Source organism: Ursus arctos, unplaced genomic scaffold (assembly GCF_023065955.2).
Source record: "Ursus arctos isolate Adak ecotype North America unplaced genomic scaffold, UrsArc2.0 scaffold_9, whole genome shotgun sequence".
NCBI classification, from domain to species: domain Eukaryota; kingdom Metazoa; phylum Chordata; class Mammalia; order Carnivora; family Ursidae; genus Ursus; species Ursus arctos.
In genome coordinates this window covers 11,546,870-11,835,227 of record NW_026623111.1, presented here as the reverse complement: position 1 = coordinate 11,835,227, position 288,358 = coordinate 11,546,870, and the positions used below count along the sequence as shown (strand labels likewise).

At 45.6% G+C, this 288,358-nt stretch overlaps 3 protein-coding genes, 2 long non-coding RNA genes and 2 other non-coding genes across 21 annotated transcripts; 5 read left to right on the top strand and 2 right to left on the bottom strand.

Annotated features, from left to right (window-relative positions):
• The first annotated feature begins 6,664 nt into the window (after positions 1–6,664).
• On the top strand, positions 6,665–62,520 carry TAPT1 (transmembrane anterior posterior transformation 1). Of its 3 annotated transcripts, none has more exons than XM_026514476.4 (14): positions 6,665–6,905; positions 18,496–18,626; positions 31,720–31,838; positions 42,732–42,894; positions 45,407–45,542; positions 46,868–46,965; positions 47,143–47,212; positions 48,435–48,515; positions 50,882–50,991; positions 53,076–53,135; positions 53,736–53,804; positions 56,625–56,701; positions 58,469–58,629; positions 60,370–62,520. In XM_026514476.4, the coding sequence occupies exons 1-14, from the start codon at positions 6,701–6,703 to the stop codon at positions 60,585–60,587; spliced, it is 1,698 nt and encodes a 565-aa protein (XP_026370261.1). In that variant the 5' UTR covers positions 6,665–6,700; the 3' UTR covers positions 60,588–62,520. The 3 variants fall into 3 exon arrangements, with proteins under 3 accessions (XP_026370261.1, XP_044245672.1, XP_048067795.1); XM_048211838.2 differs by lacking the exon at positions 6,665–6,905 and adding an exon at positions 12,904–13,077; XM_044389737.3 differs by lacking the exon at positions 18,496–18,626 and having other exon boundaries at positions 6,676–6,905.
• Positions 62,521–119,240: 56,720 nt separating this feature from the next.
• PROM1 (prominin 1) lies at positions 119,241–223,923 on the top strand. 3 transcript variants are annotated; one of them, XM_026514474.4, is made up of 24 exons: positions 119,241–119,388; positions 125,447–125,897; positions 162,449–162,504; positions 172,311–172,516; positions 181,567–181,687; positions 183,873–183,936; positions 185,547–185,636; positions 191,390–191,607; positions 193,398–193,472; positions 196,003–196,066; positions 198,954–199,113; positions 201,420–201,572; positions 207,056–207,179; positions 208,727–208,830; positions 210,338–210,422; positions 211,605–211,751; positions 212,542–212,613; positions 213,499–213,591; positions 215,567–215,620; positions 217,651–217,731; positions 217,821–217,889; positions 219,046–219,138; positions 222,450–222,565; positions 223,511–223,923. In XM_026514474.4, exons 2-24 carry the CDS (start codon positions 125,678–125,680, stop codon positions 223,563–223,565), a joined length of 2,520 nt encoding a protein of 839 aa, XP_026370259.3. In that variant the 5' UTR covers positions 119,241–119,388; positions 125,447–125,677; the 3' UTR covers positions 223,566–223,923. The 3 variants fall into 3 exon arrangements, with proteins under 3 accessions (XP_026370259.3, XP_057165797.1, XP_057165796.1); XM_057309814.1 differs by lacking the exon at positions 119,241–119,388 and adding an exon at positions 119,401–119,745; XM_057309813.1 differs by lacking the exon at positions 119,241–119,388 and adding an exon at positions 119,977–120,218.
• On the bottom strand, positions 188,978–189,164 carry LOC113266796 (U2 spliceosomal RNA). Its single transcript, XR_003320516.1, has one exon. It is a non-coding gene; the product is annotated as a U2 spliceosomal RNA (small nuclear RNA).
• Positions 199,285–199,390, top strand: LOC113266794 (U6 spliceosomal RNA). Its single transcript, XR_003320514.1, has one exon. It is a non-coding gene; the product is annotated as a U6 spliceosomal RNA (small nuclear RNA).
• Positions 223,924–226,801: 2,878 nt separating the features above from the next.
• FGFBP1 (fibroblast growth factor binding protein 1) lies at positions 226,802–248,510 on the top strand. 10 transcript variants are annotated; one of them, XM_048211793.2, is made up of 5 exons: positions 227,021–227,700; positions 228,262–228,326; positions 229,054–229,304; positions 241,643–245,726; positions 247,634–248,510. In XM_048211793.2, exon 5 carries the CDS (start codon positions 247,654–247,656, stop codon positions 248,419–248,421), a length of 768 nt encoding a protein of 255 aa, XP_048067750.1. In that variant the 5' UTR covers positions 227,021–227,700; positions 228,262–228,326; positions 229,054–229,304; positions 241,643–245,726; positions 247,634–247,653; the 3' UTR covers positions 248,422–248,510. The 10 variants fall into 10 exon arrangements, 5 of the variants coding, with proteins under 5 accessions (XP_057165729.1, XP_048067750.1, XP_048067751.1 ...); XM_048211794.2 differs by having other exon boundaries at positions 228,129–228,326; XR_007187812.2 differs by lacking the exons at positions 241,643–245,726; positions 247,634–248,510 and adding an exon at positions 230,665–231,028 and having other exon boundaries at positions 226,802–227,700.
• Positions 248,511–257,999: 9,489 nt separating this feature from the next.
• LOC113266708 (uncharacterized) lies at positions 258,000–270,594 on the bottom strand. Of its 2 annotated transcripts, XR_008958440.1 has the most exons (4): positions 270,531–270,594; positions 265,509–265,567; positions 265,143–265,392; positions 258,000–258,981 (listed from the first exon to the last, which is right to left on the bottom strand). It is a non-coding gene; the product is annotated as an uncharacterized LOC113266708 (long non-coding RNA). The 2 variants fall into 2 exon arrangements; XR_008958441.1 differs by lacking the exon at positions 265,509–265,567.
• Positions 270,595–270,766: 172 nt separating this feature from the next.
• LOC130543243 (uncharacterized) lies at positions 270,767–286,272 on the top strand. The gene is made up of 3 exons (XR_008958439.1): positions 270,767–270,877; positions 271,657–271,807; positions 282,790–286,272. It is a non-coding gene; the product is annotated as an uncharacterized LOC130543243 (long non-coding RNA).
• The last annotated feature ends 2,086 nt before the right edge of the window (positions 286,273–288,358 follow it).

The window sequence follows — 288,358 nt, the reverse complement described above, 5'->3', positions numbered from 1 at the left end:
ATTGAATATTTAAAAATAGTTCACAGCACTGGAAAATAATTTTTATTCATATAATTGATGTTATGATATATCTAAGTATATAGATGGGAGATCAGAGTGAAAATAAAGAGATGATAAATAATGATCGGTGCCTGATTTAGCCTCACGTTTCTTCGCAATCAACTACTTAGGTATGCATTATACATGTCAGATTTTTAACCGCAGCATATATCTGTCATCAGTGGGCATATACTCAGGGAAATGGGAATTAATGTTAGTACCAGCTTAGACAAAGCATAATTAGGAGGACAGAACTGTCCCAAGAAAATAATGTTTGCTAACACAATATGTTTTCTTTTTATTGCTATTTTGAAAAATTAGCCACATTACTATTCTCCCTCACAAAACGGTATACCTAAATTATAGCATCCATATGGAAGGTAAGAGGTAAAAGTTGTTCATTATTTGAAATTGATACGAAATTAGAGAATGTCAGAAAAAACAGAAGGATTTTGCATATAAACATAAACTTAGAATATTGGAAAGGTCATAGTAGATGTATATAAATGAGCAATCTGAAAACCCAAGGCCTTGAACTCAGATAAACACATTTCTAAAACCTGGAAAGCAGAAACCCTTAGGGAGGATAATTTCGAGAATCTGAAAATCTATTATGCATTTATAATACATTTTGGTAACAAAGATGAAACAGAGAGAAATACTTAAGTTTGCACAAGAAGAGATAAAATTTTAAAAATAGGTGTTTTGGGGTGCCTGGGTGGTTCAGTCAGTTAAGCATCTGCCTTTGGCTCAGGTCATGATCCCTGGGTCCTGGGATTGAGTTCCATATAAGGCTCCCTGCTCAGTGGGGAATCTGTTTCTCCTTCTCCCTCTGCCCCTCCCCTGCTTGTGCTCCCTATCTCTCTCTCAAATCAATCAATCAATCTTAAAAAATAATAGATGTTTATGACACCCGAGAGTCCATTTACTTTTAACTACCTTAGAAACAGAAAGGAAAAAGGAATAGAAAAAATATTAGGATGGAAACACTGATGAATGAGCAGAACGAAAGCAAATTGCAAGGCAAGAGTGAATGATCACAACCCAAAAGAACTTAACGGGTGTGTAAGTAAAAAGAAAAAATTACTCTTTTTTTTTTTTTTTAAGATCTTATTTATTTATTCGACAGAGATAGAGACAGCCAGCGAGAGAGGGAACACAAGCAGGGGGAGTGGGAGAGGAAGAAGCAGGCTCACAGCAGAAGAGCCTGATGTGGGGCTCGATCCCATAACGCCGGGACCACGCCCTGAGCCGAAGGCAGACGCTTAACCGCTGTGCCACCCAGGCGCCCCAAGAAAAAAATTACTCTTATCTTGATCCATGAGAATTCAACCAGAAACACTAGAAAAAAGTAAAAAATGTATCCTGAATATCTTGTAAAATCTTCTGATTACCAATGACTATTTGATAAGTGGCCAAGAGAAGCAATAAATAACTCACCACCAGGGAACAATGAAAACAGGACAATAAAAATTCTGAAAGACAAAATCCAACATGAACTCAATGATAAATAAAATCACCTTTACTGGGTGCATTCTCAAAGGAAAGGCTTTGCTAGCCCAAATTATAAAGAAGGATTTTAACAGTTACCAAAAAATTTTCTGGAAAGTCTGAGTTTGCTCTGCAAATAGATTCTTGTCAATTAGCTGACTAAATGGTTAAAACCATTCTAAACACGACATGTCTACTTTTTTATGGGTAGAATGAAAAATGAACAATGTGCTTTCTCTTCAAAGAGAGAAATCTGGAATGGAAAGCTTGCTAAGTCATCACCATGGTCCCATTCATCTGTATTTTGGAATTTTCAAGAAATTTAAAATCTAAACCTTTTATCTGATCATGAATAAAACGTCCTACTAGCCAATGTAGTATGGATTTGTGTTCATACACTTTTATTACATAAATATAGCCTACTTTTAGATCTTCAGAACAGAATATTTTTAATAAAACATGCCTTTTAACAAAATACACTTTTCAATAGGGTCTATTTCAAATGGTTTCAGTCCTATATTCTCCTGCCACATAAATGCTTTTAGAAATAAGGTTTTGCTCATAACTGTTTTAGTTATCTTGTAACGGGTACATTAGAATCAAAGGTACCGTATTAAATTTGTGCTACATCTCCCAGAAACAAACTGCATTGGTGTCCTTTAGAAATGCATGGAATAAAGCCCAGACAGGATAAAACTTAATGAGTAGTGGCCCAAAAGTGACTGCCGAAGATAGAAAATACTAGTACTCAAACTCAGAGATTCAATAAACTCACATAAATTTGCTTGCTCTGGGCCAGCACTCTATTTTATTTCTTTAGAACATCAGTTGCAAAGCTGTTCCGATTTTTAAAAAAACATCAACTCTTACTTTTCTCTTTGAAGATAAAATGATGAATTAAATGCAGCAAGACATTTTGCAAATTTAACACCTGGCATTTACGGTTTAGAAAAAGTCGTGTACTGAAATAAACTTTTGACCGAGAAATACAAAATTAATTTAAACTGTTATCTGTCCAGTGGTTGAATCTATACTATCAAAATTAACTGTATGACAGTAATCAGCTCAAATACCATTTCAGTTGCTGTTAAATGCCACCTTAAAGCAGTGTTCTTAGATGGAGGTATGCGTGGGTACAATATGGGAAACTTGTTTAAAGTGGGTTTCTACCCTGAGGCCTGTAGTGAGGACTGGAAAGGTCAGCGAGAGCGTATGGGTTCTCATAAAGAGACACAGAACTAAAGCATGGATCGTAAAGGTCCATTAAAGATTTACATGTCTTTGATGTGTTATCAGTAGTTACCGCATTTTAATCCCCTGCATTCAGATTTTAGACCAAATTACAAAGTAGTTCTGTAGTTAAGGATTTCATGCTTTTCTATAAATCTTCATATATAGGCATGCCGAGCTATTTTTAACCCAAGAGTCCAAATATCTAAGAAAGCATCTGCAAGGATGTTATCCCAACATTTTGGAAGAGGCCATCAAGGTAATGTAGTCCAATACGCTATAGTGAGGACAATGAAACATAAAGAGGTCACATGTGTTACCTTAGTCAAAAGACTCTTTAACTGGGGAGTCAGAGAGAGTATAGGCCTTCTCTTGATTCAGGATCCTTGCAAGTCATCAAAATACTTGATGTTTTTGGTACTCAGGAAAAGTATATAGAACTAATTTCAAACATATTTATGGGCATATATATATATAAAGTGCTATTAAGCTAAAATGCTTTATAGTTGAAAAGTAAAACCTACTAAGTTTAAATGAAAGGAAACATTCAAAGTTATCACTAAGGAGAAAGAAAACGGGAAACTGTATTTTTTTTGGCTCCTACTGTAGAATAGGTAGGTATTGCCCTATTACCGATGAAAGGCACTGAGAACCAGTTTATAGACTCCACAAGATAGTTTTCTGGAGCTTGAATCCATGGTTCACGCACAGTGGGTTCAATTTATTTTGTTCAGTCACGAAATCAAAATTATTGTCTTTAATTACTAAAATATGGAGATATGCAATTTATTTTTTAAAATTATGTATATTGGGGCTCCTGGGTGGCTCAGCTGGTTGAGCCTCTGCCTCTTGGTCTCCGCTCAGGTCATGATCTCATGGGTTGTGGGAATGAGCCCATACTCCCTGCGCCCCCTTCCATCTCCACACTCAGCGGGGACTCTGCTTGAGTTTCTGCCTTCCTCTCCCTCTGCCCCTCCCCCCTCTCATAAATAAATCCTTAAAAAATAGAATAAAATTGTGCATACTACTCACCAGATTTCCATTCTTTTTAAAAATATTTCGTGCTTTGCTATTTTCAAAACACAATAGCCACATGATAGATATTACAACCAGAAGGTACAAGAATACACACTTAATTAAAAATATGTGCAGCAATTTTACAAGCTCTTAAATTTATATCAGCTATGCATATTAAAATGTAACTTTGAATATATAAATTCCTTTCTTAAGAAAGGTTTCTTAGCTTATTAAATTTTTCCCTTCTCCCCAGCTTCTCATTCTTGCTCTTCACTTTCCTCAATTAAAAGTATTTCCCACGAGTAAAGTTATTTCTTCGACCATCAGCTAGGACAGTGACATGTGAACAGCACACCAGCTCACTGTTTGCTGAATGGTTTAAATTACTGTACCTCATTGTCATCCAAATCCTGTTTTTCCCTTGTACCTGAACTCAGAATGTAATCTGATGTCTCTTTAACGGTGAGAGTTGTCATGTTTTAAAATATTCCCATTGTTTTCTAAAGGTGGTATTTTAAATCTAGGCCTGTATCTTTTTACAGCCGATATAAAAAACATTATGAAATCTCAACTGCTATTTATTTTCCTTGGAGAACTGGTTCTTCTGTGCCATGTAACTTACTTCTTGAGATTATTTGTAAGTTAGTATTTTGAAGATTTAGAATACGCATTTGAAAACACCCTTTCCTGGTTGCAGAAGGTTGAATTAACCCAAAGCAAATAAATTTTTGTATTACAGTGAGATATTTGATTATCTAATCATCAAAACCCATACAAGGGAAGAATAGTGTTAAATGAAAAAAAACGTTATATTGTTTTCAAAATGCTTTTTAGTATGTTGACTTCATAATGGGTTTGAAATTGTGCAGTTTTATAAAGTATTAGATCAAATAATACAGCTCCAGTGAAAAGACCCAACTGATGAGAAACTGCAAGTCCCTCAGTTTTCCCCTCTTCATTTTGCTTCTCTGTGTGTGACACCTTCATACCTAGAATGTACACAGCTTCTCCTTTCCTCTTTGCTATTTAAAAAGGATAGGCAGCCTTTGGACAGTGTTTTTCCTAGGGCCTGATATAGAAAATGAGAGAAACCCATTCCTACAACTGCCTGCTTTAGGAAAATTTCAAATTTCTTCCCTTACAACTCCTGTTGAGTTAAAGGCAGGGGCAATAAGCCAATAAATACGGTGCGGCAGGAAATGAGAACTGACATAAACAAGCAATAAAAGTCTACTTCTTGAAATCAGTCAACAATGGAATGGGGATAGTATTATATTATAAAAGATCGGAGAATAATAGAATTCGAGCTGTAAGTAATCTTAAAGGCCATAAAATTCTCAGTACATTTTGATTTTCAAAATGATTCTCAGGATTTGTCCAGAGCATTTGTTTTTGTCTGATTAAGGCTCAGTTTTGACTAAGTATAACACAACAGAATTACATGGAGGACGGTCACAGTAATGTTCAGAATTGTGCTCCTGTTAACTGTTGGTTTACGAAGGAGAGTAAGGATGTTCCAAAGATTGGTTTCTCCTTTTCCAGGGCGGGTGAGGGTCAGGTCCCACCTCTGGGGACTTTTTAGTCCATCTTGGGCCCTCATCTGGGCTCTTACCCTGCTGTCAGATTGGCAGGTGGCTGCTTTCGGCATGCTGCCGCAAACAGCCCACTGTCAAATTTGCTGAGTCTGCAAATTTTGGTACTCACTAGTGACAACAGAGCCCTCAAAGTTCTCTGATCAATCACCACCAGGAGCTCAAGTTTGCTCTATTCATACCCGTTTATATCTGGCTGTCAAGTTTAGGTCTAGGGAAAATTTCGGATAGCTAATCAAAAGGGCAACAGGCACAGGTCGGTTCTTAAATTGGCAAATCGACCTGCCATGGTCACCCTAAATAAAGCACGCAGTAACCACGTGGGAAGCAGGTGGCAAAGGCCCTCGCCCCTTCACTGGAGTATTTTCCTTTGCACCATTTCTACGGCGGGTGGTCTCGACACCGCGCTTCGTGCACAATTACTCGCCAGAGCCCCGAACGATGGGCCAAGTAAAGCTGCCGCCCAGGTGATGGAGCAGGGGCACCGCGGCAGCCAAGATCCGAACCCCAACCCTAATTCCGAAAAACAGCCTAGTACGCCCGCGGGCGCATGAAACGCATAAGGCACCCTGCTCCTCGGTCTTCCCCTCCGTGCCCCCACCTGTCGGGCAACATCCCCGAGCTCCTTCTTGCACGAGTATTTTGGAAACTGTCAACGGAAACCCAGAGGCCAGGGAATGTGACGGGCGACCATAAATACGCAGAAGAGATAGAGCCCAAATAGCGGACGTATGGAGTCAGGGCTCGCGGGGGTCGGGGACCTGGAGCCGGGCCCTCGCTGCCGCGGCAGCGCGGGCGGTGCCAAGACCGGGCAGGCGGCGCCGGCGCACTCTGGGCACCGAGCCTGCAAAAGGGGCCTCGGGCGGGCGGCCGGACACCTTGCAGACGGCGGGCAGCGGGCGCAGCGACCGACACCCCGGAGCTCCTCCGCCGACCCTCCGTCCGCCGCCGCGCCCGGCCCGCTGCCGCCCGGTCCCCGACCCGAGTCCCGGAGGCGGCCGCTTTCCCCGGCCGCGCGGCCTGGCCGCATGGAGCCTGGCGCGGTGTCCCGGACTGCGGAGCCCGCCGCGGCGCGGGATGCTACCGCACGCCACTCGGAGGGTAGGAAGAAGATGGCGGCGGCCGTGGCGGCGGCGACGGCGGCGGCGGCCTCCCACGCGCCGCTGACGCCAATGGCGCGCGCCGGCCGGCGAGCCGCGGATGGCGGCGGCGGCGGCGGCGGCCCGGGCTCCGGCGAGGGGCGGGGCGAGGCCGGGAGGGGGCCGGCCGCAGGCGGAGGCCGGGCGGGAGGCTGGAGGGAGGCGGCGGGGACAGTTTGTTGTGCTCGGAACATGGCGGGCGTCGGCGATGCGGCCGCCCCGGGAGAAGGCGGCGGTGGCGGCGCGGACGGCCCGGAGCGGGACGGCCGCGGTGAGGCGGAGCAGCCGGGAGGCGGTGGCAGCGGCGGCCACGGGCCCCCGCCGGCACCTCAGCACACGGAGACGCTGGGCTTCTACGAGAGCGACCGGCGGCGGGAGCGGCGCCGCAGCCGCGCAGGTGAGGCGGGCGGGCGGCGCTAGGCCGCGCCGAGGGCGGCGGGGAGCGTCGCGCGATCCCGGGCCCCTGCCCCGCGGCCGCAGCTGCCTCCGGGGCCGCCCGGGCTGTGGGTGCGCGAGCTTCCGCGGCTCCCGGGGCTCCGTGGCTCCGCAGCCGCTGACAGCTCGTCGGGCGGGGTCGGCGCGCGGCACCGGGGCCCCCGCGGCACTCGCCTGGCCAGGTGTGTCCGAGAGACCACGCTGCGGCCCGGGAAGTTCTGTCCCGGGTCACTTGACCGCTTTGGAAAGGTCCTTCAGAAGGACCCCCGGGGTATGCTCCCCCCAGTATCGTTAGCGAGCACCTCCTACGTCGCAGGGAGCAGCAAACCGAGAAGCTCAAGGCTGATTTCTTCATTATGTTCATGCCAAGGTGACTCTTTCGTTGTGTATTTTGAGCGAACTTGAGCCATAGAAACCTGTTAACTTGCCCTCCAAATACGTGTTCCTCAGCCGCAGCTAGCAATGTGGTAATGACCGCGAAGTTCAGTACTTTTGCCCAGAACAGAAATACGTAGAAACATCTTTTCAAGATGTTACCTATGAACTTTTCCTAAACCGAAACTTAAGCCTCTTAGAAAAAAAATGGCTGTATGGGAAGAGATGCCTTTGTGAATCCTACTTTCAACCACCAATTTTAAGCATATTGTTAGAATATTATTTTTTAAACCGTGGGATTCCTTTTTTTTTTAATTTAAATTGCATTTGTAATCATACTGTAGTTGTATATTAGGCTTAAAAGAAAAAGAGATTTTGAAATATATGTTTCATTGAGTATGGTAAACACATTAACATTTTTATGTAATTCTAAGTTTTAAAGGGCAGCTGAGCCATAGCTCCATTAAATTTCTTCCCCAAAAATTGCTTCTGGTGGGCAGTAGGGTCTCCATTAGCCGTTATTTCCTTCAGTTCCTGCAAATGAATGTTAAGTCCTAAGGCTTACTGCATCATCACTTGTACTTGGATATGAAAATGTAGGAGCACTCAAACACCAGCAGGTTGATCAGGTGAGATTCTTTTGATTTGCTCATTCTCACAAGTGGACGCAGGTAAGATTTTGAAGGTCTGTATATTTGAAAAATTAAGTACAGACTGTGCCTTGTTCAGTCTTTTCCAGTTAACCACTTAAAAATTCTCAACTCTGTTTGATTTAGTTGTCAGTCAAATACTTGCTTTCAAGAGTATTTACTTTCTGAACTGGCAGGACCTAAGTAAGATGGTATTAAATCTCTCAGCTGTCTGTTTACTGACTTAGACTTGAACCTTCACGACGCTCTGGTGCAAATGGAAACAAGAGTGGCCAGGTTTCACTACAATGGCTTTAAAATATTTCTGAGTTTCAGGAAAGCCAATATTATAAGAGCCCTTTTTGTTGTTGTTTGCATAACACAGAAAATGAAGTTGTCAGGAGCCTTTTGATGAGCACAGATGTTCGGTTTTTGGAATAACCCCTAACACCCCATTCCTGGCCCTTCCTGAGATGGGTCTGAATACCTTGTACCATGGACTTCCTCAGACTCCACACCACGCACGCATTCTTCATCAACATGAGTTTCTGAGCGTGGTTTACTTAACCTGTTGGAAGTTGGACTTTTAACCCAGTTGCAGAAAGTCTTTATCCGGGAGACACTTCCAGCTTTAGTTGTTGGGGTGGCCCTCGTTTTTTCCCTAATTCCATCAGTCTTGTGTGAGGAGAGATGACTGTGGCAACTCTTGGGGATCAAGACTTAGGTAAGAATCCCGGGAATATTTCAGCTGGGGTCACCAGCCAGTGTTGTTCCATGTGGGCCCCAGGTGACTCTTCTCGTCACACAGCTCTTGCCCCCGCTGGCATCCACCCTGTAACTCTGATGCCGCATTGGTTGGAGGCACACCCTGGAGATTAGAATTCTTTCAGCCATTCTTAAACACCCAGGCTGCTAAGCGGCTCTGCTTCACCTTGCTGTTCTAGCATCGCCCCTTTCTACTGCTCTGTAACGTTTCCCTCCTCTCTAGTCCAGAGTTCAGAAAACTGTTCCCTAGGGGTTGGCCTGGGCCAGAGGGCCTTTGAGTGGCACCACCTAGTGTCATGTGGGAAGCATTTCTCCCTGAATCAAATGTCTTCCAAGCCTCTCTGCTTATACTTAAGGTGTTACTTGGTTGACACACAGTGTTGCATTAGTTTCAGGTGTACAGCAGAGTGATTCAACATCTCTGTAGGTTATGCTGTGCCCTGGCTACCATCGTCACCATACGTACTTGTCCATTTTAATTCTCATGCTGCCTCTGATACTCTAGGCCTCCTCTCCAGTTTAGGTCAAGCTTTGTTTTTCCCTTTGAAAGTCATAATCTTAGTGTCTTGGTGGCCTAATCATCAGTTAGTTTGAAGGTCCTCTCTATTATTTCTCTCAAGGAAATTAGGGGTCTTATAAATGTTTGTTGGCCTGTCCCAACAACCTAGGATTCCATGAATGAATACACAGACTAGGTGCTTATCCACACCCTCCCCATCCAAGTAAAATAATTCGAAATATAGTATTTGAGGTTAATATTTTTGTTTTATACCTGTCTTTGTCCATTTAAATGTTTAGAAGATCTATACGAATATTCATTTGTATATGAGCCATTACATATACCATGTACGTATATCTATATCAAGTGTAAGCTTTTGTTTTGTTTCTCATTTCAAACTCTTTCAATCACTTGATTCTCTAAACTCTGTCTTTGACTTACACGTAGCCAGGCACTGGGTTGAAGCTGTTCCTCTGGTATTAGTACTTATACCCTAACATAGTGCGAAATGAATATTCCACTCATCATACCTGTTCTCTTTCTCTCTCTCAGAACGTTCGTTGTGTATTCCACTGTTGCCTTATGTGGTCGCCCTTCTTGGGCTCTGGGTATAGTGCAGACCTACAAAATCATCTCTTCTGTCTTCTTTTGTTCCTGCTCTTAAAAATAATACCAACTTCTATTGTCCTTTTTGACATAAGCTCAGATAATAAGTACATATTACCATAGTTTTGTACTTGTTCCCCACTTCACTCATCTGTAAAAGTTCTAAGGGGGAGAGTTGCTGTATAGCCATGTTCCCGTTTAGGAATCTACGTCCAGCAAGTCAGCTTTGAACTAAGAATTAGGCAATCTGTTCTTGGCTTGCTTTGGTTGTTGAATTGCTTTTAGACTCCGTGCTTGCTTAGACCACTTGCCTAATTCTTTTGGCTCTGTTTCATGACTCCACTACTAAATGGTTCAGTATCAGAAGTACCTAAGTTGGCTCTAGTGCCCATGAAGACTTAAGAGTAGAAGAATTGGTGCAAAATAAGCATCGTACTTACTGGTGAGGATGAAACAATGACCTATATGATGCAGGTGTTGGAGTATGCATAGGGATAGGTGTTGCTTGTAAAACAGAAGAACTTCAAGTAAGGTTATGGGTGAACAGTATTGTATCTGATTTAAACAGTGCTGTGGGACCTGTGTTTTTCCTTTTGTTTAAATGGTGACTCTCCACTTCTAGAGCTTATACTTGTTATCCGTCTCTTTTGCTGCTTTTCTTTCTTTACCCATTTTAGACCTCTTACTTTACCTCCGTGAGGGAATGGTCAGAGGCAGGAAGAAAGCGTAAATCCAAAAAAGCCAACTGAGCTCCTATTTACAGTTCCTACAAAAGACTTCGAGTGGGACAAATGTTTTAACTCTTCATATTCTCTACGCCGTGTTTTTTGTGTAATTGAAAATTTAAATTCTTATTACAATTAATTTATTTTTATTAAAATACCTTTTCATTTAATCAGTCCTATACTCCATGCAGTATGTTACACTGTTATCCCTGTGGCCCCAAACTTATCTTCATGGATGATTAAAGGCTGTTATTCTGAAATTATACTCTAGTCAATTAATTTCTCACTTACAAAGAGAAGTAACGATAACTGTAAAACTGACTGTGAAGTTACTTGGAGTAACCATACCCCGAGATAGGTAATGTAAAACTCTCCTTCTCTCTGATACACCATTGCTCTGCTTTTAAAACTCTCACTTGTTTTATTTAACTAGTACATGTAAATTAAACAAGCGATGAAAAGTTGTTTATTTTGGTCTTCGATGGGTCAGTATCCCGGCTTTTTAAAATGTTTAACTTCATCCTAGTTTACCCTCCAAAATTCATCCATGGCTGCTCATTTGTGGTCCAGTTTGAGGAATGCTTGGGTGAAACAGGTCTTTGGAAAGACTATAGCATTGACTGTCAGATTACTGACATTCTGATCCCATTTTTAGTCCTTAACCCTGTAACCTTGTGACTTTTGAAACAGTCACTACTCTTTGTGTCCCTGTTTTCCATCTATAAATGTATAAATTTATGAATATTCTACTTATTGTTTACTTCCCTAAGTGAGACTTATTTAGAAGTAATTTGAGGGTCTTAAAAATTTGAGTGGTACCTTTACTGTTATTTAGGAAGACAGAATCACTGTTGTATTGATTTCTGTTTCGCCTCATATAAGGATGTACCTCTAGGTTTGTGTTACAAACTTAGGTGTAATATTTTCACATAACCTTAGTAAAGTTTATTACTATTTTACATTATTTAAGACTATGAAGATTTGTATGTTTTATAATTTTTTCCTAACAGTTAACCAATATTACTTTCAAATTTTTTAATGGTCAGTGCTATTTTAAGAAAGATATATTTAGACATATTACTTAACATTTAAATATGTTTATGATTACTCATTACTTTTAATGAATACTTTTGTATCCTGGCTTCTTATTTCTAAAACAAGCTATCCCAGAAGATAATTAAACATAATCTTCTTTTAGGGATGAGGAGGAAGCAATTTATACTGTACTTTTCCTCAATTTAAGATATGGGAACAAGAGCATTTCTGCAGTAAATGATGAATATTGATTAAAAATACTCCAGAGGAACTGATTTGGATTTATTATTGGTATTATTTCCCTTATATGAAATATTCACAAGTTGCAAAACTTAGTTCTTCTAATGTACAAGCACTTGTTTGTATTACAAATATTTTTAAAAGACGTGCTGACATTTCTTCTTGGTAAGAACTAGATAAATGAACTAAAATTGGTTGACATCTAAAAAGTTAAGTCAGTGTTTGCAAAATAAACTTTTGGATTACTTCGGAAAATAATTTGTTTTTAAAATATTAAGAGAGGTGTTTGGCATAACAAGTGAGAGCGACTTTTGTTAAGAAGAAATGAAATACCACCACAGTATGGAAGAAGTTAAGGTGGACTTAGCAGAATTCTTGAGGGGTGACACCCCCGGTGAAGGAAGTAGCCTTCTTAGATAATTAGCCAGGCAGCTATACCCAAATATCTCAGGACAAATAAGCTCAGATAAATCTGTAGAATGCTAGAGAACAATGTTTAAAACAACAAGAACAAAAACAGTGAACCACAGCTATACTTTGGAACAGAAGATTAAGTAGCATCCTGCAAAGTATATCTATGGCTACGGGAGGTGGGAGCAGCTGACAGAGCAGCAAGGCTGACTTACCAGCTCAGGCTGCAGGGCACTGTAAGCCCCTTCTCCTTCAGTATGAATCGAAGGGCTCTTTCTGCCCCGTCGAAGCCTGGTTAGCGCTGTTATCTTCTCTTGTGTGATTGTCGGGTAGATGGATGCTAATTATGGTGTAGGAGAGAAAGCACTCTGGACTTGGAGGTCAGAGATCCAGATTCTGTTCCCAGTTTGCATCTTAACCTTTCAATGACTTTGGACAAGTTTCTTAACCTCCACGATTCTGTTTCTTCATTTGTAAAACACGAACACCATTATCTGCTCTCTTTAGCTCTCAGAATTGTTGTGAGAATTTTATGAAGTACTGTGTGCAAGACCTTTGTAAACTGCCTCTTGGCATAAAGTGGGAGGATCCTAATTCCGTAAGCAGGGCCAATTTTACAGGAGTTGGGGAGAAGAAGGTAAGGTAAAGCTTCTAAAATATTTCACCCCATGAAGCTTGGTTCTTTTGTTAGTATTGCTTTAATGTATCTTTAAAAAACCATTCTTTAGCCTGTCAGTGTGTTAATTGTGTGGTATTAATTGTATGCAGGCACTTCCCTCAGATTCAGGCCTCACTGGGGGCTGGACATTGGGAAGATCAGGATTCGAGGTGCCTGCTTTCAAACAGCTGGTAAGGGAGCCGACTAGTTAATAGCATTAACTTCATAGAAGTAAACACAGGGTGCTGTATGTGAAACACTGAGAAAGAGGAGGTCGAGGGGAGGGGGGCCCAGTTTTCTAGAAAGTACATAGTGTCCTGTTTACAAAGCACTTGAGACAACGATAGGGAAAATAATCTCGTGCCACATGCACCCCAGTGTTTAGAGCAGCAATGTCCACAATATCCAAAGTATGGAAAGAGCCCAGATGTCCATCAACAGATGAATGGATAAAGAAGATGCTGCATGTGTGTGTGTGTGTATAAATGGAATATTGCTCAGCCACCAAAAAGAACAGTCTTGCCATTTGCAATGATGTGGATGAAACTAGAGGGTATTATGCTAAGCGAAATAAATCAGAGATAGACAAATACCGTATGATTTCACTCGTGTGGAATTTAAGAAATAAAACAGATGAACATGGGGGAAGGGAAGGTAAAATAAAAATAGAGAGGGAAGCAAACCATAAGAGACTCTTAACTCTAGGAAATAAACAGGGTTGCTGGAGGTGAGGCGGGGGGGATGGGGTAATTGGGTGATGGGCAGTAAGGAGGGCACACGATATGATGAGCATTGGGTTTTATATGCAACTGATGAATCACTAAATTCTACCCCTGAAACTAATAATACAGTATATGTTAACTAAATTGAATTTAAATAAAAAATTTAAAAAAAATCTAGTGCCCAAAAGCACACACTTGGAGGGTAGACTGCTTGATTTTGAATCCTGGCTCTACCACTTTCTTCCTTTGTGACCTTGGAAGCCTCCTTAATCTCTCTATCCCTTGGTTTCTTCATCTGCAAAGTGGGAACAGCAGTTGAATATGCCTCATAGTTATGAGAGCTGTGCACTAAAAACATGTTTTTATCATTTTGATATTTTAAGTGCATACTTCAAAATTTTCCATTGCGGGATTTAAATGGGTGTTTATAACTAAAATTCTTGCATTTCTAGAAGTAGAATCCTCAGATACCACTGTTGTATATTTATATTTTAGTTAAGATACTTTCATGGGTTTATATTGTTTGACTTGTTTACAGAAAATTAGTTATTAGATTAGATAGTTTGTTGAATATGCTTATTTGCTACATTACCGTTTACCCATGAAAACAGGATTGCAGAAGCAGCATCAGAAAACACTAGGGAACCACCAAACCAGAACTGAGTAATACCTCAGATCCTGTGAAATTACTAGTACGGAGTTCAAGACCTTGTGTCATGCTTTGCAGTTGTCTTGTGCTTTCATACGGATCCTCTCTCGGTCCCTTGGCCATCCTGCGTGGACCCCAGGCAGGTTCTAAAACTGCTCCAAACCTCAGTTTTCTCTTCTGTGAAATTGAGAACTATGACTTCAGCAGGGTCACAGGACTCATGTGTGATAGAGAGGATGCCAGAACCACCTTCTTCTGATTGCTAATCCGTGCTTTCCTTGTGGATCATAACAAAACTCTTATTATGGTAAAACTCGGTCAACTGCGTCATCAGGGAAGATGCCACTGAGGAGGATAATTTTCTAAGTAAAAAGGGTATAGCTGCCTCAGTCTTTTGATTTAATTTGCTGTTTTAAATTTAAAAGTCTGTAATAACTTGTTTCTGTATTTCCTTAACACAGCTGACATACTAGCAGGCTGCCTAGCCTCCCTCCCTGCCCTTACCGTGGATAACGCAAGCATCCTTGTCCCATACCCCGGGGCACTCACTGGCACTCACACAGCATGGCACTGTGTCCTTTTAGGGTGGAGGTTCGGATACCTGTTGGGTGACCCTTTACATTCACTTAGACACACACGCAGCTTGGAGGCTCCTTATCTTCCGTGGCAGCTGTGTCCAGTAAGGCGCCAGAGCTTGTCACTCTTTTCCTGCTCACTCTCCAGTCTCAGAAAATTCTGTCTCAGTCACAGGCTGTTTTCTCAAGAATCTGGTGTTCTCTCTGCTTTTGCCACTTCTGATTTCTGATTCTGTTTTTGTTCTCTCTGCCACACTCCTCTCTGTGATTTTTCCTCCTTCTTCTCTGATCCGTGTCGTCTTTTAGCGAGGATTTGTTGAACACCTGTGACATGCTTTATCCCGAAGATACAAAATAAAAGACAAAACCAGGCCCCAAAACGGGTGTGGTAGATAGAAGAAGCACCAGAAAGGGTAGACGCTGTGCCAGCCGAGTGGGGAAAGGCTGCACTCTGTTCGGAAAACCTGGGACGGCTTCACAGAGCAGGCGCCTGTGTGTGGTCACCTGTGGGAGACTGGAAGGGAATTCTCGGGCCAACGAACCATGTCAGCCGACTTCCCTGTTTGCATGAAATGAAAAGTATCGTAACTAGAGGATTGTGACCTGGAGATTCAGCGGAGGCAGGTGCGAGGCCTGACTGAAAACACAGCCGGGGGCCACGTGGTAAGGGATTTGGTGTCGCCCCTGCGGAGGTGTAGGGCCTGGCCCGCAGGTGGCAGAGAGCAGCCGGTCTGTGAGCAGGCTGGCTCTGGCTGCCCGGCAGGGTCAGGGCTGAAGGGAGGAAAGACTAGAGGAAGGGTGTGAGTCAGGAAGCTTGGGTGGGAACTGGAGGGGGATAAGAAGGACCAAACTAGGGTGGCATATAGAGAGGGGGCAAGTTAATAAATGTGCCAGACGACGAGTCAGTGGGGCTTCGTGAGAGGAGAGGGGCAGCCCCAAGCTTCTACCACACAGCTGTGTCACTGGTGGCGCACGAGCCGAAGTCAGGGTTGCAGGAGAGGGTCCTGAATGCCGTTTGCAGGTGCAGGGGAGGGTGCAGGGCTCAGGTGGAGTTGCCCAGGAGGCACCTGGAAATAGGGGTCCAGGTTCCCGGGGTCAGATATGGCGACTTTAGGATTCAGGTGATGGTTTTAACCATAGACTGTCCAAGGAGAATAGGAAAAAGAGAAGAGAGGACATGCCAGGGAGTAACAGCCTTCAAGGGTGGCCGGCATTTTACTGTGACTGGTGCTTCGTCAGGACACAGTGACTGGAACACTGAATCGGCAGACATGTAGAGGTCAGCTGGAGGGGCAGGAGCTGCCAAAGACACCCAGGTCCAAGAAGTCGGGCGATTAGAGAGAAGAGTGCCTGTGTTGGAGGGTGGGACGGGATGGGAATCATGGTGAAGTGACCTTTGGGGCTCGCTGGTGTCAGTGAAAAGTAGTGTAAGCACATTCTGTCCTGCCTTCAGAGAGGCCTACTGCTTCTCAATTTTTACATGAAAGGATTGACATTCATGACATATTTATTGATATATATCAGCTAATCAGAACTTCCTTTGCTTTCTGGGGCACCTGGGTGGCTCAGTCGATTAAGCTTCTCCCTTTGGCTCAGGTCATGATTCCAAGGTCCAGGGATCAAGCCCCTCTTTGGGCTCCCTGCTCAGTGGGGAGTCTGCTTCTCCCTTTCTCTCTGTGCTCGCGCAAGCTCTCTCTCACTCATATAAATAAATAATTTTTTTTAAAAAAGCACATCCTTTGCTTTCTAATTGGAAGACTGAACTGAATGAGAGTATATGTGTATATATATATTTTAAGATTTTATTTATTTGAGAAAGAGAGAGCACAATCGGGGACGGGCAGAGGGGGAAGAAGAGGGACAAGCAGACTCCCACTGAGCAGGGAGCTCCACGTGGAGCTCCATACCAGGACCCAGAGATCACGACCTGAGCTGGCGTCAGACGCTTAACCAGCTGAGCCACCCAGGCACCCTGAGAGTATGATTTTTATCTTTCATTGGTTTGGCTGTTCGTGTTTGCAGCTCACAAGCTTTCCTTTTCTGTCCTTCATACAGCAGATCGTGTTCTGGATCTAGCCAGCCTACAGTATATTAGAAAGTTCCCAATCAAATATTGTACCCTGCCTGGATTTGGTGGTACTAAGGCCTTCTAATCTGAACATCTGTTAGTATGTGAACAATACAGTTCACCTCTGGTGTCCCTGGCTTCAACTGTAAATGTACTGAGAGCAGGGAGCTCGCAGTGCATTTGGTGATTCGGCCTGCCCTGCGCGAGGCTGGAGTGGGTGGAAGTCTGCTTTTCTCTCCGTCTGTTTCAATCCCCAGATATCTCTCATGGTGACACTAACTCTCCAGAGAGATGACGAATCTGGAAGTTAAAGAAATGTGTGCACACATGCGTATATTTTTTTTGTGTAACGTAACCTCTATACATGAGCAGGCCATTTGACCTGATACTCAGAGAACTAGCCATCTGTTCAGTGCTGGAGGAAGTAAGCTGTTTTAGGCCCACCAGGAGGTAGTAAGTCTCCTTCTGGGTCTTCCTAACAGCTTTTCAGGGGTGTTTTTGACTCTAGACTCTTCCCCATACCTGCAGACTTTAAATCCTGGTACTCACGTAGATGCAATTCCATGAGTCAGTACTCATGAATGAGATCCACCTTCCCTGTTTGTCATTTTTTGGAGGGAACACCAACGCTGTGTTTGGTAAATGGATTACAAGGGCCAGCTCAGAGCAAAGAGGACAAATTGAAACCTTTGGTATCCTAACTTCTGGAAGAGGGCTTGGCCTCCTGGGGAGTAAGAATAGGAAGGTAATGGAATCAGAGGTCCTGAAAAGTCAGTGAGGTGATGGGCTGTCAGGGAAGTGTAACATGTTAGAAGGGGTTGGAACCTTAGCTTCTCAGCCCAAAGACTCCCGTGACAGCCAAGGGGAAAGTACTCAACCTCCTTCAGCCTTACTTTCATTTGAGACGAGATGATTCTGCATGAGTTTGTTTTGGAGGAACAGAGAGAACAGGTGGGCAATTCCAAGGAAAGGGAGGTCTCAGATCTTGCTGAGGTTCTACTTTGTACGGCTTAGTGTGATGATTAGCCTGTTGGAAAGCCTTCACCTAGGGCAATGGCATTATTTAGATACTTTGGCAGGATCTCTAAGGCTGAGGAAAGAAGTTGCACTCATATCCATGTCGTTCACCCAGGATGGTTTTTGGACCCTAGCAATGCCTGTTTAGGTGACTTGGCTCTCTTTTATCATATATAGAATCATACAGCTAGCTAGCTAACTAGATAGATAGATAGTAAGATAGATACATTTATTCATTTTATGTCCTTGATCTCTACTCTCCCTTATGTCTGTCAGTCCAGGTCCTGTATCATCTATAAGACCCAGGACTGGGCTCTTGCAGACACTTTTCTAACTATTCTGGCTCATAGTAATCGTTTCTGTGGCGTTTTCCCTTTATACCACACAGAGTAGCAATTTTGTCAATAATTTTTGCTGATCATTTATGTGTAGCTGTTCGGTTCTGGGCACAGAATTATAGATTGCTTTGTTTTATTCTCTTTTTGTTTTATATATGTATTATCTATGGCCCCAGCTAACATGTAAGTTTCTTGATAAATACTGTTCTTTTTGTTTTGTGTCATTTTCTTTTCCTGTAGAGCTTTCATTGTTGAGGTTCCTCAGTGCTGAACTAACAAGAGGGTACTTCCTTGAACATAATGAGGCCAAGTATACAGAAAGAAGAGAAAGAGTATACACTTGTATGCGAATACCAAGAGAATTGGAAAAGGTACTATTTTTTTTTCTATTACCAGACATCATTGTGAAAGTTATGTCAACATGTTAATGATACGAAAATAAATTGTGAATAGCTTGAGTTGAGTTTTTAAAATATTGGAAATAATGTGATCATAGGTAATTAAATATATTGGGAGTAGGAATTCCCATACAGGAAGAGGCTTTAAAACTTGTGTTTTTAGTGTAAGTAAGATCCAATGTTTCTTAACTTCGCTATGTATTAAACTTGCCGTATTTCCACTTGTGTCGTGACCAAGTCACTTTTTCCAAGGAATTAATCTCTACCTACTCCTTTAGTTCTCATCAGTTTTCTTGTACTAGGGGCAGTATTTTTTCCATTCAGCATGACAAATTATTTAATTTCAGCCCTTTTAAAGGTTTCAGTTTCTTAGAAAGCCCTCATATTTAAAAACAAATGACAGTTTTTTCAAAGAAAAAGACGATTTGTTGCATCTTTGCCACAGAAAACCTCACATCCTAGGGTCAGTGTAGCCGCAGCAGCACTGAATCCATGCCCACGGTTCCCATGGTTGCGTCAGGTCTGTCAGGGCCAGTCAGATGGGACAGCAGGCCGCTCTTTTCCCTCTGCATCGCTGCAGTCGGTACATCTGAGCAATTCCAAGATTTCTCGCTAGAAAGGAAGAATTAAGTAATTCAGCTTTGGCTGTATCTGAACACAGTTTCGTACTTTTATAGTAACATAAAACTTGCAATAGTTTGATCGGTTCCTTAGAATCTCACTTTCTGTTGGAGTGGCTGCCGGAGGAGTTTTGGGGCTTAGCTCAGTGAGAGCGTTCTGTAACAGGAGGGGCGGGGGACCGTGAGGAGTGAGGGCCCAGCTGGTCGGGCTGATGGTCTTTTACTTCTGACAGCCCGTCAGTGGGCTAGAGGGAAGGGAGGCAGCTGTCGAGTGACAGTTTGAGATGCGTTGCTTCACGTGGCTTCTTGGCGGCAGGTCGCCGGCCAAGCGCTGGCCGGAGAGAGGACAGTCGTGACGGTGAGACGGTGGTTGCCTGTGGTCGGGATCACCCCCAGTGCTTAGTGTGGTTGTGTGGCTGCTCTTCTAGGGAGTCCCGGGTTCCAGGGAAGAGTCAGGGCCGGGAGGGTGAGCTGGAGGAGTGTGGGGGCACTCTGCGCACCACTGCTCCCCCACGGCGGCGGCACCTTGATTTTGTATGTTGGAATTTATTTAAAATTTTGGCCAGGGATGGGGGGTAGTGTTTCTTTTGCTTGCCAATAATAATAATAATAATAATAATTCTGTCTTAAATACATGAACTTATTTTCTGAGGGCTCACTCTTTCCTTCCAATGATAAGCCAAGGCAGGGAAGTGTGAGGATACACTGCAGAGGGAATTGGAGGGAGGTGTGCTGCGGCCTGTATCCTTGTACAGGACGGTGCCAGCCACAGTCAGGTTTTACCCACATGGTCCCTTCGAGGAAAGGTTTTTCTCTCACCTGTGTGAACGTGGTGGATTCCCATTTTTCTCTGCGGAGCACACAGAGATTTGCCTGCCATCGTCTGCCAAGCTGTAGACACACCCAAGGGATTGCTTCCGAAGGAGAAGTGTGTGTCTGACCCCTTTTCTTACCCCTCACGTGGCAGACGTGGTGAGCAGCGGCCGCAGCCCTGATGATGGTCGGCTCACCCGAGGCATGGTCAATACACACGTCCTCCTCTTCACTGGCGACACTGACATGCCAAGCAGTTTCTTGGTGGAGTTCTCACAGAAACTTGCGAGCATTTCAGGTTTGTTATCGTGAGCGTTGTCTGCTGGGGAAAATGCCCACAGGTCTTGGTAAAACCTCAGTATAAGCAGAGTATTTTTCAAATCATGGTGCATTAAGGGACCACTGATGGGATGAGTAACCAATGAGGTGGGTTGCAGTCAATTAGGAATTATTTTTAATTTTTAATTTTTATTTTTTTTTAAGATTTTATTTATTTATTGGACAGAGAGAGACACAGCGAGAGAGAGAACACAAGCAGGGGGAGTGGGAGAGGGAGAAGCAGGCTTCCCACTGAGCAGGGAGCCCGATGCAGGGCTCCATCCCAGGACCCTGGGATCATGACCTGAGCCTAAGGCAGACGCTTAATGACTGAGCCACCCAGGCGCTCCTAGGAATTTTTTTTTTTAAAGAAAAGAATAGAAAAGTTATCAGAGTGCATTTGTCTGTAGGAGGGTAAGTATTTTGTCATGAAACTTTGGTTTTATTTGTGTGTGTAAGAGGCGTAACGTCAGAAAAGTTGAATTAACACTGCTTATGCACAATTGTAATAATTTTCTAATCCTGTTTCCTATTACAGAGGCTTTTGCTTTGAGCCTACTTAGGAAAATTTGATTTAGTCTCCTAGAACAACACTTCAGAAGCTTTATTGCTTAAAATGAACAAAAGGGTGTCGCATTTTTCAGTTTAGAGCAATTTCTTCTTAACTTCTCAGAGTCAGTGAAATATAGAGGAAAGCACAGTTCAGTTTCAGTTTAATCACAGGCATAAATATCTCATAACAGGGTGAGTTCCCTCTGGTGTCTCCCAGACCTTTATGTTATGAGTAGGGTTTCACTAGGCTTTTATTACAAGAGTTGGGGGGCTATCTAGACATTCATCTCGGTAAATTTATTGTCTAATTGGTAATACGTAGTATGTAATACCTTTCCCTGATATAGAATATAGAATACTTCTAATATATAACACTGTATTCATTTTTTGTTGTTTTGTTTTTTGGCAAATGCTATGATATTTTCATGTAGCCTTTTCAGGAGAAGAAACTCGACAAAGAGCACTTTGCTTCTACAAGGGTTGCACGCGCTACAAAACACATAGTTAATGTTTATTTATACTTTCAAGTCGAGAGTGGTCAACTCAGTATCTCTTACTGAACCTGTTTACTAATGTAAAAAAAAGTTCAGAATTTTTGTGTAATTTTCTCAGTGAAAAAACACATATTTGACTTTCAAAACAGGTAAATTGTTTATATATTCAAAATAGTATTTCCAGTGGCTGGCACTTTTTTTGTGTTTGAACTTCTCATTCCGATGTAAAGGGATACAATTTTGGAGTGTTTTGTTGGCCTTGGGGAGCATTTCTTCTTTTCCGCCAGAAATCCCTTCCTGCCTGTACCCACGCAGCCCTCGGGTTCTTGTCCTAGATCTGTTACCGTGTGTGATCTCTGGGGGGGCTGTAGTATTCTCTCTGTACAGCGGAGGACACTGAACTACACTTTGTCTGCAGTCTCAACTGAGACACAGGATAGTGCGGTGGTCAAGGGCACGAAGTCTAAAGCCAGCCTGCCCGGATTTCTACACTCCACCATTTATTAGCTGCGAGGCCTTGAGCCGTTCACTTCTGTCCATTTTTCTCAGTTTTCTCATCTGTATATTAATCATGGGATGAGCCCTATGTAAATGTTTTAAAGTATTTTATAGTCCTCACCTCAGCAACTTGGGGAATGTCCTGCCCTAGGAGAGCAAGAGAAATTTGTAAAGGTTTCTTGTCTCCAGGTTGCATTTGAGGAGATGTCTCCTCTCCGGAGGGGTACCTGTCGTCTGGGGCTCCCTGTACTCAAGGGGTGACCGGGAGAGGTCTGGTTTCCATGGCTCCCCCATGTCCCACTCTGATCTCATGTTAGACTTTTAATCTTCCTGCTTCACTTGCTGCAAAATTTGACTTTTCTAACCCAGGAAGGGACATGGTTTTCTGACTTTCCGCCTTCTTAGATTGTTGACCACAGGCAGTTTGGGGGAGAACTGTTTTCTTCCCTGTGTCTTTGTAACCAGGCTATCTTAAAGTATGTCTCTTTTATGAGGGGTTTAGCTGATGGTCAAAAGAGATAGCACACCCTGTCACCCTGACATTTTCTCTCAGGCCCTCTGGAGTCTGGCCTTAGCAGGCACATGACTTGGAGCCTCTGGTTAGGTCAGACAACGACACTTTAGAAGCTTTATGAAATAGGGCAGGATCACCAGTTTCTTAGAAAATTCCCGGTAAGTGCTCACTGCTCCATAGCCCCCCTTGACTTGTCCATTTACATCCCACCTCTGGCAGCTATTTCTGTAGTAGTAAAACAGATAGCAGTTACCAAATAAGGATTAGGCACCAGGCACTGTCCCAGGAACTGTAAATGAGTTAGCATTCCACCTCCCTCACAGTCTCCTGTGACACATCTTCTCTTCAAGACCCGTTTTCTCCATCTGCCCTGACGTGGCAGTCATGTTGGTGTTTGTGCTGCATTTCGACCCCATGGGAACAATTTATCCTGCACCCCATGGGCACAATATCCTTGTCAAGAGCTAATTTTGTCATCTTTGTGAATTCAAAACTGCAGGAAATAGTAAGGAAATGCTCACCAAAATATTTTTTTAAATTTCCTAATATATATATTCCTAATATATTTTAAAATTTCCTTATACATTTAAGTGCTAATTTCGTGAGCAGGTCACTTCCTCACTTCTTTATTGATTTTTTTTTGGTCTGTTTTGAGTGCCGTCTGTACTCCAAGCCCTTTGGCAGTGTGCGAGTACAGAGCTCACCTCCAGACTTGCCAAGGTAACGCACTGAGAGGTGACGAGACAAGGATGTAGATTTTGCACCTGCATTTTTAGGGCTTGAGGGTGCGGGTGGGTGTGCTAGGAAGATCCAGAGGTGGGAAACTGTTAGGGGCAGGAAAGGACAGGTACACTGGGAGGAGAGACCGGGACCAGGTAACTGTGAGTGGTCAGACTAAGCAGTGCAGACTAGCTTTGGGAGGATTTCTTAGGAATGCTTTTACCTGCAGGCGTGACAGACTACCTAACAGTGGCTTAAACCGGTTTGAAAATTTTTTGGACAAGTCTAGAGGAAGGAGATCTCCTTTTTTCCAGCTGATCGATGAAGCCAGCTTGGACTCAGAGTCCTTTCTATGTTTCCATTTTGCCATTGTTGGCAAATTGGCTTTTGGTCCTCTTGCTCATACCTTTTAATAGAAAGACAACAGATGCTACTTCAGGCGGCGATGCCTCTGCATTATCACCCAAAAGAAGAGGAGACAGACAGTGCCACCATTCGAGTGTCCCTTTTATAAAGAATTAAAAGCTTTCCCAGAAGTGCCCTAGCGCACTTCCTTCTGTGCGTGTCTTATTGGCCACAGTGAGTTCCACAGCCATCTGCAGCTTCCGGGGAGACTAAGGACAGTGGATGTGATACTTTTCCGAGGAAGGGAGAGGCAGATTGAGAGTGGTGATTGGGTTGGCCACCCCTCAGAGCTCTGCTTCTGAAAAGGTCGTACAGTGATGTTCAACACGGATTAGCAATAAGAGAAGCAAGAAGGGCTCAAGATCTTTCCATGTGCCTAACCTTTCTTCAAATTAAAATAAATTGATTTATTTATTTTACCTTCTAAGAAATAAGTGTGTTAGATACGTGTCAGGTATAGGTTGTGATTATTACAAAGCCTTTTATCAAAATTACTTCCTTTCCGTTATTTCCATATGTTATGTAACCGCCTATCATAAAAGGTAGAACTAAAACGAAAGTATATTTTTTACTTTTCTTTACCTTGTAATTCTGTACTTTTTGGCAGTGTTTTATTTCTTTGTTACCATAGTTATTACATTTTTTCGAAAATGGAACTCAGCTGCTTAGTCTTCAATGGAACTGCTTAGTTGCCTTAAGAATCTAGTAAATTTTCCTAAGCTTTAAATTTGTCAGGTTGAAGGTGTAAGCATTGCTGTGGGTATAGAATATTGTTATTTTTCTGCATAGACTATTGCTATTATTGAAAGAGACCAAGATTACGTGGCATGGGAAAATTGGGGGTCAAGATTGAGTAATGTTAACTTTTCTTCTCAGGTCTGCAGGTGATAGGCGAGTGCCCCGATTAAGGCTTTGAACCTCCTTGGGCTTTGACTTTCTTCGTCAGAGATTATAGGGTTGGACTGGGGCATCTCGAGAGAGCTGATAGTCCATGACTCTGAATGAGTTTGTGTGCGAGGAGCAGAGGAAACAGGAGCAAATGGAAAGCTTCGCAGAAAGGGAAATTGTACTTACCTAAGGGAGGAGCTTAGTTCTGCTTCTTTGAGGGTGCAGGGTGGGGGTAGAGGATGTAACATTTGGAAAAAATAATTCAGCAAGTTGTTTTCAAAACAACGAACTTAGAATATCACAGAAAGCCTTTTTGTTGTTTCTCAATGTGAGTGTGTGTTAACAAAATGTAGTCACAGCCATCGTTTCGCCTTTATTTCGGGAAAACAGTCCTGGGATTTCCTGGTGAAACTGTATTGAGTACTTACCCAGACCCACGTGTATGGCAGCAGTTTCTTGGGCATCCTGCTCAGTTGCTAATTTCAAGGAAGTGTGTTGGGGAATCATCCCCCTGAGTTCTTCTCATGATGCTGCTCTTGTCTGTGACACACCCTGACTCACATGTCCCACCACGAGACTGCTTAGAAGCAGGAAAGCCATGGGGATCCGCATTTCTCAGAATCTAACATCTGGGCAGCCTAGGCTGGCATTCCTCCGGTTCTCTCTGAGGCTTGTTGCCCCTGCTTGGAGTGACAGCGGCAGCGGTTTCTTCGTGCCTCTGCAACAGTCTTAACCTTTCTTAAGTCTCTTGGAGGACAGGGCCAGTTTGGCAACAGCACCAGCAGCCCCCTCCAGAAGTGGGGCTTGGAGGTGATGGGGGAGTGGCCCGGCATCCATGGCCTCGTGGCCTGGTGGAGGCCCCGCTACCTGTGGGGCATATAGGACCTGTCCACAGTTCTAGGACAACCAGCTGAAGACTTCAGGATTTACCCTATTCACTGATGTAGTTAGAAGACAACTTGTGAAGTTGGCACTGTGGGCCTATGTTTATCTTTTTGAATCAGTAACTTAACTTCTGTCGCGTTAGCTTTGGAAAGAGTTTTAAATCTCTCTCTTCCTCTCTCTTTCCATTGTGCTGTAGTAGGCCATTGTGATCTCTCACTCAGACCATTGTTCTCCTTCACAGTCCTTTCTGCTTAGCCCCCTGTAATGCGCTGATCACTCCCTAAAAAAGTAGATTTGAGCCGAGAAGTGGTGTGATCCTGGCCAGCAACAGCGTGACTCTCAGATGTGCCCTGGGGTCTGGAGAGCATACCTAGCCTGCTGCATTATAGTGCTCTTTGCTCTTTGCAAACGCCAAGTAATTGTCCCTGCCTCAAGGGTCGCTGGGAGGATTCAAGAAATTAATGGGGGTCAAATGCTTAGAGTATAATAGTATTCAACATGGCTGTAAAAGAAGCAGGAAAATCCAGGACCTTTCCATGTATATAAATTTCTACAAATTTAAAATCTTGATTTTATTTCTTTATTTACCTCTTAAGAAATTTATTCCTCATGTTAAAATATATGGCAGATGTAGATTGTGATTATTATGAAGGCTTTCATCCACATTACTTTGTTTTCTGCAGTTACATGTGTATATGCAACATTGCTTGTTATAAAGGTCCCCGGGTCACTGTAATCCTGTTGTTTGCCTTCTCCTAGAGTGCAGACTTCCTGGGGGTATGAATTTTTGAATTCAGGTGAATAAAAATTATTACAGGGATGACCTTGAAGCAATAATTGCTTTCAAAGTCAGTCATTTGTAAACTTCTTAAATTGATAACCTATTCTCCTAAGAATGGTAATCCATTCTTCTAACAATGGATCTCTGCATGTGGGTTTGTTGAGAACTCCTGGAACACAGGATAAAGGTATGTGTTCCTTCGTTATTACTGAAGGTGGTTTCTGTCCCTCTAGTAAAATTATCACATTCTCGTCGCACAGCCTCCCGCTTACGCTGCACCTAGGCATGCTCTTCCTTTTGTTCAAAATTCTGTTCCTTTTACAGTGCCTGCCAAAATCTAGTACGCCTCTTGTCTCCTCTGTGGGAGATCCTTGCTAACTCTGTTCCCCCTCCCGTGGGTGCACATTCCCCAGTGCCACCCCCCACTCCTGTTCACCCCACCCAGACCTCATTTCTTCTCCAGTGTCTCCAGAGCACATCATTCACCAGCATTTACTACACAGTCGGTGTCCAGCTCACTAAATTGTAAATTCCCAGGGGAAGATGTCCTTCCTAATGACCTTTGATCCCCAGTGTAGAATTGAGCCAGATACTGTCTCTTCTTTTTCAAGAGGAGACCCAGAGCTTTGTAAGTTGTGAGACCAGGGAAGAAAAGGGAAACACTGCTTCCTGCTATCCTCCTTTCCAGCTAACACTCCAGGCCAGCCACCCCCCAGCAGTGGGTGCTGTGTGGTGGTCGTGGTGGAGGAGACGGTATTCAGAATTGCCAGAAGATGGTTTGTGGAATTCAGAGAGGCATATTCCAGAATTGTGCTATTTTAATTTTAGTCATAAAATTTTATTTATTTTGAAATCTCAAAGGAAGGCAGGATATTTTTGTTAAAAAGTGACAGATTTTAAAAAGGTTAAGAAACCCTGCTCCATTCTTCACAGAGAGAGGTTGGCATATTTATATATTTCTTTTGAGGTGAGTCTTTTTCAAATGATAAAGAACAATAGTAGAAGGTCCAAAATGAATGTGGGAAGAGCTGGTTGTGGAAATGTTCACTAGCCTGTGATGTTTTGTTGACCAGTGTTACAGAATCAGTGCCATTTTGTAGTTTTCTTAACATTGAAGTTCAGATGTTAAAAGCTATGTTAAATCTTTAAAAAAAAAAAAAATATGTGTATAAGGCCAAATCCAGTAGCAGGGTTGAGGCTGGAAGGATGAGTAACAGGTATCGTAATAGAAGCAGTGCTTTCATTTTCAGAGTTGTGTCTTCCACAGGCTGAAGTCTGGCCCTGCCTCTGCTGCTCACAAAACAGGCAAGGCTACTGAGTCTCACTGCAGAGCAGGGGTGAGGGTGTGCTTCCCTTCCCTCAGAGTGGGGGAGAGGATGAACTGAGGCTGTGAGCGCAGTGCCCAGGTGCACTGCACAGTACTTGTAGAAGGCTTCTGGACTCCTTCCGGACGAGAGCTGCAAGACAGAAAGGCCGGCTGACATTTAAGAGCTATCTCTTTAATTAAGCAGATTATTTTGAAGTAATTATTTGCCCATGTAAATTTTAATAAATCTCTACTCTGAGAATGAATTTTAAGAGAAGTATTTTCAAATTGTGGATCTGCAATTTGTGTCTCAGTGCTTCTCGTTCATTTTTGTACAAAGAGCTTCCCAGTGTGTTCTTACTCCGAAATTCTCTGCAAGGCTCTCTGTAGCCACTTTGAACTGTCTTCACTGCCCAGGCGTCTGCCCATGAAGGGAACTGAGTTCAAGGAGCCTGCCTCTCCGGGGACCTATTTTTCAGACAGTTGAGTTACCACCCTTTCTTGGGTTGTGAATTTAGTGAGAATGGCTTTGTTTTATAAAGGGGAAGTAGAAAATATCAACCTGTACTCTATGGACTAAAAGTTAATCTTATTTTGGTGAAGCTTTTCTTTTGGGTTTTTGACTATATATGAATGTTTTGAGTGTGTATGAAAACATAGAGTGTTTTTCTCATGGTGAATCCTAGTTAGAGTTTGAATCCTCTTTGTTGTGCACTTTGCTCCTCTACAAGACTTTGACTTTTTTTTTTTTCTTTTTTAAGACTTTGGCCTTCTTAAAATAGTGGTCATACATCTTATTCAGCTATCATAGTGTCTGCCACATGAGAGCTGTACAATATTTGTTTGATTAAGAGAAAAGGAGGAACAACTCAAAGAATGAGTGTTAGCCATGGGAAGGTTTCCCACAGAAGCACGTACATCATTGTGTCTTCTTCTGTCCCTGGGAAAATGCACAGAACGGAAGAGCAAAGCCAGCAACTCCAGTGTATGATTTCTTCTTGAAATATTTTCACCATGCTTTGCCATGCAAAGTAACTGAAGGTGTTAAAGTATGTATTATTCTCATCATAATATATACCCAAAGCTTTTAATTCTTAGTAACATATTTTCAGAGTTAGCAATATATCTAAATATGTGAAATTTATTGCCTTCTGTAAGTTCGATCCATTAAATGTCTGTTTGCATTTTTTATGACACTAGGGAAATTAGCAAGAGTTAGCACAAAGAAAAATGTGTTAACCCCCATGCCTAGTAAAAGTAGGGAGTGAGATCTCTTTGCTGTGCTCAGACTGCTTCAGAGAGAGCGTGCAGGGCCTTCGTCGGGCAGACTCGGGCTCCAACACCATTTCCTTTCCTCTGACCCCCAGCCTTGGGCAGGCGTTCAGCTTCAGAGCTGTGGTTTCCTCAAGTGTCAAGTAGGGATGGTAATAACTACCTCAAAGAGCTGTCAGGAGGATTAAGTAGCAGGCTCTTAACCACCGTGCCTGGAAGATGGGCACAGGAGCCCCGGCTGCCTGGCCCCTCCAAACTCGAGGTGGGGGGGCACGTGAATTAACTGAGAGATGCCCATGCGGTGTCCTGCAGGGCTCCCGGCTCACCCTGCACCTGGCATGCTTTCCTTACCTCCTTCAAGGATGAATGTTTTTATGCTTACATCTTGTTTTCTTTATTAGAAGATTTTCTCGTTTTCGTCTGTAAGGGATTTGCAGGAGCCTGTGTCTTAGGAGAAAGCACCCCATCTGAGCAGCGGGCACAGTACTTGAGTCCACGTTTCCACATTTCCAAACCCTGAAAGGCATTTCTGTGGCTTTTCTTGTGCATTGGGTGTTCTCACTACACAAGTGCTTTCTCTCCTTCCAGCTGCAGTTTCCCCAGACCGCAGCCACTTGCTTTCCTTCCAGTTTTATGTGGCAGACTATTGCACTGACAGCTCCGGGCGGTCCGCGGTCAGCATACCATGGGAGATTATTGCTTGCCCACTTAGTTTGCTGGGCTGGTTGAAAATGTGAAGAGAAAGGCCCAGCAAACTTCTGTTACTGTTGTTCACCATGAACGATGCGAATACAAATTCCTCCAAGCCAAAGAAAGGTAGCTGTACTGTTCTTTAAGAGAAAGTTTTCATCTTCATAATTTCTTTCCTCCTCTGTGCTCTTGCTCTGCTTCCTCCTCTGTAAGCTTTCTCCCCTTTCTCCCCACACGCCCTCTTCTGCCCAGTCTTCCTCTCCGTGTGGCTACAGCCCTCATCTTCTCAGATGTCTTTAAGGGTCTCCTCTGGAGCCTTTCTAGATCTCTCCAAGTTGGTTGGGCCATTCTCTCTCTAGGGCTCCCCTATTCCTTGGAAACTTAGTTCTGTCATAGTGGCAGTCTCTGTGTGGGTGTCTCTGTGCTAAAATGTGAATGAGCTTAGTGAGGGCGGAAACCCCATCCTGGTGTCCTGCCTGGCTTTGTGCCTGCTGGGCTGAGCGTGTTACTTGGCCCATATTAGCAGCGTCGTAGATGTTGGATGAATGAGTAATGTGCTCATCCCCGGTGTAAGGTCAGGAGAAAGACAACCACTTACTCTCCTTCCCAGTATGTGATCTCCTGTTGCATACACACCGAGATACCTTCTGGGATGTGCGGGCTTCTAGTAGTTTCTGCCTTTGGAGTGCAGCCAGCAGTCCACCAGGAAACAGAGAAAGCTTTCTTGGTGACAGGAGAGTAATAAATACGGGCCACCAGCTTTCCGTGGACCATGCTGTCTTCTTCAACACTCCTTTGTATGTAGAACAAGGAAACAGATGCAGGACCGTGGCTGTGCTCGCGACGGACGGATGCCTGACTTGTCAGCAGCCTTGGAGGGAAGACTGGAAAGTGTTCCGCAGCACATGACTGGGTACTTTCATGGGTGTTCATGATGAATCTAAATTGTTTTTAAAAAAGACAAAAAAGCTCTTAGGTTCTCTATATTCTGATTGAGAAATCTGGCTCATATATGTACATATTCTTTTGAGACATGCTTGCAAAAAGTTAATAAAATGTGCCCTTTTTTTTTCAAGGTTTGCTAGGGCTTCTGTCACAGTACCACAGACAGGCGGCTTAAACCACAGAAACTTATTCTCTCACAGTTCTGGAGGCTGGGCATCGAGATCAGGGTGTCAGCAGGGTTGATTTCTTCTGAGGCCTCTCTCCTTGGCTTATAGACAGTGTGTTCTCCCTGTGTCTTTGTATCATCTTTCCTCCGTCCCTGTCTGTGTCCAGATTTCCTCATCTAATAAGGACACCGTCACATTGGATTAGGACTCACTCTAATGACTTCATTTTAACTTAAGTTACCTCTTTCAAGAACCTGTATCCAAACATGGTCACGTTCTGAGGTACTGGTGGTTAGGACTTCAACATATGAATTTTGGGCGGACACAGTTCTACCTGTAACATTATGGGTTTTAACTACTTAATAAATTTACGTAGGACAAGTCATTGCCTGAGGTTACATGGAGTGTTATGTGTGAGGGCACAGAGAGCGTACAGTGTTTGGGTATCAGACATACAGGAAGTCACCACTCCTCCAGTAGCTCAGTGTGGTAGCCCGGGTGTGGCCACTTCTCCAGGCCATCAAAAGACTCCACCCTCCTGTGAAATACAGTCCTGCATTTAATGGGGCAGAGGTATAATGTTACAGAAAAATAGGAAGGACTGGGCAAGGGCACAAGAAAGGGGAAGAGGTGCAAACATTAGCAGCTACTCCTCCAGTTAAGAATAATGCCTTCTGAGTATAGCAAATTTGAGTGCACGTGAAATTATGTTAAAATTAGTGATCATTTTACACATTTGTGGAATAAAGACAGTATTTTAACTCAGTATATGTCTCAGTCTTTCCTGTCCTTGAAGCACTCTGATAAATAGGAGGCAGCAAAATCACGAAGAGTAAAGTTAGAGTTGAAGGTTCTATCTGAAAGATTTTCTGTAGTATCTTTGAAGTTTGAAGGAGTCCCTATCAGGTGTTTCAGAGCTGTGGTCTGGGTAGATTATCTCTTGAGTAATTGACTAGGTGGTAAACCAGAGGTTCTGGGAGAAGAACTACAAACTTGCACTTTGAAGAGGATTTTTCATTAAATGTGGCACATGTACCCAAGTCCAACTACTAACTTCTTATTCACGTAGTTAAGTTACAAGAAACGCATCCCCAACAGTGTTTAGAAATTCCTCTTTTGAAATTTTCATCTACAATTATTTAGAGAATATTTACTTTACATTTTGTTTTTTGTTTTCTTCTCTCCTTTTAAAATCCAGCTCATGGTTTTTGGAATCTTTCTGTGCCTGGATGCATTTCTGTATGTGTTCACCCTGCTTCCTTTAAGAGTTTTCCTGGCACTATTCAGGCTCTTCACTCTGCCTTGCTATGGCTTAAGGTAAGTTTACGATCGTGAGCTATTTCAAATGTTTAAATTATTTTTGCTACTCGTAAAAGTAGTATTTTACTACTTGCAGTTGTTAAAGTAAATAATCACTTGGATAGATTTTGAAGAATAGGGATAATTTATACAGTTTCGTTCATACTTTGGCCCTTAATGCATGAACTAATGCTGCGTATCTTTTTAATGAATATTATATAATGAGTTTATATAATATTTGTACTTTTTCCATGCACACTTTTTTTCCAAATGGTTTTGAACTAGAACTTTGCTTTGGCCAGTACAGTAATATTAATAATGCAGGCGGCCACGTAGAGGAGTGGGAAGGCATGGGGACTGAGAGCCAAGGACCTGGTGGCCACTGTGTTGCTCACCCAGGACCTTTGTGTTCTTGAATCCCTTGACCTCCGAGGCATCGTCTGTAGAGTGAGAACTGGGTTCTGGGCTGGGAGTTATCAGAATCTCCTAAGGAGCTCTTACTTCAGGGGCTCTCTCCTTCCTCTCATTTAAGAATCACTGTCTTAGTGGCCTGGTGAGCCTTAGTTACTGATTCCTGAGGAGACTCCCTCCGATTTGTGAAAGAGGAACACTCTCGAAGACCATTGGCCTAGTGGGAAGGCTCAGACAGCCCAGCCCCACATTGATTAGCTGATGAAGTGTGGGCAGCTGCCTAACTTCTCTATTCTCTCAGCCTGCTTCCACATCACAGTAAAAAGGGGATGTTGAGAGCCCAGCATCTTCTACCACAAAGATGGGAGGTGTGAAAAGATTACCCAGCATGGTGCCTGGTTCACAGTAGACCAGAACAAATACTAGTTTCCTTCCTTCCTTCTGTACCAAAACTAGAAACAGGGAGGTGAAAATGTTAAGCTAGGTGAATCTTAATGCTTGATTGGTCTTGAGGTTAGAAGTTTGGGTTTTACGGTTTTCTTTTTTTGCACAGACATGTCAACATGTGTCCACTCTATGGAGTCATTCTCTAGAATATTATACAGTTCTTAGCATAGTTGCCCTACTGACATTTCTCACATGGATCACTTCTCTAGACGCATTTCATTCTGAAAAAGTTTTAAAATGCTGACGTGGACAATAATAAGAAACTTGATTTAACTAGGAAGTAGGTGACTATTCTATGGTATATAAAAATATAATTAATGTAATTATCAATGACTTGACCATGGAAACTGAGGTACAAAATTAATGGTCAATATACAGAATTATGTGTTGAGTTTTTTTTAATGACTGAAGTCTTGGAAAATTCTCTTTTAAAGTAGTAAATAGGCATATACTTAATACCAAGTAAGCACTGAATAACACATACAGTCCCTTTAGAAATAAACCTTAATCAGTTTCAGTAAGGAAGACATCCTTCCAATATAAATTGGAAGAATTTATTGGACATGATGATCATATTGTGAAAAGAGAAAATTCGTTGCCAGTTTACATGGAGTAAAATAATAAGAATTAGGATCACATCACTGTTATATGTGATACTTGACATTCTGTAGCCCTGCCTACCAGAATGAGAGAATTATGTTACATATTTTATTAATTACATGTTAGTCAAGTGGAAGACTCTTTTTAGGAATATAATCATCAGCTTTAAGATAGTCAAGTACATTCTTCATAACTTTGGGAGAATTTTTAATGTTTTATTCTTAGTAGCAGACGTTTTTTAAAAAAGACATTTGTAGCATGGTTGGTACTTTAACATTAGCAAAGCCTCATCTCGTATATTTTTTCTTTTATCACTATTGGGGTCTCGATAAAATTATGGTTATTTTAATTTTCAGAAGATCAGAAAAAGTATCTAATAAAACATCCCCAAATACAAGTCTTCATGTGAACTGCATAGCACGGACGGACAGCATTTGGATAGAGCCGGGTGACGTTCCTGACACAAAATAAGCAGTGCCATGTAGAGGTGTTCCCGTCTACACTATGAGCTAGATGAACTTTTTGGCTGTTCTTGGATCGACAGTGTGCTCCAGCCCGTCTCTGAGTGAATGGCTTTTAATGACATAGTGTGTTCCATATGGCTGTTGGCATGATGAGATAAAACATTATAGGGAAATACATCCTAAAAACTCTCTTCCTTCCAGAGTGTGTCCTTCCCTGGGTATGTTAGCACACGGTGGCTGCTCCCTGAATGAATGACAGCGGTGATGTGTCAGTGTTCCGAAGGGCCCTTTTAGGCTCTGTTTGAAGACCCATCTGGTTATTGTACAAAGCGTCTGGAACGGTGTCATTTCTAGTGTTCCTTGTCACTTGGGAGAAGCAGGGCACCCAAACAGCATGGGAGAAGTCGTCCAGTGTTTGTTCTGAAAACTGGAAGAGGAGTTGTAGAGAGCTGGCAGGTCTTCAGTCCGCCCCTCCCATTTGCTTTGTTGTGAGGGGTCGATGGTCCCTGGAGCCCACCTTTTCTAGACGTTTTCAGATCTTTTTTAGATATAAAGTAGAGGTGGTTCCTTTTGTGTATGATTTTCAAATACTTTCAGTCTAAATTGAGTAGCATTTCAAAAGAGAATGTGTTCTATTGTCAAGACTTATGAGCTAAAATGACACCAGAGGGCAGTGTGTCATCCCACATGCAAGACTCCGGTCCCTTGTTCTATGCAAACTTACTGCTATTTCTGCAATTTGGACCAACCGAAGAATCACGTTTTATGCGGTCACTAATAAATATATGATGTATATATATAAACTGTGAAATGCAGTTAAAATTACGTAATAGAGCTTCAGCAACTTTCAATATTCTGTGCAAGTGTAGACCAGAATACACAGAATATGAAAATACTGCCTTACTGTCTTAGTAAAAGTATGCTTTATCAAAACTGAGTGATTTGTGCTTACAGTAGCATGTGTTGCAGTTCATATTTTCTTAGATCAGTTTAGAAGACGGTGTCTTTTTGAGCATTATTTTTAAAACCACCAACTTTGAAATGATTAAAACTTGAACTATAATGAGAAAAATTATAGTAACAAAGCTATTGTTAATATTATGTCTAAGACCTTTTCAGTATTTTGGGAATATAAAAATACATTTATTTTAACAAAATTACTGTTTAGAAATAGCCAAACTCTGCCTTCTTACACCTTTTCTTTCAACCTTCTCTACTTCCGTTAAAGGTTGATTTGTCTCACCTGCAGCTGTGCTATGTTCCATCTTTTTCAGCAAAAAGTGCTCTTTCCTTCAGTCTGACTTTTAGTCTTTCAAAGGGATAGAAAGAAATTAAAAAGAACAATAAAGAAGTTGATTGTGGGTTTTTTCAAACTGTTCCTGTATCCTTAAATTCCTGTATTTCTTTTTTTCTATAAGAAAGTCACCAACTTCCTACTCTCTTAGTTCTTTTTAATTATTCCCCCCAAAAGGGGGAAGGGATACTGATCAGAGGAATCAAGATGCTGACGTGCGAACCAGGACTTTGCAGTCTCTGGTGCTGTCGGTTTCAGCCCCGCTGAAACTGCCAGCCTCCCAGATTTTCCGCTTTAGCATTTATTCTTTGGGCCTATTTCTAAGTATTCTGTAAACTTGCCATGATTTTTGTTTGGGTTTTGGTTTTTGCCACTTTTGACAACTTAGTCCACAAGGACCCTGCCTTTCGCTAAAGCTAAGGGGCTGCGCAATACTGCACGTCCTTACGAGAACCCAGCCTGCGTTGTGACTCCCCCCGCCCCCGCCCCCGGCAGGCACTTTGCCAGCTTTTGATCCTGTTAAAATATTGTTCATTTGAGAAGTTGGCAGGGTGGTTATCTTGGCTTGGTAGGTGTGTTTGTGTTGCCTACAAAGTATGCACTGCTTCCATAAAAAGTTTAGTAATCTCAGGAAAACTTACTTGAAAACTTTTTGCTAATGAATTAACAGTCTTGAAAAGTCTTCGCTTCCAGATATTTTGTTGGAAACGAAAATAAATAAAGAAGTATATCCAAATTGTTTAAAAGCAGATCCCTGTGTTTCTTCCCTCTTTTGCCTGTAGGGTAGTATCATTTTAGAAAGACATTCGAGAAACTTCTTGAATTCAGATAGTTTGTTAATGATGACATGGAAATCAAAATTAAATTTTGATTCATTATATGAGGTACCTGTGTTTCTTGGAAGAATGAAAGTATTTCATTTTTTTAGAGGAGTAGACTGCTCTGTATTATGTTAAAGAGGTATCAGACCTCCTTTTTCCAAGTTTACTTGTAGAATAAATAAAGTAACTGATTGTGAAAGTGTTTTTTATTTACCTGGCATTGTTGCAAATCCTCTTTTCTGCTCAGACGTGTGACTTCATTTTGTGTTTTAGAATTCTCCGTAACATTTGAGTTAAAAGTTGAGGGAGATTGTAGAGAAAAATGGTTCTCTCTGGTGCCAAGAACGGAGTTATTTTTGAAAACTTTGGTCAAACATTTTAGGTGGTAGTAAGTATAGAGTCGGCTTAGGTAATAAATGCCAGAGTGTCTTTCTTTTACCATCAGAGCAAGTAAATTCTGTGCAAGCAAATTTCTGGATCGCACTTTGGTTTTAGGCAGAAGAACTCTTGAGGCTTTGTGGACTTTTTTGTGTTTTAAGAAGCGATAATGTCTTTTTCCTCTGCGAGTTTACCCCACAGGAAGGCTTTTATCTCTCAGAAGAATGGTGAATTTCAAATGCTTGACAGTTTCTTAACCTGTTGGGCTTCTTCTGTGTGCCTTACTTCCTTCAAGATATTTCACCTAGAATTCACTTCACACACACACACACACACACACACACACACACGCGTGCGCGCGCGATTTTTCTCTTCGCCATAAGCCTCAATTATGCCCTAAATGGTTTAATATTACCCTATAGCACATGCCGGGAGAGCTCTTAGTAGCTTTCTCTGGGGAAACAAGTATGTTTGTGCTTCCTCTTACAGGGTTGATCTGTGTGGCTGATGTGTAGAGAACAATATATTTGTTTTATTAGAGAGTCTTCATAAATCAGGTTTTGTTGTCACCTGTGTCCTCACCATGGCACTCTAAGTAGTGTAGCAACATTACAACCTTCTCTCTTTCTTTCTCTCTCGTGAATCAGACCGAAGGGAGGAGCACTTTCACTTCCTTTATAGAATGGAATGTGGTGTCACAGGGACTCCTTGTGGTGAGTAAACCCTGATTTTTCCTTCTCTACTCTCGGCCAAATTGACATCCGGTGCAAACAGATAGTAATTATAATGGAAGCAACAACAACAGCGTAGGCAAGACATAACCATTTGAGGACGGACACATGAGGAGAATGTGGTCTCTATCCTTACGTGGTCCTAAAGTTTTGACCACAGTTTTGCAAGATTTGACAATGATCTTACCTAACATAGGAAAATCACTCAATCAAATGATCTTGAATCACACTTGTTGCTCTAGACCATGATAGCAAGTACTTTTTCCCCAATGCCACAGCAGTCAATTGAGCTTATAATAAGTTCCTTCCGTATAAGCAGTTTTTATTTTGCATTACTCCATAGCTTTATTAAACCAGTTGGGTTTTTTTCTAGTATAGTTTGAAATTATTTTAAAGCCCAAGGAAAAGACTTTAATCATTCAGTTTCAGTACTTAGTAATTATTTTTCTACTGTATGTCAGGGAAACTTAAGATTTAAAGTACCATTTTTTTTTTTAAAGATTTTATTTATTCATTTGACAGAGAGCACAAGCAAGGGCAACAGCAGGTAGAGGGAGGGAGAAGCAGGCTCCCCACTAAGCAGGGAGCCCAATGTGGGGCTTGATCCCCAGGATCCTGGGCTCATGACCCAAGCTGAAAACAGATGCTTAACTGACTAGCCACCCAGGCATCCCAAAAATACTATTTTCTAATTAAGGAAAATATCTTAATCTCAATACTTTATTTGAGTTTACTTTAAAATTATAAGGGACTTCTTTTTTAAAAATGGGAACCATATTGAATATTTTACCTTTTTTAAAATTTTACATTCTTTCAGGTATACTACAAAATAGCTAAAAGTGTTAAAAGAGGAAGAGAGAAAGAAAGAAAGATTCAGTCTATGTATTTTATAATGAAATATCTCATGTCGATAGTTTGACACGTTTCTATACCAATTTGAAAATCAACCAGGCAGGGATTATCCCATTTTTCTGACTCATCTGTGTTGCCTTTTCTTTTTTCTTGATCTTTCTCTGTGCAGATTAAAGTTTTTACTTTAATCTTAGCGTGTTACCTTCTGCTACCGAGCAGGAGGAAGAAGCCTACGTAGATCATCTTTGCCCACTGCATTGTTCTGTTTCCATGAATGTACGAGCCCTTTGAAACAACAGCAGTGCCTTAATTGACAATTGCACATATCCAGTGGAAGTACTTGAACGAATAGAAGATGAAACTTAGAAATGAGAAAATGTGGTTTCTGTATGAGTGGCTTAACATGAAAATTAAAAAAGTATTTTAAGTTCTGTTGGAATGTCTTGTTTAATGTTACCTTGTCTTGTCATAACTCACAGCCAAACCTGTGAATTAGATTAGGGGGTTTTTCACTTTGTCCAACAGCTTACTCCACTTACTTATGTGTTCATGTGAGATTTTCAGCATTTGCAAAATGAATTGCTAGTAACTACTGTTTAACAGACATTTCTAAGGAAGAGCTTGAACCTGAAAGTATTGTTTGACGGCCAATTCCAAGTTGATTGGCAAGGCTGTGGATAGCTTCTTCTGGAGTTGGAAATGCTTATCAGATAGTCATCTAAAAATATCGTGACAGAGAAGGAGACAAATACCGGGACTCGTTCAAGTTCTTTTAATCTTGTGAACTTATTTTCAGGTCAGGTCTTTTCTTACTTAGAGATGCTGCGAGACATACAGACGTCTTTTAAGGTCCACCTTAGAAATAGTTTTTATTTTTGCAACTTTTCTTTTTTATTAACAGGGACGTTTATAGGAAGACAAGACTCTGTTTCTTGGGAGTTCTGATACTTTCATTCTTTACTTGAGTAATACTTAATTTTGTAAATCAGAGTCATCTCTGGAGCAACTACATGGGATGTTAGCAAAGGAGATTCTCGCCAGAGCAGGGAGCAGACAGAAGACAGTGGATCCAGTGAAATGTTGTCCTGTTTTTTCTCTTTCTAGAAATAAAGAACAAAAATGATGGGTATATTTGCTTTTTAGCACAAAATTTTTCCAAATGAGCTGTCAGTAAAGTGATAAGTTATATGGTATTAAATTATACTGAAAGAGAAAGGGTACTGAGTTGTTGATTTAAAAGTTCTTTTGAAGAAAAGTCTAGAATGGTAGATGGTAGTAATAAACATGCCTTCTGGAGCCAGATCGCCAAGGTTCAGATCCCCGTTCCTCCACTTCTTGACTTAGTAACTGTCCAGCTTTGGGCACATTCCTGACTGTGCCTTGCCTCATCTGTAAAACTGAGATGGTCTAGATAGTACTGTGCCCATAGGATTACTGTGAAAACTGAAGAGAGTGTATTCCAAGTGCCTAGAACAGTGCCTGCCACATAGTAACTGAAAATTGTAGCATAAGGTGTTTGTACAACTTTCCTGTGGTTTTACAACCTGGTTTGATCCTAGGCAAGATTAAGTTAAAGTTGTTTATGCTTGCTTGATTTAAAATTTTTATCATCTTAGTTCAAAATGTGTCATATGTGTCATATTGTGTTATTTTGGGGATATATTCTCCAATGTTTGTTAGCTCTAATTTGCAGCAATGACTTATAATTAATACAACATTCCTTCATAGACACACGCTAACACATTGGGCCTTTGTTGTATATGTTTTATAAAGACACACGATTGGATATGATATATATATATGACATATATATATATATATATTTGTCTCTCTCTCTTTTTTTTTTTTTTTAATTTGACGGAGAGAGAGGCAGCGAGAGAGGGAACACAAGCAGGGGGAGTGGGAGAGGGAGAAGCAGGCTTCCCGCTGAGCAGAGAGCCCAGCAACGTGGGGCTCCATCCCAGAACGCTGGGATCATGACCTGAGCTGAAGGCAGACGCTTAACGAATGAGCCACCAGGTGCCCCAGCCCTTTGTCGCTTAAATAAAATTACTTTGGCTGGCATCACTTAACTAAGTAGATGCCAGTCTAGTACCAAAAGCTCTAAGTATAGTTTTCTTTAATTAGTTATCAAAGTCACCTTGGTAATTAATGCAAATTAATTATTACTGCCCTACTTTTGGTACCTATCCTTTTCTTCAATTCATAAAGCGTGACCTATAGTTCCTAACTACAAAGGCCCATGCCTCTTGGTGATTCGTGGTATTCAGCATATGCTGAGCTGCACCTGCACTTCGGAGGAAGAGGCGGCTGCTATAGTCCGTGCTGATGCCAGCTTGTCCCCTGGCTGTCCCAGGGGACAGAGTCACACACAGGGCAGCAGCCTAGGAGTGTTCAAAATGCCTCCTCTTCTTGTTAGTTGAATGAAAAACATGCTTCGCTCCCACTCTCGACAAATGCTACTACCTCTTCTGTTTTTAATCTTGTAGGGTGGGAGCAGGGAATTGCCTTGATGATGGAATAGCCCTTGGCAGAGATCTGTGTTCTGGGCTGGGTGTTTGGGAGATGGAAGGTGAAGATCCATCTGGTTCCGTGAGGAGAAATGGGCCAGCATCCACTTGGTAGAGAGGAACAGCACTGGAGAAGAGTCAGGGGGACAAGCAAATAGTGCTAGAGATTGATCAACTTTGTCCTTGATGCAATTTTGTCCAAAACTTCAGCTGGTAAGAATAGTTTCACTTCGTTTATCAGTTTCCAGTGCTGGTCTCAAAACATAAGGTCTGACATAGACAAATTCTGACCTGTCTCCCCCTTTAGACTCACTGGTTCAGCCCAGTGTCTTCCCATCTACTTCTAAACCTTTGTGGACTTAGTTCTCTCAGAATTTACCTCCTGTCAGGATTTTTGCAGTATCCCGTATTCTTTCTGTGAACAGATCAATTTCACATCTGCCTCAAAACCATGTGCGGTGTGGAAAACAAGAATGAGGTTCTGCCTCATCTGCTCGTAGAGCTGGTGTTGGAAGCCTCGTTTGTAAAATAATGCTTCACTGTTTTTGTAAAACAGTGTTTCAGGTAAAAGTTTGCAAGACCTACAGATTCCTTGTTGAACCCTGCACGCTCTCTTGAAGAAAAGAGCCCCTGATCTGAATATGGACAATGGTTAGGGGATAGTGAAGATGTGAAGACCTCAGACTGTTGAAGGCCAGCTGGAAGATGAAGTCATCCCTTAGGTGGTTGCTAGAACATTGTCACGATGGCGGGAATGAAGAGATTCAGCAACTCCTGAAGAAAGTGCTGGGGTCTTTGTATTGATTACACTGTACAGTACATAAAAGCTTCCCAAACGGGAGATGGAGCATTTCTTGTCTTGAGGAATTTGCCTGCAGTAGACCTAAAGCAAGCTGCTTTCCGTTCTAGCCACAGGAGTTTCATAGCCACTGAAAGAAATCGTAAATTTCTTCTCTCTGTATTTTTTGCTGTGTCTTAGTCAGATGTTTCCATGCACAAGTTAGATTTTGCTCTTCATAGTCCGACCTTGAAGCGTAAGGGAGGAAACTTCTCCTTTTTTCCCATCTAGATTCTTCTGCTGGTCCAATAATTAGATTGTCATAAAACAGATTAACAGGACAAAAATATAATTCCGTACATACAGGAACTCATAAAAGTATGCAACTCAAAGAAGTGACCAGGCAGGACACTTTTATACCTTTAATACAAACAATAAATTTGCGAAGAATTAACAAGACAAAGAAATTTGGGCTTGGGATAGCAAATTAAGAAGTAACAAGGGTTGTTTATACAGCCTTCTCAGCCCTGAATTTCTTCTCTCTGGTGTTAAGGGTGCCTTCTAAAGGCCCAAGGGAGGGTATCATTCCCTGGGGAATTTATCTCCCACTTTCATGGGGACAAAGGAGGTCAGTGTCCTTCTTGCACCAGCTGTTTCTTACATAACTTTAATTCAAACTAAGATGCCGCAGTAGCATATTTTGAGGTAGATTGCCTTGAACCCCATCCTGAAATAAGCAATGATTCTGCTAGTAGTAATTAGGAAGAAACTAGTTTCAGCTCTTGTCAAGCCAGTAAGAGAAAGACAGGAGGGGAGAATGCCACAGAAAATAGAAATAACTTAAATATATGAGAAATGCCACTTTCCTAAAGGGCAGAATGAAGTGAAACTATGCTAGATGCCGTTTTTCCACAGTGGGATTGGCAGAGACCCAGCAGCCGATCGCAACCTGGACTGCGGCACCTGCGCCTTCGTGCGGAGCTGCTGGTGGATGCGAACAGGGGCGCAGCCATCAGAGAGGGCAGTTCACTTCTGCTGAGGGAACATACCCTCCAGTTGTGACATTTGTCCTGCAGATGCATTTTCATATGTGAGCCATGACATGCCCAGGGCGTCATGGTGGGTAGTTGCAGAAGACCGACCATGTGCCAGGGCGTTCCGTAAATGACGGCACATCCGCGCAGTGGACCACGACGCCGTCCTAGATATAGGAAGTCCTTGTGAAGCGACATGGAGAAACCTGCTCTGCTGGTAAATAAAAAGTGCCAGGCGCCACCGTGTGTGGGAAGGGCCGATCCAGAGGCCTGCAGTGCGTCAAGAGGAGTTGAAAGGCTTAGGTCAGAATCCTGGAAATCCATTGCTTCAAAGCACATTATCGGAGACGCCCACCCTCTTTGTTCACTTGTTAAGAGGTCCCACTTCTAACAGTAATTCTGGTTTCACATCTTTATTTTTTGTTGGGCAGAAAACGTCACACAGTTGAGTAGTCATTGTAACTTGTTAGTTCTTAAAAGAGCGACTTAGTTCTCGTTATCATCTCTGTATGCCAGTGTATGTCCAGGAAAGATGATTTCAAGAGCACGTAAAGTAAAACTCATGTTTTTATTACTTGTCATGTATTTCAGGGACAGGCGCTTGCTTCAGCCTGCTCAGGTGTGTGACATTCTGAAGGGCATCCTTTTGGTCATCTGCTACTTCATGATGCACTACGTCGACTACTCCATGATGTACCACCTGATAAGGGGGCAGTCCGTCATCAAGCTCTACATCATCTACAACATGCTTGAGGTGAGTGAAGGCCTCCTGCACCTGGCCTCCCGGCCTGCAGGCTTAATCGGGGTGCGGACTTGGAGCCCAGTGGCACGGAACGCTCACCTGACGGCTCTGGTGTCGGCACTGCTGGCCTTGGTTCATACAGTCGCTTGGAGACCCCGGTAAAATGCAGATTCTGATTAAGTAGTTCTGGGCTGAGACTGGAGAATCTCGTCCTCATGAGATGGTGCCCGCTGCTGGTCCTTGGTGCCCAGGGCATGACACGTCCTCCAGTCGGAGAGAAGGGTACCTGCTGCCTAGAGACTTTTTTGTCAGTACCCCCTCGAGAATGTAAATTGTCAGATGGTACGGAAATCTGTCTGCAAATTCTTTGGAAACCCATGTATACCTCTTACTAAACTAAAAATGATGAAAAATTGTTAGGATCTTATGTATATTTGCTATAATAGATTGACATTTAAAGTGCTTTGGCATTTTTACATAGAACAAGTAAACGTAAGTTTCCCAATTTCTCCAAGTACTTAATATTTTTTTAAAAAGATTTTATTTATTTATTTGAGAGAGACAGAGAGAGCATGAGTGGGGAGAAGATGGGGAAGCAGGCTCCCCGCCGAGCAGGGAGCCCGACATGGGGCTCAATCCCAGGACCCTGGGGATCAGGACCTGAGCCAAAGGCAAACACTTAACCGATTGAGCCACCCAGGCAGCCCAATATTTTTAATGCAATATATTTCACTTCAAAGCAGTCAACATGTGGGAATCCGCTTTCATACAAAAAATAAATTAAGTAGCTACACAAAGCAAAAAAAACATGCTTTGCTCTATAGGCAGAATTTTAATCAGTTCTTAAAATAGTAAGTTACTCTAGGTTCTGTGATAAAACTTTTGAGATTCAAGTGCATTTTCCTGTATTACTTTTTAGGGACACAAATAAGGTCTACTTATCTTTTAATTTAGCTGGGAAAGGATTTTTCCTAATGAGTGGGCAGATGGAGGGGTGTAGGGGGCTGCTGGCCTTTCTGCTCTGAGGCTGCATTGCTATGGTAGATGAGGCCTTTCCATCTCTTCACAGAAGCCATGGGGCTCTGGCCGTCCTGGTTACTCCTAACTTCATTGACCAACGTGATTTAAAGCCTCACCCCAGCTTCCTGATTTGTGCTCACTGCCTGTGCTCTTGCTCTGCCCCACCAAGTAGGATGCAGACAGCGTGGGTGAAGTTTTCAAGGCAGAGTAGCCATCCTCTCACAGAGAGAAAAGCCTGGGCTCCTCTCGTTCTGTGGCCTACCAGTCTCCTTCACTGCCTTCCCTCTTAGGGGATTCCCTACCTCCACACTTCGTGCGTGCGCCCCCTGAGGCGTTTACAAAGCCCTTGACTGGGCGGCCTCAACAGTGGTATGAAGAGAATAGGCTTCAAGGAAAAGGGTCCAGGAATTGCTGATCAGAATGGCTGAAATGTGTATTCACTTTACAGACTATACTTGTTGATGTGGTTTCAGCATAGTGGACAAGAGTCCTGACTCTCGGCTAGAGATAAACCGTCTCTGACCGAACCCCACTCTTCCACTTGCTGCCTTGCTGCTCTGGATGTGGCTGCTAGTTGCTGAGTGTCTCTGAGTCTTACTGTCTCCTCTGTGAATGCAGGTGCTAGGGGAATTACGAGCAGTGTAGAGACAAGGCTTAGCACGGTGCCAGACATGTGTTGAGTGCTCCCTAAACAGTGGGTCGCTATTATGCCTGCATTCGGCAGGTATTTAATTGACAATTACTGTATGCCAAGCACCGCCTTAGACCCTGAAGATCCAGAGGTGAGCAAAGCCTGTTCTTAAGGAGCTTATGTTCTGCAGGTGGAAAAGAGACTATAAACCAGGAGGTATTTGGAAGTGATAAATACCAGGGTGATGGATTAGAGACTGTGGGAGCCAGAGATTGGTGGTCTGGGTATGGATGTAACATTCTAGCCGACACCTGAATAATATATGCCTTCCTTTTTTTTTATGTGTTGTTTTTTATTCATCATACTCTATTTATGGAGATTGATACTTGAAAATGTCTTTAGGAAGTAAATCTGCCTATTACATACTTTGTGATGAATCCAAAACAAATTAAAGCTACCGTTGTCTACAAATACTAGGTGCAAATACAGTGGGTCGAATGATATATTTGTCCTGAAGGACTTAAGTTCAAATTCTGAATCTGTATTTAAAGAATTAAAATCAGAGAGACTATGATTTTGATGTGCCTCTCCCTTTTATTTTTGCCACTATGTAAGACTCTCCTTGTTATAAATATATAGTTAATTAGGCAAAGTCTAATTCAGATAATACAAGATTTTGAGCACTCACTGCGTGTCAGAGAAAAAGAGATCCCTGCTCTTTTGTGGCTTGCCTTCTAGTGGGATTTTAAAAAGTCAGAGCTCCAGTATTTTTGAATTGCATATGAGTTTTAGTAACATATTCAGGTGGACTACTAAGAAACACTTTTCAGAAAAAAAAAAGAAAAACATCTTTCCAATAATTTTTCTCCTTAGGTAGCAGATCGTCTGTTTTCATCATTTGGACAAGATATACTAGACGCTCTCTATTGGACAGCAACAGAACCTAAAGAAAGAAAAAGAGCCCATATCGGAGTGATCCCTCACTTTTTCATGGCTGTTCTCTATGTCTGTATCCTTTATAATTACTGGAAAGTTCAAGTCCGTGCATATTCTGCATTATTGTATTTGGTTAGCCGTTTCTCAGATTTAAAAGTATACGTGTGTGTGTATGTGTGTGTGTGCGCGTGTGTGTGTCCTGAAGATTAACGTGAGATGTCTGCTTTCTTTTAATAAATTGGTTATGGTAGTAATTGTAAATTAAAGAGCCTCATGTAGGTTTGCTCCCTTTAACTGGTAGAAAACAGTTCTAGTCTCAGTGTGACTGAGTATATGGAAGAACTTGAGAATGCGAGGTTCGTATTTATACGTACTTTATAGAGATCCACACAACTTTCATACCTATACTGAAATTGTTTGGAAGTTATCTTTAAGCCTGTGAATTTTTTATTAAAACCTAGGACTTAAAATGTATACAGTTCATCTAGAGGTAAAATTTGAAATTGATTGGGGAGGAATTTTGGAAGTTTTATCCCCTCTGCTCCCCACACCCCTTAAAGCTTTTCTTTTGAAGAGTTAAAGGCTTTACCGTATAAACTGTGCGTGTATGTACCCATCCGTATATTTGTACACACACGTATAGCTGCACTTAAGTTCCATATGGGGTCCAGACTCATTTACAGGAATGTGTACTGTCTCTGAAAGTATCGTACTTGAAAACATTGGATTAATACTTGGAAAGTTAAGGGGCCAAGTGGGAAGATTCTATAAGCGTAAAAGTTTGTTCCAAGTATGTGGAGTAAAGCAGTTACTATTCTCATTTAAATAAACTATTCCATGTATAATATGAATATAATTCTGCAACTTGTGAATATCTTTAAAAATGACATGTAAAGAAGAATCTCAATTATCAGACATTTCTTGTCATCTTACATCCCCACCCCCCACCCCCTGCAGAACTATAGAAGCCAGTTGCTTCCAGACTTTTACTTTGTGTTCTTTTCTGTTTTAGAATGCAAATTAGCTAAGTCTCTTTTTTCAGTATTTACCATAGTTTATTTCACTTATTTAACAAACTTTTTTGAGGACCTGTTTCCCAGGTCTTGTGCCAAATGCCAGAAGTCCAGAAATAACAAGACAACCATCTTCCAGGACTCACAGTCTAAGTGAATGGATGCCCAGAGGCTCATCTCTACTATTGTTTTGTATGGGTCCTGTACATATTACCTGTCAAATTTGTATCAACTATAGCTAATAAGATAGTAAAACACTAACGCAAGACTGGATTTAGAAAGCATAATCATCCCCCCCATTATTCACTTTCAAAATTGTATAGTTTTATCTACTAATATAACATGAAAACAGACAAGCTTTTTCCTTGACATCACTCACTGCTAGTTTTGCATGCAATTCTCATCATGGTTCAAGCAACAACTCTCAACGTGGCTTTTAACTCGCACAACAAGTCACTTCTTACTATCATGATGTCTAATAATGTAAGTATGAGATTTTACTTTATATTTTTGTGGTTATATGGGCACTTTCATGGCAATATTCTGGATGGAGTAAAATCATTTTAAATATTATTTACTGCCCAGGAAGTTTTATATGTAGCTTGTCCATTTTTTAAACTGTTATAATGATAAAGGTGATATTTTTGTTTACTATTCCAGTTTGTTGAAATTAAAGGAAGTGTTTTCAAGAAGTTTGAAAAGAACAATCTTTTTCAAATGTCAAATAGCGGTACGTACACTTAGCTTCGACGTGCAGCTTTATGCAGTATGATTTTGCAATTCATTCTGAAATTCTGTGTCACATTTCCTCTGGGCTACTGCTGCTCTGATTTAGCTGTGCTTTCTCCTACTCCCTCAACATCTTTACCAGGGTTTCCTATTATCGTGGTTATTATAATCTCAAGATACTTAAGACAATTAAATATGACAGACACTTCTGTAGCACCATACCATACTTTCAGAGCTTCTTGTTAATCCAGAAATTTCTTTGTAGCAGACGATATTCCATTTTATAGATGTGGAAACTAACACACAGAGAAAGTAATTTGACTTCCCCAAGGTCACCCACACAGATGTCAAGAGCAGAGTTATGACTGTAAACCTCAGATTGTCTCTGTCTGCTCAGCTTTTTCAGTTATGCCTTACCGGCTCCTTACTAACCCTGAGAAGAGTGAAAGCACAACATCTCTTCCTGGAAACATTATCTTTCGTAGTTAACAAAAATCAAAGCAGCATAGTGTCTCGGTTCTCAGAGTATAGCCCATGGAAACCTGGAGGGGCATCCCCGAGACCCTGGAGTGAAGTTCACAAAGTCAAGACTGTTTCATGAGAATACGAAGACATAATTTCTCTCTCACCATGTTGACATTTGTACTGTGGTAGAAAATGGGGGTGGAAGAGCCCTGATGAGCTACCAGAGCCCACCCCCCAGAATGGCTGCTCCCGTAGTCTGCCTCTGGCAAATGCTAGTGGGGATACCGAGTGGAGTGGTGTTCTCATGCTTTGATGGTGTGAGTGGGAAATACTACATTTGCCCTGGAAAACCTTCTGGCCTTTTCTTATACAGTTAAATGTTTGCCTATCCTATAACTTAGCAGCGAGAACACATTTTCACAATCATAGTAGCCAAAAACTGGAAACAACCCAATGTCTGTCAGTAAGAAAACGGATAAACAGTGGGTGGTATAGCCATGCTGTGCAACACTCCTCAGCTATTAAAACAGAAAAAACCACCGATATGTTCGACCGTGTACAAAACTGGAAATTTCCATACCTGAATTATGTCAGTGAAAGACATAAATGCCTTACCAATGTAAGACCATCTTATATATAAAATAGTATATTTTTTTTGCATTTATATGTAATTGTACTTGCACCATATTCTGACTAAAAGTTATACATGAACTATATTATTATATTATTTATATACAGTACATATTATTTTTTTTCAGATATTAAGGAACGATTCACAAATTATGTGCTTTTGCTAATAGTGTGTCTAAGAAACATGGAGCAGTTTTCTTGGAATCCAGGTATGTAACTCTTAACAGATACAGTGCCTTCTAATTTTCCTCTTGAACCAAAAATCATTCTTTTACATGGAATAGAGTGAGTATTGCAGATATTCACTTCTCTGCTCCTCGGGTGTTGGAAATAGCTGTTCAGGTGGAGGGGATTGAGCGTGTTCCCCACAGTGTGGTGGGTGCTGGGGTGCCGCACCGGCTAAAGTAATCTTCGGCCCATCATTTCCCCTGAAGCTCCCAGCGTCTCTAGAGCTGTGTACTCAGTGGGTGAGTGGACGCTGCCCAGCATTGCGGCCCCTTTGTTTATGTTCTTAACTCCAGCGTACTAGGCTTATCTAAATGCAGTCAGCTCTTCGTCGTTTTCACGGTTCGCCAGAACTTTTGTTCTCTCTTAACATTTGTCTTTTACTCATTCACTGCCTCTTAATTAGCATTTTGAATAAGGGTAAATTGAAAAAAATATAATGTAAGACAGTACGTTTGGTTACTTGTACATCTTTAAATCAAGGCTGACAGGAAGTTGTTGAGAGTCTCTGAATTTTCATCATCCATTCACGCAGCAGGCATTTCCATCAAGCCAGGCACTGTGGCACACGTAGAGTCCTCAGATAGATGGAGGGCCCCCAGGCTCATAGTGGAAATCGGCAGGTAATTATAACACGGTCTGGTAATGCTGAGTGAGGTTGGTGGGAAATAGTCATGTGCTCAGGTGTCTCAAGTAATGGAGAGTTTTTTTAGGTCTGACATTTTTATGCAACCTCGTTCTTTAGGAACGAGATTATACTTTGCATTTTATTTATTACCCTCAATGCCATGCACATTCCAGGCTTTTAATAACTTCTTGTTCATTTATTTTGATTCGTTGCTAGTTTTCAGATAACCTGTGAAAAACCAGAAACAGATATATTAAATTTGAGATATATGATCTTGGAAATATATTTCCAGAAGTTATTTGCTTCTAGAAAGCATAAGATCAAATAATCTATTTTCCAGTGACTTGGGTTCCGGCCTGAATAAATCCAAAGTCTCCCTGACTTGTGGCAGCAAAGCCCTCCTCTACACACTGGGATTCTCTATGCACCTGGATTCTTTGTTTATAACCAAGGCAGCTAACATGGTATCTGCAAGAGGCGGGGTAGCGGGCATGTGTGGCTGGTCCCAGCAGACCTCAGGTGGGATCAGGAATTGTGAAGCAGGGCTGTTGTGCCAAAGGACAGTAATCCTGAGCCTGCTGACCACTGGATGTTTGAAATCCTATTCTCATTTATACTGCGACTTTCAACTAATTACCTTAGGTCTTCTTTATTACTGCTATGGCAGAGAGTGTGATAAAAGGGACACTTAATATTGGTGAACTCATCATTCTTTTACTCTTCAGTTTCTTTAATTTCTTTTCTTAAAATCCAAAATACCATTTCTGGAAGCTTCCTGTAAGTTTCCAAGATCATGAATAACATAAAAATAATACTAGCTATTTTGTGTGCCAGGCACATTGTTCTGCACTTTATCTCCTTATTCTCATAATGACCAAGTATAGAGACTTTTAATTTTGTAGATGAGGAAACTGGAGCTTAGGTCATTAAGAAACTTGCCTGAGATCATGGAACCAGTTAGTGGCAGAGTTTTACGTTGAAAGAAGTTTCCTGATTCCCAAAACCCCAGCACAATGCCAAACCCACTACAACTGTCAGCATTGCTAGCCTGAGCTATATGCTCTCCACCCCGCCCTCCAGGGCCCAGATCGCAAATTGCCTAGGTCCTTGTCGACATGTCTAACCTTTTCTTGCTCGGTCCCACCCTTACATCCTTCTTTAAGAATTTGTTTGCATTTTTTATCAGGTACTTGATACTAAATTGACATTTTAATAAATATAAAAGTGAGCACATTTGACAAATGACATCTGTATGGCAGTGACATAAATGATCAGTATGGTTAAGTCATAGTGATAAAGAGGGAAGAGATTGTTCAGTTGACTTCGGCACATGTCCATGCTAGCTACTTACTGTCACATTAGGCAGCTATAGAATTAAAGGATTTTATGACAAGCCTGCTTCATTAGCCGTCATCCTACCAGTGTGTTGGCTCCATGAAGGAAGCTGGGGCTCTGTTCACCTCTGTGTCCTTCCCCTCAAGTGTTTAGCACAGAGAAAGTACAGAATAAATAGCTATTGAATGAATTATCCTTTAACTTGATCAGATGTAGCTCTTTTGATAATTAATTGAATGCTAGTTTTGTCTGTTATCATTTATTGACAACATTATCGTTTAGTCCTGTGGAGATTTCGGATTTCTGTGGCAGCCTGTGATATTATGGTATATGGTGTTTTGTTCGTATTAAGAGATCTAATTATCTCTTTTTCCTTATACTTTCTAGATCACCTCTGGGTGTTGTTTCCAGATGTCTGTATGGTGATTGCATCAGAAACTGCTGTGGATATTGTAAAACACGCCTTTATCACCAAGTTCAATGACATTACTGCAGATGTATGTATTTTAATAAGCAGTTCAGTGTTTAATATTGACTTCTGTGCAAACTGGTACAGCCACTCTGGAAAACAGTATGGAGGTTCCTCAAAAGGTTAAAAATAGAACCACCCTACGAGCCAGCAATTGCACTACTAGGTATTTATCCAAAGGATACAAAAATACTGATTCGAAGGGACACATGCACCCCAGTGTTTATAACAGCATTATCAATAATAGCCAAATTATAGAAAGAGCCACATATGTCCATTGACTGATAAATGGATAAAGATGTGTGGTGTATGTGTGCGGGGGCACATGCGCGCGCGCGCACACACACACACACACACACACACACACAGGAATATTACTCAGCCTTCAAAAAGAATGAAATCTTGCAGTGATGTGGATGGAACTAGAGAGTGTGTTATGCTAAGTGAGATAAGTCAGAGAAAGACAAGTACCACATGATTTTACTCATGTGGAATTTAAGAAACAAAGCAGCTAAACATAGGGGAAGGAAAGGAAAAATAAGATAGAAACAGGGAGGTAAACTGAGGGTTGCTGAAGAGGAGGTGGGTGGGGGATGGGATAAATGAGTGATGGGTACTAAAGAGGACACTTATTGGGATGAGCACTGGGTGTTAACATGTAAGTGATGAATCACTAAATTCTACTCCTGAAACAATATCTCAGTATGTGTTAACTAACTTGAATTTAAACTAAAAAAATAAAAAAATAATAATTATGAAAAGTAATATTTTCTAAAGCAAAAAAATAATGTTGACTTCTGCTTAATATTATAAAGATGTAAAATAAGGCTAGGTTTACTCCATTTATTAAGATAATACTACTACTTTGAAGTTAGAATTATAATTTTAAATTTTTAAAAATTACTATACTACAGAAAGTATGTTATTTCAATATTGAACAGTCCTGGTTCCATACTTTTGGGTGGAAATGTATAGATTGGCCAATAGTTCAGGTTGGAGTAGAGTGTCACTAACTCAGAATCATTATAAATTGTTAATACTATCATAACCTGTTTATTTAAAGCATAGACTCCCAAAGCTTTTCTCTCTGGCTAGATTTTTAAGTATTTTGATTTAAAAATTGATTTTTTTCCCCCTGTGATTATAGATTCCTGAAAAGTTGTAGAGGACAAGAGCCTTATATTGTTTGATGAAAGCACTCAGGAGATTTGCTTTATGTTTCAACCAGCTATTCTGTGGACTTTCCACAAATAGATGTGTGCTGTAGGCTCATCGTACGCAAAGCCTGGGAGTTCCCAGTGCCTTCCCCATTCCTACCTCAGCCCCAAAACGAATATTCATTTGGACAGTTTCCTAGATTTTATTTGGGTTGTACTTGTCTTACCATGGTACTATTTCAAAAGGCATCGATTTGAAGTCTAATGTGGTTGCAACGGCTGCAATGTGATGATTTGCACGAGAGCTTCTGAATGCTTTCATCAACTTAAATAAGATGTTGCACTCTTTTGTAAAGCACTGATCAAGTAATTTCACTGTTTACTCTCTTGGTTTCCTCAGTGCAAGATGGTCCCCTTTTCATGGGATCATTTCCTCAGCATCTGAAGTCAAAATCAAAAAACGGGATTCAAGTACTTAGTGCAGTTTTTAGTGAAATGACAGTTTCTAGGGCCTTTGTAAATGTTATGTTCTCGAACTCAGTTTTACATCTTGCTTAGCACCCATTGTTTGAATGAGGTGTCATTATCGTTATATAGACAGTAATAATAATCTTTTAAACTATGCATTTAAAATTTCAAAATTATTTTATATGTATTATTCTACTTAAAATAGCCACTCTTCCCCAAATTCTTAACTCTCAGGATCATAATCATTGACTGTTTATCCCTCTTTGAAGAGAAATGTTTAAAAAGCTTGTGAATATAACAGTTGGGGCTGAGGCTGTTTTACCTTTACTGTAGGAGAACAGAGAAGCACTACCCAGATGGCTGCTTGGCTGTCAGCACCTTTTTCCTGGTTAATTATTTAATGTTTTCATCTACAAAGTCAATTAAATCTTTGTATATTATGTATTTGCACTATATCACTTAATATTTCACTCTTATTTGTCTTTAGGTCTACAGTGAATATAGAGCCAGCCTTGCTTTTGACCTTGTTAGCAGTCGACAGAAAAATGTGAGCATTATATCAAAGACATAGTCTGAAATTACCTGAACAATGGTTTAATTTAGCATGGAATATTGGTTAAGGGAAAGTTGCATAAACTTCAGCTTCCTACTTATATCTGTTCTCAACACTATGTTTGTAACATATTAAATAATGATAGTACTTAATATTAAATAAGGTATGATTTCTGTAGCATTGTGACAGTTATACAACTTTGGATTTAAAACTTCTTATGAACATTTAGATTTCCACATTTTACTCAATTACATAATAGCTGCCAGGTTCTCTTTTTGTGCATAGCCTCACCCGTTGAGAACATTTGCTGGCAGTAAGTGGAAGTGAACTTTTTCAGTATCATAAATGCCATAAATCGGGGCACCTGGGTGGCGCAGTCGTTAAAGGCGTCTGCCTTCGGCTCAGGGCGTGATCCCGGCGTACCGGGATCGAGTCCCACATCGGGCTCCTCTGCTGTGAGCCTGCTTCTTCCTCTCCCACTCCCCCTGCTGTGTTCCCTCTCTCGCTGGCTGTCTCTCTGTCACATAAATAAATAAAATCTTTAAAAAAAATAAAAATAAATGCCATAAATCGTTCTCTCCTTTCTCTGTGCAGGCATACACTGATTACAGTGACTCCGTGGCACGGAGGATGGGGTTCATTCCTCTCCCACTAGCTGTTCTAGTAAGTTCATACTTTTTTCCCTTTTCTATGATGAGATAGCTGTTATGATAAATATTAATAACTGGGTTATCAAGAAGTTTATTTCAGAAGGACGTGATATAAAAACTAAAGGTAAATGACTTAGAAGGAAATTTTAGGTTATGGTATTATTCTTTTGGATTTTGAGCAGGTCAGTAATTTTAACAGATACTTTATGTAATGGCTTTCCTAGCAATGAGAGTACTCATTTTTGCTTATCCATTTGGCAAAGATTTTTCTTTTTGAACGAAAATGCCAAGTGGTAGTAGGCATTGGTGCGACCACGTTAGCATGTATTAGCGGAGGTGGAAGAAGTCAATCCAACATTTCTAAAAGGCAGTTTGACAGTATTATGCTTTGATGCAGTAATTGGAGCTCTAGGAATTTATCCTAATAAAATAGTTATAAAAGGCACATGATGATTTATAGGCAAGATTATGCATTGCTGTGGCATTTATAATAGTAAAAATTTGGAAAGAAATGAAATGGGTTAAATAAATTTCGGTATGCTCAAATGAAGACATAGTCTCTATCCATTATAGTCATTACTTTTTACAATTTTTCCAAAGTTTTTACAATGAAAATTTTTACTGTTATACTCAGAAAATACATCTATATTAGCACTGAAATGTATTAAATCAATCCAAAAAGTAGTCACCAACTTTGAATATTTTAGTGAATTGCTCAGAACAGCCTTGCAGAACGTCACCAGCCACATCAGGCAGTAATATTGTTAATTAACATTTGCTGGCTGTGCCTGTATTTGATTATGTTCCTCGTTGGCTACCTAGTCTCACATCAAAACAAATGCATCCACCTTTTTGCCAAAGGACATCTAGAGTTCTCCTGTAGATGCAGAGTGTCACGGAAGTCAACTAAGAGGTGTATAAAGAAATTGTAAGTGAAGCCACCTGTGTTTTAGACCAGCTTGCCTGACCTTTTTTAAAGGCTGGAAGATTAATAGCTTTATTGTTATGTAAATTTCATTGCAACTCTCCAGACAACCACATTTATGTTTTCAATTCTGTTAGTAACTTGTTTGTTACATAATAATATAACTTTCTTTTGTTTGGGAAAAGGAACTCCTAGAGTTTTGGAAAAACAGAATATTTTAAAGAGTAAAATTGTTTAAGAGACTGATAAAATGTTAAATTTTTTTACATTTGTTTCCTGCAACTGGAAACATGATACATGAAGTGTAAGGATAAACCTAGGTTGCCTGACTGATTTTTAATTTTTAAAGGATTAGTTAAATGATTGGATTTAAAGGTGGCCCTGCTTTGCCAAATAATAACTATCTAGTAGTAATTTATTTGCCAGAAAACTGTATTCATAATTAGTATGGATTTTTTAATTTAATTTTTTAAAATTTTTCTCTAGCCTTTGTTTTATTCCTTAAATGAGTTTTTATGGTTGTTGTACCAAAAGATATAAGTTTAACTAATAATTGATTAATTAAATGCTCGTGGAGAAGTTCTTGCATTTTCAGAGGGGATCATGCAGTTAGGCAGTGATCCCCAGCGGGTGTTCTCCTATAACGCTGTTTCTCGCAGAGCTCCAAAGTGACCCCATAGCTTTGGCAGCAGCCATCTAGGCGTCTTGAGGAATATTCCAAGGCCTCTTTAAGGCCCACAAGTGGCAGTGTTTCTCTCTAAATGTTACCTTATGTCATAATGAAATCATATCCAGGAAAAGTAAAAGAAATGATGTATTAAGGTCTCATGGAAATTAAGCTTTGGACATACGTATCTTAAAATTACCTAATATTATATCAGATAAAAATGAAATCATTTCCGCTTGAATGCAGCAGTTGGCTTGCCTTTCGTATTAATCAGTAAAAGCCTAGAGCCACGTTCACTTCCATCCCAGCTACTTGTACAGCAGGTCAGCTCGCCAGTAGAGCCTGTGACAGAGACAAGACTTCATCGGTCTTCTCATAGTAGACCTTTAGTGAACACGTGACAGTTCCCTCGATCTCTACCCAGTTGTTCTTTTACTAAAAGCATTTGTAAAATAGAGTTTAAAATGTATCTTACGGTATTTATTTAAGACACGCTAGTAGAGTTCCACTTGATGATAACTTAACATTGCTGGATAAGGTCCGTTATTTTCCCAGACTTTCCATTTCCATGTAGCAGCCCCCCAGATCCTGAGATGTAAACACATTATTAAGCCGAACGTGTAACATATAAATATTTTCCAGTGACAGGCCCACCAGATTTATTCAGCACACTTCCAGGGACAATGCTGTGGTATTACTCAGTTTTTTAGAACAGTACAAAGCTCTCTTTTCTCTTTTCTCTCTCTTCCCCATAAGTCACCGTGGGTTCCTAAAAAGAGTCAGGGAGGACAAAACAAGAATAAGGCAGTGCTCACTCGGTGGTTCTGGCTGTGGTAGGCACACATGCAGCAAGATGAGTTTATTTGTATTTTCCAGAGTGATTTTTCATTTTAAGAATCAGCTGACTTGCATCTCTGTGAGGTGCAACTAAATGTGTCATTCACAAACCGGGATACGGTGCCTGACTTTAGAGTCCGCAGCAGCTGAACGTGACGGCCGCCGCAGGCACCCTCAGTTTGCCTGAACAAATCCAAACCTACCACAGAAGTTTTCACAAGCAGCCAGGGGTTCATACAAATTGAAAAATCTAGAACTGCTGACTTGGATTTAGACAAAGCCCACAGGAGTGAAACTAAAGTGTTGAAATCAGCATGGAGAAGTCTTTATTTAAATATTAACTAATAACTGTGGTTGTATGTTTTGTTTGTGTGTTTTTGTTGTTTTGGTTTGTTTCTGGCTAGCTCATCAGAGTTGTAACAAGCTCAATTAAAGTGCAAGGAATCCTGTCTTATGCCTGTGTCATACTCTTCTATTTTGGGTAAGATTAACTGTTCTTGAATATGTTTTTGTTTGTACAGTAAAGTATTTATGCAAGATGTAATGGACGTTAATTGCAACCAAATCACCCTCCACCCATTCTCACTGACCCGGGGCTCCCCTAACAGCACATATGTCCAGATGCGTTCGTGACTTGGTGAGATTCAATGAAATATGCTGCTGTTTGGTACTAATATTAATAGCACTTTAGATTTATTTTAATCTTTAGCGAAATCAGTTAAAGCTCTTTCTGCTTAGGATTTCAGTTGCACTCCTATTTCCTTTCACGATACAATCTGCCATTACAATCAGACATTTTCCTATGTTTAAAATTAAAACATCTTTGACTCAGTGAGTCCATGGGGCTCTCCCCACCGAGGTTTAGGAGTCAGGATGCACCCCCTGCCGCCCCTGCCGGCCATCAGGCCTCTGTCCCTGCCGTGTCCCAAGCCACATCATCAGTACCTTGATTGGTGACTTTGGTTTGACCCTGGGCACAGAGGAAATTGTGTTGAGGCAGGGAGCCCGGGCCTTGATTTCTCCTAGAGCCTGCCCCTTCTTCATACTACGGGGACTGACTGACAGATTCTAAAGCTCAAGGAACCACACCCCTCTCAGTTTTTGACATTGAAAACTGTGCCACCCTGCTTCTCGGGTGCAGATGCTCACACAGCACCCCGAAGTTCTTGGCGTTGTGCCTTGTTCACCAGGGGCTGCGGCTCTAATTGTTCCCATCTTTGTTTGACAACATAGTCTTGTGTGTTTCTTTTGGCCTAAACTAGGAAGTGAGGCATGTGTATGCAACATCAAAAAACCTTTGTTTAGTTACAGTTGTGTGTGTGTGATTCAGCAAAGTGGACATGCGTTAAGCTGAATGACTAAAAATTCATGACCCCCCCACCTCGCCCCTGTGCCCCTCGATAGTCCACAGAGGTACGGCGGCTCACTGACCTTTCCACCCCACTCATTTCTCCTTATTACCTGTATCAGGGTAGTTCCCAAATTACCCTCTCCTCCTTCAAAATCTTTCCCAAACCACCTTGTCCGTAAGACTTCTTTATTCCCTGACCCCACCAAGCCCAGGACTCTCCCTTGAGGGCGAACAAGTCAGAATTCAGTTGGGCCTCTTGGCGCACTGTGCCGCTTTCTCCCCACCGCCCCATGTTCCGCCTCTTTCCCTCCAGATTTGCCGCAGCTTCTGCCCTCCTCCTGCAGTCAGCACTCCTCAGTGAGCACCTGCTAGGTGCCAGGTACTGGTTCCGGGGCAAGACCAGGGCCCTGCCTTTGTGGCGCTGAAATTCTAGTGGAAAAATAGACAACAACCAGAAAAGCAAATCTCTATAAAGTGACAGTGGGTAGTAAGTGTCGGGAAGAAAAATGGGGTAGTGTAAGGAGATGGAGAACAGCGGAGGTGCCTGCCTCCGAGCCGCTCTTGTGAGCTGGTGTTCATCTGTATTTACTAAATACATTTGTTAATTACAGTGGAAAAATAAATGTTAAATAATTTGGTACCAGGTAAAACTTCTAAGTGGTACAATTTCTTCTTGTAATGAGAACTAAGGAATCGATCAGGCATTTTTCCCTTGTGGTAAAGAAGCCCCAAGGGAAACTTGCCCATCCCAGACTCGGGCCCCTGGCCCCCCTGGCCCCCTGGGCCCACATTCCTCACCTGGCCTCGTGCCTTCTCGTTAGCTGTGGTAGGAAATGGCATTCTCGGTGATTGAGATGAATTCCATCTCAATGGTTGTTTGTTTCTTTCTGGTTTTAGGTTGATATCCCTGAAAATACTTAATAGCATCGTGCTGTTGGGAAAATCATGCCAGTATGTGAAGGAGGCCAAGATGGAAGACAAGTTGTTTAATCCCCCTCCAGCCAGCGCACCAGGCAAACCACCTAATAAATCACAGAACAAATGTAAACCCTCTCAAGGTACGTTTGGTCCCCTCCATCACTTGTGTGAATCATTTTCCAAAGAGTTAATGGTCTGAATTCTCCCTAGTAAAAAAAATCACTGTTGGGTCGATGTTTTGCAATGCTTTCAAGATTTGATTTCACTTTGCCGAATTGTCTTTAACGGTTGTATTTTAGATCTCATCGCAGGTACACCTAACGCAGTGCTCTGAGTTTTTACATGTACTCGTTGTCCAGGAAACAATCACTGAGCCCCCGGGACACGACAGGCCCAGGCGCTCCAGCGGCAGGGAAGAAAGGCAGCACTGATTCTGACTTGTTGGGGAGATGGGGAGAAAGCGAGGGGGCAGTCGTGCTGTAGAGAGAGCTGAAGCCGGGTCGGGAAAGGGAGTGTGGCTGGGAGTCCAGAGCTCCCCCAACCAAGGAAGCAGCACCTTCCTGGGAGGAGCACCAGTGGCATGTGCCAAGGCCCAGGGCAGGAACCTGCTGGGCGTGTCAAGGGACCACAAAGGCCAGGTGGCTGGAGTGGACCCATCCACAGGAGAGGGCCTGGAGAAGGACTCAGGCCATCCTGTTGCCTGCCGTGAGGACTGTGGCTTTTACTGTGTGGGAAGGGTCTGTTTCAGGGTTTGGAAGTGCATTTCGGATGAGCGTCTCAGTGTCCACGTAGGGTGTTTCGGAGATCAGGAGACCGCAGGCCAGACGCCATTCAGGAAGGTATTGCAGGACTGACGCGATCCAGCTAACATTTTAAAAGGATCATTCTCCAGCTTTGTGGAAAGGAGACTCAAGGAGAGCAAGCCCAGAGACGGACGCCAGCAGGGAGGCTGCCTGGCTCAGAACAGGGGTTAGTGGTGTGAGCAGGGAGAGCTGGCCAGATTCCAGATAGATCTGGAAGAGCGCAGGATTTGCCGATGAGGTTTCCCAGTGTGAAAGAGAGAATGAAGGATGATTCCAGGGCTGCTGGCCTGGAAGGTTTGGAGGAAGACGCGGGGCACTGATGTAATTTTTCTCATTAGATGGCAGTTCTCTGTTCCGTATCTGTTCCAATGACTTTTCATTTAAATGGCTTATCTTTAAAATACGTGGAGCCACTGTGTGCCAGGTAATCTATGCGATGCTGGAGACACAGAGATAATAAATCGTGCCCGCGGGGCCTCACACACTGACGGGAGACGGCACGAGTGGAGACTCCAGAGAGGGGAGCGGGTTGTCGACAGGCATGGAGGGGACAGGAGAGGCTCCCTTCCTGGAGGTGGTGGTCCTGAACTAAATCTCAGGGTAGAAGAAGCGGGCCCGGTGAAGGGGCCTGTGTTTCGGGCTTCCCGTAGGTGGCGTGCTCAGAGCTGCTGAGGTGACCCCACGGGGGAGGTAGGGTGTCCTGGAGTCCGCTTGCCGCTCACGTCCTGCGTGCGGGAGCCCCAGTGCCAGCTTTCCAGGCAGCAGTCATGTTAGGACTTGGTCACGTAGGAGGGAGCTTGTTAGCTGGGAATTCCGATCCTCCCCAAATCAGGTTGTGGTGTTAGTTGTGTGATGCTATCCGTATAATAGCCCTTCTATAGAATTTTAATTGAGCAAACAAATGGCGTAGCCCCCGAGTTTCCTTGTAAACCACGGCTGCTTCTATGCCCCAGGCTATTCGGTGATGGCTTGCTCTACCTCCGAGTGGGGGTGATGGGCACCTCTTCCCATTACCGCTCCCTCGGTAAGCTTATGTGTATTCCACGTTTCTAATTAGCTGGATCTGTTTTTCCACAGAAGAAAACCTGTCTGCTTCGGTCACCAGCCAGCCTGTGCATCCGAAGGAAAATGTCATACCCTTGCTTGTGGCAAGCAGTTCTGATCAGTTTCTGACGACTCCAGATGGCGATGAGAAGGATATAACGCAGGAAAGCTCAGAATTAAAGCACAGATCTGCAAAGAAAGATTTGTTAGAGGTAGACAGGTTCACAATTTGTGGAAACCGAATCGACTGAACTCTGCGGCCTCTCGTGCCCAAGATGCGGACTCCCGGGCAGGCGACGCTCTGCTTCCGGACGGACGGCTGCGAAAAACGGCACTTAAATATTTATTTAAAAACTTAAATTATTAATGGAAAGCAAATCCTAATATCTTTCTTCCAGTAACGGGGTCTGGCTGCAGGTCAGGTCGCGGAAGAGCAGCGACCTCCAGCCTGGACTCTGGAAACCCGGTGGGTTGGAGGAGCCCCTCCTGCTCGGCAGAGAGCAGTCACTCCCGGGCCTCGCGGGCGAGACGTCAGAACCACTCGGCTTCGTTGGTCCACGCTTCCAGAACATCCAGTCTTGCCTCCAGGCCTCGTCAGTACAAGGATATACCTGGAAAACTGTGAAGCTTTTACCATGACATGACCTTTCCAGTCCCATACTATTTTCACAAACAGTTTTCAAACTGTACTTCATCTGCCAAAGCATTGAAAAAAAAATAATTAAACTTAAGTCAAGATAAATGTTCTTACCACCAGAATAATCCTTGAAGATGTATCTGAGTTAATCAGAATAAAAGGCTACCTAAAATAATTCATGATGAATAGTAGCATTTTATAGGAAAAAACCCTAAGCCGGTTTCTTTAAAAAATATTCATTAATGAAGGTTGCATCACAGAAAATATGTTTCATAATTTTTCAGTTTACTCTTCAGAGCAAAGTGTGAGCTGTGTATTGTTCCATTGCAATGGATAAAATAGAAATACCCTTACAAAAAGGCACTTTTTTATACTGAAAAAGCAGAGCAGTGTTAACTTTCCATTAGTTAACTGGTTTCGCTTTAAAACTAATTGCTTCATAAATTGTTACAGTTCAAAGGATTTGGTGTTGAATGGGCTGAAGAATTGTCAGTGTACAAAATCCAAAGGTGTCAACTTTAACAGAGTTTTTTTAAAGTGACGGCTTTAAAGTCAATATTCTAAATGGTTTGGGCAGCGTCTTGCTTGGGCTTATAAAACGCGGGAGTCCGGCTGACAGGAGCGTCCGGGCGCGCCTGTGCGGGGGGCGGCGGCCGTGGGTTTGGGCCGCGTGCTCGGCTGTCTGGGTGTGGCGAGGTGTGTGTATGAACCCTGGGAACAGCAACCAAAAGGTGCTTTTTGGTTTTGTTTGAGATCAAGATTCCGTTTCTGCTTAATTACTAGTCTGTGGCCCGCATCATAGGACAAGTCATTTCCCACCAAGGTTTATCCTGAGAAACCTTCCTGCATTTTTATAAAAGTTTTACAGCGTCTCATTTCAGAATGTGCAGATGCTACTGTCACTTGTCATTTCCTTTGATGGTTTCATGTTGAAGTTCAGCTCTTGTGCTGGCACTTCGGGCATATGATACGCAGAAGGTAAATTTTAGGGGATCCGTCTCTTTCCTGGGTGAAATACAGAGCACGCTTTAATGTTTTGGCTTCTTCGGCTTCTGTAGAAATACGGAAGTGAATCTTAATGTTTTGCATTAACTAAAGAAATATGAAGATTAATGTGCACGTAGGGTAAAAGAGGAAATCTTATCGAAACGCTTTTGTGAAACCAGGAAGTATTTTAAGTTAAATATGAAAAGACTTGTGTTTTGTGTATGTTTCAACAAAGCCCCATTTTAGAATTATTCCTGTATCCATCTCCTTTTCACCACCGAAGGGAACAGCATCCACATGAATGGAATAGTTTGGGGAAACTTTGCCAAACGTAGCCCTGATCAGAGCAAGAATATGACTTGGGTCTATCTTTCAATTCAGCTTGAATTATCTTTTTATTATTGTGTTGTCATTTTCAGAAGATTTCATTTCCTTTGCAGAATCTGTTGGGAGCTCGGAATGATGTTCATTTCTTCTGTTAAAATGGCATTCAGTACTAATTTTATAAGTGCATCTTGTGTGAAACTCAATAAATTCAATTTTGTAATCTTTTTTAAAAAGGTCACTGAATTTATTTTAATAATGTTTACTGTTACCTTTGCTGGAGTAAATTTCCCACTCTGTAATAAGAATTTACTTCTAATTTACAAGTGACAAGACTGTCTAAGTTGAATTCTCTTGGTCTTAATGGTGGCAGAATGTTGGATTTTTGTCCTGGGGGGAAAAAAAGGCCAGTACTTGATCATAGACCATCTCCTATCTCTCAGCCAATGGAGGTACTTGCATTTGACAGGTGTTTTGAATGTCACACGATGTGTTTTTCACATCTGAGAGTCAAGTCAAGATAGTACTTGGCTTTTGAAAAACATTTAAGGCACAACGTAGGTCAGACTCCAGTTAGCTTTTCCTTTGGAACCGAAGCATCAACACCAAGGATCATTCAGGAGCTTGTCCAAATTTTCTTTGTACTTTGTACTTCTGTACTTTGGCCGGTATTTAGACTGTACACTCATTATATGTATACATGGAAGAAATGTGTTGTAATTAGATCCCTAAAACATTTCTGCCACTGCTGCTAACTCAGCAGAGGAGAATATAAATTCGCAAAATCATTTAAAATCACTACATTTTGATATGTTTCGGGTTCATTTATTCTTCCAACAGGGATTTATGAATCACCTTATGTGTTTCAGGCGGCTTTTCTAAGATGCTGGGATCAGCAATGAATCAGCTCCAGCTCTTCGAGGCAAGACCCATAGTAAACAAGTCCATAAAATAACATCTCCTGGCGACACATTGCCTAATGACCAGAAGACCTTTCAGGTTTATTTCAGGTCTAAAATATGGTTCCTCAACATTTTATAGAAGTCTGATTTTTTTTTCCTATTCTATTTTGTAAAATAGAATAATTATGTATCAGTTTCACAGTACTTCAATAAAATAGAAATAGGATTTTTTTTTTTTTAACTAAAGACTGTCAATTGTCCAGAATCCGTTCTGTTCCGTGAACAGAGTTGCGGCTGAGCACGTAGCTGCCTCGGCAGGGGACTAACATCCCTGAGTCCTTGCTGTTGCTTGTGGCCTAGCGACATTCCCACCAAGGGATGGAAGTCAAAGGGATGTATGCCATTATGGACCCCTTTTCACCTTCTCTTCCCTTTCCACCAGCTGGAACCCAGAGAAGGTGTGACTTTGCCCCAGCCATGCAGATAAATGCCGTGCCGGTAGGATGGCAGAGCCGTAGGGGGCGGGTCCTGGGTCCCTGAATGCCTCCGTGGAGCAGAGTCACTTATCCACTAGGAACACTCAGCTTAGACTATGAGAGAGGAATAAATAAAGCTTAGAGGTTTCTAAGCTACTGCATCCGGAGGGTCTATATCAGAGCCCAAAGTAACACACTCAGAAATCTGGAAGGGTCTATTTAGAGATCTTCACATAAATGGAGTGAGGTGTTCGACCTCTAAAACACATACTTCTGGAAACACTCTGGGTTCTCGTTTGTACTCTTTGTAGGGAAAAGCTAAAGATGGCTATGTCCCACTCATTCAGAGGTCAGACTCCCAGCACCCTTGGCCATCTTGCTCATAAATGGCTAAGTCCTATTCATGTATTCAAGAGACCAGATACGCCTTGCTCCTTACCGCTCAGGAAATTGTGTACAGGAAGAGTGAATGATGTATCTAGTCTAACAGCACAGAGAAGTGGAAGCAAAGGAGTGAATGTATCAAAAAAGCAGCAAAATATGGTCATCTGGGGCCAGTTAGAGGCCAATGGCTCTTTGCAAATGATTGCTCAAAATATCCCTGTGTGGGAAAATATTCAGTGTGATATGTGGCATTCGTGAGTGCCTGAGACATCGAGGGTGGTTTAGGTCACGTTTAATCTGATCGAGACATGTCTACAATTGAGAAGGAAGTTGTTAAGGAAATTGGCATTCTAAGAGAGTTCTAGTGATCTGAAAAGTTGGCTTACAGGGAACAGATCATGTTCAGCTGTGCTTGCTTAGTCTAAATATTAATAAGAAAAGATAACACATACTGGCAAGTTAGTAAAAGGCCCGTTTTGGCGTAGTGCCATAAAGGTGTGTTGGAAGTTGTTTGATACTTAATGGAAAAGAAGGGTAAGTATCCACACAGCGTATTTGGCTTTCAACTTACGACTTTCTTTTTGGCAGGTAGGAAGTTAAGGGCGGTGGGGGGAGGGGAATCTTGGGGTACAGGTGGCACCTTTTTAAAAAGATTGGATCAGGAATTCTAGAAAGTATAAGCTCTTGAAGGGTGAATTGCCTGTAATTATTTTTAGGAAGCATATTCTATTTCATTTTAGATATGTCTGCATAAGAATGTAAACACTAGGAAATCGCTATGGTATCAAGGTGAACCAGAGTGAAATACAAGAAAAATGCATAAATATCTGTAGGGCTTGACTGAACACGTGTTAATGGCAGTCACTGTGGAAAGCACAGATGTAAGTAAACTCTGCTCTGCCCACAGAGCTTATCTGATGTTAGTGCTGCCAGAAACATGGGTGCTGGTTGCAGCAGAACATCTAACTCAGATGGCCCAGCATCTATCTTGTACGGTTCCTGGCACGCACAGGTGGCCTATAAATATTTACTGAATGATTAAACACGGGAGCCATTGTGGGGAACGTGCACTTGGACTGCCTGAAAAAGAGAGTAGGAATGAGATGGATAAGAAGGGAAGGAAGGGTGAACCAGACATGGACGAAGAAGGAAAGCACACAGTGTGGCCTCACATGTCTGAGTGTCAGTCGAGTGCCAGCCCTCGTGCTGAGAATAGGAGAGGATGAGCTTCAGTCCAAGGGGAAGTGGAGAAGGAGGCAGGGGCTAGATCTGGAGAACTTTGAATGCCTTACCAAGTATCTTAGACTTGATCCTGTAGGCAATGGGCGGAGCTTACATGGAATCGTCAATTGGATCACTGGAGCTATCAAATGAGAAGATACATGAAAAAAAAAAGAAAAAAGAAAAAGCTACTTGTTAACTATAAAGGGTCAGGTAACTTGTCCAAGGTCACACAGTGCATATCAGAACAGAAATTTAAACCCTTCCCTGTGAAGCGTGTGGTCTCTGCTGCTTTTGGGAGGAGAGAGAAACAGAGACCAGGAGACCCTGCAGCCATGGCCATTCCCACCAGGCGAACAGGACTTAGAGGATGTAGGGCATGGTGACCTTTCGGATGTTGGGTGTCTAAGAGGTTTACCCCTCTGGGAAGCTCGGGGAGGGCCAGCTGGCTGTGTGGGTTGGAGGCAGTGACTTGCTCTGTGACACTGCAAACCTGCTTATCTGTAGATCAGGCTTGCTGATACCCACTTCTCGGGATTGTTGGGAGGAATGAGAGTGCATCGACGGGGCGCCTGGGTGGCTCAGTCGGTTAAGCATCCAACTCTTGATTCAGCTCCAGGTCATGATCTCAGGGTTGTGAGATCGAGCCCCTCGTCAGGCTCTGCACTGGGCGTGGAGCCTGCTTAAGATTCTCTCTCTCCCTCTGCCCCGCCCCCCGCAAGAAGAGTGCATCTGACATGGCGTTGTAAATGGTACAGCACAGTGCAAATCTAAACTGTAGACCCTCGTCTCTTGGGGCCTCACAGCCCAGCTTAGTGGTCCTGGAAGTGTGGTCCCCGACCAGCAGCATCCCATCACCTGGGGCTATGTTAGAAATGCAGATTATTCTCTGCCCCCACCCAGACCTGCTAAACAGAAACTGGGACTGGGGCCCAACAATCCGTTTTTATAGCTCTCCTGGTGATTCACAGGCTCGTTAAAGTTGGAGAACCAGGCCCAGAGCCATCACTCTCTAGGCTCTAGAGCTCAGAATATGGGGCCCAAAACAACCCCATCTGCATTTCCCAAGGTAATGATTGGAGAGACTAAAACAGAATTTTGGTCTTTAGCACATACCTACTGTTTATTGAAAATCTATATTTTACTGATGTCGCTCGCTCAAGGCCAAGCAGCCGCATAAGGCAGAGCAGGGTTAGAAGTGGGGGCTTCTAGATCTTCCTCAAACCTTGCTTAGCATTCTCCTGCCTACTACACCTTCAAGGTTCTGCCCCCATCCCCTGGTACTAGAATCTTCCTGATGAATCATCCAGACCTCACAAATCACTGAGTCAACATATCACATGACACTCCAAAACTTGAATCACCAAAGCTGAGGAAGAAAGGACACACAGTGGACTAAGCAGTGCACCTGAGCCCCAAACTCTTTGTGGCAGATTCACTGGACGGAGCACCCCCACTCCTCCAGGAGCTGGTGACCCAGTGCGCAGGGCATGCAGGGTCCTTCTCTTTGGAAGCTTCCATTCCAATATTCCAGCGGAGAAACCAGATCATAAACACGAGACTGGCTGTGTATTTGCAGAAGGTAATGGAGACCATAGAGAAAACAAGGTCATGAGAAAGGGGCAGGATGCTTTCTTGAAATCAGGTGGCCCCCACAGGAAGGTCGCTGCATGTCAGCGGCCGCCTGAGCTACAAGGAACCTCGCTCCGGCAGAAAGCAACCAGCGCGAAGCTGCCGGCGTGAGAGTGAGCCCGCCGTATTCCACCAGCGGAAGGAAATAGGGCAGAGCCGAAGGGCATGGGGCTGGGGTCCGGGTCATCCAAGCCCAGGAATAGGACTTAGGGTATTGCTGGTTTTCTGACTCTGCAGAGACTGGGTTGCAGCATGGCTAATGTGCAATCAGGGAGGCCGGTGAGGGGGCTGGGCTCGGGCGGGCCTGGCATCACACCAGGGCCTTGCCAGGAGCCCCCCAGACTGACCTCTGGCCACCTGCCCCTGGGAAGGGCAGAGATGATTCCCTGGGGCAGCTGGACGGCTCATCGGCCCGCGATAGGAACCGCATTTCCTTAAGGGGAAGTGGAAGGGAGCACGGGGTGCCCCATGCCGAGCGAGGAGCAGGAGACTGGGCTCAGCTCTCCCGCTGTTGGACCTGGGAAGGGAAGGAGCTGGTGGCAGGTGAAGTAAAGCCGTGCACTGTCAGATTCTGTCCATCTTTACTTGAAAAACACAGCAGGATAGAACATGACTTTCCCTTGTGAATAGAATGGAAATAAGTTCATTTCTCCCTCAAACACAGCATGTTTAGAGATGACCTAGGTCCCAGAATGATGGCAGTTTGGCCTTGAAGGGGTCTCCCAGGGCAACCAACGTCTCCCCCAGGGGCAAGCTGCCTTCTCCTGCACCCCTGACAGGCTAGCATCTAGCTGGGATGTGAAATAACCATAGTAGTACTAGTAGTCGTTTTAAAAGCCAGACCCATTAGACATCTACAGCAAACCATCGGACAAGAGCCCGTTAGTTCATATCTCCTTTAATCTGCACGATGCCCCTGCGGAGTCCCCATTTTACAGATGTGGAAACCAAGGCTAGGAGGCCGTTTTCTCAAGTCGCCCAGCTAGAGAGGAACAGAGCCAAGATTTAAAGCCAGGTCCCCGTGATGGCAGAATGTTGGCCCTTCCCCAGTCCGAGGAGCACAGGCCTCAGCACAGCCCTACACGACAGCTCTTACCCACACGCACAAGATTTGTTTCTTACGTCAAGTTTTCTTTGGGGTTTTCCACATAGAGTATGATGTCATCTGCGAAGAGTGAGTTTGACTTCTTCCTTGCCGACTCGGATGCCTTTTATTTATTTTTGTTGTCCGATTGCTGAAGCTAGGATGTCTAGTACTGCGCCGAACAACAGTGGTGAGAGTGGGCGTCCTGCCGTGTCCCTGACCTTAGCGGAAATCTCTGTTTTTCCCCATTGAGGAGGATACTCTCTGTGGGTTTTTCATGGATGGCTTTTATGATGTTGAGGTATGGTCCCTCTATCCCTACTCTGCAAAGAGTTTTAATCAAGAAAGGATGCTGTACTTTGTCAAATGTTTTTCTGCATCTATTGAGAGGATCATATGGTTCTTGTCCTTTCTTTTATAATGTGATGTGTCACATTGATTGATTTGTACATGTTAAGCCACCCTGGCAGCCCAGGAATAAATCCTACTTGGTTGTGGTGATTAATCCTTTTAATGCACTGTTGGATCCTGTTGGCTAGTATTTTGGTAGAATTCTTTGCATCCATGTTCATCAGGAATATTGGTCTGTAATTCTCCTTTTGGGTGGGGTCTTTGTCTGGTTTTAATGCACAGAAAGGGGAGCCCTCTTACACTGTTGGTGGGAATGCAAGCCGGTGCAGCCACTCTGGAAAACAGCACGGAGATTCCTCAAGAAGTTGAAAATCGAGCTACCCTACGACCCAGCAATTGCACTACTAGGTATTTACCCCAAAGATACAGATACAGTGATATGAAGGGGCACCTGCACCCCAATGTTCATAGCAGCAATGTCCACAATAGCCAAACTATGGAAAAAGCCCAGATGTCCATCAACAGGTGAATGGATAAAGAAGACGTGATATGTATACACAATGGAATACTACCCAGCCATCAAAAAATGAAATCTTGCCATTTGCAATGATGTGGATGGAACTAGAGGGTATTGTGTTAAGTGAGATAAGTCAAACAGAGGCAATTATCATATGATCTCACTCATATGTGGAATTTAAGAAACAAAACAGAGGATCCTAGGGGAAGGGAAGGAAAAAATCAGACCAAATCAGAGAGAGAAAAACTATAAGAGACTTGTAATCATAGGAAACAAATTGAGGGTTGCTGGAGGGGAGGGAGGTGGGGGATGGGGTCACTGGGTGATGGGCATTAAGGAGGGCACATGGTGTAATGAGCACTGGGTGTTACATAAGACTGAGGAGTCACTGACCTCTACCTCCGAAAATAATAATATACTATATGTTAATGAATTGAATTTAAATTTTTAAAAGGAGTTTTCTAACAAGAGTATGCGGAACCAATTTTCCATTCCTTCTGACCTCCTCTGGTTCACATTTTCTAGACTCTCGAATGATTCTAATTCTCCCTAGATCGGCGTTGCTGAGTGCTATTTTTAGAATTTGGGTTATGAATGGATTGTTCTGGTTCTGCTTATTGCCAAATCACCTTTTTTCTCCCTACTGACTCATGACGAGGCATAACAACGTGGATTTACGTGACGCCTGGCACTTTTTAAATTGTCCCTCCTTGGTTTCTCATTCACCCCTGCAAAGTGGGTACAATAGGGATCGAGGTGTCCATGCGCCAACCAGGAAACCCGAGCCCTGATTTTCCAGATGCTTGGATGCTGTGCCTGGACCAGAGAAGAGGGTCCCCGCCGCGCACCGGGGCACGGGCTTGCAAATCACATGGTCATCATGTGCCCAGCACTGCGGGTCCCCTGCTAAGGAGGGAGGGTGGGGAGAGGATCTCCTTCCTGGCTCCAGCAATGGCAAATACCATTCACTTTAAAAGCTTTTTATTAGTTTTGATCCTCAAGTAATATACGTTCATCACCAGAAAGTCAGAAGGCTACTAAGAAAAAGATGGAGTGAAGAGAGGAATACCTATAATTTCACCATTTAACTTGGTGCATGTTCTTTCAAACTCTTTCTGCAAAGGAACGTGCAGAGATAGGGTTCCCCATGTGACTATACTGCAGATACCCTCCACGTGCTGATTGGAAGCACGCTTCGTTTCTTTCACATGTGGGGGGGGATTCCTCCATGCAACAATGTAAAATATTTTCAATGCGTGCATAGAATTCCATATATGGCCATAGCACCGTCCCTTCAATCAACTCCTTTTTCTTGCACATTTGTCTGATTATTTCTTTAGGATAAATTCCTAGAGCTGGAATTACTTGGACAAAGGCTCCAAATCACTTGTGATGTGTTGTCAGAAAATTACCTTCCAGAGGCACGCATTGTATGAATGCTCTTACCAGCCCTGGGCTGGATGTCTGTCCTGATCCTTGCCAACTTTACAAGTGTTTTAAAAAGGGTACCTAGTTTTAAGCATGTGATTATATATTTTTAATGTATTTATTAGATATGTTTTCATTTCGGTGACATGCATATTTGTATCCTTAATTTTTCTTTTCGGTGTTAACGGGAAGAAGGGCAGGGGGATGGGGGCCTGGGAGCTTCCTGGTTGCCCTGGACCAGTGCTTTTCAACATTTTGGATACTAAACTTTTATCAAACAATGCCTACCTGTACTCTGATTTTTTCAAATATTTTCTATTCACATTTTTTAAGTGCTTGTCATAGCATACTCAATTGATCCCATAGTCTTGTGATGGACTGTGTCCCATTGATTGAAAAACCCTGGCTTAGACCCAGCATCAACAGCTGCCTCAACATAGTGGCCCTGAACAAAGTCGGGGCGTTGGCACATCCGGTATGCGATGAGTGCCCTCTTTCTGCTTGCAGATGGCCAGCTTCAGGGTCCTGGCCTGGTGGAGAGCAGAGGGAGAGAAAGCAAGCTCTCTGCTGCCTCTGCCCATAAGGGGACTGGGATGGTCCGTTTCACATGCAGCTTGACTGGGCTCAGGGACCTGGGCAGCTGGGAAAGCATTACCTCTGGGTGTGTCTGTGAGAGTGTTTCTGGAAGACATTAGTGTTGATTCGGAGGCTGAGTAGACTCATGGACGGGCATCACCGAATCCCTGCAGAACCCAAATGAAACAAAAAGGGGGAGGAAGGGGGAGTTCTCTCTGCCTTGGAGCCTCGATGTCTGTTTTCTCTTACCCTCAGAGCCCGGAGCTCTTGGTTCTTGGGCCCTCAGGCTCCAGAACTTACGATCAGCAACTTCCTCAGTCCTCCAGCCTCAGACTCAGATGGAATTATACCCTCAGCTCTCCTCGTTCTCCAGCCTGGAGGCCAGACCGTGGGTTTCTAGCCTCCATTACCACATGGGCCAAATCCCCTAGTAGACCTCCTCTCATCGGTAACTGTGTATCCTGGGGCTCTCCTTCTGGAGAACCCTGACTAACCCGGCACTAATCCCATTCATGGGACTTCACCCGCAGAACCTAAGCCCCCCCACGGGCCCCGCCTTGGGCGATAGGAGTTTGACAGATGAATTTGGGGGAGGTTACCCCTGGGCCGGAGCGCTCAGATGCCTAGCGGCCTTCCTTCCCAGGATTTCTGTCTCCAACAACGGGCTGACCCCACTCAGGGCTACTCCCCAGGCGCACTCAGGTTTCAACTGTGCGTCTGCATTCTTTTCTCCTGCGGATGACATTTTCCTAATGTCTTTTCAAGTATACATCGTTACCAATGCTCCCCCAAGGCGGTCTGTAAACTCGTCATCTGGAGGTTTCTCTACGTGGCTTGGGACCACCGTGTCACGCAGACAGAAGTCATCTGCGATGGGCCCACGGTGCACAGAGCGTCTGACGAACCGGACCAGCCTCCGGGACACAGCGCTCGGCAAGTCCTTCCACCACCGTTGCCCCAACAGGCTGATGCCACAGCAGTTGGGTATGAGGCAAACCGCCCCCCCCCCATGCTGTCTAGACTGGACACAGAATTCCCTCCCCAAAAAGGGCTCTGCTCAGTTTTCTTGCTGTTCAGAAATAAAGCATCTTGTTTTCACCAGGGATTCCTGCCCATCGCGCCGGAGCCGTGTTTGACCAAGTCTTCGATCACACCGCATCCTGATACTCACATGAAAGTCCCGGCTCCTGTCAGTTGGGAGTGTCAGCTTCTGTGTCATAAAGGGGATGGCCGATGACGGTGGACAGGAGGGAGCCCAGACCCATGATGCCTTTGTGACTGGCCCACGTTTGTACGGCAGCAATTATCCAACCGGCTATCACGGCCCCGCAGAAGTGGGAACAGACGTGCCTCACTTCAGCGCGCTTTGCTTTATTGTGCTTCAGATACTGCGGGGTTTTAAGATTTTATTTATTTATTTGAGAGAGAGCGAGCACAAGCAGGGGGAGGAGAAGGCTCCTCATTGAGCAGGGAGCCCAACCATGCGGGGCTCGATCCCAGGACCCCAACATCAGGACCGGAGTCGAAGGTAGAGGTTTAATCAACTGAGCCACCCAGGTTCTCCTGTGGGTTTTGGTTTGTTTGTTTTTTTTAAACACATTGAAGGTTTGTAGCAGCCCTGCCTCGAGCAAGCCGATCAACACCGTTTTCCACGAGCATGTGCTCCCTCTGCGTGTCTGTGTCGGTTTGGTGATCCTCACAGCAACTTCAGACATTTTCATTATTAATATATTTGTTATGGTGAGGTGACTACGACTCACTGAAAGTTCAGACGATGGTTAGCACTTTTTAGCAATACAATATTTTTTAATGAAGGTATGCACGTTTTTTAGACATAATGCTGTTGCGCATTTATTAGACTATACAGTATGGAGTAAATATAAGTTTTACATACACCGGGAAACAAACAAACACAAATGTTGACTTGCTTTATTGTGATCGTCACTTCACCGCAGTGGTCTGGAACGGATCCCTGTGCAAAGGAATCTTACTGAAAGCTAATCTCAACTCATTATCCTCCATCCACTCATTCATTCATTCATTCATTCATTCAACAAATCAAGTGGGAAGAAGAGTCCCAAAGAATCACTTCTACTGCGTCGCATTGCCTATACGGAGCAGCCTCCCGAAACTCGCTGGGGCACTTATTGGAATGTCCTCTCTCTGTTTCTATCCGCTACTTTGAGTCCTTGTTGGAAAGCGGTGGTCAGTAAAGGGTTAAGGAACACAAAGACAAAAATCTCCCCTCTCTGGTATAGCGGGGCTCCCGGGCCTGCTAGCTGAGAGAAATGATCAAGATGTGTTGGACCTAATACTTTCTAGACTGTGTTCTCATCAATTACCGTGTTTAATGGTTGAAGTAGGTTTAATAATACTCATCTTCAGCAAAGGAAAACATGCCCCAGGAAGGTTAGATAACGTGCCCTGGGTGACACCTATGGCTGGTGATGGAGATGGGATGAACCCAAATGCAGGTCTCTGACCTGCAGCTTTGCGGGTGTCCCACCACACCCCCCAGGAGAGCACCCTACTGCCACTGCAAATTAAATGCTGTCATGTCCTAATTAAAATGGCATTAATTAGCTGTCACTTTAACACAGATGACCTGATAGTGATGTAGTCTTTCCTCCACTTTGCAGAAGTCCTTTTACTTCCAACTACTTAATTAGGCATAAAGATAATCCCCCCTAGCAAGCTGCTGACCCGATTTGAAAAGCCGAGGCTGTATCTCAGCGTGGAAAGAGGATCCCAGCTGGGAGTTAGAATCTTCTCTCCATGCACTCCTGAACTCCGTCTAGACTCGCAAAGGCAGCCTCCTGAGTCCTGGGTTCCATCCTAGAATAGGCCATTTCCCCTCTCTGCTGTTTCCATCAAATGACAAGCTTCTAGGTTTAAAGAGCCTTTTACAGGGGCACCTGGGTGGCTCAGTCGGTTAGGCGTCTGCCTTCGGCTCGGGTCATGATCCCAGGCTCCTGGGATCGAGCCCTGCACGGGGCTCCCTGCTCAGCGGGAAGCCTGGTTCTCCCTCTCCCTTTGCAGCTTCCCCCTGCTTGTGCTCTCTCCTACTCTCTCTATCTCAAATAAATAAATAAAACCTTTAAAAAAAAAATAAAAATGAAGAGCCATTTCCAAGTCCGAGAGCGCTCACATGCCGCTCTCTGGTGAGCTGCTCTGGGAGGCCCCGAGGGGTCTGAGGGGCAGGACTCATTTGTGTTTACGGTGCTTCGGACCTTGTCCGCACTCTGCTGAAGTCCTGTCCCCACTTGAGGTCATTCACGCCGCACACACCGTTTTTGAGCCGGGTCCTGTGGCGGCCTCTACTCCCGCAGACGAGACTCAGCCTTACGGAGAAGCCGCGAGCGCAGAGGACCGCAGTGCGGGGCAGAAGCAGGATGCAAAGCCGGGCAGCCTGCCTTCTGATGCCGCTGGGAAGCACGAGGCCGCCCGCTCCGTCTGCAGCCTCCCCGCGGCCTGGGCCGTGTGCCAGCTGGGGGGCACTGCTGTCCACCACGCAGATGGGCCCGCGCGCCGTGCAGGGTCCGAGCATCTTGCTCTCCTGGGGGCCCCTCCGGACCGCATGGATGTCAGCCGGCTCCACCCAGGGAGCCAAGGGGGCAGAGAAAACAACACACTTCTGTCGGTGGCCTGCTCGACGCCGGCGAGAGGGCTGGGAACTTGCCACACACTGTCTTGACCCTCCCGGCAAAGAGGACTGCCTTCTCTTGGGTTCAAAATTGAGTCTGTGGTCCACAGAGGCCAGGTGAACCCCTGAGATCACTCAGCAGCTGTGGACGTGAGAATGGAAGGCTGCTGCCACCAACGACCGTGCCCTTGAAGCCGAATGAAGAGCGGCGGCAGGAAAGGACCCCACCAGGATGGGTGCCCACCAGGAAAGACAGTCCAGGAGCCCCCTGCCAGCTGATGAGACTCGTGGTAGAAACCGGGCTCAGACAGGAGTCAGAGGTTCCTGAGTGAAAACCCCAATAATGCCAAGGCCTTTGTTTCTCGAGCCTCAGGGTCCAAGGCCCAGGCAAACGAATATGCCTTCCTTGCGGGAGATGAGTCCGGGGTGTTTCCAAGAAAAATCCATACTCACCTTGACTGGGGTGTTTCCTTCTGGGGCAGGAGCTTGGAAGTCAGCCAGTTCAGCCCAGCAGGGAGACAGAACCTGGTTCAGAGGGACCCGCCCAGGAGACCGGGGCGCCCAGCAAAGCCAGGCGACACATGGGGGAAAGAAAGCCTCTCATGCACAAGGAGGATGGAGAGAATTGCTCATGGGACTGGAGCATTGGAAGAGGTGATGAGAAGAGAGATGGGGACAGATGCGGGGCCCTCCAGGGAGGCATCCCTCCCCTAGAAGCACTCCGGCTTGAGGTGTGGCAGTGGAGGGGTTCCAGGAATGAAGGCGGAAGTCCCCACCGCAGGCCCCTCCCCCACTGCCCCGGGGGGGGGGCGTGACCTTCCCGGAGGAGCAGTGGGAGTAGCACATCTGTGGGTGCCCAGGAAGGGGCGGCCACCCTTGTGGGGAGGAGAGGGGGTGGTGCAGAATGCCCAGGCACAAGGGGGTCAAGGAGGGAAAGGGCCAGGCAGCCCAGAGCACAGGGGGTAGGGTCATAGGGAGTTTGGGGCACAAGGGAGGCCCAGGGGGTCGGGAGGTGCAGAGCGTGGTGTCAGGGGAGTCCTGGGCACAGCGCATCGGGCTGGAGGCTCTGGGGCCCAGCAGGGCTCAGCAGGCAGGTTCTCCTTTCCCAGCACCACCAAAAAAGAGAAGCTCTACTTTTATCCATGTAGCTGTGGCAACTCACCCCCACGGGCTGCTTCTGGAAGGACCCCCACACCCTGCCATCTCCCCACACTCGAACGGTGGTACCTGGCACAGCTAAGGCCCGAGTCTGTTCTGATGGGGGGGGGGAGCCTCTGCCTTGGGATTGTGAAATATTTTATGTATCACCCTGGGTACTGAGTGGAATTCTAGCTGACAAAAAGTTTCTCCTGCTTTAAAACAATTGAAAACCATACTATTCCACTAAACCACCTCTTTCTATGCCCAAGATTCTAACTGGGGCCCACAGATGATTTTGACTCAAAAGTATTTTTAGTTGGGGTCATCAAAAGGTGCTTTAAAAATCTGAGAATCTTGGGGCACCTGGGTGGCTCAGTCGGTTAAGCATCTGCCTTTAGCTCAGGTCATGATCCCAGGGTCCTGGGATCAAGCCCTACATTGGGCTCATTGCTCAGCGGGGAGCCTGCTTCTCCCTCTCACTTTGCCTGCCGCTCCCCCTGCTTGTGCTCTCTCTCTCTCTCTCTTTGCCAAATAAATAAATAAAGTATTTAAAAACAAAAAATAAAAATAAAAATCTGAAAATCTAATTTCTGTTTTTTCACTTGCTCTGGTCCCATCCTCCACTCTCTTGCTCAGCAGTAGTTTTGAAAAATAAATCCACATTCCCAGTACTGGATGGAGCAGAAGGGAGCTGGAATTCTCCCAAAACGTCATTCCCAAAGACTTGTCATTCTTTGACCTGACTGCGGGTTCCCTTGAAGACCCACTCAAAAGGCTTTTTTTTTTTTTTTTTAAGTGGGCTCCACGCTGGGTGTGGAATCCAACACAGGGCTTAAACTCATGACCCCAAGATCAAGATCTGAGCTGCAATCAAGACCCACTCAGCCAACTGAGCCACGCGGGCACCCCAAAAAGCTTGTCAAAATTTAAACAGACTCAGAGTTCACCCAGTATAAAAGTCTCTCCCACAAGGCTGGCCATAATAAAAATAAATAAATACACCTTAAAAATTAACAAGCGTTAGCAGAGATGTGGAGAAAATCGGACCCGTCACGCATCGTTGGGGGGAATGAAAAAATAGCGCAGGTGTTAGGGGAGGTCCCGTAAAACATTAAACACAGAGCTACCAACTGATGCAGCTGCTTTCCTGGCCATCTACCCAAGAGAAGCAAACACATCACTCTGCACAAAAGCCCGGACACGGATTTTCATAGCAGCATTATTCAGAATAGCCAAAATCTGGAAACCACCCAAAATCCACCCACATGAAATGGCTAGACAAAATCCCGTTCGATGGAACGTTATTCAGCTACAGACAGGAATGAAGCCCATGGCGTGAAGCAATGAACCTTAAAAACATGGTGCTGAGGGAAAGAAGCCAGACCCAAGACCACATAACGTGGGCTTCATTTCTAGGAAGTGTCCAGAATGGGCCAGTCCAGAGGGACAGAAAGTTGAGGAGTGGTTGCGGAGGCTGGGCTGCTAATTCTGGAGTGATGAGACGTTTCTGAAATTAGATAGTGGGGATGGCTGTATGACTTTGGGACTGGAATTAAAAAAAAAAAAAACTGAATTTTACACTTCTAAATAGTCAATTTCTTAGTATGTGAAATATCTTAATAAAAGAATGTTGAACCAATTCGCAAATGTCTAAGGAGGCCACTGCTATGATTTGTGCTGTATTTTTCACCAAATTGCAGCTCCAAATTGCGCTTTGGATACTGGCCTTCTGTATCTGACATGTTTTCTGACCTTCCGTGACAGAGAGCCAAGACTGGATAGTTTCTCTGGATTTGATCAGAGAGAAAGTAAGAGCAGAGATTGGTTTGAAAGCATTTCAGGAGGGGGCTCACCGGCTGGCTGGCTGTGTCAGCTCTCTGGTCTGCGTACCTACTGACTCCGTACTTGCGCCTAGAGGAGTCAGTAAGGGAACACTTTCAAAGTCCAAGTCTAAAAGTCAATGAAGAAATAATGGAAATTGTCAAGTTACAAGAAAAAAGCATGAAGTGTGAAAAATACTTGAAAAGCGGATGACAGCTAGGATATTGCTAAGCAAATCAATAAGAAAAAAAAATAAATGGCCCATTGAAAGAGAAAAAAGGCACATGAAAAATTGACTCTTGAGCAAATAAATACACACAGCCAATAAATATAAAAATATGCAATCTCTCAAGTAACCTAAAAATTACAAACTGCAACAGTAATGTGAGGCCATTTTTAGCTCGCGGACTACAGAGAACCGTAACACCAATGTGGATGCGGGTCGTGAACGCTTTCCTGCATTTTTTGGTGGGGACTATTAGCATGAATTTTCTTGAGGGCTATTTAACAAAAGGTATCAAAAGAATTGAAAGATACAGAAACTAATTTGGTATGTTTAGGCACCAGAAGTGATTAACCATTCAAGTTCTAGAATCAGATAAACCTAAGTGTGAAACCTCAACCATTTACTAGCTGTTTATCCATCGGCAAGTCATTTACTGTCTCCAAACACCTGTTACTTTATCTGTAAAATGGGATTAATTATAGTATCTGCTTCCTAAGGTTCTCTGAGAGTCCATTCATCCAGACATTTGTGAAGCGCTCAACTCCATCACTGGCTCTTACTAAGCATTCAACGAATATTCACTGTTTTATTGTCTTTAAGAATTTATTCTAAGAACATGGGATGTTTATCACCGTGTTCTTTATACTAACACAAGTGAAGATGATGTCTGAGTAGGTGGGGTGTTCAAATAAATTGTAGTTCATCTACATAATGGATTTCCATGCAGAGATCATAAAATGTAATAAAATCTTCATTGACATAGAAAAATGCTTACAGCATATTGCTAGGTGAAGAAAAACAGGCTAAAACACTGTAACATGAAACTGTTTATATGAAAAGGGTTTGTTTAGAGAGACTGCAAGTACATAAGTCAAACTGGTGAGCGATCATGTATGTGTGATTAGACTCTAAGTGATTTCTTTCCCTTATGTGATTTTTTTAAAAATATGCCTTATTTCTTTTCTACTCATATACCTGTCTTTTACTTATTTTTTAATTTTTTTCAAGTATAATTAACATACACTATTACCATTTCAGGCATAAATATAATGATTCTATACATCACTCAATGCTCATGAGGACAAATGTACTCTTTAATCCCCATCACCTGTTTCCCCCATCCCCCACCCACCTCCCCTCCGGCAACCAGCAACTTGTGCTCAGTATTTGAGAGTCTGGTTTTTTGTTTTTTTCCTTGCTTGTTTGTTTTCTTTCTTAAATTCCACGTATGAGTGAAATCATATGGTATTTGCCTTTCTCTAACTTATTTTGCTTAGCATAATACCCTCTAGCTCCATCCATGTTGCTGCAAATGGCAAGATTTCATTCTTTCTACGAGTATTATTCCATCGTATATACACACCACATCTTCTTTATCCATTCATCGATGGATGGACACTTGGGCTGCTTCCCTACCTTGGCTATTATAAATAACGCTGCAACAAATATAGGGGTGCATAGATTTTTTGATTAGCGTTTTCATTTTCTTTGGGTAAATACCCCGTAGTGGAATTATTGGATCATATGGTAGTTCTATTTTCAGTTTTTTGAGGCACCTCCATACTGTTCTCCACAGTGGCTGCCCCAGCTTGCATTTCCACCAAAATAGGCCTTTAAAAATATATATTATTTATTTATTTTAGAGATAGAGAGAGAGTGAGAGACAGCGCACAAGCAGGGGGAGGAGCAGAGGGAGAGGGACCAGCAGACTCCGCCCAGAGCACCAGAACCCAACATGGGCTGGATCCTAGGACCCTGAGATCATGACCCGAGCCGAAATCAAGTCGGACGCTTAACCGACTGAGCCACCCAGGCGCCCCAGGCCTTATTTTTTTTAAGACAGGTTTTAGGCTCACATCAAAATTGTGTGGAAAGTGCAGAGTTCCCATACATACCCTGGCCCTCAGGACCTCCTCCCCCAATATCAACATTCTGCCCAGGGTGGTACATCTGTTACAATCAGTGATCCCACAGAGACACATCATTATCACGCAGAGTCCATAATTTACACGAGGGCTCACTCTTCGTGTCGAACATGCTATGGGTTTGGGCAAGTATATAATGACACTTATCCACCATTATAGTGTCATACAGAATAGCTCCAGTGCCCTTAAAATCCTCTGTGCTCATTCTGTTCATCCCTCCCTCCCTCTTCCTCCTTCCAGCCCCTGGCAGCCACTCATCTTTTTACTATCTTTGTAATTTTGTATTTTCCAAAACGTCATCTAGTTAGAATCGTACAGTATGGGCCTTTTCAGATTGGCTTCTTTTATTTAGTAATATGCATGTACGTTTCCTCCATGTCTTTTCATGGCCTGGTAGCTCCTTTCCTGTTAGCACAGAAGAATATTCCATTGTCTGGACGTACTGCTGCTTTATCCATTCACCTCCTGAAGGACATCTTGGTGGCTTCCATGTTTTGGCAACTGTAAGTAAAGCTGCTATAAACATCCGGGTGCAGGATTTTGTGTGGACATAAGTTTACATAATTTGTTTAGTAACAGCTTCGAGATGTAATTCATACAGTATAGCGTAGTGTTTTCAAGCTCCATCCGCGTGGTGACATGTCTCAGTACTTCATTTCTTATTATTGCTGAGTAATGTCCATTGTATAGATAGACCACATTTTCTTTTTCTCTTCATCGGTCGATGGACATTTAAGGTACTTCCTCCTTTTGGCCACTATGACTAATTCTGTGAAGAACACTCATGTACGAGCTCTTGTGTAGACACACGTGGGCCAGCACCTACGCCCCAGAGTTGCTGAACTTACGCACACTAGCCAGTCCCCAGCCTACCTGTCCAGCAGCACGTTCCTTTCCTGGAAACTAGGAGAAAGACTCTTGTCCACATTTCCCTTGCTCCCTCTACCTCCCTACGGACCCAGGGACAGCCCCTGTGCTGAGCCTCCTGTTTCTCGGGCCTGTATGGCTTGCCATCCCTGACTAAAACAAAGCCCAGCCACTCTTTAAACACTCCCGGAGACCCGGTCTAGAGCTGCTCGCTCCTCAACAGGCTTCAGGTGATTTTGCAAGCACCTAACTCCCTGTACTAAGTCTCTTTTTTGCCTAGAAACTGCTAGAGGGTTCTTGTTTCCTGCAGCTAACCCCAATGGTAAAGCCACTGACCCCGGACTACACAGCCGGCAAGGAACAAAGCACCACACTGCCCGCCTCGAACGCCCGAGCCCTCGTGCAGGAAGGCTGCTCTCTGTACCCTGGCGTGTGTGTCACTATCTACGGTCTCAAGGTGTCCCCGCTGAAAGCACTTCCCCACTAACAACGTTGCCCTGGTCAGTCTGTGACCTTGGTTGGCCAGCCTCTCGGGGAAGCTGCTGCTGGGACAAGGGTTTGGCTAATCCTTTGAAGTCTGGACCACTTCTCCACAGCGACCTGGGCTCCAGGTTAGGTTTCAGTTCTTGGAGAAGAGGAATCTGAGAATTCCGTGAAGCTGAACTGAGGGGTTCCTTCCTTTTACAGAAAAGCCCAAGGGACAGTGGGAATCCAAGGTGACTTCCTGCTGCCCCCACACCCAGTCCCCTGGAGAGGCGCTCTGGCTCCCGAGGAGGCCTAGGGCCCATCAGATATTTCTACCTGTGAGTTTCCTGTGGATTCTCTCCCAGTCTGGGCTCCTCGAGGCAACTTCCCACATTCAAGGTGGATCCTAGAGCTTGTTCTGGTCATTTTCAGGTAATAAAAAGATTCCAGTCCAACCTAAGCCAGAACTTTTTTTCTTTTTTTCATCTTGCATCCCATTCAAAACAGAGCCTCTTCCCCCAGCATGAGGGAGCATGGCAGAAGAGCAGTGGGAATGGGGCATGGGGTGTCCTTCAGCTCATCCTTTCCCTTTCCTTTCCCCCACATGCCTTGCTGTTCAGCTTCTCTGGAACTGGGAGGAGAAGGATGAGCAGGGGGGGGCAGAAGGTGTGAAGACAAGCCAGTCCTATTGGACCCCTGTTGGAATATCTGACCACTTGTACTGCTGGGGAGGATGCCCAATGGTTGGTCCTTATGTTAATTTCCTAGAGCTGCCATGACAAATCTGGGGGCTTAAATCAACAGAAGTATGTTCTCTCACAGTTCTGGAAGCTAGAGATCCACAGTCAAGGTTTGGACAAAGCCACACTCCCTCTGAAGTCTCTAGGGGAGGATCCTTCCTCACCTCTTCCAGCTTCAGTTGGCTCCAGCCTCCCTTGGCTTATGGCCATATCACTCCAGTCCCTGCCTCTGTCTTTATGTGCCCTGTTCCTCTCTATGCCCAAATTTCCCTCTTCTTATAAGGACACTGGTCACAGTGGATGAAGGGCCCACCCTATTCCAGTATGACCTCACCTTCACAAAATACATTAGCTGCAACCTCATTTCCAAGTAAGGTCATATTCACAGGTCCTGGGGGGTTAGGGCTTCATCGTATCTATTGGTGGGACACAGTTCAACCCACAATGGCCCTCTTTCTCCTCTCTGCTTTTGTGGGTTCAGAGATATCCCACCTGCTCACTCCCACCCCTGTCACAAACCAGGCCCCCAGGCATGCGAGATACATTCCCTGTCTGACTCCTCCTAGCTCCTTCCCATACCTTCACTTCCTGGCCTACAATTCACCATGGAGGTTCCCTGGCTCGGCCAGCAGCCCTCTAGGGCAGGGTTTTTTCCAGGGTGGCTATGGTCTGGTTCATTCCTTGGTATTCCCTTGGCCACAAGAAGACTCCCATGATTCTGGCCCCACCGGCCTCTGAGAATGCAAGATGTTCCCTTGGCTGCCCTCGCTCCTCCCTGTGCCTCCCGGACAGCTCCAGGAAAGGGCGTGCCACTTGTCACCACACTGTGCTCTGGTCTTGTGGTGGCCCCCAGCCTGCCCGTTGGCAGCTCAGGAGACATTCAGTGCCCCTCACCTCTGCCAGGGTTTCTCTTCTGGCTACCTCCCCCTATGGGGATGAGGAGCTCACCTGTTTCCCTCGGGAGAGGAGGAGAAACACCATAACATCCCACATCTGCAAATTTGCTTTAAAAGATGGCTTTTGATCAATCTCTGAACTGTTCAGGCAGGAGGAGTGTGGAGAGCCAAGGTCACAGGTTTTTGCAGATTTGGGTGTTCCTGTGGGGGCTGTGTCCACCACCTCCTTCCCCAATGCGTGAGAGCCCACTGCTTTCGACAGGGGGCTCAGGAACTCTCTCTGGGCAAGAGAAGTCTTAGTTAACATCCTGGAAGATGGACGCAGTGCCTCGTTCCCAGTCCTCAGTAACTGGCCGACTTAAAAGTCCACAAATTCCCGCTTCTAACGCTGTACCATTTCTTCTCTTGCTACTGTGCAGACATTTGCACCCACAGAGTCTTCCCAAACAGCTGGCTCCTCCAATGCATGCTGGGTAAAAGACAAGCTACCACGTGTTTACTCTGTTCCAGTTACCCTATTGCCTCCCACGCCCCCCCCCCCCCCCCGGGGGCCGGGATCTGCGCATGTGCGAGTGACGCATGTGCGAGTGGCGTGAGCCGACCGCGCCCCCTGTCATGTCCGCGCATCCTGCTGGAGGGCCGCGAAGACCACTTTGTTTTGAAGAGAACACCCCCCCGCCCAACCCGGACAAACTCTGCCCCTTTGCCCTTCCCAAGTGGGCTTCAGAGCCGCTCTCGCTACTGGAAATTGTATTAAATCACAGTTTGTTTGTTTGTTGACCGCTCCCCCATCAGAATATAAACTTCGTGAAGCTGGGCCCCGTGGCCCTGACTGCCACGCGTCCTGCGGCCTCCAGGGTTTAGAACCGAGTCTGTCACGAGGTAGGTATTGTGGGTTGAATGGTGCAAAACCGCCCCCCCCCCCCAAGATATGTCCACCAGAATCTATGTGCGTGACCTTATTTGGGGAAAGGGCCTTTGCAGATATAACTAAGCTAAGGATCTTGGGATGAGCTGATCCTGGATTAAGATGCGCCCTAAAAAAACCACAGCAAAGTGTCTTATAAGAGAAGGGGCGGAGACACAGGCCAGAAGGCCCCATCGACACGCAGGCAGAGTTTAGAGCCAGGCAACACAAGCCAAGGACAGCTGAGCCAGCAGAACCTGGATGAGGCAGCGAAGTTCTCCCCAGGATTCTTCAGAGGGAGCACAGCTCTGTCACCACCTCGACTGGGGACTTCTTGCCTCCAGAACTGTGCATGAATACATTTCCATTACTTTAAGACGCCAGTCTGGTAATTTGTTATGGGAGCCCCGGGAAACGGGCACAGTAGACATGCGGTAAATGTTTGCTGAATGCACGCGTGCGGGCTCCGCGCACTGCGGCAGTGTCCAGCCCTTTCTGTGAGATCCTGGAGAGCCCACTGCACCGAGCGGTCACCCCTAAAGGAGGAGTAGGTGTCCAGAACGTCCAATGTAAGTCCCAGCTCTGCTGCTAAACGTCCGTTCCCTGTCGTGGCCTCAGTCTCTGCAGTTGGAAGACTTGGTCTCTGAGGTCCCTGGGTTTTCTAGGATCCAGCAGGAGCACGGCAGAGACCAAGGAGATGCCCTGCAGGCAGCTCTCTCCAGGAGATCCTGCTGGCCCTGGTCTGAGGACTCAGCTGGCAGGGGGCCCACGGGAATCCCTCCAGGGCAGGGCACAGGCTGTGCGCCCAGGAGTAGCAGCTGCTCTGGGTCTGCGTCCGTCCACCCTCGGGGGCCTTGTGGTTACCTTAGTGAGCATCGCGCTCCCAGCGCCCCCGCTGCAGATGGGACCAGCTGGCGGTAGGGCTGAGGGTGAAATTGTCCTCTGGCAAGGAGACAAATCCTGCGCTTCACAAAGGACTTTTACCTCTAGGTCCGGGTGGGGGACGAGTGATTTAGGGAAGCCACCTCAGTGCTAAAGGCTTGCTTCTGTTTAGCGGACGCAGGATGCCCCCTGGTATTGCCACGTCTCCTAGGAAGACTGGCCAGCTTCCCCAACGTAGAAAAAGGAGACTATTTTTGGAAACTTGTAAAGATCAACAGAAACGTATCCACAAAGTGCCTCTGTGTTCTCCTGAGAACACCGATGGCTGTCCAAGGCTTGGTGCATCTCAGCAGCTTATCTGGGTTTTCAAAAATTCACCACCTCAAATATCTGTGTGGAATTTCAGCTGACCTCCATCTCCTGGCCTTTCCCAAGACTGATTCTTCCTGGCAGCTGCCGACCGTTGCTGTGATTCCTGTCCCTGGCCGCTGGGTGAAGCCAAAAGGGCACGGGGCTAGGTCATGGGATCTGGCACCTTGGAATGACCTGTGTGACTTTGGGGAAGTTCCTCCATCTGTCTGGGCCGCGGCTGACTCATTTGGGAAACAGAGATCACAGCATCGGCTCGACTTACCCCTGGAGACATCAAGAGGATCTAGGCAGCTGGGGACTTGAGAAGGGCTTCCCAAGAAAGGGCTTGGGGCACCCGGAGAAATGGATGGGAAATCTGGGGGGAGGCTTTAACCTTGCCCAGAGAAAGGTGTCGCCTTTGCCTCTAGCTTCTGAGAGGTAACCACTGAGCCCTTGGAATGTTCTGCTTGATAGGAGGGTCTTATTTCCCTGGGGACTCTTGAGCCATGCCAGAGAGTCTACAATAACCGTGTGAACTCTGGTGGGGCCTTGGGCCACATAGTATCAGCTCATCCTCCAGAGGGGCTGCATATGAAAGTCAGCCTGTGGGCCGGACAGTCAGCTGTGTCTCCATGGCTAACACCCATAAAACCTCTGGACACCAAGGCTTGGGTGAGTGCCCTTGGTTAAGATTCAGCATAGTATTGTCACACGGGGTTGCTGGGAAAAACAAGGGCTGCCCATAACTCCATTGGGAGATGACAACCAGACGCTTTCTTCTGGAATTCTCCCGGACCCTCCTGTCTGCTCCTCTTAGTGCTGATTTTCATCTGTGAGCTTTCACGGTAGAAAAGCAAAAATGGGAGTATGACAGCTTTGCTGAACCTGAGGGTGGTCTTGGGGACCCCCCTGAACTTACGCTTGGAGAAGGAGCAATGTGAAGGAGGGGTCAGTGACAGAGAATGCAGGAGCGGCTCCCAAGGAAAGGAGGGATGGGACACTACCCCTGGTTCCTGCTGGACGCTCACGCTGCTCCTTATGGACCCTTACCTCTGCACCGGCCTCTGCTTCTGACCACCCCAGGGAAGTGTTTCTCAGGATCCTGCATGCTTATGAGTGATGCAAAAAAACCCTTGAAATCCTGGGAGGAAGTGTCTCATTAACTGAGCCTGGATCGCATGTTTGTTCCCTGGTGTCCCGGGGGCTGGGAGAGGGTTTTGAGGGTGGAGGGGCTATACCTCCCACCTGGACCGATACAGTAGGGAACCCTCCATCCCTCAAATAAGAAGGGTGATCGAATGCTGAGCAGCCAAAAAAGCTATCCACTCCAAATGACCTGGATGGGTCAGAGCATCTCGAAAATTCTCCCTGAAATTATGGAAGAAAACTGCTTGGAAGCAGTCCAGCTTCATGGGTGTGCAATCTGTGTGGTCCCACCGCGCCTCACACTTGTTTCGATGCTCCGCTGTCACCATCTTGAAATTCTTCATCGTTTTCAAATAGGGACCCGCATTTCGATTTTGCACCAGGCCCTGCAAATTACGTAGCCTGTCCTGCCCAGAAGGCACGGAGCATGATGCAAATGTAAGGGGTGGTTATAACCTTTGTTTTACTGGCAAATGGTCCCATCCATCAACGTTATTTTCACAGCTGCCTTTTATGTTTTTAGTACTTGTTTTGACTTCGACTTAGTGAAACCACCATCTGTCCTACTTGTAATAGCCCCTCAGTAACACCCTCTGTGGGCACCAGAGCTTTCTAAACAGCAGACCTCCGCACTTGCCCTGCTGCCGCCGGCCCCACCTGCCTGAGTCCTTGGTTCTTCCACTCCATTTCTCCTTCCCCCCAGACCTGCTCCTGCCTGGACCTTGGTCATCCTACACGGCCCGGGTTTGCCCTTTCTCAGCCTGCTGCTTCTTTGTCTCTTCCATTGACTGTGTCTGCTCAACTTCCTCTCAGTCCTCCAACCCTGGATCATTCCAGGGTGAGTTCCTCTTTAGTCTGCGCTCCTCCATAGATTCACCGGTTTCCTCTCATGCCTTCAAATAGAACGCCCTGCAGAGGCTTCCAAGATGGCTGCTCTGCGGGCTGATGGGCATCCCCAGATGGATGCCGTCAGCTCAGACCACATCCACCTCCCCACTCTTGTCCTCCTGATTCTGCCCATATCAGCATCAGCCTCCCAGCATAGCTCCTCTCAGGTGCTTTCCTGCTTCCACATTGTTAGCATATCTAAGGCATGTCCATCAGTGACATAGTTCCTGTAAGTATTTCCAATAGGATGGGAGGGGGCTGGGTGGAAAGGTATGCTAAGTTAGCGAGAGCTCCCTAGAGCTTCTGCTGAGTGTCCCAGACAAAGCGTGGCTCTCCAATCCCAACCCCCAGTCTTCCAGTTAGATGCACTGTCCGGGACTTGATAGCCATCTGTGTATGTTGTGATATTTGTTTAGCTGCTGTAACAATGGTCAAAATAACAATGACTAAATCCGGAGAGAAGTTGATGGCTCTCTCAGAAGAACACAGTCTCCATGGATGCAAAGCAAGTCTGGTAGAGCCATTCCATGATGGGCAAGGACGTGGGCCCCTTCTGTCTTGTTGTTCCACATCCATAATATATAGCTTCCACCCCATGGTCCAATATGTCTTCTGAGCTCTAGCAAACATTCCTGCATTCTAGCCAGCAGGAGAGGGAAAGAGGAAGAAGGGCATGCCCCCCACCCCCCATCTTTAAGGACGATTTCTAGCTGTTAGACGTGACATTCTGTCTCCTTTGCATTGGCTAGATGTCTGAACTACAAGAGACGGTTTTTACTTCACACAGTTATGACCCAGCTAAGGATGGGGATGTTCTTTCTAAGGAAGTTAGTGTTCGTAGACAGCAAGCATCTCTCCAGCAGTAACACAAAAGTCTTATGTGGAACTTTCAAGAAGCCTCATTGCAAGGAAAAGAGTTGTACCCTTCTTTTGTTTCCATTGTCCCTTGTTCTGGCCTCTAGATTCCATTTACATAAGAAAGAGACAAACGCCTGTCTTGCTTAAACCACTGTCAATGAGTGGTTTAGTCCTATGTGGGAAAGCTAATCTTAAGGCCTAAATGATGCAGATGTGAAATGAGTCCCAGATATGGCAGGCAACCTCCAGCTGTGATTTCCCAGTCTTTCTGTGGAGGAATTTACACAATCACCAAAACTGCTAGGGGGGTCCTTGTAATTAAAAAGAGACATAGGACTTTGGCAAAACAAGTAAGATTCAAGACTTAGGGTACAGAGGGGAGTACTGGGGACCTGAAAATAGTTTGGAAGCTAATATTTGAGATTCATTCTGACCCAGTTAATATGCTCTTTGAGTTGGGAAAGGCCCAGAATGTACATGTAAAAGAAAATAACTACTTGCAAACCATAGACATCATTGTCAATGGGATCATAACTGCAGCCTAGTGAGACTTGGAGACTTTGGGATAATGAAGCGTGTGTGTGTGTGTGTGTGTGTGGGTGGGTGGGTGTGTTCGAGTGTGTGCATTTTGGAGGCACCCCAGATTATGTATTTGGCCAAATTCTAAATTGGCAAATGGTAAAATCGGTCTTTGGTCGAAGTGAAAGCAAAAGCTGAATATTACAATTATAGTAGAATAAAGTCAGGCAATAAAAAATAAATCTGGCATTTTATCCAAAATACATTGATTTTACATTTATGTTATTAAAGCAACTTAGTAGTCAATTTTAAAGCTTGAAATGATAGTGTAGGAACTATGTACCATCATCCCCAGCTGCTATTTATCTCCTAAATCACTATCCTGCACATTTGTTACACCAAATAGATGTTCACTTCGCGCTCTTGAGACAGGAAGGTATGGTAGGCCGACTTTGCCAGGTTCCGTATGGCTGATGGCAATGTGGCCAACAAATTATCAGGCTTTCCTCAAACTCTCAGAGTAGTGATTAAAATAAAGATTTATCATCTCTTCACCTGCTTGACTTGAGAATTTGGTTTATGATGCTTCTGCAATTTCACAGAAGCAGTCTCACAAACTAAAGCTTTTGGCACTTTAAGAAGATACTTCTGCACAAGTTTGACAACTTAGGTGAAATAGACTAATTCCCTGAAAGACAGAGATACCCAAACCCACACAGGAAAACAGGTAACCTTCATAGCTTTATATCTATTAAAGAAATTGAACTGATCGTTAAAGCTCTTACAGAAAAAGAAAACACGAGACTTTCACTGGGGAGTTCTGTCAAACATTTAAAGAAAAAATATCAATTCTCTGCTTTTTTTTTTTTTTCAGAAAATAGCAGAGAGAATACTTCCCTACTCACTTCAAGAAAGCAGAATTACCCTCGTACCAAAGGCAGATAAAAACATTACAGTAAACGAAAACATTGGACCAATAATCTCTCATGAATATGGATGCAAAAATCCTTAGCCAAATAATGGCAAATAGAACCCAGAAATATATGAAAAGGATAATACATTACAACCAAGTATAATTCGGGAATCAGGAATGCAAGCCTGATTCAACATTCATAAAACAATCAATGTAATTTTTAACAGACTGAAGAAAAAAAAATAAATGTCATAATGTTAACTCGTAAAAATCTAGGAATAGAAGGGAATGTCTTTAATACAAGAAGGGAATATGCAAAAAACCTAACATCATACTTGACGGTGAGAAACTGAACTGTTTCCCCCTAAGACTGGAAACAAGACAAAGAAGTCCTTGCTCACCATCCCTATTCAACATCATACGCGAAGTTCCACCTAGTGCGATAAGACAAGAAGAGAAATTAAAGGCATACAGATCAGGGGCGCCTGCGTGGCTCAGTCGTTAAGCATCTGCCTTTGGCTCAGGTCATGATCCCAGGATCAAGCCCCATGTCGGGCTCCCGGCTCAGCAGGGAACCTGCTTCTCCCTCTCCCCCTCCCCCTGCTTGTGTTCTCTCTCTCGCTGTCTCTCTCTGTCAAATAAATAAATAAAATCTTTTTAAAAAAAAAAAAAAAGGGGCATACAGATCAGAACCAAAGAAAGAAGCTACTTCTTGAATATTTGCAGAAGTGCCCTTCAGGTTCCTGCTCTTTCTTGCATTTTTTATTTCCTACATTTCGGGGTGTACTTACTGCCTTACGTTATCCTTTGAGAAAAATTTGTTCTCAGATTTTGGATCTAGAAGTGTGGTAATGGACCGGTATCGTTTGCTTTCAAGAGAATAAAATCACACCTAAGGATCCAGCACATCTGTTTTCATTGCATGCACACAAATTTCAGCCTTTTCTTAAAAATAAATCTTAAATGCCAGATACGACAAAGAGGTAGACCCTTGGCTGTTTAGCTTCCCAGATGACAAGGCCAAGTCTAATCATAGATGTGAACAAACACTGAGTCCAAAGTCAAGCTTCTGTGAACCCTTAGTATTTCCTCAGGTATTCCCAAGTTTCTCAACCTATGAGAAACCCTTCCCTTAAATAGCGAGGGTTAGGGCCATGCCCCAAATCATCCACTTCACAGGAAATACAGGGTTTGATTAGGTTCCCTCCCAGAGGTCCCAGAGGGAGAGAAGCGTGTTTCAAAATCGTCCTACATGTTACTTGTCACTTCAGCAGCAACCCCCGCACATCTTACTCGCTCCCGGGAGATAGACGCTTACTATTTTATAACTGCTGTGTTCCTGACCATGGCTCCTTCCTCCCTCATCTCCAGGCGACAACAGCTGAGACCAGGTTCGGATAGTTAATAAATTATTCCTGTAGGTAACATTCTGAAAAAAGTAATAAAAACAGAAAACACTTAAACAGGATACAAAATATTATGGCCAGAGGCCAAGTCCCCTCAGGGATCCTAGCTCTTACCCACTTGGTCTCTGAAACAGGATGACGGCCTTTCCCATTTTTCCCTGCTAGATCTTGGGATCTTCGGTCTTAAACCCAAAGGGAAGGATCAAATGTAAGCTCCAAAAAAAATACAACTCTGCCGTCAAGGGACCCATCTACCTATGGCACTTTGCAACCGGTGGTCTGCAGCAACAGGCTTGGAATTTCCTCAGAGGTTCTGGCCTTTTCTGTTGGATGATAGGAGACTTATTACAGGGTCTTTGCAAAAACCAGTGTGCAGTCTTTGTCAAAGATAAAGTTTTCCCTAGAGCAATGAGAAGCCTTCAGCTTTCAGGTAAAAATAGTGATTTGTCCCCACTTCTTTGTATTGAAGTTTCAAAAATACCAGGTCTCACCTCAGAGCATCTTATTACAAATATAGATCATGGTAGACACTGCTGGTGGCCTTCTCCGCATCCTTTCTCCCCTCCTTCCTTCCGTCTCACTATCTGTTTAAGCTCTATGTTGGGTTTTCCGGTACATGTAGTCAAACTCATTCTTAACTGGTGTGTGTGTGTGTTAAGCAAAATTGTGATCAGACAAATTTCTGTTTCTGGAGAGTGTGATGAAGTCGATCTTTCTGCCATGAGGCTACCCCTCCCAGGACGCCCAGTCCACTGGGAGCCAAACTGTCCAGATGCCATCTCCTAACTAGAACGGACTCAACATTATCGGTGACATTCTCTGAGCCACACAGCAGGGTCAACAAATATTGGTGGAGGAAACACACGAATGAAATGTTTCTTGCCATCGGGGTCTATTTAATCTAGTGGCGGAGGTCATAATCAGCATTTATGAGCTGTAGGGTCAAATATGAGCTATAATTACAGGGACCACATTTTCGGGATCAAGCCCTGCAACAAGAATTCTAAGAAAGCAGGCTTTTCTGATTTCTAAATATGTTTAAATGGAAATTTTACCATTTGTATCTGAATCAAAACACATCCGACTGCTTTTCACAACTTCCATGCCTCCCACCTGTTGGGAGCCACATCATCTTGAGCCTGTGAATACCCCTCCCCCCGTGGTTCTAGGGGTTGCCCTTCTTACCCTCCTCAAGTGGTGCCAGGCTTATACGTGGCCCCTGGGCGCAAGAGACACTCTCTTCTGGAGTCCCCACCCAGTGTCGCGGACGGGACCTCGGGTAGCATGTGGTCAGGATGTCTGCTGCTTGAAGCAAGAAGCCAGCAACACAATTTGAGCCGCTGGATTCAGCTGTGCCTGGCTTTGCCCCTCTTCTGTCTACATCCTTGTGTCGACAGCCTTTCCTTTGGGCTGAAACTCCTTTGGACCCAGGTTTCTGTGACTTGCAAATGCAAGGGTTCTGGCAGACGTTAATTTTCTGAGTTTTAGTTTCCTTTTCTACAAAATCAGCCACCTCTTGGCCTGTTGTGAGGATCGAATGGACTACTGTTGCAGTGTGGCTTTGTAAGGGTGAACACGATAGCCATTGTCACGTACCCTCCAAAAGCACTTATCTGTTAGGATGCTTTTCGTTGCAAGAGGTCGAGCATGCAATTAAGATTAATTTAAGCCATGCCAACTTCAGGTGTGGTCCCTGGACCAGCATCAGCATCACTGGGAGTTAGAAATGCAAATTTATGAGCCTCACTCCAGCCCCACTGAGCCAGGATTTCTTTGTTATGACAAACACAGTGGCTTCGGCCACAAAGCGTTCATTACCTCCTATAAGAAGCAGTATGAAGCAGGTTGTTTAAGTTTGTTTGGTCAAGGGCCTGGGTGCTTCCTACCCTGCAGCTGGGTTCACTGCATCCATCTCACAGCCAAAAGATGGTGGTCTGGGCCTCCATTAGCATATCTTTTTATTATTATTATTATTATTATTATTATGTTCAGTTGGCCAACATATAGTACATCATTAGTTTTTGATGTCATATTCAATGATTCATTAGTTGCGTGTAACACCCAGTGCTCATCACCACACGGGCCCTCTTTAATGCCTATCACCTGGTTACCCCATCCCCCACCCCTCTCCCTTCTGTAACTGTCAGTTTGGTTCCCGGAGTCTCATGGCTTGTCTCCCTCTCTGACTTCTTCTCATTCCGTTTACCCCCCTTCCCCTGTGGTCCTCCGCGCTCCAATAGCGAATCTTTATAGAATCATGTCCAAGAACAGGAAGGGTGATTTCCCCTCGCGTATCCTTTCCATCAGGAAGGAAAGTCTTTCCCCACGTCCCCGGCATCTCCGGGACGAGTGCAGGAGGGCCGAGAGCTGCAAAAGCAAGTGTGTTCTGCGGGGATTTGAGCAGCGGTCTGAACCTTGGTCCCTGGGCTCCTCCAAGTTGAATTATTTACGGCGCTGTATTGGTTGGCTTGTATTTTTAATTAGCACCCTGGGAAAAGGCTGCAGCCTTGCAGTCCTCCTGTGGAATCTCAGGGAAAGCTCCACGGCCCATCTGATCGCTTTGGTAACGGGATCAAATGCCCGCCATTGGGAGCTGGTGCTGTCGCTGGATGAGAAGCCAGGCCTGAGACATCTTTCTCATTCTACCGGGCCGGAGGCTTTTCCTCTTCCTCCGGAGGGCTTCCCTTTCCCCAGGCGGAGTCAGGAAACTTCCATGAGATGGTGCGAGTAAGTGCAGGCCAGGTGCCCGGCACCGAGCTGGCGGCAGGTAGCGTTTCCTGGCAAGGCATCACCCGAGGGCCTCGCACAGTCTCTGAGCAGGACCTGAGCGGCTCTGGTGGCAGAAACCCGGGGCCTGGAAAGCCTGCTTCCCCAGCTCTGCTTTTCAGCAGCAACGCATGGGTGTCTCCGCTCACGGCCAGATGACCAGGGCCACGAGCCAGGCGGGAAGCAAACAGTGGCCCTGGGAAGCCAGGAAGGAGGAATTAGAGGCTTGGAACCACGCAGAGGTGAGGGACCCTGACCACGTGATCCTAACCCCGATTAGGGGCCTCAGATACATGGGAGGAGGCACTGGGGTGGGCTGGAGGAGCCCACAAGGCCTTCAGAAACAACCAGCTCTGCCCCTCACTAGCCAGCTCTGTGACCTTGTGTGACTTTAACCCCACAGGGTCTCAGTTTCCTTCTCGGTGAAATGGAGCAATGATAATGACCTAGCACCCATCAGCACTTAAAAAAAATATCTTTGCTTTCTCTGTCCACTTGGCAAGTTACTTGGGCTCCCTGACCCTCGGTTTCTTCTTCTGCACATATGGTAATGGGAAAAACATAATAATAGCTGATGTGTCTGCATTGACGGAGCATTCGTTCTGTGGCTCTCTCCACTTTCAGTGCTTCACATGTATTATTCACCCATTTCTCCTCTCAGTAAAGCCGTGAAGTAGGTCCTATTACATCTGCATTTTGCAAGTGAGGAAATGAGACAGGTTAAGACTTCCGCCCAAGGCACACGACTGGGGAAGTGGCCTAGATGCTCGTCCACATTTGCATGGGGGTGAAATAGGAGATTTTTCCCTGAGATGATAGCACAGTGATTGGGAGGGATGGGACCGGGAGAGATTTCAAGTTTCTGCCTTGGGCTTCTGTCAATTTCCAGGTTCTTTTGTTCCACCGTGAAACTGCAACATTATCACACACACACAAGTCTCAACAAAGGTTAAAATACATCAAAACGAAAACCACCGTTCAACCCTTCTTGACCTGATGCTCTGTGGGCCTTTGTAGGACACCGAGTATAGGAAGTACCCAGGATAGGTAAAAGCACAGACAGATGGTTGCCAGGGGCTGGGGGCCGGGGGGAACGGGGAGCTACTGCTTACGGAGAACCGTGCTTTGTTTCGAGGGTGCTGAAGATGCTTTGGAACCAGACAGACGTGTAGCTGCACAACATTGTGACTGTACCTTAATGCCAGTGAACTGTGCACTTTAACGTGGTTAATTTTATGTTACAGGAATTTAATCTCAATTTAAAAAAAAAAAAAAAAAGGAGAGTGGGATCATACCTGTAGCTCATTCCTGTCCAGTAGCCGGCTCTGCTAGAATGACCCCCTCTCCTGCCCTGCTCAAGGCAGGAACTTCCATTAAGAATTCCTTCTCCTGAGGCTTTTCAGGACCCCTCGGGGAGAGGCCAGCCCTCCCTGTTGTGGGCCCCAGTACCCCCTGTGGAGAAGGGAGCATTTATCAGACCCCTTGGAGCCTGGAGGGTCTTTCCTAGAGGACAACCTTGTCCTTCCCACTTTGTTCTGCTCCCCAGTGCCCTCCGCACTGGTCCGGGTACGGCCCCTCAGGGCCCAGCAGTGTAGGGAGTGTGGAGGCTGATTGAATGTTCTGTACCTAATCATTGGTGTGTGTGGTGGAGTGTGGTGGCCCGTTCCGGACCTAATCATTGTTCTTTACCTGTGATGTCGTCATTCGAGGTAAATCCCTTTCCCCCCCATAAACACCCTCTGTCCTTGAATCGGACCCCCTGGGTCTCCCTGAGCAAAAACTGGAAAGTTGATTTCATAGGATTAACAAGATAGAAATGGGGTAGTAAAATTTGGTGGCCCCCAAGCAATCTTATAACCTGGACTTTTCTCCTTCCTCTGCCGCCTCTTGGAAGATGTTTCCACCAAAGCCAGCCAGGCATGGTGGTCGCTCTGGACTTGCTCTGTAGTCTGGGGGCCTTGGTGGCCAGACCATCCTGATTTCTTATTTTGGCAACAACTGGGAAACCAAGTTGGTGAGGCAGCCCTGAAAGAGAGAGGGCTCAGAGACGGCAATGCCAGACAGTCTAGAAGGCCTGGCTGTGTTGACATTCATCCCTTCTTCCCTCGTACTGTTAGCAAGCGCTCAGTAATGATCTCCTGATGAATTCTATGGAGAGACGACACAAGCTTGACTCAGCTCGGTCACTAACTGGCTGGGTGACTTTGGGCTATGTCTCTGCCTCTGGAGCCTGGTTTCCTTAAGAGCAGCCTATGCCTCCCACAGGTGCAGACAGGCTGGGATGGGTGCACGGACGTAGGCTGGCAGCCCCCTTGAAGGGGTTCAGAGCCTCGATGTGACGATGCCGGTGTGGGAAAGGGGACAGTCACCCATTTTCACTTTCAAAAACTTCCTGCAGCCACCTTATTTACTTTCCCAAGGTTAAGCTCCCCGATTTAAAATAAGGAAACGTGCTGCTGGGCCTTTCTTTCTTCTGGCTGCCGGGAATCAGATTGCTTCAGAGAGAGAGGGAATGAGACGCACCGCCCCTCCCTCCCAGGCACCCAGGGAGACGACTGTCACCATTGCTACCTAGCCGCAGAAGGGCAGGGAGTAATCATGCTTGTGGACAGAACTCTCTGTGCTTCCAGCATGAGCGTGCAGCCTGTTCCGGGTGTGGGGAAACCCCAGAGCTCCTGAACTCCCCACTGCCCCGAGAAAAGCAGCGCGTTGCCACGGGAGAGGCTTGGAAGCCGAAATCTCTGCCTCTTACAGGATGTGAGGCCCCTCGAGGGGACCATGCCACCTCTCTGAGCCTCAGGCTCCCCCATCTGTGGAATAGAGATGACAAGTGCCCTCGTGGGCTGGCGTTAGTTTGTCGGAGCCTCTGTGACAAAGTGCCCAGACAACAGAATGCACTGTCTCGCATTTGCGGAGGCTAGAAGTTCAAAATCCAGGTGCTGTCAGGGTTGGTTCTGCCTGTGGGTGACGAGGGAAGGAACTGTCCCAGGCCTCTCTCCTTGGCTCATAGATGACCGCTTTCTCCCGAGGGCGCTTCACATGGTCTTCCCTTGGTGTGTGTCTGTCTGTGTGTCCAGATGTCCTGGAAAGGTCTGCAAGAGCACAAGTTATGCTGGATTAGGACTCATTCTAAAGCCCTCATCTTAACTAATTACCTCTGCAAAGATCTTACCTCCTCATAAGATCACAGTGTCAGGTCCTAAGGGTAAGGACTCCCACATGGATTTTGGGGGGACACAGTTCAACCCAGAACAGGGGGCTGTGATGATGACAGGAGATCAGGGACGAGGACGGCTCATAAATGTGTTCCCTTTACTCTACGGAGGCAAGGGGAGCCTTACTCTCCGGTTGCATCGATTGTCCTCTTCTTGCTTGGGCAGCAGAAGCAGTCTTGTAGGACTCTTATTGGGTGGTTTCCCACCATATTCCAGACCATTCCACGTATACTCTTGGATGGACATGGACTGCCAGTTCAGCATAAAATGCCATAGTGGCCCAGAAACCAGGTTCCACGGACCCTTCCAAGACCTTGTTTTCTCTTCCTCGAGCTTCAGGCCTCTTGGCATACCAAACTGTCCAGTGTAGTAGCTGAAACCCCAGGCCCAGAAGCAGGGCAGTCTGCCTTCCAGTCCCCACCTCTGTTCCTCAGCCATGGCATTTTGCCAAGTCTCTTCCCCAAGGGAATCAAGAAAATGAATCTTTGCATCTGGAGTATAGTACGATCCTGAATCCAGTCTATCAAAGTCACATATATGCAATATCGTTCTACACACCTGTGTTACAAGACATGCCTTTTTTCAGTGTCTTCTTCCTGGCGGCTTATCCAGGCCCCATTCCTTTTGTGGCTCTTTTGAATTTGGACAACTGCTCTGTACCATTTACTTTAGTACCTATCCTTGTAAACAGAGTAAGAGTTCCTCACCCCAAGGCACGAAGGGTGAAAGGAACCATGTCCCCACCCTGAGACTAGCAGCCCAAAGACCCAGCTTCTGCCCAGGGAGGGCTGAGCCTCACAGGCAGAGTGTGGGGCGAGAAGGCAGCCCTGCCAGACTCCCTGGCTGCCCCCATGCTGGGCTGCTGGGCAGAGACGACCAGGTGGAGTTCCTGCCCCAAGCAGCTCGGGGGCAGACAGGGTCCAGGTGCAGCAGGTGGGGCTGGGAGACGCCCTTCCAGAGGAGTGTCTGAGACCTCTGAATGACCCTGAAGGGACAGTGCTCTGTTGTGGCGAAGCTGGGGCTTCAAGCCCCTGGGGATGCTGGGCAGGGTCTCCCAGATGGGAGTGGACATTCTTGATGTCAGTCGGGTGGGAAGAGGAGGATGCTGGGACAGGAAGTAGCTTGGAAGGCGGGCCTTAAACTGGTGAGGAGCTGCCTCCTTCTTCTCTGGGGGCCCCTCTGTGGGGACTTGGACCCTGAGGGTAGAAAGGAGGGGTGCCAAGTGCTAGAGGGTGGCAGCGGCTGCCCAGGAAGAAGCTGAGCCAAGCAGAGGCCAGCGTGGGTGGCCTTGAGGGTTCTGGAAGCAGTCTCGTTGGTGGCAGTTGTCAGTTATTCTGTTTACGTCCCTTTAGTGCTCCCAAGCTTCTCTATAAAATCTTGCTAAACAGTCCAGCATAGTCTCAGCTGGGCTGGGGCAAATTGAGGGAAAGTTCTGTGTACAGGGTTGAGTCAGAATGTAAAGAACGGGCAGGGCCTTGGACATCAGGGGTGTGATGACACCAGGGAGACCCGGGAAGGAAAGGGGAGTCTCAGGGGCAAGACTGGCATGGCCCTCCCATATGGTGGACCGCCTCCCCCCCGCCACCAACACCGGAGAACAAAGGTGAGGATTTGGTAAGGACACCAGTGGAGCAGGCACCCCTCTCCATGGGCTTCCTTTCCCAAGACTGGTGTCCAGGACTGTGTGCTGTGGCCGCATCTGGGCCAGGGGGTCCTGTCAGGGCAGAGGGAGCCAGTGGGGGCCAAGAGAACCTGTCCTGGAAACCCAAACAGGGCTTCAACTCCAGGGGGATGAAGCTCAGAGGGTCAGAGCGGGATCAGGGGCGAGTTAGAGTCTGGGTTTAAAAACCTTCATCAGTGTCTTCAAACCTCTTTGGCCCCATTTTCTAGCACTGCACTGAAATCACCCAGGCTCCCTACTGTTCCATTAGCACCTGAAGCAGCTCATAGCCGGGCCTTTGCACCTGCTTTCCTTCTCCCAGGAACCGTCCTTCCACAGACACGCGCTTGGGTCTTAGTTCGAGTATCACCTCAGCGAGAAGTCCCTGAGCACCCCATGGAAAACAGCAACTCTTGTCTTTCCCCACACCTTCTCTTACTCCACGGCACTACTTGCCCAAAGTTAAATTCTACGAGAGTGTGTTTGTTTATCTGACTGCTGTCCAGTTGCTCTGGTAGAATGTAAACCCCATGAAGGCAAGAACCATGTATTTGCTCACCACTGACTCCCGGGGGCCTCAGACAGGGCCTGGCACGTAGTCAATACTCAATAAATACTTGCTGAGTCAGTGATTAAAGGTGATAAATGTCTGCTGAGCTTCTAGTAGAATTCCAAGACTCGCTTTTAGGGAGGGTCAGGCCCCTTCAAGGGACGGGCGACATGCAGAGGCGATTCTGACAACACCGTTCTTTCCACCGAGCTGTTAGCCACGGCGTCCACCCCTGTCTGTCCACTGCCTGACTATCTCCCCTGAGGAGACCCAGCCCTCGGCAGGGGTCCCCCAACACACCACATGTGCTTCTCCAGCTTTGCCTTTGCTCCTGCTTTGACGACTCACCGCGCTCTTTCCCCGCTGTCTGCTTTCCAAAACCTGGCTTGTCCTTCAGGCCAGAACTCTTCACCCTTCAGGCTCTAGAAGCTTGCTGTAAAATCACACCAGGTAACACGAATATTCCTTTCCCTTAGAACCCAGAGCTCTTTCTTTATACTGCAGTGAAAGCAGTTTTCACAATCTGGAGTAATTAGGACACAACAGGTCTCTGTCCTCCTTATGAGACAGTGGGATCCTTAAAGCTACGGACAGAGTGTTGGTGTCTCTCCTACTTTGCCTGTAAGTGCTCAATTAATGCTTGCTTGATTGAATAAAATTGACATTATTCTCTGACAATTGGCTGGGGGAAAGGAAGTAAATTTAAATACGCACTACGCTAATAAATGCCATCACATACTTTATTTTCCAAAGTCCTTATTTCCAAACACAGCAGTCGTACTGCCTGAATAGATTACCATCTCTGTTTTATAAATGAAGGTCAGAGACGTTGTGTGAGCTGCCCGGGGTCACACAGCTAGTAAGATACAGAACCAGGGTTTAAAGTCAAGTAAATAAGTAAAGTCTCTACTTCTTTAAAGACAAAATGGCTTATACTCAGTTCAATTATTTTAATCCTTATAAATTCATAGAATTCTAAGAGATGACATCGCCAGACATAAACAGGCATGGATTTGTAGACCTGATTATAATATGCCAAAAGGTAAATAAAAACTGTCTTTTTCCCACAAGGATGCAAATAACTTTATATTGTATTCTTTTTGTGCAAGGAGACTCTGAACAACATACACACCCACTCCAGACATATCAAAACAATTAGCTACAACGAGGTCCCATAAGTTGGTGATGTCTTCATTCACATTTTTCCAGAGGCCAGAACAACTAGGGAAGCTCAGCCAGGGCTTGAAAAGGCAACAGAGGTATTCATAGCAACAATAACAGCTGATTGTAAGAACTTGTTTGCCAATTAAATTTATTCTAGGAAGTCTTAAAATTACCGATGTCAGTAGCTAGCACATTGGGCTCATCAGCTGAAGCCTCCTTTTAAAATGGATATTTTTAAAACCCCCACTGAAGCTAAGAATAGAAAAATAAGAGAGTTGCCCTGAAGTGGTATCTCACTGAATTTAGCTCAGTCCCCGAAGAAATAAGACTTTACAGTTGATTACATGAAATTTAAAAAAAAAGAAAAAAAAAACTATCCATAAAAAAAGCATGTTTCCAAATAATGCACTCTGCCGTTTATTAGAACTTACCAGGACATGACAATTGTTCTTTATTTTTTTTATTTTAATGTTTTTTTATTATATGATGTTAGTCACCATACAGTACATCCCTGGTTTCTGATGTAAAGTTCGATGATTCATCAGTTGCGTATAACACCCAGTGCACCATGCAATACGTGCCCTCCTTACTACCCATCACCGCTCTATCCCAATCCCCCACCCCCTCCCCTCTGAAGCCCTCAGTTTATTTCTCATTCTTTAAAGCATTTCCGTGAACTTCTTAAACGAAATACTTCCAGAGTGAATGGTAATGCTTTTTTAAACTTTCGTGCTTTTTTTTTTCCGGAAAAGTTGATTACCAAAACGTATCACCTACAAACTCGAACAATAAAAAAACTTTAAGAACCTAAAAAAATATGAAAAGCGTCGAACGGAGATACTCTTATACGATTACAGTGATTTTTTTTCCCCTTCAAAGAAAGCTTTCTTCTTTTAATGATAAAGGACCACATATTTCTTTAATAGAAAAATCTGGAAAAATACAAAAAAAAACAGGAAAGGAAAAGACTTCGGTCCCACTGCTCGAGGAGATAATCGTGGCTAGCATGTTGGTGTATTTCCTTTTGCTCTGCTTTGTTTTTTTAAGCTTGCTTTGTACTGTTTCTGTGTTTGCTGTTGATTGTCTGCCCCCTGTTTTGTCCTGAGCAGCCCTGGTGACCTGGCAGGAGGTCCTGGGGGCGGCAGGAAGCTGAGCTGTCGTCCACACTACGATCATACGTGCCTTCGTTCTCATCTCCAGGACGTTTATCCAGGTGGGTTCTGAGAGTTGAAAAAAGCAACGAGCCCTCTCTCTGCAGAAACCCACAGACACCCACAACACCTTGCATCCAAGTTCAGGCCCACGTCCGAACTCCTTAGCCAGCCCAGAGCCCCAGGCTCAACCCTCCTGAAGCGGGTAGATTTAAAGACCCGCTGGCAACTTACAGCTCTGCTTTCTTGAAGAGGCGTTCATAGGCCCCATTTATTTCTTTACAGCCCCTGAGAGTTCTGAGCAAGAAGCAAGGAGGGGAGAGCCTTCCCAGGACACTGCCTGGGCCTCCCCCCGGTAGACTCCTCTGCCACCTCTGTGAACCTTGCCGTTAGGTCAGGGAGGGGAGCTTTCTGCACGGGATCCCAAGTCCACAGTGCTGGGGTCACAGTCTGTTTGTGTCAGGGTCAGTAGAAAAGAAGCCATCAGTCAAGCCTTAAGGAAGGGCTTTGTTTTTTTCTGTGCCTGCAAAATGGTCCCGGTTCATTGCATGCCCTGGCCTGCATCTGATACCCCCGGGCGTGATGGCCACACCCAGGCTCTGACCACACAAGGTCCAAGGGCAGCAAGACAATGAGGGTTTCGAGTGGCCAACCTCCAAACCCCCTTGGCTCCATGTGCAGTAACTATGGCACACCCTCTCTCCTCCTCTAGGGACACAGCCAAGCCAGCACCGGGCAGCACGCATCGGGCAGGGAAGTCAGGGACAGACCCTGGGCCCGGCAGGCAGGGCAAAGGGCCTAAGGGCAATTGGAGGCCTAGGGGTGAAGGGTGCCCTGGGAAGGACTTCTAATTAAGAGTCTGGAAAGAGAGGGAATAGAGTAGAAAGAAACAAGGAAGCTTTCACTTGCTAAGTACTTACTGTACCCGGTGCTATGTATACGGTAATTCTGCTATTCGCGCTTCTCATTAACCGTGCGAGATGGGTATTATGGTATCATTCCATCATTTACCCACAAATATCATGGGTTGGTAGCTCTGTGCCAGACAGACCCCGGGGAGATGGCAGCAAACAGACACTGAGCCCCCCACCCCATGGAGCGTGACCTTGAATAGGGGGAACACGCAAGAGAGAATTGCACACACATATATATGAGACAGCAAGTGGAAGTGCCCCAAAGAGGGGTGTGGTCGGTCAGGGAAGGCCTAGGAGGCGCATGGGTGTCTAGGGCTGAGCCCCCAGGCAGAAGGCCGGGTCAGGACACAGCCTAGAGGGGAAGCAGCAGGGAGGCCCGGGGGTTGGGGTGGAGGATCATAGGCCACGCTGGGCACTTGGGACACAGTTGTGAGTGCAGGTGGAGATGGGGACCACCGGGGACTTTTGAGCAAAGAAGTGACGGGATCTGGCTTCCATTGTGAGAGCTTTGCTCTGGCCCTGGGGTAGAGAATTAGCCCACGAGTGAGCAAGAGGGAGAGCAGGGGGACGAGTTATGACCCCGCATTTGCAGATGAAGATTCAGAGGCTCAGGAACGTGCCTCAAAAACCTGATGGCCCCAGGACCATCCGGAATCTTCGAGGGACTTCCCTTCGCCTTTAGAATAGAACAGGTGCGCACAGACGAAATCCCGCGTGGTCTGCGCCAGCCTCCCTCCCCAGTTCCCTGGGTGCCCATCTCCTTTGGACTCATCTCTTTGACTCCTCAAGAGGCCTGGGTTCATGTCCTTACCTGGTCTTTTTACATCTTCCGCGGTATCTGCGGGGCCCTCCTCCCACTTGCTTACCTGGCAAGGTCTTAGTCATCCTCTGAGCCCTAAACCACTTTCTCTCAGGGAAGCCGATCCTGTCTCCACAGACCAACCCAGGTGGGCTGGGTGCCTCTGTAGGGTCCCCCTCCGCTTCGGCTGCCGTCCTCACCTTTGAGAGTCCCTGCTCTTTGTTGGTCTCCCCTCGGGGCTCTGGAACCCCCAAGGGCAGGTTGGATTCTCTCTTGTTCGCCATCGGCACGTAAGCCACGCACGTGATGGGGCACAGCGCATGGACGCTTGATAGGTAACACTTTGTGAGCTGAATAGAAAACGCACTCAAGATCACACAGCTAATAATCGGGAAGGTTGGGGTTCAAATGTCTCTCCAACTTCCTTGTCGCCTCAGAACCTGAACTCAAGTCTTGGTTTCTGTAGGTCCAGCTCCTGACGGCTCTTCAACGAGCCATTTCATTCTTCTGGCCCCCGATTTTTCCAACATTAAAAAGAGAGCATCAGACATTGAGTCAGACTTTTCAGATTACTTGCCCAGCAGGTGCATGCAAATTCATCTGACCGCAAGAAGCTCCCAGGCCCTGGGCTCTTCCTGCAAGTGCTGACTCCTGGCCTCACGCCAACCTCTAGAACTGCAACTCCAGGATCGACTTGGGATCCTGGTTCTGTGTGTTTGTCAGTTTAATCAAGAGCCCCAAGTGATGCTTCTCACCCAATACGCTTTGGAAACACATTTCAAGGACACTGCTTCTCAAAGGGGTTTCCAAAAGAAACAGGTCAAAGAGGACATGAAAACATGGTAAGGATGACTATTTCAACTACAGTGACAGTTCCTTCTCAAATGTCTCCTCTCATTTATAAAAAGAAACTGCAACTAGAGCCTCATATTTATTTAGGTGAATTATTTTGGGGGCCTAATGGAAGGTTCCTGAATTTCCACTGAGAGCGTAATTTCCTGGACATCCCTGAATAGCACTGCTTTGACGAGCGTCGGCCAACCCTGAACGAAGGAATGCTCCAAGGGAGTGCACGCAAAGGTGGGGAAATTCTCAAAGGCCCTGAAAGAAGCAGCAGAAGCCCAGATCAGGTCTCCAACTTACCAGGAAACACACAGTGGGCAGGAGGTAGAGATGGAGCCAGCCCCCATGCTCCGAGCCCTTGGCTGGTGGGCTTTGCCCAGAAAACTGTGACGTCTGCACTTCAGAGCAACAGGTGCCCCTCCACCCTCAGCTGGGTGATGACAACCCGCAAGGAAACACGGCTCAGCGTATGCGCTCAATAGCCAGGGGCTCACTGACCAGCCCCAGCCTCTCACCATCCTGATCTGGAAACAGGGCACTTTTCGGATGATTACATTCCCTGCCTTGTCGGAATCATTCTATGGAATACCCAAGACGAGTTCCCACTAGTCAAACATAGATGCTCGATGATTAAAAAAAATAATAATAATCAGTGCAACATCAAGGGAAGCAGACTGATTCTCACTCTGCCATTACTTCACCTCTGAAAACCCACTTCCTCCCCTGGAGAATGGGGACGATGCTTCCATCAGTCAGTCATTAGTGAGGATTCGCTGAGATCCCGCGTAGTACCCAACACAGAATCAGTCATCGCTGGCTAAATGGAGGGACAAATGGAGGAAGGGGAGGAAGTGGTTCCTTCTGCTCTGGATTTGGAATTTGTCCCCCTTCCTCCCAGCCTCTGGCTCTCTGTCACAAGTGTGCGGCAACTGTAGCTGGATCTTTGCTGAATAAAGTCTGTGGCCGGGGGGAGAGTGTAAGTCCCAAACACACTAGACGAATAAAGGCAGAAATGAATGGGAAATAAGGAAGCCCCCACAGAATCCACCACCTGCCACCGAGTATGGCATGTTTGCATTTTATTAGTTATGAGGAAGTTTGGCTACAAGTAATAGAGGAACCTAAAATAATAGTAACTTAACCCTTAGAGATTTATTTGTCAGTCATGATCCCAGTGGCAGAGGGAAGCCAGTGCAGGGCTGGAGTGGTGCTCTGCTGTTCCTTCCATGTTGTTGCTAGGCTCTGGGTGATTTCTATTTTCAAGATCAACTCATGGCCCAAGATGGCTGCTGGATTCCAGCCATCAGTGCAAATTCTGATCAGCCGGTATAAGGAAGAAATGAAGGAGGCAACTTCTCCCTCTATGATGGTTAATTGTACATGTCAAACTGACTCGCCACAGGTGCCCAGATTAAATACTGTTTCTGTGAGAGTGCTTCCAGATGAGATTAGCATTTGAATCAGTGGACTCCGTAAAGGAAACCACCCTCCCCAATGTGGTTAAGTATTGGCCAATCCGATTGGCCAATCCGACAAGGGCCTGAATAGAACAAAAGGCCTAGGAAGGAGGCATTCTCTTCTTTTTGCCCTGCTTGAGCTGAGACATTTCATTTCATCTTCTCCTGCCCTTGCACTGGGATTGGCATTATTGGCCCCCTGGTTCTCAGGCCTGCAGACTCAGCCTGAATTATACCACCGGCTTTCCTGGGGCTGCCGCTTATAGGAGGCTGATCGTGGGACTTCTCAGCCTCCACAACCACGTGAGCCAATTCCTGCTAATACCTCTCCCTAAAGATATCCTATTGGTTCTGTTTCTCTGGAAAACCCTGAGTAGTACATCCTCAAAGGACCTTTCCCTGAGAATGCACACACCACTCCTGCATAATCCTGCTTGATCAGAATAGTCATAAGGGCACGCCGGCTCCGGATGGCTGAGAACTGTATTCTTACTCGAGGAGGCCATGCGTGCAGCTTAGCTCAACATCTCCGGGTGCAAGAAGAAGGGGACAATGGATATTGGTGGACAAAGAACAGTCCAGGCTACATCCTTATGATCTGCATGCTTCTTGAATACTCATCAAGGCCAGAGCTTTTCTTAGGCCCTCCTTTTTTAAATGTTGCTTTGAGGTAGAGAATAGAATGCTTTTTCTTAAGTGGGAATTGTATTCAGTAACCTATCCCGTGTAACTGACATCTGGGCGTTTGCTGTCCTTGAAACAGGCCTTGGGAGCCTGGGCAACCTCCATTCACACTCAAGGGTCCCTGCGCATCACAGGCAGAAAACCAAGTTCCCAGACAGGAAGTCCTTCCAGAGAGGGCTTCTGGTAACAAAGATGTAAATAGGCTTCTCTGGGGGGCTAGCTTTGTAAGATGCACCTGTCATGCTCTGTGTTATGGAGCAGACATTGAGGCTCGGAGAAGGCAAGTGACTCGTGCAGGGTCATAGAGCCAGTGGGCCCAAGCCGACACCTTTCCATCCCCCGTTGCCCCCCATTCCATGATGAAGGGGCCCACAGAGGTCTTTCCCCCATATTCTCTTGTCCCCTACTGTGAGATTAAAGGAAAGACCCCTGCATTGAGGAATCCGGAACCCCTGGGACCCATCTTCTGTTAATTCCCTAGCTCTCGTCTCCTGAATCGTGCTGCTTCTGCATCAGCACTGGGGCATGTGAGGGGGAGTCCGAGGAAAGCGGAGCCAGGGGGAGACCCGAGGGGCACTGTGTGGGACGGGGAGGGCAGGGGGCACACGGACGCTCTGCAGGCCCTTGCTGGGCAGTGTTCCAGCATCCCTCAGGAGACTGGCAGCAATCACCACGTGGGGTATTTTGGAGGCAGATGTCAGCAGGTATTGTGCCTGGCGCGCCAGGGCGTGTTAAGGCAGGCCTCAAGGGGCAGGGAGGCCCGGGTTTACTTGGGTTACAGTGGGTTTAGTGGGAGGACCTGGGCCCAGTCTCAGCGATGGGTGGGCCAGAGCTGGAGGACCAGTGGGCCAGGTGCTCTCTGGGAGCCCTGTCCTCACTTCCCCATATCCAGAGCACCAGAGGGTGCCCAGGAGCTAGGACACCCAGGGGAGAAACATTTCCAGAGGTCTCCTGATTGACGCAATGGTTCTGCAGCAATGTTGGTCTCCACGGCTTCAGCTGACTCTGAAGTCAGAGGCCCAGGGATTGTTTCAAGCACATCTGGGAAACAGGAGTGGCGGAGCCCTAGCTCAGTGCTGACCCTGAGAGGAGGGAGGGCAGGCTCGGTGTGTTTCAAGTCTTCCTTTCTTTCTCCTGCCTGAAAGACAGCGACATCTGTGTCCTGGGCAAAGCAGTGGTTCTGAGTCAGACCTGAGATTGAGTCACTCACCCCCCCACCGACCAACACTGACATCAGGGCAGACTCCAGCCAGGGCACGGCAGGTGCTCAGTACGTACTTGCAGAGTAACAATAGATGTCAGCCCCGTGCAGGCTCTTCCTGCCGTTAACCCACCGAGTCCTCCCAGTCTGATGCCGTGTGGGCTGCTAGGATTAGCCATGACACGCAGACCAGGAAGCTACAGCACAGAGGGCTCCAGGGCCTCCCATGGACATGGGCGGTGGATGCGCAGCGGTCGGCCTCCAGAACGCCGGCCTTGAACCCTTCTGATGTTAAAGGCCAAATATGTAATCTCGGAGTGTGCCATGTCCTCCTGTGTGGGTGGCTGCTGGGGCTGGGGCATTTGCAGGGCTGAGATGGGACGAGTGCAGGTGGACAGGTCCCTGGAGGCAATGGCTGTAGGGTCGAGACCCCCGCCCTGCCCCCAGGAGTAACTCAAGCTTGGGGCAGGGATGGAGGGGAAAGGAGCCGGGAGAGCAGCTGTCCCACACAGGGGCTGGAGTGCTGGTTCTATGGTCCTCCTCGCCATTTGGTCCTACCCAGTATCCTGGGGCCTCATGTCTGCAATCTTGAGAGAGGGCTGGTGATGGGTAAAAATAAAAGAAGCATTTCCCCTAATTGTCCTTAGGAGAAAGATGGGCAGTGCTGGCTTGGGGTGCCTTCAACAGGGGTTCACATCAAGGACAGAGGTTCCCCCAAGTCGCTGGATACCTTAAGGGGTATAGACAATCCTCATGGACCCCAGGAAATGGCAGTGATGGGGGTGAGGCAGGCAGCTCCCAGACCGCCCAGGAAGAGGCAGAGATGGCAAACCTGGGTGGAGGGTGCAGGAAGCAGAGGCGCGCTAAGCACGGGAAGACCACACGGAGATGCAGCTCCCAGAGGAGGCCCAGAGGAAGCACTTCTGAGCACCAACCGTGTCCTTTCACAAAACCCTGTAATGACCGTAAAATAGGCGTCATTATTCCCATTTTGTCCACAGTGAAATGAATTCTGAGACATCGGACGACATGCCAAAACCACCCAGTAAGCCATACACGTAGTCTGTTTGGTTCCAGAGCCCGCAGTGTTCTTCCCATACCTACTCGGCATTTTCACCCAGAGCTGACCCTGCAGGGAACGCACCTGTCCTATCCAACGGGCTGCTGGAGACTGAGGCGCAGAGCAGTGGTTCCCGGAGTGCACTTACTCGAAACGTCTTTGAAACACCACGATCCAAATCGTCTCCGGCGTGGAGTGCTCTGAGGGGTGTCCAGAAAGCTGGACCAGAGTGCAAGCTGACCCAAGAAGAAGCGAAGCCGGGAAGCTCGGCATAAGCTCTTCTAAACCTCTTAATGATATCCAGACCCTAACAACGAGGCACACCCCAGCTTTCCTGACTTCGATGTAAAACTCAGGGCGGACTGACTGAAGGGAGCTGGCAAGCAGCAGGACAGCGTGTGTATTACAAGTAATTTAATGGCCGTGTCCTAATGAAAATATGAAGCTCCCTACAAATTACAAATCCCTACAAATCGGGCATGGTGCCGAACTTGGGGAGAGCCATGAATCCCAGACTGCCAGACCCTGGGAAGAATCGCAGAGATTGCTCTCTTGGATGAGGAAGTGGGAGCCCAGAGGCACGAGGTAGCTCCTAAGACCATGTCTCTGGGCCGAGGGAGGGTCAGGTCCAGCACTCCCAGCTCCTGACCCCAGTGTGCATGGAACATTGGCCTGCCAGGCCCAGGGCCAAAGTTAAAATCTGGACACGACTTCAGAAAAACTCCCCCCTCGTCTCCTTGGTCCATTGCTTCATTCCATTTGATTTTCTCCATAGTTCTTAACACCATCTGAAAATGATCCCTGCCATGGCACATGAGCCTCTTTACAACCTGACCCTTCCAATCTCCTGCTCCAGGTTCATGTCTCTTTATTCATGTTCTCTAAGACTATGTTCCAGGCACATTACAATCCAACCCCATGATATCATGGACCAAATCTGAACACACCCGGGTATGTTCGCTCCTCTGCTCAGAATGTCCTTCTCCTTCTTCTCCACCTGGTGAACGTCTCATTCCAAAGGATTAACACCTACAGCCCATGGGAGGCTTTTCCTGATCCACTCAGGGCTGGACTCAGTATTTATTATTGTTATTCTCATGCCCATCCTTACCTTGTCATTTCCTCTGTTTGTGCATCTAGAATTCAAAGTGCCCCGTATTTGTTTCCCCCGTGAGATGGTGACATTTTCGAGGGCTGGACTTGGTGTTACTCATGCTTACATGATTGCGTGCTTACAGCCTAGTGTAATTGGGTACAGAGCAGAGCCCTAAAAACCTCGTTTAGTGAACGAAGGGAAATGTGTGGGTGAGCTCTGGTCCTGACCAGTATTGCTCAGAGCCACGCAAGGGGCAGCACAAAATATTTGGGGGTGCCCATAAGCTCGTTAATTAAGATAAATAAGATTTCAATGCAATATTTTAAAAAATTCATATCTATGTCTCAACTCCATAAGGAACAAAATCAATATGTTAAGTAAAGATGGGATCTGATCCTGAACCTTAGGACCCATTCCCCTTCCCCGAGTCCTGACCTAAGCAACTTGCTCAAAGGGAGAAACTCCCAACATACATGCAGAGTGGCTGCGTTGGCTCTGTCACCGTGGGACTGGCAAGAAAGACACAGATTAGAAAGTAAAGTGAAGGCAAAGGAGACGGTAGAGATAGCATTTTCATCAATCAGGCATTAGCAGGAAGCAGTGCTGGCCGATCCTAGCCAGGAAGGAATATACGGGAAGGGTATTGGATGGCTCCTGGCCTCGTCATGAGGTGGGAGAGCAGAAGCAGAACCAAGGGCCGTGCGCACAGTCTGGTTAGGACGTGGCTGCTGGCACCTGACGCCCCCCACATGGCCATCACTGCTACCCTCTGTTGGTCTGATTGGCCCCATTTGCTGCATCACACACTCCAGAACCAAAGTCAGGGGCAGGAGTAGCCAACTGGCCAGGCCTGGGAAGGACCATGCCTTGAGTGCATGACAGGTCAATGGAAGATAATCTTTTGGCTTTTGTGGTGGAAGAGGTTGGACTGGCCCACTAGCACTCCCCACAAAGGCGTGTTTGTTTCACCTAGGAAAGGGGTTTTGTGTTGGACAACTCTACAAATGGCAAATACTAAATATATGTAAAGTTGAATTTCTCGCTCGGGAGACTGGGCAGAGCCATTGAGATAGAAAATGCTGGCAAAAGGAAAAGTACTAAATTGGTTTTGCTTTCGAAGACACGTTCTGATTCTGTGGGTGCGTGTGGAGGCCAGTAGGACACGTTCAGATTGTTTTCTATGGTGCCAATGGCTGTGGAGCTACGTGGCCCTCTTGTTCCTTCTAGTACAGTTTTTGTGAAGAGCTACCTAGTTGGGCTAGGGATTGGGGGTTGGGGTGTCAGAGCCATCTGATCACCTCTAGCTCCAGTCTTTCTGATAACACTTTACCCCCTTAATTCAACCAGCCACAGACCTGTGGGATGGGAGAAAGCAAGGTGGGGTCTAAAGAAGGATCATTGTCCTGCCCTAAATATAATCACAGGTGCAATGGTCAGGAGGGAAAAACCGGCTCTCCCTGGAACCCTCCAGCATATACCGTATCTCATGTAATGCTCTCAACACCCAGCCGTACTATCAGTGTTCACTCCACTTTACAGGTGAGGGAAACCGAGGCTCTATAGGCGTTAGGTAATAGGGCCAAGGTGACACATGGATTTAGGGGCACCAGAGCCAGACTCCACCCTAGGTTAATCCGTTCCACAGTCTGTGATTCCAGAATCCGTGTTACTTGCTGGTCTACAACCGAGAGGGAGCTGGCTCTTACTTATTAAACTTCGCAGGCATTTGCCATTGTCCTTCCTTCCATAAGAACTAATAGGACGGTTAGCCAAGGCGAGACAGATGGCTCTCGTCGCCTGCTGACTGGTCTTTCACCCCACACTGAACTCAGCCCTTCGGCCTCACCCCCAGCAGCCATGGTGACCTCACTGCAGCTCAAAGACAGGCCCCAGGACCACTTCCTATTTCCCCCAGCCATTGACTTGGTTGCTTCCTTTTTTCCTTTTTCTTTTTATTCTTTTTACCTTTTTTATAGTGGAAAATTTCAAACTGGCATGATAGAACCCCTGACACCTATTACTCAGCTTTGGTAATTTTACCGATTTAAATTTTACTTCAGCGCATGCTTACAATGTTCATTAGTATCCCTTGCATCTATAGGGCTCCTTACGAGGGGATTTTTTCCTTAGGATTCAACTTTAATTTTACTTTTCTTCTTCCCCCCACTTCTTCAAATTGAGACCTCTAAAAGCATTACATCCTCTTTTTAGTTTTATGCATTTTAGCACTTTCAGCATTAGGTGGCTTCTGAAACATTCTGCAGAATGACATACATACAAATGTTTGTTTGTTTGTTTTCTGCAAGTCCGTGATTCTGTCTTTTGTCGCAGTCAAGCTCTAGAAACCTCAGCTCAGTGTTCCGAGGCCCTGCTGCTTCCCCAAGGTTATCAGCATTGCTTTCTTGGAATCCAACAGATCCAGGATTTTGTTGTTTGTTCCGCTTACACTTTCTTCTCAATTTATTTCTCTACCACCACCGTTACCTGCCATTTAATAGAGTCGAATGGCGCAATGACAGTAGACGGGCGGCCAGGTCCACGCCAAGAGCTTCTCACTGGGATAGAGCTGAAGTCACCTCTGTGTCCCCAAGTTCCAAGCACAGATCTTGCCTGGCACAGAGGAGATGCTCACTAAAAGCTCACTTACTTCCAGTCCTAGGTCTGAAGGCTGCCATCGGTATTCTTGCGTAAGTGCCTCCAGCAGGGAGGCAGAAGGCGGGACTGTGAGATGAGCCATCGCACCTGTAAGCATTTGTCAATGTCTGTTTTCCCTCCTGTGCTGCACACTTCGTGGGGGGAGGGCCTGTCTGCGGCTGTGTCCCTGCCACCTGGCGCCATCCTGACACATAGCAAGTGCACAACAGACTTTTGTTTGATTTGCTTGGATAATAACCTGCTTCTTACAAGTACCTTACATAGTAAATGAGATATTTAGAATAACGGTTATCCTGGTAAATGGTAATTGTTATTCGTATCATGAAACTGACAAAATACGGCCTGGGGCAGTGAGCCTGTTTCCTTCTCTGGAAAATGGGGGTAACAATGCCCCCTTAAGAGGGTTGATCAAATAAGGGAATGTATGGGAAGTACTTTGCTCAGTGCCGGCAATGAGCACACAGACTGGACAGACTTTTTCTACCCTTCGGCACCGTCTTACTGCTGCTACATTTATTTGCCTTAAGAGGTTCAAGCTTCACCTTATTCTCTTTGTTTTTTTCTGAGATCGACTGAGGCCCTATAATGTGCCAGGCGCTTTCTCATTAGGTCATGGGAGAGATCATTAACAGTCCTATTCTTTGTTTGGGAATGTTCCCTGCTCAAAGTTCTAGGTAAAATGTTGAGTTTCTCCAAGGGCTAGGTTATACTCAGAACAAGCAGTCAGCTCCCAGCACCCAGCACCCAGCACCCAGCACGGGACATGTGTAAATGTCTCCAGGAGGCATAAAAGTAGGCAATTTACTTTCCTGAAATAACTCAGTTTGCAATTCTTTCAGGGCAGGCTGTCACTGGGGGGGATGTGAGGGCTGCCTCCCCAGGACCAGGTATGTAACATGAATGGGTCAAGGGGCTTGGGTGCCGGATATGTTTCAGTTTATGTCCAAAATCCTTAGCATTTGCCAAATCTGACACCAGGAAATCCCTCTTTAAATGTATCTGATAAAATCTGCTCAAACTCAATAGTTTTTCCTATGCTTTTAAAAAAAAATCAAACTCTGGGTTTTGAATATTTTTGGTGGTCACAACTGAGGGGGGGGTGCTACTTCTATCTGGAGGGTACAAGTCAGGGATGCTGTTGAACAGCTTGCATGCCCAGGACCACCCACGACAAAGAATTATCCAGTTCGAAATGTCGAGAGTGCCCAGGTTAAAAAACCCTGATCCAGAACAATTTTCTCGCTTTGTTTGTAATTTTTCCTCCTTCCATAATGAAAACGACTCTGGAACTCTTGCCCAGATTTCACCCAGGTAATTGGAAGGGATTAGCCCATCTCCAAGCACAGTTCCTGCACACATACTCCACCGAACCCATCCTTCCTCCACGCGCCCCCATCTTTCATGGGGGAAGTGTCCACCTGAATCCTGAGAATGGAGCCAAGAACCACATTTTCAATGTGTGAACCTGCTTCCCAGCCACATTCCTCGGTCTTTAAGAACCTTAAACGTATTAATTGAAAAACAAATCATTCTGGGTTCCTAGCAGTCAAAAAGAGTTCACTGTAATCTAACTTTCTGAAATTTTTCCCTTCGTCCTTAGCAGTTTCTTGGAGTCTTGGGTCAAAGATGGCTCTAAACGGGTTTGTCGCAGGGAGGCTTTGGGAGAGAAGTTGGCAGGAACTTTGGGGTGCCGTTGCAGCATCTCTGTCCCAGTGAAGGCGCTCTTATCATAATATTAGAATCTATACAAAGATGTAGAATTTCACCTTTCCAGCATTTATTCAAATTTCCATTAACAGAATTAATTCATATTAAAATTTGCTATTTGTCTCCCTAGAGATCATAAGCTCCCTTAGGGTTTCTAAATTATAACGTTCAAGGAATTAAAAACATTTCATGTAGATATGTAGTGGACACATGTCAAAGGTTTTACTCAGCTCAGTAATTAATGAGAGAACCAGTGAGATGTTATGACCGGTTCAGAGGACACTTTGAGAAGCAGGTTATATATATATGCAATCGGAATGCTGAAATGAATATTGGCTGGTAGCTGCAAAGCCTGTCACCAGCCTGTAGGGTACCAAACTGTTGTGTTTGGGGTCATCTTCTCTACAGGGTAGAAATGGAATTATCTTTCGTAGAGAACATTCATTTGCATTGCTATCAGCGTTCTACAATTTCACTTCTATCCTTACAGTTTTGTAATACAGCCTAGTCAATAGGAAGACAATGACAGGTACACGGCTCTGTAGAATCCAGTCATTTCCTGAAGGTCCCTTAGACCATGCCCCTCACTCTGCTGAAAAAAATGCTAGTCATCTCCTTGCCCATTTCCAAGTGTTGGACAATTTCTTCCGCAGGGCAGAGGTCAGAATATGTCCGGAATGTGTTTTTTTCTGACTTGGATCCTTGCAAATCCTTGGGGGCATAATATGTAAATATCTTTAGGATGTGCATTTAGTTTGTGGAGCCAATAGCCCCACACTCCTAATCTATGAAATTGGAAATAGGGGGGTGAGGGCAGGGGATGAGAGAGAGTTTGACAGAGAAATAGAAAGAGCAGATACAAGAGCTGACCTTTATTGCCTACTCTGTGCCAGGCATGTTGCATGTGTTGGCTCATTTGATCTTTGCAAAGCCTCTATTTTGTGGGTGAGGACACTGAAATTCACAGAGGTTAAGTAACATATTCAAGGGTATATAGCAAACGTGTGTATTGATTTGGTGTCTTTCATGTTTCATGTTCTCTATAAGAGAGTAAGCTCTGCGGGGGGGAGGGTGGGGGCAAGGGCTTACCCCTTTGTTTTATTCTCTGCTCAGTCTGGCCCACAGAATGTGCTCAGTCAATGTCTGTGGATAAGCACCGTAGGAAAGAAAGAAAGAAAGAAAGAAAGAAAGAAAGAAAGAAAGAAAGAAAGAAAGAAAGAAAGAAAGAAAGAAAGAAAGGAAGAAAGAATCAGAGCAAGGACTGTCTTCATGTGTCTTCAAGCTCTACATCCCATGCCTCCCCCCACATGCCCCACAAATCACTGTTCCTTCTTCACCCTGTGGAATAAGTAGCTGACTGGAACTATAATTCTTCATATCATATTTCATAGTTTTTATTTTATATTATGTTTTCCAGTTTTACAGAGAAAATTTTTTTCTCCTTGTGATGAGAACTTTTAGGGTCTCTTCGCTTGGAAACTTTCAAATATACAATGGAGTATTGTTAACTAGAGTCCCCACACTGTATATACCATCCCATCGCCGGGACTTGTTTAGCTTAGCTTGTAAGTGAAAGTTTGTGCCCTTTGACCACCTTCCCCCTTCCCCCCACCCGCAGCCCCCGCCCCTGGCCACCACAAATCTGACCTCTGTTTCGTTTTATTAGATTCCACATGTAACTGAGATCATACAGTGTTTGGTTTTCTCTTCTCCGACTTATTTCACTTGGCATAATGCCCTCAAAGTTGGGTGGGGCTATAATTTAACATTTTAGTTGCTCTAGCCAAAGTGAGTGTTTTAATTAGCAGACAGTTTGTTGTGCTTAAAATAAATATCTGATTATAGCTTAGGTAGCAGATAGAGTATGAAGCAAAAGGGAATTCTTTATAAAAAAAAAGTCTCAAGATGAGGAAAATAGGCAAGGAGTAAATAAGAGGAAAGACAGTGTTTGACAAAAGTTTTCTTGTTTTCCACTGAGTATATTCTGGGTCAGGGTACCTGGACTCTCTGGCTCCTGACCTATATAGTAGGGGCTGCATCGATGTTACTGACTGAATGACTGACAGATGACTAATCCATGCTTTCAGATAATGAGAAGAGGTTAAGTGCAAATTCTTAGAAAGAAGTAATAATAGCTATCATTCCCGGAGAGGTAAAACACTTCTTAGGAGAGTCGTACGTTTTACTGTTGTATAAATCACAAGTTCCTGGGTGAGCCTTTTAGGGGATATGATTAAAAACTGATGACTACAGAACCAGAAATTGTGGAACTTTCCTGACTACCTCCCTCCTCCATCTCAGTCCAAACATTTAGATGAAAGAACCTCGCCCTCCTTGAGAAAATGAGATCACGTATCCTAAAGCTTTGTGACTCCCTTTCCTTCTGCGGCTCTCATTTCCCCCCACGCGGTCACCAAAGGCAAATTAGGAAGCCCCTTCTGAGTTCGTGCGTATTAAAAATGATGTCAGAGGGAAAGGCGCAGAGGAAAGCCAGCCCTAGAGATGAAGCTTTTTTTGAAACCGTTACCAGGAGGCGGATCCAGCACATAAAATATAAAACCACCCCACGCCAGCCTCCAGTTAAAGTGTGATGGGGTTTTCCAAATTCCCAGGTTCGGGTTCCAGGCGTGGAGGTGCTGGCCTTGGCCCTGGTCTGGCCCCTGCTCTTTCTTTCCTCCTCTTTGTCCAAACTGGAAGTTTTCTTCCTCTGCCTTTGAATTACTACACAGTGGGCTTGATGAATGAGTTACAAATCTTACCTGAAGGTTGTTGAACTACAAGAAGCATGTTTTTTTGGCTTCTGGTTAGTAAACACCAACAAAGCTATGTTTGGCTTCTAAGCCCAGAGGCAAGGGGAGAAAAGCAAGATGAACAGGAAACCATGAGGTAAAACATTTATAGGAGAACCCTGGCTTGCATGAAGCCATTCCCTTCAAAACTAGTGGAATTTCGATTTGGAACAATCTCTCTCTCTCTCTCTTTCTCCCTTACCCTCCTTTCTTCCCCACCCCTGCTCAACTTCTCCCTCTCTCCTTAGCTGTCTCTTACGCAAATTTCAGGCTTAAGAAGGCAGGGGAGCCAATATCGAGATGACACAAACCTGATTTCCTAAAGGGTCACATGCTGCCATGTTTGTTGGTCCTACGAGCACATTATTTTGGGGGCAAGTGGGGAGCATAGCTATTCATGGTAGAAAATGTCAGGCTAATGAGAATAATATACTCACTGACCTATTTTGTTTTAGTCTTAGTGATTCAGGGAGGACTATCCAAAGTCCTTCATAAGGAACGGCTTGTCAAAGATTGAGGATTGTTGAATGACCGAGTGTTACATACTTAGACAATGATTAATCTCAACAGTTCATTTCTAATGCCCCATAACCCTGATAATTTCTGTGGAAACTTCAGTTTCTTACCCCAGTCCTGCTATCATTCTTCCTTTATTACGGTTCACTATTTAAACCAGCGCTATCCAATAGTCCTTCCTGTGTTGATGAAAATGTCCTATATCCGCGGGGTCCAAAAGTATCCTGTCACTGAGCAAGGCTATTGGACCGATGAGGAATGTGAAGCCCATGGGGGTTACAGGACTTACCAGGGACCACATTAGCAGTTAGTGACAGTATCTGAAAGAATCTTCTGGCTCTCCGTAGGATGTCACACTGCCTCGTGTTTAGATTTCATTTGGGCAGGAAAAATGAGGAGCGATTTCAGAAGGGAGACCTAAGTTTTGCACCTAATGACTGAATGGATATATGGGAATAATATTACCTCCTCCAGCCTTGCATGTAACAGACGACAGAGAAATTCAGTTGTGCTAGATAGCAGGACTGTCATGTTAGGACTCCAAGCCGAACTGAACAGAATAAATCATGAAGTCCAGGGTCACTGTCTGCCTAAGGCTGCTCAGAACAGATCTTAATATTGTGTTTTGTTTATTATTCATTCATTCACTTATTGAACACCTCCAACGGTCCACATAGAGTAGGTGCTGGAGGGAGGCAGGCACATGAAATTGGGTAAAAGCGGTTGAAGCATTTGGTGCTTGCAGGAAGACAGATGGCCGATCATTTGAATACGATGCTGGAGTCGGGGGAGCACAGGACAGAGGGTTTTATGTTAACTCTGGGGACACTGGTGCACTAGGGCAGTGGTGGGCTCCGGAGGCCAGATCTGGGTTCAAATTCAGCGCTTCCCTTACTACCTCTGTGACCTCGGCAAATGACTGAACCTGTTTTTAGCCTTATCTTCAAGATGGAGATAATATGTTGTCTTTGTTGCTAAGAGGACACAAAATAATGCACTTAAAGCTCTGGGCACAGTGCCTCATTCAGAGGAAGCATTCGTGAAGTGTTAGCGCTCACTCCTACTATTGTTGTCATTGTTATTTTTACTATTACCAGGAGTAAACAGGAGCCCTGGGAGGCACAATTGTCTTTATTTTGCAGACAAGGAAACTGAGGCTCAAGGAGATTAGGCAGCCAAAGTCACAGTGATAAAAAGGGACAGGATCAACATTTGATGCAAGGCAGAGCTCGCTGCTCTCAGGAGCAGACGACTCTCCTCCGGGCCCAGGCCAGAGCGGGCTCCCTTGGAGCAGAAGTGCTGGGGCCCTCTGAGGGTGCTGAAGCAGAGGCCCCTGACCAGCAGGGGCTCCAGAGAGGAAACATCAGGCCTGATTACCACCTATACGTGCCCTGCCTCTTGTGTCCTTTTCGGAAGTTTCCTGGTCTGGCCTTAGTTGTCCTAGAAGTATGCACATACAAGATCAATTTAAACTTGAAACAAACAATGCTCCTTCCAGCACAGGTTTCAGGCTAGATTCTGGGGTTAGTCAAAGAGCCACGGTGGAAATGGTCCTGTCCATTTTTCCATCTATCCATCCATCCATCCATCCATCCATCCACATCACAAACATGAAACGCCTAATGCGTGCTAGCCGCCACCCTGACCGTTCTTTTCTTCCCTAAGTAAGGTTTTCCAGCAGACAGTATTCTCAATTCAAGACAGGAAGCGGGGCATGAGTCGGGACGTGCACATTGGTGAATGCAGTTAAGAGAGGGAGTGAGTACTTATGGTTGGTTTCCACCCGCTCAGCCTGGCAGCTTGGCAGCTTGGCAGAGAGGTGAACAGGGGATGGCAGGGGACTCTCGGCCCACATCTGAGCAGAATGACTGAAGGCCTTGTGCTTCCTGCTACAGAGGATTCCTGTATGTATACGTGGGAGCAAGGATTGCTTCCTGGAGGTTTTACAGCTCCGGCCACGAGCGTCCTGATTGGTACATATTAAGGAACCAAAGGATTTGGGTTTGCTTTTGTCTGGGTAAATTAGAAAAGAAGTCTCTTGGGACCCAGCAATAGAAGGTCAAAAGCGGCTGGGGACGGGGGTCCGCCGAGGCCTGACTGTGTTGAAACCAGAAAGAGCAGGAGTTTTTAGAAGGGTGGCGGCATTCCAAGTAGAGGGCTCTGCCCAGGTGAGGGAGGCATGGGTGCTGTGAGAAGGGCGTGCTTGCGTGAGCAGGACTCTCGCCTCAGGAAATGCATGCAGCCCAGGCCCGGTGGCTACCTCCGGGCGTCGTCGCGAAGCTTCCCTGCTGGTCCAGCCGGAGTGCATCCAAAACCCCAGGCTTAGCTATCTTTAAAATACTGAGCGAGTCCCGGGCTGCCACCTGGCCGCGCGCTCAGCTCTCCGGCTGGGGGTGATTAGGCTTAAGTAGCATTGGCATTCCGGAGGCTCCATCCGCAAGTCCCCGCCCGGGAGCAGGGGAAGCGGCAACAGGTCCCCGCGGGCACCCCGGGCCTCGCTCCCGCGCCTCCAGCGCCGGCGCCTTTCCGGGCCCGCCGCGCCCCGGGGGCTGGCCGGCGCGCGGGGCAGCGGGGCCGCCTCTCCGGAAGCCGTCCCGGTGGTCCCCGAAGCGGCTCATAAATCATTCATGAGCCGAACCGAGTGGGGCGAACGCCGCTGCAAGGAAGGGCGGGCAGGGGCGGGGGCCGAAAGGGGAGCTGGACCCGGTGCACGGTGAGTAGCGGCGTCCTCATCCCGGAGCCCCTGAGGCGTCCGCGGAGACGGCGGGGGCCGCAGCGCACCCCCCTGCAGAAAGCTGGGGGCGGGAAATCGGGAACGGAGGGGCTCGCTCTGTGCCCCTCTCCTCCCGGGCCTCCGCGCCCCGTCCCCTGGCCCCGCGGCAGGTATACGAGCCCCGGGAGCGGCCGGGGAGCCAGGCGGCTGCAAAGTGGGCGAGGTGGTCCGGGCGCCCGGCCAGCAGGAGTTCCGGGCAGAGCTCGGACGCGCGCAAACTTTGCCCGCTGCCTGGCGACTGCGTGGTGGGTCTTCTTTCCAGCCACAGGAGGGGAGCCGGCGGCTGTGGTTTGCCAGGTACTAGGGCACAAGCAAGCGGGACCCGGACCCCCAAAGCCGCGGGCTCGCTCTCTGAGAGGGCGGAGAACGGAGGGGAGGCTCGTCAGGGGCTTGGGAACTGTTCTGCGGGGAGGGGAGTGCTGGGGGTGCCCTGGGGGCGCGGGACACTGAGCCTCCCCGGCCGGTGATGGAAAGAGATCACCTCCCCCTGGTTTTCCGATTGGAGTACACGGTGCAATAGACCATAGCAGGAGGGGGTTCGGGGGGAGCCACGGGAGGCGGTCTCCCAGAGTCTATGGGAGAGCCTCACGCACCCCTGGCTAGACGCTGCCCCCACCCCCTGTATGCTCAGTTAGGGGAGCTACGGCAATTGCCGGGTGGAGAACTGAATGCTCTGGGCGCACCTCGCCAGTACGGCGCCGGCTGGGACAACAAAGGGAAGCGTGGACAGAGGAAGGAGCTTCGAGGTGCGGGAGAGGCGGGGGCCGCAGGTCAGTTTCCCCGAAAGCCCGCTCCGGGAGGGGGAGGGTATTCGAGGGGGTGGCACACCGCTCTGGTCCCCCTTCTCCCTGGCGACCCCGATGCAGCCTCCGGGGGCGGCGGCGGGGATCCCTCGCTAACGCGCCGGGGCAGCCAAGTTACTTGGGCAACCCCCTCCCCCAGGGGGCGGCGGATTCTTCGAGGCTCCTCGCTTCCCGCGCCCGCCCTGCCGCCCATTCTTTTGTGTCCCGCAGCCCGGGAGAGCCTCCTGCCGAGGAGGGAGACAGGGCAGGAAGGGGTCCGGCCTGGCGGTGGATTGGAGGGAAAGGCTGGGGGAAGCCGGCTTCCCAAGCTTCCTGCAGCAACAGGTTGCGCTTGTCCCCAGGCGGCTACTGACCTCTCTTCCGCCCTGGCTCTGATCCAGAAAGGTTTTCAAGGGTGCTTGTGGGCAGCGGCTGACCTTCGTTAAGACACGCAGGTGAAGGATCAGAGTCCTTGAACGCCCCACTGGAGACTCAAGCATCTGCCATTATATGTTGGGTTGAACCGTTCGCGAATGATGTTTTTGTGGCCCAAAGGCGAGTATGGGAATCATTGTGGATTCACATTGTGTGAAGTTACTACTTCTTTTTCTTTCGCACTTTTTTGTGAGTGTCCTCTGGGATTCGTGGAGTGTGGATTGATGCTGGCAATGGCAGTTCAGACCCTTTATTGACTGCCAGCTGTCTGCCTGGCGCTGCACGTACTCCGTGTCTAACCCTCTAGCACTCTTCACAACCCCACTTCACGGACAAGCAAATCAAAGCAGGGAGAATGTAAGCAACCACTCAAGTCACAGGGTTAATGAATGGGACTAGAGACTCCTGCCCTGTCTCCAACGTGTGGCCTGTTGTCACTTCAGCAATGTCCTTTAGTTTCGTTTTGCTTCCTTGATATGTCCCATAATTTTTTTTTAAGTGAATTTCCTTATGATTTCCATCCTGGACTATTTCTGTGCATTTCAGCACAGTGAAGTAAACAGGTGCATCAGAGGACAGGTTCAAAGTAGTAAGACTTTAAACCAAGTATTATTTTATTGGTACTGTTTAAAATATGAAGGATATGAAGGATAAAGGTTTTGCAGGAGACCAAGAGCTATCTCAGATTTGTTAAGGGTCAGGATGCTTTGTTACAGATGATAGAAGCCAACTCTGGGTAATTTTAGCAGAAAAGGGACTGGGTACTGGGTAGCTTAGAGCAGTGACAGGAAGGCGGGCTCGCCAGGCTCAGGAGCTCATGCAGTACATACAACAGGACCCTTGATTGGTGTGTGGCCACGGCTGCCACCGCAAGACTCTGGTTGTGGTTGCTAGCACTGTGCCATCATTGCTAGAATGAATTAGAAACTGCCTGTGCTTGAGTGTGTGTCCCCTGCACAAGGCCGGGAATAAGCATCTGCTTGGTGAGTTTGAGGCACCCCCCAGGGCACAGTTTGGGCACCTCAGCTGACCTCACAATGAAATGCAGGGGTTCTGCCCACAGGACTCACAAAGGTAGGCTCAGAAGTTGAGCAGCTCCCATCCCCCCCCCCGCCCCGAAACTGCAGGTGACAAACATTCAGTACAAAGATCCTTTTGAAAGGAGGAGAAATGAAGGTAGATGGTCACCGTACTTGCTTTTAATTTTGTGGAAGTGCCATTCTCTGGACCCTTAAGTTCAGAATCATGTGAAGTATTTGCTCAAAATTCGCATACTCGGGCCCCCTTCCCAGTTTGAACTCAGTGCATTTGGAATGGAAACCAGGAATCTGTACCCCATAAATCAGAAAAATGGTGAGATCGCCTTATTGATTGGTCTAGTGCCTGTGTAAGGAGCTAGCCCGAGGGAGCAGTTTCCAAGGCCTGCAAAGTTGAGGGTCCCAGCAGAAGGCATGGCCCCAGGATGGTAGACCAGTTGCTCTGCCGTGGGCCCATCCAGTAGAGAGACAATCTGCTGCCTATATTGTTGGAATAACTACAAACACTCCAACACCTCCCTCCCAGAGGCTATGGGACTGCTAATAAATGCTCGATAGAATTTTGAAATGGGTAAAATGACCATTTTCATGTCAGTTCTCCCTCTACCCCTCACCGTTTGATTTCAGCAATCCTTTATGGAGTGCCTATTGTGTGCCTGGCTCTGGGGGACACAGAGATGAGTAAATCAGAGACCCCCACACAGCAGCTGGGATAAATCGGTTTAAAGCAATATAAGAAGGACATCTGGGGGGCTTTTTCTCGCATCTGTTGTCTTGCAGTTGTTATTTGAGAAGCCAAAGGTGTCTTTGGAAAGTTGCCTGAATAAGCCAGGTGAGGGAGTACTCAGGAACAGTGCTGGTTCTCAAACTTCCATTGTCTCAACAGTCAGTCACGGAAGAATGTCAACAATGCAAATTAATGCCCTCCTCCAGAAATTAGGCCCAGTAATTAGCATTTTGAATAAATAGGCACTGTATGCTAATGCAGCTCCAGGTCCAGGAGAGCTGGCCTGGGTTTTACACGGGCAGTCCCAGGAGCTGCTCCCAGGTGCTCCTGCTACCCGGTGAGGTTAACAGGTGAGGACCCAGACCATCTCTTTTGCCTTGACTTTAATTATCTAGTGTTTCCTAAGTAGTGAGATTTTAGTATTAACATTTACTGTAAACGTGAGAGGGACCGACGCTTGGGAGCAAGAAATGAGGAAATCTGGACGGCAGCTCGAGGTGCTGGCTGGCTTGACTGGCCGTCCAGCTTCGCGGCAGTGAGTGGGGCCGCATTTCACTTGGCATTTGCCTTCCCGGCTTTTCAAGAAGAGAGTTTGAAACTGTTTATTCATAGCTCTTCCACAGGCCTCTTGCCATCCCTCTCCCGCTGTGCTTCTCTCCATCCCTGGCTGAGGCATGGTGGAGGTCCCAGGAAGTCCGCCCTTCTTAGCAGCTGAGCCTTTAATCCTTCCAGCTGCTGTGCTCCCTGCCTGTCCTTTAGCAGAGAACAAGATGGGAGCGTGTTGTGTGTATTGTATATGACATTTATATGAGCGTGCGTGTGTGTGTGTTTTGTGTATGTGTGGAGTGTGTGAGTGGGTGTGGTATGTGTCTGTGTGGGGTGTATATGTGTGTTAGGGTGTGTTATATGCATATTTGTTGTGTTATGTGTGGTGTGTGTGTGGTGAGTATTAATGTGTGTGATGTGTGCTACTGTGTGTAGTGTGTGTGGCATGTGCTAGTGTGTGTATGTGTGGGTTGTGTTAGTATGGTATGTGTATGTGTGATGTGTGTTAGTGAGTGTGGTATGTTAGTATGTGGTATATGTGTGGCATGTGTTAGTGTATATGGTGTGTGTGGTGTGTGTAAGTGTGGTGTGTGTAATGTGTGTGTGCATGCCTGCCTTCCTGTCTAATGAGAGTCGTCCTAGCCCACCTGAATAACACACATACGCTCTCCTTTCATCTCTCTCTCCTGCCCTCTGTGGCCCCGCAGACTCCCAGAGAGTGGCCTTGCAAAGGTTAGCTGGTTTTGTGTCTTCTCGTTTGTCCTTTCTGGAAACAATTTGAAGATGGAGCAGAGCAGGCCCGTGTTCGAACGTGCGCAGTGGTGACTTCTGACTAGAACCAGTGAAAGGCTAGAATAATCCAGAGTCCAAGCAAAGGCTGCAGCAGCCATGCCTGGAAGGGAGAATGCCCTTTGGAAACAGTTCCCAGGGTCCTGGTGTATCCACAGGTGTGACGGAGAGCTGACAGGAAGCTGATTCGGGGTTAACGAGGTTGGCACTGGGAGCTGTAAGGGCTCTGAGCAACCCATGATTAGATAAAGAGAGAGTTAAGGGTCATTCTATTGGGAGTTCTGTGCAGAAGTAACTGGGGCGGGACAGGATTTAGAAGATGAGGCAATATCCAGGGGATTAAATATGAATTAATATCTTCACTCAAACAGCTCATGCATTCACACCTTTCATGTGGGGCTTTCTTTGACCTGGTGGAATACAGGTCGTGGGCCCTCTGGCCCCTTGTGCAATGTGTCACTTTCTTGATGACCTTCCTTCCCCCCTCTCACGGTGGTTTCAGAAGCACTCTGCCCTGATTTTGAAAGTTACTAAGTGTGTATCTCATGTACAAAATAGAATAAAATCAGGGTGTTCCTGACCCCAGAATAGAGTGCGAGCACAGCGTCCCGTTCCCTCCTATGTTGTGTTCTCACGCACCTGGTTCCGCGCAGCGGCACAAGCAAAGCAGTCCTTTTGGCTTATTTAATTTTATGTTCAGGTGTATTTACTGAGCTTCAACTGTGTGCTCTGTCTTGTGTTCAGTTCTGGGGCTAGAAACACAAGGGGACAGGGTCCACTTTGGAGGCCCTCAGTCTCTTGCCCTCGCTACCTGGCTTGGTAGCTGCTTTTCGCGTTCCTGTTTCTTTCTCCCTCCCAGAAAGGGCAGCGGGGAATCTCCCTCTGTCCTGTCTCTCATCCCTGGGACCCGTAATTCCCAGGTAGTGACTCAGGGGTGAAGGTTTCTATCAGGATTACCTGGTGAACATGTTAGAAAGGTAGATCCCAGTGTGACCTGGCCTTAGAGAACTTGGTTTGTGCCCTTGGAGCCTTCTAGTTTGGGTCAGGGGTGAGGTGGAGAGGGGCATGTCTGAAATAAGGTCAGTGAGCAAATGAGTAGAATAAAAAGCAGATAAGATACATCTCCAGAAGCAGGGACAGCTTGGAGAAAAAATAGGCATATAGTCTATGGCTGGAGACCTCTGGGTGCCTGTGGGGAGCCCCAGAGAGAGGGCTCTGTAGAACGGTCTTCTGGTGTCTTGTGTGGGCTCTGAAGGCAAACTCCCGGGTTTGAATTGTGACCCCAACATTAATCAGCCCTGACCTTGGACAAGTCCCCAAAGTCCTCTGTGGTGCGGTTTCCTCATCTGTAAATGGTATAATGCCTTCCGCAAGATCCAGCTGGCCCAGCACGTACAGCGGTGTTGGGTACCTAGTAAGTGCTCCTTAAGTGTCTGTTTCTAAGGCCGCACAGCATTCTCTACACCTCAGGGTGTTTCCCAAACCCATCAAGGTCTGCATTCTGCGTCTGGCCCCTGGGGTGGGACCTTCTGGCTTTCGGCTCTAAGCAGGCTCCGCGTTTGCCTCCCACCCAGAGGATTAGGCTTATGCCTTGGCTCTGAAGCTCTGCAGCCTCCTCTCGGAGAAGCTCCTGGGGCAGGCAGGCTGTGTGCGAAGTGAGCGCTGTCTTTCTCTCCCACCAGGGATGGTGCCTTGAGCCACGGACCGGACCCGGACCCACAGAAGGCTCTCCGACGCCCCTCGCTGCATGCCAGCCCGGCCAGGAAAGGGAGTGGACTCCACATACCCACCCAGCGCTTGCCGCCGAGCCTCTTCTGCGCGGGAACGCACGCTCGTGTCTCACCCCAGGCTTTCAGAACCTCTGAGGCCAGAGGCGCCCAGCTCTACCTCATGCGTGGGGGACCTTGCTAGCCATGGCCCTCGTCCTCGGCTTCCTGCTGCTGCTGGAGCTATGCTGGGATACCTCTGCCCTGGGGCCGCTGTCATCCACAGAGGGTTCTGATGTGTTGGAGTTTGAATTGCCTGCCACGAACTATGAGACCAAAGACACTTACAAAGCTGGGCCCATTGGTGTTCTCTTTCAGATGGTGCACGTCTTCCTTGGCATGGTGCAGCCCAATGCTTTCCCTGAAGGTAAGTGCCCACCATGGGGAAAAGATGGGAGTTTGTCCCCAGACACGGTCACGTGTGCACTAAGAATATTGTTTGTTAATCATAATACAGTAAATACGTATTATATGCAGTATTTTATTTTATCCATATATTCAGTATCTTAAAGCATCAGATTCAAAATGATTGGATTGCACAGGAGCAGTAAGTATTGATATGGAAGTTAAGAACACTCTTGCCAGGTTAAGTAGGTTGTCAAGGACTGTGAGTGTAAGAAATGAAATCAAACAATGTTGCTATGTTGGTTCTCCAATTCTTGACCTTCCTTCCCTCCCTATTTTTTTTTTTTTTCCTTCTTTCCCCCCTGGTGAGAGCAATGAATTACTCTCAAGTGCAAACCAAAGGTAAAAATTAGAGTAAAAATGCAAATTCTTTCAGGTAAGTTAATAATTGCCTCTGGTGGCTAGACCAGCACTACAGATAGACCCCTCCTCCATCCACCGTAAAGAGCAATCTCACATTGCTGAGGACAAGGACAGGCCTGACCTGCCGTGCTTACCTGGGTCACTCTTTGCTTCGGTTCCAAGACTTTTAAGTGTGAGGGAAGGAGGGATGGCCCCTTGTCGGTGCTTTGATGGCAGGATGCCCTACCCGTTGTGAGTGTTGCTAGTGTTTGCCCTACTCCCTGTACTGGGAAGTCTGCGGGCGTGTGTTTTCAGGAACGAGATTATGAAAATTTCAGTGGTCTGTGGGAAGTATCTGCTATTAGGGTTTGGCAGTCTAAATTTTTATTGACTTCATGTGAGACCTATTCTAGGCTTGTTCTTTAAACTATGAAGATTTGAATGCTATTACTGATTACTATAACATACAAATTATAAAATTTGTAGTAACCCTTATCCTCTTCCTTAGCTGGTCAGCTATTGTCCGTAAGAGGATTACGTGTCAGTGTCTGTGTGTGCGAGAGAGAGAGAGACAGACACAGAGAGACAGAAAGAGAGGGAGAGAGAATGTGTTTGGTGAACTTTAACCCTTGTTTATATTATGGGCAGTTTATAGATTTTCATTATGACACATTTATATTGAAATGGTCTTACATTTTTTATGTCTCAGATTAAACAGTCGAAATAGTTTGAAGTGTAGTTCTCAATTTTTTGTTAAATTTCAGTTCAGTGAAACAAATCACTCTGAGCCCTGTTGCCATTGAAGAGAACCTGACAAATAACTGTTTATGTCCCTGCCTGAAAGACTAAATTTGGAAATCCAAAAGATGGAAGTAGAAAATAGTTCATTTGGGGTGCCTGGGTAGCACAGCGGTTAAGCGTCTGCCTTCGGCTCAGGGTGTGATCCCGGCGTTCCGGGATCGAGTCCCACATCAGGCTCCTCCGCTATGAGCCTGCTTCTTCCTCTCCCACTCCCCCTGCTTGTGTTCCCTCTCTCACTGGCTGTCTCTATCTCTGTCGAATAAATAAATAAAATCTTTAAAAAAAAAAAAAAGAAAATAGTTCATTTATTAATGCGGGATACAAGTTCACTATTCTCAATAGGTACCTCTTCCATTATTTGTAGACTTGGTGTAAGTATTACTGACTCATCAAATGCCTCCTAGTGTTTTTAGTCTTAGCTTCTTTGTGGTTTTTAATGCAAAAGGAATAGAATTCAGTTGTTTTATGTGACTTCATAACAGCATCTTCAAAAAGATTGCCAAGCATCCATGTGTTACTAAGGCCTATCATGTAATTAGTTAATCCTATAATCTCCTTCCATATGTTGCTTTATTTTGCTCCCTCTAGGTTTCAGAGGAAGGCTTCCTCACACTTATTTTACAAAAGAAAGCAATATTTTTAAAACTTTGCATTCAAATGATCAGGTCAAAGGCATCCTATATCTAACACATTCTCAAGTTTTGAAGGCCAGCGTCATTATTAGTCTAGAAGGAGGTGTCTGAAGAATTTAAATCCTTCTATAATCTGAGGGTGTTAGTCTTGCTTATCCCTTGACCTTCATCAATACTTATTACTTTGGAAAAAGAAATTCTCAAGAGCCTCAACAGTAGACCAGAGCAGAGCAGCACGATCCCTTGGGAAAAAAAAAAAAATATATATATGTATATAGATATCTAACTATATCTATATATCTATATCTATCTATATCTATCTCTCTCTCTCTCTCTCTCTCTCTCTCTCTCTATATATATATATATATATATATATATATATCTCGTTAGGTTGCTTAAAGAATATCATATTGAATTTCATATGGGACATCGTGGAGTATTGGTTTTCTTCCCATCATCCCATTTTTTAAATTCTTTCATCCAGTTACTAGATCTCCTAATGGTCTCAAAGTGCTCTGTAGGTGCTTTGGCACATAAAGGACAGATCTGAGACACTGTTTTTCCTGCTGGGGCCAGTGCATTTCATGAGAGCCAGATCATAGGCAGCCGTCTTCATAACTGAAGATGCAGAAACAACAACAATGAGAGGGGAGGGAGGAAGGGAGGGAGGGAGGAAGAGAGAGAGAGAGAAAGAGAAATGGAATCCCACTCATTAGCTTAACTAACTTAATACATTAACCTAAACAAATGACTTCAGGACAGGTCCTCTACAAAGTAACATCCTCAAAGAGAGAATGATCCCCTAGGTACCCCTTTCATTTGAAAGAGAAGACTGTTTTGAATGCAGAGTCCCAGTCCAGAGCAGGAATGGAAGCAAAAGGGAGGACCCTAGAACCTGGGCTCCCTTTTCTCATGCTCTTGGACGGGGGAGTTTTCCACTTCGCATCCTGTGTCTGAGCCAAACAGCATTACGCATTTTGCATTTGTAACTCTCTAAAGCGAAGCCCCTGTTGTTTCCTTATAAATACAAGATGGACAGGTCTTGTTTAGCTGGGACTTTACACAAAAGCCTATTTAACTTCCTGGGCAGAAGAAAAGATCTGGTCAGATCAGACCAGAAAGGCAGGTAACTATACACCACAGCAGAATATGCTCGAAAACCTGGTGTGGTTATTTCGTAAACACCAGCTCCGCTCTGAAGCTGCAGGAGGGATGCCGAGTCCCAGACTTAGACTCACAGTGAAGAGAGTGCTGGCTTACATTCCGGAGGAGTCGCCTGTCCATTCATTCAACTTAGAAAGGGTGTTGATGGCAGGATGACCAGGGGGAGTTGAGAGAAGGGTGTTCCCGGCACAGGGAACCACGTGCCCAGGGAGTGGAGGAGACAGTGGTTCATGGTGGACCCAGGAGGTGGGTATTCATGGAATAAGTCTGCTGAAGGTCAGACCTGACTGGCAGGCTGGTGAGTTTAGTAGACGGAAGGAAGCTAAGGCAATTATGAGAAAAGGTTTCATTCATTTGGTTTCATTCACTTATTGAGAGCCCCTGCTTTCTGTCGTGTACCTGCTGGGGCCTGGGAGCCAGGGTGGAAGGGGAATTGGGTTTTGGGAAAAAAAATCTGATAGTAGCTGGTAGGAGAGGTCATAGGAAGTTAGAGTGTTCTGCAGTGGTCCAGAGGGAGGTAATAACAGACTAACTTAGCACAAGGCAAAGGTCATGTGGGAAACAGAGGCAGAATCCATTTTAATGGATTTCATTTCAAAGGACTTTGGTTCAAATCCTAGCTCTTGCCGATTACCTGCTGGGTGATCTTGACCCAGTTAATTTTCAGAGCCTCTGTTCTCATAGATGTAATAGGACTATAATCATAACTCACTTTGTAGCTTTTATCTGTGTGGTTTAAATGAGATGACGTATGTAAAGCCTACGTTTAAAACCATGCCTGAAAGGCGCAGATAAAAATCTTCAATAAATGTTACTATTATTTGAGAGGAAGACTTGACCAAATTTGACGCCAACATTGGTGCCAAAAAGGGACATGAGAAAAAGAAGATGCCTCCAGGAGGGATCATTAAAATATCCTTGCTGCTGTTCCATCAGGAATATTCTATGTGGAGTTACCTTGTAAGAAGCCGTTCCATTACTTTTGAAGTTCAGGGGGCTGTGTCTTCCCACAAGCCCCAGGGTCGCAGCACCGGGTCTAGAAGGCAGGGCTTGCGTGCACGGCTAGTCTACTGTGGGGGCTTTACTCCCCTGCGAAAACATCTACATCTGACAGGCTCTCATTCTTCTGTTTCTTTGTTCTTTCGCGTTGTCCCCAGTATCTGCTGTAAGGCATTCTTAGTGCTAGGTGTTAGCTTATTTGAATCCCCCAACAATTTTGGGAGGTAGATAATGGTGGTAAATGGTGGTCTTATTTCTATTTATTATACCCCCCTTTACAGATTGGAAAGCTAAGTCAGAACAAGGGTCCATGTTCAAGGCACACAGCTAGCCTGTGGCGGATGGGGAAACCTCTGTCTCCTGGGCTAGTTCATTCTCCTGTATGCCACAGTTCACCTCATTTGTGGTTATTTCTTTCCCTTTAACCTTACCACAGTGCTTTAATGATGTCTGCGGGTCCCTATAAAACATGGTACATTGCACACTAAGTGTGTGTGTTGCGGAAGGGTATCTGGTGTGGATGGTAAACAGCGCCTTTTCAAGTTCACGTGTCTGTGATGAATTTGGCATAATTCATGACCCAGATCAGAGTTCTTCTACGGGAGCAAGTGAAAAAAAGCATCCTCTGTTTTTATTTTTATAGAAAGTCTCTAAAATTATTCTCTGCTCTGTTTTGAGTGTATTTTTAAATGCGATTTTAGGCCGGTTGACCTGTTTCTAGGAGCGTTCTGGGTTTTTCTGATTTTGGCGGGTGCAAGAGCAGAGCTGGGTGAGCGGGAGGCGAGGGGAGGGAGTAGTGAAGCTTGTCTCTGGCGAGTCTGAGACACGGGCAGGATGTTGTACTAAGTGGGAGTTCGCACTAACAGAAACCTATTAGCTAAGGGAGTCAAAAAGGAGTTTAGCATCATGACTCCCGGTTACTTCACATTGCAAGCCACCTGGGACTGGGCCTCACTCTCTGGCCTCCTTGCCTCCCACATTGGCTCCTCTCTGCACACAGTCCCTTTGCACCTCCGCTTTCCCCTCCCCCCTCCTTCTGGGCTCCTCCACTCCTGCCATCCTTGTGGCAGAGAACCAGGACGCCAGCGTCATAGAATTCAAGCCAACTTCCTGGAGAATGGTTGGAGGTTCTTCTCTTTAAGTCCCAAGCCCTGGTTCCAGTCTTGCCTGGGCCAGTCACCAACCTTGGACCCACTGAGTAATGGTGGCCACGGTCACACTTTGTGGGACAGTGACGGCTCCCAGTGTTGTCACTGTCCCCGTGGGACCACAGATAGGGAGGTGCTTCCCAGGAAGGGGGATGGCTGGGCGGACAGCGCGGTAGGCGTGCCTGCCAGTGTGCACTGGCAATCAGGATGTTACACTATCTCCAGCACCTGTGTGTTCTTACCGAACTCAAACAAAGCCAGCATTGTCTCCTCTAGATCTCAGCACTCATATTGGCAGCGGGCCTGGCCAGAGATAAGGTCACTGAAGGAAAGAACTAATATCGAGTGATCCTTCCTCCCCGGTGTCACTCGCTGTGCTGGGCAGGGCTCAACTGTCATCGCTTCTCATCCTAATTTATGTAAGAGCGAATGGCTATCACGTGCCTGCTTTTGGGATTTGAACAACTCAGTAACTCTCTGAGCTATGTACTATATTTTCATTTTATGGAAGAGGAAGTTGGGGTCCACCACTAGTTGGGGTCACGCAATGAGTCAGTGGCAGGGGCAGGGTTGGACTCCAGGCTCTATTGTCCAGCCTTATAGTTGCTGCTTGTATTTGCTGATCAGGAACTCAGGAGACTCGGGGACTGTCCCAAGGTCAGACGCACTGATGGCTAAGGGGCCAACTCAGGGTTTGACCCAGGGCCCGTGACTTTGCCCCCCCCCCCCCCGAAGGCTGCACCATGTTGCCTCTGTGGAAGAGATTGGCTGTACACATGGCATTCATATGTGCCCAGTGACCTGTGAGTGTAGGGCGGGTTTGGGTGGGAGGGGACACGTCCACAGACTGTAACGGGCACTGCTCTAATCCATCCCACGTGTCTTCTGCTTCATAGAACAGCTTTTGCAGCTAAACGGAAAACCCAGTCCTATGGGCCCTATCCCCGTAACATTGTCTACCAGGTCTTGCTGGAATGTGCTGCTGACTTTATGCGTGTCATTGACAGAGGCAGGCTATGCTTTTCTGGGACATGTGTGCCAGGCCCACAAAAAGACACAAGAAAAGCTCCCTACTCTTCTAGTCTCCAGCAGTGATGTCCTTTTAGGAAGCCTTCAAGTACGTGCAGGCAATGAGAGATTGAGTATGAGTGTAAATAGAGGCCACTGGGGCAGCTGCTGGATGGAGCCAATGTGCAATTAAAGGCTGCTTACTTGTCCACCGGCGTTGAGCGGAAGAGAAGTCGTATAGTTTGTGTTTGCAGAAGCAGCTGTGATGCGTGGTTGGCGCAGGGAAGGCAGGGCTGGGTCCGAACTGCACAGCGGGGTGGACATTAGCAGGAGAGGTGGTAGGCCTTGAAGCCCCGCCACCTAGCCTCCGCTGGACGGGGATCTAGACTCGGGAACGAGCCCAGCACCCGAGCAGTGGAGCCGCTGCCTGGGTTTGAATCCCGGCTCCATTGTTTACTAGCTCTGTCACCTTGGGCAGGTTACTTAGACTCTCTGTTTCTCTCTCTAAAATGACGAAAATAGTCATGGTACTTTTCGGGGCGCCTGGGTGGCTCAGTGGGTTGAGCGTCTGACTCTTGATTTCTGCTCAGGTCGTGATCTCAGGGTCATGAGATCTGAGCTTGACTTTGGGCTCCATGCTGGGCGGGGAGTCTGCTTGAGATTCTCTCTCTCTGCCCCCTCCCTGTACTCTCTCTCTGTCTCTCTCTCAAAAAAAAAATAAATAATCATGGTCCTTTTTGGGTCATCATCATATTTAAAGGAAAAATACTTGCAAAGCAATTAGAACAGTGTCTAATATACACTAAGTGCTGTGTGTTTATCAAATAAAATTTGAATGCATAAAATTCATATTAAAAGCTTTTGAACTAATGTCAGACTTTGATGATCACACAGACAGAAGACCAAGTATTTCTTTGACCCCCGCTGTGTTGGTTTCCTAGAGCTTCTGTAACAAATGGTCACAAACCGGGTGGCTGAAAACAACAGAGATTTATTTTCTCTGAGTTCTGAGGGCCGGATGTCCAAACTCAAGGTATTGGCGGGGCCATGCTCTCTCTGAAGGCTCTAGGGGAGAATCCTTGCTTCTTTCAGCTTCTAGTGGCTCTAGGTGTGCTAATCACTGCCTGTCTTCACATGGCCCCCTCCTTATGTGTCACTAGCCTTCTCTTGTAAGGACATCCTGCCACTGGATTTAGGGTGCACCCTAGATCCAGGATGATATCATCTCAAGATCCTTAACTAAGCAAAGACCCTTTATCCAAATAAGGCCACTTTCACAGGTTCCTGGGGTTAGGACTTGGACATGCGTTTTTGAAGGCCACCTTTCAACACACACACACCCATTACATACTTCTTTAGTTCTCCCCAACAGCCCAGCGATACCAAGTAATGTGACCAAGGTCGTATTTCTGAAAAATGGAACCAGATTCAAACCTGCCTGTTTGATTCAAGTGCTCATATTTTAATCCTGCAAATATGGAGTGAGCTCCTATTGGGTGCCCAGCCTCGTGCTGTTTGGCAGGGATGGCATCGACCCAGGTTCTCTGTTCTCAAAAGGCTGACATTGATGGAGGAGACCTCCACCTTTGTAGTGGGCTGTGGTGCAGGGCGGGCTTGTCCTTGCTCATGGTCACGTGGTCAAGTGGTCCAGTGTCAACAGTGGGCTGGGGCCAACAGAAGGCTTCATGGAGGAAGTAGCATTTGAACTGAGCTGTAGGGTGTGGAAGGGTTCAGGAAGCAGAGGAGAGCATTCCAGGTGCATACGTAGAGGCCTGACTGATGCAAGTTGAGACAGGGGCTCATAGGACATGCCCTGGAGAACCCCGAAGCTAGAGCCCTACATGCCTGGGAGAGTGTCAGGCCGTGAGCCTGGGGAGACGCCAGCACGTCCACATGGGGCTCTGTAGACAGCGAGGGGCGGGCATCGCTCAGGAAACCTGTCGCCCTCACCTAAGCTACAGGAGGGAGGCCGTGCGGAGTCTACACTGTCCACTGAGCCTGCTCCCGGAAATTCGCAGGTGCACTTGGACACGAGTGGCCTAGCTTCGCCCAATGCGTCGTTTGGAACAACAGCATCAACATCCCCTGGAAGCTTACTAGAAATGCACATTCTTAGGTCTCACTCCGTATCTACTAAATCAAAATCTTTCTTTTCATTTCAAAAATGTTTAAAATATTTTAATGTTGCAGCATCATATGCAGAAAAGTGCACGTACAGCTACAAGTCGATGACTTTTCACAAACCGCACACATCAGTGTAACCAGCCCACAGATCAAGAAAAAGAACAAGCTCCCAGAAGAACCCTGTCTTGTTTCCTGCTCGTTGTCCCCCAGCTCATCGCAAGGGTAACCCCTCTCCTGCCTTTCAGTGGCCTAGATGAGTGACACCTGCTGGAATGCAGCACATCTGCTTTGGTTTCTGTCCTCTTTTGTACAATATTTTATTTGTAAGATTCACGCAGATTGTTGCATATGGTTGCAAATATTCATTCACGCTGTTGCATACTCTTCTATCACATGAATACACTATAACTTATTTCTCTATCCGACTGCCTTGGCATTTGGGAGTTTGCAGTTAGGTCCTGCTTCGCTTGGGCTGCTGTCACAAAATACCACAGCCTGGGGGGCACAAACAGCATTTTATTTCTCACCGTTGTGGAAGCTGGAAGTCCAAGATCAAGGTGAAGGAGATTTAGCAGCTGGTGAGAGTCGTTTTCTTGGTTTGCAGACAGCTGCCTTCTCGCTGCATCTTCACGTGGAGGAGAGAGAGAGAGCCCGCATGCGCACAGGTCTCTTCCTCTTCTTACAAAGCACTAACCCCATCATGAGGGCTCCACCTCCAGGCCTCGTCTTAACCTAATTACCTCCCAAAGGCCTTCGGATGCGGCTTCATTTCCCCATCACCCAAGCTGCAGTAACTTTCAACTCAAGATCGATTTTGTCTGGTTTCTGCCTCTACCTATCCCTCCGACTCATCCCCTTCACTTTGAAGCAAATCCCAGTCTTCCAACCATATCATCTGTAAATATTTCTGTACCTTTCAGTAAAAATAGATGCAGGACTGTTACACTGTAGGGGGTGAACGGTAGCTCTTCAATATAGTAAAGTATGAAGTGCTCAGAATTCTTGATTGTCTCGTAAATGCAATTTCTTTATACAGTTTGGCTGAATTGGGATCCAAATATGCCCATATATTGCAATAGGTTGATACATCTCCCTCTTTCTCTGTTTAATTTCTAGGATGCGCCTCTAGGTCTTTTTCCTCCTTGCAATTTTTTTTTGCTGAAGAACCTAGTTATTTTTCCTGTGGTATTTCTTACAAGCTGAATGTGACTGATTCTATTTTCATGGTGTCCTTAACATGTTTCTCTGTCCTCTGCATTTCCTATAAAGTAGTATTTATAAAGATCAGATACAAGTTCATTCTGGGGACAAAGGCACTTTATAGGTGGTATTGTACATTCGCACCAGGATATGGATACTGTCTGTCTGGTTGTCTCCTTTTTAGTGATGTTAGCAGCACTGATGATCACTGTGAGGTTTCTTTCATTCATAATGGGTCCAGTCCTTTTAATGTTGTTTGCAAACATGCTCTCAGGCCTATTAAAAATCTTAGGGAACAAAATGGAATACCGTAACAGCAAGTTTTCACTTAGTAGTATTTCATGGACATCTTTCCAGGTCTGTCCCTGTTAGGGTGTTGCCCGAACTAGAAAGGTTTTCTAAACAAGGAACTTGAAACTTTCATTCGCCAACTTTTTGATGTAGAGCCAAGACTGAAAACTTTTTTTTAGCATGAGTTAATTGTTTGAAGTTTCATGATTAGCGTTTCTGATATAAATAGCAGCCAAAATGTATCCTCTGTAAATTTTGGCTTCTTTGTTTTGATTTCTTTGAATTCAAAGAAAACACTTAGAGTTCAGAGTTGTGTATTTTTAGTTTGCTTTTTCTTCCCAAACTTTTACAGTAGACTCACATGTGATTTCTTCTAATTGGCTGGTCTTTATGAAGTCTTTATAGAACATTTCATTTTCTATGCTCATTCTTTTTATGTGCATATTTCCTTGGTTTGTGTAATATTTAATTACACATTGAACTTATTATACATAAAGAGGCAGAAAGAAGCTTGGGAGCAAATTGCGTGTTATGGGTTGGATTGTTCCCCCCACCAATTGATATGTTGATGTCCTAACCCCTGCTACCTCCAGATGCGACCTCATTTGGAGACAGGGTTGTTGCAGTGGTCAAGATGAGGCCATACTGGGGTAGGATGGGCCCCTAACCCTTTAGGACTCATGTCTTTATGAGGGGAAATTGGGAGACAGATATAGACACGGGGGGGCGGGTGCCAGGTGAAGACTGGGGGGATGCTTCCACAAGCCAAGGAACTGTCAGAAGCCAAGAGAGACCTAGAACAGCGCCTTCCCTAGAACCTTCAGAGGGAGCATGGCCCTGTCCGCTCCTGGATCTTGGACTTCTAGCCCCCAGAACTGTGAGCCACTCCATCTGTGATGTTTTGTCATCTCAAGCCTAGAAAGCACACCCACCCAGGAAGCAGATGCATGAACTGGTGTTGCAGAGGGTCACGTGTACCCAGCAAAGGTGGTCACTTCATGGTGAATGATGGTGCGCAGCCATGTTTTCTGAGGGAGGGAACTGATGGCTGGGTGATCGGCTAGGCTGGAAAGTGGGGTTTAGCTCCCCAAGTCTCCACTGTGCATTTATACATTTACGATCCGACTCACAGCATCCATGCATTTCATTCATGAAGATTCAATGATATGTGCTGAAAAGGGAAAAAAAAGGAGAAATTAGTAGTATAAACGGGCCTCTCCGCTGACCAAAACCGCATCACGTGTAGCCGCCTGAAGGAGTTACCACCTCCATCAGCGCTAAAAGAAAAACTGGCCTTGCTTGTTTGAGGCCAGAGATTTAAGGGATTTTCATAAGTAATTCCTCTCTACCTGCTTTTTGTTCACTGCAGTCCCTGCATGACGTGAGGCGAGCTTCTCCAAGATCAGACACCTCGTTCCCTTACCTCCTGCCCTCCACGTGCTTCCTGGCAAAAGTCCTGTTGTTTCTTTAAAACCTTCCCCACGTGATACCTATTCTGGAAATCTGGAAACTCTCATCTCATTATTTTGTCTGTGCTATTTCTGTGTCATTTGCACACTTTCACTGTTACATGTTTAACACTGCCTTTAGCTAGTTGCAGTCCTAGATTGTAAACGTATTGAGGCCAGCAGTGCCTGGCACTTCGGAGATCCTTCATAATCTCTTGCTTCTGTTTTGGTTTTTTTGAACTTGAAAAAACATTGTACTTTTCCCTTCCTACCAAATTTCTTTATTTACTCAACAAAAGTTGAGCATTTGCTATGTGTACTTTCTTGAAATACTGGTGTCATGATGATACCACTGAGCTATTATACAGTAAAACCCCCGGGGCTGTGTGCCTTTCTAGAGCGTATTGTTCTGCTTTACAGTTTTCTTCTATAACTTCCCTTACTGTCAGCTTTGCAACTTTTTTCTTTTGTTCTAGCATTGTCAGCCGTTAATGCAGCTCCGCTTTCTTGAAATCCTAATGCTTCACTTTATATGCCTGAATTGCAGTGAGTAGCTCCGTTTTTCCCGTAGAATTCAAAGTGCATGGACTTTACCATAGTTCTATGTAGTGCAGACACTTATTACTTTATCTCCAAGGTTACTGCTTTTTTACTTTTATGGGAAAACTCAAGTTTATAATTTTTTAGCCAATAGGATTCCCAAACTTAACAGTGATTAAATATCTGTGAAGAGCTTGAGAGCAAGGAACAGCTGCAAAGTGAGGAACATCATGTGTGATCCAGACTAAAGGTAACCAGAAGTCCTGGAGATACCTGGACTGAGAAGGAGTAAATATTGAATTAAGTCCAAATCACCACGTGAGTCCAATTATATACGTTGCTCTCATGCCCAGTATTTATTAAAATAATTTAAAGCTAATTTTATTTTTAAATATAAAAGCAATATGTACACATTAAAAGCAAATAACGGGGCACCTGAGAGGCTCAGTCGGTTAAGCATCTGCCTTTGGCTCAGGTCATGATCCCAGAGTCCCGGGACTGGGCGCCACATGGGGCTCCCTGCTCAGCAGGGAGTCTGCTGCTCCCTCTGCCCCTTGCCTCCCTCATGCGCTCTCTCTCTCTCTCAAATAAATAAATAAAACCTTTTTTAAAGAAGCAAATAACACTTAAAGGTCATGATTACTAACAAGTTTTGTATGTAACTGTTCATTCATTCCTTCGTTCATTCATTCAGTGGGTATTTGGTGAGTGCTTACCAAGTACCAGGCTGTGTTCTAGGCTCTGGATATAAACATCCACAAAATGTTTAACACACACATTTTTTTTAAAGGAAGTATTTAACATGCTCGTTGCCCCTTGCTTTTCAAATTTAACATGTCTGATAGATTATTCTAGATATCCATTTCATTTCTCTTCAACTTCAAATCAAAAAATGCGGGGAAGTACAGAGAAAAAAATTCATTAAACATTGGTAGTTTTCTCATGCTCCCAGAATGAATAAGTAGTCAGATTGTTTTGAAAAAAGATAGAAAACATGACTGACAAAATTGGACCCCCCTTTATGTACCATCCCCGATCCCACTCCCCTCCTGCCTTTCCTCCTTTGCTTCTCCACAGACACTGCTTCCTCTCAATGCACGTTCTTATGTACTCACGATACCTACCCAAAGAGTTTTGTTTTGTGAGTGAGTCTTGTTTTGTGTCTGCTTGTTGTTTTTTAACTTGCTGTTAAGTTTTAGGTTTCTTTGTTTTTTTTAAGATTTTATTTATTTATTTGAGAGAGAGAGAGAGAGAGAGGGAGAAGCAGGCTCCCCACTGAGTAGGGAGCCCGACATGGGGCCCGATCAATCCCAGGATGCTGGGATCATGACCTGAGCTGAGGGCAGGCACTTAACTGACTGAGCCACTCAGGCGCCCCAAGGTTTGGGTTTCTATTCATGTTGAAACCCATCCATTCTGATTCATTCATTGGAGCTGTACCAACATCCCATTGTATGAGTAAGCCACGTTGTGTTTATTCTGTTCCCTAGTGATGGTATTTAGGTCTCTTTCCTCATCTGCTGTATAGTGTTCCATTGATTAGACAACTTCACTGTTTTTGATGGATATTGAGGTTACCAGTTCTTTTTGCTATTCAAACATTACTACAAAGACTGCTCTTGAATGCCTAGCTTTGCATACTTGGGCAAGTAAGTCCAATAGGAGGAATCTGTAGATAAGGAATTACTGTGGCAAATGGTATGTGTATTTAAAATTCTGATTGATATTACCAAGTGGTTCCCTAATTTTTATACCGATTTGCTCTCCCAGTATTATTAGTGCATGAAAATGCGTGCTTACCCACACATTCTCCATCTCTGGGTATTAAGATTTTTTTTAAAGATTTACTTATCTATTTGACAGAGAGAGAGAGAGCACAGGTAGGGGGAGAGGGGGAGGGAGAAGCAGACTCCCGGCTGAGCAGGGAGCCCGATGGAGGGCTCGATCGAGGGGTCCGGGATCTTGACCTGAGCTGGAGGCAGGCGCTTAATTGACTGAGCCACCCAAGCACCCCTGGTTATTAAGATTTTTTATAGTTGCAAGTCTGACACGTTATAGGAAAAAAAATCATGGTTTAATTTGTGTATCTTTAATCACTGGTGAGTCATATCCTTTTATAAATTTATATTTCATTTTGCAAAGAACTTCCTGTTTTTGCCTTTGCTTATTTTCCAGTTGAATTATTGGTATTTTCCACTATGATTTGTTCCCATATCTCACCAAATTTTAAAAATACTTAATTTTTTGAATAGTAATGTATTTGCATGGCTCCAAATTTAAAAGTACAAAAAGATATACGATGTGAAGCTTCTGTCCCCTTTTTGATTCTCAGCCACCCAGTTAACTTCTTTACATAAAACTGTAATCAGTTTTATGCGTGCATTTGTGTGTCTGTGTCTTTTCAGAAGTGTTTTCTACATACACAAGCAAAAATGTGTACATGGTCTTTTCTTCACAAATGATAACATATTGTATGTATTATTTGGCACCTTGCTTTCTTTTTAAACATACAACTTGGTCATTACTTTATATTGGTACATAGAGAGCTAATTCCTCATTCCTTTTTTTATTGCTATAAAAGTAGTCCATTATTGGGGTGCCTGGGTGGCACAGCGGTTAAGCGTCTGCCTTCAGCTCAGGGCGTGATCCCAGTGTTATGGGATCGAGCCCCACATCAGGCTCCTCTGCTATGAGCCTGCTTCTTCCTCTCCCACTCCCCCTGCCTGTGTTCCCTCTCTCGCTGGCTATCTCTATCTCTGTCGAATAAATAAATAAAATCTTAAAAAAAAAAAAAAAAGTAGTCCATTACTGATTAACTCATTTTCGCCATTTTACTGCTGCAAACACTGTAATAAATCACTTTAATTATTTCATAAACATGCAACTATACATGGAGGGTATATTTCTAGAAATAGAATTGCCAGGTCAACTTACAATTTTGTGAATTTGCACCTTAATAGATGTTGCCCAGTTGCACTCCATAAAGGTTGATCTACTTTAATCCTACATTAGTAATGCAAAAAAAAAATTAATAATGTTGTCTAGTGTCTTGTAAGGCAGACATTATCTCTATATTACGTGTGGGCAAGTAGACGCTCAGAGACAGGAAGTCCCTTAGCCAGGATCACACAGCTTGTGAGTGGGCCGAGCAGGAGTTTGGACTCAGGTCTGTCTGATTTCAGGATCTTACTCTTTTTGTCGTGCTTTTAGACTAGGCTAGTGCATGATACCTTTTAGTGGGATCAAGCAGTCCACCTCGCTTTGTAAGTTTTACTTCCAAGAAGTCTAGGAAGGAAAATAAGTAGGATGATTTTAACTTTTGATATGTAGGTTCAAGTCCAGCTATTACTCATGGATTTGAGACCATTTCCACGTGCCTTTTCAGACACTGCATTGCTTGCTTTCCACATCCAGCTTCCCTGACGCAACAGAAATGAACTTCAGAACGAAGGGCTGGTCTTTACCGGCTCCCCATGTGCCTTTGAAATGAAAAATTATGTTCACTTTGGTCGGTCTGCTTTTAGGAATTCTTCCCTTCTGCATTCCCAAGTCTGCTTAATTTTCTTCCTTCACTTTTTGGGTTAAACATTTAGTTGTTTCATTTTTATTCTCGTTTCCTAGTAGAGTTGTCTGTAAAATACACCCTAAGAATAGATTTGGCTTTATCTTCTAGATTTTGAAATATCTCATAATTTGAAATACAGATTTTCATTTGTAATTTCTAATAATCTATCATTTCAGTTTTGAGTTCCTCTTTTACCCAGTTTGACTCACGTCAATTGAGTGAATTTGACCTTTTTGAAAAGGAATGAATGACAAAGGCTAAGTGAGGGTTGTTATGGTCCCATTGTTTATAAATGAACTACACACAGGAGTGGTTCCTGGTGAGCCCTCCTCTCGTGCATCTTTCCTCATTGCTTTCTGGAATTTTCTGGCATTTCTTCAGTTACCTTCAGGACATTGTTAAGGCAGCTGTTGACTGTGTCTCAGAGTTTCCTTTTGGTGAGAGCACATGAGGGAAAGAGCCTTCCTTCTAGTCTTGAGTGTTTCCTGAACAACCGGCCTAAGCAATTGTAGGTGGCTTCTGGGCATTCTAGAAGAGTGGCTCTGCCTCCAGCCACGGGTACAGGACTTTCTGGTGTGCCCCTCACTTCACATCTTCCTTTTCCACAGGTGCCAAAAGCATTGGGGGAGGGGAACGCTGAACCAGAGATCAGAACGTCTGTCTGCGGGAGCTGCTGAGTTGCAGCTTCTGTCCCTGGGCTGGGTTGTCTCTCTCCTTTTGTCTTATTCATGTTCTCCTGCAGAGTAAGAATAAAAACAAGAAATCCCCAAAGGCCAGGTTTTTATTGAGTGGGATTAAGAAAAATAAGAACTACATCATTTCAAACTAGAGGAGGAGGGTTGGAGTAGACCCCCAGGGCAGCAGCCGAGGTGAAAGAAGTCTCTGGAGCCTTGCAAGGAGAGTGGTGATTAGCTTCAGATGCAGCTTGAGAGACAAGATTTCTGGTTAGTCACTCTGGTGGGACAGGGAGGGGGGGTGGGGCGGGGAGGGGGGGAGGGGGGGGTGGGGCGGGGAGGGGGGGTGGGGGGGAGGTTCTTAGTCCACCCTGGGAACCAAAAGGTGGTGACAGAACTGTGTATTTTTGTCTGGCGTTTCCTTAGCATTTATATCATGCAGGAATCTGAATTTTAATTTTAAAATATTTTAATTTGATGGGGATGCTGATTCCATGGCCGGTGTTTACTAATTGAGATGAAGGCTCTCTTCAGACCTGATTGGAAGTACATCGCCTTGTGTATCCTGGGGAAGAGGGGGTTGTGTGCTGTAATATCCTCTTGGAAATTGGCTGACCCAGAAACTCAGCCTAATGAGATTTGGCCAGCAGGCCGCTGGCAGGGGAATTATCGTGACACGCTGCGTTTAATGCAGCCACGTCTGCGGCAATAGGACTGTCTACCCTGGAGGCCTGTGTCGCAAGGCAGTGCATTTCTTTAAAAGAGTCATTCTTGATATAACTCGTGCAATAGAAGGAAAGCTAAGTAGAAATGAGTGTGCTGAAATTCAAGTTCATAGCTGACTTCAGAAAAAAGCACCTCCCAAGAAAATTGCATTACAATAGCAGGAACAGACCAGGCTTCCTAGAGACCAGTCTGTTCGCCAGTGAAGCCAGATGTTCACTGTGAACGTGTGTGTCAAGTCTGGCCACTGCTCTGTGTCAGGACAGTCGTCCCCCCCCACCCCCCGTGAGGCTACGCGTCACCCAGACCATGGCACTGGCTCCTGACTCACACAGATAGTGGGTAGGGGTATACAGAGGAGCCCCCCAGTGACCATAGTAGCTAACCCAGCGGGCCTCCCTGCTCTTCTGGAGAACGCCACACCACATCCTGCCTCAGCCTTTTACCGTCTGACTCTTCCCTTTGTTCGGACCGATCTTCTGCTTGGCTTGTCACTCACACCGCCGCTCAGGTCTCTGCTTGAATGTCCTCTCCTCAAAGAGACTGTCTCCGGCCATACCGATGTAAGACCCCTGTCCCTGCTCCCTTCCCTTGCGTCGTTTCCCTCTGTAGCACACATCTGGGTATAATAGTAAATATTTGTTTATCTTGCTTATTAAACTCTAAACATCTTGATGGGGGCGATGTTATGCTATCTCGGTCACCTCTTCAACACTGTACCCCCGGAGCCTGGAACGGTGCCTAGGACATAGCGAGTGCTCAGTACACCTCGGTCGTAGGCGTAAGTGGGATGCACTCTTGCACAGACGACTTGTTCACTGTGCTGCAGTCATACCAGCCTAGAAGGTTCCTAGACTCTAAGCCATGTCCCAACACTGGCACCTTCACACCTGCTGTGCCTTCATCCTGATGGCTCTGCGTCCTCCTTGTGGGTGGCCGGTTCCCTGGCATCTTCACGGTCTCTTGCCCGTGCTTCCTCCTCAGCGGTGGTCTTCCCTGACCCAACACGGCAAGCCACCTCCTCGCTTATTCTTCTCCGATGCCGCACCCCCACTTTCACTGGAAGAGCCCCTCACCTTCACTTTGTGGGCACCCACAGCCCTGCGTTACAGGCATTGCCCCTTGCCCACCCCTCTCACCTTGATTCTCCTCCCACAGAATTCCAAATCTGGTGGCACCATTTTCTCCCGTTGCTTTCAGAGCAGCTAACGGTGCCTACTGGACTCACTTTAAATGTATATCCAAGCACTTCCCATTTCCTACTTAACTACTTCCTCTCCTCTCCCCTCCCCTCCCAGTTCCTCCCTTCCCCTCCCCTCCCCTCTCCTCTTCTCTTCTCTTCTCTTCTCTTCTCTTCTCTTCAATTTCTACCCTACGCCCTCCTCCATCAGCCAGTGACCTCAGACTTCATGGAGAAAATGAATGGAATCACATAGAAACCAATACTTCCCTTCCTACTTTGATTTCCAGTTGTTCACTCGGGGTTATTCAGGCATTTAGAACTCTTTGCCCCAAGGAGAATTATTATTAGTGAAAAGATCTGATCATTTTCAAAGTTTTGGGAAGAATTTTCAATTTACCTGAAGGTCCTGTGGTGGTTTATGCCACCACCAGAAATGTATTGGGCATTTTAAAGAATGGATTAATTATAAGGGGCATAACATGTTAGTACTTTAATACATATTCCTGACTACTTGTGAGATTGATTGTGTTTCCATCTGTTTGTTTCCTGTTTTGGGGAGTTTGTCTGTGAAATGCCTTATACCTAGTTATGTAGTGGTTAGTCCTTTTAGTATTGATTCCATGAGAGCAGAAACCCTTTGCCTAATCTGTTTACTGTGAATTGCCACTAGACCATTTGGATTTAGAGAATTTGTCATTCGGGGAAGATCATCGGGTCAGAAATAATCATCCAATGTATGACTTCCATTGTGTGGAGGAGACCACTAGGGCCCAGAAACAGGAACCTTGCTTCTTTCAGACAGTACAGCCAAATGAAAGCTGGCAGGATAAGCAAGCAGGAAAGGGGACCAGGGAGAATTCTCCACGCATGGGGGGCAGTGCCCCTTTTGTTCTTCCAAATGGATTCCTGATCCTTGGAGCCTAGCTGGAGCTTTCGCTGAATGAATGTGTCTCTGTTGACTAAGCAAATTGTTTAATCATTTGTAATATCATGCGTTACTAACACAACAGACATACCTTTATTTATTTCCATTTTAAACATTTATTTATTTATCTTAGAGAGAGAGAGAAAGAGAGGGGCAGGTGAGGAGCAGAAGGAGAGGGAGAGGAAGAGAATCCCAAGCAGGGTACCCACTGAGCGTGGAGCCCGGTGAGTGGCTCGATCTCACGAACCTGAGATCATGACCTGAGCAGAAACCAAGAGTCAGATGCTTAACTGACTGAGCCACCCAGGTGCCCCTTATTTCCATTTTACAAGTAGAATATATTCATACAGAATACACAGAAACAGAAATAAAAGAAGTATCCATTCTCCCACCCAAAATAACCTCTGTTTACATTTTGGTCTATTGTCTTTGGACTTTTCTTCCCTAAGCAAAGATTTCTTTTTTGTTATTGTTTTTATATAGCTAAAATCACACTCCACCCCCATATAAGATGGAAGCATAAAGTTATGACCTAGAAGAAAAACAGAAAGATATTCAGATCATCTGGTTTCTAACCATTTACCCACTGGCCTCCTGTGTATGCCGATTACCTAACCTGACTGTGCTTGAGGGCTTAATTTTTTATTATGATAAATGAGACTTTAAAAAAATAGGTTGCTCATTTAAAAACCAGACTGAATTAAGGACTTAGAGCTGCAGGGAAATCATATTTTGTCTGATGTTTAATGGGCCATTGGAAGGACTGGGATTTTAAAGTTCAACAATAATGATGATTTGGAATTGTGTTTTAGTTTGTAGGAAGTCTCTGATTTCCCAACCCCACCCCCTTTGGGACTTAATCAAGAAGGAATTTCTTAAAACAAGACAAAACTTCTTATGAATAGGACCATGATTGTATCTCTAGATTCTTTTTTCAAGGAAACTATTCTTCTTAGAAGAATGGTAGCTTCCTGGATCTCATTTAAGTGTCTTGTGTAGGGCAGACGAGTGTTTGCCACAGGTGCGACCCCCGTGCAACACTGGGTTAGGGGTCACAGGATTCGTGTGGGAGAGAGAACGTTCCTGCTTTAAGGAAAGAATGGTTTGTGGTTGAGGAGACAAGTGTATTTGCAGAGAATAAATCGTCCAGGGAACACATAAGCCAGTGGATCATTAAATGGCCCAAGTGAGTGACGACTTGTTGGTATTTAGTGATGAGGGAAATCGGATGACGACCTCAGGTTTGAACTTTGAAGGATAGAAGGAGGGTTTTGATGGGTGGAGATGACTAGCAGCAGTGAGACTCAGGGGGTCATGAGCAAGCGTGTTTGGTTTTGGGGCCCAGGGAAGACATCTGGCTGGATTAGAGGGGTCTTGTTTGGAGGGAGATAGAATTATATCGACTGCCTATTGATTGCTTAATATGTGCTGGGCATCTTGTTCAGGGCTTTTCACATACTAGTTTTTAACAATGGGTATTATTACCTCCATCTTACAGATGAGAAAATTGAGGCCCAAGGACGTTAAATAGGTCATACAGCATTATGTATCAGATCTGGAATTTGAACTCAGGATCTCCTGATTTGGGGGACCATTTAGTCCATCATTTAAACAGGGCATTTAAAGAGTAAAGGGGAACCCTGGTAATGATTAGGCCAGGGCAACAGGTGTGAAGCACATGGGACTGTCTGGGCAAAGCAAGAAATACGTCTGACCACCCTGTCTCCAAAGCCTGGGCTCACTTTGATTTTAAGGAAGGATAAGGTGACATGATGGATAGCTCTAAAGACAATTAGTGGAGGCACATAAAACAGGTTATAGACTGATTCATCTGACAGCACTGTGTAGAATGGAATGGAAAAGAAGAGAGATAAGAGACAAAAGGAGCGGGGTGCCTGAGTGGCTCAGTCTTAAGCGTCTGCCTTCAGCTCAGGGCGTGATCCTGGCGTTGTGGGATCGAGCCCCACATCAGGCTCCTCTGCTATGAGCCTGCTTCTTCCTCTCCCACTCCCCCTGCTTGTGTTCCCTCTCTCGCTGGCTGTCTCTCTGTCTGTCAAATAAATAAATAAAATATTTAAAAAAAAAAGAGAGAGAAAAGGAGCAATTAGTCGCAGCTTCACTAAAAGTAGGTTAGGGGTGTAATGAAATCTGGATTGGATAACAGTGCGAGGGGAATAAGACTTCCTATCAATTGTTTATAGTGAAAAATTTCAAACCTCCCCAACACTGGAGAGAATGATACAAGGAATGCCCATACCAGTTGCCTGGCTGAAAAATTATCTGATTTTGTCATACTTGCTTCATCTGTTCTTTTTTTTCTCTACATTTTTCTTTGCTGGAACATTTAAAGCAAACCTGGACATAGTATCATTTCACCTTGCATTTCAATGTGCATTTCTCCAAGATGTGGGCATTTCTTACTATCCACAGTGTCATTACCAACCTACAAAAATTAAGAAGAATTGTTATTTTTTTTACTATTAATTCTCAGTAGGTTTCATATCCACATTTTTGCAGTTAGCTGTTCACTGATTCCTTGAATCAAAATCCCGACAAGGAAGAAAAAACATGGTGACTCTCTGAAACCATCAAAAAGCTTTGAGCGTAATAAACAAGAAAGTAGGTTAACTGGCTCACTGGCTGTTGGAAATAGAGTTTGGTAAAGGGAAGGTGATTACAGAGAATGATGGGATGAGATCTAGGAATGTTTTTCCTTCCAAATTTTTATTTTGAATAATTTCAAACCTTTGGAACTGTTACAAGAATCATACAAATGAACACCTGCAGAGCCTTTCCCTAGATTCATCAATTGTTACTACGTTGCCACACCACTAAGTACTTCAGCACCTCCCATAAGAATAAGTCATCCTCCCATATAACCACATGCGAGCCCAAGACTCAGGACGCCGAACAGTGTTAAGCCACTGTTTTCTCATGTACGATCCATACTTACATCTTTCAAATTTTCCCATTAATGTTCTTCTTAGTTTTTATTCCCTAGATCTTGTGTTCAGTCAAGAATCCTGCTTCCTCTGTGGAGATATAGGCTTCTCTAATCCAGAACAGTGTCCTAACCCTTTTATTTGTTTACTTTTTTATGACATATACATGTTTTTGAAGAGCCTAAAGCCATTTTTGCCCCCAAAATGTCCCTCGATTTTGAATTTATCTTGATTTCTCATGACTGGATTCAAATTAAATAATTTGTCAGGCCTACCACACAAATGTTGTATCCTCTCGGGAGATCGGTCCCAGCACTGTGGTGTCACTCTGTCCCATTATCGTGACATTAAGTTTGATGATTTTGCAAAGGTAGTACCTTCCAGATTTTTCCATATGCAGCCCTGGTCCCCAGCGATCATTTGCCTAGCACTCTTAGCATCCGCAGATTATTCTTGCCTTAATGGTTGTACAATGGTGATGTCCTGTCATTTCTTTTCCACTTGCTGTGGGCCTTCTGCTGTGTCAGGAGCATTCGGGTGCCACGTTCCAGGGATGGGCAAACTCGCAGAGTCTAGGATTTCCCAGGGACTTGGTGGTAATTTCGCGGGTGGCTGGGACAGAGCTCTGGGACTGGGATTCCGCGGGGGTGCAGCGAATGCGTGTTTCTCTGCACAGACGTGGGAATGGAAAGGAGGAAGGGCCACGTGCCTCTTCACTTGCCGAGGAGGCTTTGCTCAGCCGGCACTTTCTCAGTGGGGGCTCACGACTGCTCCACTGCTCGGGCTCGGCTGTCATAAAACATTCCTTTTCATCTCCACACCGGCTGCAGGGCTCTGGCCCCAGGGCTAATAAATAGGCATAGGTATAGATCCAGCAGAGATTGGTTTGCTTTGTTTTTAAATAGAAAGAAAGTGGCTTTTGGGTGCCCCACTCCCTTCCTCTTCATTTAGGGCTTGGTTTTCTGATACCTAGGAAGTTTATGTAACAGAGATTCGAAACAAATAAGCAAATTGTGCTTGTGTTGGGGTTTGGGGAGTTCTTTCGGGGGTCCACCAGGTTCTTGCTAATCCCAGTCTCACTCTGAGGTTGTGACTCTGCCCTCGTGCGTGCCACGAGGAGGAATTCACTGGAAGAGTGTTTGAGGGCCGGGCTCACTAAGCCAGGGTCGGGAGCTGGTCCCAGTTGTGTTCCCTCTCCTGGAAGTTCCTTTCTTCCACTGAACACATTTCTACTTCTCTTTGAAGGCATGGCTCAAATATCACCTGCTCTGGTCAGTCTTTGCTTAGTCCCCACAGCTCCCTACCCCTCCTGGCCTGCTGACTTTGAACCTCATATGACTGCATCACACCCGCTTCTTTTCATTTACTTACCTGTCTTCCCAGCAGACTGTGAGTCCGTTACCAGCATGGACTGCCTCTTTTCAGCTCTGTATCCTTAGCACCCGGTACAGGGTCAGGGACATATTCATGCTGGTTAAATACCTTTGTGAGTGTGTTGTGCGACCATGTCACTACACAGGAGAAAATTTAGACCCCAAGGGGGTAAGGGACTTGCCGAATATAATGGAGTCGGTAAATGGAGAACGAGGGGGCTAAGACCAAAGTCTCTCATGTCCAAGTCTTATCCCCTCCCCAGCTGCTAATAGATGTTAGCCAATATTTTTCTTGGATGGAAAGCCCAGAGGTCCATCTTTTCCTAAGCTACCACTGTGGCCACCACCCCTCCCCCACCATCATTCCATCACCAGCACGATGTGGGGGCATTTACTTTGTGTCAGATACTGTCTACAAGGGCTTTACACATAGTATTCACATTGCTTAGAATAGGCGTGCACGGTGGATGTGATTATCCCATTGCACAGATGGGGAGATGGAAACAGAGAACGGAAGTCAGTGGCCCGACTCTCCCTACGTGCCCACAGGCAGCAAGGCTGGCCCTGGACTCTGAAGCCTTTTGGGGTTGCAGAGAGGAAAGCGAGCCTGAGTGTGATTCCTGCCCCATCACTCATTAACTGAGTGACGTAGTGCAGCCTACTCAGCCTTCCGAGGCCCCAGCTTCCTCCTTTGGGAATGGAAATGATGCCGCTTCTCCTCCTAGGTGTCGGGAGGGGACACGGCCACCTTGCGTCATTGACGATCTTTTTAATAAGGCCACGGGTAGCAATTGCTGTCTTTCCATTTTACAGATGAAGAAATTGAGGCCCAGAGAGTTTTTGTAATTTAGCCCATATTCAAACCGGTCCCAGAGCTTCTAAGTGTTGGAGGCAGACCTTGAAGCCAGCTCCAGCTGACTCCTAGTCTCTGCTCTTTGGGCTCTGCTGTGTGGCCCAAGCACTTAGCTTGGTGGGTGATTCATGGTGACCACTAATATTCTCTTCTCGTCCCCCTCCCTTTTTTCTAAGACACGCTGAGGAAGTTAGAATATAGGGTAGGGGAGGAAAATTGGAGATGTAGGCAGAACAGGACAGGTTATTATAATTCCTAGAGAATTGCCACTGCCCTGATTGATGGTAAAAAAAAAAAAAAAATTAGGATTAATTTAGGGAGAATAGAGCCCTCTGATTCAACATGAGTATGACCAGTAGTTAGTTAGTTAAAGTTGGTAAATATTGGTAAAAAAAAAAAAATTGGTAAAAAAATATTGGTAAAAAAAGAAAAATCTTAAAAACTATACATGCTTTTCTGAAACATTTTATCTTACCCTGAAATACAAATGTAAACCCTCCCCCCCACAACAATCTTTATTCATTTAAGTCCCTTTCTGAAGGTTCTCTAACATCTGAATGGTCTCTGGGTCTGATTCTCTCTTGACAATGGGTCATTTCTTTTTCTTTCTTTTTTCATGTGTCTTGTAATTTTTACTGAATGCTGGACACCTTGTGTAGAACTGTTGAAAGTAGGGCGAATTGTCTTTACCCCTCGATATGGACATGCTTTCTCTCCCATCAGGCCCTTGTGTGGGGGGTTGGGCCCCTCTGGTTAGGAGTTGAGCTGGGCTGGGTCAGTCTGTGGCTGTCATCCCCTTCAGTGGACCACGGGCTTTAAATTCCTCCAGCAGTAGATGGTGCTCCCCTGTGCGTGGTGTGGGGCCTGGCGTGCTGGAGGGTTCACTCAGTGCTCCTGCTCCACCCTCGGCTTTTAGGAGTCCCTGCTCACCTGTGGCACAGAGGGCCCCACTCATGCTCTTGCTCCTTCTCCCGTGGTGGTAGGCCTGTCACTTGGTGCTGGGCTCGTGGTGGGAGACAGGGGGTTCTCTGTTGTCCTGGTCCTGTCTCAGGCATAGACAGGCCCTGTTCCACTGAGCCTGGGGACTGGGAGTGGGTCTTGCCCTGAGTTCCCGTACCTTCTCCCGTGATAGCCAAACTCTTCCGTGGAATCTGTACTGGTCTTCAGAAGGAGCATGTTTTTGCCATCATCCCAATGGTAGCATGCCTGAGAGGGGTTTCGTCCCCCAGCTCAGAGGGGTTTTCCTTCTACTGTGTCCCCCAGCAGCGATAAGCCTTTACATGTGTCCCACAGGTAGGAGAGTTTCCAACTTCTTCTCATAGGCAGATGGGTTTTGCTTTTACCCCCATCCTAGGAACAGTAGAGTTTTGCCATGGCCAGAGGACTGAGAGGGTTCCCTGCCCCCTGCTCAGCAGCTCTAAGACTCTTGCTTTGTTAGAGAGAAAGCCCTAGAGAAGTATGTAGCCTCCGTGCCTGTCCCCAGCTGCAGCCCTTCACCTCCCCTATGCCTATACCATCAGGGGAATTTTCTCCAGTCACCTGTCCTGCCCCGGTTGCTCTCATGAGCACCCACTGGAGGCCTGCAAGCAATGCAAACTCCTCGTTGTTTCTGAGCCTTCTGGACCCACGGTAGACATGCTAGCCCACACTTGGCATTAAGAAGCCTTTTCTTATGTCATGATTATGACCTGCATTTTCAGTGATTTCTTTTTACCAGACCATCAAAGGGGAAACAGTTTGTGTGTCCCTTGTCTCTCCTCAGCGGGGCTTGGTGCTCTGTGGAATTGATGGCTTTGCAGGCTCAGCTCTCTGGTGGGCCCAAGAGAAGCCACAACACTGTCTATTTTCAACTAGTTCTTCTTGCTGGTGGGAGGGATGCTGCTTTGCAGATTCCTACATCCTTAATGTCGGCTGAGTGTGAGTCTCCCAATAGGAATTTCCCCGGCAACGCAACCTTTATGATTTTCAGTCTGGGTTTTATTCAAGTAACAAGAATTTATAGTATAAACCCAGTGCTGATTTTTTTTTCTGGATTTTTGCTGGTTTTCTCTCTGAGCTTTTAGAGTTGCGTCCCCTACATTGAGTTCAACTGCCCTTTTATAAGATGACACTTCTTTACCGAGTTTTTAAAAACATTCAACTTAGAATTTATGTGAACAGCAACTTTTGCTTTTTATAGTCATGTTTTATCTGTTTACTTAATATTCAATTAAATGATATCATTGCATCAAGGACAACTAGCAGAAAGTGGTTTGGGGACAAACACAAGAGAGTCTTGGAGAGCTTACAGCTTAGCTGGCAGAAGCAGGACGGGTACACACAGCCATGAAACGTCGCTTCTGGTACGTTATTAACAAAACACTGGAAGACTGTATTTGGCCTGAACCAAACACTTACTGGGATCTCGAATATTTAGTGATTTCTTTCCCAGCGATTATTTCTTGGGCAGCATGTAAATTTTTGCAGATTTCAGCCTCATCTTTTCAAGATCTCTAGCGACAAGCAGTGCATGCTACAATGCTGTAAAAATGGTGGCCCCAGTTCACATATCCTACACAACATACGGTAAAATCAGATTTACATTCACAGGAAGTAGAATTTTTAACTCGATAGTGTTAAGAACTGTGGTTTTTTTTTTTTTAATGTCATTTGTTTGGGAAGAAAGGGGTAGAAGAGTATGTCGATAAAAGTACTTGGTTTAACATTTTTTCAATATTCTTTTAAAAATCCAAGTGAGCTCAAAAAACCTACAGGGGAAAAAAAAGTCCCCCTTTGCTCAGCCCCTCGATCCCCGGTTTAGGGAGAGGCCATTGTCAACAGCTGAGCCTTCTGGCACATGGCAGAAGAAAATGGGCTTTAGCTGATTCACATTCTCCCAGGAGTGTATGTGAGATTACAAGGACCCCGGCGCAGACCAAAACATGTGATGCACATTGCATTCCTTTCAAAGATTCTCAAGGCATACTTTCCCCAACAAACAGCAGAGACAAAGGCTGTAAATGGAATTACGCTTTCCAGGAATGTCTCAGGGAAGGAAATGAACCGAATAGCTCGGAAACCGACAGATACTTTGGCTGTGGTCCCTTCTCCCCTCCCTGGATTCACCAGCGGTGGGAAGACAGCTGCCAGTCCAGCCCCGGTCCAGAGGCCCCTTCCAGACCCCTCCCAGCACTAGGGAGGCCGGGGAGCCCTGAGTCTTCATCCACATGCAGCTTTGTCAAGACCGTGGGCTCCAGGAGACCTCAGAAGTTTCCCTTTGCCTGTGCAACCCAAGCTCCTGTTTCCTCTAAAGGAATTTGAGGTGATTTAAGGGCAAGGCTGCCCAGTCACAGGCTCGGCCACATGCTCAGGGTAAGAGCAAACCCCACTGCACAGTCAGTGTGGACACGTGGCAGGGAGAAAGCTGCAAGGGCCAGACTGGTCCCAGATGTTTTTGCAAGAATAGCTTCTCGGGCAGCATCTTTCCCGCGCTCTTCTCTGCGAGTGAGTCAGTGCCATCATTAACTCGAGTACAAGCCGATGTGTGTCAGTCCTTCGGGGAGAAGCAGCTCCAGTCAATTAAAGGAGAGCCGCACAGAGTCCTGCGTTGACAGCTGTAATGAAGGAAAAAGCACAGCGAGAGGGTTCACATTGTATGTTAAGTAAAGGAAAGGAGGCTCACCCTCCAGAATGCTTGATGACATACTTGGAGGCAGGGGGAATACATTCGATGGGTTCTAATAAACCCGGCTTGGCTTCTAAACGTCTGAAGCATCAATCCCCGCATTAAAAACCAAACCAGAGTTCTGTCGTGTTGCTGGCAGTTTTGAACGGTAGCATGAAGTGCTCCGTGCGGTTGAAAAGCACGGGATGGTTGCTGCATGAAGCGGTTGTGAAAACACATTTCCCCCAAGCACTAAATCCAGACAGACTCCTGGCACACATGCCAGAAAGAAATGTGCTTAACGGAGAGAATCTGATGAATTCCAAGACCCAGAGGCCCTCGCATTGTTTGGGTCCCCCAAATCACTTCTTTGGGCTCAGCCTCACCCACATCAGCCAGAGGAAAGCATGACCCAAGCACTGGACGGACCACGTTCATCTCAGTGTCAAAGGACAGCAGACATATTTAACCAAATGGGGGCTTCTGGAAGATGGGCTTGCTAAGTATGCTCTTCAAAGAAGCAACATTTAACCTTGCAAGTGACCAACAAATTTGGTTCTGCTATTTTTTCTTTTTTGTTTTTAGAGAGAGAGCATGTGTGAGCAGGGGGGAGGGGCAGAGGGAGAGGGAAAGAGAGAATCTTAAGGAGGCTCCAGGCCCAACGTGGAACACGAGGAGTGGCTTGATCTCACGACCCTGAGGTCATGACCTGAGCCGAAATCAAGAGTCGGAGGCTCAACAGACTGAGCCACCCAGATGCCCTGCTTCTGGTATTTTTGGTGGAAATCTTTTCAAACGGCATGTATTTGCCTGTCTTGTACTTAGCACACACCAAACATAAGTTGATCTGGGGGTTAGGGAACATCATTCAAGATCCGTTGTCCTCAGGACTACATGGGATCCCCTGCCCTTGCACTAACTGGGCCCCGATTGCAGCTCTCTGTTTGTTTGGGGCCATAGGTTGTCAGTAGTTGCCATGAATGATGGTGAGTCTACCTGCTCTGTAACGGGGCTGCTCGGACACCTGCAGGGCATCATCATTCTATGGCTAACAGAGCTGGCTTTGGGCAGAGCTGTGGTCAGCTGTGGATCCACTCGGCTGGGCTGTAGTACCCAGTATTTAATGAAACGCTAATCTATATGTTGCCATAAAAGTATTTTACGGGTGTGTTTACTACCTACAGTAAGTGGACTTTAAGTGAAGGAGATTACCCTCAATAATGTGGGTGGGCCTCCCCAATCAGCAGAAAGGGCTTGAGAGCAAAAACTGAGATTTCCACAAGAGGAAGGAATTCTGCTTCAAGACTGTAACATTGACTCCTGCCTAATTTTCCAGCCTGCTCTAAAGCTTTCAAAATGCCTAGCCCGGGCACCTGGGTGGCCCGGTGGGTTAAGCGTCAGCCTTTGGCTCCGGTCATGATCCCAGAGTCCCAGGACCAAGTTCCACATTGGGCTTTCTGCTCAGCGGGAAGTCTGCTTCTCCCTCTGACCCTCTCCCTCTGCTTTCCCTCTCTCTCAAATGAATAAATAAAATCTTCAAAATGCCTAGCCCCTATAATTCCTTAAAATCAATTCCCTTTTCTCTCCATCTTTGTCTCCTCTCTCATCGGTGCTGTTTCTTTGGAGAGCCCTGACTGACACAGGAAATCATTTGTAATGTTTGGGGATTGAGGGGATTGGGGGTCTCTCTCCATTTCACTGAATATTCCAATCAGCCAGGTCCCCCCATATCTTGAGTCAGAGATCACCGAGTGCTTTCTCTGGGGGACCCATGTATGTGTAGGTGGTGTAACTTTGTGAGGCAGTGACCCCTTCTCATGGACCCTAAGTGTGTGGTTTTGAGATGGGGTGGTTGGCACGAGTCTACCTTGAAAGAAGTGAGGAGCTTTCTTTTACTATAGATGCTGTCCTAACTCACCTCCATTCTAGCCAGAGAACTCGTACTCAAAAATGGACCTTGGCTTCACATCAAACGATGGGCTAAAGGTGTGTATCTATACGCCTTAATTAAAATTTCTAAGGCATGGTTCAAGTAACCTATCAGCTATCAGAACTGATCACATCTACTGTGCTGATTTAATGTAGATTTCAACATTTTTCATGCAATGGGCTGGCACCTGACATTATTCTGGATAGAGTGAACGGAGTCAAATTATTCAAATAACCAGAAATTTTTCAATTTGTTCACATGGAAATATTTTCTGTCAAGAGAAGAAATACATGTTCATTCATTGAAAATGTGAATCAGGAAGTTTTTCTAAAGCACAAAAACAAAACCCAGCAAGCTTAGCCCAATGAGGGAAGACAAGATTCAACCACAGTGAGTTTCCTGTCTGTAGTCTAAGACCTCCTCATGTGGGAGCTCTGGAGAAAGTGCAAGGGCCATGTGAAAACCACATAAATGTTTACATTTTTACCAACGGACTCTGTATCTTGATGAAAATCTGCATTCTGTTCCAGAAAGAGCAGCCTACCCTGGGGAGCTGGTCCTCTCAACCCATCTAGACAGCTATTTTGTACCCATAGTTCTTGGAGATGGTCCCGAGATCTTAAGCCAACTTAGTCTAAACTCCTTTTTGATGCGAACTTCCCAGGATAACACTGTAACCTGAGAGCATTTTCCTGAAATATTTTGGCAGTAGGGACGCCTGAATCGGCGTGTTTTGAACATGTGTTTTGTAGATTAGGAAAATTCAGTTGGTAGTGAAGCTGTTGAAGGGCTTGTGCAGATTTAAGGCAGGCGTGTGGAGGTTTTCCAGAGCTTTGTAGACCCACAAACGAGAAGCAGGCAGGGAGGTGCTCTCCCTGAGCTACACCACACCCAGTTTTCTGAGTGTAAATGCCTTTTCATGCATTCTCCTTTATGAATACAGAAGTCGAAACCTTTTAAAGATGTCTTTTAACATCTCTGTTTACATCAGTGCCAACCTAATGGCTTCACCAAACCTCAGTCTGCTGTGTTGTGTGTGTGTGCCTGCTCCCTAGGAAGACGAGTTAACCGTTGTTTGGTCAAAGCAAGCAGGACAGGCTACAGGCAGAGGTTGCTGCCGCACAATAATGTAGGGCGTCTTAATTGGCGAAGGCTCTTTTTTAGTTAGGGTGAGTGGCGCCATGTGCTATAACACACAGGCCCAAATTTTGGTGAAAAATGTTCTCTGTCTTGGCTCAGTCTAATGTGGGAGTGACAGAGTGGAGAGGTCTGGGGACCCTGGCTCCCTCCATTGAATTGTCCTTTCATCCCTGTGGGCTTCGGGATTCTTCTCTGGATTCTCCGTGGCTGGGAGATGGGTAAAGAGGGCGAGCACGCAAGGTCTCCTGGGAGTTTTTAGAGGCCAGGCCTGGAAGTGTTCTGTACACACACCTGTCCACGTTCCATTGGCCAGAACGCAAGTCCCATGTCCCATCTAAGGGCGTGGGGTCTGGGGAATGCGGTTAAGCAGTGGACCAGAGATCGTGAGGTGACGCATGGGTTCTGCCAGGCACTCACCTTCTGTGCCACAAGCGGAAGGATCGGAAAAGGCAGAACAGGAAGATTGTGCAGTACCAGGGAGGAAGTGGAAGATGCTAATGTTTTCGCGTTAGTGTATCGGATACCAAGCACCGCACTGAGCACTTCTTTTAGGGCAGAGCGCCCCTCGCTCTTCCTTACCCCGTGGAATGCCGGCACATCCAGGAAGTTAACACTTTGACCTGTCCAGGTTTGTGTTTTCTCTGCACTTGTCAGGCATTCCACTTGGTTTGCCTACCTGCCCCTCCTCCCCTCAGGGATTCGGTCTAGCGTGGGGGAGGGGGCGAGTTGTCAAATTGATGTTTAAGAGCCTGCAGAAAGTCTTTTGTGCCTGGAAAGAAACGATTAAAGTTTCAGTTAATATTTAAATTTTGGAAGTTATACATTCACAAACCTAGCTTTTGTAAGTTTCTAAGTTAAACATATTATTTTATACTACTTATAAAACTAATCCTTTTAGTAGAAACCTGAATAAAATCTTTTACTTTATAGTGTTGATTTAATGCATAAATTAACAGATTATGTCATTCTTAGTAGAGAGACCCCCCCCCCACACCACAGGAGTTTAAGACAGTGCCCCTGGAGGTCAAAGAGGGACACGGTGGTGTCTCCACGGGGGAACACTTAACACTGTTTATGCTCTTAGTTAATCACATTTCCAAGCAAACACTATGTGCCTGAGAGACCTTAGTTTGTGTGTGCGTACGTGTGTGTGTTTAATTTTTATTAGTAAGGGTTCTGAGTACAAATATATTTAACTTGACATTTCTGGAAAAAAATGATTAAAGAAAAGATTCACTCTCTAAATTGTGTTCATAAAGAAAAACCCATTCTGTATGTTTTAGTCTCTAATTTTGATGCTTAACACCATAATGCTTCTAAGGTTATCACTTCAGTTTTGGTTTAATTTTAATAATTCTGTCTTTAATAATTCTGCTGCATCTAGTTAAAGAGACTAGAAAACATCAGATAGGAAAAAAAAGCAAAAAGAGTAATTAAAATGACCTGAATATGAAACTTTACTAAACTTTTTTAAAAGCCTTTAAAATAAAACAAACTAAAATTAGAAGACTTTTGGCAGAAAAATTACCCGCTACGAACAAAATAACATTCTGTAAAAGTATTTTCTCAAGAACTGCATTACAAATAATACTGTTTTACATAGATTAAGAAATGGGGCGCCTGGGTGGCTCAGTCCGTTGAGCTTCTAACTCTTGGTTTCCGCTCAGGTCATGATCTCAGGGTCAGGTCATGAGATTGGTTGGGTTCTGCATTCAATGGGGAGTCTGCTTGTCCTTCTCCCTCCCCCCTGCCTCCCCCTCGCAAATAAATAAATTTTCAAAACCTTAAAAGGATTACTTGTAACATATTAATGTTTATTTACATCAGACATTAAAATCTCTTCCTTAAAAAACACTTTTTAAATATAATTTAGCACTTTGGGGAGGTTCTGTTCCCAATAAATGGCAAGAACACACTTTAGAAGATATAAGGTAGCACATCCTTTAATTAGAGACCTAGCCAGGTAAGTCTTGTCAAATAGGTACCAGCAAAATCCTTGCAAGACCACTTAAGTTCATCCCAAATCTGAGGAATCAACTGCCAACGGCAGGGTTTTTTGGTGTGTGTGTGTGTGTGTGTGTGTGTGTGTGTGTGTGTGTGTTTAAGTTGTCTACCCATTTCCCAAGAGGAACATTCCAAGAGTGGAATCTCATTTTGCCCAACTTGGGCCAGAGCCTACATATGTATTAAGAGAAGCCAGTTAAGGAACAGAAATATCTTAGTCAAAGATGAGTTTTGACTAAGATAAGGAAGATGGATTTTTTTATATATGGATCCTGCTTTTCTTATTTTATCTTGCTGTGTGGCATCAGACAACAAAAAATCCATGGAGAAATTATTCACACACACACACACACACACAGCAAAAAACCTGAAACCAACCAACCAAATAAAACCAACCTACTTTCTAAGTTGGTAGAATAACACAAGAGGTCAGAATTAGCCCTTGCTGCTACCTTCCTTAATTTTCATCAGCACATGAAATTTAAAATTAAATCCCAGGTAAGAAGACATGGTACCCTCTAAACGTTGACTGAAGAGAGGCTCATAGCCACCATCATGGTGGAAAGACCCACAGAGCCCCTTCATGAGACCAGATACCGAGAAGCGGTCTTCCACCATGAAAAGAACTTCCTGTCCGCTGGCTTCCATATTTCCCTCCCACTGCTGTGTCTTAAGAGGCAACTGTTAGGGTGTGGAAAGAGCACAGGATTGGTGTAATGGAAAATAAATCACCACATGGGAAAGGTGGCCAGATACCTCCCCAAGTTCAGGGCAGGGAGAATCTTTCCCTGGGCTCTGGGAATTGTCTGGCCCATGCTAAGTCTCTCTCAGGCTCTGTCCGAGCAGTTCAGGAACGACAAGGTGGCCACTGTTGTCCACACCGAGGTCTCACGGAGGTCAGGATAACACTGTGGTAGCCCAAGTGCTAATGGCCTCCTCGCTCACCAGGCAATACCAGGAACTAATCACAGACTTCTGATCTACGGAAAGGAAGCAACACTTTTTATGATCATATTCTGTTTATGCAGCATCAATACCACAAAGAGCTCTGAAACCCGGGAACAGAGGTCAAGATAGTCTCTGCTGGAAGCCTTTAAGGAGCTGGCCGGGAAGACGGAGACAAACACAGAGGATCACGGTGCAGCAGAATCACCAAGCAGGGGGGGCGGGGCCTCGGGGAGCAGAAATGGGGCCCCGGGTCTTCCATATGCTTTCTGAGATGGACCATCGTCGGTTCAAAGGTCTCCCCAGCAGCACACATGTTAAAGCTGAGATAGAGTTTCCTAGGGCGGGGCTTCAGGACTTCCCACAGGAGGTGTGAGCGTTAATGCCAGGGCTTTACAAATAAAGATGCTGGGCTGTATGCTACAGGCCTTTCCCATGCTCATTTACCTGGATTCAGAGCCACTTAGAGAGACACAGGGAAGGCAAAGGGAGCATGGATATCGTGCGTGCTCATTTTGTGTTCTCATGACAGGGTGCACTGGAGGGGGGGGCGGTTAAGGAGAAGGTCAGGGGCCTTGACGCTTTGGGTAAAGTGGAATCGCTCCAAGGTGGATGACCTGTAGCTTCTAACCCTGTGTCGTCCAGTAGGGAGGCCACGGCTACATGTGGCCCCTGAGCACCTGAACGGTGGCTAACCTGACCTAAGATGTACTGACGAGCATCTGCACCAGACCCTGAACACTTAATGTGAAAAGAAGGCTGCAAAGTAGCTCATTAATATTTTTATATTGATTGCAAATAGGAAAGACAATACACTGCATGTATCTGGATTAAGCACAACATATATTAAAATTAATTTAAAATAATCTCCTGTTTCTTTTCACTTTTTAAATGTGGCTACTAGGAAATTTGAAATGACTTGTATGGCTTCCCAAAAATTTCTTTCGGGCCGTGCTGCTCTACACCAGAGGGAGGGAGAACATCCCTGCTTCAAAGCCTCGGATCCGCTTTGGCGGAGAGACGGGCCCAGCTGGCAGAGAAAGGACAGGGGTGAGCTGTCAGTAGGGAGTGCTGTTTGGTGTAGCTGGGACCGTTCCTCGACACCTGGGACCACCAGGATCCCAGGAACTTGGGAGAGTCCTCCGGCGAACTGATGGGATCGTCTGTTTGACATCGGAAGACTGTCGCGGTCTCACGGAGGCTGCGGCCGACACATGATCCGCGTGTGTCGTACTCGCCTGCCTCCACGTAGCTCTGCGAGGGAAGCACCCGCTGCACGTGTTATGGATAGAACCTGTTAACGTGGAGTGAGAACGATGCGGTAAAATCCCGCGTCTGTCAACCCCCCGGATACAAATTTTGCAAAATTCTAATTTTTGCTTCAATGCTCTAATTTTATCACTGGCAACAAGTCCTGTCCGCCGCTTTCTTGAAGTTGCAAGCTCCACTTTCTCCATTTTAGAGAAAATGTCTACAAGATACTCAAGGCTGGATAACCATGGTTTGTCTTTCTTCCAAGCGACAACAGTGCTCCGTGAGACACATGGAGGGTTTAAACAAGGACCCAGTGCTCTCTCTGGAGGCAGCGGGATACGGCGGTGTGCAACAGGAGCGCCTTCTGTATACTTCCGTGTCCTCACGCTGAATAATAGAAAGATGGTTACTCAGAGGTTGAGATCTGATAAAATCACGATTTTGTAATGTTTCACCAAGATTCTTCTGACGTGTAACTGGGCTTTCTGTCTTCCTCAAGTTCACGGCAGCGGCGAACACAGTGAACACTGCGTGGTTCGTGCCAAATCACTACAGGCTTCTCCACTCTGAATACAAATGCCAACCCAGTGAAATGGCAAATAACATCTTCTGCTTCCATCTCGTGGGCACCCTGAGCAGATCTTCAGGACTCCAGGATTCCGGGGGGGGGGGGGGAGTGGTTCACAGGCCACACGTGCAGATCTGCCCACCTAGGCCAGTGAGGATCCATCTCTCTGGGGCCACTTCCCTGGTCAGTGTGACCGGAGAGGATGAAGGGGGCAGCTCCCCAGAAGAAATCCTAAGTTTTCATTTGGGTTGGTTGGTTTGGGTTTATAAAGGCGAGAAAAGCGAGTGGGTACCCCGTGGCCAGACTCCCGTCCTCCACGCAGCACTCACCCTGCACACTGCTCAGCGGCAGACTTTTCCTAAATCCATCCACAGAGTGGTAGTGACCGCATACACTGAGTGCCCGCCCTGTGCCGAGCCCTGGATTGTTCTCTTTATCCACATTATCTCACTTGGGCCGAAGCCGCCCTTCGAGGGTGGGGACTGACATCATCCCGATTTGCAGATGAAGATGCTTGTGGTAGTTAATTCTTCACCCAAGATTTAGACACCCAGAGACTAGCGGAGCTTGGACTCCCTCCCAACTCTTACCTAGACCAGGATTCCCAAATGCAACACATGAACATCACCTGTGTCATTAAATATATTTTAATAAATGGATGATTTCTAATTAAAAAAAATCATCGGTGGACCCCTTACATCCAATGATATCTAGAACAGAAGCCTAATCTATAAGATAAACCAAAGATGAGCACCTGGGTGGCTTGGTCGTTGAGCGTCTGACTCTTGATTTGGGCTCAGGTCATGATCTCGGGGTCCTGGGACGGAGCCCCACATTGGGCTTCCCACTCAGCAGGGAGTCTGCTAGGGGATTCTCTCCCCCTCGCTCCCTCTGTCCCTCCCCCTGCTTATGCACTCTCTCTCTCTAAAATAAATACATTTAAAAAAAAAAAGGAATAGGAATAAAATTATAAGAATACTACATAGAAGTACAATAATTTGTGAGTATATATAGACCTTATTTCCTAAATATGCATTTTGTGTTTTTACTGAAAAAGTAATCTTGCTATTCTCTTGTGGCTTTTTTTCCCCCAGATATTTTAAGAAAAATTCTACAAAAGAAGTTTGACTTCTCAACTGAGTATGAGAAGGTAATTTTTATTGATATATTTGTTATGAAAGTAAGTATGTACAAAATTTTGGCTGACTTGGAAGTAAATCTTTAAACAATCAGTTAATCTGTGAAATTTGTAAATTTTTTTTTGACTAAGAACTTTCATGGAATTTTGAAGCACCTTATAAATCCCATCTGAACTACAGCAGAAATTCCAAAAGTAGGATTCGAAGAAACATTCTCCTTTCAAGGTGTATGTCATTTAAAAACTGGAATTTCCTTAAGGGAAGTATTACGGTACTCTTTTAGCTAAGGGAGAAGAACTCCCTAACTACGTGGAATTGTTTGAGCGTTTCTAGAAACAGAGATGTGTACTTTGTTTTAAAATATAGTTTGTTGAAAAGCAGCTTCACATTTGAACAGGTCCATTGAGGGCTCTGTGTGTGCACGTGCCCGGGCTAGAGGTAAGGAAAATAGCCCCTAGTCTCAGGAGGCGAAGAGCCAGATGGCAGAGACCCTACCTAATTGTTTAAAGAAGAAGGAGAAGGAAATGGGTCGATTTACAAGTAACACGCAGAGGAATGTAGATGAAATTAATTCAGTCTGACCGGAAGCTCTTCCGTAAGAAGGTGACTGGGGGGCTTGTGGTGAAAAGGACGATAAGCGGGGCTGGAGCAGATGGGGAGGTGGATTTGCTGGCATCCCAGGCTTCGGGGACCGTGTGAGCCGCCAGCACAAGGTGAGAAAGAGTAGAGAGGAAGGAGAGCTGAGCTGGACCCTGAACGCTCGCTAACACGAGTGGACAGTATTTTCAGAAAGTATCAAAAGACCTTGTGTGTTTCTACTTAACACCAAGGTGCTGCTCCCCTCATTCACTCCGTTTGCGTCAACGATCGACTACCTAAACTGAAGTGTATTCTTTTGATTTCGGTTCACCGTGAGTGTGGGTTGCCAGAGAAATAAATAGACAAATGTTTGTTGAATTGAATGTTGGGGTAATAAAAAAAAAAATAGTTGAATCTGTTTGTCAAGCTGTTCGTCCTGCAGAATTAGGCACTTTGCTCTCCTTCCCTGGCACGACGGCGATTATCAAGAGAACAATAAAAGCAGAGGTATGGTGGACATTCTTTAATGGCCAGCCACAGCCAACGCAAATGACAGTGTTCCCAGTGGGCGTGGGGGCCGCGTATGGGGAGGGCGGTGAGCTCCTGCCCGGTGCATGGCTGTGGCTACCGTGCCTCCTGTTCACAATCTCAATGAAACAATGCTCAAGAGAAAACAAACACAGAAGCCGGGGAGGAAAGCCTTATCTAAAACCCACTGACGTGTGTAGGAGATGATGAACCCGTGTCTCCCTAGTGCTCACGGCCTTCCCTAGTACTGCGGAAGGCATTTTCATTATTAAATGCCACTGGCTTCAGGGGTCTCCCAGACACGGTTGCCCAGGTCTGCCTGCCTCCCTGGGCGGAACAAAGTGACTGTGGCTTTTATATCGATATTGACAATTAGCGTGCCATCAGCAGCCTGGCCTGAATGCCAACTACTTCTGCCAAGGAATGGGTGGGGGTAGTGTGATTCACCTGGTCCAGGCCTTGGAGGATGGGGTCCGGAGACCCTGAGGGGTCTCTGAGCAGCCCCCGGCAAGTTGGAGCCGGTGTTGGGCTGCCACTACCCAGGGCAGGATTCTTAGCTGGGCAAGTCCTTTATGGCGGGCTTGGCATTCGATGGGGAGCTCCTGTAAAATTGGGAGCTCCCTAGTGCCTGATCTCCTCTCCACCTCAGGTGCCTTTGTAGGTGAACAAAACCCACTGGCGTGGGGGGAAGTGGAGAGAGGAGGCAGAGCGGAGCCCAGATGGAAGACCTGAATCCTCCCCTCCGTGTGGGGCTGGGTCATGTGTTCCACAGCTGTCCAGGGAAGCGGGATTCGGTGAGGCGAAGACACCAGAGAAGCCAGGCACCTGGGGAGGGAGCTGTCTGACGGGTCTAGTCTGATGTGTGCCCCTTAGATGTGTGCTGGCTGTGTTGGGTGGAGTCCTCCCCAGCAGATCAGAAGTCCAGGACTCACGGCTAGTCGTTTGTTCCGGAGGTGCAGGCAACACCGGCTGGGAAGTAGAGAGATCATATGAGGCAGGGAGGGCGGCCTGTAAAGGGTGCAGCCTGACGCCACCTGCCACGAGGGGCGACTGCAGCGTCATCCTATAGAATTGCTGGGGAAACGGTGCAAACCACCAGTGTCCGAATTAGCCCACGGGAAGGGTGAGGGAGCTGAGGGATCCAGACGCCGAGACTGAAGGCACACAGGCTAAGGGCTGTGTGGGGGTGGGGAAAAGTGTTCATCCCTAAGCACTTCTGACCTGCCATGGCCAGAAAAGGAAGCGCAGAGTTGAAGATGCCAGTGGCTAGAAGTTTGAGGAGGCACAGGGAGATGACTGAGGCCTGAGGGAGGTGGGGGACACCAACAGCATCTTCTGTACTGACCGGTGCCCACGGGCTCTCTCATCACCCAGTCACGCAGGGCGGGTCTGGCCCCACGAGTGGCCCTAAGGAGCCTTTTCAGCTTTCTTTGTCCTGAGCTGAGCACCTCTGGTGAGCCCTCAGATGGTGGTGGGGCCGCTGAGGCAGTGACCTCCCAGCTGGGTGCTCTCGTAGTGAACTCTCTTCATAAGGAGCTTCAGAAACATTCAGCAGACCTTTTGTTCCAAGGGCGGGGCCTGACGTTGGAAGGGAAATAGGGCTCCCTTTACACGACTGCCTCCTTTTTACACTTCCACTGAAAGTTAAAGGTAGTGCTTTTACAATCCTTGGCCCCTCTCCTCCTTGACTTTTTTAATTCTTCTCTCTTTTGTTTTATGTATTCATTTTATCACTACTGACAGAATGCTGAGTAGGAACAAGGCACGGCAGGGGGACAAACATGTGGAAGTATGGTCTTCACTCCACCAACCTGCCGTTGGTGGAAGGGAGGTTATGGGATAAGAAATAAACATGGATGCTATGGGCTGATTGTGCCCCCAGTTCATAGGTGGAAGTCCTAATCCTCAGGGCCTCAGAGTGGGATTGTGTTTAGAGATAGCACTGTTATATGGGTAATTAACTTAAAATGGGGTCATTAGTGGATCCTAATCCAGTCTGACTGGTATCCTTCTTAGAAGAGGAGATTAGGACACACACACAGAGAAAAGACCGCCTAAGGACACAGGGAGAGGACAGCCGTTTGCAAGCCAAGGAGAGAGGCCTCAGAAGACCCCATCCCTGCCCACACCTTGATCTCGGACTCCCAGCGCCCAGAACTGTGAGAAATACCCTTCTGTTGTTCAGGCCCTCTGGCCTGTGGCACTCTGTCATGGTGGCCCCAGCAGACTAATGCCATCGACACTGGGCTGTGAGATGAAGGGGGGTTCACATCACATAAGAGGTTCTGATAAGGGACCGTGAATGTTCAGAGAAGGGGGATTCTTGTTGCCCCTGGGAAATCAGGAAAAGACTCCACGGTAGAGCTGGCATGTAAACCGAGACGTCAAGGCATGTAGAGCAGATGAGAAATACAGCCTTACTTCTGTTTATGAGCACTTGGCTGGGGGCACAAAGCTGCTCCATTGCTTCTGATGACTGGGTCATCGCCCTCTCTGTAAGACTAAGAGCCAACATTTCTTGTCCACCCCGGGCCGACACTGGCTCAGGAGCCTGACATTGTTTCTAATCCTCACAATGACACCTCTCCGAGGCAGAAAGAGCTGTGCACTGCACAGGCAAGAGAATCCCGCACTCGGAGAGGCTGGGGGACTTGCCCAAGGTCACCCAGTGACTAAAGGGTGAAACTGGGATTCGTACCCAGATGAGTCTAACTGCAAACTGACAAGCACACCACCAACAAAAGTTAGGCTCCACCCTGGCCACTGGACTGCCGTCCTAAAGTGTCTAATTTGCCGCTCACGCGAGTGTTCTGGCCGCATGGAGAGACTGACAGCCACCGTGCCCAGCCTTCGACCTATTAAGCCACAAACCGTGATAGTGCGTAACCATCCCTGGGAAGAAGTGGTCGGGCAGAAATGGAAGGCCAGGAGGGCATAGGACTTGGAATTATGCAGCCATGAGGGAAGCTGAGGACCCGGCAGAGGAAGCTATGGAAATCCGAGCGACGAGTCTCATAGCCCCAGGTTCCTAGCGTCTCTGAAGCACGTGCTTGGCGGCGGTGCCCTTGTCCATGACTTACAAGCATTACCCCGTTTGGTCTTCAGAGGAATAGTCTGTCCTCACGACAGACGTCAGGTAGAGCTTACACGGGCAGCTCGCACCTGAGTGCGTTTCCTCGCGGATCCACATGGGGGTGAGCCCCTTCCCAGAGTCTCTGGCTGACTGGAAACCAAGGGAAACAGCGTACCATCACCCTCCTCCCAGCTCACGTGGGCTTTCTGCAAGAGAGCCCCTTAGCCGAGCTTGTCAAGCATCGGCTCCTCCATTAAATACAAGGATCCAGTTCCTGTCTTCAAAGAATGCATAGTTCGGGGCAGTTAAGGTAGATGATTACGACTGGTTCCCACCAACAACCCCTAAGTGCCACCTGTACCTGTAGAAACCTTTCCGGGGGACAGCTCTCCCAGCAGCACCCCCGCCCCCACCTCCATCTTTTCGTTCTGCGCATCCCTGTCCGTAGGAGCGGCCAGCTTCTTTGGGATGACCTCCTGGGTTCGTTTCCTCGTGGGCATGGTCCTTCTCCACTCCAGCCTCTTGGTCGGCTGCCCCTCCTCATTCACGTCATCCCTCAGTTATTACCTTTCCCTTTCTTGAACCTTCCACTGGGGGCAGGTGCTGGGCCTGGGCCTCGTCCCCGCTGCCTTTTAGGACCTCACTAGTGCTAACAGTCATGGATATCGATTTGGCACTTAGGAAATGGCAGGTCAGCATTCCAGGTGGGCGTCTGGTATTTGCAACCCACCTACATGTCTGCGAAAGGTAAGTGAGTGAGTTCCTTGTTTCCTGCCGCCCCGGGGGCACGTGGTATGCTGCCTGTAAGAACACACTCTCCTTTCCAAGTAAGGAAAGTACCTTCTAGGGATCTCAGAAGCATTTAGAGAGGAAGCAGTGCGAGATAGTCCGTGACCAGGATCATTGCCTGAGGCTTGTTGGAGGTGAGAGATGAGAATGTTAACATGCATTTATAATTACTTCTGATGATGATGATGACGATGATGATAATGATGACTGATTGAGCATTACTCTGGGAACCTGGGTCTAAGCACTTCACATGTATTAACTCATTTAACATACATTAAATAGTATATGTAAAGCGCTTAGAAATGAATAATGCACAAAATGTGTTGCTGCTCACTGTTTTCTCTTGTTCTCTTTGCAAAAACTGCATAAAGTAGGATCTCTGCTTATCCCCGTTGTGTCAGGAAGGTCACGAAGGCTCAGAGTAGCATTGGCAACACGGTCTAGGCCCGTCCCCCGGAGATTCTGATGTAGTTGGTCAGGGCTGGCTGGTTATTGATATTTTTCAAATGGTCCCCGGGTGACAATAATGGGTAATTAACTGGAGTGGGGAGTCACAGACCCAAAGCAGCACAGTGGGATTCAAATAGCTGCATTGCATGAAAATAACTTTATACCCATGTGACAGCCTGCATGGACAGGGAAGAGGTAAAGATGCGCCCAGCTCCACTGCTGGGTTTGCTGGTACCCCATCAGACATGTCAGACCAGACCGACCCCTCAGTGGGAAAACTAAACACGAGAGAATCCGCTGATTGTTGTAATAGGTGGTTCTGCCCCGGCCTCAGCCCAGAACGATCAGCCTTAGAGCTGAGAGCAGGTTTCCGAAACCCACCTGAGCATAGCCATGATACGGGGCTTGCTTTCAAGACAGATGCCTGTGTTTACCCAAATCTGATACCCACTCAAGGGGAGGAGGCGGAAGCCAGTGTTTTTTTTCACGTGCTATGAGGTGTTTATGGTAGTAAGTTTGGGAGGCAAGGAGCCTGTGAGGCCCATGCCCGGGGTCATTCAAGATGCCTGAGGGCATGTGTATCTGAGCTGCTCACCCCAACGTGTCGGATGCCTCATTTAAAAGTTACTAATATCACAATCATCGTTCTTTCACATCTGTGAAAATCTGCCCTCCAAAGCTATAGTTTCCAAACTTTTAGATTTTCCAGAGCACACAGTTCCAAAAAAGTAATCCAGGGAATGACATAGAGCCACCCAATTTTATTTTGCCACACGAGGATATTTAAAACCCACCGTAGCAACAACACTAACTTTGTCCCCTTTCATATACCTGTCACCTCCCTCTCCCCACCAAAAGGCGACACTGAGCGAATCTCACTTCATGGGAAACTCATTGCATCTTCATTTTCCTGTTTCACTGCGGGGCGGTCCAGCCCTATCTCTGGATCACCATTTAGGGAACTCCCTCCGTTCATAAGGTTACCTGATTCCAGTTGGGCCCCTGTGGCATGCCAGGTCCCGGGGTGGGTGCTCGCGACAGAATGAATGGTCAGCATGACGTCATGGTTCTTGCTCTTTCGGAGCGAACAGCATGGCTCGGGCAGTGCTCCCATGGGAGAGTCCTTCCATGTGGGGCAAGTGTGGGCTCCAAGGCAGCATGAAGCAGGGATGAAAGCAAACCCAGACTCGGTTCTCAAGACACATTTCCAGGAGGGCGCAACATCCAGGCAGGCTTGAGTTTCATGAGCAGAGCAGGGAAGGGAATAATGTTCTGGGGGAAGAGGCAGCACCAGGGAGCCGGAGGGAGGAAGGGGAAGCATGAGGTTCTTCTTAGGAACAGAATGGTCAAGAAGAACAGGACACGAAGCCAGGATTAAGTAACAGGATCACATTAAGAGGTTTGAATGAAACATGCTGGGAGTCCATGGAATGCTGATGCCCTCAGAGTCTCAGCTGAGGAAGGACACTTTGGAAGCTGTTGCTTTGGCTGGGGCTCTAGGCCGCTGCTGGTCCTCTGTTGTGCGAAGACCACATGGTTAGTGTGTTGCTCATGTGTAACTTTCCCTCTAATCTCCCCGCCCCGGCCGCAACTGATTAGTATATTGATAAGAACCTTTCAAGAAATCCATTTATAAATTTCAGATGTAAATTCCAGGCCTGACTCTACCTAGAGGCCGCCTCTCTAATAAACCCTCCGGTTTTATGTTCCTGTCTTACGTGGCTCCTCCTCTCACTCGATTTTCTCCGTAGGGAATGTTAACGTTCTCAGTGGTGGTTAATTGCTCATGTAACTTTTTCTGTTTTCTTGATGCATGCTGCCTCTGCCTTCCTCTCTTCAACTCCTCAACTGCTTTGACTTCCACAGCCAGAAAATGTAGTCTTGACTCTGAAGGTAAAGTCCTCGCTTGCTGTTTCTTGTTGCTCTGTCTAAAGCCAACGGGTAATGAGAGGCTTCTGTCAGAACTCTCTGTTCTTCACTGTCTCTCCACTGTGATGGTTTTTAAAGTGGTTTGTTTCATTTTTATTTATGGAATCATCGTTAATCTTCTCTTTCAGTTTTAGTACCTCACCGAAGAATAGCAACCCATCTCAGTACATTTCAGTCTTGATCTTCTCCTCCCCATAATCCGCAAAGTGCTCTGGAGATCCTTGTGGGTCAGGAAATCAGTTAGGTCCTTGCCAGACCTTGGCCAGACTTCAGTCCAGAAGGGAACTCTCAAAATGACGTATCTCGTTCCTGACACTTTTTGACATGATATGGAGTCAGTCGCATCGCAAAGGCTGTATATAAAGTGTGGAATTTGTACTTGGAGCTAAACAGAGTGCATCTGGAACATTGCGAAACACCTGCTGTCCTGGGCTTGGGTTCAGTGTCTCCTGGGATTCAGAAAGGACTTTAAATCCCTTTAAAAAATAGTAAATAATCTCAAACATTTGCTGGAAAATGATAGGGAAATTGAGAAGAATTTGGGGTGTCTGAGGATGGTTTCTCAGTTGGCCAATGATGTGGGTCCCCAAGGGCAGGTTACAGCCACCGTAATGACTCTTGTCGGCCCTGGGGTGCGGCTTAGTTGAAGCAGGAGCACATACTTGATGAATGCAGCAAAATTCAACCACCTTTTTTTTTTTAGCATTCTATCCTTAATATCAAAGGATATTCAATTAATATTCAAGTTCCATGTGTACCTCAATGCTCTAAGGCATTTGCCTACAGAGTTGAATAATATTGATTGACTATTCGCTGTGCGCTGGGCACTTGGCTGGTTGTTTTCACTTTAAATCATTTAATTATCCGACCCTCACAGTACTGTGTATAATGTTAATGCTAATTCTGGTTTAGGGAATAGGAAGCCCCCTGCTGGAATTTAAAGCAGGTCTTCTCCCCTCTGAAGCCCTCAGTTTGTTTTCCAGAGTCCAGTCTCTCATGGTTCATTCCCTCTTCTGTTTACCCCCCCTTCATTCTTCCCTTCCTTCTCCTACGCTTCAGAGGGGAGGAGGTGGGGGATTGGGATAGGCCGGTGATGGGTATCAAGGAGGGCACATGTTGCATGGTGCACTGGGTGTTATACGCAAATAATGAATCATGGAACATTACATCAAAAACTAAGGATATACTGTATGGTGACTAACATAACAAAATAAAAATTATTGTAAGAAAAAAAAAATAAAGCAGGTCTTCTGACTCCCAGTTCAGTGCTAAGACCTCAATTTCACTCCAGGAGCATGACTTGTGTTTCCTTTACTTGGCTCAGCGTGGCTTCGGAAGCTGTCGCTAGCTAGCTGGTCCGTTAGTTGTAAGCAGCCAATCTGTAATTGTCATGCGTTAAAAATGTCTTGCTTTATGGGAATTTGCATAACTGTATACATGCATTGGAATAAACTCAAGTTTTGTGTCATCCGGTTGCATTACATTTTTTTTTATCCCAGAATACAGCCAGCAGTGATTATGAAAATATATTTAGGTCACATGATTCTATCTCGAAGTCGTGCTAGTTCTTAGAAACATAGGACTGTCCGGGACACAGGCGACTGAGCCCAGCCTCATCAGCACGGCACGAGAGGTACCATTTACGAAGGCCACATACTTCACTTGGCACATTATCACTGACCATACGTTATCTGTAATGTTCCCAATGACCTTACAAGGTATGTACTGTCTTTCCCAACATATGGATGGGGAAGCAAAGCAAGTGGCCTGTGGTGAACATGTCTGACTCAGAAAATCTGAGCCTTTTTTCTAAATTTAGATATATTCCAGATTCTTTTGTAACGAATTGATCCAACCCAAACTGTTTTGAATCCTTAATAACTCCTACTGGTGCCCTCTTTCCGGTGAAAGGCATCCTGATATGTAGATTAATGCAAGTTTTACTGCCAACATGTGTTACACCATTTAAAAACAAACAAAATACCTTTGAGGTTTAAATTCAGCCATTTGCAACTTGACCCTGCATTAGGACATTTTACTGTGAGTTGAAAGAAGCTAGTAACCCCTTGGTTCCATATCCTGGTAACTCAAATCTACTTCCTCTGTTTCAAGAAGGGCACCAAGGGACTCCAGGGGGGCTCAGTCAGTTAAGCGTCTGACTCTCGATTTCAGCTCATGTCATGACCTCAGGGTCGTGAGGTCGAGCCCTTCGTCAGGCTCCATTCGCTAGGTGTGGAATCTGCTTAAGATTCTCTCTCTCCCTCCCCCCCTGCCCTTCCCTCTTAAAAAAAAGAAAAGAGAAGGAGCATCAAGATGGAAATACACACACACACACACACACACACACACACATTAAGATTCAACTCATGGTGGCAAATACGTTAACCCAAATGAAACATGCACACTGTGGAATGTTCTACTTGTTATTTTGTGTTACGGTAGATGCTGTTTCTTTTGTTTGACTTGCAGATTATCTACTATGAAATCGGGATTATCATTTGTGCTGTCCTGGGACTGCTCTTCATTTTTCTGATGCCCCTGGTGGGGTTTTGCTTTGGTGTGTGCCGTTGCTGTAACAAGTGTGGTGGAGAAATGCATCAGCGACAGAAGAAAAATGGGACCTTCCTGAGGAAATACTTTACAATCACCCTCCTGGTGATTTGCATATTCATAAGGCAAGTAGCGTCTTGGAGCACAGCGGATTTGTGTTTTTGGGTGGGTGAGGAATGTCCCATGTTTTAACTGTTAAGCCCATGAGTTTAAAGCCAAACAACGATGACAACAACACACCCACAAAACAGAAGAGAACAAAAATGGGTGTCCAGGGTGGTTCAAAACAGTGTCATTGTGACCAGAAGTTACTGTGGTAATCAGGCTGCCCTAATTTACACGCTAAGCCAACCCTTTGGTATTTTTCCCCTCTTGGAGACAAGCTGATACATCTTGGCCTGCAAAAACTATTTACCTCCCCGAGCAGCAGCGTCTGCCTGAAATAGCTGTTTGGAGACAGGCAGCCTGCAGAAGGCAGAGCATTTGCTGGTTGATTTTTACATCCAAAGGGATCTTGAAGGATAGGTACAGTCCCCCAACGGGGGAATGTGAGAATATTGTAGAATAGATTTAACTTTCTAATAATAAACCTAGTTTTCTTGAATTTGTAGTTAAGCTGCTACCCTCTCCTGAAGCCTAGAACACGCTTCATGATTTAGAATGTTTCTTCTGCGGTTCCTTCTGCCGCCATAAGTTTTCCAAGTGACTGGCAGACCCGAAGTACACTGCTTTTAAGACACCAGCATTCCCGGGGCGCCTGGGTGGCCCGGTGGGTTAAGGATCCAACTCCTGGTTTCGGTTCAGGTCAGGATCTCAGGGTCGTGAGATCGAGCCCCACGTCGGGCTCCACACTCAGTGCAGTGTCTGCTTAGGACCCTCTCTCCCTCTGCCCCTCCACCCCACTCTCTCTCTCTCTCTCTCTCCCATAAATAAATAAATCTTAAAAAAGAAAAAAAGTAACCTTCTTGTCAAGAGCAAATCAGGATCCTCGGCTGAGGAATGTGCTCCACATCCCTGGCCCCCTGGTTGTGGTATTTGCTCATGGTTCTACATCTCCTCATTCATTCAGCCAATGAGTGTCCTGACATTTAGCGACAGAAATAAAGTGCCCACAACGTGAATAATGCTAGGCCCCAAGGAGACACAGAGACAGTGAGAACAGGAAGTCAGCCTCCTCCTCGCTGTTTTCTCCAAGCACCTCATTTGCTCGGTAGCTGTAAGATTTTTCAGGGTTTGCTAAATAACTTACATAAGGGGATTTAAGCAGAATTCAGAACTAAACAGAAATTGAACAAAATTAAACAGAACAGTTTCAGCTGGCCTACCAGCTGAAGTTTTAGCTGGAAATCCAAGAAGAAAAGTTCTGCAAGTGTGGCCATTAGCAGGGTCCTGGTAGGACATCTGCTTTGGGGTGATTGTTTGTCAGAATGCACTATACCTGTTGGAAGGGACAGGGCAGCCCTAGGCGTGCTGATATGAAACAGTCCCCAGGAGAGATGAATTGAGAGAAGCAGCTTGCAGACTGTGTATAGAACACGGTCCCTATGACAAAAACAAAAAAGGAGAGAGACACAAACACTTCGTTATATTTGCCTAGAGCATACAGGTAGGTAGCAGTGGTGGCCTCTGGGAAGGCAATTTGCTGGTTCTGGGCGGTAGGAAGGAAATCACTTCTCACTGCAGATAGACGTTTTGTCTCTTTGGAATTATCTATCACGCTCAAGTATTACCTACTGAATTCATTGCACCAAAAATTAAACTTAACCAACCAAAAAAATCTCCCCCCAAAAGCAAAAGCCAGTGCATTACCACTGATTCCAGGGCAGGTGTTTCTTTTTTTTTTGGTGGGGGGGAACGAAGACATACTTTTTCTGAAATTAGTTAAATAATAGACCCTAACAGTCTAGGTGCAAACAGGACCCACCTGAATGGGTTGCCAATCTCACACACACGCACCCTTGTTTGACCGCCAGGGAGGGTTTTTCTGTTCTCTCTTCTTTGTCTCTCTGTCTCTCCAACTCTCTCTTTGTGAATAATTTGAACCTGTTCCTGCACCTTGAATTCTGAAAAGCAGCTTGAGATCAGGTCAATGGTAATTTCAGATGTCCCTGTCTCTCTGCTTTGTGTTTGAAATACTGTCGGGAATGCACAGACCCCACTACAGCTGTGGGAGTGGTTCCCTCCTCCCCAGCTACCAGGAAAGTGTTCCATGCAGTCCAAAGACCTGTCAGACCCAGCAGAGATGCTCGTGCTTTTCTTTTAAGCCGAAAACTTCCATCTTTTCATCCAGAGACTTGGAGAGCCACGCGTCCCCCTCTCTAGAGGCACACTCTGGACAGCAAAGATGAGGCTCCCACGACAAAGTGTATCTGAAAATTCTTGCCCTTCGGGCTTCTTGTTAACGTGATTCCTTATCCAACAAGTTAATAGTTTTCACTTGATACAAATACATGTGCCGTGATTTCAGGAAAATTCTTTGTTGCATGTAGTTACTTATTTACCCAAATAAATGTTTACATATGTAAGAATAGACTTCCCAATTTTTTTTTTAATAAAGCACATATTCTATATTGAGTTTCTATTTTTAAATTGGGCTTTTACTTACATTACATATAATTATGGTGCCATATATGTTATATTTCTTTTTTTTTTTTTTAAGATTTTATTTATTCGACAGAGATAGAGACAGCCAGCGAGAGAGGGAACACAAGCAGGGGGAGTGGGAGAGGAAGAAGCAGGCTCATAGCAGAAGAGCCTGATGTGGGGCTCGATCCCAGATCGCCGGGATCACGCCCTGAGCCGAAGGCAGACGCTTAACCGCTGTGCCACCCAGGCGCCCCCATATATGTTATATTTCCCCCTGAACTGTTTGAATTATGTACATTATGTTTAAAATGCCACTGGGGCGCCTGGGTGGCTCAGTCTGTTAAGCCTTTGACTTTGGCTTGGGTCATGATCTCAGGGTCCTGGGATTGAGCCTGGGTGGGGCTCCCTGCTCAGTGGGGAGTCTGCTTCTCCCTCTCCCTTTGCCCCTCCCCCACTTGTGCCCACGCCCACGCGCCCGATCTCTCTCTCTCTCTCTCAAATAAATAGAATCTTTAAAAAGTTTTTTTTAAAGTACCAAAATACACGAACAATAAAGCTACAAAGTCAGAGATAAACTCGGCTTTCATTTATATGTAAAATGAATGCTACAATTTTTTTATTCTTCAGAACTAAGATCCATCAAATAAATTTAGATAAGTTCTTTTTTTTTTTTTTTCTCCCAGGGATATTTTAGTTTAGAAAATTCTTTAAAAAAAGACATGCTGTGATTCTCTATAGCCTTCTCTGGATTCAGTCTAGATATGTTTCCCCAGAGGTCCCTGGGTGGCTGAGTCGGTTAAGCATCTGCCTTCAGCTCAGGTCATGGTCTCAGGGTTCTGGGATTGAAGACCCCCGTCAGGCTCCCTGTTCAGTGGGGAGCCTGCTTCTCCCTCTACCTGCTGCTCCCCCTGTTTGTGCTTGTTTTCTCTTTCTCTTTGTCTCTCTCTCTCTGTCAAATAAATAAGTTTAAAAAAAAAATCTTAAAACTATTAAAAAAAGATGTTTCCCCACCCAAGTAAAACTTACTAATTTAAAAACCACATCTTCAAATTTCAATATAATTAAAACAAGTTAATCACCTATTTGAGGCTAAGTTACAACTTAAAACAAATTTTACATAATGTATTGAATTTCTATATGAATCACAAATAGCTCTAAAAAAGAGTAGTATTTGAGATTGTTTCGTTTACCTTAAACTCACACTAAAGATTTCAATTTCTTGGCTTGCATTTATAAATTTGGAATAGCTATTATGATGTCTTTCTTTTGAAACCTCTATTGGTTTGCAAGTATTTCAACATTATGAGTGGAATAGTAGCTCTGTATTATCTGCAAGTAATCAAAACTAGCCAAAAAGAGAGGCGCCTGGGGGGCTCAGTCAGTTAATCCTCTGCCTTCGGCTCAGGTCATGATCTCAGGGTCCTGGGATTGAGTCCAGCATTGGGCTCCCTGCTCAGCGGGGGGAGTCGGCCTCTCCCTCTACCCCCCCCCAACTCATGCTCACTCTCTCTCTCAAATAAATAAACAAAATCTTAAAAAAAAAAAAAAAAGCTAGCCAAAAAATTACAGACGTAGGGAAAGCAAAGATTTCTATGTTATTAGATAGGAAGGAGAAGAAACTATGTCCACAAAAATCATATTAGATAAAATAAGAGGGGGGACACCCGGGTGGCTCAGTCGGTTGAGCAGTTGGACGTCAAACTCCTGATTTCGGCTCAGGTCATGATCTCAGGGTGCTGAGATTGAGCCCTGCCCTGCTTCAGGCTCTGTGCTGGGGGTGAAGCCTACTTAAGATTCTCTCTCCCTCTTCCTCTGCCTCTCCTCCCTGCCCCTGCGCACAAGTGCGCTCGAGTGCTCTCTGTCTCTATGTCTCTTAAAAAAAAAAAAGACAAGAGGCAAAAGAATGTCAACAAAGCTAGAAGGCAGAAAGAGAAAGAAAAGGAGGTATAGCCTCTGGCTTAGACTGACCTCAGCAGAGATTGGATACAACTGATGAATAATCTTTGGATATGATTTTTTAAAAACCCGTTGATAAACCCAGAGCAGCCTACTCGCCTTTTATCAGGCTCAGTTTTGTTCTGTGGCTTTATACTACATTGCATTTAATCCGAAGTTGGTTTTTAAACTGGTCTTGAGTACTCTTATTTTTCATCCACCCTTTTTTTCATTTAAAACAAATTTAAAAATTTTTTTTTAATTGAGAAAGGCATAGGTGTTAAAGAGAAAGGCCCCCTCATATACATGGAATATATGTGGTCATGTTCTCTCTCTGAGCTTTTCCAAAGGCAGCTGTGGAATGTTGGAATTCACAGACGTTGACATATGTTTATGTAAGTCTGTTTGACCATCAGCAGAAGATTGAATTTCCACCTCTCGCTGTAGACTGTTCCAGCAGATGTGTCCGACTCCAGACAAAGCCAAGTTTCCTCTCCTTTCTTTCCTTCGGGCTTTGTCATCACTGCGTTTTTCAGAATTCCAAAAATGTGATGGACAACAACAAAAAAGGATCAAACATCCACACCTTGATTTTTCCAGTGTATTTCTAAGTTTCTGAGTACAGTAAGTCAGCCTTTGCCAATTGCCATGGTGAAAATTGAATCCCAGTCTCTGTCAGGAAGTTGGCAATTTTCAAAATTCATTTTTTTATTAGGATTGTGATGGTCAATTCCTGGCTTAGAGGCCACAAGATTCTAGAAGAGAAACTGAGCAAGCATGCCTGAAAATCATGAGACTTTCTTAATGTGACTGAGAGGGGAATAGTTATTTGACATTAAAATTTAAAAATTATCTTTAAAAAATAAGAGATCAGTTATAGACTGAAAACATTCATTTGGCTTTTATTGGCTAATTTCATTAAGTCAGTGGAAATTGGAAGGGAAAAAATTGCTACAAATTTTAAAGGTTTACCCTTATTATACTTTTAAGTGTATATGGGAGAAAATTGGCCTGTCCATAATAAAATATAGAAGATGAAAAACTAATATGCCATAAAAATTAAAGTTCCTGTCTTCGGCTAAAAATTTCAAGAGATTTTGTTGCACTGCATAAAAACACATGTCAAATGCCAGATTGCTAATAGTTCTTGAAATTTTATTCCCTTTTTGTGTGAGGCAAATTTCCCTCAGTGTTCTCCTATTCTAATAGTTGACTGATGGTCGTTTAAAAAAAACACAACATTAATTCGTGTGAGGTTTTTTTAGTTTTGTTTTTTGTTTATTTTTTTGCTTAAAAAATGTATTGAGTAATAAGGACTTTGTAAACCAAGGGCAACAAAAGCATAACTTCTTTATTCTCTATTTGTGTTTAAATAGGAGTTTTAAAGGTTGCCTGGGTAGCTCAGTCAGTTAAGCATTGGACTCTTGATTTCAGCTCAGGTCATGATCTCAGGGGGGAGTTGGCTTGAGATTCTCTCCCTCTCCCTCTGCCCCTCCCCCACCTGTGCACATGCACACTCTCTCTCCCTAAAAGATAAATAAAATAAATTTTAAATAAATAAATAAATAGGAGTTTAATTGGAGATCACAAATGGAGACTATCAATTGGTTTGCATAGTATTTAGCTTTTTTTAAAATTAGTTGGAAATATTTAAAAAGGGAAGATTTTACATAAAAATCCAGATTTCCGGATTTTTGTGAATAATTGGAAAATCTGGCAATACTGGTCTTGCATCATGGTTGCACTTGCTAAACAGAGCATCTGTCCCCACTCCCACCTGTGACCTCCCAGCTCCCAGAGATTCATACCATACACTTGCCCTTCATGCTTTCTGTCAGCCCACGTAGGCATTCGAATTTGCCATCCTTAACTTAAATATAAGATTTACAATGTGTTACGGGTCTGAAAATTAGCTTTGAAAGTTGCTGAATTTTATTCCAGAATTCTAAGACAGTTTGTTTTTTAAAAAGATCAATGCTTTCATTTTAATTGGATCCATAACTGATGGGCAGAAATATAGGTCTTTTTAAGTATGTCACATTGAAATTCAGTGTTTTATTGCTAAGTTGTATTGCAATTCATTTTACTGATTGATGATCTTTTGAGTAAAGGCATTTATTCAGTAAAGGAACAAAGACAGGTTATGACCTAGACACCCCAAACATATGGCTAATCTTCTAAATGGATCAAATGAAACAAAGCCCAGTCCGTAAACCCACTTTCATTGAGCACCCACTATGGACAAGAGACCCATCATTTACCCAAAGGTGACAAAGAAGCAGTTTCTGCCTCTTTCTAGGGAAATCAAACATAGGTTAGAAATAGGGCAATCTAGAGTATGAAGTGAGAAATAGCCCCCCAGAATCTCAGGGAGAGCACTCTGAGAGTTCAAGGCAAGGAGGTTCTTCTCCCGTCCAGGGAATTCAGGGAAAGCCAAGTGAACTTGGGCCTGTTCTTTGTTTTCCAAGTTCATTTTGACTTCCTCTGTGACAAAATGGGTCTGGAGCGTGATGAATGACAGTGTGGGCATGTTGGGGAGAGAGAGCAAGGGGCCCCCAGCTTGAAATGTTGTGGTGGGCAGGTGTATTCAGGCGGTGGCCCTGACTCATCATGAGATGGAATATTTGAAATTGGGCAATGCAAATAAAGCTCCAGGTGCCTCGCTACAAGCCAACTTTTTCTCTTCTTCTGTTCACCCTACTCCGGAGTCATTTATGTTGGGTCATTTGTCCTTATTCGGCATAAGCGCAGCACTTAACTATTACTCTTACAGTATATTGCCTGCTTCGTAAATACCAGTGCAGACTTACGAATGGCAAAGATGGATTGTAAGGTGGTCTTTCCAAATGGCACAGACTATTTTTAATGTTCATTTCTTTTCAATTACCATCAGCATGAACCCAAACTTTAAAAAAAGGTCTTGGAGGGGCGTCTGTGTGGCTCAGTCAGTTAAACGTCTGCCTTCAGCTCAGGTCACAGTCCCAGGGTCCTGGGATTGAGTTCTGCATCAGGCTCCCTGCTTGGCAGGGAGTCTGCTTCTCCCTCTACGCCTTCCCCCCTCCCCCCGCTTGTGCTCTCTCTCCCTTTCACGCTCTCTCTCTCAAATAAATAAATAAATCTTTTAAAAAACTAATAAAATTTTAAAAAGGTCTTGGAGACCTTGTGGACATCCAGTAACCCCTCTCCTTTGCTGTTTGAGAAGTACTTATACAATTTAATTTTCAGTTTTGCAATACCAGCCAGGCTCACAGAAGGAAAGTGACTTTCTCAAGCTCCCAAGTGTGAGTTAGGGGCAACAGTGGGGTTAGAACACACGTCTCACTCCTACTCTAGTACACATTCCACGGCAATTTGTTAACCATAAGAATGTCCAACAGTGTGTGTTACAGACTTTTTTCAGATTAGTCTGGAAAACCTAAGGTACTTCTGTAATACCGCATTGGGAAAGTATGTTCTAAGTGAGACCAGCAATGAACCAATGTTGCTTGGAATGAATCGTGACTGTAAATAGGGCGAATGCCTATCCCCATTCCCCAAGACGGAGGAGTTGCCTGGGAGCAAGTTTGCCTATTATGTGCAAAACCTTGTTCTAGAAACCTATCCACATCTTCCATTGGATGTTTACAAACAAACAATTTTGTCATTAATTTCTGTAGTAAATACTGTTTAGAGTTTAGGTAGTTCCTTGCTGCCATCTAGTGGCTAAATCCAGAAGGGCCTTGCTAATTAGCAATTTTCAAGGTAACATTTTAATGTTGAAAGGCTTTGACACAAAAACAAACCAACTGGTCAAATTAATTTAAGTCAGGGGATTGTTAGTAACTAGTTAACATTAAGAGCCCTTAAAATGATTAAATGCAGACATTTTAGATGGCTTGAAAATGTGTTTTTAATTTTCACGTAGATTAGCTTTTCATGCAAGATACCTTTCACAGTGTTTTTGAAACTCTATTGAAGTATATTTTATGTAGAGAAGAGCGTCCATATCATAATTACGTAGGCATCAACTTGCATGACGTGAGCACGCCCATGATGTCATTAGTCACCTCTACCCAAATACAAACACTGACTTTTAGCACCACTGGTTTCTTGATTCTGTATGTCATATAAAATAGAATGTTACAGTATGTATGCTACTGTTTGCAGCTTCTCACAGGGCAGCTTGATACTAAAGTAACTCATGTTTCTTTTCCACTTGGACAACAAAAAAGTAGTAAAGACAATCAGAGCAACAACTCGATTAGGAAGCCCAAACCATTCTTTCATTTTGGTATTTCTCCTGATAGTCTTCTTTGGAGGGAGCAGAGGTATGCCCGCGGGGTGTGTTTGTGTGTGCGCTGGGCAGGACGGTGTGCACCCACATTCCCACGTGGGCAGGAATGACGCTCTGTTGCACACACTGCCTTGTAAACCTTGCTCCTTCTGTTCCCATCACAATTTAGTGGAAACACTGTTCCATTTATGAGATTCATATGTAACAGAACAGCATATCTTAAATGGCTGTGTGTCTCCTGTGAGAGGGCTGAGTCCCATGTTGTGGTCTACATGTTGGATTATGGGGTCGTGGTGGGATCTGCCCAGCAGCTCTGTGCCTGGCCGGAAGACCATGGGTCACGTGGTAAATGCCCTTCCTTCTCTTTTCCATTTCTGGCAGCGTGGGTATCATCTATGGTTTTGTGGCAAACCACCACCTGAGGACCCAGATCGAAAAGACTCGGAAACTGGCAGACAGCAATTTCAAAGACTTGAGAACCCTCCTGAATGGAACGCCAGCGGTAAAAACCACAACTCTCTATCCCATGACGCTCGGGGTTGGGGGCCTTTCTGAGTCCCTGTACATATTTGGAATCTCATTTGGACTTCTAGAAGCCCAGTGAATCAGTGTAGACAGGTGCTATCTTTTAATTTCGTAGATGAAGAAATAAAGGCCGAGTGCGTGATTTTTAAAAGCGTACAAAAGCATCATTTCAGAACCGGTGTCGTTATTTTATGACTTTCTTTTCCTTTATTTTAAGGTATAACATAAAATTATAGTATTTATTATATAACTGCTTAACTATTTTATGGGTCTTGTGATTTTTTTTTTTTTTTAAAGAAAAATCTTTGGACGCCATTGTCCTTTCTCTTTGGCAATATAGTTAACTACGCGTGGTTTGCATGAAGTTACTCTTGTCGTGAGACAAGAGTTTCAAGAGTTTTCTGCTTTATAAACACCCATTTGCTAATATCTGCATACATGTGTAGAGTTCCTTGGGAAGGGGATACACACACACACATGCCCACATACACGCACACCCAGAAGTTGTTTTTGGGAGAAGGGGAACAGTGTGGCTGGAGGGCATGTTTTTCTGTATCCCAGAAGCACATTGATGTCTTGCCTCTAGAGAATATTGTTTTTTTTAAATGTCTGAGCAGAAACCAGCCCAAATAATTGATGCTGAGCTCATGGGTACGAGTATGTGAAAGAGGATGCTTTCCTGTTGAATTCCCTAGCCACAGCCGCCAGAATCTGTGGACCTTTTCACACAGAGATGTGCTCTTCTAAGTTTATTATATTCTAAACAATACTGACATATTAAATATTGTACCAGTTTTTAAAAGTGGGGTTGGGGGGCGCCTGGGTGGCACAGTTGTTAAGCGTCTGCCTTCAGCTCAGGGCGTGATCCCAGCGTTATGGGATCGAGCCCCACATCAGGCTCCTCCACTATGAGCCTACTTCTTCCTCTCCCACTCCCCCTGCTTGTGTTCCCTCTCTCGCTGGCTGTCTCTCTCTCTGTCAAATAAATAAATAAAATCTTTAAAAAAATAAAAGTGGGGTTGGAACCAAAAGAGCAAAAAATGCAAGCATTTTTTAAATATTGAGATTAGAGAAGCTAATTTTATTCATAGCTTTGTAAGAGGGAAATGTTTCCTTCTCCCCATCTGTGAATAAAAATTCATATTGTTTTCACCCACCATTCTAAAGACTTCAAAGTAAAACCCTTTTCCCAAAAAGGTGGCAACATTAACCATATAGCAGTCATGGCCTTTGAACTTTGGGATTGCTTTCAGAATCTTGGAAGGATCCTAAATGGTCATGACTTTTGGGGAAACTTATCTAGTTCAAAATATATGAAGAGATCTAACAAACACATAAAAAAATGGGCAGAATGTGAGTAGTCCATTTAATGAGGAAATACAACGGGCCGCAAACATAGCAAGATATTTAACCTTTAGTAGTTGGAAAAACGAAAATTTAAATACACATGTACATTTTCACTGAGGGGATTGGCAATGGTTATTTAACAAATTGTAACACCCAGTGTCGCAGAGGGGGTGGGAAGCAGGTCCGTTAGGGCACAGAAGACCGGAGGGTAAGCGCCACTTCGGAGGCCAGCTCCATAGTAGCCACTGAATAAAATGGTGGGTCCTAGTGCGGTAGATTGACTACAAATGGCCTTGAGTTCTTTCTGGTCCCTCGCCTGAAGAGCTAGATCTGTTTCCAACCCCTTGAATCTGCTCCGTGCCTATGACTTGCTTTGACAAAAAGAATGCAACGGGTGTGACCTTGAGCTCACTCTGACCTCAGGTTTCCTGAGACCTCACAGTGTCCTCTCCTCTTCTCTTGCTGCCAAGGCCATCGTGTGAGAACACCCAGGCTGGCCCTTAGAAGATGAGAGGCCATGTCAGGGGAGGGGCCCGTCTGTCCCCAGGCCCGCCGGCCCCACCCGGGCTCTCCACAGAGCCAAGGCACAGAATCAGGAGAAACTAGAAATCCTGTTTCCTAAACCAATAAGTTTTAGAGTGTTGTTAAGAAGTCTGGGTATCAGTATATAGAGATATAAGTATCCCTAAGAATTAGAGGCTTTGGATTTTAGGAAAGTTTCGTGTAATTTTATTTTATCTTATCTTATCTTATTTTATTTTATTTTATTTTATTTTATTTTATTTTATTTTATTTTATTTTATTTTATTTTTTAGCAAATCAACTATGTACTGAGCCAGTACGCGACCACGAAGAAAAAGGCGTTCTCAGATCTGGATAGTGAGTAAAACTTGAAGTTGCCTCAACTTGGTTTGCTTGTTGGTTTGTTGGTTGGTTGGCTGGTTGGTTTTGGCTAGAAGATGCTCTGGCCATCTCCCATGAAGCATGGGCTAAGCGATCAAGTATGCCATTTCTACAAGTTCTGCATCAAAGTTGGCGCAAAGCAGAACAATTCCCTAGAGTTACGCACAGTTAGCCGTTTGTTACGCGATGACTAAAATGCAGCCTTTCCGGGAAGAATGCCTTTGCTTTCCTGGGGTCGCGAGTGCTTGTTCTGCACTCCCCATGTGACGGATGAAGTGGGTCTCTGTCAGGTCCACTGTCACAGACGGAGATGGGCTCCCCGGAGAAACCAGTGGGCTTCAGAAATAGGGGGAGTGGGCAATGCTGGTCCCTGCAGGCTCCCAAGGAGGTCCCACACAGCCTCGCTCAGTGGTTCTCCGCCAGGGGCTGTTTTGCCTTCCAAGAAACATCTGGCAGCGTCTGGAGACATTTTGGTTGTCCCAGTAGGTGACGGGGGTTGGGGAGGGCAGTGCTGCCGGCATCTGTGGGTAGAGGCCAGGGAAGTTCCAAACACCCTACAACACACAGGACAGCCCCCACCACGAAGAATTATCCAGCTCCAAATGTCCATAGTGTCATTGTTGGGAAACCCTGGCCTAGCTGAAGAGATCAGGGGCACAAGCACGTACGGCTCAACTTTGTAAACACTGTGTTCCTAGGACAGGTTTCCCACTATCCGAAAGCTGAGCGTTCCTGTGAATACTTTTGTACCCAAAATGGCATAAAGCAAAGAAACGATTACTGTTGATATATATGGAAACACTTTCGAGCATTCCCAGACCCCAAAAGTTACGTCTCAGGCTGTCCTGATACCACAGGCCACATCTGACAAGCGGATGCACACAGCAGCTGGAGAAGCCCAGATGCTCACGGACACAGCCCCTTGTATTCTAAATATATAAGCACTACCCTCAAAACTCAATAAGAAAACAAACAACCCCCCCAAAACAGACATACTTTCCCAAAGAAAATATACATATATCAAATAAGTCATTAGACATCATTAGTCAAAATTACTAACCATTAGAAGGTAGAAAATTAAAACTACAATGACATACTGCTTCACACACAATAAAATGGACAAATGAAAAATAATGACAATATCAAGTGCAAACGACAACACAGAGCAATGGGAAGACACATATATTGTTTATGAAAACTCAGTAGGTGAGCTCTGGCGCGGCACCTGGAGAGGCTGGGTGTGATTTCCGGGGAAGGCGCTGGGGGGCGCACTCTCCCTGTCTCTGTATGGGCTCATCTCCACTGCAACACCAGCAGGGCACACCTGTAGGATTAAATACCCCATCTGTGCTGATTGCTTTTTCACTGGGGACGGCTGGTGTGGGAACTTTGAACAGCATGAAGAAATCTCCCCTAAGAAGCAACACCTGCATGGGGTCGAGGATGAAAAGGTGGCTTTCAGGGCAGGAGAGACCCCAGATGACTTTCCAAGGCAGGAAATCTTGCAGCGGGAGGAAAATATGAGTAAGAGGAGAGGAAATTCATGGAGCCGACCCTCATAGCCCCTTCTGCTTCTTTGCATTTAGATATTAAGTCATTGCTGGGAGGCGGAATTCATGAACAGCTAAGACCTAAAGTGATGCCCGTGCTTGATAACATCAAGGCCATGGCCGAAGGTGAGCACCGCACCGGAAATGGGTTAAGAGAGGGTTCCCACTGGAAGTTTCCGGCTTCCCAGGATCATGCAACCCTTTCTTGTTTTCCCCAGATGTGGGCATGCCAGCAGGCCAGGCAAAGACACACAGCATCGCAATGGTTTGGTCTGGTTTGGTTTTTCTTTTTTTTAAAAAAAAACCCTTGAGCCAAAGAGGTTGTACTAATTGTCTACAAGTCCTTTGAAATAATAACAGCAGCATTTGCTAGGAGCCCGCCACCTGTTTTTGTAAAGATGGTTACTGGAAGGCAGCCGTGCTCCTCTGCTTAGGGGACATCTGCGGCTGCTCCCGCGCCATGACTGACAGCAGGGTTGAACAGGTGCACAGGGACCCTGTGGCCCTCAAAGCCTAAACGTTTAGCATCTGCCCCTTTCCGGAAAAAGCTTGTCAACTCTTGCTATAGAAGATGAATAGCCTCGAGAATTTTGGGTCTCTGGGGGTCTATTGGTTACTCTTTCCTTTTCCCTGGAAAGAACAACTTTTGGGAAGGAGGGCTCTGTAGAGATATCTTAAGACACCGCAGTCAGTGATCTCAGTGAGCAGATGTACTGATTCTAAGAAACTGCATATTCAGTCGCAATGAGAGAAAGACTCCGAGACCCTTCCAAATGTTGAGGAGATGTCTGTGCTAAGTGTTCGATGGAGAGGACAACTTCATCTGTGTCTCACATTTGTCATCCTGCCACTGTGAATTGTACTTTCATGAGCCAGGATTCCTGAGAACACAGGCCACAGAGGGAGGACTTGTGTCCAAGTCAGAAAGTTACGCCCGTTCCTTTTGGCATTCTTCCCTGCCACCCCCCTTCCCCTTAGAGTTCAAAGACATGGAACCAGGAAACGGAATGACATGCAGAACAGGCCAGGAGTTGGTAAGATTAATTTTGATCAACTGATTAGTCTTTCCTTGCTCTTCTCCTTGACCCTGCAATGGGTCGCCCTGTAACTGAGGGTGTGTCCTCTGCTGTGGACCCGCTTAGATGCCTTCCTGACACCTGCTCATCTCATCACCACCCATGTCCTTCCAATGCAAGGAAACTGAGGCCCAGAGAAGGAATGTGACCGTAAACACCCACGCCTCCAGCCTGCCTGCCTGCCTTCCTTCCTTCCTTCCTTCCATACCTGGCCCTTGCCTATCCTTCCAGTCAGTTCCCATCTCAACCCTCCAGCCCCCAAACCTTCCCTTCTAAGCCACGAATCTCAGCGTTTATTCTACCATAGGTCTCTGCCGGCATAATTCTCTCTCAGACCCCTGTGCTGCATGTCTTCCTCGGCCTGTTGATTTTGTTCATGTCTTAATTCCCCTAGCTTGTCTGGAGACGCCCAACACAGTGTCTGGCCCAGAGCAAATTGTCATTTCTTGAACGAATAAAGGCCTGCAGACCTTACCTTCATTTTCTAAGCGTCGAATACTGTAACTTTGCTGGTGATGGAGTAGAAAATGGATTATATTCTTTCATAGTTCTGCTTCAGTTGCTAGGCAACTCCTTTTGACTTTATAAGCTTCCTGATCTTTTACTTTTAATGTCTGTAGTCATTTGATTTTTTTTTTTTTTTTAGTTGCCCTTGATGCACCATGTGGCTAAATCTATCTAGTCAAGTCAGATTATAGTCGTTTTCATTTGCTTTGGGAATTTTGCAGACGATTCTTGGGGGTCTTCTGGAGGTGCCATTGATGTGATACAAATGCCAAAGACCCTTTAAGTGGCTTAATCAACAGCAAATATATCACACATGACAAGACATTGGACATATGGCGGTTCCAAAGTTAGCTGCTTTGGGCGTTCAACAGCACTGTTGACGAGCCCTTCACCCCCCTGCCCCGTCCTGGTGGTTAGCAGGACGTATTCGTTAACCAACCACCAGGAACAGACAATGAAAGGAGGTGGGGGACTGGTGGCTCCTCGTCCCCTCACTGGAAGAATCGTCACTCCTGTAAGATGCTGAACCTTCACTTCCCACGTCTTTGGCATCACTCTTGCTAATAATCCTCCACGTCCCCTCCTCAGAGCTTCATGTGTTTGCACTTCACCAATGGGTTAATGATGACTTGGGCTGGCTCTGTGACCTTTACCATCAAACGTCTCCAGTTATCTGTCTTCTCTTAGAAACATCTCTTGAGCAATTATGTGTCATTTCCCCGACACATACAGAAAATCTGTCTCTATCTGGCTTTCAGCTAAGTGGATTATTTGCTCATGTAACTGACACTGGCTTCAGGTAAGGCTTGATCTAGTGGTGAGATTCTTTCCACCCAACTCTTCTCCACAATGTCTGTATTATTCTAATGCCAACTCCCCCTGTGTTGCAAGAGGGCTAACACTAGCCACATTGGTCCTCCTCCTCAACCAGATTTCCCTCCAGCTGGGCCATCTGGGGTTCCACAGCCATCTTTGGACCAGAGCTACACGGGGGAAATGGGTTGGCTGGGGGTATCCAGGGCCCACTCCTTAAGCGGGAGGTGGAACCCGTGTTATCCAAACAGAGGTCTGCTGCAGTGCAGGAAGCAGGTGACATGGCTTCTGAGATGTCAACCGACCAAGTCCACAGCAAGCGTTTGTAGAAATTATTAGCCATAAAATAATACTTGGAAAGCTTTTGAGTGTTGAGGGCCGGCCACGTACCAGGTGCTTTTCTTAAATCCTGTTAGTCCTCACAAGAGTTCTGAGTGATCGGTAGAGTCACCTCTCTTTTACCAGCTCAAGACAGTAAGGCTCAGAGATCATGTAACTTGTGCAAGGCCAGGGATCTGGGGACTGGTGGCGCTGGGATTCAGATGCAGGTCAGACTGCAGCACCTGTGTTGCCGGGTCCACACTAGAGGGTAGTTGGGCCCCAACACTGTTGGAGAGTGTTAAGATAGAGGGTGTTTTTGTGGCATCCATCGCAAGACAGCACGGAGTAACATTGAGCAGGAGTTAGGGATCTCGAGTTCAAGCGCTGCTGTGGCCACAGGATGACGCCAGACACCAGGCATTTGGAAAATCGGTCTCCCGCGTTCTCCAGCCCCCAAATCGGTAATGGTAGAGCCTGTGCAAAAACAGATGAACGATGCAGTGTGGTTGCCATGTGCCTTTACTTTGGGCCCACGATTTGCCCAATTCTTCATGTTTGAATGATAATTTTCTTTGGATTAAAGACTTTTAAAACAGATTTTATTTTTCTCCTCAGTGTTTCCTGTGTTGGTGTTAAAGTTTTATTATGTTTTTTAAACACAGGCTGAATCCGTGAAAGTTTAGCCTCTGGTGTTGCCACACCTTCTCATACATGCTTAATAAGCTGCTCTGATAGGGGGTTTGGTCCTTGAAGGGGGGCACCGTTCCTGGAGGTAGTACGACGCTAGGTCAATGTGTGGATGGAGGAGCCTCTCATTCCATCCCCCTGCTCCCCAAATCCATTTAATATGTGGCCCTCAGATAGAGGACGCATCAGCTATTAAATTGATAAGAACAGATAACTGCCCTGGATCTTAGCCAAAAGGCTGAGAATCAATGCTTTGACAAATTTTTTTTGCTAAAAATTCCTTGCAGCTTTCCGTGTTTAGTGGCTTTGGAGAGAGCAGCGACATGCGGATTCATGTAAATCTTATTTGAGCTACAATTCAGGACCTACAAAGGAGATGTGCTATGAGCTGGTAAAATGTTCATTAACTAAAATTGAGAATCTGAAATATCTTTCCGCTGACTTCAGCTACATAATATATGTGATCTTGCTAGGTCTGGACTGACTCCCGGAGTCGTAACCCAGTAGATATTTTATCGACATGAAATACTTTGAAGCCTTTGGAAATATATATATATATATATATATATATATATATATATATATATATTTATTTATTACCTCGGAGTCTTTCTTGGGACATGACTGAATGGTACCCATAACCCAGAATGTCTATAGACTGTGCTTAAATGGACACACGTATTATGGGCCATCAATTTATTTTATCATCCCTCGTTCTAGGTTGGTGTTGTTTGTCTCTTGCTTTAAAATACCTTCTCTTAAAATGGAAAGGACTGTGAGCGGTAAACCACATTAAACTGTGAGGTGTATGTTGTGTGATGGGAGGCGTACGTCAGCACACGCTTTTGCATCCTGTCATGTGTTTTTAGCTGCAACCCTGGTCTTTGATTCTTGTTTTTGCTGTGGTAGACGTTCATTGAGCCTCTAATATGAGCCGTGCTTTGCTGATAATCCTGCGAGGTAGGTGCAAGAGATGAGACGCTGACTCCCAGAGTGACTCTTTGATGAAGTCTTAATTATTATTATATCTCCAACAATGTTAAGACATGACTGGACCAAAATTCAAGAGAAAAGATTGAAGCAGATGTTAAGATTTTATATCTAGGTAAGGTGACAGGATCTGGGGCCAGTGGCCATTCGGTCCTATGCTGGAAGCCTCCTCGGGTCTCAGGGTAAGTCATCAGAGCTGGGTTGAGGTGCCATCTTGGGTGACATGGGCCATGCCATCTCCTAAGAGCAGACCTGCTAAGACACAGCCGAGAATCATAGCCTCTCCTCAGAACCAAGAGATGACCCAACCAGCTCCCCACTTTACAGATGAGGAAGCCGGGATCCCCAGGCGTGAAAGAGTTTGCCAAAGATGTTATCCCAAGGTGATCACAGAATTGGGAAAAGACCCAGGCGAGATCCCACAACGCGGGCATTAAAGTGCGTATGTGCGCTTGTGTGCGTGCGGTTTTACCACTCACGTTTTATGTGGTTGCCAGGCAAAGTTGGGGAAACCAGTTTTTAGGGACACTCACACTTTTCCTTGCAACACCCCGGTGTGGCTTGATGCTCTGCCATCTGTTCTGTGAGGCTGGAAGACTTGCTGGGTTAGAAGAAAAGCAGTGCCCTCTGATTTAGATTTCACATCTTTTACCGCTGTGGCTTGAAGTCACTGTAGAAAAGGGTTGTAATTCGCGACCTCCCTGGTCGTGAATACAGAGCTCTACACCTCAGAAAAATCAGGAGGATAGCAAACAGTTATCAAGGATTTCCTAGTATAAGAATGTGTCCTGGGCTCTGAGGCTCCCCAAATAGAACCGATGGACTCACTGCCATGGAGGAATCTCAGGCTGACCATTCTGACGCCCACATCTTATGATGAATGTGGTGCTGGTTTCCTCATGTTCCGATGAGGAACTCGCTGAAGAACTTTCAGGAATCGGTTTCCGGTGACCAGCAAGTGGCAAGGCTGGGATCGGCACCTAGACCCGCCTGAACCCCAGTCCATGCTCGTCAGCTGCTGCGTGTGTCTAATTCCGGCTCTCTGAATGTCCGTCGCTGAGATACGTCTGGGTGTGATCCGTTTTGACGTGGGTTAAAACCGCTCGGGGTCGAAGATGCTAGCTTGTCAGGGCTGGCCTCTTCGAGGCTGGGCGATGCTGGGGGAGCGACACCTTTTCCTGCCGTGACTGGTCCTGTGCCGGCCAGTGATGCTGCACCTTGGTGTCCCCCTTGCATTCCTCGGCTGGTTCTTGCTCCTTCTTCTTGTCTGAAGAGCCCCCACGTGGGAAAGCTGAGCCGGCTGGGGTGGCTGGGCGCGGAGGCCAGCAGTGTCCTTGTGCTCCCCGGCGGGCTCCTGTGGTTGCCTCCCAGCGCCTTTTATACATGCACCTCAAGTTCCCCAAGGGTACTTTGTAGATGAGAAGGAGTTTCGCCATTGCCTGCCTAGCGGGTGAGTCTATCCTGAAGCTCGCTGTGTCCCCACAGCAATCAAAGAGACCAAAGAAGCCTTGGTGAACTTGAACACCACCTTGAAGGAGCTGAAGGAGTCAACTGCACGACTTAACACCAGCCTCAGTGATGTGAGAAGGAATGTGGAGCAATCGCTCGGTGACCCCATGTGCGCTGTGCCGCCAGTGGCCACCACGTGCAACAACATCCGAGTATCTCTCGGCCAGCTGGACGACAATACCGACTTGGGTCAGGTGAGGAGGCGACCTTGCTACAGGGCAGTGTCACTGGGACACCTGTCGGGTGCATGGTGGCCTGGGGTCTCTGTCGGCCTTCCCTGGGGATCTGATCACCCCATTGGCGTGGCTGCAGCCAGAGAGAAGGAATAATGGGAAACCCCTTCTAAAGTGTTCTCTGTGGTTGATTTGGTGGAAACTACCAGAATGAATTCAGCTTTAAAAAGAAAAAAGGAAGCAGAACGTGTTTTTGTAGACCTATAAAAATTAAAATGTAGTTTCAAATGACATGCCTGGTATATTGATCACATATGCCTAAATATAAGGGAATTCCCCATATTCCAAAGAGAATATTAGGGGGGAAAAAAAGAATTTGTAGCAACTTGAATATATAAAGTCCCAAGATATAGATAAGGTAATCGTGTCTCCTCATGATTTTTAATGTATCAAGATAGTGGTGTATACATGCCACATTTTTTTATAAGACAATATTTTAATATGACTATACTCTTCTCACTTTCCTATCTCCTGGGTCAACATTATATAGACTCTTCCCCTCCAGCCTCTGTGTGTATGTATGAGTTACGCATGTCACTGTGGTCACCTGTGCAGGGTCTTCTGGAGGCTGGGAGCTTCCCTTGTATTTAATATGGGATCGAGTCTTCTGGGGTAACTTTTTATTTTGATGTCCTTTCAAACACGCAGAAAATTTGCAAGAATGGTACCAGGAACTCCTGTCTACACCCTTTACCCAGAAGCACCAATTACCAGCCTTTTGCTCCATTTGCTTCGTCGTATTTTATCTGTTATCTGCTTATCAATCTGTGTGTCTGCCATCTACTCATATTGTCATTTATATGTGTAAAATATTCTGCATTTTGTGTTTTTCTCAATCACTTGGCAGTGAGTTGCAGACTATTTCCTTTTACCCCTAAATATTCCAGTGCATTTCCTAACCGTACACAACCTTTATACAGTTCTCAAAATTGGGACATGTAACACTGACCAGATACGACCATCCATGGTTTATGGTTTATATTCAAATTTTGCTGGTTTTCCTAAAAAACTGACTGTACAGCTGTTTTACTTTCTCCGGTCTAAGAGCCAGTCCAGGGTCCCAAGTAGTCTTCAGTTGTCATGTCCGTTTATTTCCTTCAACCTGGGACAGTCCCCTGCCTGTCTTCTTCTTTTTTGACATTGACATTTTTGAGGACTGCAGGCCCTTTATTTTATAGAAGGACCTCCAATTCAGGTTTATCTGGTGTGCCCTCACGATTAGATTTGAGCCATGCACACTCGCCAGGGATACCACAAGAGTGATAGTGTGTCCTTGATACATCATGTTGGGAAATCCGTGATGTTTGTCCCAGTCTTGGCGAGAGATAGAACACTAGAAATCCATGTACAAAGCTGTAAAGGAAAAATGTATTCCAGACTACTCACTGATATAACCTTTGGTTGTATTGCTTTTCAACGTGTTTTTAAAAAGGTTTTTTACAACTTTATTGAGTAGTTTTCAGTACCTGAAATTGTGAGGTCACACATATTTGATCTGTGTTAAATTTCTTTCCCTAATTTTTGCTCACTGCAACAGGAGCCTTCCAAGCATCTCAAACGTAATGCCTGTCAAGGCCACTCTGAGCTAAATGTCTTTTTCCCCAAACAATATTCTATTGTTCAAAAGAAACTTAAATCATACCCTAATATATAGAGACTTTGGGACTTGGATATAAGATGACTCCCTTTTTTATGACAAATGATGTTGGGAGTAACCACTTTGCCTTATATTTTGTTTTATGAATTTTCAGCTCCCATCTTTGGATCAGCAAATTGATAATATTAATGATGTTCTTCGAACAGATTTGTCCAGCCTGGTCCAAGAGGTATGTTTTTTTTTGGGGGAAAAAATGACAGTGGTTTGTTTCATATCGTGTTAGAGGGTAGACCAGTACACAAGAAAAGAGGTAACTGTAAAAAAAGCCCTAAAATCTTGGAAAGGGGATTGCCAAGAAGGGTGTTAACTGTTATCCTCCAGGTAATTTTGCTCATTGCACTTCAAGAAATTTGTGTTAAGCATCTGTTGTATGCAAAGCACCATGCTGGAGATAAAAAGCTGAAGAGGATCTCGCCTTCCTGGGACTCAGAATTTGGTGGGTGTAGTGCCGAGCCCCATACTGACTCTGACGCGAGGTGCCCTCCCACTCGGCATGAGTCAGCCCTGCGGCTTCGTCTCCTCCCACTCCTCCTCCCAGCACATTTGCACATGCTGTGGGCTATGCCTGCCACTCGGTGGTCCTTCGCCCAGCCACTTAGGCTACTAAGTACTAGCTATGTAAAGCATTCGATATTACTTTCTTAAAGATTTATTTGTTTGTTTGTTTATTTATTTATTTATTTATTTGAAAGACAGTGAGAGAGCGAGCAGTGGGGGGAGGGGAAGAGGGAGAGGGAGAGAGAGAACCTCAAGCCAACTCCCCGCTGAGTGCAGAGCCCAACGTGGTGCTTGATCTCATGACCCCGACATCATGACCTGAGCCCAAATCAAGAGTCAGAGGCTTAACCAACTGGACCACCCACATGCCCCCGATATTACTTTCTTGATGAGGACTTTCCTGGGCATCTTGACTAAGTCGAACCCTTTTTAATACATTCTTCCAGCACAGAAGATAGTCTTTGTTAAGGTCCTCATAACTGTAATTATTGCTTTAATGTCTCTATTATCCCACTGGAGTGTCAACCCTAAAACTGGCAGGGGCTACGTTGGTCGAGAATGTCATCATTTCCCCAATAGCCTACCAATTATCACTGTTTACCATAAATATTTCTTTGTAGATTATGATTCAGTAAGAGTGCCCTGAGCCTGCAGGAAAGGGAGTGTTATTCTTGACTCCATCATTTAGCACGGGTCTAAAAAGGTCATCAGATAATCTGTTAAACACTCATCTACTGACAAAGTTCAGTGTCACCTTAAACAAGCCAGTGGAAACTCCTGGTCTTTGTGTCCTCGTGTCCCCTCATTTTTTAAAAGAGGGAATTGATCCAGGAGATCTGTAAGGCCCTGTCGGCCATAGGTGACGTCCGTAGTCCAAAGGCAGATAAATGCAGAGGGGTCAGCTGTCCACTCATCCCCACAAGCACCTGTGAGCTAGCAGCTTGGTCACTGTTGAGGGAACAGAAGTGGTGACTGTTCTCCTTCTGGCATCAATGTTACCAGGCTAAACTGGAAACTTGCTGGCACCATAAATCTTTTAAAGTCTGTAACCTAGATTGGACTGCTGTAAGAGCCCGTCATAGGCTGGGTAGGCCTCTCAACGAGAGAAATTTATTTCTCACAGTTCTGGCAGCTGGAAGTCCAAGATCAGGGGGTCAGCACGACTGAGCTGTGGCAAGAGACCCTTCCAGGTTGCAGATGGCCTCTTTCTCACTGTATCTTCACATGGTGGAGAGAGCTGTCTGAGGTCCCCTTTTATAAAGGCACTAATCCCATTCATGAGGCTTCACTCTCATGACCTAATCACCTGCAGAAGACCTCACCTCCTCCTGCCATCACTCACACAGGGGGTTAGGATTTCAGGGTATGATGTCAGGAACGGGAGGCGGGGGTGCCCAGACATTCAGTCCATAACAAGTTGTTATTGATAGAGTGTTCCCCAGCACATGGCTAACGACACCAGCCAACAGCTAAGAAACACACAGCGAACCCCTTCCAGAGGAAACACTGTCTGTTCACTTGAGTTACTGGGAAATAATGACATCTTCTTGTCCTAGATTTAGCCCCAAAATGACATAGCTTGGCCTGGCTGGTTTGTTTTTACTTCAGCCTCACTAAAATGTATGTCCTCTATAAGCTGTGTGTTCTGTGAGACTCGATCCCCAGTCTTACTTCCTAATTGCATTGGAAAATACGACTCTGGTTTGGGAAACTCACTTTCTACCCAAACGTGGAACTTTGCACAGATCGGGGCTTCTTGGCCTCAGCACGGTCGACACTGTTGATGATCCCCTGTGGTGGGGGCTGACCCACATGTTGTAGGGTATTCACAAACCCCCTGGGTCCCTGCTCACACAGCGCCATAGTTGTGATAACCAAAATGTCCCCAGACACTGCCAAATGCCCCCTGGAGGACAGGATCGCCCCCAGTTGAGAAACGCTAGTATAGATAACATGAGTTAACAGTATAAAGGTAAGAAACTTTTAGCAAGGTCTTAGATGGATACAATTTAAAGAGAAAGTCCTTTCTAAAGGGGAATTTTTTTGTAGTCTTTTAATGACCATATAATGATAATTTCAGCCTTAAGATGCCTGTTAACGTTTTGATTTTGCTTCTCTCCTCCGCTAAGCTGAAAACTGAATGCTCGTTAATTGCCCTTCTACTCACTGTGTGCATCAATTCACTTTGAACTATTTTCTAGGGCTATAAATCCTTCAACGATATTCCTGAGATGGTGCAAAATCAAACCACAAACATCATATCAGGTGAGAGCCAGAGTTTGAAGTCCTTTCGTTTCTCTGTTCGTTAAGAATTGGATGATTAGTACAAAAAAAATGTATTATTAAGAGCTGTATTTTTTTTTCTCTCTTAAAAAAAATTCTCTCACTGATCTGGAAAATTAAATGAGTATCAGAGCTTTTTAATTGTGCCACCTTCACACAGCAATTTAGATTTTAAGGACTAATAATCCTATGGAACTCTGATTAACATCGTCCCGCTGGCCGGGGGCGGCAAGGTCAAGGGCCACACTCGAGTGACCAGGACTCATTGGGAGCTGTCAGAGTAAAGACAGCTGTGGTCGAACTAGGAAGGTCACGTTTTGATTGGTTTCACCGGGGGAAAAAATTGTAGATTATTGTATTTTCTAAAAAAAAAAAAAAAAAAAAAAAATCTTAAAATTCATTTTTTTTCCAGGAATACTATGTATAAGAATGTATTTTGTCTTTTTAGGAAGATGCTCATCTGTCTTCTGGTGCTGCTGTAATATGGTGTCCTAGGCTCTTAAGGTTGCTTACGATTTTGGAGAAGCAGGACTGATTTTGAGAGGCTTCTCCTAGTCTTAAGTGACTGAATCACGTTGTGCTCAGGTTGTGGCATTCGGGGTGAATGCCCGGAGAAAGGGTGCAGTAGAAACCGTTCTCGGTGCAGCGGTAGCAATAGACGTAGGTTATTTGCTTCAAGAAGAAATCTCTGAAGCTATGTAAGATTTTCTTCTTCTTCTTTGAAATCATCTTCTCTGTGCTTCCTTTTCTCTGTTGACCAAGTGGTTTTAAGATGCTGTGTTAGAAGAAGTATTTGATTTCTTTTTTTTCCCCCTAATAGTGTTCTTTCAACCCTTTAAGACTTGGGGTAAAAAAAGTATTTTCTCCTATTACACAGCGCTTTAGATGTTTCGTGGGTTCCTTTGTGTTTCCTCTAAGATTCTACTTTAAAATATTAGGAGATTAAAGACAAAGTTCATGCTTTCCTATGCTAGCGTCTGAAGGCTGACACGCACTGTACGTCTGACAGCCACCTGCTTACTAATTTCTGTGTTTACTTTTTCTTTTGTTTCCCCTTTCTGGACCTCTTCTGCCAATACGTGCAGCCCTCCCTTGTAAGTCTGGCAAAGCAAGGTGTGCAGTATGCGTGAACGAGGCCCATTGCACACACTGTCATTGCCTCAACACAAGCCAGAGTTTTCCCAGGTCTGGGCGAGTATTGCTCCATTTGCCTGAATATCAATTGCTTATTTTCATGTCCTTGTAAAACAAATAAAAACCCTTAGCTCCCATGTTTTGATCATTCGGTCCTACCCCACACACATAGTTTGAGTGCCTACCGTGTGCCAGGCTCTGTTAGGCTCTGGGGATGGGAGATGAGTGACGCATGATTCCTGCCTGCCCTTCAGCTGGGCGCGTATACAGATACACTCTGGTAACAGGACAAGGTGCATGCAAGGGATCCAAGGTGGGAGAGGGTAGTGGAAGGCTTCCTGGAGGAAGCAACATCCCAACTGGGGCCTTAGGGGAGTCTGGGAAGAGAGGACACCAGCCTCGTACAGAGTCACCCAACCTGGCGAAGCCGGGGGGTTATGTCGTGTGGGAGGGCAGGACAGCCTGAGAAGCAGAACAAACCCGATTCAGTTGAGGGAACTGTTCATAGGAGAGGGAGAGTCTGCGTCCCAATCTCTCAAACTCCCAGAAATCCCAGAGTTAAGGAAGAGACCCACCAAGTCACCTTGTTGAGGATCCTGGGGACTTCGGGTACATTTAGAGGAGGATTGAGCCACGGTGGACAGCAGTCTCCTCCTGGGAGCTCTGTGTGAACAACACCCTTTGAAAAAGATTCCCACCATTTTATGTCATTCCATTTTGAATCATGCTACCATCTACCCAAAGTTCACCAGGAGCCCTGGGATCACATTGCGAGAACAGCTCATCTTGTCTCTGCGGCTGCAAAGAGATTGATCTCCCTTTTCAGGGTCAGTGGACATTTAACTGGTTAGGGTGTATGTCCATGTCAAGAATCAGTGTGGGTAGCGCCAACTCCAGACCTGTGTGAGCATTAAATTAGGTGATGGCCGTGTCCTTGGTGGCTTTGATCCCAGAACCTATCACAATGGACAAACACCTTCCAGAAAATTAGAACTTATCTTCTCTCTGAAAGGGTAGGATGGATGTTCATAGAAACTCTTTGACCACTGGGAATACATTGCTATCTGCCTAGGAGAGACACAGATGTACTTTACCACGTCTCAATTTGTATGAGTCAAATTTTTAGCAAAAATGTCACCTGGGGTCACTTGTTCAAAAAATTGATCCTGGCAAGTTATTGTATTCCTGAATGCTATTTCTTACTAAATTGTTTTTCCAAAATCATTTAACGGAAGCTTTGGAGTTAGACAAACCCAGGATTCAATCCCATTTCTAGTACTTTCTGAAAAAACAAAACAAAAAAAGATCTTTGGGCAAATAATTTAACCTTGATAGGCCTCAGGGTCACCTAGTAAAATAGGAAGAAGAATATCTACGTCAGTAGAATAAATGAGTTAACATTCATAAAAGTGCCTGGTCCATGGTAGGCATGAAATAGGTTTTAATCACCAGATGCATTTTATTTTTTAGTGAAATAAGCAGCAGAAGAAAACTCTGGCTTGACTTCAGCACCATGTCATTAAAGTCAGCACCCATAGCTTGCTGTTCTGTTAAGTAATTGCTCTCTGATGGTCTTGGCTACATTCGTGCTTGTTGCAGAACCTTTCCATGTTTGAAACAAACGCATAACATTGGGAAAACTTAAAGTGGTTGAAGCTTTTCATTTTGGTTCCAAAACAAAGTTTCTGTTTCCCTTAGGCTTGAAAATGCATAACCTGGTTATCTTTGTTTTCAGATATCAAAAGGACCTTGAATTCCATTGGTTCAGATATTGAAAACATAGGCCAACAGATTCCGATTCAGGATAAGCTGTCCAATTTCATGGGTTACATTAATGACACTGAAACTTACATCCACCAAAATTTACCCACGTTGGAGGAGTATGATTCGTACAGGTGAGTGTCCCCCACCCCCACCGGAGCTGTCAAGCTAGGAGGGGACCTTTGCTCTGGAACAGGGTAGAAATCGGACATGATAACCAGGATCATCTTGTGAGAGAAGATCGTACAAAGAGCGTGTAACCTGGTATTCGTTAACCCTAGCTTATGTTTATTTAATATGTTGGAGTGCTTGCTTTGGCAGCACATATAGTAAAATTGGAACGATACAAGGAAGATTAGCATCCCCTTGCACAAGGATGGCATGCAAATTCATGAAGTATTATGTATTCTTTTAAAAACTGAAGACTGGAAGTTCTTGAGCCAAATAGTCAATAATTTGCAATTTTGATGTCATTAATGGCTTCTAGAATCTTAGTTATAACTATCTAATGTATGTAAAAGGATTTGAAAGCCTAAGAGGGATTAAGGAGGGCAATTGGATAATATTCTTCTTTTTGTCAGCTTCTGAAATCAACACATCAAGGTTGGTTCTTACAGGAAGAACATCCTTGAAGTGAGTAAATTGTTCGAAAGCTCGGGTAAGCAGCTGTGGTCCTCAGCTGTGGATTGCCCCATTAGCAAATGTTCGCCAATGGGGTTTGGCCCTGGAGACAACAGTGGACATCTCAGGCAGGAGCGCTAGGGGGTGGTGGACCTACAGACTTGAGTTAACTTCAAGGACCATGAGAGATGTAAGATGTGCTCTCCTCCCTGAAAGGTTCAGCCCCACCACCTGTCACTTTCAGAATTGTTCTTACTGCCCAAACTCATGGAGATTCCAGAGACCTCCATTCCTGTTTGGGTATTTATTATGCAAGATCCTAAGATAATAAAATAGTAATAAAAATAATAAATAAAAAATAAAATAAAAAATAATAAATAAATGATATAAATAAATAATAAATAAAAATAATAAAATAATAACAATAATTGCTAGCAATTCAGGAACAGTTATGGCCTGCCCTCCAAAGTGCTGTATGCATGATATCTCATTTAATACTCCAAAAAAAAAAAAAAAACCCAGAAAGTTAGGATTCTATTCTATATGTAACCTTGTTTCATAGAAGGGGGACTTGAGGCTCAGGGAAGTGGAATAACCTTCACAAGGTCAGTGGCAATGTTTGTGAGGTGGGTTTCCAACCCCCATCTGACTATGCCCTCAATTATTGCCCTGTAATCAATAAGCCATTTTCCTACCCTGTGGCTAGGTCACCCCAGCAGGTGTTAGGACAGACATAAGACCGACACTTTCTCAATGAGTTCACAATCTCATTAGAGGTTAAAGTTTCACGAAAGGAAAGAATGATACAATTATCTGTCTACACATCAGCTCCCCCGCCCTGAGAACTAGAAGCTTATCTTTAAAGGAAATTTAACCAAGCAGACAAAGCACGCATTAACCGTAAAAGCTTTCCAGGCCAGGATCCATGGCTTGTTGAATTTGGCATCCCCAGTCTCTGGAACAAAAAGCCACAGAGTGGGTGCAGATAGATACTACAATCATCGAAATTGCTCTTAACTTAATGAAAATCTTCAGTGGCAGCTTTTGTCACAGAAGTAAATTATTTATTTTTTAGTGTTTTATCGGTTGGGAAGCATTTGTACCCTCGAGTGTTCCTCGCCTGCTGGAAAAGGTTGTTGTACATTCCGGGAATGCCAGGAAGACCTAATTGAGGACCCATTACCCTAAAATGTCTCACAGACCATTACAAAATTGAGATTTGCACTCTGCAGGCACTTGATTTAGGATGCTCGTAAATTTTAAAATATTCAGTTCACTCCCCGTGTAGAGTTTCTGGTTCAGCAAAGAACACTGCGTCCCCTTCCCAATTATTCCTGCAACCCCAAAGCATTTTAGAGAAAGGCTAAGGAAAAGGGCCTGCTGGTTCTCTATCTTTGTCTCATCGTGATCTGTCCACATGTCATCATCAGTACAAAACATGCTCACGGCCTCAGGAACCTTGACCTAACTTACAGGTCTGAAGGGGAACGGTTATCGGTAGCTTTGGAGAACCTGAGTCAACCCTGCTTAGAAGCCCCACGGGAATGAAGCAAAGGGAGGAAGCAAAGGTCTCCTGACCAATGAGCCAGACAGAGCTCATCAAAACCAAGATAAAAATTAAGGTTCCTGCTGGTTGGGTTGGAGGGCGAGCGGTGGGAAGAGATCTCGTCCCTATGGTGTCAGTCTGAAGCATTCACAGGGGAATTGGATATTCGATTGCCAAGTGTTACTCAGCCACTCCTGCCCTAGCCGGACAGCTTTTGTGTTATCGGGACGTCAACCTCTTTTATGTCTAATGACAGTGTGCTTGCTTCACCAGGTGGCTGGGTGGCCTGGTTGTCTGCTGTTTGCTGACCCTCGTGGTGGTGTTTTATTACCTGGGCTTGATGTGTGGCACGTGTGGCTATGACCGGCATGCCACCCCGACCAGACGAGGCTGCGTCTCGAACACCGGGGGCGTCTTCCTCATGGTGTGAGTGTTTGCTCTTTCTTGCCACGTGGGGGGTGGAAACGCAGGGAGATGAGCAGATAACACGAAGCCGGTGGCCTTCGGGCCGAGCGTTCTGGGTTCCAGTGGAGGAGGCCTCCTGGTGCGATTGTACTTCTGTTGGCGTGGGAAATCCCACCACACGTGAAATACTAGAAAACTCTAAATCGTTAGCACTTCAATAGACAAGCGTAAACACAGTGTCTGTATATGGTGGGCTCCTCTGTAGCGAAATTATTTCTAAGCTTGCCATCTTGATTCCCATGATATTTTCTCTCTCTCCCTCCTTCCCTTCCTTCCCTCCATCCATCCATTTATTCACCAGAAACTCGCTGAGATTGGCCTGGTCTCAGACACTGTTCTCCGTGGCCAGCAGTAACGTTGGCTTGTTTACTTTGAAACTCTGGAAACTGGGTCTAGCAAAGAGATTGCCGACCCAGCACCCTTAGGATTTAGACATGGAGCCTAAATCAGGGATAAGAGCAGGTGTGGGTACCAGCGAGGAGCAGCTGTGCCTGCTTCCAAGACACTCATATCCGCGTTCATAGTTTTGGGAAACAAACAAACAAAACAAAAAACCTTTCCTCTACCAGGGTGGGATGAAGCACGGGGGGCATAAACCGGGTGTCACTGCAGATGGGGCCAGAAGTGTCAAGTGGGACGCAGGGTTAGAAGCTTTGAATGCATCCCGGAGAGGAAGCTATGTGGCTTCCAAGTTGACGTTTTCTATCCCAGTCTGTACCTCAAGAATCAGCAGCAGGGAGCGGGATGGGGCTCGAGAGGAAGGTGAAGGTTGAGAACAAACCCTTGGAGCAATGGAGACTCAAAACCTTAGCCACACTCTCATTTCTCAGCTTACGTCACTAGTACCAGGCTGGGAGAAGCTGGCAAGCGAGTGTCCTGCATTCACGTGCTTTTCCAAACATTGGGTCCCTACAATAATTAATCAGACTGGTGAGCTATGATGGTATATGGCCTTTCCGTCAAGCCTGTAACCTCCAGGATAGTACAAGCCTTTGGTAGCATTAACGAAGGCACAAAAGTCTTTGGGGGGGGGGTGTGCAAAAAAGGTGGTTTTATTAAAACACGAGGACAGGACCCTTCTGCAGAAAGAGCTGCCCACAGGCACAAGTGTCTTATAAACAACCTTAAAACTAACCACATGGAAGTCTGCCAGAATTAGACAAAACTGAACAGAGCTCCGGGCATGGAAAAGCCTATTTGCTCACATGCCTACACTTAAGAAATTAACGCAGCAAGGAAGGGTGTATCGCCCTACCTTTTTGTTTCCATGTACACAGTTACAGATAGAAAATGAGTTTAATGCTCGGATTTTACTCATCCTGGTACTTGGCTGTTTGTCAGTGTTTCGATGGTGAAGCTATGGATCCCACCTTTTTAATGGCCTGGCGGGGGGGAGTGTATCGCTCTGAACAGGTGCACTTACCGTCAAATTCTATATGCACATTTTTAAGGGACAAAACCAAAATATGTGCTATTTAGCTTCAAAGAAAAAAGAAACAGGGGAGTCATGAGCCATTGGATGGAGGCTAAGATTACTTCCGCTTGGGTAGTACTTCCTCTCGCCTCTGCAGACTAAGGAATCTCTAAGGAGACAAAGTCACACGGCAGCCCGCGGCCTAGGAACGATGGGCTTTATCACACCCTAGGAAGAGCCTGGCCAGGTGCATTTCGGGTGGCTTGAGGCCCGAGGGTGGCTGTGGGCTCCGTGTCATTGTCAACGCCCACCACTCCGCACGGAATCCGCGTTTGGCAGGCTCTTCCTGCTCCCGAGACATCTGGTAAACAGCCGGGTGACTGTAAAGGGGGAAAATGGTCAAACAGATTAGAAGAACGTAATTTGTTCTAAAAAAAAAACCAAAACACCCTATTTATTTGCCTGTAGGAACCAGAAAGAGTATATTTTGTTCAGCTGTAACCACAAGACCACCTGTTCTTAAAAACGACAACACCATCTGCTGAAAAGCATGGTCTCTTCAAAAGCCAACCAAGAGTCCTTATCTCCCTGGGGGGGCCTAGTGAAAGATCAGGGGGAAGGAGAGGCAGGGGTCCTGACTCTGCCCTGATCCCTGTGTTCAGAGGGTCCAGGGAGCGGATTAGGGACTGGACGGGTTGCAGCAGGGAGCATACATCTGTCTCCGGGGCCCGTGGAAGGTCTCCCCCGAGGTAAGGAGACGTAACCCAGGCAGCAAGAAAACAGTCTCTTGTACTGATGCCCACTATGAAACTTCCAGTTTTAGCTCTTGAAAACCGTACTCAGATTACCCGGAGTTTTGAAAAAAAGATATTACCCGGCGTAGCCGTGGTTGTCACTAAATGGGCCACACCGGTGGCAGTCAGCGGTCATAGAGAATTCAGAAAGCACTTTGTCCGACCGTAGCAGGGGCCCTAAAAACACAACAATCTCCTTGGCCAAGTCATTCCTCTTCTAGGGGATCCGTTTTAAGGACGTAGGACCCAACGGTGGACAAAGCGTCACAAGTGGGGTTTTTGCGGCTTCAGTTGTAATCACGAGGCACTGGGGTGACACAAACGTCAGCCATCGAGGAGTGGGAGATCCTGGGGCCCCTGAAACAGAACGAGGTTGGGCTAGCCCCGAAGACGTGTGACCGGGGCTGCCAAGACGAAGCGCGTATCACTGCCCTAACTGTAGATCGGGAGTCAGCGCGCGTTTCCGTGAAGGTCGGCTGATCAACGAGCTCGCTTCTGCGGGCCACGGACAGTCTTTGTGGCCTGTTGTTTCTCTTGTTCTTGTTTTACTTCTCCTCCTCCTTCTTCTCCACAACACTTAGAGCACACATTAGCCATTCTTTTTTTTTTTTTTTTTAAAGATTTTATTTATTTATTCGACAGAGAGAGAGACAGCCAGCAAGAGAGGGAACACAAGCAGGGGGAGTGGGAGAGGAAGAAGCAGGCTCATAGCAGAAGAGCCTGATGTGGGGCTCGATCCCGGAACGCCGGGATCACGCCCTGAGCCGAAGGCAGACGCTTAACCGCTGTGCCACCCAGGCGCCCCACATTAGCCATTCTTATCCGAGTGACAGGCCTTGGGGGTGGGGTGTTCCCTATCTAGATAGAGGCATATTTAGGAGACAGAGGCTGGCAATGCAACAATAAGCCCTTGAGAGTAGCCGTGTGGGTGTGAAGTGTTCTCTCAAAAGCCTGGATGATTTTTATCACTAATGCACACACGCTCTGGCACACGGTTAAAACCATGGTGACTGGCTTACACGTCACCCATGTTCCCCTCCCTTATACTCTCCCTGACTCCTAAGCCTTTTAGGTCAGAGAAATTCAGGCTCACAGAGGCCCCCGCTGTGAACATACCATGTTATTTATTTCAGCCAAACCAGGCAAATACTTGTAATTATGCCCTACGTGTGTCGACTGGGCAGAATCACGCCCTCAGGAAGGGAGGCTGTTCCTTCTAAGCCCATCAACCTCCACGCCTCTGAGGGTCCTTCCCATTTGTACCCATGATGATAGTGATGATCTGGCTGTTCCACCCGGACTGATTTAAGAGCTGCTCTGTCTGTGCCTACACCCAAGTGAGCGCCCTAGAGAAAAGTCACACAGTGGGGCACATGGGCATCCCTACAAAATTATGACCCCCACCTCAAATGGATCCTTCAGAGCCCTACAAGTTTCTTTCTTTCTTACCTCCTCCCTCCCTTCCTTCTTTCCTTCCTTCCTTCCTTCCTTCCTTCCTTCCTTCCTTCCTTCTTTCCTTCTCTCCTCCCCTCTTCCCTTCCTTCTGCAATGGCCTTGTCATTTCCCCCCTCTCTTCACAGAGGAAATAAAAGGCATCATACACCTTCCCAAAACTCCAGCGCCCCTGCGTCCACACACAGGCAGGGCCCTATGCAGAGGGATGTCTCCCTTCTGGGCCCTTCCCATTTGCTGTTCCCTGTCCCATCTCCGCGCACCGCCCCGAGGGTGCCGTCTATCAGCCTCCCCTCTCCTGGGTCCTCATTCTCTTCCCCTCTCCTAGCCTTGCTTCTCCACATTTAAACATGTTCCGTCTCTCCCCTTGACGCGTGACAAGAGAAAACTTCCCACTACCACTTCTTCCCTCTCACTCCCCTCCCCGCACAGACATCTAAAAATAATGGTATTTGCCGCCTCTGCTTCCTTACTTCCCCGCCCTGCCCAGGCCACTCCCCTGCCCTCGGGTCAGAAGTCCAGCCATGGACTTCCTGTAGGTCCCCTGGAATGCGCCCTCCCTGCAGTGATTGGGTCCCCTGTGCACCCCCTGCAGACATGCCTTTGTTTTCCGTCCTGTGACCGTGACCGTGACCCCGTGCCCTAGTGCTTTCCTTCCCACACTGCAACTTTTCCCAGCGGTCTTGCTCGCTGGCTGCCCTCCTGCCACCTGCTCCTCCAGCGGCACAGTCCCTCAGGCCCAGCCCCGGGCGGCCTCTCCCTCCAGGCGCAGCCCCAGGGGCCCGTGGTCGCTTTTAAGCAGCTGATTGCCTCCTGCCGGCCTGTAACCCAGATGTAGGCAGCCACACACAGTGGTCTGCCCTCTGGGGTCCCCACCGCCACGTCTCACAGGGAGCAGGACCAGATCCCTCCCGCTCTTCCCTTCCTGAGCACCACTGTCTCCTTTCCCTGCTAACAAGTCCTGGCATCACTCTGCGCCCTTCCTCGTCTTCCCTCTTGCAGAACCTTCGGCCCATCCTGCTGTGTCCGTCTCCTGTGTCCCGTCTCTTCTGTCCCCTGCCTCCAGCCACGTCGGCCCACCGCCCCACGACCAACAACAGCCCCCTCAGTGGTAGCCCCGTCCACACGGGCCTCTGTCCATCCTGTCCTGCCCGCTCTGCCAAGAATGTTCTTCCTCAGAGACAAACGGGATTATGTTCCTCCTGTGCTTCAAGGCCCTCAGCAGCCTCCCCTTCCTGCACCTGCCAGGCCCCATCCCATGCACCCCTGCCTGCCTCCCGAGCTGTGTTCACGCACTCTTGGCCCTCCCTCTGGATGCAGAGCCACGTCGGCCCCTCTCAGACTCCCAACGGTGCATTTCCTGCCTCGGAACCTCTCCGCTCACTGCGTCCCCTGCAGAAGGCCGGGTTCACTCGCCTGACCCCAGAGGCCCTGTCCGAACTACCCCTGTGCTGGCTGCGAGGAGACCAGACCCTAAGTCGAAGCGTTCCCTAAAGGTGCGCAGTGCTTGTCGCTCCCTGTCTGGGCTCCCTGTCTGGGCTCACTTACGCTGCACAGAGACTCGAGGTCCTTTCCCTACATGTCGGTAGAATTAGTAAGTACTGGTAGGTGATATTGGATCTGTCGTGGGTTTTTTTTCTGTGATCTCTACACCCAGCTTGGGGCTCGAACCCATGACCCCGAGATCAAGAGTCACCTGCTCTATGGACGGAACCAGCCAGGTGCCACAAAATTATGTAGAATTCCAAACTTCATTTCTGCTCTGTTCTTGGTTTTGTTTCCAGCGGGGTTGGAGTCAGCTTCCTCTTTTGTTGGGTACTGATGACCATCGTGGTTCTCACGTTCGTCATCGGGGGAAACGTGGAGAAACTGGTCTGCGAGCCTTACCAAAACAGGAAGCTCTTCCAGGTAAGGATGGCTTCTGGGCCCACTGCACAAGGACTGGAGTGGAAACTTTGATTTCTCCATATCTGGGGGGGGGGCAAAAAGATGAGCAGTTTGGTTCTTGTTCAGTAACTGAAGATTCCTTCTATTCGTCGGAGCAAAAAGAAAAAAATGTGGTGAAATATTGTGTTTCGAATGTCAAGTGAACTGAGCACCAGAAATCAAGGCCTACTTGTCAGCGTGGATTGTAATAAGCGGGGGAGAAAATTCCCAAGGAGGAGTACCGCAGGAGGCTTCTGACATTTTAAAGAGTTTCTCAAATGACAGTTGCCCATGCACATGGTTTGAGGCCTTCGATTTGAAGTGAAAGACACGGAAAAACTCCACGCCTCATGGCCGAGGGTCACCCCTCGTGGACGTCTGACGAGGCCATTGGGAAACGACTTCAGGCTCCACTTTCTCTCTCTGAAAGCGAGTCCTGTGGACTCTACGGGACCACTTCTCAGCTGAGCATCATTTATTAATGAGGAAGGAAGCTTGGGTCTGTGTGGCACTCTTGTCACTGCCTTTATGGTGCTTTTCTCCAGATTCTGATTTTTAAAATATATTTCTTTTTTCCTGTTTTATTGTGTACACTTCTTCGCCTCAAATCTGTTACAAAATCTGGTGAGTGACGACGAAGGTAACCAGTTGTCGTGGTATTTTAATTATTCAGTTGGTTGAGGAAAATTAAATTGGGAGTGTTAATGTGTTAAATTATGTCCATCTGGCGTCTTGATAAAAAATAATAGCGATACATCAAGCCAGACTTGATTATGTTCTGTGCTGTATTAAATTGCTAAAAAGGAATTCTTTAAAAAAAATAGGGGATTTTCTTTTTAAAGATTTATTTATTTATTTGAGAGAGAGAGAGAGAGCATGAACGGTAGTAAGAGGGAGAGGGAAAGAGAATCCCAAGCAGACTCTATGCTGAGCACTGAGCCAGACGTGGGGCTCAATCTCACAACCCTGAGATTATGACCTGAGCCGAAACCAAGAGTCAGCTGCTTAACTGACTGTGCCACCCAGGTGCCCCCAGTAGGGGATATTTTGAAACCATTTACATTCCTCAAGCACATTCATGGTCAGGCACTAATGAGCTTGTCCTAATATAGATGATATATAGGACGTATTAGCCGTCTTCGATATATGATGTTAAGTGAGAGAGTATGCAAGTTTTAATTCATTTTGTCTACAGAAAAGGGGCGAAGAGGTGGACCAACTGCTTTATGGCTTTCTATTGGCTGTTCTGAATCAAGTTGTCAATTCTTCTCCCATTTCTAATGTATTTGTCTTACTAAGAGAAGTGTTCTCCAAAAAAAAAGTAGTTTCAGTAGTTTTTATTGATGCTACCCAGTGGTCAGTTTATTCTGATCACACTATTATGCCCCTGTTTTAAATTGGAAACCAATGAAGAAAGTCATGATCTGAAAATCCCCAAAATATATTTAACAGAATATTTATTTTATTATATGTATGTATGTTAGTGTAAAAGTATCTCTTTTAAAAAAGCTTTTTTCAATTTCTTCTAGATTTTGGACACGCCATATTTACTAAATGAGAATTGGAAATACTATCTCTCTGGCATGGTATTTAACAACCCGGATATTAATCTCACTTTTGAACAAGTTTACAGGTATAAATAATGGCACTATGCTTTTTTTTGGCTACTGAAAATGTTGTTGTTCCAGAAGGAGAATTTTGCTTTCAAAGTGTCTTTAAGCTTGATAAGACCAGCTGTTCTCTCGTCTTCTCGAAGAGATAGTGGAAATAAGACCAAAAAGAGAGCTCTTCCCGAGAAAGCCTTCCAGACTTTGGAGTAGTGATGTCTCAAGGTCTCCCTGCCCAGTACGCACTAGACCTTTCTGGTTAAGGTGATTCTAAGATGCATTAACGAGACCCTTTGAAAACTCTTTGTACAGGAATCACGCCGCCCCAAGTAAATGCCAAATAACAAGAACTCAGAGGATGGGTCCACATCTCAGACATGCTAATAGTGAAGCAGCTGACGGGCTCCAGTCCTGGCTCTACCATCAGGGAGCAGGCCTTGGTGATCTTGGGCAGTTTTACTTCCTCTCTGTTCAATAGGGTTCAGAGGCTCCCGTAGCAGAGACAGCAAGCGAGTGGCCTTCGTGGTGGACCTTGGTAGTCAGCTGTGGTCTTGTTCATAGCCAGAAGAGTCTCAGGATCCTTCTCCGCGGCATGTGATAGGCAGACGTTATCAATCAATTGGAGTCTGTGTGCACGATTAAACCGTCCCTGGGCTGAAAGGACAAAGCCAATCTTTTTGGCCCGGCCTGCCAGCTCTTTGTGACTCTGGCTCCTGGAGACTTCTGCAGCCTTACCCCTGGTGCTTAGTATATCAAGCTCACTCTTCCAACAACACCAACGTACTGAGGATTCCCTGGAGAGGAGTATCACACCTCCTGGGGCTGTGGGAAAGTGGCTTCTCCCAGGTATCCCTCAGGGCTGAAGGACTTTGGCTGCTGGGCAAGGAAGACGCGCCCCCAGGAAGTGGCCGTCTCAGTGGCAGGGCCATGCATCAGAGGAGCTTGGCCTTCTTAGCTCAGTCAAGGAGGCATTTTGCACATTTTAGAGAAGCACAAGGTGGTGAGGCCAAGTTAGGTGTACTGACCGTCTGGATAGCGGTGTGGCCCCCTTCCCTGTCTCCAGCCTTCCCTTAGAATATACACCCAACCATAAGTTTACTAAGTGAAGCTCAACCCCGGAAATATGGAGGCAGGTGGTCCGGCAGGGGTTTGATAGAACCTTTTACTAAAGCCCATGATATGCTCTGTAACACACCTCTTTCTAGCAGGTGGTATCATTTTTTGTTTGTTTTTTTATGAGAATTTATTTCTTCCCAATTTGTGAACTTGTTATCCCTCGTGGCACTAGAAAAAGCACACAGGAGACAGACAGAAGGATGATTGACCAGTCTTACTGTATCTGTTCCAAAGATGGGACATTGCTTGCAGCAGGGAACGAAGTCCAGAATGGTAGGCTCTGGCACTCGAAGCTGTTTCTCTGCACGCAGGTTTAAACAAAAGATTAACGGTGAACCTTCCTCTCCATCCTTAGCAGGGGACAGAAGTAGGCACGGCTGCCTTTCTGGATCCTGATTTCTCTGTTTACTCCCACAGCGACTGCAAAGAAAATAAGGGCATCTACACCACACTCAAGCTAGAGAACAGCTACAATATCAGTGAGCACCTCAACATTCAGGAGGTAAGGAATTAGAGCCAGTCAGGAGACTGACCTATGTCTCTAGTAAATCCACGTGCCGCCGCATTTTTTTTTTTTTCCATTGAGGAAATTCACATCAGATAAAATTCACCATCTGAAAGCGACATTTAGTACACTCACAAGGTTGTGCAGTGCTCACTTCTTATTCCAAAACATTTTCATCACCCCCCGACCCGTTGTCTTTCTTGAGGCAGGAGTTTCCCTAGTTGACCACGCGAATGCTCTAGGGGCCTCGCTGCGGACACGACTCAGGAAGATGTTACCTCGCCGTGTGTCAGTGTCCCTAGAGGAACAAAGCTCTGGGCATATTGGCTCTCCACACTGGCCACCCTTTTCGGCCAGGTCCCTAAAGAGGGAACTAGGCATCCAGAATCCGTCCCTCAACAGTCATTGCCTCTTGTGAATCATGGCTGTGGCCCCGGGACTCCCAGGGGCCTCTGCGGAGCTCCGCTGACCCTCAGCAAGATGGCATGGCGACAGCGTTGGAAGTGGAGAGAAGGGAAGGACTTCCTCCTGCTCCTTTGCCCGAGCCCACCCCCAAGTCGTGAGCCTTAAGACTCTGAGGAGAGCCCACTCAAGAGCATACTGGACAGGAGGAGAAGCAAGAGAGTTTCAGGGACACTCGGGCACTCCACCCTGCCTGAAACTACTGTCTGCCTCTTAGGACAACCCCAAGTCACCAGCCATGTCCCCATGATCTCAAGGGCCCTCACTGTGCAAGTCCAGGGCGTGCTGCCTCCTTCCCCTGCGATACAGCTTGCCCGGCCCCTTTCAGCATCTGTATTTGTCCAGACCCATTCAGAAGCCGCCTCCTCTCCGTTGCCCTGTCAGGACCCTGCCTCGGCAGACTCTGTCCTGCCCCTGGGGTCCTGACGCAGTTTGCGAGCCTTTATTATGACACTGTCACTTCTTCGGAGGACTTCGAGGGCTGAGATGGAATATTATTTTGCTTTGCATCCCAGCTCCTCACACAGTGCTTGGCATGGGGCGTAAGGAAGGAGACAGGGATGCAGGGAAGGGGTGGGAGGGGAGAGAAGAGTACGAGGAAGAAATGCCAGTCAAGTGCACGTCTGCGTTTCTTGGTCTCATGTCATTGCTCTTTTATCGCAAATGTGGCATTCTTGAAGAATGGGCTTCTCTGTAACTTTTCTTTTTATCGTGCAGCATGCTGAAAACATAAACAATGATTTTCAAAATCTGAATGTCAACGTTGGCAATATCGTGCTGCTGGACGAAGCAGGAAGAAGAAACCTTATGGATTTCAGCTCTTCGGGGGTGGACACCATAGACTATAACATCTACTTGGCTGAGGTACGACCCCTGTGTTCATGCCTGATCTTTGGGGGAAAAAATAACAGCAGATACCTCTGGTTTTTTGTTTTTCTTTCTTTTTTTAAAATTACTAAGATGAAATTTACATGGCGTAAATTAACTATTTTAAAGTGAGCAATTCAGGGACGCCTGGCTGGCTCTGCCGTCGGTAGAACATGTGACTCTTGATCTCAGGGTCGTGAGTTCGAGCCCCACATTGGGTGGAGAGATCACTTAAAAATAAAATCTTTAAGAAATAATAAAAAATAAAAGACTAAAGTGACCAATTCATTAGTTTTAGTACAATCACAATGTGGCTTGACTCCTGGTTCTATCCAGCTCCAAAACATCTTTATCGCCCGAAAAGAAAGCCTCATTCCCATCACCTGGTTGTTCCCCTTTCCCCCCTCCCAGCCCTGGCAACTACTAATCTATGTTCTGCTCCTATGAATTTACCTGTTCTGGATACGTCTTATGAGTGGAATCATACAGCATGTGACCTTCTGTGTTTAATGACCTTTACTGGTCCCCATTCATGGAGCCTCAAGTTTTTGAGATTCATCCCCACTATAGCGTGGATCAGTACTTGTTTTCTTTTTATGGTTGGATCATATGGTTGCATAAAAACAATATGGTTTTATATGTATAAATAAGAATGTAGCTGTTGTCACCTATGTAAGAGTTCCCGGGCTTACTTTACGGACCATACTTCACTCTGTTGTCTATTAGATAGTGTTAAGGCTTAAAAATCCCAAGGCCATGACACGGTTTTCTTCCCCCTCTTTTGTAGATGGGTAAAGCTCCCACCAAAGTGAATCTCTTATCCTTTGCAAATGATCTAGAAGCAAAAGCCGACCATTTGGTGAGTTCGAACAGTCTAGTTTCAAATGCTGTAATCGTTAGAGATGTCAAATGTCCATATTATTCTTAGCTTCCTTATATCACAAGTCACCTTTGGTTAAAAATGCCTCTCTCTCCCTCGGGCATGTGAAGACTTCCCACCAGCGGCCACTGCTGTGTGGCCCAGAAGTCTGTGAGCACGTGAACGGTTCCGGGAGGTGTCAGGGTACCCGCAGCTACACCCTGACCTCCGCTCGTGGTGCTGGGGCCCTCACTGCTTTAGAACCATCTCTGCTTTCAGGCCAATCAACCCCTCTACCACCAAACATGCACGCGTGCACACACAGACACACGTCATTTTTCTTGCAGTGTAGGAAACAGAAGGAGATTCCATTTGGGGGATGAGGAACCTGGGATCTGGAGAAGACTGGGGTTTAAATTCTGACTCAGCCACTTTCTAATGATAGGAACTTGGACGAGACGTTTCAACCCTCTGTGCCTTAGTTTCCTCGTCTGTAAAATGGGAGCAATAAAATTGTTGCACATTTATATATTAAGCACCATTTAAGTGTGGGTTAAGTGGAGCCTGGGTTTTCTCATCTGTAAAGTGGGGATATAGCCGCTGTAAAGCAGGCTTTACAGCGGCTCTGATACGGTGAAGGGAGAAAGAGAGCACAGCCTTTGGCACTCAGGAAAGGCTCATGGCTTGGGGTGGCCGCTGAGAGGTCATGGTTCTATGATTCGAGGTAGAGTGTCTTGGCGCTCCCCTTCCCGACGGTCCCCACAAGCGTACAAGGAGGGCTGCACGCTTGTCATGACTCCGCTGCCCGAGCTCCTGCGGTTAGAGAGTGTGCTCCCGAGTTGGGAAGGATGGTGTTGATCTTTGTTTATTTTATTCTCTTTGTAGCCCCAGGGAAGTTTGAAACAGTCCCTGAAAAGTAACGCACAAGCTCTTAGAATGATTCACCGCGACCAAGTCGTTCCTTTGGAACAGTCAATGGTAACAACCCCTGACCTCTGGGGTTTCCCCGTGACCCGAGCAAAGCCCATCCCCCTAGCTGGCTTTCATTTAGACTAATGAAGCATCTGCATCTCAGGCTTGGGTCAAATGCAGTTGGCCTCAGGCTAAGAGGCTGAGCTCTGTTAAAAATAAATGGTAGCAGGGGCGTCTGAGTGGCTCAATGGGTGGAGCGTCTGACTCCTGATTTCAGCTCAGGTCACGATCTCAGGGTCCTGAGATGGAGCCCCAGTTCAGGCTCTGTGCTCAGCGGGGAGTCTGCTTGTCCCTTTCCCTCTGCCCCTTCTCTCCACTCTCTTTCTCTCTCTCTGAAATAAATAAAATAAATCTTAAAAAAAAATGAATGATAGCAGCTGGGCTTTAAAGAAGACACGTTTTCGATGTCACCACTCCTTCTGTGCTTTATCTCCTTTTGCCTTTTCCACTTGCCTGAGACCAGGTAGATTAACTCTGGGGTTGCCCACGCACTGTGCTCTGGTCCCCTTGGCCTTCAGCAGGCCCCCCGAAGCCAGGCACCTAGCTGGAGGGCTGATCTCTGTGCCCTGGACTCACTCTTACTTACTTATTCTCTAATCGTTTCTCTCCAAACCCTGCCAAGAAATATGGGAAAGCCAGGGTAAGTCCTTTTCTCTCTGCTTCGTGTAGCTCTGTTTGCTGACCCGATGGGCGACGTTTCCTTTCTCCTCTCTCGAAGCCTCTGTTCTAACTTTGCCTTTCTTGTACTTCTTGATGCCTTCTGGCTTCTTTCCCGAATTCCAGAAAGGTAGTTTGTAGCTGAGAGAGAACACGGGCTCTGGAGTCAGGCGGAGCTGATTTCAGACCCTGCTTCGGCCTCTGCAAAGTCTTAGGGGCTTTCCATCCCCTTGTCTGAAAATGGTGGGAACGGGTCCTGCCCTGCAGTCACCTGGTTCCTGGAGACAAGGGACTGACGTCCCACAGAGATTCTGCACACGGGAGGAATTGTTATTATGCTGTGTAGGAACCCGCTACAGTGTCATCTTGCCCAGATTTGGAGAAGCGCATCAGTCCACTCGACTCCAGTTCTGAAACCGTCTAGAACTAGTTTTTACCATCTCTCTCTCTTTCTCTCTGCCTCTCTTTTCCCTCCCGACTTTCTAACTCATTAGAGTATTCACAAAGAAAACGGAATTTTCTGAATTTTGTCTGCTGCGCTCATCACAATTTTCTGTTCTGCTTGTTGATGCCGAGCACAGATTTGCTGACATTTTAAGCTGGTTTTTCCCTGTTCCTTAAATGCTTTCCTTCAAGGAGACGCAAGACTCCTTGGCCTTTTCAGAGCTGGGGCAGCCTGTCTACAAGTAGGCAATAGCTCCGTGCATGTGACCTCCCATCTAAACCAGGGGCTAGAAAACTATGGCCCCCAAACCTACAATCTGTGGGCCAAATCCAGCCTGTTGCTTGTTTTCGTAGATGAAGTTTTACTGGAACACAGCCATGCCCTCTTATTTACAGATGACTTATGGCCGCTTTGGTTAAAAGGGCAAAGTTTAAAATAAAATAAAATGAAATAAAATAAAATGTCGAAGTTGAGTGCTTTAGACAGTGTATGGCCCACAAAGCCACAAAGTCTAAAATAGTTACTATCTGGACTTTGTTTTTACCACTCCCTGACCTAAACCATTCAGATGAAACTACTCTGCTCGGTTTGGGCAGAATTTCTTTTAAGTAGTTCCCGCCACTTTGAGCAAACCTGACTCAACGCGGTTTCTTGGGCACCCTGCATGGGGCGTCCTGCTCGAGAAGACGCATCCTGACTTCCGTCTTCAGCTTTCCTGACACCAGAGCTAGCGTTACTTGCACGTGGTGTTTTTTCTGGAATGAAACCGTTGCAGGGCGAAGTCAGATTTGAGGGCTGACTGGGGGCGGGGGGCACAGGCATGTGATCTTGCTGGTTCGTGTCCTAAGTTGGAGAATAATATGTATGCTTGTTCCCCAGAGCACTACCCAGCAAAGCGTCAGGGAACTTCAGCACAAAAGTGGTGGACTGGGGGTAAGGACTTCTTTTCTTTTTCTGTCCTGGGGGGGTGGGGTCTTATCATAAAAGCACACACAGACTCTCAGAGATGTTGGTTTTATAAGTACTTAAGTTTAAAAAAACACACACACAAAAGGTTTGGGATCTACCCATTTTGAATGCCACACGGGGTTTCCCTAGCACTTGCTTTCTGCAAGGACGTCTCTCCACGGCGCACTGTTAGACACACAGGTGAAAGCTGTGTCTTGACGTGTGAAACGCGAGCTCAGAAGGCGCACAGTCACTGTTACTGAGATAAGGCTGCTTGCAAAATCCAGTGCCTTCTGGCCACAAACGCATTCTCACTGTTGGGTGGAGGTCGGGCTTCTCCACCTATCTCCCCACCCAGAGACCCAGCCTGAAGGAGCAGCTCCCGCCTGGGCCACCTCATGTCCTCGACGTAGAGGACAGGAAATCAGATTGTGAATGGAAAGAGGCTGCCCTTTCAGTGACTGCTCAGAACAAGCACGCTGTCACTCTCCCTATGTTCGATTGGCCAAAGCAAGTGACGTGACATGGTCAGGCCTATGGGAAGCCAGGCCTAGAAAGGCATCAGTGATTGGGACCACAGCGGCCTCCCCCAGACCACAGGCACCCCCACAGCAGCAACTGAGCTCCGTGGCTATGGTGTGCGCATCTTGTATCCTCAAGGCCAACAGGCAGCTCAGAAAATATTTCTTTACTGAGCAGAATAAGCTGCCCATGAGACGTTCGGGATGTCAGCCACAACGGAAAACTCCGTGTTCCTCCCTGCGCTTTCCCCACAGCTGCCTTTGCACACCTTTGTCCCAGGGTTTCTTGCCACATGCCGTTCGGTCTCCCCCATGAACCGTGAGCTCCTTCAGTTGTACTTGGGACCCTGCCTGAGCAACACTGAGCCTGCTGCTTGATTGATACGCCAAGAGCCTAAGTTCCCCTGAAGACTATTCTAGTAGGTTTACTCTGCTTGGAGACCATCGCTGTACTTCGAATCATGGTTGTCCTGTGCCAAGGGAAGCTGGAGAGAGACTGGGGACCACACGCTGGTCCCTTCCTATGCTAGGTCTCCTGCGGTGTACAGCTCTGCCTTGCCCTTCACAAGGGGCCAGTGTGGGGGCGAGTTGGGGTGGGCATCAGCCTTTGACCACCAGCTGGGCTGTGTGCCCTGAGGTCTCTGGGCAGAACAGAAAAGGCACCTTTTCTAATGTGCACCGAGCTGCCAGGTGGGGATTCTTATCTGTGTGAAATGACTAAGTACAAATCCCAGGTTTTGCGTCCCCAGCCTGGTGACATCAAGCAGGGTCAGCTACCTCATCTGTGAAGGGGCCTAACGATGCCTTCTGACAGCCTGTGGGTACCAGAGCCCTCCACCCCTTATCTGTGGGGGGGGGGTACATTCAGTGGATGCCTGAAACCACAGGGGGTACTGAACCCTACTGTACTTAGTTTTTCCCCATACATACACAGCTCTGATACAGCTGGATTGACAAATTAGGCACCATAAGAGCGTAACAACAAGAATCAATAATAAAATAGAACAATTATTAACAATATACTGTAACAGCAGTTATGTGAGTGTGGTCTCTCTCTCTCACAATATCTTACTGTACTGAACTCACCCTTCTTCCCGTGATGATGTGAGATGATAAAATGCCTGAGGGATGGGACAAAGTGAGGGGAACGGTGCAGGCACGTGACGGAGCGTTAGCTACTGTTGACCTGACCATACGTCGGAAGGAGGATCTTCTGCTTCTGGACCCCGAGTGAAGGGGACTGTGGATAAGGTGGGGATTCTTGTACTCAGGGAGGTGATTCGGATTCAGAGCTTGGCCCGGTGTCCGGCACGAAGTGAGTGCTTGGTACGTACTCCTCTCCTTGCCCGGCCCTCAGAGGGCTGCGCCGGTTCTGTGGTCTTCGCTAGCCAGTTGTGGTGGTGGGGCCGAGCTAACAGCACTCGTATCCACATGCCAGCCATCTAGCTAAATCCCTTCAGCCCTTGAAACCCTGTCGATCGCTGTGTTTTCCAGACGAAAGTGGCCCATATCATTTCCTCTCTGGATTCTGCCCAGGACTTCCTCAAAACCCGCATCTCCTCAGTTATCGTGGAGGTAAGCGGGTGTGAGCCCATCACTTCATGGCTGCAGAGAGTGTGGGGTGGTCTTCCTAATGATCTGACTGCTCTTTGATTTCTTCCCAGGAAAGTAAGAAGTATGGGAACACGGTAATAGGGTACTTCGAACGCTATCTGCAGTGGGTCAAGATCTCCGTAAGTAGTTTATCTCTCATGAAAGTAAGAGGGCCATGCGTTAGGATAGTCATGTTCTAGGATAAAATCAGGAGGAAGTAAAGTTAAAGTCCTCGTAATTTGGTAGGAGAGAAGCAAAGGAGCTCGAACATGGGGACCATGAGGAGGGGGGTCCTAGGACTCAGCACATGTGGTCCACACTGGACCCCTTCTCAGGCCTGCCCACTGAGCTGGAGAACATGCCCCTCACTTTCTCCCCCAGCTCCTTTGCTCACTGTTATGGGGGTTCCTGCCACACTTGACTCTGTCTCCCCAGTGAACTGTGAGCTCCCTTCGCGGTGGTGGTGGGTTCGTGCCCTGGGTCCCACTGAGCCTGTCAGGTGGTTGGTGTACTACTCTAGTCAGGGTGGCTCGAGCTACAGAAATTTGTTTTCTCACAATTCTGGAGCCTGGAAGTCCAAGATCAAGGTGTGTGCAGGGTTGGTTTCTTCGGAGGCCTCTCTCCTTGGCTTGTAGATGGCCGTCTTCTCCTTGTGCCTTCCCATGGTCATCCTTCTGTGCGTGTCTGTGCCCGAATTTTCTCTTCTTTTATAAAGGCACCAGTCATATTGGAGTAGGACTCACCCCAATGATTTCATTTGAACTGAACTGCCTCCTCAAAGACCCTACCTCCAAGTACAGTCACATCCCAAGAAACTGGGGCGTAGGACTCTAACACTTGAACTTTTGGTTGAAAATATTGACTCTCTGGTTCTTTATAGAAACAGTTTGTCTAGACCTGGTCTAAACAATATAAGTATTATTTAATTAGATTTCCATTTTCTTCCCATGTCCTTTGTCGGATCTCAAAGGGGTCAGGCAAGAAATTCAGACTGAGACCCTGTGCTAGACCCCTGGATGTCTTCATTCTCTCGGGAGCCTGGCAGGGTGGGTCTTATTGTTCCGGATAACAAGGGCAGAAAGCAGAGACCCCGGCTCAGAGAGAATCAGCATCTTGCTTTCGAGTACCTACTTGTGTACATCGTCGACCTCATCCATGGCCATCAGCTCGCAGCTCTGTATCCAAGATGGTGTAGAGGTCCTTTATGTGAGAACAGGTCAAACGTAAATGGCACATCTCACGCTTGTCGATTTTTGTGAGCGTGCTCAAGGTTCGCGTGTGTTTCTCACCCCGCAGATTACTGAGCAAATTGCAGCCTGCAAACCCGTGGCCACCGCTTTAGACTCCGCTGTGGATGTCCTTCTGTGTAGCTACATCATCGACCCCGTGGTAAGAGTTTCAGCTTTCAAACTAAGGAAGCACAGTAACTCATCACTCGTCGTGGTTTGTTGGCAGATTGTAGTACACCCTAGGATATAAAATAGTTTTGCTCTTGGGTCTGTTACAGCTGTAGAATCCAGGACCTGAAATCTAAAATTTAGGGGCGCCTGGGTGGCTCAGTCGTTAAGCGTCTGCCTTCAGCTCAGGGCGTGATCCCAGGGTCCTGGGATCGAGCCCCACATCGGGCTCCCTGCTCTGCTGGGAGCCTGCTTCTTCCTCTCCCACTCCCCCTGCTTGTGTTCCCTCTCTCACTGGCTGTCTCTCTGTCAAATAAATAAACAGAATCTTTAAAAAAAAAATTAAAATAAATAAAATCTAAAATTTAGATGAATGTGTTGTGATACCTAACAGACTAGGACAAGCTGAAGACCTAGCTGCATACCTTTGTTCCTTACTAGAATTATATGTATAGAAGTCAGGAGACCCTCATGAAGAAAACTCCTATTCGTCCGGAATAGTTGGAAAGGATCAGTCACTTGTACGCGGATTGCCAATATTTGAAAGGATTCTTAGAGCATATATATGTGTGTGTGTGTATATATATATATATATATATATATATATATATAGCTCCAAAGCTATAGCAAACTTAATTTAATTTTTGATTTAAAAGCCCTTTAACATATTACCATTGGGATGGTAAGTTCCAATTAATCAAGTTTATTCCTTAGTTCTATTCACTCCTCAATATACAGTGTCTCTGCGAGCCAACCCTCTCACTTCCTCTGCTGGAAGCCCCTCAGTGGCTCCCTGTGGCTTTCCCCAGTGAAGATCAGGGTCCTTAACTGAATACACTAGGCCCTGCATGATTGGGCCCCTGCCCACCAAGGCCACATTTTGCACTATTTGATCACCTTTCTCGCCATTCTCTAGACACATGTTTTCTTTCACTGCTTTAAATCCATCTCCATGTCCTCACCTCAGGGCCTTTGCACATGCTATTTCTGCTGCCTGGACTGCAGACCTCTCTATCTCTCTCTCTCTCTCTCTCTCTCTCATTCTGTCCCTCACACCCACACCCCACCTGGCTCACTCTAAGTCCTCCAGAGGGTGAGAACAGAAGCTCTGGGTTCAGATTCTACTTCTGCATTTTCTGAACTCTGTCATTCTGAAAAATTATTGAAATTTTCTGAGCTTTATCACCCAAGTGGGGCTGTGTGATGGTTCAGTGAGAGATTTTATGTCAAGCCCTTCACACCACAGCTGGTACGTTGACACTCAATACATGTTTGCTATTACTAGTAAGCAGTCTTCAGGTCTTAGCTCAAACACGTCTTTTTTCTCCAGGGAGCCTTTTCTGATCTTCCCACCTAGATTGGGCTCTGTTTTCTACACTCCCATAGAACTCTACGCTTTTCCTTTAGAGGTGTTATTGCTGTTTGAATTGTACATTTGCGTGGTTCTTTGATTAAGACCTGCAGCACACTCTAGACTCTCAACTCCCCGAGCAGAGGGCCCGTGGGTGACACTGCGTCCCTGTCATTGGGCACATTGCCTGCATAGGCAATTAAATGAACGATGATCAGACAGCTATTTTTCGAAGCACATCTGTATCGCTCCATCTGTCCATCTCCCTGTCCCACATCCACACGTCCATCTGTCTGCAGGACGGACTTTCACACCTGACTGGAAACACTCCTGCACTCTCCCAGCCATGCAGACCCCAAGGCTTGGCTTCCTGGCCGCCATTGCTCCTCCCTAGCCCCTAACCCCCTTTGTCCTGCTACTTGGACCCCCGCTGATGGCTTTGCTTGTGCCCTCCTTAGATGTCCTGGGCTAACCTGGTTGACTCTGAATTGATCTCCTTGCATCCAGTCTTCACCACCTGCTCCAGCTACTCAAATCACCCAACTGTCAGATGACTTTCCACAAATAATTGGGGACCAGTGCAGGGGATGCCTGGAGGCTGATCAGAAAGATTATAGGCTGGAGCTTCATAGCCGGGTGGTCTAAATAGTAGGAGCTCTGGGCATTGATTTTTCCCAGGAAAACAGACTCCAGACTGACTAACATGTTTCTTTTATATCTTGACTGTTCCCAGAGGAATTATGGCAGCTTCCTGTAAAAGGATATGGTTGTCATCGAGCTCTAAAGCCTCTCAAAACGAGTTTGAAGGCATAGAAACCTGCCAATAAAAGAACACGATGGGCCGGAGTGGGGGGTGGGGGGGAGGAGAACAAATTTACTGGAAATTCTGGCCCAAGAGGGGCCACTGCCATTCGACGGTACATCCCATGAGGGGAAGAGCAGAACCGCAGTGGCTGAGCCGTGAGGGTCGGGGTGGGGGGCCGTTGTGACATCGAGCTGCCTTCGCCTCGCGGAGGGGGGAGGCGGCCCCAGTGTTAGGGCAACATCATCCTAAGGCAGCGGCAGATGCTGCATGTACAGAGCGGGCCAAGAGTGAGACGCTGGCCGGCGTGTGGTGCCCACAGGGTCGTGCTGGGTGTTCCCAGCTGCATCCGTTCTGATCGGTGAGGAAGGTTAGACAGCGTTGGGGTCACCCCTGCGAAAGCCAGCGCTGTGGCGTGGGGCAAAGCGAGGACAGAGGCCCCTCTCGACGGAAGAACCAGCACTCAGCTCCTGTCGCCTTGTGGGGATGGGGGCTCAGTGTTCGGAGATGGACCTTCGGCCTCTTCAAGAAAGGACGTAAACCCAAGCTCCTGTGTGAAATCCGACTTACGAACGTGGGCAACTATCTTTTGAAAATACTTTAAGCTGCTTTTTAGACAAAACAGGGTTGAATACAGCCTAGGATCTACCCTCAAACTGGTGAAGTTAAATATGGAATGTTTGTTGAGAGCCTCGTAATCCTGCCTTTTCCACACCATACTGTTTTGGGGCGAGGATGCTGTGGTCCCACCATTCAGATGCCCGGGAGGGGATGAGCGCATCAGACAACCCAAGAAACGGGGGAAGCTTGGCTGGCTGGAGGGCCCCGCTCTTCTCAAGGGCCGCGAAGGGACCCCATCTGCTGGGGTCCCAAACCCTCGCTTCTGCGCGTGCTGCCGCTGTGCCTTATTTGTAAAATAAATATGGTAATAGGACCGATTCAAGGTTTTCAGAAAGATTTAAGGACTTGGAGTAATACGTGGCACTTCACGCCGTGGCTGACTCCTCTTTCGTTCACAAATGGTCTCCACGAACAAAATAAGAGCTCATTTAAAACATTGCAAAAGAAAGTGATTCCCCCCCAAGCAACTGCTGTTTCCCATTCCCCATCTTCAGGCATGTGATCCTCCTGATTTTCTTTTCTTCCCTAGAATTTGTTTTGGTTTGGCATAGGGAAAGCGACCATATTTTTGCTCCCAGCCATCATTTTCGCTGTGAAGCTGGCCAAGTACTATCGTCGAATGGACTCAGAGGACGTGTACGATGAGTAAGTAGACCTGTTTCTGCCGAGTTGGGGGGCTCATTTTCTAAGTGGTCCTGACCTCAGAGAGCTTGGGAAGATGAGCTCTGAGGAGGTTACACTGGGTCTTTTTTTTTTAAAGGAGGAGGTCACCTCTGTTCTGGTGTCTTCTTTGTACCGACTTTCTTATGCTCGTTTAACTGTGTTTTCCCCCTCGCTTCCTCTGCTCAGCATCCTTAACCGGCCTTCTTATTTCTTGTTTGCAGTTCCTCTGTCTTGGGGACTTGGCACTTTACTTTATAACTGTTTTTACTAGCTTTCATTTTGACTCTGTAGCCTACATTTCACTCTGTGGTGACCCTGTACATGTCATTTTTGCTTCTCTCACTTCCCTCTCGACCTGCATCTCTCCTGAATTTATTCTGTCAACATCTGTATTAGGTTAAAAAATGTGGGGGATGCGGCTGTTGAGCTGTAATAGTAATTAAAAAAAATATTTATATCTCCCTTTTTAGTACTTTATAGTGCTGAAACTGTATCACCAAAAAGTAAGCCTTTTCTTTTTTAAACCGTATTCATCGTATGGGATTAGGGAGGTCATCATTATTAATATATGATGGGCTTATAAAATAAAAGGAATAACATCTTAAAATTACATAATGACATTAGATATGCCCAGATAAAAATCAGTGTTGATGTCTCTTAAAATGAAGGCTGGCACGTACGAGGTACTGAAGAAAAACTTGTTGAATTAATGAATTTTATACGTTCAGTTTATTTATCTATAAAATGGTCGTTTCAGTACTTTGTTTTAAAGGGAGCAGAATGTGAATATACCTTTCCACCTTTTCTGTAGACTTCACAAATTGTCGTATACTTTTCATGACCATTGCATTGCCTTTGTAACCCATGATGTAAATACTTCATCTTAGAGGTAACCTGGTGTTTTTGGTGTATTTATTTTTGTTACAGTATGGAAAATGGTAATATTGGTTTTCATAGACATCATTCCACTCAGACTGTATGAACAAAGTTTTTACACAGACCCAGCGGCTCGAGTTCTTGACCTACAGCACCTCCAAATACTGGAAAAGAAGCCCTTCCCTCCCGGAGCTGACAGAGTTCAGTGAATTTATGTGCAACATGCACTGATGGGCCAAAGAGTGAAAAGCGTGTACATTTTTTTTTAAATCTCTAGAAGTTTTGCTTTAATCATCTGAGCCTTTGATGAAAGTTTCAATCTGTAATACATTCGCTGAATTTCCAGTGTAGCTCTGGGAACAAGACATGAGTTGTGTCCCATTTCCTTGTTTGGGAACTTAGACTTGTAGAGAACATTCAGCAAATCGCAGATGTGTGTGTGTGAACAATAAAGGAATGATTTCGGAAATCTGACTCTGATCTTCTTATGGAAAAACACTCCTATATGATAGGTCTCTGTTACGTCACTGTGTCTGTTTTCTTAGAGCTACTCCAACAAACTACGCAGCAGAAGAGTCTTCTCTCACAGTTCTGGAGGCCGGGGGTCTGCAATCTCCTTCCTCAGAGAAGGAAGAGTCCGCCCCACGCCTTTCTCCTCGATTCTGATGATTGCGACAATGACGCCATTCCTCAGACCCATCACTCCAATCTCTGCCTCTGTCTTCACAGAGTGGAGTCTGCCCTTGTGAGCCTGTGTCCGGATTTCCCTCTGCTTCTAAGGAGTCATTGGGTCAGGGCCCATCGTAATCAGGAATGGCCTCCTCTCGATTTCATCACATTTGCGAACAACCTATTTCCAAACATTCACAGGGTCCAGATGGACACCAATGGGGGGGGGGGGGGGCACGGTCCAAGCCATCACCGCCACACAACAGCAATAGCAAATAACCAGAAAGATAACGGAGGTGAATTTGAAGGAGAGCAGCGCTATACACACAGAAACTAAGTTAAATAACCGAAATCACAAAAGATAGAATAATGACAGATTTTAGGAGACACATACAAAATAGTGACTCAAGCCCCTCTTCGTTTTATGTTTGTCTTTATTCAAGAACACGTTAATACTCCACTGCTTGTGAGCATGAATTGTCTCTTTATCTAACACGGTGACGCCCGGCCCCTGCCACGCCATGGATTCACGTGGCTGATACTTAGGTCCCGTCCTTAGAGATTCCGACATAGTTCGTTGGCTAGGGGTGGGGCCCAAACATGTGGATTTTTAACATTTCCCCAGGCAAGGGGCGCCTGGGTAGCTCCGTCGGTTGGGCGTCTGGCTCTTGGTTTTGGCTCAGGTCATGGTCTCGCGGTTGTGGGACAAGCCCCGTGTTGGGCTCTGCGCTCAGTGCGGAGTCTGCCTCAGATTCTTTCTCCCTCTCCCTCTGCCCCTCTGCTCACATGCACACGCTCTCTCTCTCTCAAAAAGATGGATAAATCTTTTAAAAAAAGATTTCCCCAGGTGATTGTAATAGATGACCAAGGTTGAGAAACACGGCCCTAGATTAACTGAATCATTTCCTGGGATATAGCGCATATAATTCTCATGTACAACCTGGCGGAAGAACTACTACAGCTCTCTATGCATTTCACCCAAAGGGACCCTGTCCCTCAGCTGTCAGAGATCTGTGTTCTGCTCACTGGTCACTGCTGCTGATCACAGAGGTGCGGATGCAGAAGGGGGCGGCCGTCGCTGCAGTCCCTCTGAGGACCCGCTGCATTGCACTCGTGCTGTCTTCTCTATGGGAGTCTACCATGCTGATAACATGGCCTATCCAGCGATCTTGCCCACTCAAGTCTTTTAAAGTCCATTCTACTTCTCGACACCACCACCAGCTGTGAACAAGAAGGCATATATATAATGTGCACATGTCATGTCCATTAGCCCACCGGCAGGACCCGTGGGGCAGCATATGACGGTAAATGTCCCAGACATCCAGAATAGGACAGAGCTTGGTCTCAAACGCTACTGTAGTGTGGCTGGAACCTGCCACTCCCACACAATGGCAATTTTGCTCATTGGGTTGTCTCAAAGGCCACAAGGAGCCAGAAGCTGCCACAAGATGGCAAGCAGAGGACACGTGTAATCTCTCTGCTAGGCCGGCCCTTAGAGCAGAAAGGGTTCTTGCTTAGTCTCAGAAAATCAGGTCAACTGCAGACAGGTACCATGGTCCTGATAGGCCATTTCAGTCTCCTCGGCACACAGACGAGGCTCGTCCTTAGCACCCATCCAGTCAGTGGCAGGATTACTCTGCACAGGCAACAGCACTGGCCACCCTCCAGGCCCAAGCAGCCCCATCCTTAGGCTCATCTCAGCTCGCACCTCCCCATGGGCATCCACATCGGGTGCAGAAAATGTTTCATCAGGTGCAGCAGTGGCTTTCCAGAACTCACAACTCCAGACATGGGTGTCTTTAGTATACGTATCATTCTTCACCACTAGTTAGGCTGCTGGCTGGGCCCAAGAACACATGATTAAGGTGGGCCTGATACTTAAGAGTATCATCTAAAGAAAGGCAAGTGCCTTTGAATGTAGCCCATCACTTCCCACCAGACTTGTCACTCGCACTACAGGGCAGCTGCACCCGGGGGACTCGGTCAGCTTTCCCTGGGAACCCAGACCCAGGCATCCTCAGACCTTCCTGGGACCATCTCCAGGGAGCCAAAGCCTCCCGTGTGAGTAATCAATGGAGAGACAATGGGTCCCTAACGATGGGGCACTACCTTCTTGTGGGAAGGGCACCTGTCTCTGGAACCTGACTTGCTGTTCTGGGATGTTCCATTTCCATTTTTTATGAGAAATAAAAATGTTTGCTTTCCCAGGATCCGAGGGGGCCAATGCAGGAAGGGGACACCTGGACACTGTGATGTGTGGCAGGCGTCCCTCAGCCACTCACCGTCCACACGTGTCCAGCACGAGGCCAGCAGGGAGCCATGTGGGCAGGAAGGAGGAGCCCCACGGGGGGACTCAGGGCTGAGGCGCCTCCAACCGCCAGAGGCTCCACTCCACACACTCCCCTGTGTCAGATCGTGGGCTTCCACAGAGGTCCTTGGGGTTTAGAGGCCCCAAGGGAAGTGGGCTGTGGGGCTGCCTCTCGCACACCTGCGCCCCAGGTCCCCAGGCAAACTGGGCAGATTTTCTGGTCGTACAGCAGCCTCAACAAATTACCTGGATGAGGCACATATTGTCTCTGATCCCCAAACAGCCCAACTAGTTTCTGGACTTCCCACGAGGCTTGTGAGGCCTGTAGGGGTGTGGCTTTTCCTTCACTGTGTCGGGGCCAGTCCACAGTCCTCCTGAGAACTCACTGGAGGCTGGTCTCCTGGGCTCTGCCCCTAAGCTGCTGTCACCTGCTCTTCATGGAGCTCTTGGGCTTGATGTCATCAGAGCAGTCACCCCCTTGGGGGAAGAGTGTGCATTCAGGGGCCCCTGCGACAGGACAGCAAACACGTTTGTTTGCAGGCCCGGGGAGCTTCCAGACAAATGATCTCTGACACTTTGTGCCAAAGCGATTGAGCAAGAGGCAGGAGCCATGTCCAAGACAGAATCCTGCCAAAATGCATAATCGATATAGTTGAGGTCAGAAGTCTTTCAAGGCTGGGGTTCTCGACGCAACAGCTGGATTTGTTCAGGATAATCCACTTGGAAACACCATTTTGGATTCACGTGAGGAAGCAATGAGCTTTCAGTGTGTAAAGGCCACAGGGCTGGCGTTACCCGGCTGATACACTCTGCTGCTTCACAGGCTCTAGGACCTTGTGAGGGCACCATCGTCCGTCCGGGTTTCATACGGGAAATCTATTTGTCGGGTTAATTGAGTTGATGAATTTAAGCAGATGGTACTGACCTCCTCGTCTCTAATACATACTCCTCCTCTCACATTTGGTGATTCAAAGTTGACATGAACATGGGACAGATCCAGCACAGACCAGTTACGGACCGCCTGTGGGACAGATTTAGGACCAGCCTGGGAAGTGCATGTATTATGACTGGGGTCTAACTGCTTTGAATAAAATGGCTAAGAAAAACGTGAGAATGAAAAATCCTTGCTGTGCATCCACTTGCAAATATATCCAGGTCTGTGAGCCCTTGAAAGACTGAAGTTTGTAATCAGCACAGAGGAACCCTTGGAAGGACTTCTTTCTGCCTGTAGAGCTCGAGTCGGATGCCGTCTGGGACGCAGCTGGTAGGTCTTCTGACTGGTGTTTTAATAATATATATTTTTCGGGGCGCCTGGGTGGCTTGGTTGGTTAAGCGTCTGCCTTCAGCTCAGGTCATGGTCCTGGGCTCCTGGCCCCTAATAGGGCTTCTTGTTCAGCAGGGAGTCTGCTTCTCCCTCTGCCCCTCCCCCTACTCTTGCATGCTCCCGCTCTCTCTCTCTCTTTCAAATAAGTAAATAAAATATTTTAATGTTGTCCTGAGTCATATGTGTCCATGCTCTAGAAGTTAGAGCTGGAAAAACTTCAGACCTATCAAAGATAGTGACCAAGTTTGTGCGGAGACATGTTTCCCGCCCCTCCCCAGCCATCTCCGGTGCTCACCCCCATCCCACACCTCCCAGGGATCCCTGTTCCCTTTCTGCCTCTCCTTCCTTTCCTTCCCCTCTGTCCCCAGAGCCATGCCAGGCCAGGCTGCAAGCTGAAGTCTCACCAGGATTTCTCCTCCTGGATTCTTCCAGAATGGAAGGGTGGTGTCAGGCTTGGTCTGGAGTTACGGTGTCACTTGTCATCTTTTTCTATGCGAGCAGAAAGCGGCTGGAGAACCGGTGCACCTGAGAGAACTGAGTTCTGGGACTTTACGGAAGTCACTTTGGTCAGTTTGCTCATTGTTAATTCAGTTTAAAATAATGGGCACTCCTGATACTATTGATACTATTGTGATAAAGATCTCTTGTAAATAGAGGCACTCCTGATACTATTGTGATAAAGATCTCTTGTAAATAGAGGCACAACTCATGCTCAAATGTAGATAGCCCTGCGGTTAATCAAATGCAAACACATGATGAAATTTCCATCGGCGTGGTGGCACATTCTGACAGCAGCCTAGGGTGAATGAACAGAATTTTTTTTAGAGTCTCCATGACCTGTTTTGGAGCCCTGGCGTCACCAGTCACTAGCTGTCTGTGGTCTTTCATTTCCTCCTCGCTGCATGTGGGTAAGACTAGCGCCTGTCTGCGGAGCAGGGATGGAGTGAGCGCATCACGCAAACTGCGTGCAGTAATAGCTCACGTCATAGCTGCTGTCACCCTCACCATAGTGCTGCCCGAGCACTTGCAGTCAATGTGTGAGAGCTGTGGTGGCGAGGTCTGCCCAGGCTGTGGGGGCCATAAACAGTCCTCTTGCCTGGGAAGGTGAGAGCCATTGGTGTGGATGCAGCCTCGGGTGAATCTAGAATGCCCTCCGGCCCACGTCCTCATCTCCCTTATGCATAACTTTCCTCCAGTGCAGACATGAAACCCACAGAGTCCCTCCACGCTGGGAACAGCTCTCCAGTCTTTGGGAACAGCTGTTCCTTTGGTAAATCCAACCACATGTTTTAGGTGCTGGGCTGTTCACCCCAGAATCCTGCTCTTTGCCAGGGTGGAGGAGTCCGGTGGCAGGAACGTGACTCAAGCCCAACTTATCAAAGTCTCCACCTGAGATTTCCACACTGCAGCTCGGCCCGGAGCTGCTGACACCCGTGTTTCCAACCACGTGCAGAAAAACGCGGAGAGAAAACAAAGCACGCGTGCAGAGAAAGTGGAGAAGCGATGTGAGAACAGAGTTTCAGGTCCCAACTCTGTGCATCTAGGTAATTGTATTAATTACATATTTTATGTTCTGTGTTGTATGATGTCTTAACATCTTGAAGCACCTATAGGCCAAGGGAGAAAATGCCCCACCCAGGGCTGGCTGATTCCTGAAGGTAATCAACAGTTTACCCAGAGGCACGCCTCTTGTACGCAAGCCAACCACCCCTTGTTCACTGTAACACACCAAGCCAATGTTAAGTCAGCCTATAGCTGGGCACCAGGCAGCTAGCCATTCTGTTCCAAGCCTTACAGAATTCGTCACACTGGCTGGTCCTAAACTATTTAATCTGCCCTGCCTTTGAGTCATGTCAGAGAAAAGTGTCTTCCCCTCAAACACCTGCAATAAGGGCTCTGGATAGGCTTTCTCCTCCGTCCTGCTCCTGCCTCCTGACCAAAGCCAAGTGCTTTCCTGTAGCCCATGTAGCATGCTGTGTCCCCTTCTTTTGGGAAATGTTAGTAATACATTCGTTGTTCACTGGCATTATCCTCTCCATGTTGTCACCCAATCACCCCCATACATTGAAGCACCAGGGGTACATTTTGAGACAAGGGGGGCAGTGAGTGGATGGTTCAGCGTTTGGCTGAGGACCAAGCCCTCAGATGTTTTTGGCTCACTGCCTGACTTGACTATTCAGCCGGCCGTGCTCGGGTGACACTTCCGGCTCGGGGTGCTTGTGCTGAACGGCCACTGCCTTGTACTGTGTCTGCTATGTCCTTCCCTGGTTTTCTAACCTAAACTGTGGCAAGAGATCCACTCAGATTCTTGCTTAGTGTAGGCGAGGGTATGAGAGGTCTCCAAGGAGAGGTCAAAGAGGGTTCCAGAGCTAATTGGCACAGCCAAGGCTTCCTGGAGGGAGTGGGAAGTGGGGAGTCGCTCCCCGCAGAGTGCTCTGAGGATGCCGAGACTGACTATCTCACCTGGTAGCACCAGTAGGCCACCACCAGGTGCCACTGCAGAGGGCATAAGAGCTGGGCACTGAGCCCAGGGGGTACTCCCTATTTGTAACAAACATCTTACTCTGGTGGACGTACAAGTCCCAGGTGAATGAGGTCCCCCTCCAGCAAACCATTGGAGACTGACACTGACTGTTGGTCCCCTGAGTATTGTCACCTTCTGGAAACACCCCTTTGATTCCAAATTTGAACAGATTGTTTTGTTTTGATATAAAAATGACGTAAGTTGTGTAAGGATGTCATCATCTGCCCATTGTCCTTGATAAGAACTCAGTAGCTCAGCTGGTGAGGGGCTCCACTGGGGGCTTAGCAAGAAAAACATGAAGAAGCAATTGTGGCAAGGGGACACTTTGTCTAAATACCAAGAGTTTGCAAGGACAATCTAACTGTGTTCCATCTGGGCAGGGCTACACTTTGCTGATGTGAAAATCTCTCCAAGACCTTGGGGCCATTAGGTCCTGCCACAGTAAAGGCCATTCTACCTGCAGTAGCAAAAGCCTTGCAGCAGCCTGGATCCAAGAAGACCCTCTTGCCTGTGAACACCAGCACCACTGTTCCCTAGCGACGTGCTCCAGCAGCATGGGACTTTTACTTTGCACTGGCAGTTGGACTTCTCTCCCTAATACCAACTCATATAAAGGTGCACCTCAACTAAATTTGGACTTTATTCCTTTCATCTCCCCTTGCCTGACGCGGCAGTGTGATTAATCTGTCATTGGCTTGGAGCATGTGATTTCTTTCCTGGCTTATTAAAAGACATTATCCTGAATGCTCATTGGCTTATGGAATTCCTGCACAACCGAATGACTTAAACTCTTGGCAAAGACAATCCCAATCTCTGGGAATTAATTTGCCTCTCAAAACAATACAAGGGCCAGATACTTATTTCAATTTTAATTAATTATTCAATAAGTACTATGATGATGGGGAATTTAGGTAAGGCTACAGGTAAAGCAAGGCATATCCTTTTTTCCTTTATTTTATATTTAGCTACTTTTTAAGATTACAGGGAAAACAGGGGGGAGGGGGAATGAGGTGGCTGGGTGATGGACATTGGGGAGGGTATGTGTTGTGCTGAGTGCTGTGTGTTGTGTAAGACTGATGAATCACAGACATATACTCCTGAAACAAATAATATGTTATATGTTAATAATTTTTTAAAAAGCTTACAGGGAATACAATGCTTAAATTTTATGGCCTCTCCAGCTATAGCTATGATTTGACCCCCAGTGTTGGTTAAGTCTGTGACGTTTTGTTAATTGGTGCATTTAGCCAATGCTAAATTTAACTTAGAGCCTATGTTGTAAAGATACAAAAGCCAACCAGCTCCTTTTTTTAAAAAAAAATTTTTGTTATTAAGACCCCTCCCCTTTCCCCACCAAACATGTGGTGTTTTCTCTGACACCACTTCTCCAACTCTCTGACATGAATCAGGTGTCCTACGGTTCAATTCAGTTCTGACTCCCTGGAGATCGTGCACATTCCACAGGTTAACGGCTCAGTCCCACAAGACCACCCCCACTTCAGACGCTAGCCGCAAATGGGGTACCCAGGCTGCCTACATGTCTGCTGGGCTGGCTACAAATTCTGGGGTTCCCATGACCCCCCTCAGTTTTGACAATTTGCTAGAATGAGTCACAGAACTCAGGAAATTGCTTTACTTGTTATTACCAGCTCATTAGAAAGATGGAACTCAGGAAGAGCCAAATGTAAGCAATGCGTAGAGAAGGTGGAGAGAGGGGGTGGCGTGGAGCTCCAGAAGTGGAGAATAAAGGCAAAAGACACGAAGATAAAATTAAATTTCCCTATAACTTGCAGCCCATTGACAAATATTTGAGACAGGCAGAGTATGACATTCCTCCAGGAACTCCCAACTGTCTTGACGCTTTTCTAGTGGCAAAAAGCAAGCTTAGATTGACAATAGCTGGCCTGTAAGTCTTCTTTAACATATGAAAATCCTTTTGGAAACTTCTTTTGTCTCTACCACACACACCCCAATATATATATAACCAATCACTTTTCACAATCCCAGTGTAGGTCTTAACACCCATGGATCCTGTCTGCATGCTTTAATAAAACCACTTTTTTGCACCCAAACATCTCAATAATTCTTTCCTGACCATTCGCTCTGGAGCCCCACATCAAATCACAACACTTCGAGGCCCTCTGAGGGTACACCAGTCTCCCGGCACCTCCATGTGTTCAACCTGGAAGCTCTCCAAACCCCATCATTTAGAGGTTATTATGGACATTTCATTTGTTTCATTAACGGAGGCAAGATTGGTAACATCATTTGTATTTGCTGATTAACTCAGTTTAGCCCCTCTCCCCTCCCAAGATGTGGGGGATTTTTTGTTGTTGTTGTTGTTAGGGTTTAAAAATTTTATTCAGACTGACTCTTCATTTACCCTAGACGATGTAAGAAATTTTTATGGGCAGCTGCCAGCATTTCAGCGCATCCCATGACTCGCATAGACAGAGAACTCCATACAAAATGCAGAAGACGTCTTCAAGCAGATTGCTGCAAATTATTGGCAGAAAAGATCTACTCCCCCCCATTCATAGATATAACTTTATATTCTGTCTAAGTGATGATTTATGGGATGATACCTCAACCTTTGCCTGGATTGTTTCCTTTCAAATGTAGTTGCAACAACTAAGACCTGTCTTGGATACTGCGTGATATACACCAATAGTCCCAAATCCTGATGCATGAGCCTGTGTCTCTTTGACCTCATGAAAATAACCTATGGAGTTTTTTAAATTTTTAAAAAATTTTTAAAATTTCCGATTTCTAGGCTGCAACCCCAGAGATTGTGATCCAGCTTCCCATGTGATTCTCATGAGTATGCCCACTTCTGGACCACTGGTCTACACTTTACTGTCTACTTTGCTAGGGACTGGGAGATGGGTCAAGATGAAATTCTGCCGCTATAATTGGTCTCATGGGATCAGATCATACAAAGTCCAGAGTGTAACTGACTAACATGTCATCTAAATATGGAGGCAGCTGGGAAGATGCCAAGCATCTTCTCCAGAGCTCTCTGGTCAAGACGTATGACTGCTCCTCTGAGGAAACACAGAGGGAATGCATCACCTCTCAAGCTACAGCAATAGAATCAGCCAGTACAGCTGCCATACCACAGACGCGCAGCCTCTCAGTAACTTTTCCATTGCTCATTAACGCTTATGTCAGCTAATGGGGAAGAAATATTACATATGCCAAAAAAGTGTGGGATTGCAATGGGGAAGCCTGGAGCTTCTTAATAAACAGGGGCAGAAGAAGATAATGGCCTCCAAAATGGTTTCTACTCCAGGGGAAAAAAAAAAAAAGACTATCTTGTTGAAACTGTGCTCATGACTCCTCTGACCGGTTTTGTCTTGGGGGATTGAAGCTGAAAGTTCCAACTCTCTAATCACATGGTTTGGTCTTTCTGGTGACTAGCCCCCATCCTGAGCTGTCTAGGGATCCTCAGCCACCAGTCATCTCATTAGCATATAAAAGACACTCTTACTACTTCAGAGATTCCAAGGGTTTCCAAAGGAACTGTGTACCAGGGAACCAGGGACAAATACCAAATATTTATTTGTTATTATATATTTTTCATTATATAAATCCTATTGATATATATTTTTTATTTCATCTATAGTTATTAGCTGTATAATTTTTCTATAAAATTTTAGCGTATAAATTTAGGATTTCTAATTGGATCAAATTATGGAACTTTGTTTTAATTTCATTATATACATACATATATACGTATATATACACACATGTATATACTTATACATACACATACACAAACATACATATTTTTATGTATAAATGAATATATTATATATATATATATATTTATATTAATGTTTTGTTTTGAGAGGGAAATTAACTCCCAGAGATTGGGATTGTCTTTGCCAAGAGTTTAAGTCATTCGGTTGTGCAGGAATTCCATAAGCCAATGAGCATTCAGGATAATGTCTTTTAATAAGCCAGGAAAGAAATCACATGCTCCAAGCCAATGACAGATTAATCACACTGCCGCGTCAGGCAAGGGGAGATGAAAGGAATAAAGTCCAAATTTAGTTGAGGTGCACCTTTATATGAGTTGGTATTAGGGAGAGAAGTCCAACTGCCAGTGCAAAGTAAAAGTCCCATGCTGCTGGAGCACGTCGCTAGGGAACAGTGGTGCTGGTGTTCACAGGCAAGAGGGTCTTCTTGGATCCAGGCTGCTGCAAGGCTTTTGCTACTGCAGGTAGAGTGGCCTTTACTGTGGCAGGACCTAATGGCCCCAAGGTCTTGGAGAGATTTTCACATCAGCAAAGTGTAGCCCTGCCCAGATGGAACACAGTCAGATTGTCCTTGCAAACTCTTGGTATTTAGACAAAGTGTCCCCTTGCCACAATTGCTTCTTCATGTTTTTCTTGCTAAGCCTCCAGTGGAGCCCCTCACCAGCTGAGCTACTGAGTTCTTAACAGGGACAGCGGATGAGATGATGACATCCCATCACAGCATACTTTACTCTTATAGCAAACCGACTTTACTCTTACCTTAAAAACAATTTCATTTTTGTCATAAACAAGTAGATTTGAAGTTATGTCAAACTGATCTAAAGCGACACCCACTGGGGGGCCTGGGGGGGCTCAGTCAGTTGAATGACTGACTCTTGGTTTCAGCTCAGGTCATGATCTTGGAGTTGTGGGATCAATGGAGCCCCAGGTCAGGCTCCTTGCTCAGCTGGGAGTCTGCTGGAGATTCTCTCTTCCTATTCCTCTGCCCTTCCCCCCACCTCCTGAAAGCTCTCTCTCTTTCTCTTTCTAGAATAAACAGATCAATCTTAAAAAAACAAAAACAAAAACCAGCACCTATAAATTGGCTTGATAATATGGGACCCAATGACCCCCTGTTAAAATAGTTAATATGATCCAGTGTAAGTTAAAACAAGGCCTTCAAGGATTTAAACTTATTATATAAAACTTAATTAATGAGCAGATGATTATCCTCCCTTCCCCCATAGACAGCCCAATTTTTCCTTGCTCTTAAATCTGGAAAAAATCTAGGGTGTCTCTTGGTGGATTACTACAATATTAATGCTGTATTCTCATCTACCGGGGTCTCCCCACTCAATATTTAATATTGCTCTTACAGATTTGCCTAATGTATTCTGCTCAGTGCCCCCTTCAACAGCTTCTCAGGTTGCCTTTACCTCCAAAGGGACACACGTACCTTTTTCAGAGTATCTATGGGGTGCCCCAACTGCTTTGTCACCACACATCCTGGCAGACAGGATCTTTTTTTTTTTTTTTAAGATTTTATTTATTCATTTGACAGAGATAGAGACAGCCAGCGAGAGTGGGAACACAAGCAGGGGGAGTGGGAGAGGAAGAAGCAGGCTTCCAGCGGAGCAGCCTGATGTGGGGCTCGATCTCAGAATGCCGGGATCACGCCCTGAGCCGAAGGCAGACGCTTAATGACTGAGCCATCCAGGCGCCCCTGGCAGACAGGATCTTAAAAAAAAAAATTTATCTATTTGTTCATGAGCGAGATTGAGAGAGAGAGAGAGAGCACACGCATGTGCACAAGTGAGGAGAGGGGCAGAGTCCAAGGCGGGCTCGATCCCAGGAAGCCGAGATCACGACCCTGAGATCATGACCAAGAGTCAGATGCTCAGCCTACTGAGCTGCCCACGTGCCCCGTGGCAGACAGGATCTTAACTGCAACTACCTTTCAAGGAACATGAGTTCGGCATTACACTGATGACACCCTCCTCCAAGGAGAGTCATTTGACATACTCATTATAGACATACAACTTCAACATCCTTTAGTCCTTTTTGGATTCTGGTGGCAACATATCCTTCATTTACAAATTTTACTTCCAAATCGAAGTCAACAGGCGTCCATTAGTGCACTGAGAGACTCCTCATTCTTGAGGCTTGGGCTACCTCTTAGGCTTCCTGGAGTCCCTGGACCACTTTTGAAAGATAAGTTGGTGAAGGGCTCTTATGCAAGAACTGCCCCTCTCAGCCTTCAGACTGATGTTATACATCATGAAAACAATGAATGACTGGCTGCCTACTAAGGTCTTCTGGAAATAGAGGCTCTCATGAACCCTGAGCATGTAACCCTCCAAATACAACTGTCCGTTATGGTTTGGGTCCTGGAAACTACCCCACAAGCTACACACAGCTACTGAGTCCCCCTTAAGACAGAATGGAGCTAAACTTGAGCCCCCTGGTATATTCCACATGAAGGACGGGGTGACTTCCCCTGTTCTCACTCCCTCACCTCATGCCTTTGTGATGGGTGATGGAGGAGGTGGCCCCTGCCATAGACTCCTTGGCCACCAGAGAAGCCCCTTGAGATTAACTGAGTGAACAGCAATGAACATTCACGGGCTATGCACAAGGTACCACTGACCATCAGCTGTGAGCGCAGTGGAATGTTGTTGCTTTCTATCTCTTAGCCAGGATGTCCCTGAAAAAGGACTGAACCAAACAAACAACACACTTGGCCAAACTTCAGGCAGTCATCTTAGCACTGGAGGCCTTGACCAATAAGTGGCCCCATTTTCATATTTGTTATAGACAGCTGGTCTATTGCCTAAAAATTGTCCCTTTCAGAGTAAAGAAGTCTGAAAAGCTCTTTTCTCACAGATGTCCAAAATGTCAATCAAAATCATGCCTCTACGTATACTAAGGCCACAATACAAAGTCATGCCAGGACACTCTGCATTCCCTTCAGAGTTATAGGCATTACAAATAGCAACCGAGACACATATTTCATTTCTCAGAATACACAGTGCTGGGCTTCTGGAAGAGTTATCCAATAGAACCGTTATGTCCCTGATACTTCCCAGATAACCAGTGTAATTGAGAGACACTTCTCAAACAACTGGTTTTAATATTGCAGTCCAGCAAATAAACCTCTAAAAGAGCTTCTATTTTGTCTCAGGTCTTAATCTATTTTAAAAGATTCTCTATCTTGCCCCCACACTATTAGGTTTGGAGTCCAGAGTGAGGGCACATATTCTTCTGAAACCTGTAAATCACACTTTGTCCCAAAGTCAGGTTGATGCTCAAGGGACATAAGACTGATTTGAACCTAGACTTCTACTAACAGCAAAACTGGTTAGTGCAGCTGCACACCTTCTATAGACTGTTGTCTTATTACTCCCGGTTTAGGTGTTTCCCTTGGTTTACAATCTAGAAGTCCAAACACCCCCAATAAGCCATTTTTTCAACCAAACATGGCAAATGCTTGGACCCACATCAGTTCAAGTGGATTCCCACTTGGAAAGGATACCCCTGTCCCACATCCCAGACAACATCACCTGGCCCAAGAGCTCATCCCTGGAAATGACATTGCCCCAGTTGACATCATCTTACCTAAGACCTCACCTTCGACTCCAGTCCAACCGCTGTGCCAGAGACAACTTCAGTCAATCTGAAATCTCTGGCCCAGCAATGCCCATGGACCATCTATCTTAAGGCATAAATTGGACACAGGACACTTTTTACTTTTCTTCTGTTGATATTAAGAACTCCATTGTGTTTCTGAGCTCGTGTGCTTAGCTCATGATCCTGGTATACTCTTTGCTCTCTGCCAAAAGAAAACCCCCCTACACTCCCATGTCTAAAGAGAAATCTGAGGGAGGTTACTCATATCTGTGCCATTCAAGAAATTAATGAAGATTATTGCTCTCCCTAGGAGACACCTGCCTCATATCAGTCATCCCCCATGACCCACTGGGGTCATTGAAGACCACCCACTCTTCAATGCCTTCTCCGACTACCCCCCACCAGCTTAGCACCACCGCATCCTGCCTTGGTCTCCAATCATGACCACCATATGAGTCCTTCCCCTTAGTTACACATAATCCCACTAATTTTTACATATACTCTTTACTAACTTATCAGTTCATATCCTCCGACAACATAACTGCGGGACCTACCATCTTGACCCAAAAAGGCACCAAGATATTATTGTCAAACTCACACTTTTAATAGCTCCCAGCTCTACCAAGTATTGTTAGAGACCTCCCAAAACTCCAGATCTATTTTTTTGGATTATGCCATATAATAGAAAACCTGTTTATGGACTGGCCTACAAAGACTCCATATACTCCTACTTGTGTTCCTCCATACTACTTCCATAATAAAATGTTTTATTTCCTGTTTGGGGCAACTTATGCCCTGCTCCCTAAAAGTCTCCATGATCATCACACCAAGATTTCCTTAATATGATGTCAAAATATCAGAGGACAGATTGAATTAATTATGTTTTTAATAGTCCTTATTTTATGATGTTTTGATACCTTGGAAGGCCTTACAAACTTGAGGAGAGACTGCGCCTCCCAGGGCTAATTAATTTCTAATATAGTAACTGGGAGAATACTTGTCATGTGCAAGTTAAGCAGCTCTTTCATCCAAGGCAAGGTGGACTCACGTAGCAAACTACTATTCTCCCTACCCTAAATCCACCCAAGGCCAAGCACCAGACAGATAGGGAGGGACACCTCTAGGTCTCAAATCCACTGAAAATTTTCAAACTGGCCAATCCAAAGCTGTTTATGTTGACCTGCCTCACCGTTCCCCTGGAAACCACAGTAAGGGCCCTGGCTCACGCTTTCACCCTTCTCTTGATTCTGCTTCCTGACCAAACCAGATGTTTCCCTATGTGGCCCTGCATGGCATAGCATGCCCTCTTCTCTTGGGAAATGTAAGTTATAAATTCTTATTTCAATGGCATTAGCCTCTCCTATAGTCAATCAATCCCATAAATTAAAATTCCAAAGGTACATTTTGAGACACTGGTCCTACACAACTCTTACCTTCCGTGAGTTATAAGAAATTTCTAATAAATTCCCAATTTTGTTTCTGTTGTTTTCAGTTTTCTTCCTACTACTACAATCAGAATAATCTGACAAATACAAAATTCAACTCAATCTCACAAATATGTACTAAGTGCTTTCTAAGCTTCATGTTCGAGGTCTGGGATAGAGACATCACTACCCAAGATGATCATAGTGGCAAGTACACGAATGAACCACAGCAAGGTGACAAATCAACTGTAATAATGGTGAAGTCTGTAAAAAGTTTAAGAGAACCAAGATTTAAAAAATAATGAAATCTGTCAAGGGCAGAGGGACTGGGAGAATTTGCTAGATAGATAAGGGTGGAATGGAATTTTAGGCAAAGATAACAATCTGGCAGAGGTAGCGTGTCCTGAAACAGCCTGACATGTGGGGAGAAGAGTGGACAGTAAGATACAGCTGGAGCCCAAGGACGTGTGTGTATAGTGTAGTGGGTATTGACCTTGAAGCTGGCTGGGATCGAAAAGGGAAAGGCCACATATGTCAGACTCAGTAATTTGGACCTCATTCTGTAGAAGATTAAAAAAAAAAAAAATCAGAGGCTTGAGGCTAGGAAGTGACAAGATGTCACCACTACAGCAATCATCAAGTACTGAGCTGTAGACTAAGCTGGCAGTCTTGAGATTAGGAGCCAAATCACATTCATTTTGCATTCCCCACCATGACTATTATTGCACTTTGCATAGAGTGGTTACTGAACAATGATTGAAGAAATACTCTTCTTGTTCCTCCAGCTGTTGAGTGTCTCTTAACCAGTCTCAGACTCTTAAATCCTCTCTGCCTTTGGCTAGGTTAGATTTCCCCATCCAGTCACCCCAGCTTTCCCTCCAGTATAGCAATTACTCCTATATTGTCGTGATTAATATCCTTGTTTTCCCCCCTATTGTCTGGCATCATTTTGATGAAGAGACCATGTATGTCATTCTTAACTGCATTATTCAATGACAGAGAAACCCTAGGACATTAGGTGCTTCATGAGCGCTCTTTGGGTGACTAAGAGAATGAGTGAATGACAGAATGAGTGAATATAATGAATGAGTGGCAGAATGAAGGACATCTAGTTAGAGGTCAGCCCTGTTCTTCCTAGAGCCAAACAGTGTCAGCATATGAGAATGTTCTGTTCTTTGGGCATGGGTGTCATTTGCCCCAGGTGCCTCACGGGCCTTTCCGGAACTGTTTTCAGATGACTTTCATCTAAATACCTTCACCTTTTCACCTGACAGCAGCAATTCATTTGCCCACGTGCATGGTGACTCACAGCGGTAACACAGAGAAAGGACAGCTTGTCTTCTCCTTTTGTCAGATTTCCAGGATGGCAACTGGCAGTCTTTGTAACAAATATAAGTTAGAGACTGAAATTCAAAAGAGAGAATCTCTAGGACCTTCTTCTGCCCCAAGATACTGAGGTAGCAAGTGTGCATACATGTTCATACCTGTATGTGATGTATGTATGTGTATGTGTGTACAGGTGCACAGCCAGCTGTATACTTTGGAAATTTTATCTAAAAGGATCAGACTTCTTTGTAAGATGTTTAAGATGTTTTAGAGTGATTTTCTTTTTTTAAGAAAAGGTATGAAGAACACAAAGACGATCAATGAACTTACCTTGTAGGAATAATTTGTTATAAAACACTAAAAAAAAATTTTAAAGAACCTATAAAACATTCAAACAGCTTCATTACCTAAGGAAAAAGTCCTTATTATTATTAGGTTGATCTATTAAAAATTGCTGATACTCTGCCATTTTTACTTACCACAGACTGTGATTTCTTTTGGTTTTATTTAATACAAAGCCATGAGTTAGTTTTAAGATGGCTTCAGAATGAGAACCAAGTTTTGCACATGGCTTCAAACAAAATGTGTCTAATATTATGGGATGTGACATAGGGCATTCCTTTAAGATAACTAAACTTTAAATAGATTTTCAATTTGCATTCATACTGAATGTTATCCTGTCAACTCTTTGCTGTCTCTTATTTTTCTAAAGTAAAATTTTAGCAGTATGCATCATCTGATTTGCTGAATGGGAATTCTGAAATCTCATGACTCATGAACACTTTAAATTTGACATGCCAGTACTTACTGTGCTGTAGGTCTAAGACGAATGGTTTTTTGTCACCTAATTAGATTTCAGCTGATGTTGTTTCACCAATTTTCTCCTTTTCTGACAATGAATAAGTTTTCAAAGCACGTGATTTGACCCCAAAAAATTAATATCGCTTTGATACAGCAACTCAGCACTTAGCCTGAATTTGAGGTCCCTGTTGAAGAAAGGATTCATTTTCTACCAAATTTGGCCTGGTATTATTGCATGATTAAGGCTCAGCTCAGAACAAAATCTTATCCCATGATAGAACGGTGACTGCCCCTGCAGGTGCCAGCCCCGAGGTCAAGGAACCATACTGCAGTAACAAACACATAAGAGTAAAAAATAAAATCAGCTTCTCAACTTGAAATCCTCTGCCAGTGACCAGATTGCATGAGACATGCATTCAACCATCAGCCTTACCTTGTAGGTGGTCACCCATTGTTTTCAGACCTCATGGAATCCCCAATGGAACCCTGACATCCATCATTTAAATCTTTGATGAAGAGAAGAATGACAGAACCTCAATCTGGTCATGAGAAAAACACCAGGCAAAACCCAAAAGGGGCACAGTCTCAAAACACCTGCCCAGTCCTCCTGAAAATTCTCAAGGTCATCAGAAACAAGGAACAGCTGGGAAACATCACAGGCAAGAGGAGTCTAAAGAGTCATGAGTACTAAATGTCGTGTGGAATCTTGGCTGGGATCATCCATTAGGAGATGAAAACTTATGTTCACATCCAAATCTCCACATGAAAGTTTGTAAGAGCTTTATTCACAATGGCCAAAACATATCACAAGAAACCGGTATATTCTTTAGTAGGTGATGGATAAGCTGTGGTCCATCCAGAAAATGGAATATTATTCTGTGCTAAAAAGAAATGAGCTATCAAGCCACAAAAAGACATGGTGGAAACTTAAAATCATATCACCGAGTGAAAGAAGCCAACCCGAGAAGAATAAATTCTGTGTGATTCCAACCGTATGATATTTATGAAAGGCAAAACTTTGAAAACAATAAAAAGATTGGGGATTACCAGCAATTAGGTGGAGAAGGGATAAATACACAGAGGATTTTTAAGGCAGTGAAACTACTTTGTATGATGCTATAATTATGGAACTATGTCATTATACATTTGTCAAAATGCATAGATTTTTCTATGTATTTTGGTGTATTTGTATATTTGTATTTGTATATTTGACAAATACATCAAGAGTGAACTATTATGGAAACTGTAAACTTTGGGTAATTATAATGTGTCAGGAAAGGTTCATTGACTATAATGATTGTCCCACCGCCGTGGAGGATGTTGACAGCGTGAGCAGCTGTGTCAGAGAGCGACAGGGTATATTTATCGTAATTCTCTGGGAATTTTGCTGGGAACCAAAAACTACTCTTCAAAATAAAGTTTATCATTGATTCAAAAAGAACATTGGGTAAAAAACGCGGAGGGCTGAACAAAGTATGGAATTTAGCTAGTAATAATATATCCATGTTGGGTCAATAGTTTTATAACTATAGCAATATAATGGAAAAGACGGGTGATACAGAGACCTGGGTGGGATGTGGGGCAGGAGAACCAACTTTACAATGATCTTGTAAGGCTAATAATACTCTTACATTTGAAAATATATAAATTTAGAATGAGAAGAGAAAGAGTTTACAATTTACCAAAGTTTGGGCACATTAATTTTTTTAATAAGAATATTAGAAGTGGCCTCCACTTAATTCTTCTCCAGTGATGTGTCAGGCATGTGCTCAGCGCACCTGAGCCTCAGCTCCATTTCTATACCATGAAGATCCAGCTGCACTTTCCTCTTGTGGTTTGTGTGGGAAAAAGTCAATGAGCCTTTACATACTTCTCCAGGAGGCAGTGATCTGCTTCATCCTGGGACAATGGGGAGGCAGTTGGAACCTGCTGCAGCCGGCCTTGCTGGGGCTCCAAACCTCTCCAGTTTCCCCAAGGCACTGCAGTACAAGTGCATCATTTTCTTAGTATACTGAGATGTGAAATAATGCAGCTTCAGCACAATGCTGGCACATATATACACTAACTGGGAGTAATGGTCCATTTCTCTCCATGAACATCCATGAAAGTGTGGAGAGCATAGGCAGTGATGAGGCCACCAATGACACCAACAAGGAGGAGATGACCTATGAGCTGAATCTTGAAGGATGAGCAGGTGTATGCCTGGCTAACTAGGACTGGAAGGACATTCCAAGTAAGGGAAACAGCAGGATCAAAGACAGGAAGGGAACAAGCAAGTGCACCAAGTATTCAAGAAATGCTGACCAAGTGCTTTAGTGTGTCCTGATTGGAGGGTGTGTGTGTGTGTGTGTGTGTGTGTGTGTGTGTGTGTATATGGAGATGAGTTCAGAATGACAGGCTGAGCCAATAGGGAAAGAATTACACAGCTTGATCTAATAGTGTGTTCCCTGCTTGCAATACAACAATCAAGGCAGAAGTTGGGATGGGATCACAGGAAGACTGAAGGTCCATGCAAAGCCAGTGAGGGAAGTTCCATATTCCCTGGCAAAATTTAGAGACAATTCTCGGAAAAGATCCTGGGGTACATGTTCCCTTATAAATACGTTTTGTGTTCTGACCTACAGTATTCTTCCAGAATGAACATGCCTCCTCTTGAGGATCAAGATAACTTTCTCGTTTTTCAGGAGACCACTGTGGTCTACAGCTCCCTGGGAAACAAAGCAGTTTTATTTTGCCTATGTCCAAATAAAAGCCCAAAATATCACATTGCGAGTGTGTGTTTATGGAGGTCATGGCTCAATAAGGTGTTCAGGACAATGGGGATGGATCTTGGGGTGATCTGACTGTACAAGAAGCTTGGAGTTTGGGGAAATAGTTAACTCCAATGGAATTTGTAAAGAAATTCTTGGAACCACGGAATGAACCAGTCGATATCGATATCTCTGTGACCTTGGAATTCCCAAACAGGTGAATCTTGAATGGAAGCCCACCATAGTTATGACTTTTAGTACCTTTATTGTGGGCCAGGACAGTATTTTTAGAAAATTCCTATTAGATGCCAACCCAATTTCATATCCATACATCTGGATGTTAATCTAGTTCTTAAAAGTACATGAAGTCTCTACTTTTATTTTTACATATGTATATGTGAAAAAAATTCACGAGCTCTGAAAATACTGACCCCCATGCCAACATGTTCTCAGCCATTCAATGCTGGGTGTTGACACTTAGATATCAGGACTACCCAGTTACCACAATCCCCACCATTCCTATTGTCCCTGTCCCAAAGATAAGGGTCAGTTGGCACTTACTGTCACTCTGGTGCTATTGTTTCCTTATACCTGAGTTAAAAAGAAAACAAAAGATTTCTTTTGCCCAACTATCATGAAAAATGAGGTGACAAAATGTAGCAAACATCTTTGTGGACTTTCAATATGCTAGTTGTGAAAACCAAACACGTCTGTTTTTAATGAACATAACGTGAAACCCCATTATAAGCCAAATCTGTTCTGCTTCATTTTATGTGAACAGCTTAGCCCCATAAAATATTTAGTGTGAGCCCAAAATAAAGTACTGCTGTTGTCAGCAATCCGTAGGTGAACAAATGGAGGTTCAGAGAGGTTAATTGGTTGGGGAAGATCACACAGCTAAAAGAAGGCCATCTCCAGGTCATTCTAGTATGAGACTCTGCCCATAGAAGGCTGACCGGAGGAAGTCCTTGTGTGTGACCCGAAGGTGAATATTTTCAGCAGAAATCCCCCGGACCAGGAATTCACTCTTTATTAGCCTTTCAGAGCCCATGGATTCTTCTGCCCACACAGTAACTTCAGGTGCCTCTGTGAAAGCAGACTTGGAAACCAAGATGGCTTCCCCAGCTTCAGTCAATCATTCACAAACATTTCTTGAGAGAGACAGAAGGAACATCAGACGGTGTGTGTGGGTAGTCTCAGTGTTCAACTCTGGACTCCTCATCATCCCAGCTCTGTGAACTTGGACAGCCCTGAATATATAATAAGCTCCAATTTTCCATCTGCAAAATGATAGGAATCCTAGTTACCATATTGTGGGGTGGGTGTGTTGGGAATTCAGGAAGAGCTTTAGGTAAAATAGGCAGCCCAGGGCTTGGCAGCTATGATAGTTTTGTTATTGTTTATAACTTTCCCACATATATTGCTTCTGCGGTCATCATCCCATCAAGGAAGGTCTTTGCAAGGCTGAGCTGACCTCCTCTCCTGGCCACTGGGGGAAAGGGAAGGGCTTGAAGGAAGCAGGTCTAATGCCCTGCCTATACCCTGTCCCACAGGATTACACCAACCACTTTCCCTGCAGGAAATGGCTCCCTCCCAAGGGGTGTGGCTGGGAGGAGTGTGATAAAGATAGACAGGTGTGTGTGTTGTAAAATTCACCTGCCAGGACTTCAATAAAAAGGGCCTTCCCTGCCTGGCACAGCAGATGAGACAGCTGTAAGCCTGCAAGCTCACGCTCACATCTGGGATTACACTGGATCTGCATACTCAGAACAAGGTAAGAGTCTCGCTCTTTTATGAGTTTCATTCCCCATCTTTCTTCTCACTCCCCTCAGGACTTCAGGATCCTATCAGGAACATGTGGAAGCTGAATCTCAATGTTCTGATGAACAAGTGGGTCTTCACATGATGTACCTAGGCCCCCATCCACCCTTTATTCAGGAGCCCACACACCTGTCACTGTCTGTCTCCCTTTCTCAATTCTGAGGAGAGGCCACAAGCTCTGGGTGGAAATGAGATCTGGACCATTTTCTGGGCCTGCCCCTTAAACAAGCAAAATCTGTATTTCTTTTAACATGGATCACTGACGTATGAATCATCTTATCATGAACTATACCAAATAAAACCCTGAGTAGTTCATAACTTTCTTATTTGTTGTCAATATTTTCCAAAGGACAGAGTAAAGTTGAAATGCAAAAGGAAGTTGGTAATTTAGGCGGAAGAGGTAAGTTCTGGCTCCTTTCCCAGCTTTGTCACTTATCCAGTATGGGCATTGAGCAATTCATTTACCAGTATGAGGAAACTGCCACATCTGTTACCGGGGCTGATTTATTTTTACTTACCAGGCGCAGCTCGTGAGTGAATTAAACAAGGTGAGAATCAAATAGTGGTTGAGGTCATAGCATACAATGGTGTCAAATAGAAGTGCTATCTCCTCTTTCAACATTTTTTTTCTAATGTCAACTTGATAAAATCCATGCAGTTTAGTGTAGCATTTAAGGTCATCCTATTTATGCAATGATTTATTTTTTTTAATTTTTATTAATTTTTAAGATTTTATTTATTTGAGAGAGAGAGAGATCCCACAGGAGTGGGGAAGAGGTGGGGAGGCAGAAGAGGAAGGAGAAGCAGACTCCCTGCCAGGTAGGGAGCCTGACATGGGGCTGGATCACAGGACCCCAAGATCATGACCTGAGCCAAAGGAGATGCTTAACCAACTGAGCCACCCAGGCACCCATGCAATGATTTATTTTTAAAAGCATTGGTTGAGGACTTTCTACAAGCCTAGCACTGTGCCACATAGGGCTCCAGAAAACAATTAGGTATCATCCTTCCCTTCAAATTCCTAGTCTAAATACTCTGGTAGGAATTCACCCCATCTACACTGGTTTACTTTGCATAGTCAAATGATATGACCTCCCCTCCTTCATGACTTTCCTTAAGCTCTTACTGCACTCCAAATGCCCCCCTCACAAACCCAGCTATCTCAAAGTGTCCAAACCCCACACATGTTGAACGTTGGGTCAAATACCACCTTTCATGTCATTTACCATGTCCTTTCTCATTATGTGATCACCTGAGTCCATGTAGAACTGGATGAGAAATCCAGCACATGGAGCTGGAGGAGACTTTGGCAATTATCACACCTAATACCTCAATATCCAGGGGAACTGAGACCAGAGGGGAGAGTGACTTGGCCAAGATCAAGTTGGGGACAGAATTGGCACAGACTCCTTGTCAATGCTATTTAAATTCCCCCAAAAGTTGCTTCTAATCTCTTTAAGATGTGACCTACTCATTCACATTGACAAATCCAAGATCTAGTCTAGTGTTCCATAGTCTAGTGATCTAGGTGTTCCATAATGCTTGCTTAATGAGTAAATGAAAGAGTGAGTGAGTGAGCAAATGCAGGAGTAAAGGAGTAGTGAATGAGGGATGAGAGTTTATTTGGCTCAGAGAGTGATGAAGGAATGGAAGAAGAGCAGGAGGCTTTTAACATTCAGGACTTAAGTCGAGCAGAAATGTGAATAGATGGGCTGCTGGTCTAGTAATTCCAGAACCAGGAGGATTCCTGATCTCACTTCTAAGCAAAGAGGCATATGTCAGTGTAGAGGGAGGGTTATCCTGCAGCCTTGCATTGCTGAACTATTGCCCAGCACTGACTCACTTGCTCTTGTCAAACAGGTTTCCACCAAGCTGAAGCCATGAGGATCCATAGCCTCACCCTGCTCTTCCTTCTTGGGGCTGCTCAGATGTCATTGGTGAAGGGCAAAAACAAAGTAAAGAATAGACATGTCAGCAAAGGCACCAGAGATATATTGCGTACTCTGGAAGAGACCCAGGTTGAGCCACCCAAGCACCTGACCAAAGGCAAATTTGTCACCCAAGACCATGCCAACTGCCGATGGGTGGTGATTGAGCAAGAAGAGGGCATTGTCCTGAAGGTTGAGTGCACCCAACAGGACAACCAGTTTTCCTGTGTCTTTACTGGCAATCCAACTTCCTGCCTAGAGTCAAACAAAAAGAATGTCTATTGGAAACAAATTGGTCGAAACCTGCGCTCTCAGAAGGTCATCTGTGGGGACGCCAAAACTGTCCTGAAAACCAAGGTGTGCAGAAAGAAGTTTCCAGAATCCAATCTCAAGCTGGTGAACTCCACTCTGATTCAGAACAAGAAACCCAGCCAGGAGTTAACAAAGCCCTCTCCCAGGAAGCAGAGCAAAGTCAATAAAGCCTCCCTCATGGAACCTAACAAGGTCAAAGAGTTATCGCATAAGAAGCAGATAAAGGTCAAAGAGACTATCCCCTCTGCCTCAGTGGAGACTCAGACCATAGCCACCAAGGATCCCAAGTGTGTGGAGGACCCAGACTTAGTAAATCAGACAAAGACGGCCCTGGACTACTGTGGGGAATCCTGGGGCTCTTTCTGCCAGTTCTTCATCACCATGGTCCAGGGCAGTTCATGCGAATAAGTCAAAAGAGAACAGAGTCCTTTAGGAAGTCCTATGTCAAAGCCCTTCGGTATGCGGTAAAGCTCTCTGAGTAAAATTAACATCTGTGCTATGAGAGTGCTGTGGAATATTTAAACAGATTTTATAACTTTTCTTTTTGTGTTTTGGAATTTGCTTTATATTCATTTCCTTACATTTTATTTTCAGAGGTTGTTTACCTCAGTATATGTTTCCATGGCCCACAAAGCTATGTGTATTATGAGCAGTGAGGTCCATTCTTTGAGCTGAATGAGCCAGAGTGATGATTCAATGCACTTTCTGCTGAATTAACAAAGTTAAAAAAGCTCTGGGTATTTTTCAGAAATATGTTCAACCATTTTTGGTTTCTTTATGTTTACTTTCATTGAACTCATAAACAGCCCCCATATATCAGTGGGGGAAAATGTCTAAGTAATGACCCATCCTGAGTCATCCCCAAATGTGACCCATTCCAGAATCCCTATCTTTCTCCTTTCATCCATTGGTCTGTGGTATTTGATGCTTACTGCACTGTAATAATTAGGATCCCTGATTTCAAGTGGGATAAATAAGGCATGGTGTGATTAAAAACACAAATCGGGGTCTCACAGATGGTAAGAGGGGAGGAAGGATTTGAACCCAAAAGGTCTGTAAAGCCAAGGCCACAAGCTAGAGGAATGCTTTCCACCGACTCAGGTCAGAGCTGGGCATCACTTCTCACTATATGTGAGACCCCTGATTTTGAGGGGCTCATTTCTGGCCTAGGGGAAAGGGGCTTGGTTAAGTACAGTGTCCTGTGATGAAAACCCCAACAGAAACAGGAAAAGTCAGTGTGAAAAACCAGAGAGAGGAGGTGAAAGCTGCTAGAAGAACTCGGGTTGAACTTCATGGAGGAGGTATTACTGGAGCTGGATTTTGGAAAAAGTATCCTTTGGTGGAAAATGGGAAAGAATAAAGACACCTTGGATAGATGACAACATGTGTGAAGCAAAGAGATGTAAAAATCCTAGAAGGTGGGAGAGACCAGGTGGTTGGAATATGGTGGGATATAGGGGTGATACTACTGTTAGTCATCTATGTGTTCATAAGTACGATCTGAAAGTGCCTTTATTCAAGAGTTGGGGAGAGAGGAGGTTGTGCCCCTAATGCCTTGCTACAATTTCACTAAGAGCAAAAAGTGAAGAGCAAAAGATGGTTAAAAAAAAAAAAAGACAAAAAAATCCCACTGTACTTTAGAGTCTCTGTCAGTTGCAAGGAGGAATGGCAGGAGGGGTGGAAGAGTAGCCATTTACACTCACCAAGTTCCCAGGACCTACACTGAGGATTGTCAGTGGCCAATCCAGAGTGTGTCATTATTCACATCATCAACACTAACATTTATCTCTCCCTTGCAATGTGCCAGGCATTGTGCTAAGCTCTTTCCATGGAGGCTGCATGCATTCATTCATTCACTCATTCATTCAACATGTAATGTATTAAGCACTGACTCTGCCAGACTCTGTCCTAGGGGCTGGAGATACATCTGTCCACAGCAGATGAGCGTATGGACGCTCTGCGCCCATGGAACTACCAGTGGGGAAAGTGATGACAAAATCACAAATGTACGAGATAGAGAGGGAAAGTAGAGGAGGAGAAGGGGGTAACAGTGATGAAGCGTCACCAGTCTTAGATCAGATTGTCAGGAGAGGCTTCCCCGTGGGGGTGACTTTTGAGTCTAGATGTGTATGAAGTCAGGAATCAAGCCTGGTAACTCTCTGGAGTAAGGATGTTCCAAGCAGAGGGAACAGGCTGTGCAAATGCCCTGAAATTAGTTTAGTGCCTACCGTGAGCTCCTACTATACTCCAGACATTGTTCTAGGGCTAGAAAATGGCAGCAAACAAAAAGAAAAAAAAATCCTTCTCTTCATGGTGCTTATATTTCAATGACTGACTCATGTTTGGCATGTTCAGAAACATCAAAGGTTGCAGAACCATTGTAGGACAGGGCCCAGGATCTGATTTGTGAACCTTACCCCCATTTGCAAGAGAACTGAACCAACATCCCAGTCCATCCCAAGCTTCTCTTAGCCACCCCATGTAAGGGACATTCTCTCTTAAAGTCTACACAGATTGTGAGCTCTCTGGATCCCCCCCACTCATAAATCTCAGTTCCGTGTAGTCCTGAAACAGGATAAGACTGTTGAACACTTCCAGGGGTCATTAAATAATAACCCTGGTCCAGCATGGGTGACATGAACATTGAGGAATGGACCAGACTAGATTCAAAGACTTTTAAAGGTCATTTCCAGCCCATGAGGTGGTGCTGTTTCTCGTTCACTCATGGTGTTTGGCCACTGGCAGAACTGAGAGAGGTTTGTTTCCAACATGGCGGAGTTTCCTAGACTTGGGCTGGAGGTTTGCCTCTGCTGCTTCCCACACAACATCTCTGTACCAATTATTTAACTCTTCTGAACGCCAATGAGCTCATCTCAACAATGGGGACAGTGAAACCCACCTTGAAGGGCTGCTGTAAGACTCACATCGGTCAATAAATCTAGAGCACTTAGTGCCCCACTGCTTGCACAGAAGGTGTTCAACACAAGTGGTTGTCTTAAGTCCATAGCACAGGACCACTTGTGGAGGGAGTTCAAAATTTCCTTATGTAAACTCTTTAAAAGTGTGAGGGGATTTTCCCCCAACACAATAAGCAAAGAAGAACAATAATTATTGATAACCTAGTACCTGCCAGTGGCTTTGCCCCCTTTTCTTATATAATCCCCCCAACAACCCCGCCTGGTAGGTGTTATCACCCTTGTTTTCTAGCTGAGGCAACTGAAGCCCAGAAAAGCTGAGCACCTTTCCAGTGTCACCAAGCATGAAGTGGCAGAACCCGTAAGTGAGAAACTGAGGTCTGGAGGTCCCCCAGCCCTTTCTGTGTCCAAAGCTCATGATTTTCTTCACTTGATGGGAGAAGAGTGAAACTTGTGGTTTTAGATGCAGACCAAGTCCTAAAGTGAACAGGATTCCTCAGTCACTTCCATATATACATCCCCTTTCATGTCCTACAAAGAGAAAGATCAAGAAGCTAAAGCTTTTATTCATGCTTAGCCTTCCTTCATAGTTATATCCCAAAGCAAGGTTTTTAAAAAACACAGTAAAAAACAAATTTAAAAACACAACACAGATTTTACATTAGCTTGTATCCAAGTTGGTACTCCATATTTTCTCTCTGGGGACTTTCTGAATATGAAGTGGAGGGGCCAGCTTGTGTGTGTGTGTGTGTGTGTGTGTGTGTGTGTGTGTGTGTGTGTGTGTGCCCGCGCCCCTAAGATATGGTTCCCCTTGATAGCAAGAGACAGGAAGCTTTCAGGTAGGTACGAGTTGCTTCAGGATGGCATGTCTGCATCCCCTAAAGCAGCTCAGTAATGGGATTGTCTTATGTTCCTCATAAAACTTCCTCTCAGCATAAAGAGGGCCTCTTCCTTGCCTGCAGCACTGTCTCTGTGTAGTAACTCACAACCACACCAGTGCCGACTTGAATCTCTGGAGTCCGGCCCATTTCACCTGGCCTCCTATTCACCGACTTCTTCCCCGCTTCCCTCCTGGCAGAACAAGGAAAGGAGGCAAAAGTGTTGGAACTGACAAATGCAAGGGCAGCCATCATCTGCGGTGTGGGTTCTCGTAACACCACACATACAGTATTCTCCTTTAAATGTCTCCCTCAGAAACACTTCATGAACAGTATGCAAAAATACATTCATTAGGAGCCCAGCTAAATGAAGAATCAGGATGACAAATGGGGAGAAGTTTCCAGAAGAAGTCTGTGTTAGGACCTGGTGAGTTCGAAATGAATTCTCCAAGGGGAGTTTTCATCAGGCAGTTGGATATGTGGGAAATAACACAGCAAAGGTGGTCTCCATGTCATCTATCATGATAGCCCCAGCACTTAGGTCACAGGCCAGCATATAATAGGTCCTGAATAAATATTGGTTGAGTGAATAAAAGAGGAGAGAAATCATGGCAAGGGCAAAGATGATGCGCTTCAGAGTAAAAGAAGCTGGATTTGAGTTTCTAGTTGTTTGATCTGAGGCAAGTTACTTTTTTCTTATTCTCAGGTTCTCAATCTATAAATTAAGTCTAAGTATCCATCAAGTAAGAATTAGACATGATTTAAAGTCTAAAGTGTGGTTCTTACACAATGGATTGTCACTAAGATTGGTTATAAGTGAATGAATGAATGAGCCAATTTGTTGAGAGAGAAGACAAGGAGGAAATGTTCTCGATAGGCTACATGGGACTCAAGACACACCATGCCAAGGGCCTGCCTGTCAAATGGAGTTTGGCTCTTCCTAATCGCCTCCCAAAGACCACCCTCTATGTAATGGCCCTGGAGGCACCCCACATTCGTGGAATGGACAGAGGCACTTTCCACAAAATAGGAGGAGATGAAGGCAAAGCTGGTTCTTTAGGGCAACCTTTGAGACTTTCTTAACCTGCCTTCCTGTGACTCACCACAGCACCTCCCCTTCATCTTCCTTCCATCTATGGCTTGAGTGCTGCCAGCCACCTGCTGCCTGGGTCATCTCCCTGGGGGCACTGTTCCATTTGCCCTGTGTACGACCACGACTCACACATTTACATCTTCACCCAGACCTCTCCCCTGACCTCCAGCCTCACTCAGCATCGCCACTTGCATATCCAAAAGGTGTCTTAAATATCATACACCCGAAACACTCCACTGATCTTCCTCCCAATTCTTGCTCCTCCATGTCCTTCCTCACTTAGTTCATGGTAAAGCCATCCTTCTCATCGTTCAGGTCAGAACCTTTGCAGGATCCTACTTGACTCCTCTCACTGAGCCAATTCCTGCCATCCAGACCTTCAAGAAGATATTCCAGATATGACGTTTTGCCACCTGATCAAAGCTCCAGCCTGTCCTCCTGGATCATTGCAGTAGTGTCCTAACCCATCTCCCTGCTGCTGGCTTTGCCTCCTGGAGTCTGTTCTAGCAGCAGCAGAGACATCGCTTCCAAAGTACAAGTAGGAGCACCCCACTTCTCTGCTAAAAGCTGTCCAGTGGCTCACCATCTCACTCAGAGTAAATGCCAAAAATCATTGCAAAGCCTTACAGCCTCCTCTGCGAGCCAGCCCCTCACTACTTTCTGACCTGATCTCCGATGATGTAACCCCTGGGTTACTCTGCTTCAGCCAGCCTGGCCTTACTGTTCTTGAAGCTCACTCTGTACTCTCCTGCCTCAGGCCCTTTGCACTTGCTCTTCCCTCTACATGGAGAACTCCCTTACTTCTTTCAGAGGTCAGCTCAGATAGCACCTTGGCCCTCACCTTTGCTTTATTTTCCCTATACCCCTTCTCATCACCTGACATGCACCATATTTACTTGTTTCACTTGCTTATTGTCTTATTGCTGCCTTAGAATATAAGCTCCCTGAGAGCAGACTTTGCTTTGGTCACTGCTGTTTCTCTAGCATGTTGTATAAAGCATGGATCTCAGTACATGTTTAATTATTTTTAAAACCCATGTAACCACAAGAGAATCAAGAGACAAGATTTCTTTCTGTCAGGCAGCCCTCAGCCTCAATTCCCATTCCAGAAATGTGATTGAAGTTAAATTGCTTGTCTTAATAAGTCTAAATGTCCTTATCTGGAAAATAGTACTCGAGAAACTCTTATAAATTAAATGAGTCAATATGAAGTACCAAACTCTTTGCTTGGAACAAAGCCATTGATCCAAAATGTTTGTTGTTTTGCTATGATTATTATTATTAAACGTCATGCTTTCCAAAGGGCATGATGCTGCCTCCTCTCTCAGTTCCTGACAAAGAAGGCAAGGTCTGCACCTCTCCCAGCTCATGCGCATTTAATTATAAAGACCCTCTCTTCATGATCTCCATTCTACTAACCTTTTTAGAGAGAGGGCTTTGATTTTTACGAAGATGTTTTGAAAGGATAAAAATTGAAGGAAAACATGAGTGTAACATGGACCCCCAGATAATCTGATTGCCGAGGATGTGAGAGAGGCCTAGGCAGCAGAAGGGGCCAGGAGAGAGGGAGGGGCAGCAAGGAGACGCTGGCCTAGAATTAGCAAGGCCCAGGGTTGAGCAGGCTGCCTTCTCTGAGAGACAGGAAGCAAAAAGGCCCTGTTTTCTAGGAAATGGACTAGTTCTGCCTGGCAGGCTCAGAACTCCTGCCAAACTTAGCATCTCCTCCAGATAAGTGGAAGAAGCCATGGTAGGAAGTACAGAGTAGCTGTGCTTTTGCAGGCGGGGTGGCATGGAGGGAAGAGCATGGGCTCTGGTCACAGATAACATGGATTTGGATCCTGACTCTGCTATTTACAAGCCATGTGACTCTGGCATGCTCCTTAACACTTCAGAGACAGCTTCATTCATGCAGCAAGCGCTACTGAGTGCCTTCTGCGTGCTGGCTGCTAGAGGCAACGGGATAAGCACCCAGAAGAGCCAGTGTTTACTGAGCATGTATTGTAGACCAGGCACTGCCCTATGCATGCATATTATCTCACTTAATCCTCGCAATCGCCCACCAGGAGGCACTACCTTTCTTCCTATAAAGAAGCTGAGAAGGTTAAGAAACACACTCAAGGTCGTAGTAAATATCAGACGTGGAAGTCAAGTCTAAGCAGTGTCTCCAGGGTCCAATCATTTGACCACTAGAGCACTTTCAAGAAGCTGGAAGCTCCAATGTAAATGAGCCATTGGATGCAAGCATGGGGTAGGGCCAGGTGGTGGGGTGGGAGGTAGAGTCAGCACAGGGCAGCAGGTGCAGCTGGAGGAGAGGGAAGCAGTGGTCACAAGGTCAGAGAAGATTTCCCTAAAGAGATGATTCACGGAACTAAGACCAATAAGGGAAGGGGGTTACCTGGGCAAACCAAACGCACCGAGAGTGGCTCAGGTGAAGCTTGGAGGGTACTCTCTCAACTATCCGGTCGCAATAAAAGGACCAGAACATTGATCAGCAGTGCCGGCAACACTAGGGTCCTCTGATTCTATCCCCTCTCCCCTACAGCCTCGCCTGCACAAGGAGGAAGCACACCTTTAGGTGCAGGGGTCCTAGCTGCTCTGCAGACAGAATCACCCCCACGAGACAATGGGGAAGTTGTAGCACGTTCTCAGTTTGCTCAGTTCCTTCAACAGCAGGTGTTCTGCTGAGGGCCAGGGCTGGAGAGGGAGTGTGAAGTTGTGAATGCAGTAGACAACTCCGTGTGCCCTGGTCCACAGGGAACCACACGCGACATGGAAGACGCACGTTTGCTGTGGCTCAGTCTTCTCCCGGTATTTGGAGCTCTGCATTTTACTTCAGCTTTAAATGCAAACCAGTGACTTGTTCTGGCACTCAACCAAAGGAAGGCCATGAAGGCAATTTTGACTAAAACCAATTTTCACAAAGCAGGCACTGACTCTAGAACCTGACCACCATGTGTAATGGGACTCGGCAATGGCATTTTTGTTCTGTATGCTGTCAGAACTAGCTTCCAGTGTCAAGTGACAGCCCCCCGATGAGACCAGCCAGGGTGGGGTCTGCCCAGAGCCTCTAGGGTGCCTCGAGCATGAAAACCTTCTGCACCCACTCCTACCAGCATAAGGGCTCTGGAATTGTCTTTCCTGGAACTGGGCATGGGGTTTTCTCTAAACCAAGTACTGGTAACCCGAGGGCAGGGTGGGGTTTGGCAAAAGCAGGAGTCCAAGAACCCACATCGGCCACCCCAGAATAGACACCACCGTTGTCCAGGAAGCTTGAGGCTGGAACCCTCGGACTCTGGGAACCAGGCAGGGCCAGACAGAGAAGCAGGTGTGAGGACCAGACAGGACAAAACGATCCTTTACTGGGTGTTCCCTGCATGCCAGGGGCAGTGACTTCCAACCTTAGCTGCAGGTTAGAATCCTGGGGAGCTTTAGAAAAGCTCACTGCCCAGGCTGCTCCCGCACCGATGACATCAGAATCAGGCGGGTGAACAGCTCAGGGATTTTTCAAGTCCCTCAGTTGATTGTGACATGCGGTTAAGGTTGTGGTCTGCTCTGCTGGACATTGTTCACCATGCTTTCCCTGCATGATCTCATTTCATAACCATCCTATTATCAAGACTGTCCTACAGATAGAGAACCAGGGGTACAGGGAGGTTCATCGTTTGCCAGGGTCAGAGTTAGAATGAGGCAGAGCCTGGAATCTCCCCAGGCAGCCTGCCTCCAGAGCCCACATTCCCTGGTGTAAACACAGGCATGAAGGCAGCTACCATGTAGCAGAAAGAGCAGGAACCTGGTCTTAAACCACTTCTGCCCCCCACATCCCCACCCCAGTGCCTAGGGGGCCTTGAGCAAGTCAACTCACTTCTCTGATTCTTTCAGCTTCAGGTCTGAACAGGGGGATGTTATCACCTTTGTAGTGCTGGTGATTTACGGAAATGGTGTTTATGAAGCTCCTTGTGGTCTTTCTGGCACATAGTTTAGTTCTTGGTTCTTTATCCTTATTATTAGATCACATGTCCAAAAACGGGACAGCAGACGGGATGGCAGATATCAAGAAGGGAGCATCACTTGAAATGAGGCATCATGTGCTGAAGGGCAGGCAAAGTTAAAACTGAGGCCAATCCCAGGAGGGAGGACCAATAGTCCAACAGACAGAGGCATGCAGGAGGGGACAAGGCCGGGATACCTGGGGGCATGTGAAGGGGCCGTGTCAGGCAGTGCCTCTCTCTGTCATCCGCATCCTCTCACCCCCACATTCCCCATCGCAGGTGTCAGTCAAGTGTGGAGGGCAATATGCCACGCCCGTCTCCCTTAGCACCCACTTTGCTCTTTTCCCCCCTCTGTCCCCAAACTGCTCATTTTCTCCTAAGCCCTCTAGGCAAAAGTTAACAGATAATTGGCATTTGCTAGAAAGAAGCTAAGGTGTGACCCCCCTTCAGTCCCTTAACCCTATGCATGCACACCTTCAATCGAGGTTCATTCAAAAAGGACCATTGAAAGAAGGAAAAGAGGGAGATGAGGCAGAAAGAATGTGCTAGTCATTTTTGGTAATTCAAAAGTAGTGCATAATAAGAACAGCAAGAAACGAGCCAGAAAGTGCACACAAGCAAGCGAGAAAGAACACAGCCCCGTCCACGAAGAGACAACACTGACCCTACTTGGGTATGGAGCCCTCACAGCCTCCCTTAGACACAGGGAAAAATATTTTTCATTGGATTACCACATCTCGTGCTTTTATAACTTGTTTTTTTACTTAAATCATTACAAACAAAAAGCATCATGAGCATCTGTGACAGTACTCTTATTTCTGCAACATCTTTTTCAGCTTAACAGCTTGCAGTACGTGATATATTGAAATTATTGTAAGACCCTGCCACTGTTGCAAAATTAGATTGTCGCCAATTGTTTATTATAAAGAATGCTGTTGAAAATTATCCTTAAAGATAATTTTTTTTAACATTTAGTAATCTCTTTAGGATAAATTCCTAGAAAGTAGATTGCAAGGTCTGAGATTTGGCTTTGAAAGAAACTTTTTATTTATTTATTTATTTATTTATTTATTTATTTATTAATTAAGATTTTATTTATTTATTCGACAGAGATAGAGTCAGCCAGCGAGAGAGAGAAAACACAAGCAGGGGGAGTGGGAGAGGAAGAAGCAGGCTCATAGCGGAGGAGCCTGATGTGGGGCTCGATCCCATAACGGCGGGATCACGCCCTGAGCCGAAGGCAGACGCTTAACTGCTGTGCCACCCAGGCGCCCCTATTTATTTATTTAAAAAAAAATTTTTTTGATGTAAAGTTCGATGATTCATTAGTTGCGTATAACACCCAGTGCACCATGCAATACGTGCCCTCCTTACTACCCATCACCAGCCTATCCCATTCCCCCACCCGCCTCCCCTCTGAAGCCCTCAGTTTGTTTCTCAGAGTCCACAGTCTCTCATGCTTCATTCCCCCTTCTGATTACCCCCCTTTCTTTATCCCTTTCTTCTCCTACCGATCTTCCTAGTTCTTATGTTCCATAGATGAGAGAAACAGATGAGAGGGTCAGACACCAAAGTCCAGGGTCCCAGCAGGATTGGTAAAAAGTGGGAGCCTGCCAAGCCTTGAGACGGAAAAGATTGATGAGCTTGCTGGAAAAATATTTAGCTTTTCTTTTTCTTTTCTTTCTTTCTTTTTTTTTTTTTTCTTTAAGGGGTTTGGAATAATATACGAAAAAGAGATAGTGTCCTCTTTGGCACCAGGCTGGGAAGCGTGGTTCTAGCCAAGCAGTGAGGCCCTCTCCTGAACTTGAACAGTACCCTCAAAATTGACACTTATCTGTTGCTGAGCATTCCTGGCTGCTTTAAAACAAAAAACAATTCAGAGATTAATCATTCTCAGGGATGACTACATGAGAGTTAACAGAGCCTGACTGGGTGACAGCGACAAGCAGGGCACCAAGGGGCTACGCAGCCGGGGCGCCAAGCTCTCTGGGGTCAGCGTCTCAGGACACCGTGCACCTGAGCGTCCAGGGGTCAGGGCGTTGCTAGAAGACGGTAAAGCACACAGAGCAGCAACCCTCGGGTTTCCATGGAACCTGGAAAACGAAGGGAGAGAACACGGAAACTTTTTATTACTGAAAAATTCAAATATTCCTAAGTAAAGAGATGAGTGTAATGAATGTCTAAGTATCCTTCACCCGGTTTAAACAACTATCAACTTGTGACCAATCTCATTTGATCTAGACAGTGTCTCAATTATCCTCCCCCCAGATTGCTTAGAAGTAAATCACAGACACACATCATTTCATTCATAAATATTTCAACACCTATCTCTAAAAGATAGGGCAAGAGCATGCTCATTTTTAAAGCTCTTAAAACACATTGCCAAACTGCTTGCCAAAAAAAATTTGCAACAGTTTCCATTCCCACCAAGAGGATAAAAACATGGCCATTTCTCCTCACTTCTGTCGACTCTGGGTATACCAGTTCAGAGACTGGTTAAGGGTGGCGGGGGGGGGGATCAAACCCACAAAACTAAAGCAGATAATTCAATAGAGGGGACTGAGGATGGGGAACCAGTTACAAAGATATTGGCAAAGCTAAAAGGTCAAACAAGGCATAGTGAGCCCAGGAGCCAGGCCACAGAGCTGGAGCTGGGGCCTGAGGGAGGGAGCCCCTGAGGGGAACTAGAGTCAGTGGCTAGGGAATGCCACCAGAAATAGAAAGGGAACAGGGTCCTGGCTTCTTCCCTCCCTCTAACCCTAACAGAAGCCAGTGGGCAAGAGAGTCTGGAAAACAAATTTGCTTCGGGCTCCTACCCCTTGACCCCCATACCAAGCAGCCTGGGAGAGAATGGGGGTGGATCTGAGAGCCAACAGGCCAATGACCTGCCCTCTGAGCATTGCTGCTCTGGTTTAGCTTTGTTAATTAAAATAAGCCTTTTATGGGGGCACCTGGGCGTCTGCCTTCGGCTCCGGTCATGATCTCAGAGTCCTGGCATGGAGCCCCTCATCGGGCTCCCAGCTCAGTGGAGAGTATGCTTCTCCCTCTCCCTCTCCCTTTGCCCCTCTCCCCCGAATTGTGCTCGCTCGCTCTCATAAATAAATAAATAAATAAATAAATAAATAAATAATTAGCTATTCATATGGGCCAAAAACTATCTGCCATCATGAGGGAAAGACATGAAATTGACGAGCATCGAGTGTAGACTATAGAGCAAGAAAGACGTGCTATTAGAGAGAATGCAACTGTATAACCTATTTTGAGGAGGAATTTGTCAATATTTCTCAAAATTTTTAATCACAAGCCCATTAGCCTAATAGTTTCCTTTTCACGATTTATGCTACATCTCCTTGCACAAGCCAAAGATGTGTGTGAGGACATTTGTCACAGCATTGTTTCATGATAGCAAAACACGGGAAACAACGTTCGTATCCATAGGCACTGGTTAAATACATCAATGAGTTAGTTAGAATGATTTCTAAGAGACACAGCTAGAGAAATAAAGATTAAAAAAAAACAGTGTGCATATCATGCTTCCGTGTGTTTATAAATTAATACGGGTGTAAAATATTTCTGAAATTGTACACAATTGTTTCTCAAGTCACTAGTATGGCCGTTGCCTTTGGGGAGAGGAAGCAGGAGATTAGAATAGGAGAGAGAGAAAAAATGTAAACTGTTTTCACTATGCTCTGTATTAATCTAAGCCATATGAAATTGCCAGCATTCTGTCATTTTTGACCCACGAAACAGCAATTTCATATGGCTTATAGTACTATTCTTTATCAATAAAGAGGTAATTAACTTCTAAAAGATCAGGAAGAGCTGTTACACTGGAATGTGAATTTGGAGTTGACATTTTCAATAGGATAAGAAGGTGACCGGTGATATGTTACCCCACCCACTGTCAGGATGCCTCCTTATCTCCTCAGGAGTTAAGGTAAAGGCCAGGGGACATCCCACGAGCTCGATTTTTTCAGAGGAGTATACAAGAATGGTTTCTTGATTCTCAAGACTATATGGACTTTCAAATCTGTTTAAAATGAAGAACAGTTGACAGGTGATTGGGTGGCTCAGTTAAGTGGCTGCCTTCGGTTCGGTCATGTTTCCAAGGTCCTGGGATTGAAGCGGGAGTCAGGCTCCCTGCTCAGTGGGGAATCTGCTTCTCCCTCCCCTCTCTCCCTCCCCCTCCCCAGGCTCATGTGCTCTCTCTCTCTCTCTCTTTCTTTTTTTTTTTTTTTTTAAAGATTTTATTTATTTATTTAGCAGAGCGAGAGACAGCCAGCGAGAGAGGGAACACAAGCAGGGGGAGTGGGAGAGGAAGAAGCAGGCTCCCAGCGGAGGAGCCCGATGTGGGACTCGATCCCAGAACGCCAGGATCACGCCCTGGGCCGAAGGCAGACGCTTAACGACTGCGCCACCCAGGCGCCCCTCTCTCTCTCTTTCTTAAAATATTAAAAAAGAAATGGACAGCAGAGAGGCAAGCTGGAGCTGTGTGTGCCCTCCCATCAGTCCTGCGTGCTGCCAAAGGCACAAAACAAACTCGAACTAGGAAGCCGATCATCCCTCTGCTACTGTTTGAGGATATTGGTAGCTATCTGTTCCCAGAGCTTAAGTGCAATTTTCTTCGCTTAGATAAAAGGAAACTTAAGCAATCTTGACCGCTTCTGATGAAAAACAGCCTGAAGCTCTTCACATTTCAGAGCCTAACAGGGACTTGGAGGGCCTCCCACAGATGACTGAAGTTGTTCTGACTCACCAGGAACATCTCCTGGGGGCGGGTGCTGCAGCCAAGACAGCCAAGCCCCGTGGCCGTAACATTAATATCAGAAAAAGCAGGGGACATCGGTGGAGCATGAAGAGCCTTACACACATTACCTCGTAACATCTCCCTCAGGAAGGCACAGTGTCTTGTGCCCATTGTACAGGGAAGAAAAGTGAGGCTTCAGTAAGTCCAATAACCTAGAACCTAGATCTGTCTTATGCCACAGCTTTCTCCCAATGGTCACCCTGGACGTGACAAGTGTCGACAATGTCAGCTGGTAACAATGATGCCAGCTGGGAGAGATGATGCTGGGCAAGTGTTGTTTGCTGGGCGTGGGCTGTTCAGAGATGGGAAAGGGTGGTGGGCAGCACATCTGATTCAGATTCCTCAGTGGTTCCCCATGGCCTTCAGAATACAATCCAACTTTAGTGCAACATGCAAGAGTGCTCCAGGCTCCACCTGCCTTGCCAGTCTCCCCTTTTCCCACGACCTTCAGCTCTTGCTAGATGCCCTTGTTCAACAGAATCCAACCACTTTTCTTTTCCTGGGTGCCCTGCGCCCTCACAAGCCAACTGCCTTTGCCTCCTACGTAGGCTTGTTTCTGCCTGGAGCGCCCTTCCCCTGCACCACACGTGTGGCCAACTCTAAGATTCCTTTTCTAATGCTCCCTCCAGCCCTCCACTCCTTTCCCAACCCCAGCCAAGGAGGGTCTCCTTTTCTTGTCTTCTGCTGCCCCTGGTGCTTCCTTCAAGCCTGGCATACCCCCTTTCTCTCTCCTTATTTCTCTCCTTTCCTTCTTTTTTTCCCTCTTTTATTCCTTCTTTCTTTCAACACTTTTTCATTAAGCAGCCACTCTATACCAGTTATTAAATTACATTTGGGCAATGGAAGTTGAATAAGAAAAGAGCCTTTTCTTCCCAGAGCTTATTGTCAAGAGCAAGAGGCAGACAGTGACTACAAGCACACAGTTACTGAATGTTTCTGTGTCCAGCCCTGCGTCATGCATTTAGCATGCATTACGTCATGTAACCAACCCTGCAATCTTATGAGGTAGTGACTTGTTTTTCAGAGGGGCAAATCGAGGTAGGATCGGGGTTTGAACCCAAGCCATCTGTCATTTAATTCAATGCTCTTAAATGCCAAGATAAAAGAGGAGTTTAATAAGAAGGTGATAAATTCAATGAAAATATATGGAACCCTAAACCAAGCTTGGGACAGACAGACGCTTTCTAGGATGAGGTGATGCCCTAGGACTTAGACAGAGGATGAGCGTGGGCACAGGCGTGGTGGTAAGGGAGAGCATGGCTCCCCAGAGAACCGCAGGCAGTAGGACGTTGCTGAGGTGCAATGCCTGAGGATGGAACTGGGAAGATGAAGCAGAGGCTGGGCTGCAGAAAGCCTCATTTGTCACCAGTTGAGCGAGCACTGCAGGAAATAGGTGAAAGATGCAGGGGAACTAAAGAGAGTTTAATGAAGGGACGATTAGAAGGATATGGGCAGGGTTGAGGGAAATCTGGGCTTAGCAACTCGGAGCCAAGCAGCCCCACTTCCCCTAAGCTAAAAGGAGCAAAACGAGAGGCTTTTACTAGAACCCAAGAGGAAATGGTGGCTTTGGCTTCAACCCTTGAGTCCCCACTCCCACACCACTGGAGCTGGAGCCTCTGGTAGGAGAAACTCTGGCAGGGTCCAGAGGGCAGGAGGAGAATATCCCAGCTTCTTTCTCCTCTTGCCTCCTGACATCCTTCTGGCACCTCCCAATGGCCAAACCCAAGCAGAGGCCAGAGACAAATGAGCCCAGCTGAACCAGTCTATAAGGTTAGTCTCCTAGGTTAGAGAAGGGTAAAGAAAGGTGGCAAGTGGATATGGAAGAGCAAATGGAGACCACCCAGCACTTCCAGGTTAAGGAGTTCATATTTTATCCCATTAGTGATGGGTGCCATTGAAGGGTTTTGGGTAGGGAGGCAACTTGGTCAGATATGGGTTTTCACAAAGACCTCCATAGCAGTTACTCAGTGGACAGAGCTGCAAGCAGTTAGGCATGAGCTAAGGAGACCTGCTGGATCAGGGAAAAGAAAGGCCAAGGTGAGAGATGGTTGGTGGGGAATAAGAGATTGAGATAGAAGGAGATGGATAGATATAGAATGAGATGGAATATATCCAGGTGAGAGATGATGAGGACCTGGAAAAGGGCATAGATAGAAAGGAAAGAAGGAGGTTAAGCTTTGATTTTAAAAAGAAAAATACAGAAATTGATGGCTCTTAGTGAAGACAAAAGCCAAGATTCTCTTGGATGTCCAACTAAGTTTCGTTTGGGACAAGTTGAATTTAAGCTGATATGGGCCATCAAAGGGTAGATATCTAGCAGATACTCTGATTTCAATTCAAATATTGATTGGTCTCTGTCCAGAGATTTAGATATCAAAGCCATCAGTAGGTAAATTCTACTTTAAAACCATGAGAGTGAATAAAATATCCCAGGGAGAGAGTGTGTCCAGAGAAGAAGGCCAGGTTTTCTGCTGGGAGTATCAGCACTGAGAGGCAGGAGGAGGAGAGCCACTACAAGGGAGACAGAATAAGAGAAGACAAGGAGAGCCAGGAGAATGAAGCTTCCGAGAGCAGAGGCTAGAGGGTCAACACCATTAAATACATGAGAAAGAAAAGGATAAGAGCGACTGCGGGTTCGAAGTAAGTCATGGGTGTAATGACTGAAGGTGGTGGGTGGATTGCCACGGACTGAGGAATGAAGTGAAGATGAAGAGGTAGACTCTGGAATGTAGATTCTTCTGCTTACAAGTCTGGATGACGAGAGAGGAAAGTAGAATGATACTTCGGAGGACCACCAGGTGAGTGAAGTTTTATGGTATGAAATCAGCTTTGAAAAAGAGCTGGTAGAGAGGGAGAAGCAGAGAAGAGGGAGAAGCTGATCATACTTCCAAAGAGGGAGGATTGCTGATGGAGCCCAGACCTGGAGGGACCAGAGCCGAGAACTTTGTACATTCCTTGCCTGGTTATTTGTCCAGACCCCCAAACCCCACTGCTAGGCTGGGGGCTGTATATCTGCGGTGCCAGGCACAGTGTCTGGCCCATGGTTGTCATCAGTCAATGCTTGCTGAGTGAATAAATGACTGAGTGGATGGCTGAGTGGATATTCACACTATAAGATCAGAGTAGAAGAAAAGACGCTTCTCTCTACCACTCACATGAGAAGGCTAAGGTTCAAACATAAACTCACCCAACAGAACTCCAGACACCTTGAGCAGTGAGGAAATCTTCAAGATTTACTTTACATACACACACCTATAAACGAAACCCCTAACCTTATCAAGCTGGATGAAGACCTCTGGTGAGAGTTACTGGATTAGAATCAGAGAGACTGGAAACCAACAATCTTTGTGTTTAGGTGAGCTGAACATTTTAATAGCACTGATTTTTATTAGCTCATTTAATTTGGCTTATAAGAGGCTACTCTGATTGTGCTGTTTCACTTTTTACCTTGAGGGGCGGGGAGTCAGCTTCTTTCTCAAGGCATTTCTTTAGGTTTTCGGTTGAAGTTCTCTTCCAGAACAACTAAAGGTCTGGCCACTTGCAAAGGGAGCTGAAGAAGGGGTCCCACTTGATCCAAGTCTCCAAGACCATGGCCTCCATAGCTCATGCCTCTTATCTGGGAATAGAAATACTGTGGACCCGCAACTGGCCACATCAAACAAGAAAGTCACATGCACGGTGATTGGCTGAGAACACGCTGAAAGACAAAACAAGAAATGTGGTCATTTTAGGAAGAGGGTGAGGGTAAATGGGGGAAAGCAAAGAGCTGGTATTTCTTTTGAGAAGTAACATGAAGGAGCAAAATGCACTCACTCCTTTGGTCCCAGCTTCCTGTTCCCCATTGGTATGGGCAAACCTCCCAGGAACTACACCTATAAAATGGAAATTCATTCAATTAAAATTGTCCCCTGCAGTGTGCCATACACTGAGCTGGGCATTTAGAGAACATCAGTGAACAATAAGAATACCCCTTCTTCTGCATGTTCTAAGAAGCAAATGACATAGTGTCTACAAAATTACTTGGTGACAATTTATTAAAGGGGCCAAATTAGAGGTAATCACAATAATTATGGTGCTTCTCATATGTGGAATATAATGACACAACAATGTGCCAGAGGGGGAGGGTTGACAGAATCATTCAATGTCTTGTCAAATGGTCTGTGAGTTCCATGAATCCAGGGATCGTGTCCACCTTATTCATCTCTCTGATTCGCTAGTGCTGTCCTTGATACATACATATCAGGTTATTAATAAGAAATCATTCTCAACTGATTATTGCCAATTAAGTTACCAAATACCTCCAAAATGTGTGTTCATCTATAAATACCACATGACCTAGGGTCCTTCTGACAACTAGAGGTAATGCAAGGCACTGGATAAAATGCCTGGTTCATAGAGGTGCTCAGGAAAGCCAACCCATTCCTGGGGGTCACTTCCTATTTGTAGACTCACCCCAGTTGAATTTACTCACTTGGTGGTCATGGGTGAAGGAGTCTTCAGAGCCCCTCCAGGGACTCCCCACATGTATAAGGGAAGAACTAGGCACAGTGACGTGACGGGAGGTGCCCAGAGACACTCAATAGAAGACAGGGCTGGGGCCAGGTCAAGCTCCAGAAGGGATGCAGGAAGCTGAGACTAGCCAGTGCCCTCAAGGTATGTCAGGTATAATTAGAGAGATCAGTTTCTCACCACTAACAGTTAAATCCATCTTGGCTGATTAAACGTCAGGTGCTGGAGGGGGGAAAGTGTGAGCAGGAATGCAGGAGGAGGCAGTGTAGAAATGTGAGGACTTCAGCTAGGCTCTGAGAGGGGTGTGGGGAGGAGCTGGGTGGGGGTTATAATTAGAGAACACACTGTGAGCAAGACCTCGGAGGTGTCAGTGGGTGTGGTCAATCCAGGATTCAAGAGGACAGCCAGACTGGGAAAGAGACAAAGCTATCTGACCTACACCAAGTCCCTACACATGCCTGCCAGGGCTCCCCACCCTAGCTTATTTCACCCTTCCCATAAACTTACGAGACAGACTGCTGTTGTTGCCAACTGGGACTCCTTGGTAAACACCAAAGTTGGCATTTGAACCAGGTCAGTCTAACGACAAAGCTTCCATGCCTTTCACTCTATCCGCATGTCTTCCTGAAGGGATCAGGTGGGGCCACCTTGGTGATGAGATCTCCCACTGGAAATAGGGAGATCTTGGTTCTACCCCTGAATAGCAGATGACCTGGGCAAGTGATGTAGCCTCCCTCCCACTTCCCTCCTGTCATATGAGGTAGTAATGGTTCCTGTTTTGTAAATGGGAACAGCAATTCCTGCCATATGCCTGTCTCAGATCAGCCCCCGGGGGTTTCCCCCGTGAGGTTCTCACCCCAGGAGATGGGCTGAGGGTGTGCCAGTGTCACTTTACTCCTGGAAAAGAAGAGCGTGGCAAATCAGGCACAGCTTTTTAAAGCTTCTACCCAGTGACACACTCATTTCCACTTCTTGGGTCAATGCAAATCCAGTGGCCACACCCAAGTTTAAGAGGCAGGAAAATTCCCTCCTACTCTGTGTCGGGTGAGAGAAAACTGGAAAGAGTAGTGACTAACTACCACAGGTAACTCACAGTTGTATCACTCAGAATGTTTTGCAAGAGCTTTTGACACACCTGAGTTAGGTAGATGTGATTCTAGGCACATCGACCTGTAAGATTTAAGATTTCCAAGGAGGGGAGGATAGAAGTGCTAAAGTTTGATAAGTTAGTGAAAACTACAGTCAAGGTGGTGTTGGAGATCAGTGGTGATGGCATGCAGGGTACGTTTGCAGTGGGAGAGCCTGGAAGGATGGGAGCGATGGAAAAGACACGAGAATGGTGCAGGTCCAACCTAGACTTAGGATGGTAGCGATGGGAAGATAAGGAAAATCCTCAGAAATCTTTTCATGCAATAAACAGTAACTGAGTAACTACTCTGCGCCAAGCACTGGGCTAGGCACCGGAGGCAGGGACGGGTAAGAATGACCTGATTGTAGAGGCCCTTCCAGTCCCGGTGGGTGAGACAGATCTGGACAGCTCTTCCTCACAGGAAACACATAGAATTAATAAACCTTGAGCTTGGATGTGGCCGCTGGACTGTCTTTGGCCAAAATGTAGAAATAAGCATGTCACGGGGCATCCTCTGTTCTCACCCTTGTGCCTGCCTCACAGTAAGACTCAACACTTAGCTGTATCCCCAAGAGAGTAAACCTGAAACATGCCATGAATGAGGGATCTCCATTTGACTGAAGATGTCATGGAGAGTTTGAAAAGAGTTCTCTCTTTTCACATGCCACACAGCAGGACGTATCCCAATCTCCCTCCAATGACGTTCTTCTTCCCCTAGCTTGTGCTTTGGCCACCGTGGCCTTACTTTTTTGTTCCAGGGCTCCAAGCCCTCCCCTCCCCCATACTCCTAAAGCTCTTCCTTTTCTTTTCCAAAGCGACTTAATTTTCCCTCAGAGCCTCTCAGAGTTTGCAGTGTGGGACACACCACGGTTCCAGGCCGGTCATCGTTCCTCCTTAGAACTCGCCATCTTTAGAAGAGGAAACAGGTGGTGAAAATCAGCATCGGCTTTCTGTCTTCCCAGTTGCCTTCCCTGACCCTCTTCGTGGCCAGGATAATAGTGGCTTCAGCCAATCTGTTACCTAACCCTCTCTCAGGGGGCTCTGAGAAGACAAAGCAGGTCGTTTACTTGTGCCTGGCCTCATCTCACTCCTCATCAGGCACCCTCCCCTCTCTCTGTCAGCTCTTCCCTGTCACTTAGAGCTCTCCCAGAGGAGCCAGCCGGACCTCCTGAAGGGTCCACGGGCATCCCCAGGGCACTTGGGGGTTTGTGACTTTCTCTGGGTGCTAGAATTCCAAGGGGCTTGGAGAAGGAGATAGAAGCTCCTGCTTGGGAATCCTACTGACTTTTCTCCCCCACAGATGCTCTGTAAAAACTCAGCTCATGATGCCCCAACTAGATGGGTAGAATTAATGTTCCAAATAAAAACTAAAGGACGAATATTTATAAATGCTCTTTCTAGAAATGCTAAAGCAATTATTATGTATTGTCCATATTTAAAATATATAAAGAAACAAAACTAAAGCTGAATGAGTGACATTCCATTCTGATGAATAGTGCCCATTCATCAAATGATGTTGGGATCCCTTTCCTACCGCTTGTCCGAGATGCTAAACTGCTGGTTGGACTCTGCCTCATCCCCAACACCTCCTGGAGAAGGAGAAGGTCCACATGTGTAATGCCTTGAATAGGGCTCCTGTCCTCACTTCAGTCAGGCCTTCTAAAATCTCCCCAGGCCCTAAAAAATGGTCCATGATAAAGCCCTTCCCAACAGAATGAGGCAAGTGTGAGCAAGGTTCTGTCTCTCCTAGCCCCTGGAGGGGCCAGGGCTCGGTGTAGAACAGGGCAGTGGTGATGGGGAGGGGTGCACAGGACAGACAGAAGGCACCCGTGAGAGCCCCTCTCCTCAGGAAACAAACAGACTTAACGAAGCTTGAAGCAAGTCCACCAACCTCAGTACGTCCTTTTCCTGGAAAGCAAACAAGAGCCAAATGGCTACGAGGAAGGAGAAAACGCACTGCCTGCAGAACTTCTTCCTCCGAGCCTTCTTGTTGGGGCGTCCATTCTGGCTCAGCACCCTGTTTCTGCTACAGAATACAGAGTAAACACCCACCCCGGCTGCTCTGTACTGCAATGGAAGTAGGAGAACCAGCACTCTGGCCCAAGGAGAACCTAATAGGACTCAGGACATCTCGCACCTTCGGTCAGCTGGTCAAGGCTGAGAAGCTTGGCTGTGCTTTGCAGACCCACTGCTCTGGGGCATCACAGAGTCAAGGTCCCTGCCCTACTGTATTAATCATGTTCTTTATTTTCGACATTTTCTGATGCTTTGACCTTGCTGACCCAAGAGAGACTCCCCGTCCCATGGCTAGCCAATTTCTAGAAACATTAAAGGACCCACAGGCAAGTGCTACTTTCACATGCAAACCAACCAATCCAAAGACCTCACCCCCAAACATCTCTATCAGCTTCTCACAGGGCTGTTAAGCACCCGGCCAATATTCCCCCACGCTAATCACCCCAGGACCGGGCACCAGACAACTCAGGACAGCCCCTACAGCCCAGAGCCTGCTGAAATTATTCAAACTAGCCAATTCTAAGCCTGCGTAACCTGCTTTGCCCATTGCTTCTGCAATACAGACTCTTGCAATGTGTTCCCTTTGCTCTCTCTGACTCCTGACCCACTCTGCTGCTTCCCTGAGTGGCCTCAAGTGGTGCGATGTGCCCCCTTCTCTTGGTAACTGTGAGTAAAAAACTAGTTTTTCAATGGCAGTCACCTTCTGGTTTGTGGGCCTCACTGTATCCACACAAAATGAAACCTACATTTTACAACACCTGCCTTGGGCTGAGGGCTGGAAGTGGCGTGGGCAACACTTGAATGTTGCTTAGCTCTGCCTTAGATGGGGGCGAAGAGCTTTTGACTACTCCCAGTCTTTGGGTATCCTGTAACTTCTGTTGGGATTAACACCGTAAAGGCAAGGCCTGGGGCAGAGAGGTGAGTCACCGACGATTTGACAGATTCTAAAACAGAATTAACTCTAGTAAGGGTTTCTCATGTACCCGTGTTTTGCAGTGCAGCTTGTCAGAATCCAAAGCCTATGTATATTCTTCCCATAAAATCCTACAGCCTTCTTCAATTAAGGTGTCTATAACACAAGTCAAGAGCATAAAGGTCTATGTCAGAAAACCCACTCCCCTCCCCCCATGCCATCCACCCGCCATGTTTCTCCTCTTTTCTGATACCAATACCACACTCACAATGATGTGGGGATTCTCCCCACAAGCAATTCTGCCACACCAGTTGCGTGCCCTCCAACTTCACTCCACTCTGACGCTACTCAGAGATAACATCTGATGACGCAGGCAAGGGCTCGGTGTCACAGGACAGCCCCCGCTCCCTTCACACCAATCAGAAGTAGTAGGTCCCAGGGTACTCACAACATCTGTCCCACTTGGCTACAAATCGGAGGTTCCCGTGAGCCTCTCCCCATGTTCCATTTATTCGCTAGAGCAGCTCCTAGAACTCAGAGTAACAGCTTACTAGTTTCTCGTAGGATATGATAAAGGACCCAGATGAAACACCAGATGAAGAAACTTCAAATAGGGTGAGGTCTGGGAGGGTCTCAAGCACGGGAGCTTCTGACCTCGTGGAACTGGGGTGTGTCACTGTCCTGGAAGCTCTGGGAACCCCATATTTTGGGGATTTTTATGGAGGCTTCATCACAGGGGCATAACTCACCATCAACTCCACTTCCACCCTCTCCCCTTACTGCAGAATGAGGGTGGGCCTTCTAACCACGGGTTGTTCTTTCTGGTGACCAGCCCCATCCAGGAGCCCCCCAAGAGTCACCTCATTAGAACAAAAACCACTCCTGTCACCCAGGAAATTCCAAGGCGTTTAGCACCTTTGTGTCAGGAACAGGGTCAAAGACAAAGGAACAGAAGATTTTCCTAGTACTCCAATCTCTTGGGAAATTATAAGGGTCTCAGGAGTTCTGTGCCAGGAACTGGGACTGAGACAAATTTATGTATTTTCTCTCATCTCGTAAGGTCCAACCTATGCAACTGGAATCCTTGTGATTAAATGTGCTTGAAAATAGATTACGTACATCTCTGCCTTCTTAAATTAATTCAAAGGAGGCACAGCAGGCCATAAAACAGGCATCCAAAATAAGAATATTTAAGCTCCGAGTGAAGGCTGAAGTACGTACTCACCTGTCAGTGGGACATCGGAGCTTTAAGTGTCCAGATAATACCTATTTCAATGGTTTAAGAAACATATGTTTCATTTTTTTCTAGCTTTCTGGAAAGTTAAAGTAATCCTAATTTCTATTAGTATAATTGAGAGATGTCTTTACTGATTCTTTCCTATTCTCAATTGCAGAAAGGGGCAAACAAGGACTAAAGAAGTGAAGTGCCCTAAAATTGATGGCTTGAAAATAATGGAGCTGGGCTCTGAAACCAGATCCGTCAGGCTCCGGAAGCCCGATTTCTTCACCTCACTCATGTCTGGGCTGAACAGCTAACACTGTCAGGTTGGTGACTTATGGTGACTAGTATGTTATGAAGTTTTATCTAGAGCAAGGCTCATCAGTAATGCTGCTGGAACGGAGTGAAATGCCACGAACCTCGCAGGGTAGCAGAGAATCCAGCTCCAGCCGCCAGATGCTACAACAGACTTCTGACGGAGGGCAACACCACGCACCGCTCATTTAGGGAGCATTGACCGCACACACCCCTCTGAGCAGGAACCTCAGAGTTGGGAGCCTCTGAGACCACTTTATCCCGCTCTGTCTCAGTCTGTTTTATTTTCCTAAATGTCATGACTATCAGTTTTTCACCAGTGCCCCTAACTAGGAGCTGGTCTCAGTTAAGAGTCTAGGACCTGCCCTGGTTGCAGTTGTGAAGTTCGATGGCCCCGAGCTGTGCAAGCCTTTGCCTCAGCGCTTGTACCTTCGACAAAGTATTTCTGAGTGATTGATCTTGGACTCCGCTCTGTACCCACACAACTAGTAAGACCGACCCACTTTTCTTTTTTTAAGATTGATTTATTGATTTGGGAGGGAGAGAGAGAGAGAGAGTGGGGAGCAGAGAGAGAGAGAGACTCTCAAGCAAACTTCCCGCTGAGTGCAGAGCCCGCGCAGGGCTCAATCCCACGACCCTGAGATCATGACCTGAGCTGAAATCAAGAGTTGGACGCTTAACTGACTGAGTCATCCAGGTGCACAATGACCTCCCCACTTTCTAGTTGCCAGACTAGAAGGCCAGGTTCTCCTTCCAGCTGCACGAATGAGCTGTGTGACCCTGGGAGTCATTTCACCTCTATGCACTTCATTTTTGTCAGCTTTGCAGAGAAGACAGGTGAGGGGTGACAGGTGGCTCGATGGCAGAGGGAGTTGTCCCTACAATCCAGCAAACGCACTTACCGGTGTTCACCCAAAGAATACAAAAACACTAATTCAAAGGGATGCATGCACCCTGATGTTTATAGCAGCATTATCCACAATAGCCAAGATGTGGAAGCAGCCCCAGTGCCCATCAATTGACCATATAAATGGACCATGTCCATCAATACATATAAAACATAGATACATGTAAAATATCTGTTAATGGGGAAAGAGGTGGATTTGCTGGTCTATCCATATAGATCAGGTGGGTAGGAAGCCCAAGAAACTGTTCATAGTGGTTCCCTGTGGGGAAAGCTATAGGAAAAAAAAATATGCTTTCTGTTTTTATTTTGCATCTTTTATTCTGCTGGACTCTAATCCGATGGCATATTATTTGGCCATAAAAAAGAATGAAATCTTGTAACTTGCAACAATGACACGGACGGAGCTAGTGAGCATCAGGCTAAGTGAGATAAATCAGTCAGAGAAAGACCAATATCCTACCGTTTTACCCATATGTGGAATTTAAGAAGCAAAATGAAGGAGCAAAGGGAGAAAAGGGAGAGAGAGAGAGAGACAAACCAAGAAAGAGACTCTTAACTATAGAAAACAAACTGATGGTTACCAGAAGGGAAGTGGGTGTGGGGATGGGTGAAATAGGTGATGGGGATTAAGGAGGGCACTGGTGATGTATGGAAGTGTCGAATCACTATATTGTATACCTGAAACTAATGTAACACTGTATGTTAACTAACTGGAATTAAAATAAAAACCTAAAACAAAGAAACAAAGCCAAAACAAGACCAAACATGCTAAAAATGGCTATCTGTTTCACTATAGCCTCGGGACTCTGGAAAGTCCCTGAAGCCCTTCTAGGGGTTCACAAAGTCAAAATCATTGTCCCAATACTTTAAGATGTTATTTGCCTTTTTCACTCACTTGCTGAGGAAGGGACAGCGGAAGTTTCCAGAGCCTATGGTAATATCACGACATATGGAATGCAGCAGCAGATAGGAGAAACCACCTGGCTTCCAATAAGATCTGCAAAAATGTAAAACAATGCCACTCTTCTAATTATTTTTTTGTTTTGGAAACTACAGGTATTTTTTATAACTATGTTTCTGTTATGTCATGGCTTTATTATTGTTTTAAAATAATGGTTTTATAGATATTACTACAGAAGCAAAAGTTTTGGAGGTTCTCAGTCATTTGTAAGGGTGTAAAGGGGTCCTGAGGGCAGAATATTTGAGACCACTATGCCTGGCAGTCAAGAGGGCAGGGTCACATTCTGCCCAGAAGGACCTTATGGACTGAATGGGCCTGATTTGTTCAGCAGGGGTGGAGTCCAGGCTCAGGCAAGTGGATGACAAGTGGGGAGAGGAGGTCAGGAGGGTCTTCCCTGCCAGAGAAAGCCCCACAAGGCATTAAGAAAGAAGGGTGAGCTGGCTGACATGGAAGTCTTAGAGAGCACACTCTCAGCCCCCAGAAGAGACTGGTGGGGGTGAGCAATGAGGACCCCTCCTAAATTTCTGACTTGCTAATTCAGTGACATAAGGAATTCTAGAGAAGGGGATCTGGATAGAAGGATGCTAAGTGTGGTTTTCTGCAGACGGAGGTTGAGGTGTGTGGGGGCTTCTTGTCACCACCCACAATATGGGAAATCAGTTTCAAGTCCTTAAGCAAATCTAGGATAAAGGAGATGCTTAACAGAATAAACCTTAAAAGTTCTCATCACAAGAAAAAAAATTGATGATACATGATGATAGATGTTAACTAGACTTGTGATCATTATTTGTTGTATATCATCATAATATTTTTGGAATCGCTATGTTCTGCATCTGAAACTAATATAGTATTACATGTCAATTATATTTCTATTTTTAAAAGACGATGCCATATGAACGGCAACTTATAGTCCTTAAAAAAAAAAACACAAGGATAGCGATTCAGTCCGTTTGGACGCAAAGAGCTGAGCGTTGGAAGCCTGACTCCAGCACCTGCTGACTCCAGTGGGTGGGCAATCCTTAGCCTCTTTGGGCCTCGGTTTTCTCATCTATAGAATGAGAATTTAAAATAGTCCCTACTTTTTAGGATTGTTGTGAGAATCCAGTGGGCGAGCATGTAAAATACTCAACGCAGTGGCCAATAAAATGCCTTTTCTATGGGGGGGGGGGCTCTGGAGGCGGCCTGGAAACCTTTTCGTTCTTTCTAAAGTCACTTTCCCTTCCCACCAAGCTGACTTAGTCACCCACTTGGCAGCGGCCGGGCTTGATGGCTCACAGGCCCGCCACATCGCACCTGGAGAAGAAGGAAAACAGGCCAGGGGCCGCGCACCGGGGCCCAGTCGGCGCCCCAGGCCCCTCTGCCCCACCTCTTCCGCGCGGGGCTCCCGCCCCACCGCCTGATGTCGCCCCACGGGCGGCGGCCAATCAGCGCGCGCGCCGCCCTCACCTGCTCCCTGGCTCGCACCTGCGCCTGCGGGGCGGGCCGGGCAGGATGCTAGCGTTCTTCTGGCCGCACCTCCACTACCTGCGCTCGCTCGCGAGCCTTCCTAAGCCTCGACGTGCCCACCCTGCCGTCTTGTAGCCCATCCCAAGTCTTTTGACGGCCTCCTTTCCTTAAAAGGCGGGTTCGTGAATTCCTGCGGGAAGGGTGGGGGGGAATGGGGGAGGGGAGAGAGAGGGTGGGAGCCACCCAGGGGTAGGGCTTTGCTTACAAGGTTGGCTTTGAGCTAGCTTCCCCCCGCCCCCCCCAAGACCCAAACTGGCTTTTTCCTCTACACTGGCAAAGATTGTCACGGGGAGGCGACTTCACAGAAGAGGAAATTCGCTGGTTCCATGAGAGGACGGTGGAAAGAGGGTGTCATGGGTTAGGGCCCCCGAAGCGTGACTGCCCCACCCCCTCCACCCACTTCTGTGAATTTCCTTAGAGCCAAGAGCTTCATCTAACGTTGAGGCCCTTCCTGAAGATAATTCTAGGGGAAGACATGATGGCTCTGTTATATATCACCAATTGATTAAGATCTCTTGATACTTACAAAATGGCAGGCATCCTACTAAAATGCTTTTTACATTGTCTCATTTAATCTCTCCTTAGGAGGTTTGTATCATTGCCCCCAATTTGCAGACAGGAAAATGAGGTCCGGGGAGAGTGATTTACCCAAGTAGTAAGTGACAGATTGGTGTAACCACTCTTGCTTTTCCCCCCTCTTACTCCATAATGGAGAGGTTGGCATCCAGCTGAGAATCAGAGCAGGGTATACTAATTTTCTTATCAGAGGATGGAAACAGGCCAAGAGAAAAACACCCATTTCGATGGTAACTGTCCAACCCATTCTCTCTTCATGGCAGCTCATCAGTAAATCCCATGATTTGTTTATTCCTTCCTTCAAAAAACATACGTTGGGTCTTTCCATGAGCCAGCACCATATGAAGGCAGTGCAGCAATCAGATGTAAACCCCTGCCTTCGTGGGGCTGACATCCCAGTGGGGCAAGGGTGGAGGGAGCCAGGCAATAAGCAACGAATGTAAGAAAATAGTAAGCTTATGATATGGTACAGTAGGTTCCATGAGAAAAAGAACAGAATAAAGAGGGTTGGAAGCGTAGAGTAGGACTCCTTGAGAAAGTAGCAAGCATATGAGCTTACTGCTATCTTAGGGAAGAGTTTTCTAGGCAGAGGAAGTGGCCAGTGCCATTGCTCTGAGGCTAGAGTGTGCCCGGAGCCAACTAGGAAGCTAATAGGGCTGAAAGAGGGAAGGGGTGAATGAAGGGGAGAGAATGATAGATTTGAAGTCTGGGGAGAGACAGGAGGGGCAGCTCACATCCTGTAGGACGTTGCAGGTCATTATAAAGACTGACTTTGACTTGGGTGCCATGGGAGGCCATCAGAGTGACATGATCTGACTTTCGTTTTAACCATCAGCGTAGAAGTCAGGTAGATGACTCTACCGCTATGCTGAGAGCAGCACGCAGGGACTCATGGGTGGAAACAGAAAACCAGGTAAGAAGCATCCCTAGCAATCCAGTTGACAGATGTTCGTGGCCCCAGACAAAAGGTGGGGGCAGGGAAGGTAGAGAGAAGGACTTGGATTTTGGATCTCTGTTGAAGATAGAGTTGTTGAATAGGATTTGGTGATTGCCTGGACATGGGTCATGAGCAAGAGGAGTCAAAGGTGATTTGAAGGTTTGACCAAACTGAAAGAATAGAGTTGCCGTCACCTGAGACAGGACATGCTACGGAAGGAATGTCAGTAGTGGGGGTTAGGAGTTCACTTTTCTTTCTCAGCGATTGTGCAAAGAAGTGATGAGGCACAACCGCATTCGGTGTAGGGCTTTCCCCATGCTCCCGCGTGCTGCTTCATTATGTGGCTTGGGCTCTTAGAACACCATATGTCCCAGGTTCCTTTCTACCACCCTTGCCTGGTACATTTTTATCTTAGGGAAATGGTACCTTTCTATGAATCCTGTGCTGATACCAAGTGCCTGATGTCAGGCCTCCCTCCTCTGCACAATCTCAGCCCTCAAGTCCAAGCCACCCAATATGACACTGGGTTATATGCTGTCATTTGTAGTTCACTACTTCCTTAAGGTTTGCTAGCTATGGTCCTTAAAAGGTCAAGGCTCACACTTTATCTTTTGTATCTCACAGGGCACCTAACGCATGAAAGCGGCTCATAATGGGACTTGATCAGAGTGTACTGACTGAGCTGCTTACATTGTGGTGAATGACTATTGCCGTATCAAATGGGAGCCCCAGATCTGGGATCATGGAGTCAACATTTCTGTAGTTCAAACATCTTGTCATCAGATGAGAAACCTAGGTCCCAGAGAGGATAAGTAACTGGTCTAAGGTCTTTTAGGGAATTAGAGAGCTGGGACTAGGACTTATTTGCTCTGATTTTTAGACTGGCGCTCTTACCCCACTCTCATAAATCTGGGCCTTAGGCAACTGGCATCTCCTAAAATAGACTCCAGTTTGAGACCCAAGTTGGTTCAGAGTGGATACAAAAGAGGGTGTTTTGAAATAGACATTCTCAACCTTTGTTGGTGGTAGTATAATTGCCACAACCTCTTTGACAATAAGTAATTAAACTTTATAAATGAACAAACCCTTTCCCCAGGAAATCCCTTTCTAAATATTTATCATAAAATAGGCTCAGATGTGTGGGAAGTGCCGTTTATGCAAGATTAGTTGCATTACCACATCGGGGTTGCGGTAGCAAAATCTGGAAAGAACCTAAAAGAACATTAATAGGGAGGTGGCACAATAAATCCTAGTCACCTGTGCAAGGTATGCAGTTTAAGAAGGAATACAGTAGGGACTTCTGGGTAGCTCTGTTGATTGAGCGTGTGATTGTTCTTGGCTCAGGTCTTGATCTCAGGGTCAGGGGTTCAGACCCCGCATTGGGGCCCTTAAAAAAGTTATACTAAATAAGTAAATAAATAAATAAAATAAAAAGGAATGCAATAGATTCTATGTGCTGAAATGAAGTTTCAGGCAAAATATTGAACAGTGTGTATACAAGATGGTCTCATTTGTATAAAAAAGATACAGACCTATCTACATAAATATGCTGTGTAAGCATAATATATTTCTGGATGGAAACACAACAAATTGATAACAGCAACTGCTTCTGACAAGGAGAATAAGGGAAGGAGGCTTATCTTTACACACATTTGATTTTTTTCAACATTTCTACAACCCTTTTTTTAAAAATGAATATAATTAAAATACATTCATATCATTTATTTTTTTATAATAATATTTTTTGTTATATTATGTTAGTCACCATACAGTACATCCCTGGTTTTTGATGTAAAGTTCCATGATTCATTAGCATTCATATCATTTAAATGCTAAACATTGCAAAAAATTTTGCAAGAAGGCCTTGCCCTCCTCCCATTTTTTTTTTTTTTTTTTTGGCTGATGACCTGGATGAATAAGTCTGCTGCTGTCCAAGGAAGGAAACCTGTCAGTAACCATTTCCCTGAGAAAGCTCACTGATTTTGACTGTCTTTTGCATGTTCATTCTTGCCAGTGACTGTTGATAAACTTGGAAATGACTCCACTAACTAGGTGTCCCTCAGAGGCCAGACCTCAGAAGGAGATCAAGAAAATGAGCTTCCACCTGTTATCTCTCACCCGTTTCCTCCAAGGCTGGGCCCCAGGTTCGGGCAACTGTGATTCACCCACTTTTGCAGGAGGAAATAAGACCTCATATGGCAGCCACCAGCCCTGACCTAATGACTCAGAATCTTTGGGGTAAGGTTCTGGCAGCTACTTTTTTTTTTTTTAAGATTTTTATTTATTTATTTGACAGAGACAGAGACAGCCAGCGAGAGAGGGAACACAAGCAGGGGGAGTGGGAGAGGAAGAAGCAGGCTCATAGCGGAGGATCCTGACGCGGGGCTCGATCCCACAACGCCAGGATAACGCCCTGAGCCGAAGGCAGACGCTTAACCGCTGTGCCACCCAGGCGCCCCTGGCAGCTACATTTTTTTATCCCCTCCCCTGCCCACCCAGATACTTCTGAGGCACACAGCTTTGCTAACTGCTCCCCTCTGCAATTCACTTTTGAACCCCATGAAACTTAGCTTCAGTAGTAGAAGGACAGTTTCCTAATGGGACCCTTGATATGAAGACACACAAAGTATCACCTATGAAGTTGTGGTTGGTGTGTTATTGCTTCCCACAAAAGATGTCCATGTTCTAATTCCTGGAATCTGGGCATGTGTTATCTTATATGGCAAAAGGAGTTTTGCAGATTAAATTATCACCCTGAAGATCCAGGTAAGCCTAACCTAATCACAGGACCCCTTAAAAGAGGAGAACTTTCAGAGGGAGACGTGACTACAGAAGGATGGCCAGATGGATGCAGTGTTGCTGACTTTGAAGGTGGAAAAGGGGGCCACAACCAAGGAAAGTGGGCAGTCTCTGGGAGATGAAAAAGGCCAAGAAACAGATTCTCTCCTAGAGCTTCTGGAAAGGAACTCAGGCTTTCAACACCTTAATTTTAGCCAGGGAGACCTATGTAGGATTTCCGACCTCCAGAACTGTAAGATAATGAATTTGTACTGTCTTAAGCCACTAAATTTAAAATAATTTGTTATAGCAGCTATAGAAAACATAAGTATTCTGGGTAAAAGTATTTAATGTGAATCTAATCAAGTGTCTATTTCATCAGGACTGCAGGAAATACGGGACCAAAGGAACAACTTAAATGATACCAGACAAACCAAGAATGTAACATGCTGGCCTAGATTATTTTAAAAAAATAATAATAAGGATAAGAAATCTCGGAGGGACTACTATGGATTAAAATAGATGAAAGAGACATGACCAAAGTCAATGTGTGATACTTGATTAGCTCCTGCTTCAAAAAAAAAGAGAGAGAGAGAAAAGAACTATAAAAGCTATTCTTGAGACAAATTGAGAATTTTTAAGATACTCCATATTTTAGATCAGATTATAGAATTATTGTTAATATTCTCAGGTGTGATAATGGAATTGTGGTTAGTAGGAAAATGTTATTATTCCCAGGAAATACTTACTGGAATATTTAGGGGCACAGTATTATAGTGTCTACAGCTTAATTCAAAAAAAAAATTTAAAGAAAGTAGAAGTAAGGGAGAGAGTAAAGGAAGGGAGAGAAAAAAATAGAGTAAGGAAAGAGAAAGAAAGAATATAAATATACAAAATGTTAATTTCTGTTCAGTCTCGGGAAAGTTTCTGTGTACAATGAGATCATTGTATATTCTTTCAATTGCTCGTATATTTGAAAATGTTCATACTAAAACGAGGTATGGAGAAACCTGAACTAGTGGAACATTTGAAGATAGAATAATAGATCCTGAATCACCTGTTCTGGCAAATACTACAGATGGATTGATCCTCGTGTATTGGGTTTTGCGGTGTCTTCCAACCATGAACTCATTCATTCATTCATATATTTTTCTATTTGCATGCATATCAAGCATGCATTAAGAGTCTCTTTTTTCTAGGTTCTAACTCACAGAGATCACAGGGAGAGAACTCTTCCCAGGGGAAGGCAACGCTCAGGTTGAGATTTTCTGCTGAGCTCTGGGCAGTTGGCTAACCTGGAGTGAGAAAGACCCATTTCAGCTCTGCCTCCCCTGACAAAAGAGAAGGGAAAGGAATGGGAAAGACCTCCTCCCCTTGCATCCCCACAACCGTGAAGTGCAAGGTTGGAAAGTTGTGCTTTGTTCAATCCCAGTACACATAAGCAGGACACTTGACCCAAAGACTATCCATCTGTCCAAGCTAGGCAAAATCATTCATTGTTCCATTCAACTAAAGTTTCTTGAATTCCTACCATGTATCAGGAGCTAATAAAGATACTATGGATTCAAGTGGAAAAAACAAAGTTCCTACCCTTATGAAGTTTATATTCTTTTTGAGGGTGAGGATGAGAATAAATAAATAAATAAATAAATAAATAAATAAATAAATAAATAAAACAATGTCAGGCAGTGGTAAGTGTGACAAAGACAAACACAGCAGAATGAGGGGATAGGGAGTCTGGATGGCTGGAATGGCCTCCTGAGAAGTTGACCTTTGAGCTGAGACCACAGAGAAATGAGGGAAATTAGCCACATGACCCTCTGGGAAAGAGGAAAGAGCATGAGCTGAGTTCCTGGCAGCAAATACTCTTGGTATATTCTACAAGAGATAATGTGGCTGGAGTGGGAGATGGGAGAAAAGAGGCTGTAGAATAATAATACAAATAATAATAATAATAGGAACAATAATTATGTATTTGATCTTTGCCCTTGACTGCTGGCACAGAGCTCTTGAAGTCCTTGGGATTTCCTGAGGGATAGAGGTGATAGGCATGGGTTTTGTTATTCAGAACAAGCCCCTTTCCACCACACCTGTTTATGCTATGGAGGTGACTCTTGGAGAGTCCCTAGGTAGTTTCAGGATGGGGACTGATTGCCAGAGGAACCCCACCCCCAAAACCCTGGAGGAGAGAGGGACTGGATACTGAGTTTAATCACTAATGGCCGGGGGTTTAATCAATCATGTCTACATGATCAATCTCTACAAAAACGCCTAAACAATGGGATTTGGGGAGGCTCCAAGTCTGCGAACACATCCATATGCCAGGAGGGTGGCACACCCCAATTTCATGGAACAGGGGCTCCTGAGCTGGGGACACTTGAAGACCTCACCCCATGTACCTCTTCATCTGGCTGTTCATTATATCTGTAGGGGAGGAAAAGATTCCCCTGCCCTGCTTAGAGTCCCTGGTTTGGTCTGAAAATTAAACTGACAAAGACAGATTAATGGGAGAAAAGTAGGCAAGTTGTGCTAAGTTTTGACATGTACATGGGAACCTTCACAAGAGAATGAGGACCCAAAGAAGTGACCCAGGCAGAAAGCTTCTACACCTTTTAAACAAAGAAACAATACAGTTGTGAAGAATTGGCAAGGCAGAGGAGATTGGACCAGAGGTAGTCAATACTGAGCATTAACAAAGTGTGTTTATACTTCCTATAATTCCTAAATTCCCTGTCTCTGATAATAAGGATGTCTCCCTTCCTCCTGGTAGAGAAAGGGTTCCTCTCACATGGGATATTTCTCTCCTGCTTTCAGGGGGGAAGAGCAAGGTGGTGTGGGTGGGCAGAGTGACTTTCCTGCTTCTTATGTTTTCTCAAACTCCTTCCATTTAAGATATTCAGGATACCAAAGTGCCATATTTTGGACTAGTGTGTCCTGAACCCCTTCACGTCCTTTGTAATAAACTCTACTAGTAAGCATTGCATTTTTCTGATTTCTGTGAGTCATTCTAACAAATCTGAGGGTGGGGTTTTGTGCCAATCCTTGACCTTGTAGCCAAGTTGGTCACAATATGGGTGACCTGGGGACCTGATACTTTCGACCAGCATCTGAAATGATGGCTGAGCCCTTAAAGCCGTGGAGTCTGAAAAGATTGAGTAGTTAGCATCAAAACTGAACTGTAGGACAGCTAGCTGGTGTCCAGAAAGTAGGAGAATTGGTTGATGTGGATTGGAGAAAAACCACACATTTGGTATCAGAAGTGTTATGAGTAAAAACAGATCATAGAATACTCCATAACTGATCTTGCAAATGCTTTCTTCTGTTTCAGTCTCAAAAGAGAACCCACAGAACTTCGCCCTCCTGTGGGAAGGATCAGAATTTACATCCTTTACTGCCACAAGGTGATCCGGATCCACCCATTAGTTTCCTGTCGTCATTTGGTCAAAAAGGATTTCGATTTGATGCAGGTCCCAAGTGTAATAATATACTATATTGATGACCTTATGATAATATTGGAAACCTAAGAGCAAGCTAGGACTGACTTGAATGCTATAGTGATTCACATGAACAACCGAGGGAGGTTAATAAATCCAATAAAGATGGAAGGACCCACCCAACCAGCGACGTTCTTAAGAACAATCTGGGTAGCAGCCATTCCAGGACATTTCACAAGTGACTGAAAATACTGCTGTTATTTATCACCCTCCCCCCAACCAAACAAGGAACGCTGCATTTGGTGGGTTTATCTAGATTTTGGAGAATACATATTCCGCATCTGGAAATATTGCTAGTTCCTAAAGACTTCCTGAGAGAAGGCCATGTTTGAGTGGGGAGCTGAGCAAAAGCAAGCCACGTCTCAATTATGTGCAGAGATAACTCTCTCAGTGCTTTTAAGCCCTATGATCCCCACTCAGATATAATTTTAGAAGCATCTGCCACTGGACATGCAGACTGGAGACTATGGTGAAAGCCTGTGTGTGCCTCCCAGTGGCAGCCATTGAATTTTGGACCAGAAAATTCCACATGCTGCTGCCCAGTACTCGGCATTTGAGAGACAATTACTACCTTTTTGTTGGGCATTTGAGATTGCCTGTACGGCTGAAGGACATGAAATAACCACAAAACCTGAGATTCCCATAGTGTCTTGGGTGATGTCAGAGAAACACTCTAATAAGGAAGGTAAGGCCCTGAGAAGTTCCAGAATAAAATGGAAACAGTTTCTACAGGAACATGCTACCAGGGGAATTGAAGAGGCACCCACCTGTATGTGCAGGCAGATAACCTCTTTTCCTGATGACTGACTTTGGAACCACCTCAGAAGCCACCAAAACCTGTCGCCACATGGACAGTGCCCAAGAACACCACTCAACTGACCAACCAAGAACCGCTTGGTTTATGGGACAGTTCCAAGGAGAATGAATAGTATCCTGTTTGGAAGGCTGCAACATTAAGACGTGCAGATGGAAAGACTCTGAAGAAGCTAAGAATAAATCAGCTCGATTGGCTGAATTGCATGCTCTTTTCATAGCAAAGCTGGAAGAATTGAACAAAGGTAAAAGCCTTTGAGTTTTTACCAACTCCTGGGCAGGAGCTAATGCTGGCCATGTGGTCAGGTAAATGAGCAGTGGAGAACTTGACTGGGATGTCCATAGAGGGAACAGCCCTATGGAAATTGCTGTGGGAAATTAAGGAGCGCATTGAAGTAAGACATGTTGATGTCCATCAGAACTCTTTCCCAGGTTCAAAAGATGATTGGAACCACCAAGTGGCCCTTCTGCTGCTCTCCCTTGAAGTGACTTATCTGGGTCCATGAGATGAGAGGATATGGCGGTGCTGTAGCAGTGCAGAGGTGAGCTGAGTCTACACAGATTCCTCTTGCACCCTCGGAGTCACAAAACACCAAGGACTATTCCGTCTGCCAACAAGAGAGTCTGCAAATGGCTATGGGGAAAATTCCCTGGGAGAAAGGGCCCGTCCATACCCGGCAAGTGGATACATTGGACAAATGCTGGTGGCTCCAGGAGGTTATAAATGGGCCCTGAGAGGATTAGACTCTCCAGATGGGGCTTTGCATACCCAAATGTATGTAACTACTGTTAAAGGATGGGAATGCAATATACTGGACCAATTTAGGTGACTGAGTTATATTGCTTCAGGCCAAAGGACGCACTTTACAGCCCATAGTGTCCAACAGTGGGCCAAGAGATATCACATCAAATGGGCATACCATGCTTCATATCGTTCTCAGAGGAGTGGTTTAATAGAGAACTGGAATGGGCAGTTGAACATTTGCCATCTAAAACAGGGGTGGGGGGAGAAATAGAGGCGTGTGGGACTGGTTTACCCTACTTCATGGACATGCGCTCACACTCAACATGAGCAGGGCTAAGGGTCCCCACTAGAGAGATTCCTCCAGTTTTCTGGGGGATCTGGGGAAGGGAGTGGGGGAGAATGCTGGTGTGATTTATACAATTCTCTGCCATGTCACTGTAACTTTCTTTTTTTCTACCTGATGTCATGCTTCCAGAGCCAGGGATCCAACTGCAGTTAGTGGAAGCGGAGATGATTCTTAAGTAGGAAGCCATAACTATACTTCTAAACCTTTATGTCAGAACTCGGGAGGACCTGATGGATAGACTGTGCCTGCCCCCCATCTGGGAAAGTTGGAGTTGACAGTAAATGTTATTGTTGTGCCTACTGGTTGAGACAGCCCACTAGCTGTGTACATGTGTAACCTTACCTTATATGAATGGAAGTGGACTGAGGGGGAGGCACTTGCTAGACTCGTATTGCTGCCAGTAGTCTGGACCAATGTCCCTTCCAAAGGTGCAAAAGTTTGGATAAAAAAGACACACACACACACACACACACACACACACACACATATATATATATATATATAACATATGGAGAGAAGGAGAAATGATAGCTGAGGGTAAAGAAATGATAAGCAAGCTATGCATTAAGGGAAACCCAATATTATAATAATCACTCTAGAGAGGCTCAGAGCAAGGGAATAGTATTATCTCTTAGCACAGTTATACCAGATGTCCAGAAGTGTAAAGCTAGTGTTTTCCAAGACCACGCCTGCTTTTGGAACCTGACAAAGTCAAATGGCAGCCTGAAAATCTGAGTGAGATCACTCTGGAAGACATTCTGGTCATATGATATGGTAATGAACTGGACCAACCATTAATGACTAAATGGAACTTTAGTAACATGACTGTATCTTTGGACCCCTATCTTTCAGGCTGCCAAATTGTGCCCTGACCACACTACATTATGGTGTAATGCTTGGTGGTGTTGGTAAGATTCAACTACCTCATGTAAATGAGTCTTACGATAACTTGGTGTTGACTATCAAACGTATTGGGGGATTGCATCCAAACCTCTTGAGGACATACCTACAGACTTTGACTGGGCTGAGGAGGAACTAGATCTAGCTAACCACCAGTTGATTTCTATGCTGAATAGTCCTGCACAAGCTTATCATAAGCACAAACTGCAGTAGATCAAGGGAGGAAAGAGCAATCCAATTTTATTATAACAAAATAAAACGGCAGGCCAATGTGCCAGTGTGCTATGCAGAAATACATATCACCCTTGTTTTAGTGGATGGAAAACTTTTAAGCAGAATAAGGGGAAATGTATGTAATTTTCAAGAATATGAAGGATGTGTACTAAGGACGGCACGTGTTGTGAGGAGTACTGGGTGTTACATGCAACTAATGAATCATTGAACACGACATCAAAAACTAATGATGTCCTATATGGTGGCTAACTGAACATAATAAAAAAAAGAATATGAAACTGTATGTAATGGCTTTATGGGACAAATTAGTTGTTTCTTCGAATTTATCTCTAGCCTACATTGGCTTCTCCTAATCTGTTAGGTATATTCATGTTGGTACTATTGCTATATCTCTTCTATAAATGCTGCATCAAATGTAAATGTTCTGACAGGTATGACCATTTTGCTGCAAAGGATCTGTAGTCAAAGACCAAGGGGCAGCTGGTGGAATAATAATAATAATAATGATAATAATAATAATAATAATAATAATAAATTTGGTCTTTGTCCCCAGTTCCTGCACACAGCTCCTAAAACCTTTGGAATTTTCTGAGTGACAGGAGTGATTAGAGCATCTTTTGTTATTCATAATGAGCCCTTTTCAACCATACCTGAGTTTATTTTAATTCGGTAACTCTGGGAAGCTCCCTAGATAGCCTCAGGATGAAGGCTAGTTGTCAGAGAAAACAACCCGCTGTGTGATTTGAGGGTTGCAGCCTTCAGCCCCATTCCCCCTTCACCTCTGGGGGGGGAGGGGAGTTGGAGATTGAGTTCAGTTACTAATGGCCAACTATCTAATTAATCATGCCTACTTAAAGAAACCTCTTTAAAGACCACTAAACAATGGGTTCAGGAAGCTTACAAATTGGCAAACACATCCCTGCGCTGGCAGAGTGATGTACCCCAGCTCCGCGGGACAGAAGTTCTTGTGTGCAGGTGCCTTTGGACCTTGCCCTTTATGCTGCTTCGTGTGGCTGTTCATCTGCATCCTTTATAACAAAATCTAATAGCAATCAGAGCATTTTCCCAAGTTCTGTGAATCATAGAAGCAAATTACGTAACCAGGGGTCCGAAGGTGGGGAGCTGGGGGCTGGGAACCCTCAGCTTTGTAGCCAAACTTTGACAGAAGGGTGGGAAGCTTGGGGACCTGATACTTAATACTGGCATCTGAAGTCAGGGTGAGCAGTCCTGTGGGAATGAGTCCTGGTGAGTCTGTTAACTCCAGGCAGTTACTGTCAGAACCAAACTGAATTGTCCAACACCCCATCAGGGTTAGAGAATTGGTTGATTACACGTAAAAATCATTAGACACAGAGAGAGCGCAGCCACCAGACCCGGAGGCTATGACGAGAAACTTGAATTCTCTTATAAGTACTCTTTTATCATTTGTATTTTTTGGAATACCAACTCTACATCTAGCTGCTTACATTTATTAATCCCTTTATTTTCAATATTCACAATGATCCCTTCCGATCAGTATTATTATGCACATTTTACAATTGAGATAAAAAGTAAGGTCAGAAAGTGTAGGTAACTTACACGTGGTCACACATATGGGGATGGGAGAAACACAATTTGAATTTGAACACTGTCTGACAATGTCTGCCTGGCAAAGGCAGCAGCAGAACTGAGAGTGGAGGTCGCCCTGCTGTGCGTGCATTCTTTGAGGGGCAGGATGGGAGTATGGAAAGAGAGGCAACTGCTCTGGCCAAAAACACACGACAAGTAAGAACAATGCAGTTCATGATACTACACCAAAGGGTTTTGTGAGAGGCCAGACAAAAAGGGGATAATGTTATTAAATAATGTGTCTGATGACATCGTTGTATTTTTCATTTCTTTTCGAGCATGTTGCCCTGTGGCTCCACACCATACTGTATGGATGGATGGATGGATGGGTGGATGGATGGATAGATGGATTTCTCTGCTTTGGAAGAAGAGCTAATTAGAAGTCATTTCTAATTAACTCCATACCCAAGAGGTACAAATTTCCCAGTTATAAAATGAGTAAGTCACGGGGATGTAATGTACAAAGGGTGATTAGCATTGCTAATACTGTATTATATATTTTAAAACTGCTAAGAGAATAGATCGTAAAAGTTCTTATTATAAGAAAAAAACTTTTGGGGCACCTGGGTGGCTCAGTCAGTTAAGTGCTGTCTTCAACTTAGGTCATGAGCCCCATGTCGGGCTCCCTGCTCAGTGGAGAGTCTTCTTCTCCCTTTGTCCCTCCCCCCAGCTCATACACTCGCTCTCTCACTCTCTCTCTCAAATAAATAAATAAATTCTTTTTTAAAAAAAGAAAAACCTTTTTTAACTATGTATG

Excerpts from the sequence above, each read along its gene's own strand:
- TAPT1 (XM_026514476.4), top strand. The coding sequence starts at position 6,701 with ATGGCGGGCGTCGGCGATGCGGCCGCCCCGGGAGAAGGCGGCGGTGGC. Across the intron at positions 50,992-53,075 it reads TCAATGACATTACTGCAGAT|GTCTACAGTGAATATAGAGC; the intron begins GTATGTATTTTA and ends ATTTGTCTTTAG. Across the intron at positions 58,630-60,369 it reads CAAATGTAAACCCTCTCAAG|AAGAAAACCTGTCTGCTTCG; the intron begins GTACGTTTGGTC and ends GTTTTTCCACAG.
- PROM1 (XM_026514474.4), top strand. The coding sequence starts at position 125,678 with ATGGCCCTCGTCCTCGGCTTCCTGCTGCTGCTGGAGCTATGCTGGGAT. Across the intron at positions 217,732-217,820 it reads TCTCCTCAGTTATCGTGGAG|GAAAGTAAGAAGTATGGGAA; the intron begins GTAAGCGGGTGT and ends ATTTCTTCCCAG. Across the intron at positions 217,890-219,045 it reads TGCAGTGGGTCAAGATCTCC|ATTACTGAGCAAATTGCAGC; the intron begins GTAAGTAGTTTA and ends CTCACCCCGCAG.
- FGFBP1 (XM_057309746.1), top strand. The coding sequence starts at position 247,654 with ATGAGGATCCATAGCCTCACCCTGCTCTTCCTTCTTGGGGCTGCTCAG.